Genomic DNA, 257,832 nt, shown 5'->3' with positions numbered 1-257,832 from the left:
AGCTGTGTTTGGGCATTTCCTGCGGAGTTCCTTCATTTTATTTGTTAAGCCTCTGGGCTTGGAAACGCCTTCGTGCAACATTAGATCAGCATTAGGTAGGGCTGCCGTCGGGTCTGTGCTGACTCGGTCTCCTGGTCGTGTTTGCTGCCCTGTGACAGCTCAAATCCAGTGGGAGTCTGTGGCAGCACCGGCGATGGCTTCATCCGCAAGCCCTGGGCGCAGGTGAGCAGGGAGATATTCTTGCCCCTTTCACTGGCTGGCCAGCAGCCGAATGGCTGCTGGTAGCCTCGAGTATATTTTTATAAGGAGACTGTTTAGTTGGAAGCTGTTATTTCGTACTGTCGGGCTGGGGGAGCAGGTTAATCTCCGTCGCTGTGCCTTTAGGTCTTTTTTTTTTTTTTTTTTTTTTTTACCACGGGGTGAGAAGTGATGAGAACAGAAGAGCAGCCGGGAGGGAGGCAAGGCAGGAGTCCCCAGGACATCACACTGCAAAGGGTTTCTGTTAACTGCTGGGGTCTCCTTTTCAAACCAAAGAGCAGTTCTGTCCAAAGCCTCTTTGGAGTAAAACATGTTTCTACTCTGTGTCTGCGTTGCATTTCAGTTCTGATGTTTATTTCGAGAGACTTTCAGGCTTCTTTGCACCGCCTCTGCTTGGCTTCACGTGGCACTCATCAGCATGCAGTACCTGCCAGAGGCACTGCTCCAGAGCTGGCACTGTCAGCCCCAGGGCTCTGTGCTCGTGTGTGCCTGCAGGACCTGGCTGCCAGACTCCAGGGATGCTGAAGGGCTGGAGTGGCGGATGGTTGCTCCTGAAGGGCATCTTCAAGTGGATGGTCGCCCACTTCTGGTCTCCCCAGGGGGAAGGCAGGTGGCTTGAGCATAGGACACCTTTTGGGAGATGGCAGGGGACTGAGTTAGGTTGGCTAAAGGCTGCATGGATGTTGTCCCAGAGATAAATCCATGCTGTTCCCGTGGCTTCACGGTCCCCAGGAAGAATGCAGTCTGTTACCTATGGTTTTTTTTCTGATCTTCACTTCCCCTTATGCTGCCTACAGGATGCCTTTGTCTGGGTCTCAACATCTTCCCCTCTGCAGCTATTCTGATTATACTTTTGCAAGACCTTCAAGGCTTCCTTGCCTTTTGTTCGGTTCTTTATTTGTAAGCAGTTGTTTTTCATCTGTTTTCCATTCCAATCGCTTGTTTCTGTAAGGTCTCTTCCCGCTCCCCTTCCCCCCAGGTTCCTCCAGCCTGAGGCTGTTCCAGGTGATAACCAAACCATTGATGATGGAGTCGGGCGTTCGGGACCCAAATCTGTCTGGAACCCAGTGGGTGCTTCTGGTCCTTCCCCCCAGTGAGGCCAAGCATCTCGGTCTCACAGGGCATGGCAGTGCGAGCAACGCCCCCACCCAGCAGCCTGGGCTCTGCCGGGCTGGATCTGTGGTTCAGCGGGCTCTGCAGGGTTGCTCTGAGCCGGAGCAGAGCTGCAGGAAACCAGCAGCAGGGAGGGAGCGTTGTGGCCACGGCAGGTCCCTCTGCCCCATCCCTGAGCCCAGAGGCTGAGGCAGCAAAGGTGTGCAGGATGTTCCTGGGGAGAAATCGTGGCGTTGCTGGCATGGGCTGCGACTGCCGCTTCCCCAGAGCCGCTGCGCTGGCTTAAGAAGCCCCCGGGTTGCAGGTATGCCCAACTGGCCCTGTGGGCACTCCGGAGAGCAGATGTGGTCCCTGCAATCTGGGCGGAAAGATGCGCCCTCTGCTCTTGGGGCCCGTGTGCTGGAGTGGGGCTGAGGGGGAGAGCGTCCTCCAGCAGTGATCTGGGGCCTCTCCCGGAGCTCAGGCCTGGCCTTGCACCGCCTGGAGGGAGGCAGACCACTTTCTGCACTTCTCTTGGGTTTTTACAGTCTGAAACCAGAGCCTGGGTATTAACCAACAAAGCAAGAAACGTGTTGGTTGTCATTCTTCAGAGCCTGGCTCTCCCCGCGCTGGGTTCCCCTGCGTGGTTCCTGCACACGCGTGCAGGTGTCGAGGCACAACAAGCCCCCGAGCGCCTCCAGCCACGACGAAACCGCAGCGTGCAGGACAGCAGGGCTGCAGCAGGGAGCTGGCCCCTTGTCTCCCGTTGCTCGGAGCTGTGGAGCCGAGGGATTTTCAGGGCCGGTGCTGTTCCGGGGCTCCTCATAACCCACGGCTGTGCCTCTGGCTGAGTTCCCAGGGCCGTGGGAGGTTGTGACCGAGGACGATGAGGTTTGTGTGGCTTGCAGTGCCTTTAACACTGCTCTCCGTGTGTATCCAGAATGATACTTCGTGTGTGTGTGTATATATATATATATTGTATTAACACCTCCTGCTCTTCTGTGTGAGTGTCAAATGGTTTTGCTTTACTAATAAATTTATAGTTATTTATACTTTCCTGTGGGTGTGTAAGATTTCTGGAGAGGAGGCACTGTGCAAGGCACTGCCTACCTTGGCTTTGTGCTCTGTCTGGCTCTGCTTGATTTTTTGTTCTTTTTTTCTTCCTCTCCCCCCCAACTGTTTCAGAAGCGATGGCTCATCTGTCTGGTAGACAAGAGCTGAGACATGGGCTATAGGCATGCTTCTGGTGGCCAAAAGCAAAAGCAGGAAGAATCTGAGACGTGGTTTGCCTCTGTTAGAGACAGAGCACTCTCTCCCAGGAGGGAAGCTCACTGCCAGGGCTTTGGGGCAGAAGCAGGTAGGATTCTCTGCCAGAGGTGAGGGTTTGGGCAGCAGGAGCCGATGCATGTTGTGCTCCGACTGCTCCAGTCCCGTGCACAATTGTTTCTGCTTTCTGAGACGTTTTTTGCACACACACACCCCCATCGTGTGATAGCAAGAGTAGCCTGGTCACTGCAGGCAAATTGCTCCATCCCCACCTACACCAGGTGGGATGCGTGTTTGTGTCCAGATCACCGAGAAGGCGCTTCCAGTGCAAGGTTTGGGAAGGGACGGGACGCAGAGCAAGAGGCAGAGCTTCCTGCGTGCAGACAGGGAGGTGCTTACGTCTGCAAGGAGCTGGTTCCTCCTCCCAGGCACCCACCGGTGCACCTTTGCAGCTGATCTCCAGCAGAAACCAGCGCGATGTGTCCTTGGAGGTCAGGGCTGCATTAAGCAACCTGATCACGTAGCTCCAATGCCCTCGGTCCTGCCCTGGGCCACCTGGCCACGAGTCCCCTGCCCACAGCAGCATTTGTGTGGTGGAAAACCAGCCACACCTGGCAAAAATGGGAAACCAAGGGAAGAGCACTCGGGATCTTGCAACCGGGAGTGGCTCTGAGAAGTTTCTGCATCACTCCTCCATCTGAGCTCCTCCAGCTGGTGAGTGGTGGGGCTCAGCCACTTGGTCCCGCAGAGCCCCTCGCCAGTAGTGCCTCAACGATGAGCCCACCTGCAAGGCTGGGGCTGTGCTGCAGTGGCCTGGGTGTCACGTTGCCTGTTGGTGGAATGTCCTGCCCATCTGGCTGCTTTTGGGCTAGCAAGCACTGTGCCTCTGGCCATGACAGCCCCTGTATTTGGGATGCTGGCTGAAGCTTCGCACAGGAACTCGGCACTGTACTGAGAGTTTTCTTAAGGTCTGGTTCCTTTTCTTTTTCAAAGACTTCTGCAGGCAGCTCTGTCGCAAAGATGGGGCAACTGCAGAGCGAAGGCACTCAGAGGAGATGCAGGTTCATCAGTAGATGCTGCTTCTCTTGGACCCGTCGGCCTCCAAATGTCACTTCAGAGTGTCTCCATGGACTGGCCCCCATCTTCTGTGTCACCTGGCCTTTCAGGCAGACCTGCATCTTCAGGTGGGGCCTGGGCAGCCTCCTGCAAGGAGGGCCAGGCTGTGCCCCAAAGGGAGCAGGGATTAGACCTGTGTCTCTCCTGCTGACCATATGGTTGCAGGGGCAACAAGCCAATTTAACGTCATGCCAGTTCCAGTCCTCCTTGGGAGCTGGCACATGGGCTGTCAGTTTTCTTCCTTCACAGAGGTTTGCATGTTTGGGGATGCAGCTTACCTTGCTCGCCCTTTTGCAGCAGAGGCGGACCTGTGCTGTGGACCTCTGTGCGACTGGGGCTGGTAGCTCCATGGCACCCAGTTATGCAGACAACGTATTTTGAAAGGAAATTTTCTTTCTGTTGTTGGTGAGGAAGGGCCTTGCATCGCTGCCACCTGGCCCTTGGGTCCTCCCCAGCCCCCAGCACATCCCACAACCCTGCAGCCCAGCACTGGGGCTGGAGGTAGCGCGGGTGGCTGGGAAGGTGAAAGTTCCCATGGGAGCGGCCGAACAACTCAAACTCATGCCGTGGGTGCTGGAAACTCAGGAGCAGGTCCTCTCCTGGCCAGGTGCTGGGGGTCTCAGCTGGCCCCCATGACGGGGAAACTGGGTTGCCTCTCCTGGGATGGCTCAGCATCCCTCCCCAGCAGAAAGCTGTGAGGTCGGGTGCTTCCCCCTCCCGCTGGCTGCCTGGCTCAGGTTCTCACTGCTTGGCGAAGGATGCCATTGTCACCAGCCCCTCCGCCACTCAGATAGGAGGGCACTGGCAGCAGCATGAGCCCAAGCACCTCGTGCTCCCTGTTCTGCACGGGGCCAGTTCCCTGCACTGCACAGGGCCCCACTGCTCACCTGTGTGCCATCCCAAAAGCCCTGCTGCAAGGGAACGGCAGGCGTGGCACAAAAGTGGGACGGGGAAGGGGCTGGTGGGGAAATGCCCTCCCTGGGGCTGCCTGCACGCTGCTGTCTGGGAGAGGTTTCTGGCTGCAGCTCCTTGGGGGCTGCGCTGGACGAGGTGAGGGGCACTGGTGAGATCCAGGCGTTGTGGCCCCAAAAGCCCAGCTCCCCTCTCCCAGAGCCCAGGGTCAGCGCAGGCAGGTCTGTCCTGGCCACGTGTGTCTGCAGCGAAGGCGATGTAATCCCAGCACATATGGGAGAGGGTCCCCAGGCCCCGCCCTGCGAAGCGAGGGCATTCATGTCACTTCCCGAGTCCTCCCAGGCCTGGACAGAGCCTTGCTCTGCTCACCAGGTTACTTAAATAAAAGTGTGGGTATATTAAGCATTACCCCACAAGCTTCTCCCTGCAGACAGGGTCCTCAAGGGCCATGCTGGGGACTGCACTGATGGGGAGTGTGTCCCACCCCGCAGCACCAAGACCAGGCAGGATGGGCACCGAGGGCTAGGGACCCCACGGGGGTTAGGGGGAGGACTCAGTGCTGGGGATACCTGAAGCTGGGGAGAGGACGATTGTTCTTAGCTCTCTTCAGTTCGCAGCAAAGCTGTGCCAGGACTGGGACGCCTGGGTGTGCTGTGCTGGCACCAAGCTAGCCATGGCAGGCAGCGAGCTCCCGAACCCCACGCACACCTCGGGGCTTTGCGTCCCCACGGCTGTGACTGCAGCAGAGATTAGGGGCACTGGGAGACGCTGCTGGTCACGCAGGGCCGGAGGTAAACGGATCAAGCAGCAATTGGCAGGCTCAGCAAGGGGAGGCTTAGCCCAGCCCGGCACAGATTTGCTGCCTTCTGCCCCACATCCTGCAGGTTGGGAACGAGCGGCAGCGCAACAGGCACCTCGCCCCTGGGGACTCCTCTTTGCACCACGCTGAGGGCACCCGCAGCCCCGCTGCCACCCGTGCCAGTCCCTGTACCTGCGAGGACCAGGTACCTGGGTGAGCGGCCAGGACCCTGCAGTGCCGGGGTAGCCCTGGGGGTAAGTGGCTGCAGCAGCACTGGCAGCTCATGGGCTTTCTAGGACACCCTTATCTGCTCCATTTGGGGGTTTTCTCTGCACCGTTCAGCTCCCAAGGTGGGGTCGGGGCTGGGAGCTGAGCTGTGGAGCCGGGCTGTAGGGGACAGCTGGTGCTGGTAATCCCATTTGCAGGTAGCGTGGTGCTAATCCCCGCAGAGCCCTGCGAGGCTGGGGTGGGCTTGGGGGTGGTGGGAGCCTGCACATCTCGGGGGGTTCCTGAGGCGTGGGGTGCCCAGGGGCTTGGCCACAGCAGGCCACAGCTGGCAAGTGACTGGTGCCAGGGACACAGCCGGGGGCTCTGCAGGGCCACCTCTGCATACCGCGAGGGCCCCGATCCTCCAAAGCAGAGCCGGGGGATGAGTGTGGGAGGGGGCACAGCCTCGTGGCAAGGAGCTCTGGAAGGTGTTGGGGTTGGGTGACACGGGGGAATTTGACCTCTGATATCGGAGGGGAGAAAAAGCCCAGAGCACGGCCAGCCAGGGGCACACGGCATTCTGGCACTGGAACCATGTCTGTGATGCGGGGCAACTGCACACAGCAATTGTGCACCAGCTGCCTGGTCTGCCCTCACTTTGCAGGCAAATCCTGGCCACTTGCCTCTATAACTTGCAGCAAGCAGCGTCTGGGGGATGCACAACTGCCCCGCTTTCATTCCAGTGCAAGGACAGGCTTAAGTTCTGGGATTTTACATCAGCGACAGCTTTGTATCTGCAAGGAAGGAGGAGACTTGGCTGGCGTAGGGGGCTTCCCCGAGCCCTGGGAAGCTTTCTCTGGGCTTGTTTGGAATAAGCTGTGTAAATTTTCCCTAGGTTTATTGCAAGAGCTGGAAATGTCCCAGATCATGGCAGAAATGCCCCTGTGCTGCATGGCACTGCCCGGTTTTCCTTGCTGTCCCCTTTGCCCAGCTCTTCCTGGGTAATGCTGCTATTTGCAGCCCTTTAATCCCTTATACCCAGCGGGAGGTGAAAGGCAATTTCTTAATTTGTTCTGGCCATTGGGCGTCCTTGCAGGGGTTTTACAAACGTGCTGTTCCAGGCTGGGGACACAGGGGGCTCTGGGGAGCGGAACCTGCCTGTGATGAGCAGGGTGCTGGAGGCTGTTAGGGCAAGGAGCCAGCGTTGAGCAGCTTCCAGGGAATTCCAGGGAATTTCAGGCAGAGCCTCTTTGGAGAGGCAGCATCAGGAGATGTCCTCGATTTGAGCTGGGCAAGAGCCCACAGACCTTCTCCCCTAGAAAAGCATCATAGCGAAGGTGACTCTGAGCAGCAACGTCACTTGTCGCACACTGGCTTTCTACCTGTGTGCTCAGCCTCTAATTTGGGACAGCAAATGCAGCCTGGTGGTGCACCCAGGCTTGGAGTCACACCAGAAGGAGGTGTGAGAGACCCAAAAAGAGTGAGCAAACAGAGCTTGAGCAGCTGAATAACTGCTCTTCAATGTCTTATTTTTGAACACCCCATCAAGTTGCCAGCAAATGCCAGGCCTGTCCACCCTTGCTGCCTTCCCCAGGACCCAGGTACTGGACATCACTGGAGGCCACCAGGGGCCACCATGCTGCAGCAGACTGGGTGAGAAAGTGCCTTGGGAACTTGTTCAACACATCCCACATGGCTAAAAGATGTTGGAACAAAGCTGTTTCTGAGAGGCAGAATGGGGAGCTATGTGTGTCGGGGCCCGGACTCGCCCATGAGAAAATTCTGCTAAAGCTGCTGTAGTTTCTCCTCGGAGGAAATGAATTTAGTGTTCAGGGGAGCATAGAGGACGCTGAACAAAGCATCACTGTTTCATTGAAGCATCTCCTACAGTTTCATTGTACAGTCCTAGCTGTGGAGGATTGTGCTGCAGGACCAATGTGCAAGCTGAGAAAAACTAAATGCGTGATTACATTTGGGAACAGCAAGTTTTGCTGAGTGTGTGAGCTTAAAATAGAGGGGGTAGCTGGCTTGTGACAACGATGAGGGTCGTGGCATTGAGACGGGTTTGGTCTGGCTGTGCTGCAACGCTGCATTTACCAAGCAGGACGTGGGAGAAGGAAGGAAGACAAGGACCTGCTCGAAAGGTCTCCGGACGGAGCCCTGTCCTCACTGGGCGCAGGGATGTTGGGCTGGATTGAGCGGGTGGTTCCCCAGCCCCCCGCGCCGTGCCTGATGGAGGAGAGCCCCCCGGCCCCGGTCATGGAGCCAGCCAAGGTGAGCAGGGACACAGCTGGGGGAGCGGGGGCAGCGGGGAGGTGCCCCTTACCTCTGCGCCCAGCCCCAGCATCTGGGGACGCTCTGCAGCTGGGAGGGATGGGGGCCAGAGCATGTGCCCCTGGGCTGCTGGGAGGCAGCCGGGGGGATGCTAAGAGCCAGGGCTTGCAGCCTAATTTCGGCTGAGGCGGGGGGAAGCACAGCCAGGGATGCCATCACCTGGCCTTTGTCCTGAAGCCATCCCTCCTGCCCATCACCCCAGGTGCCAGCAGGGAAGGCCAGCAGCCCCAGGGATGCTGCAGACAGCACACGCACGCAGGGTAAGCCCCGCGGCGGGGGACACGCAGGCTCATTTGCCACCCACAACCTCTCCTGCCATGCATGCAGAGTGGTGACAGGAGCCTTCCTCTTTTTCCTGCTGGTGTTGAAGAAACTGAAAAGAAGGTGGAATTTGCAGTGCCTGAGGAGATGGTCCCCGCATCAACATCGGTGTTTGAGAGGTATTGTGCTTGCACCCTCCATGGATTTTAAGTTTCAGCTTGGGGCTGGATGCAGGGAGAAGGGGGAGCCCTCCATTGCTGCCAGCCACCCCTGGCCTGACACGATTCTCCCCTGGCAGCGTGGGGGGCAGTGTGCTCTCCTGGCTCTCCCAGGGGCTGGAGAAGGTGATCCCGCAGCCAGTCCATGCCCCAGGGACGCTGCAGGCACTCGGGAGGAGCTTCGAGACAAGCATTGATGTTCCTGACCAGGTAGGTGACAGACCTGGGAAATGGTCTGGTATATTTCCCTGACATCCCAGCTTCTAGTTTTGTTTTATTTTATTTTATTTTATTTTATTTTATTTTATTTTATTTTATTTTATTTCTTTTTATTTCATTTCATTTCATTTTATTGTTTTATTTCATTATATTATTTCATTTCATTTCATTTCATTTCATTTCATTTTTTTCTTTTTAACATTTTGGTTTTCTTCCCATCACCCTCCCAGTGCTTACGGGGAGCATGGGCCCATCTCCAGGCACTAATCCTGCCCCGCAAGGGTTTCTGCCTTCACCCACCTTCAGGGAAAGGGCAGACATCTTTCCTTGTCCTCTGGGATGAGTCTTGTTTGTCTGGTGGGTTGGTAACAGTTTCTATTTGCCTTTTCAGACGGAGGTCCAGGTCCTCAAGGATGAAGAAGAGGATGTTCTGGGTAAGGGGAGCTGGGCCCTCACAGCTTGTGGCACCCTGGGGGCTTTTCTGGAACTCCCCACCTCCTCTGGCCAGCTGGCGCTGGAGCTGTTGGCCCCTCGGGTGTGTGGAGAGGGGCTGGGGGCCCGCAGCAGTGCCGGCTCCAGCTCCCTTCTGGCAAGGTGAGCACAGATCCTGCTCCCTGCAGCTGCCCTTCCCTGCTCCTTGCAGAGATAACCCCCTTCGACCCGGAGGAGGACGAGCCAGATGGCTGCGAGACGGAGGCCGGTTTGGACACGGGTGCAGAGGACTGGTGGGTTCCGTGCGACATTGCCTCAGTGGGGGAGAGGGGCAGGGGGACGCGGGATGCAGGATGCGGGTTGCGGGATGTGGGATGCAGGATGCAGGTTGCGGGTTGTGGGATGCAGGGTGAGCTCTGACAGTGCTGCACTCTCCCTGCAGGGCAGGAGCACGTGTGCTGAGCTGGCTGGTGCAGGGCTTCGAGAGAATGGTGCCGCAGCCGGAGATGCTGAAAAAGCCTGAGGTGAGCACAGCCCAGCTGGGCACTGTGGGCACTGGTGTGCTGTTGTGGCGCTGCAGCTCCCATCTCCCGAGATGGTGGGGGAGAGCTTCCCCCAGCCCCTCCCTTCCCACTGCAAAGGGAAGCCTGGAGCCAGGGAAACCTCGGAGGCCCCTGCTCCTGTCATGCTTTTGTGATGTTGCCTAAGCATTTTTTTTTCTTGAGATTCCTTAAAGCTTCTCCCTGGAAATCTTGGTTTATCACAGGGGTAGAATACCTCCTTTGATAGAGTGCTCACAAAGTGGTGTATTCAAACCTGGTCTCGAGCGCACGGCACAGGCATGGGGTGTGCCAATGCCCAGTTAACCAGTTCCTGCCAGCCATGGCCCTGCTATGGCCCACCCCCGCCTTTCCCACCACTGGCGTTACATGCACTACCTCATGCTTTGAAGAAAACAGTTTTTCCAGGGGCTCTGCTGGACAAAGGGCCCCTTTCCAAGCTGAAGGGCGTGGGAAGCAAGGCACAAGACTGACTTGTGGCTCAGGAAGGGATGGCAGGGAGACATAAAGAGCCTCTTTTCCTTCTGCAAGCCTTGCTTGGTTCCACCCTGATGTGTTTTCCTGCTGCTTTGGGGGAGAACAGCCCATTCAGGCCAAACATTGTCTTGACAGAAGAAAGGGAGGGAGGGCAAATTCAACATATAAACTGCTTTAGGATTAAAAATAAACAGGTTTCTATTGAAAGGCAGGAGTCATTGGCAGAAACATCTCCATCCCAGCATGCCAGCTTCAAAGCAAGTGAGAAACGCTGCTGTGAAGTGTAGCTGGGCAGAGATCAAAGAGGAGCAGGCTCTGCATCATCCTGTGCTCCTGGGCACAGACCTGGGCAGGGAAAGCCCAGGAGAGCAAAAAAGGCAGCTGGGGTGCTGCTGGGTGCTACCCACACAGGACCTGCGGGGTCCAACCAGTGCCTGCACCTGCAGGAGCAGCCCTGGGGTATGCACTGAATGGTCCTTGCCAGGAAATGGGGCTGCAGCTGAGGGCTGCAGGCGTCATGGTGCCTGCCGGCTGCGTGTCGGGATGTGCAGAGTTGGAGACAGTGGGATCGAGTGCACCCTCAGCAAGTTTGCAGATGAAACCAAGCCGAGTGGTGCAGTTGATACTATAGGAGGAAGGGATGCCATCCAGAGGGACCTGGACAAGCTTGAGAATCGGGCCCATATGAACGTAATGGGGTTCAACAAGGCCAAGAGCAAGGTGCTGCCCCTCAGTCAGGGCAATCCCGGACATGAGGACAGGCTGGGAGAAGAACTCATTGAGAGCAGCCCTGCAGAGAAGGACTTGGGGGTTCTGGTGGATGAAAAGCTTGACACGAGCCAGCTGTGTGTGCTTGCAGCCCAGAAGGCCAACTGCATCCTGGGCTGCATCAAAAGAGGAGTGGGCAGCAGGGGAGGGAGGTGAGTGTCCCCCTCTGCTCTGCCCTTGTGAGGCCCCACCTGGAGTCCTGCGTCCAGGTCTGCAGCCCCCAGCACAAGAAGGATGTGGGGCTGTTAGAGCGGGTGCAGAGGAGGGCCACGAAGATGATCAGGGGGCTGGAGCAGCTCTCCTATGAAGAAAGATCTGGGGCTGTTCAGTCTGAAGAAGAGAAGGCTCTGGGGTGACCTTTTTACAGATTTTCATTACTTAGGGGGCTTATAAAAAGACGGAGAGCAACTTTTTGCTCAGGCAGACTAATGGCAGGACAAGGGGGAATGATTTATACTGAAAGAGGGGAGATTTAAAGATGAGGAGGAAATTCTTCACTCAGAGGGTGGTGAGGCACAGGCACAGGCTGTCCAGAGAAGCTGTGGATGCCCCATCCCTGGGGATGTTCAAGGCCAGGTTGGACAAGGTCCTGGGCAACCTGATCTAGTGGGTGGCATCCCATCCCATGGCAGGGGGTTGGAATTGGATGATCTTTGAGGTCCCTTCCAACCCCAAACCTTCTATGATTCTATAATTCTATGAGTTGCTTTGGTGAGAGGGGAACGTCAGCGAGGGGCTGTTGGCCAACTGCATCCCCACATGCCACTGCCTTCCCCTGTGTGTCAGGGCCATGCATGGGGAGTCTCCTTGGGACCCGGGGGGGGGGGCATGGGACAGCACACAGCACCTTGCCACATCCATCTGTCTCTCTGTCCCTCTGCAGCCAGAGCCGAAGGAGGAGAGGCACAAAGCTGCGGCAGGAGGTGAGCCCTTTTCAGGGGACCCTTGTCCCATCCTGCTGCGATGCTTGGTCTTTGGGACCCCCTGTTGGGCTGCCAAGAGCACCGTGGTACTTCAGCCCCACGTGTGCCCCCCAGCAGCCCATGTCCTCATCCCAGGTTGGGCCCCCAGGGAAGATGCTTCCAGGGAGGTCCCCAGAGCCCATTCTGCTGTGGGAGGTGACCCTTCTTTGCTTGGTCCTCTGCCCCAGCAGGCTATAAGATGATCGCTGCATTGCCTATCCCCCTTCTCTTTGTGAATAAACCTGAGCAGGCACAAAAGGGACTAAAACCCAGACGAAGTTGAAAGAAAGTGTTTCAGCTGCCCCGAGCATCCCGGGAACAGTGGAGCCAGCAGCTGCTGACGGGCAGTCAGAGCCTGTGACCACCATCCTCCCTCGTTCCCTGGTTGGGGACAGCAGCAGGTAAATGCAGTGGCACCTACTGCGTGGTGCAGGCACTCCTCGAGGCTCATGTCCTCTGGCAGGGCTGTGGTGGGAACAAAGAGCCTCCACAAACAGGCTCTGACAAGGGTTTTTGCTCGGCAGCATGTTTGGATGGTTTGTCCAGGGGCTGGAGAAGGTGATGCCACAGCCTGTGACCAGGGAGAAGCAGGACACACAGGTATGCAGTCTGCATAGAGATGATGGGGACATGAAGGCGATGTGCAAGGCAGGGGGTCCCATGTGGTGCAGGGGCTGCTGGGACAGGCAAATGTGCAAAGGCCTGCTGGCTGTGCCCACGCTGCAGTTTGGGGTGGGTTCATGAGCGTGTTGTGCTGCACCGGGCTTGTGCCCTGCCACACAGCTCCGTGGACAAGAGAAACCCCCACAACCTGTTCAGCTGATGAAAAACAGGCTTTGCCCTCTGAGAAGCCAGAAAGCTCCTGGGGTGGGTTTTCTTTGTCCTTTCCTTTACTCTCTGCGCACCACCCAGCCCAACCTCCCCGCTGCCACGGGGTGCCAGCCTCCCCAGCTTGCTGGAGCTGGAGGCTGAGCCTCAGAGCCACGGTGAGGAACAACAGCACCTGTGCCACTGCCCTCTCTATCTCTGGCACCAAAGTGACCTCCAAGGCCTTGCCCTTCCCTCCACCGCTGTGCGGGCAGCCTGGTGCCCCGGTCCAGCCCTGTGGCATAGCACTACTGTGCCTGAAGCCCGCAGAACCCGTCTGTCCCACAGAAACTGCATGGGGCATTGAAGGTAAAAGGGCCACAGTGACCCAGTGCCAGGAACAATTCTGCTCTCACACCAAAAGCACCATGAAGCTTCATGCAGGGTCAAATAACTGGACCGATGGGCTGAGGCCAACTGTATGAAGTTCAACAAGGCCAAGTGCCGGGTCCTGCACCTGGGGCGCAACAACCCCGAGCAGCGCTACAGGCTGGGAGATGAGTGGTTGGAAAGCTGCCTGGCCGAGAAGGACCTGGGAGTACTGGTTGATAGTCGGCTGAATATGAGCCAGCAGTGTGCTCAGGTGGCCAAGAAGGCCAACAGCATCCTGGCTTGTATAAGAAGCAGTGTGGCCAGCAGGTCTAGGGAGGTGATTGTCACCCTGTACTCGGCTCTGGTGAGGCCGCACCTCGAGTACTGTGTTCAGTTTTGGGCCCCTCGCTACAAGAAGGACATGGAGGTGCTCGAGAGAGTCCAGAGAAGGGCGACGAGGCTGGTGTGGGGTCTGGAGAACAAGTCTTACGAGGAGCGGCTGAGGGAGCTGGGCTTGTTCAGCCTGGAGAAGAGGAGGCTCAGGGGAGACCTCATCGCTCTCTATAGGTACCTTAAAGGAGGCTGTAGCAAGGTGGGGATTGGTCTATTCTCCCACGTGCCTGGTGACAGGACGAGGGGGAATGGGCTCAAGTTGCACCAGGGGAGGTTTAGGTTGGATATTAGGAAGAACTTCTTTACTGAAAGGGTTGTTAGGCATTGGAATGGGCTGCCCAGGGAAGTGGTTGAGTCGCCATCCCTGGAGGTCTTTAAAAGACGTTTAGATGTAGTCCTTAGTGATATGGTTTAGTGGAGGTTTTGTTAGTGTTAGGACAGAGGTTGGACTAGATGATCTTGGAGGTCTCTTCCAACCTAGACGATTCTGTGATTCTGTGAAATAACCAGAACGGGGATGCCTGTTTCATCCAAAATGCTCCTGCTGAGCATGGTGCTGGGGATCCAGTGTTGCTGTGGCTTGGAGGCAAGAGCAGGGTCTGCGGCCAGCGGGAGTCCAGGGAAAGGGGCAGAAGCACTGCCAACCATGCCTCATGTTTCACTTTTCTTCTTGGCAGGGAGCAGCAGCGGCAGCCTTCAGCCCCGTGGAAGAAAGTAAGTGCTTGCTCTTCCCACCGTGCTGTTCAGCTTGCAGAGGACAGTGGCTGTTTGTCAGGCAGTTCAGGAAGAGGGACTGCTGGCAGCTTTTATGCCCCAGTCTGTTGTGGGTGTCAGCTTGGGGGCGTCTGAAAATCCCCTGAGAAGCCAGGAGAGGCCACTGTGGTGCGAGAGCAGGGAGCAGATCCGAGTCCGTAGATTTGCTGAAGCCCACTGCTGTGTGGGGGGCCTGGGGCGGCAACTTGGGGAGCTTTTCGGAGCCCCGCTGCAGAGCTGTGCTGCTGAGCCTGAGCTCCTGCTTTGGGAATGCTGCCCCCGGGTGCTGCACCCAGAGCCCGGGGCTCCCACATCCTGGGACCCCACTTTGTGAGATCAGTGCTGCAACCAAGGTCTGTGCTCGAGTCGTGCCAGAGGATGTTTTCTGAGCTGCTGGGATTTGCCCAAAGTACATAGCACAAGTGAATTCAAATCTGGCCCTTCATTAACCCATGGTACACATTTGCTGCTGAACTCAAGGGTGTTTCCAAAGCCTAGTGGGATATGGCTAGAGTGGTACCTGAGAAAAACCAACTCCTCTTGCCAGGGGGTTTAGATATGTTAGACATGAGTATGCACTGCTGGGAAACACTGCAGGCTTTGCACTGCTGCTTGCCTGCCCGTGGACAGGAGACGTGCCCGGGGTGAGCAGCCCACGTGGGAATTGCCCCCGGGGTGCCTTGTGCGCCGTGCCAGCTGCTTTGCAGGATGAAGAGCATCTGGGAAGCTGCCATGGCCTCGGCAGATGGGCCACGCATGGCTGCTGCCCAACTACTGGTCCTGGAGGGGATGTTGGGTGGGCAGTGGGAGCTGCCAGGGGAAGGCGGCCGTGCTGCGGGCAGCAGTACGTTGTAGGCAGAGGCCACGTGTCCCTGCGGGAGCGCGCTGCAGCACTGCTCCTGCCTGCAGTGTCTGCCTCGGAGGGTTGCGGTGCATGAAGTCCCATGGGATGGCATTTCTCTGCCAGTGGAGCAGGACGAGGGGAGCCAGAAGGACACACAGCTTGAGCAGGGCAGTCACTTCCCTCGTGTACAGCCTGCTCTAATGCCTGGTCTGGGTGTGGTGGCAGCTCCAATCACTTAATGTGGCAAACAGAGGGAGCGAGAGATCTGCTCTGGCACCAAACCACCAACAGACTCATTAATGTTTTCCTTCTCCTTTTGTTTCAGGGGGCAAAGGGGCTTAGCGCCTCTGAAACAAACGGAAAACGAAGTCTGTGGAGGGCCAGCCTTTCCCCACCAAATGAGACCAACTCGCAGAGAAAGCACAGCGGGGGAGAAAAAGCAAAAAGCAATCTGCAAAAGGTCCCTAGACCCTTGCCAGCCAGGCCGCGGGGCGCGGGGACCCGAGGCTGTGTGTCCCCACTCCCTGCACCTGACAGCAGCAGCAGGACCCGGCCCTGGCCAGCCCTGACCACTGGGGGAAGGTCAGCATAGCCACTGCCCCTGCTGCCAGGAAGGTCCTGCCCTTGCTCTCTCTTGGCCTTGCTGGCTCCATCAACCAAAGCTGTTGATTGTGCAGTACAGGGCTGGGACTGACGTCTGTCGGATGGGTGCAATAATTTATGTGAGGACAGACAAACGTCACTCAGGGCACCTCTGAGGCAGAAAACCTCTCGCTGCAGCCTCCCACAGCACACCCAGCTCTCTCAACTTCCACTCTCCCCCCCCCAGCACGCCAATATTTACCACCGAGATCTCTGGCCGAAGCCTACAGACTTCTTTAAATCTATTTCTGTCTCAGTGGCATCACATTATAAAGATCTTTAAACTCACAACGGCTTCATATTGCTTTTCTCCCGTTAACTGAGTGTTTTCTCCCAGAGGGTGGAAAGGGTTCTGTTTTGCAGCAGCAGATGCAGGAGAATAACCTCTAGGCAAACAGGCAGGAGTCAAAGGCCTCCTCATGCGGAGGAGTGTGTCAGTTCACCACGAGCGGCCACTGCTTGGCCCCAGAGCCCTTCCAGTGCAGCACCAAGCACGGCAGCAGGAGTGTCCCGGCAGGGAACAGTGCCCAAGGGCTGCCTCCAGCTCTGGGCTGTGGGCTTGGGGAGTGTGGGCACGCCAGGCTGGAGGGGGCCGGAGCCTCTAAATGCCAGGTGTTTGGTACAGACCTTCCCATTGCATCTCTTTAGTACTCCATAGGTAGCCTTAATGATGAGTGATGAGCCAAGCAGCCCTACTGAGCCCCAGCCCGTGTTTATAACGAGCCCAGCTGGTATCAGGATACCATCTTAGTATTTGCCCTGTTTTCATAGCATGTATTAAAAAGTTGCAGCATGTTTCAAAAGCTGTATTCGTGGTTCCTTTCCTTTGTTACAATAACTGTAGTTGTAGGGAGAGCGGGCTAAAGGCAGACGAACACTCCTGGGTGAAGAGCTGGTTTGGTAAATATGGTACAGAGCAGACAATGCCACGAGTGGGCTTCCTGCCTTTCTGTATTTAAATTTGTACGTTTCCTATTAGCTTCACTGGGGACGTGTAAGCTCCCCCGAGTTTTGCTGTCAGTCAGACCCCACAATAAACTGGTTTTGAACTATGTGGATGCACTTCCTCCTCCTGTTTCTATAGGACTGGGTAGGGATGGCGAGGCCTGGGAGGCAGGAAAGCACCAGTTGCAGCGGATGTCTGTGCAGATCTGAGCTGGGCCCTCTGCTCTCAGCTGCTCTGGCAGCCGCACACCAGCCACATGCTCCCCCAGTGATGCTGTGGAATAGTGGGGTACACAGAGAGCTGCCTGTGCAGGGCCAGATCCTCACACTTGTTGCCTCAGAACAGCCTTCAGAGCTTGAGCAGCACCTGTAGCACCGTTGACCAGGGCCATTTCCTGGGGCTGCCCCACACGCAGGGACCAGGGTCAGCTCTGGAGGCGTGGGGCATCACAGAGGGAGTCAGTGTGGGCTGAGGGCTGTGCATCACGTTGCCGTACCAGGGCCCATGGGCTGTTCACTGCAGGCTTAGAGGGGGCACCTGCCTTGGCCCCCAGTATTGACCCGAGGAGAGGGGCTTGAGGCTCTTCCCACAGCTGCTTATACTGATATGCAAGAAGAATCAAAGTGTGGCCTACTGACAAGCGCTGGCAGAGGTTGCTACACGCTTAGGGAAGTCCAGAGGCATCTCTATACAAGTATATGTACAGTTTTCATGGGACTTTGGACATGCTTGGTACAAAATGTCAAATTTTCTTCTTCCTTCTGGCAAAAGTGCCCAAGGCATCCGTCTGGCACCACTTGAAAGGACCAGTACTGCATGGATCTGTGCAGGCTGAGCAGCACTTGAATCCTGCCATATGGCAGCACCTCTGCAACGCAGAGCAGCAGCTGCAACACAGCCAGAATGTTTTGGCATGGCCAGACCTCTCAAAAACAGGCTCTTTTCACTTCACTGCTTCTTTCCCCAATCCCATTTCAGTTCATATCGTCCCTGTGGAGCTTGTGGAGACAGACCTAGTTGTGGAAGACATCAATGACGACTGGAGCGATGAAGTAGCTCACGAGCCAACGGCCTGGGTTGGCATGGCTGAACTGGTGGCACAGGGTCGTCCTCTTCCCCCCATAGAGGAGGAACTTCAGGAAGAAGAGACCAGGTAGGAAAAGGGAGAAGCAGGTGCTTGAGCAAGCTGCTTTTCCTTGCGATTGCCCTTGAGATTTGGGCTGGGGGCTCAGGACAGACACACCAGCTGCTGCACACTGCGGCTGCAGCAAGCCCTTAGGGGACAGCTAAAGTATGGCTCTTCCCTGGCTTCCAGTAAGCAGATTTTGGCCTAAGGCAAGAGGGTTTATACCTCATTGCCATCAACAATGCATCCACTTGTCATGGGATTTGGAGATTGTATTCTTCTCTGTATAGTTCATTCTACTGCCCAAAGAAACTCTTGCTGAGCTCCTTCCTAGACCATGCAGTGCGTTCAGTGCTGGGGGCAGGCTGTATTTCAGCAGAGAGGTGAGAGGTTTCCATGCACACTCCCAAATGGCTTGGGATTCTTCTTGACAAAGGTTGTTACAGCAGACTGGTAGCAGAGACATAACAGTGCAAGATCTTCCACACAAGTCGTGTTCCATCTGAAACAGGTGCCATGCACACCTGTATGCTGTACCGAAGCTGAAACATACTGGATTGCTCTGTAGTTTTAATGTTCCTCTTTCACTCCATGGGGAAGTTCTCCAGAACCAGTGCTTCATGAAAAGAGCCTTTTACCTCTGAGGATGCATTTGTGTACCATGGCGGTCAATGGGCATTTTGTCACTGCTTTGGGCTCAGCAGACTCGGAGCAAGCAACCTGAGGCCCCGAGAAACCCTGACCCCAGCCCCACAAAGCCTCCTCTGCTGCCAGCACCCTTCTCTCACTGGGTGTGGTGGGCAGCTGAGCTCTCCCAGCTGCTGTTAGGCAACAGTTTTCTTCCCTTTCTTAAATCTGCTCTCACAGAGGTGCTGCCAACATCCCTTATTGGCCCCGCTCTGGCCAGCAGCGGGTCCCTTTGGAGCCAGCTGAAACTTGTCCTTATCTGACAAGGGGCAGCTTCTGAACTCTACTCACAGAGGCCACCCCTGCAGCCCCCTGCTACCAAAACCTTGCCACGTAAAGCCACTACACTGGGAGAGGCTGCCCAGAGGAGCTGTGGATGCCCCACCATGGAAGTGCTCAAGGTCAGGCTGGGTGGGGCTTTGGGCAACCTGGTCTGGTGTCCCTGCCCATGGCAGGGGATTGGAACTCGGTGGGCTTTAAGGTCCTTCTCAACCCCAACCATTCTATGGTTCTGTGATTCTAAATGACTGCACCAAGAGAAAACTGTTCCCAGAGTCATGTTTGTTGACTCGCTGTTTGGCGGAGCTCCCTTCCACTCTGCTAAAAACAAATGGGCACGTTATAAAATTATCTTTGAGATTTTTTTTCCCATTAGTATGTCAGCCTGAGAAACTGGCAGCTTGTGCAACACTGGACAGTGCATCTCACTAGCAAGGAGATTTTGCTCAAAATCAGCAGCCAGTCATCCCTAAGCAAGTCCTGTGCTGCAAGGAGAATATTACTAGGACTCTGGTTTTGTGCTTCCAGACTTTTTTCCCTTCATTGCTCTACTGAAGTCACACAGTGCCTCACAAGAGTGTGTGCCTGGCGTGCCCCTCTGCATCCTCCAGATGTTGGCATGGGGGTGGTGGGAGAGCACCCCTGGCCCAAAGGGCGTGGGGACTGGTGATGCTGTCTGAGCCATTTGTTCCCATGCCTCTGGTAAGGCTCAGACCTGCTTTATGCATCTCACCTGATGAGCTTCTCCCTCCCAGGCTGTGCTCCTGCTCCCTGAGTGCTGCTGAGGAGGAGCAGGAGGAGGAGGGTGAAGAGGAGGAGGAGGAAGTGGAGGAGAAGAAGGAAGAGGAGGAGGAGGTGGAGGAGAGCGTGGGGTGAGTTTGTGCAGGGTCTGTGAGTGCCTTCAGCTTTTCTCCTGTTTACAGTTTGTCTGGAAACGGGCACGCTAGCCATGGTTGTTTCAGATGTGTTTACAAGCCGTGGAGATTGAGACACCTGTGGAAGAGCAAACTCCTCTCTGCAGAGCTGGCCCCAGGACTGGCTTGGGGCCACGGTGGGGGAGCCCAGCGGGCTGTCAGCTCTGCTCACCTGTGTCCCTGCTGGGCCAGGAAACTGCTTTCTTTCCAGAGGATGCTTTTGGGAGGATGCTTCGGGGGGAGGGGAGGAGCGGGCAGAAGGGGAGCGGGGACGTGCTTTGGGGAGGATGCTTTCGGGGGGGTGGAGGGTGATGCTTTCGAGAGGATGTTTTTGAGAGGATGCTTTCGAGAGGGCGCTTTCATGAGGATGCTTTTGCAACCCGTCTCACCCCCGAGATCGCTGGTGACATCGTGTCTCCTGGCGACACGGGCTCCATCCCTGCAGCCGCCTGCAGCGGCCGCCGCCCCCTCTGCCCAGACCCGGCGGGGGTGTGCAGGGCCCCGGGGTGCCGGGCACTCCTCCTAGGCTGCAGTCTGGTCTGCTAATTCCGTGCTCTCGGGATTACCAGAAGTAGTACGGAGCTGAACCTAAGGACAGCCTTGTGTCGCAGCTGCAAATACTCCCAGGGACGAGTAGGTGCGTTTTTGCCTCTTCTCCTGTTGCGGAAAATAGCCGAGCTATTGTCAGCTTTTGTAGGCAGTAACTTTGGACCAGGCAGTATTTAGAAATATGTTTCTGATCAGTTTAGTGGTTTGCTCTGATTTCACGTGATGTAAACATTTAGGGATTTCTAACCCAGTAGCGTAATACTATTCTCTGCCTTTTGCTGATTCCTCTAAAGGAGCTAGATTTTCAGGAAGAGGCTGAAAATACATAATTATTCAGTGTTAAAAACTTAGCTAATTATTTACTCAAAATCTGTTTTTCAACAGGTTTCAAAACACCATTTTGCATGCTCCTGTAGGTCTACAGCAGAAACGAGTTTCAGTTGTTGAGTGAATGAGATGCTGCTCAATCTTTGTGTTTGTCTTTTTGGGAAAACAGAGATGTCGATGGGTTTTCTAGATTAGGATGAAAAGACTTGGGACTGTATTTGAAGGGAACCTAGGACACAGAATTAAGAAAGAGAGAAAGAAAGAGAGAAAAAGAAAGAAAGGGGGGAAAAAAAAGACCTCATAAAGCAACAGCTTTCAAGAAAGGGAGATAAAGTGAAAAATCAGGCGCTATTTGTTACATGCATCTTCTAGCTTAGGACTTGTGGAGAATGCAGAAAGATGGTTTTTTTTTCAGTATTAGTGCATTTAGCTATCTGATTTTATTTTATTTTATTTTACTTATTTATTTATTTTTCACTATTCCCAGTCTCTGCTTTGCTTCTCTCTCCAGAAAAAAACAAATCAGGAGATAACTGCACAGAACAATGTGATCAGGCCTTTTTTCAGTTATAAAGTTATTTCAAAACAATAAATTCAATCCTTTGAGCCCCATTGGCCAGAGTGGTGGAAGTGGGGTCTGTGCTCAGTGCTGAAACTGCATCTGGAAAAGGAAAATTCAAAGAATCACAGGATGTTAGGGATTGGAAGGGACCTGGAAAGATCGTCTAGTCCAATCCCCCTGCTGGAGCAAGAGCACCTAGATCAGGTCACACAGGAACGTGTCCAGGCAGGCTTTGAAAGTCTCCAGAGGAGACTCCACAACCCCTCTGGGCAGCCTGCTCCAGTGCTGTCACCTTCACTGTAAAAAAGTTTTGTCTCATATTTAAGCAGAACCTCCTGCGTTCCAGCTTTCACCCCTTGTCTTATCATTGGATGTCATTGAGAAGAGCCTGGCTCCATCCTTCTGACGCTCGCCCTTTACGTATTTATAAACGTTAATAAGGTCACCCCTCAGTCTCCTCTTCTCCAATTAAAGAGACCCAGCTCCCTCAGCCTTTCCTCGTAAGGGAGATGCTCCACTCCCTTAATCATCCTCATGGCTCTGTGCTGGACTCTCTCAAGCAGTTCCCTGTCCTTGAACTGAGGGGACCAGAACTGGACGCAATATTCCAGATGCGGTCTCACCAGGGCAGAGTAGAGGGGGAGGAGAACCTCTCTTGACCTGCTAACCACACCCCTTAATTATGTGTAATTACGTTAATTAAAATTATGTGTCCTGGTGGTGCTTTGTATGAATGAACTTGGGATTCCAATGGTGTTTGTAGGCACCCCTGCTTGGAAATTAGGCTCTTGGATTTTTATTTGGCAAATCTTAATTATGTGATAAATTATTATGCACAGCAATATAAACTTTTTTTTTTTTTTCTGAAAATGTTCTCTCAGTCTCCCATGTAGTACCCTTTTGAAAAATATGATAAAGCCCCCTCTAATCTAGTGGCTTTTTTCTTTTTGGTGCCACCACTGAATTAAACTAAGATCGGTGTGTTATTATCCCCATCTGCAGTGGGGCTTACCAAGCAGCTAGAGGCGCAGTGCCCTGTAGCCAGAGAGACCCATGTGCCATCTCCATTGACATGCCATCTCCAGCCTGACCATGCACAGCTTCAGAAAGGTCCAAAAGTGGACTCAGTCTCGTGTCTCTTCTTGATCTGTCCCCTCCAGAGCCCCGCTCCAGTCTCCTTGCCTCCCCACCGATGAGGGGCTGGAGGACGCCTTCTTTGCAGAAGAGGCCCTCAGTTTTGCGCAGCTAGAAGAAGCTGAGATAAGTGATCTAGAAGGTGCTTTTGTACAGGTATGGAGCTCTGTGCTTGCAGTGAGTGCTTGCTGCCACGTGCACACCAGGCACCCGGGGAGCAGGGCTGGCTGTGGGGGAACACAGCGCACCCAGTCAAACCGCTGCTTTTTTACTGATGGAAAGGTATTTTTTCTCCTTAAAATGGCTTCTTTGTTGTTGTTGTTTTGAAGGTGGAAGAGAAGACGGCTGAAGTTACTGAAACTGATGCTGAAGGTATCTGAATATATAGAAGTGCAATGTCGTATTAGGATGAGCTGAAGCAGGCAATGTGTTGCCCGGTGAGGGATGAAGCAGCTTTTGCCCTCTGAGCGCTTGTTGCCTGGGAGTGAATGACTGGCACAGGCTGGCTGGGCCTGCCTGGGCTTCTCGCTAGCTTGAAACAGCCATGGGAGCAGTCTGCTGGCAGCAGAGTCTCCTGCTGGAGACAGATAGGAAGGGCTGGTACTTCATGCAGCACTCAGGCATGTTGATTAAATAACCTCTGATATGAAATGAGTTTTTCCTCCAGCCAAAGAAGAACACAGGGGGGAGAAAAAAAAAAAAAAAGGATTTTCTTTACTGCTTTGTTCAACTTATCAATCAGTGACACAATGTGCACTTTAAATAACCTTTTAGAAGGTAATGGGTTGTTAATGAAGCTTGGCTTTGGAGCTCCCATCTCATCCTGAGTAAGTGAAGCCAGGTCCTGGCACAGCTGCACCAAGGTTGTGGGAGCTGCTGCAGGAACAGCGTGACATGGGTCCTGTTATGGGCAGGTTTCTTTTCTTGTCCAAACGCTCATGCAGCCCTGGCAGAGTACTGCAGTCCACCAACAGTGCTGCGCCCACAGATGCATGTGGCAGGATGCTCACTGCCGTTGCTCCACGCTACCAGCATCCCCATGAGGCTGGCAGCAACTAAAAACAACGTCAGCCCTGCATTTCTCTGCACTGAAATAACTGTCCTGTCTCAAACAATTCTTTGTTTTATTGCAGCTTCAGATGCCTTGTCCTTTGCTTGAAGCACCTAGACGCCTAGCAGCATGTCCAAGCACGCCCGAGACCTTGAGCTAGACCGGCTGGTGCATGACAAGCTGCTCGACTGTGGGGACACCTCCCCTCCTGTGCTAGAGCAGCTCCCCAATGTCCCCAGCTACCGAGCTGCTGCTGCTGCCTCCCACATCCCCGTCCTCGCTGCCAGCAAGCGAAAGGCTGGAGTTGTCAACCCCGTTTTTTGCAATGAGGAGCAATCCCCTGTTCACCCCCTAGGTATTAGAGGATCAGCTTTGACAACGGGATTGTGTAGCTAGGGAGTGGGTGCTATTCCTGGCATAGTTGCTTTTTGTTGCTTTTTGAAAAACAAAATCAAAACAACAATACATAAAAACACGCTTCATGTTGCACCACAGAGACTAGGGAACAAAAATCATGTTTTTCTGCTTCTGCCTCGTCATGACATGCCTTTTTAGTTCAGGTCCTAGAGTGTAATTGCAAATAACCGTAAGTGATCACTCCAACTTGGTTGAAACTCCATGAAAGGTCCTGCAGGCTGAGGGTTAAATATCCGCTGCACATGCATTTTCTAGTTAGCATTCATGCAACCCACTCATACTAAGATTACAGTAAGACGGAGGTTTACTGTTTGCAGCTTTCTGTGTTTTAGCCCAGAAATACAAACTGTGTTTCTGTAGCTTTGCTTTGCTTTGTTTTTAGCCAGCAAGCCAAATTCTGCTGCTTTTCCTTACATGTGACAGAATGTTAACCTTGCAATCCAAATGGGCCTTTCCTTGGTGATCCAGTTGAGCCATGCTCTGATCCACTGGTCCTGTGGCAGCGTGGGACTGGAAGGCTTGCACAAGGTCCTTCAGTTGGGTGAAATCCCCTGGGAAGATCACCTGCGGGGACACACGGCATCTCCTTACGTAGCTTAGAAAGTGAGGACTGGTCCTAGCCTGTCCAGCTGCAGGACCCAACCAAGCTGCTCCCAGCAGATGCTTCTCTCGTGGGCAAGTGGCATCACTGCCCATGCCCTACAGACATCTGCCCAATGCTTGCAGTGAGCAGTCTGAATCCCTGCAAGCTGTGAATGCAGACAGGAAGCAAACAGCACTTCTGACCGCATTAAAAACTGAGCAAAAAGAAAAGGAAACACTCCAATGCTTTGGGGGGAAATTGCAAAATAAATAAAGGGAGAAGGAGCGCTCTTCCAGCACGTGGCTTAGGGGCCATCAGGAATGAAGGCAGCTGGTGGGAGCGGCTGCTGGCTGCCCCCAATTCACTCTGCCTTTCTCCTCTTCTCCAAGGGCTGAGTCACTGCCTCACTGTGGGTGTCGAGGACGTGGACGGCGGAGGTGATGCTGCAGAGGATGATGGCACCTGCTTGCCGCTGCCCACCCCTGGTGACCCCCACATGCTGGTGGTGCCTGGTGCTGCACCAGCGTCCCCCAGGTAGGGCTCTGCCAGGGCAGCCCCTAGCACCCCAAGCCGTGCGGTCGGTACAGCCTCTGCGAGAGCAGGGGGTGGGAGTCCAAAGGCTTGCCTCGTGTTTATAATTGTTAATGACATGTTCAAATCCCATTGAAAGCTTTTCTGGGGGGGTGGGGAGGCAGTTTGGTCTGTGCTGCCTCCAGCGGAGGCTCCAGAGGTGGATCTGCTCAAGCTGACCATGGCCAGGCACCATTTGTCTGTTGTTCTACACCTCCGTGCTCCTGAACTGGGAGTGTGGGGGTCCATGTGCTGGGTACAGGCCTTCAGTCTGAAAAAACAATGCTCCTTCTGCTTGATTCAGTGCTGGAAGGGTCGTGTGTCTCTTCCCTGGGAGCAAGGATGCTCAGAGAGGGGAATGTTTAAGGCTGTGCTTTAAAATTGAAGCTGGATGGAGCCACTGGTTTTGTTGGTGGTGGCTTTTTGGAGGCTCATTCTTGCAGAGTAAAAAAAATAAATAAAAAGCAAGGCAACCATGCTGAAAAACAGGAGTTACATTTATCCTTACTGAGTATTTTGGGTCTTTGAGTAAACAAGCTCCTAGAGGAATTGAAAATGAAATAGCAAAAAAGTCCATGATCCAGTCTGTTGAATGGCTTTTAAATTGGGAATCCAGATCCCAAGCAGTCATATGAAATACTTGCAATGCAAATAGTGGCAGTATTAAGAGGCCAGTTATTTAAAGCTTGCTGAATCTCACCTCCTCTTTTTCTATTGGCCCAGGGACAAAATTTTCCTTTGGCAACAAGCTCATGGCCAGGGAGCTGGTGAGACAAACTCCTTTGGCACAGCACTGGGGAGTGCCTGGCATGGTGGCTGGATGGGGCCTTTCTGGAGCCGCCAGCAGAAGCTTGGAGCTCACAGGCTGCCTGGGAGGCAGGGGCGTAGGCGCTGCTCAGTCATGTCAAAGACGGAGGGTCCGTGATGCTGTGAACCACGGTGCTTCATCAGGCGGTGGTAGCAGTGGGGACATGTGCCCTTTGCAGTTACTGGTCAGGATGCAGTTTTTTGCTGATGCATTAATTAAAACTCCGTGTTTTCCACACCCACTAGCATGTGTGCCAGCTCTCACTTTGTCCCCATACCAAGCACAGTGTGTCCATCCCGTCTCTCCTGGCATTGTGAGGTGCCAGCCCCAGGGAAAGCTTTCTGCACCTCTGTCTCCAGCAGCACCCATGATTTGTCCAGGGGGAGGCCCCAAGAGGCGTGGGGTGCCTGTGTGTGGTACCTGATTCAAGCTCTCTCTATTCTTGTAAGGCAGGGGCACAGCTATGTCCCAAAATAGTCCCTGGCCTTATTTCTTGAGTTTATTTTCCAGCATGAGAACACTCAAAGCTTGGGTTTGTCCTTTTCTCCTTGCACGCCAGATGAGGCTGTGTATCTCCCCTCTGCTGGGACAGAGACCAGGCACGTCACTTTTCTCAATGCCTGCTGTTGCCATCAAAGAGTTGATATGTGCCACTTTTCTGCGGGTGTTCAATTGCCTTTGAATCGGGGTCAAGGTGCTGGGCTTTCTTTTATGCCAACAGCACAAGTAGAAAATGGACAAAACTCAGACTGGTGCCCTTGTCATACATGTCAGCACATCTCAGGCACTTTCAGAGCCAGGGACACAGCAAACCACAGCCATGGCCTCAGTTTATTCAGGTACACGTATCTGTGTCACCCACAGGCAGTTTTTACAACATGCAAGCACTAGTAGTTCCCTCTTTTAAAAGTTTATTTCTTTACTGCCCTTTTGACACCAGTGAACAATCTCATTTTGAGAAGATGACAGCAGACAGAGGAAGTGTGAGGTCAGCATGGAGCACCCACCCGCAGAACTGCATTTATTGGAAAAACAGCTCAGTATTCCCCAGTACAGCTGTTTTGGAGCACCTCGGTTTTCTCATGTTGTTTTCTAGTAATTTATGAAACAGCAGGTTGTATGGTTGGCGTTATACATATGAGCAATGAATCTTTCTGCCACCTTTCCATTTTGTCTCTTTTAAGGTGGCACTGGAGGTCCCTAGACAGAGCTGGAGGTTTCTAAAAGCAAGTTGTGTTTCACTCTGTACAGAACTACAGTTTCACCACGCCAAAGCAGGAGAGCCACTGGGCAGAGCTTGGTGCAGGCTGGTGCTCTCAGAGGAAGAGGATATTTGCTGGCCACAGTTTGAGCTTTTGGCCATGCAGTGGCTCAGAAGGACCTGGGTTCTCCTTGTTTAGACCCAGTCACAGAAGAGCCACCGCAAACAAGCCACAAGTTGTTGCCTAGTCAGTGTCTGGAAGCAGATTGTGTGTGAAATCGCACCAGCTTCTTTTCTCCATCCGTGGCCAGTTATACCTTGGTATGAAAAGCTAATTCCCACAACCAGAGCCAAGCAAGAACCAGCTCTAAGATAAGCTCCTGTTGAGATGATTGATAAGATAACTGTTTGCCTTTTTTTTGTGCGTGTGTGCATGTGTGTGTGTTTGTTTTGTTTTATTTTTCAGTTGCCAAAGTCTGTGGAGATACTTCCCTACTTAAGTGACATAGGTGGTAAATGTCTGAGTTCACTGAGTGATGCCACATGGGCAGGACCATGTGAAGGACCCTGCGCGTTCCACATGGGCCCAGCCAGGCACAGGACAGGTTTACATCTGTGGCTTGCCCTATGCCCCATGTCCCACGCCCCATGACAGGTCTCAACCACACGTTTCCACTGGTAAAGAATCAGGGGATCCTGATTCTCAGGGCAGCGCTGAGATTCTGGTGCACAGCTTTTGCCTTGCAGCCGGGCTGTCACGGCAGCTGGCAGGCCTCAGGGCTGTCCCCATCACCCCCGCAGCACTCTTCCAACACAGTGAAGTGCTCACCCTCGTGCACACTTCTCTCATGCCACTCATGCTGTCTGTATTCAGGCAATTGCACTCCCTGCCCCACCTGTTGAGGGGGAATTTACATTTTTATTACTTGTATTCAAATTCTTTCATACTTTGCTTCCTGCATATTTATGTAACTTGGTCTGTGCAGGTCTCTGCACCCCATGCCTCACACTTCCACTTCTTGAATGCTCTTCTTGCCTTGCTACTCTTAGGCTCACGGCTGCGTGCTCTGCTGGTTTTGGTTTGCACCTTGCACCCTTCTGCAAAGGCATGCCTGTCAGCCTGCTGCTGTGTGCAGCATCTCAGTCACTTCAGGGGACATTAATAAGCACATCTACTGTGAAAGCTGAAATCCAGAGTATCTCCCAGAAACCCATCTGTACTCTGGGGAGCCACCAGCTGCAGTAGGACACATCTTTCTAGGAGGACATCAGCTGTCACTGACTCAGTACTGCCAAGATAGCATTTATAGGGCTCTTCTTGAACCTGGCATAGCCCTGATGTGCTTTTCACTTGGGTCCACAGCATGGAGCCACTGCTCTGTGGATCACTCTTTATCTCGGGAATTTAGGTGCTGTGAAGCCAGCTCAGAGCCAAGATATCTTCCTTTTCTTCCTGATTTCACCTTCTTGTTCTGCCTTACCTTCCTCGACTGTCTTTAGAAACATGGGCCACGGGAACCTCGCAAACCTCTTGACAGGTGGCCCAAGGAGGGCTGGAGACAACAGCAGGCAGCTGTATGCCCATGCAGCCATGGGCTTGGTGGCACAAAGGAGGGACCAGATCTTTAGCAGCAAAAGGAGCAAGGTGTTTTTCACACAGTGATATCAGGTGATGCCAGAAATTAAGGGGGAAAGAGACCTGGGTGGGAGAAGGGAAAGTGGCAATAGATGAGACCTGGGAGGAGGAAGAGCTGGCTGAGGAAGGGGACACTCAGCTCGCTGCTCCCCCCAGCATGGCCTCTGCGCTTGTGTCTGCAGGAAGAAGCTGCCAGCCCCCGCAGACAACTTGGATGAGGCACCGGCGAGCTGGGATGAGTTGCAGAGGGACAGGTGCGTGCTGGTACCCTGGGCCCTGGCCCATCCGGATCCTGCATCCCAGACCCTGCCATTTCGGGCAGAAATGGTGCAGATGTTGGAAATGCTGGGATACCAGAGGGAGAGGGAGCAGTGCCTGCACCAGTCTAGAACCATGTAGCAGGTGAAGCCCTCCTGCTGCCCCTCTCCAAAACCAGTTAGCACAATTTTCCCTGGAACAGAAAATGCTCTCTTGCTTTTCCTCTAATCAGACAGAAATATTCTCTTTAGGCCTAACTGGAGCACGTTTAGTCTACACACGGTATAACGGGGACACCCTGCTTTTATCAACTGTTGAGAAATAACCTTTTTCTTCCATGTTGAAGGAGACAAACTGTGCATCTTGCACACCAGGCCCTTGCTTCCTGCAGCCCCATGGGACAGTTTTGGGGTGAGCTGCCCTCACTGGCAGGAGATTACATGGTTTATGGGTTCAGGGGCTTGCTGCTCATTTCCGCCCTGCAGTTCTTCCAATTGTCCTTCTCCCAAGAACAGGAAAGCCAACCTGGGGTCTTGGTGCTTTCCAAGTCCCTCTGAGGGCAGCTTACATCCAAGGGCAAAGATGAGGTTCAGGCTGGTGCTCCTGACAGCATTTTACTGAAACCCCCTTAGCATGTGTTCTTCTGATAATGCTAGCCAGATAAATATGGACAAATCCTAATTAAGGATCCTATGGGTTAAATAATATGTGTTGAACCTGCTCTCAGGTTTTTCTATACAAGTGAAGAGCCTGACAGTCTCCCCACAGCTTGCCCGAGCGCATCGGTTCAGCCACCAGCCAGAGCAGTACCATCATCAATGACCGGCTCCAGGAGCTTGTGAAGCTCTTCAAAGAGCGGACAGAGAAGGTGAAAGAGAAGCTGACCGACCCTGATGTCACCTCCGATGATGAGAGCCCTTCAGCATGTGAGTTCAGGTTGGGCTGGGAGTCTGAAAGAGGTAAAGGCAAATGCTGGGGGAGGAAATCTGGAGGTTTTTGATGGGGAGAAGAGGGAGGTTTGCAGATGGTGTTGGTGGCCTTGAGAAGATCGAGCAGTAAGAATTATAATTTGGTTTAATGACCTGGAAACTGTTTCCCTCTGGGTAGCTCTGGGAGACATGTTCTGTAAAGGCATTGCCTTAAACCAAATTGCCCTAAGAAGATTTTCTGCTGTTTAAAATAATTGTGTGGCCTCTCCCAGCCCCCTCCAAGCCAGTGCCCACAGCACCACCGCCGCCCCCACCGGGAGAAGTGCCACCAGGGGACAAGGCAGCAGGCGATGAACACTACTGTGAGATGCTGTGCTGTGCCTTCAAGTGCCGGCCCTGGCTGGACCGCCTGAAGAGCTACCAGTTCCCCAGCAGCATCGACCCGCTCACCAGTGAGAGATGGAGCACGGCAGGGCTGGGAGAACCCTGGGCGGGATGGGGAGGGGATGGAGGGGAGCAGCACCAGCCATGGGATGCTGTGGAGAAGGGAGGACAACTGAGCAAGGAGTGACTTACAACATGGAGCTGTTAGGGCAAGGTCAGAGGAGGCCACGAGGATGATCAGAGGGCTGGAGCACCCCTCCTCTGAAGACAGGCTGAGGGAGTTGAGGCCGTTTGGCCTAGAGAAGAGAGGGCTCCGGGAAGGCCTTACAGCAACCTTCCAGTGCCTAAAGGGGGCTATGGGAAAGCTGGGGAGGGACTCTTTGTCAGGGAGTGTGGTGATAGGATAAGGAGTAATGGCCTTAAACTAAAAGAGGGCAGGTTTAGATTAGATATAAGGAAGAAATTCTTTACTCAGAGGGTGGTGAGGCACTGGAACAGGTTGCCCAGAGAAGCTGTGGATGCCCCATCCCTGGAAATGTTCAAGGCCAGGTTGGATGGGGCTTTGGGCAAGCTGGTCTGGCGCGAGGTGTCCCTGCCCATGGCAGGGGGTTGGACCAAGATGCTCTTTAAGGTCCCTCCCAACCCAACCCATTCAATGATTCTACGACTCAGTTTACATGTAAGCTAGCTGTAAACTCCTGTGTGAAATCCACAGGCTTTCCTAAATGCTCCCTGATGGCTGCGAGTGCCAGCAGCACCACCAGGTGGAGAAGGAACAGCGTTTTTCTGCTGTTCAGTCTTCGTAGTGGGCAAATGCTGAACACGGCAGGGGAACCCAGCTTCTTTCTTAACCTTTCCTCATTCACAATGGGAGCCACCGGCACCAGGCAGGCAGAGTTAGCTCAGCGTAGCCTCGAGGGGAAAAAAATAAAAATATAAAAAAAAATAATAAAAAATAAAGAATAAAAAAGTTAGTATTGTGGGAGCAAAGCAAAACCAACTGTGACTGAATCAGCAAAGTTAGAAGAGGCTTTCTGATAAAAAGCAATGTACCCTGCAGCAGATAGTGTTAACTTTGCATCTAGAGCCCAGCTCATCCATCCTTCTGCTGGCTCCTGCTTGGCACTTGCCAGCAGATGCTATCAGCAGGAGAACCTGCAGTCTCCTGCAGGTTTCACCCTTGTGCTGGGGGCAGGCAAGGGATGAAATCCCCTCGTATAATAGGTTTGCATAACCGGGAGATGTGTGGCCAGCTTTTCAGGGTGTGTTTCCCTGTGCACAGACCTGATGTATGTGCTGTGGCTGTTCTTCGTTGTTCTGGCCTGGAACTGGAACTGCTGGCTGATCCCCGTCCGCTGGGCCTTCCCTTACCAGACGCCATCCAACATCCACTTCTGGCTGCTCGTGGACTACGTCTGTGACCTCATCTACCTGCTGGACGTCATTGTTTTTCAGACCCGCCTGCAGTTTGTTCGGGGGGGAGACATAATAGTGAGTGGCAGCATGCGTTGCATCCCACTGAGTTGGCATGGCTGGGGGGATGTCCCAGCCCCAGCCCCCCCGGTGGCTGTTGGTGTCTGGATCAGGCTCCAGGCAATCCAGCAACTCTACCACCACAGCTAGGATTTGCTCTTCATCTTCCCACTAGGGCTGGGTGCACTCTGGGAGGAGTGCAGACATCTTTCCTGCCATGTAAAGGATAAGGTGGCAGTCTTTTTGTCTCCCAGACACATGTATTTTTCCCACAAAATCAGTATCAGGCCATCTAGAAAGTACATGGTCCATGGTGCCCTGGTTCCCAGGCCAGGATGTGAGCAGTGACGGTGCTGCTCCATGGGGCAGTCCTGCCAGCAGGGCAGTGAGGCATGCCATCCAGCCCTGGCACAGCTGGCAGCCTGTACCCGCTGACAGCAGACAGCAGAACAAACTCTGGGTTTATTTCCTGGAGCACAGCTAGGCAGAATTCATTAGCAATATGACAGGAGTGATTGCCATCTGAATGCATAGCTCATGCATCTGAGATAAGTGAAAACCCTTGGTTTCATTTCCATAGCCAATTAAATAATCAGTGAAAAATAAAACCTTGGGGATACAGCCTTCCCACTGCTCACGCTCAGACAGGGAGGTTTCTCCTGTGAACTCTGACTTTCGTGGTGCTGCCGCTGCGGTGTGCTGCCTCCAGGGCGCAAAATGAGCAAGGGATATCCTGAGAAAGGATGGGAAGCTGGCCTACAACCAGGTCTTCTGCTCCTCTTGCTCTGCTCCCCTTCCATGCACAATGGGAGCAGGTTCCCAGTTGTGGCACAGAAGGGGAAAGCCATGCATGACTGCGTTGGTGGTGACTTTGCTCTCTGCAAGCAATAATCAACCTCTCTCTTTCTCTCTCTCTCTTTTTCTATTCCCCTGCAATTCCTAACCAGAGTGATAAAAAGGCCATGAAAGAGAACTACCTGCATTCACAGCGCTTTAAGGTTTGGCATAATTTTGTTTATTACTTTGTGTCTTTGATCTGCGGTATGGCTTGCAGTTCCACCCCACTGGGCCTGCAGGTTCTGCAGAGGTTTCTCTCTTTGTGCGGGTTTCAGATGGATGTGGTATGCCTCCTTCCCCTGGATTTCTTCTACTTCAAAGTCGGTGTCAACCCACTGCTGCGTTTTCCCCGCTGCCTGAAGGTGAGTAGAAGTGGGCAGAACCACGCAGACCACCATGCCAAGCAGACACAGAAGAGTCCCTCGTTGGTTTGTGTGGCTGTGGCTTGCCAGAATAATCAATGACAGGACGATTGTAAAGTCCTGGGAAGTCCTGTCCTGAAGGCCGTAGGGGCTGTCAGTCAATATTTCAACCTTATTATTCTTACATTTTATTAGAAGGGCATGTGCAGATGGGGCCGTGTCTGCCTGTGGCCGTTCACGCTGCAGGAATGAGGCGGGAGGGCAGCCGGGGGGCTTGGCCATGAGGGGGCTTGGAGCAGGGACATGCCCTGGTTGGTGGCTTCTTGGGAAGCTGCGGCACACTGGAGCACACTGCTTTCCTTCTCCTCCCAGTACATGGCCTTCTTCGAGTTCAACAACCGCCTCGAGGCCATCCTGAGCAAGGCATACATCTACAGGTGAGGGGAGCAGCTGAGGAATCATTTATGGGGCGGAGAGATATTCATCACTATTTATTACCGAGGAAAGAGGTTCACTTTGGTGCACACCAGTTCTGGCTTTCCAGCTTACTTCCCCGTGTCGCTGTACTTGCTGACACAGGTAGTGGTGATGCTTCTGGCTCGCCTTTTCCTCATCCGGGCAGACACAGAGGGGGTGCATGGCTCCCAGAACCCACGGCTGCAATTGCCATCCCAGCGTGGGCAGGGGTACTGGCAGCAGAGAGGAGTAACTGGCAGGCACAGCACTTTTTTCTTCCATTTCCTGAGCTGCAGGAGGGACCAGCAGGAACCTAAGGACATGCTGTGGGCCTAGCATAAGCAGGACCTGTGCTGTCTGCACACAGCTCATTGCCTTGAAGCTCATATTTGCTGTCACTTGTGATGCCAGGGCAGATCTCATGTGTTTGTCCCAGCAGATGCCATATCCTCATAGCCTCTCCCCTCCTGTTCCCTCCTTTTTTTTTTTCCTTCTTTTTTTTTTTTTTCTTTGCAGAGTGATTCGGACTACTGCCTATTTACTGTACAGCTTGCATGTGAACTCCTGCCTCTATTACTGGGCATCAGCCTACGAAGGACTGGGCTCTACCACCTGGGTCTATGATGGGGAAGGAAACAGGTACAAGCCAAAGCTCAGGTCCCCATGTAGTACGGCACACTGTGATGAATGGGAGCAAGAAAGGAGATGGTTGGATGTTGCTGGGTTCATAAAAATCTCTGAGGAAAGGACTGGGGAGTCCCAGGAGAAGATGTGGAGCCAGCAAGAATGACAGGGACAAGAGGGATGGGATGTGCAGTATTACAATGTGCTCAAGATGAAGAGGCTGTGGCTGGGCTGAGGCTGAAGGATATGGTGTGCTGAAGAGGCTGAAAAATTGTGAGCCTAGTGCTAGGGAACAAGGATGCCATGGGGAGAAGAGAGCACTGCGTATGTTCCCATATGAGTACTTGGCTCATATTTGCTGCCAAAGATTGCTGCCTAGTGATTAACGCCCACAGCTGTGTGTTCCACAACACAGGCAAAATAAAATACCAAATAACATTTAATTAATTTAGCACCATTCTCCTATGCAGTAAATAAGAGGTAGCTGAAAAAAAAGGATTGTGCAAGTGCATTAAAGGCTTAGCGTGAGGTGTACGTGGGGACAAGTGACTGTCAGCCTTCCAGCCCTAGTGCTGGTGTTTCCTACCTTTGCAGCACTCAGCTTACCATGGCAATTTTGCAGCTATATAGTTATTTTGTGTGATACACATATGTGTACCTACCTCTAGGTATAACATCCAAAGGAGTGCACAAGACCAATGAATCAAGAATTCACTTGACATCTCCAGAGTCCTATGCCAACAAATTGCTCACAAACAATTTTTTCCCCTGTTTCTAAAAGTGTAAATGTTGCTGAAAATATGTTGTTGGTTTGTGGCAGTGAAGCTGAAAGAGGCAGAAAACATGCGTAGCCAGAGCAGCTGAGCCTCCTATGGAGAGGTTTCTGGTCTTTCCATCCCCCTGCTCCAGAAGCACCTGGGAGGGAATCTGCAAGCCCCTTCATTTTCTCTCCATCACCCACAATTACTTTCAGCAACGGCTCTGGCTTGCTGTGGCCAGAGATGTGAGCTCGGTCCTGAAGGTTGAAACAGGTCTTAATGCCAGAAACATGATCAAGCTGCCTCCTCTGCTCCTCCCAGCTACATCCGCTGCTACTACTGGGCAGTCAAAACCCTCATCACCATTGGGGGCCTGCCAGACCCCAAGACGCTCTTCGAGATTGTCTTCCAGCTGCTGAACTACTTCACGGGTGTCTTTGCTTTCTCCGTCATGATCGGGCAGGTGAGTGGGAGCCACTGTCCCAGGATGCACACAGGGTCTCCCCACCTTGGGTGGGGACAATTTCAGTGGGGTTGGTCCACTGAGTTATTTCCAGGTTTGTTTTCCCTATGCAAGGGCTCTTTACCTGCTCAGCATCAGCAGAAGACAAAAAGAATTTGGCAGATGCTGAAAACCCCTTGTCAGGACACAGCATATGACCGTTCCTGTGTTCTCTAGAGTGCTTAACCTGTGTGGTGAATAGATGATGGCAAATAAATTCTCTTTTCCCACTCTTTCTTCCATTCAGATGAGAGATGTGGTTGGTGCTGCTACTGCTGGGCAAACTTACTATCGGAGCTGCATGGACAGTACTATTAAATACATGAACTTCTACAAAATCCCCAAAACTGTGCAGAACCGTGTCAAAACGTGGTACGAGTACACGTGGCATTCACAAGGCATGCTAGGTAAGAGCCTGCTTCAAGGGTCAACACCTTCATCACCCTCATGCTCCACAGGTTTCACTACGGTTGTTTGTCTGAAATGTTTTTGCCAAACAGCAGCCCAGCAAATAGCACTACGGGTTTGCGGCGGGGTTATTTATCTCTTTTCTGGGCACATGGGCTGCCAGTGGGACATGGAGCCATGGTGACCTGGTGTCCCCTGCAGCACAGTGTCCCCACCGTGCTGTCCCTCCTGCCACTCACCCCGTCCCCGCTGCCAGGGAGCTCTGGGCACCGAGCCATGAATGGGGAGAGCAGGAGCTGGCTCCTGCCACCGGCCACTGGGCACCAAGGGTGTGCTCCTGGAGAAAGCGCTGAAAACAGCTGGTTTTCTGCTCTTCATCTCCCAGATGAGTCTGAGCTGCTGGTGCAGCTGCCGGACAAGATGCGGCTGGACATCGCCATTGATGTGAACTACAACATCGTCAGCAAAGTGGCCCTCTTCCAGGTACCTTGGCAGCGCATGTCCTGTCCTGCAGTGTGCCTCCCCACTGGCACGGGCTGACCGCTGTTGGCTGTGTTTTGGCTCAGGGCTGTGACAGGCAGATGATCTTCGATATGCTGAAGCGGCTCAGGTCGGTTGTCTACCTGCCAAATGACTACGTCTGTAAGAAGGTACCGAGCCATCCAGATGCCTCCCTCCCCTCCTGGTGGCGCGGCCGGGCTGCGCAGTGCAGCACAGGGCAGGAGCTCCATGGCGCAGCAGGGCTGGGCCCAACCTGCATCAGGCACAGGGGTGCTCTGGGCAGGGCAACTGGAGCAAAAATGTCCTTGGCTGCAGCTCACCTCGTGCAAAGCCTGACCCCTTCTACTGCAGCCATGAATGGCAGGAGAGCTGGGTGTGGAGCTGGAGGAGGCTTTGGGGTCAGGTGTGGGTGCTCAGCAGCGAGCACCATCTGGATAAAGCAGTTGGAGAGCTTGCAGAAGGGTGAAAGGTCACAGGGGTTTTAGCATGGTGCGGGGCAGGGCATCCATAATAAGGCCTTTGTTTCAGGGCAACTTGCGTAGCACCTGTCTCTGTTGCAGGGAGAGATCGGCCGCGAGATGTATATTATCCAGGCTGGACAAGTGCAGGTGCTGGGGGGACCCGATGGCAAAACCGTGCTGGTGACACTGAAAGCTGGATCTGTGTTCGGAGAAATAAGGTCAGCGAAGCACTGCCAGGGAACCAGGGAGATTTGGCCCAAGCCCATGGACTTACAATGGTACACCAGCCATTGATATGTCATGGGCACTTCCCATCCTGTACCAATCGGTAACACAGTGATAACATTTGCCTCCCTACAGCCCACCATAAGTGGGACTGGTTTAAACTGCAATGTGAAAACTTCTGTTTGAAGTGACCTGTTTGGCAGGTCATTTTTTATGCAGTATTTCATGCCAATGTTGCACAGCATTCTTTAGAAATTAGGCTTGGAAAATTTCATCATGGGTAAAAATTAAACTCTGAGTCCTCTGAAAGAGAGAGGTGGAGGCACTCAACGGGAACAGGGAGGTTTTAGGTTATGAACAGTATGCTGAGCTTGTTATTAGCAGCATTCACATCTCTCCGTGTTTCATTCAGCTTGCTGGCAGCAGGAGGAGGAAATCGGCGAACAGCAAACGTTGTCGCTCATGGATTTGCTAATCTTTTCATTTTGGATAAGAAGGACTTGAATGAGATTTTGGTGCACTACCCAGAGTCTCAGAAGTTGCTGCGTAAGAAGGCCAAGTGAGTGTGAGCTGCTTGCCAGCCCCTGTGTCCTAAAATGACAGAGCACGGGTTTGAAAGTCATGGGGAAGATTTCTCTGCCCTCAGCCGCAGCCAAGCATGGGTGACCACTCAGCACTTGCCCTGCCAAGAAAAACATGGCTGGTGCAGAGCTGCTGAAATGCAGCAGGGCCCCCGTGCTGCTCCTGCCATGTAGCGTGTGTGGAGAGCAAGGGACGTGCTGGGACCCATGCTGCACGTCTAATGGTGATGTTTTGATCTATAAAACCTCATCACTGAAAGGCGGTGCAACTCAGGAACAAATAAGGCCAGAGCATATTCATTTGGAAATCTGTTAACGTATTCCCTCTAGTTTTTAGCATTACTCAAATTTGTTATTCTGTTCTTTCTAAGGTGTAAAAAGCCCCCATTCTTTAAAAGTCTGACGTTTCCTGATTATAAAATCCAGCTAATATAATATATTCCTGGAATGAAATAATCTCTTGTTCTCCTCACTGTAGGAAAATGCTGAAAAACAACAATAAACCCAAAGATGTGAAAGGACAGCCTGGATCTCCGCTGATCATTCCCCCAAAGGCTGACACGCCAAAGCTCTTCCAGGCGGCCCTGGCTGCCATGGGGAAGGCGGGAGGCAAAGGGCGTCTTGCGCACCTCCGGTGGAAGCTCCAGGAGCTGAAGGCAATGCAGACAGCACAGGTCAGTGTGGGAAGGTCAGGAATTCAGCTCTGCTTTGTCGGGTGATGAGTGGCTGCATTACCACTGGCTCCAGAGCCTGAGCTCATGTCTAACCTGGGCGATAGGAAAACCAGCCTCTCCGTCCTTCCTTTTGCTTTTCTCCAAGGGTGACAGCAGAAGAGCCACTGAAGGCACCTTAAAGAAATTAACTCCGGTCATCAGAGTTTGGAGTACTGTAGACAAATGGATGGGGGTATCCAGCAAATCACGCACAGCCTCCATTTTCCCGCTGTCTGGTCTGGAGGTTTGCTTTGCAACAGAAAGGGGAAAGCGCATTGACTTTTTGCTGAACTATTTGACAGCACTAAGCCTAACTCTAGCTTGCTGCTGAGATATAACCACAGACTAGCATTTCTTCCTTGCCATGGCTATACAGCCACTCACAATTAATAGATATGCCGGCGGGACAGGGGGTGATGCTGGCACCCAGCACCCACGGGGCAGTTCCTGCCTGAAAAGCTTTGGCAGCAGGATTTGGGCAGTCACACAGCAGCAGGCATGCTGTCCTTCCCACTCTGCACAGGCTACAGGGAAACTGCCTTCGCCTTTCAATCATCAAGTGAAAACACTGGTAAAAACTGCTTACTGGACTGGTAAAAACAGATTTTATGTCCATGCAGTCGCTGTTGTTCCTCTTCCCAGCATGGAGCTATGCAGGCTAACACATCTGAACATGTAAAGCCAGGGGGGTGAAACAGCAACTGATAGGGAGTGCCCTGTGGCCTTGAGGCTGGTAAATATCTAGGGAGACACCAAACACTACTGCATTTCTGCAGTCCTTCACAGAAGCATGATGAAGTTTCTGGCTACTCAGTGCTTGCCAGTAACTGATAGTGAGTTATCAGTAGCTCTGAGCAGGGATGCTGCGGGCTTCATACAGTCACGGCAGCAAGACCTGCTGTTGGGGGGGGCACGCACATCAGAGCTGGTAGGGTGGGGGAACCCCTAGAGCAGGATGTCCCTCCTCAGGGCACATCCCTACACCAACTCTCTGAGGCCACAGCAGCTTTGCTCTGACGGAGCCAGGGCTTGAGGAGGAGGCAGGTCTTGAGCTGCCCTTGCATGACAACACCTCTGCAAAACCTTTACCAAGACAAAATCTTTCAGGAGCAAAAGGTGCTGGCATGCAAGAAAGTTTCATTGCACTCATCCTGTCTTACCTCACTTCAAGGTCTGAAGACTGTAATACAGCCACCTTTCTCACAGGGATCATCTTGGGTAGCAAGGTGAAAACCCCCATGGTGAGCTCAGTGCAGTGAAACTCTCCCAAACACCTTTGCACAGCACAGATGACAGGGTTTGGGGTGGTGGCTGAGGACCTGCCATGGACAAAAGTTTCCTGATGATGATTTTGCCTTTTTTTGGATATTGCAGGATCCCAGTTTCAGTCCAATCCCACCGAAGTCACCAGTGCACCGCAGATCTCCTACTGCTTCCCCCAAAGCAAGCACCCCTCCGGGAGAAGAAATATTCTCAAAATCTTCTGATAATTTAGTCGCTATCCGTGTGATTTCAGCAGCGCAGGAGGATGAAGAAATACTTGCTGCTGAGATATCGCAGAAAGAAGAAGAGGAAGAAGGGAAATGAAAAATAAGCAGATCTGGGGGCTGGTGGCACAAGTAGGAATTGGGCAAATGCCTCAGGTAGAAGCTTTTAGTTGTTAAAGATTCCTGCACAGCGGTTGTAGGCTTTGCTAGCTAAGTGCTGCAGATGGGCTCTGCCTTTCTTCTCTGCTTAGTCCTTCATCCACTGTTGTCAAAACCCTTTGACAAATGACCCAGAACTATACAAGATTCCTGTGCTCATTCTTACTGAGCATCTGTATGAACAGTCCCTATATATATCAGGCCAGCCCTCTAGCCTTGAGATCTAACAGTGAGGGAGTGCAGAAGAAAAATCGCTCTTTACAGCTCTGAATGGTTAATGAGTGTCTGTTCAGATAAAGCATGAGGTTGTTCACCTCCAAAAACTGAGTCACTGCATGGCCAGAAACAAACACCAGAGGGGAAAAAAAAAAAAAAAGGAAAAAAAAAAAAGATGCCTTTGTTGGACTTCAGGCAGCGGGAGGGTGACTCATCTGGAAAGGATCTGGACTCTGCTCATAAGCCAAGCACAGACCAAGTTGTGCAGGCCCACAGGCTGCCGCAGCTCCATCAGCCCTGGGTGCCCTGGCACACTGTGCCTGCTGCCGCCGGCAAGCGGTGCTCGGGGGGCAAATCCTGGCTGCTTCCAGCTGCCCTCCAGCTGGGACAGGGCAGAGGAGCGACACAAAGGCTTCCCCAAGCCAGTACTTCAGGGTCAGGCCAGAGTCCGTGGCATACAGAGCAGCGTGTGCATCCTGGGCGCTGCAGCGACCTGCTCCAGCTCCAGCAGTGTCTCCAGGCCCACGGTCATGCTGCTGTCGCCAGGTCATGCTGCTGGCTCTCAGCCCCTTTGCCCATGGGGAAGCCGCTCTGGCCCCATTCCCGCAGCAGCTTGCAGCGACCCTTTCATTCCTGTGGAGGAAGAGATGTGGCTGAGGAAGCTTCAGCTGCTCAGTGAATACCAACAAGTGCTGCAAGTTTCACGTGTCTACCTGTGACACATCCCTGGCATAAAGGTGGCACACCCACGTGGGTCCCTGGGAAAACCCCAGCTCCTATCCGAATTCTGCTGGCTCATCCTCATGTCATGAGGGGTTTTCCTACCTTTCCTACTCAGCTTTTTTTTTTCCTCTCTTGGAAAATAAATGGGTTTCTGTGGTGGAAAGAGACAGAATATATTCGTGTTAATTGGTGATGGCTTGCTCTCTTTTAAAGAAAACTTCAAGGAATTCCAACGTGCCACTTGGGCATCTGAACCCGCCACTGCCCTTAGCGTTGCAGAGGAAAATCTGACCTCATCCCCACCTCCCTTAATCTTTAGTGATTTGCAAGTGCTTTTCAGTATATAAATATTTAAATAAGCAAACCAGGAAATGTGGCAAAGTCAAACCAGGGTTCTGATTTGCTGCTACAATTTGATATAGCTTAGAAAGAACAGTTTACATCAAAAGCGTGCATAACGGCTTTCATAATCCACTGTATCTACAATAAACACCCCCTAGATTACCACCATTTTCTGTGGATTTATTTCAAAATTCCGATTTTCCTTCTCCTGCCTAAAGCAGAGTAGCTGTGCGTATGGGAGGTGTGCTTTGACACTTAAAGCTAAAGGACAGGAGATTTTCCCTGTGCCTGCCCCACTGTGCAGATCTCTACCAGCAGCTTCCAGTCTGAGGGTGCCAGCAGTGCCTTGGCAGCTCCGGTATTCCAGCTGCACTTGGCACCCTCATCCCTTCCACAGGCCCTCCCTCGGTTTGGCTGGAGCAACCTGTGCCCCCTGCTCCCAGCCCTTTTGACCTGTCCTGGCCCCAGAGCCATGTCTTGGCACCAGCCAGCTTACACTGATGCGTCCACAGCAAAAGGGAAGTTCACTTAAAGAAAAACTCTGCCTGAGTGGTTTTGGGGATCGCGACACAAATATTTTCTTTAAAATCAGAGTTGTGTCCTAGGAAGTTAATGCAGTGCTCAGACTAGGTTTAAAAACAAGGAAACAAACTAAAACAAAAACCTCTCTGGGGAATGCCCCATTTGAATGAGAAAATACCCTCCTGGGATCTTCATGGACTCGGATGGGGAGAAAGGAAAAAAGACAACCCATTTTGGTTCACAGATTTTCCAGTAAGTTTTCCAAGACATAAAGCTCACAAAATACTAGTAGTAGAATTTATATACTTTTTTTTTTTTTTAAGTCACCAGTAAGAGAAAAAATTTCTTAAGTGATAAACACTTGCATGATTATCTTAGGTATCAAAATGCAGCATTAGACAATAATGGAAACATAACTGGCAATTCTGGAAACACGTGAAGATTTAAAGCTAGCCTCCCGTGGATCCGTTTATGGCTTTAGTTCTTCAGAGATTATTCCCCAGGTGATAATTAAGGTCAAGGTGGGGCTGGACTTACAGCCCAGCTCTATTCGCTGGGCAGAACTGTTTTGAAATGGCAGGTGGCCATGTGAGCTCAGGAGCTGGGCAGCTGCAGGCTCATTTAGTGCCTCTGCTGTCTGGGGGGCTTGTCATAAATCATCTTTCTGCTGCGTTTTATAATTCCATTCATTTACCACATGGTGCTACCTTCCAGTTTTGCTACATTTGCAATGGGCTTCCTTTGCATTGGTTCCTATTAAATATCTTAGAGCACACATTTACGCCAAGTCTGTTGTTTCCACCACCCTTGTAATGTTCCTGATTGATTTTGCAACACTCTGTATATCTTTACTGCATTTCTTATTAGCTTTTGCTCATTCAGTGGTGATGTGACTCAACTGCTGTATTGATTTGATATGACATACATCCTCTAATAATATTAATGCAGAATTTGGGGATCTGTCTGTGCAGTTGCTCGTTGCCAGCCCAGTGCCAATAGTTGCCTTGGAAATTCTGCATTGCAGTCTTCTTCCTGACCTGTGTTTCTGTCATTTAACAACTGACTTCTCAGAGGCCCATGGGCATAGAAACTAGCTATTCTTGCAACAGGATTTCAGCTGTTGCTGCTTTTAAGAGAAGTCATTGGCACAGATAAGTGTTAAAGGAAAAGTAGAGCTTGCTGTTGTTGGCTCTGTATTAATGAGTTAGTTTTTGCCTCAATATCACAAGTAGTATCTTTGTTGGAGGCTTTGTATACTCATTTTCTTTGTGGCCTATGCCGTTATATCTTTTGGAAATGTGGCACTGATTTGATGTTCTGTATAAAGTCTAAGAAGACAAACGTCTCAGATAGAAAGATCAAATTGCAAAACGAATAATATAAACCAATACAGATACCTTACTGTTTTTGTTTTCCTATGGATAGAAACAGGGTGGGTATCTTCTCTATTTATAGTTAAAGCAATCTTTTAAAAAGATTAAGTGCAATAGCAGGCTAATCACTGATAAGGTTATAACAAAAATAAAAACAAATAAGCAGGTCTAGCTATTAGACTTCGATCTAGAAAGAAATTGCAGGACAAATGGAAAGCCCAGTTAAATGGCATTTAATTATAAAGCTTGAAATAAAATTAAGATCTCCATGTTTCAAGATTAAAGTGCTTAATGAGGAGAACGTACTCTTAACGCTGTGAACCACTTTTTCTACATATATTTTTTTTCCATTGCACAGATCTACTTTGATTCTTGCTTGCAATTAAATCCCCCTGACTCCATCTTACCTTGGTTTAAACGGAGCTGAGATCCATCTGATTTTTTCTGCCTGGATGTGGTACTGTGCTGAAGCACAGATCTCATTTTAAGTGCAGCAATAGTTATACTGGAATTAACACCCAGAAAAAAAAAAAAAAAAGCCAGGCCACTGCTTGGGGGGGGGGGAAACAGGGTGATGCATTCATTGGCAGCAGCTGCTTTAGCTCGGGCAGGATGACCTTCTTCTTTTTCATCCCTTCCTCATTTACTCGTTCTCATTTGGGGATGAAACTTTCTAAGTCTGGTTCATGCCCAAGGGTCAATGTTTTAGGAAGATCTGAGCTATATCCAGTAAGTTGGTTTTGAGTCATCTGAAGTCAAGCTGAGATATGTAAGTTACTTCACACATTTTTTCCCCTTTTACAGGTCACTTGATACACATGAAGAGCTGGAAAAGCTGAAAAAGTCAAACACCTAAGCTCTACAAACTTTCCTTGGTTAAATTAGAAGTATTAGGCTAAGGGGTGGGATGTAAGCAACCAAAAAAGCGTGATAGATCAGATAGAGAGGCTGCTGCAGAGGGATATCCCGCCAGCCCCAGGCTGCAATCTGCCAGCATGGCACGGCACAGCAGGGTGCCTTCCACTGCGTGCAGCCGCAGTTCTTCTGCATCCTTCTACACCCCAGCACCCCCCACATCCCAGCCCATGGCTCTTCCAAGGTAGAGTCTAGAGCTCCAAATTTGCAAGCATCAGGTGGAACATGCCACTGTGTCCTAGCAATAACTAGAGGGGTGAGGACCAGCCAGACTAGTTGCTCAGCCCAGATAAGAGGCTCTTTCATACTGCAAAAATACCAATACCACATGCAAATCTCTCAGCTGCCATGGTAACTGGCTGGTGCAGCATGCGTGCAAGCACGGGGGCCAGCGTGGCTGCCTCTAGAGCCAGCCGCACGACCACCACTGAGACAGGACGTGCGGCACCGGTGGGGCTCCTGGTGTCCCACAACAAGGAGCACAGCAGCACAGGACAGCTCCAGCAGCAAAACCCAGGCAGCCCCAGGCAGCAGGGAGAGCACAGGGGAAGGCGCGCAGCCCTGTCTGAGCAGCACCCTGCCGCACACCAGGACAAGGCCCTGCATCAGGCATCGGCTCCGGGTTTTGTGAGTTCCTCACTGGCAGCCTGGAATCTTATTATGAAAGTGATAAATGTGTGCTTTAATATGTGTAGCATGCTTCAATCTGTGCAGCATGTGTATGCGACATGAAGGATTCAGCTTGCTTGGCAGACGGACCCATTTCCTGTTTTTCTGGCATTTAGAACTGCCTTGACCTCCCAGTCCCATCACTTTTAACACTAACGCACTTTTCATTAAGGTGTTTTCCTGCACACTAATTATGTTGGTTTTCCTTTTGTAAATTAGACTGATACGATCTGTGTGTCTTGGCAAGCAGCCTCCAGAACAGTAACCAAAGTCTTTTTGTTTGATCATTGTTTACTTTGCAAATCTCCCTGGTTTTACTTTTCTGACTGCCTTCTAGAAAGCGTCTCCCAGCCTGTGTGTTCAGATAGATTGGAGGGAAATGGGGCTTTGCAGCCTTCCTTCCTCCAGGAATGGGAGAGGTTTCAGTATTTCTGAGGCCCTCGGGCTACACCACGGGCATTTCTCCTACTGCTGTCCCCCAGTCCCCTCCCTTGTCCTATCATCATGTGCCCAAGCCCAGCTGCACAGGCGAGGCGCAGGTCTGCACCGAGCTTGTAGTGGGTAGTCGAAAAACCCAACTGATGCCCTCATTCCTGGTCAAGAGACATCTTTTGACTACAGCCAGTACTCAAAGCAGCAGACCTGATCCCATCTAAATCTGGTTATCTGCAGAGAGAGTCCACCTGTCTGCAGAAGCTAAGATATAAGTTGTATCAGCAATTTGCCTGGGACTAACAGTGCCTGGGGAGGGGACAGGCTTTAATCTACTCTTGCTTACTTAATGCACTGGCAGATAGGAGTGGAGGGGAATTGCTCTCTCCGTTTCTGTTGTGGATTTGGCAAAACCAGAAGAGAAATTCACCTGCAAAGTGACGCAGGCAGCATGGCATGGGTAGTGTCCTCTGCCCTTGCTTGCTGAGGGTACAGGGGGCCAGTGAAGCAGCCCCCAGGCTGCACATCAGCCCTGGGGACCCTTTTGGGGCCAGGAACCCTCAAGGAACACCACCCAAGCAAAAGCATTTTCTGCTCTCCCTCAGCGGAAGAGGGGAACCAGCACCATGCATGCGCTGAGCATCCTGGCAGCGCTGTCAGTGCTCGGCTGGAGCAAGGGGAGCAAGCGAAGGAGATGGGCCTGGGAAGATTCGCAGGCTCCAGGGAGCGTCCCTGCCTGTCGTCCTGAGGGGTGCCGCTGCCCACCTGCTGGCAACACACCGAGCCTGGCTGGCACCAGGGGATGCTTCGGAGCGACGTGGCCGGGAGAAGGGCTGGGCCTCCAGGTGAGAGGCGGCGGCGGGGTGGGAGTGATGCCGGTGGGTGGCTGGGCTGGGGCTGTGCAGCCTCTGCTCAGACAGCACCTGCCTGTGATGAAAACCTGAAACCCTCCTCTAGAGCTGAGCAGTTGTCATGAAATATGCATGGATGCTTGTACATGGGCTCCACACGTATTCTGCGGCTCTGCTTCCCAAGGGGATAATTAAGTGTCGCTCTTCATCTGGTGATCACTTCAAGATCAAGGCAGTGGATACCCAAATAGAGAAGCATCCGCTGCAGAGAGCCCTGGGCCCATCTTGTGGTCCTGAGCGTGGTGCTCAGCACCCTGCCAGCGCTTCGGCCCTCCCCCTCCTCTAGGAGTTCTTCCTTCATCTCACCCTTCTTATTTTCTCACCCATCACCTCTGTAGGACCCCAGAATAGACCTGAAAGCCCAGAAGGGTTTGTATGAAAAAGGCAGCAATTTGGCAGTTGGCTTGGCTTGCAGCTTGCTGTACCAAGGAGGTTACACAGGAGGCAACCCCTGCGGTGGTGGCATGGCAGCCAAACAGGGAGGGATTTCCTCTGGTTCCTCCTGCCAGTTCCAAGCAATTCCTGCAGCACTGCTGGGCACAGAGGACTTGCATTCGCCTTTCCTGCCTGCCTCCCCTCCCACCGATCTCTAAGGCGTGTACAAAGAAATGTGGGTGCAGGTCCACTGCTGAGCGTAAGGACAAATTAAACCTTCTCACACAGCACTAAGTGAAGCGCCCCTGGCAGGCGGCAGAGCCAGGAGGCATCAGGCTGGTTGGTATTCATTGAGCATGTACCATGGAAGTTTTCTGTTGTAAATCATCACTGTGTGTCTCCATGCTGCTCAGCTTTCTTCAAACATTAGCATGGAGGCCAAAACAGGGAATTTAAGTCTTTCTTATTTGTCTCATGAACTTCCACTAGTGTTGCCAAAAAGCAGAAGGTCTTCTTTGGGTGTAAAATGTCTTGGAAGGAAGAGCTTTATTTACTGCAGTTTATTTGCAGTTTGAAGATCCTGTACCCTTCTGCGACAGAAAGACATCTCTGAAAGCACCAGTGCAGGAGCAAGAAATTATGCTTTCATTTTTAAACAGCATGAGTTTCTGTGGCAGTTGCATATCAATTTGTGTGTTATTTTCCCACGGTTGGAAGAGGAAAAAGTAAATATCCCTGTACATTTCTGGCATGCAGATTCATGGATCTCTTTGGCAACCCTTCCTATTAATTTTGTGCAGCTTTCTGCACCATTTCAATTATGCCCTAGAGCTGCCCAGTGCAGGTGGGTGCCCAGGAGGCCCCCGGGCTGGGGGAGGCTGCAGTCAGCCCTGCCTGGCTCACTGCAGCTAGGTGGTAACAGATCATGCTAGGACTGTGCAAACTTGGCTGGGTATCCCTGAAATCTCTGCAAACACATGTTAAAACCCACCTGAGTGGTGCCAGCATCAGGCCACCGCTGTGGGGCTCTGAGCCATCCTGCAGTCGCAGGCGAGGTGCGGATGTAGGGACATGCATTATATATAGCAGGCATGAATAACACATGGCCAGGTAAGGTTTCTGTCCTGACCCCCCAAGGCATATTGTGTCCCTGGGTGAGGGAGCACCGAGGGCCTGGTGGTTGTGGGCACCCGCATGGGGTGAACATGCAATGGGACTTTGCAGGCAGGTCAACATCTAGCAGCCAAAGCTGGTCAGCAGGAAGGTGTTTAACTCTGCCTAGGAATATCCTGCCTCGCTTACATCTCTTTGTTGCGTGCAGCTTTCACTTTGCAGTCAGAGAGCAGCTGAGCCATCTCGTGGCTTTTCCTCTGCTGCAGTATTTCCCTCTACCTGTCCGCACTGACTGTGACCATCAAAGCATGTCCCTCTTCCCTGCTGAGGCCCTCACCGATTTACCTCGGTGCATTTTGGCCACATGTCCCTGCACAAATCTGTGACGGCTAAACATCCAGCCCATGTATTTAATGAGCTGTGCCTATGCCCAAACCAGCTGCCTGTTACTCGTGCAGGCTGTGCATCCCTCCAGCCCTGGCACAGCGCTGCTGCTGACGTCAGCTTCAAAACTCTATGTTGTAAATTATTCAGATCTACTAGTTTAGCTTCACGTCTTCTCCAAAATCAAGCACATTTCTGAGGGCACTGAAAATAAATGGTTTTTCTGAGGACAGAATGTATTTTTAAAGGAGATCACTGCTATCACTTTTGCCTCTGCAGAAAGAACCCTTAAGCAGCTTTTACATGGCCTGGCACTTGTGTCTTGTGTCTCCTCACCAGCCAGGGTTAGGTGCTCGGCAGCACAGTGGGGTCTTGCCTTCACAGAGAAAATAATGGCAGAAGTAATAAAACTCTGAAAAATTCCCAATCACCCAACTGCAGCTTCTATCCTTACACAATGTTTTTATTAATGAGAACTGTAAGTAGCACGGGGGCCCTGAGCAGGGGGCCCAAGGAAGAGGCAGGTGGCCCAGCACCCCCTGCTCAAGGCATGGAATCCTTACAGCGCAGTGTTAACATTTATTTGCTGGGTAAAGCATCCCGGCCTGAATTCGCTGGGTGCCCAGCCATATGCAGCATGTGTGCACAATAGCTAGTATGGCATCACGGGCTGCCTCAGTCTCGTCTGAGCTGTTTTGTGCTCCTCAGTCTCACTTCTAAGAGGTGCTTTGCACGCGGGAGCCCTGACTGCCCAACACCATGAAACATGACTGAGCTGGTGAGCTGCTGTGCACGGTGGCCCCAGCAGGGCTTTGCTCAGTGGAGGCTCAAGCCTGCAGCAGTGAAGCCCAGCCCATGCCTTACCTGGAGCTTTCCAAGAAATGTAACAGGCTGAAAAGGCTGGTGAGCGGGAGGCGAGAAGGCTGGGGCTTCGTCCACAACCTGTGCAAGGCAGGTTGTGGATCTTTTTTCTACCTGAATATGGAAGGTCGAAAAAGATGTCGCTGTTGTCATTTGCCTGGATAAATATTCAGTTTCTGGGAGTTTTGCATAGGGGCCTGTGGCCATTGAGCATGAGGGCAGCCCGGAGGCTGTGTGGGTGTTGCTGGTTGGCCCTGGCTGCGTGCTTGCGACGGCGGCTTGATGCCACCTTTGCAACGCCCCTCACCAGCCAATGTGCTGCGCAGGGCTCAGACCTGCCCTATCTCAGCATCAGAGCCTCTGGGTTGAATTAATTCAGTCTGTGAACTCTAAAATGAGTACAAATTTCTCAGGAGCATGCTAAGACTTAATTAAAACTTGCTAAAGAGCTTGGATATCTTTGTGTGAAATACAGATGGAGGAATGCAGGGTTTTGTTATTGCTTTGTTAATCGTTTCATGTAGGCTTGGCTGTGCTGCAGCAATGCAGAGAAATCCCCTTGTTCGGGGCTCTCAAGGAGGAGCAAAATTATAATAATGAGCTGGGTTATAATTAATTGTTCTCTGAGGACACATTTTCATTACATCTGATGCTTCTGGTGGGAATTTTCTACAGGGAGCATCTGAGTACACAGGCAGCTTCAGGTATGCTCCTGCCTGCATTTCTGGGCTGATAGTGGCTGCTATCAGGTTGCTTGAAGGGAGGGGAGGGGGGAGTTAAACTTTTTCTAGAATTTTTTAGCTGTCTCCCTGAAGGTCTTACATATGTAGGTTAAATATTTGCTTGGGGCAGAACAAATGACTAATGCAAAAGGCACCAGTCAGTGATGAGTTTTGATCGCTGGAGCTTCCCTTAATCCATCGCACTCTGTTGGGTAAGTAAAATGCGAATTAACCTGCCTGGCTTAACAGCCACCTTGTTTCTCTGTATCTGAGGGGGCTCTGAGCACACACACTGGATGAAAATGGGTCTAATAGCTCTGGGCAGGCTTCCCTCCTGCTGTTCTCCCAATGCAAATCGATCCATCTGCTGGTCCAACTGATGCGTTTGTGCATTTTTTTTCTTGAGCTGGCAGCTGAAACAGGGATGTTTTCAGATATGGAAAAGCCCACTCTAAAAGCAAGAGCTGAGCCTGCCGGCCTTGCTGGCTGCACATGAGCTGCCGTGCTTGAACATGAAGAGAAAGCAAAGGCAGCACTCACCTGTGTGCTGCTCACAGAGCTGTGGCCACGCTGTGACTAGCTGCACAAGTGAGCAAGCCAGAGCTTCCCGACACACCACAGCGCATCCTCGAGCTGCTCATGTTGCACAACCCAAACGCAGCACACCTGAACAACGTCTGCCCATCCCTGTGGCACCCTTGGCAAGCTCCCATGGCTGGGAGTGCTTAGGTCGCCCTCCCACCACGGCGTGCCCCACAGTGAGCTGCTGGGCACTGATTTAGGGCTGACGGCTATCGATAAATCGAGCCTCCCTGCTACCTGCCGGGCATGCAGGAGGGCTCACTGCCAGTCCTGCCATTTGCCATGGTTCCACTGCCTGCCTGCAAAGCGGTGTTTCTAAAAATACCTTCAGTGATGTTGTCAGCAGGGGCTTGCTCAGGTGCTGGCTGGGAAACCGAAGGCGTGAGAGCTGACAAGAGGTCAGAGTCTCGCTGGGCAACCCAGGCCAGCGCAGCTGCACCCCCCAGAGGGGCACAGGGGCTGGCTGCACGGCTGCCTCTGCCCACAGGGCTCCCCACAATTTGCAGTCCCCTGAACCAGGTAGCCTCGCAGCTGGCGGAAGCAGAGCTGTTACTGTGCTGCCAGTGTCTGACCTGCCCCGAATGTCCACATTTCTTGATCCCACACAGATGTAGCTGACTCTGGGGCCACCCTGGTTTTATGGACACATCTGAATTTACAGTAAAAATTCCTGTGAGCACAAAGCCTGGCAGGCGTGAGCAGGTTAGTAGTGTTGGTCTCACTCCTCAGCCCCACGGGAGCAGAGAGAGCCGTGCAGCCACAGCTCTGGGAAGGACATCGCCTTGGAGGTGTCCTTGGAGTACACAGAAACGTACACGGCCTTATCATTTGTTGGTGGTGGCATGTGACGAGCAGCCCTGCGCAGGAGTCCCCTGCTATCAGAAAACATGATGCCACATGGCATCCTCCACCATGCTCACGACACCCCAGCTGCAGGGTGGTAAATGTGCCTGTACCGTGATGGTGGGATCACAAAGGGAAGAGCCCTAGAAAGGCTGCTGAATGTAGGCTGGCTTTTTAAGAGTTCAGCCCCAAATAACATTCCCCTTCAGGCTAAGCTGTATCTGACTGGCATATACACCAGGACGTGTCACTGGTGCACGGGGCCTCTGGGCCTCACCTTCCCCTCTTAAAACTGGCCCCAGGATGGTGGGGGCAGCTTTTTAGTGCCAGCAGCTGACATTTTGAATATTGCTGCTGGTACAAAACACCATTTCAGATTTTGCTACATGCTTATTCACTGAGTTATTTTTCTGAACTGGGGAAATTCACAGATATGCCTTGTTAATTTAGACTTATTTAATGTAATTGATACAACTTATGTGCATTGCATAATTGCAATACCATTAAAAACCTGATGCATTCAAAAGGCAGGAAATTACTTACTGGTTAAAGAGATTTACATAAACATTATTTTACCCTTCCAGCTCATAAATTAAGTCAATGACAAGATGGAATTACAGTTGCTATTGGAATGTATAAAGAAACTTTTCGTCTGTCAATATTATCGCCAAACCAGACGAAGGAACTGCACAGATAACAGTATATTTATGCAAATCATCACAACTAATTGTTCCTCGTCTCTTCAGATTTAGTATTCATGACAAGGCTGTGCATGCTGCATAAGATTTACATGAGTTACTTTCACTCTGCTGGCAACAGACTTGCTGTGCCTTAGCCTAGTCTGCATGTTTCTTTCGCAATTAGCAACCAGAGGGTGCTGAGCAGTCCCAAGTCCAGCCCATCGCCCATCCCAGCTCAATCTGAAGGAAATGCAGGTGAGGCAGCACTGGGGGAATGTACCCAGCGTTGCCTGAGCACTGCCCCCCCTTCAGCCTTCCCCAGAGCCTCTTGAGCAAGCGTATCCTGTTTAGCTCAGCAACCCCTTTAATTACCTGCACTGCTTTGCAAATCGCTTCCAAAGAAATCAGTGATATGTGCTCCTAATTAATATTCTCTTGTCCCTGGGCTTGCAGCACAGCAGCACAGAGCAATGCGTGACAGCCCTCCACGGGGCTTGGGGTGGTGGCCACATGCCCCCCAGCTCGGTGGAGACAGACAGACAGAGCAGGGGATGCTCGGCTCTGCTGCAGCTGGCAGCGAGGGAGGGTGTGGGGGAGTGCAGTGCCTTTCTTCAGCGCTGCGTTGCACCTCACCCACTGCGCTGCTGGGGGCTTTTATGTGCGCATCTGTACGTGCGTGTGCACACGTGTGTGAGCACATGTGCACACATCTGGACACATACATGTGTCCACCCCAAGGGCACTGCGCTGGAAACACGAATAAAGCTCAGCTGAAGAAAATGGGAGGCACCGCTTTGCAGCGGCTGGGAGGTTTTCCCTGTTTTTTTTTTCCTTCTGCACGCCCTGCTCTGCGCAGGCATCTGCAGCGCAGAGGTGGAGGCAGCGCCAGGATCGGCGGTGGCAGCGCTGAGCCAAGATGTCTCTCACAGTGCGGTCTGGCCCCACCAGCGGTCCCGCTCTTCCCATCCCCGGGCTGGGGCAGCCTGCCTCGGGGTGCTGCCAGGGGCGGAAGCCCAAGAGGGTGGTGCCGGGATGGAGCCATGAAGGGATGAGGCCAAACCCTGCTCCAAAAGTGCCCAGACATGTGAAATACTACAATTTAGCACAGCAGCATGGGAGGTGGAGGATGTCTGCTCGATCTCCTGGCACAACAAGAGCTCACCCCTTGCTTCCCAGTGCCAGGCGGAGCAGCGTTCCCCTCTCTGGCAGTGTAGGGCTGTGACAAAACACACCTCCCTGCTCGCCATCCCCCTGGGCTCCGTGGGCACTTTGCCTGCACAGACCTGCGAGGGACACTGCCACCACAGCACCCCTGTGCCCCTGCTCCTGCTCAGCACCCAGCCCGGGCCAGCACCCCACCTCAGCAGGGTCCCAGGCACCGGGCGCGGGGAGAGGCCAGCGCAGGGCCCACAGATTTTGGGGCGCAATGGTGACCTGGTGTGCCGCGGTGCGCTGGGGAGGCAGACTGTGGCGTGGGGCAGCACGGGGCTGCTGCTGGCAGAGGCTATCGGCATGAAGTGACCATGGCTGCATCCTGCTGCGGGGAATATCTGGTATTGCCAGTTAATTACCATTAATGAGTCACGAGTAACACGCATCTCCCACATCAGGCATTAACATGATAATCCTATGCGCTATACAGACAGGTAGATACAAATCTCACACTAGAAATGTGTTTAAAGATGGCTAAAGCAGAACTTTTTATTCACTTGCTGACAGCTGGGCCTGCCGAGGGGTCTCGGGGCACTTCACGCCTCTTTCCTTACACCCACGGGTTAGAAGCTGGATTTTTTCCCCTTGAAATCCAAGTCCTCGGGGCACCGCTGGGGGCTGGCAGCGGGGGGCAGCACCGGCACCGGGCACCTCCCGGGGACCTCGGGCCTGCGAGGCCGGCGGGGGAGACGCATTTATTTTCCGCTCACACCCCGGCTGCTCCTTCCGAGCCCGTTCCACCGCAGCCTGGGGCCGCGCCCTTCGCGGCCGGGGCGGCCCCGGGGCGCCGGGGACAGGCCGAGGGCTCGGGGCCGGGGCTGCCGGTGCGCCCCGGGGTGGGGGGGAAGGCCTCGTCCCCGCCGCCCGTCGCGGGGAGGGGGGGGGGGGGGGCCTTCAGGGGTTGCCGCGGCAACGAGCACCGGGGCGGAGCTCGCCGCTTCCGTCGCCCGAGTGCCCGGGAGGGCGGGGACGGGGCTGGGAGCGGGAGCGGGAGCGGGAGGGGGCGTCCCGCCGGCACCCCGCGCCCGGTGAGCGGCCCCGCGGGGCGGCACCGGCAGCGACACCGGTAGCGGCGGGGGGCCGGGCCGAGCCGAGCCGGGCCGGGCCGGGCCGAGCCGCGCATTCCTTTGTCTGCGGGGCTGAGGAGCGCCCAGCTCGGTTCCCCGTTAGCCAGCGGTGGGCGGCGCCGCCGGCACCGGGTTTGGGGGCCTCCTGCGGCCCGGTGCTCCCGGTGCTCCCGGCGCGGCTCCGCAGGGGCTGGGGCTGGGCGGCGGCTGGGGCGGCGGGAGGGCTGCCGGGGCTGCCCGTAGTCCCGGAGTTTAAAACAAAGCAAAGCCCGGGCGGCCTGGAAGGGGTGCGGAGAGGAGCACGTTAATTACAGGCACGGTTTATGTAACATCCGCTGGGTGCGCTCGGCGAGCCCGGGGCTTTCTGTGCAGCGTCCCCAGGAGTAAAATCCGCACCGAGGCAACTTGGCACGGGGCTGGGAAGCGGCGGGGACGTTACCGCTTCCAGGGCTCGCTCCGGCGCTGTCCCCTGGGCTTTGGAGTACCTGCGGCCGGAGCCACGGGCAGCCTGAGCTGGATTTCCTCGCGCTTCCCCGCAGGCGCCGCGGTGTCGCAGTGCCCGGGACCCCCGTGCCATGCTCACAGCCCGCAGGAGCTGGGCTCCGGGACCCGCCGCCTCTGCGGGAGCTGCGTGGAAACGGGACCCTCGGCCAGACGGTGAGTGCCGCGCCGCCGCTCGTCCTGCCCGTCGGGCTCAGCCCGCCCGCGCTCACGCCCTTTCTCACACTTGGGCAAGGAGAGGCCGGGAACCAGCAAGCCTGCATTTTTCACATTGCTTTCTAGCTCGGGCCGGGGGGTTGAGAAACGGACTCGGAAGCGGGCGCGAGCTTTCGGCAAGGCAGAGGGTGAGCGGAGGGGTGCCTCGGTTCCCTCCCGGCCCACGAGTAGGAAGCCTGGGCAGAAAGGTTAATGTTTAAAATGTAAGAAAGAGACAGGGGCAAAACACGGCAGGAAACGTGCAGGGCCCCAGCTCAGCCTTCGGCTCGCCTCCTTGGAAGGGCTCGCCGTGCCCCCGCGGCGAGCAGACCACATAGGTGAGTTCGGCCCGACGCTCTCTCCCCAAAAAGCTGAGCCACCGTGCAGGCGGGCGGCTGCGTGCTGGGGCCTGCAGCCACCGTCAGGGACAGCTCTTCCCATGCCGTGGTCCTGGCTTTCCACAAAGGGGCTGAAACGCCCGCGTCCTCAGGGCTTTGTGCTGCTGAGTGCTGGCGGTGGTTTAGCCGGGCACCGCTTGCTCGAAGGCGCAGGGATGCTGCTGGGACGGCCGCGGCTGTGCCCGTCGGGGCATCGAGGTGCTGGACATGGGGCTTCTCGTCCTTCCCGTGAGCGCTGGCTGCGGCTGCCTCTTCCCGTGCCTGGCCGAAGGCAGGGACGTGAGCTCAGTGCGTGCCTTCGCCTTTTGTCTGGGCGTCTGCAAGCACTTTTGAAATGCTCAGTTTTCACAGCATGGATGAAATGTTATGGCTAATTAGAGACAAAGATGAAGTGCAGACTGATGAACTGAAAGGCCAAGCACTTCTCCATCCAGACACTGCTTCCAACTGTGGCCCAAGTGCCTCCTGATGATTTTAGGGGAGAAACTGCATTAGTGGGGTTTTACCTGATTTTTTCCTGCCAGCCGGAGAAGCTGTTTGGCTGCCTGCAGCAGGGGTGCTTGAGGCTGGTGGGTGGGAGGATGCTGGCAGGTGGTTTTGGCTCGGGGCCCTCTTCACTCCTGGGAGTACCCTGCTGTGGGTGTGCAGGGTCCCCAAGGTATTTGAAGAGATTCCCTTCCCCTGGCCTCAGCACCATGGCCTTGCCATGGCTTAGTCCTTGCCAGTCACTTTTCCTGTAGCAGATGAGCACATGGACAGCAAAAAAAAAACTCCTTGAGATCTTGTTTTCCTTCTGATTGACTCAAACACTGCCACCGTGCCTCCTCTTGGGCTTGGTTGCATGACAAATAAAAAAACATTGGGGGCAGTGGAGTGAGCTCACCCTGGCAGGGTCCGTCTGTCCGGTTTTGGTGATGCAAACTGGGTTTGGCAGCTTTTCAGAGATAGCGTCACAGGAAGCCAAGTGACTGGACAAGGGGCAGAGGTGGGAAGGGGATGCCGGTGTCCCTGGTGTCCTGGGGGGGCTGCTGGCAGAGGACAGGTCAGGCATCTGGGGCACTGCAAGGTGGAGCTTGCCTGGGTCTGTCTTCCCTGCAGAGCTCTGTAAGGATGCAGGAGGACACAGCCTGAATCTCCATTACTGCTGTACAAGTTGTTGGCAACCAGTCTTACCCTGAAGGGCTCATTTCTCTATTTAACACTGCCAACATTTTTAGTATCACTGAGGGCTTTTATGGCACTTGTTTTCTCGAAGAGGCACATGCAGCAAGGAGCCAGCGAGGAGCCTGGCTGCTCGGCGCTGCCCAGCTCCTGCCACCCAGCACCCACAGTGGGGGCTGCCAAGCCTGGTGGGGCTCTCAGCCGCTGTCCCCCACAGGTGGCTGCGGGGAGCACCCGTGCAGGTCTCCCCTTTCCAGTACAGTGCGGGCTGGCAGAGCACAGCTGGGGCAGACAGACCGTGTCTGTCCCTGTGGGATGTCCACCCTTGGGTAACTTTTTGCCCTGTCTCAGGACGCGGGCAGGACGTGCTCGTCGCTGGGAGCGAAGAGGAGTTCTCTGCCCAGGTCCCTCTGTTGCCTGTGCTGGTCCAGCATAAATTCTTTGGTGTGAGCTGGCCAGACTCTGCAAGCCCACGTGGTGTCTGCCTGGCCCTCCAGGTAAGAAGTGCTTGATTCAGTGCAGGGGTGGGCAAACACATCTCAAAAATGTGCAGCTTTCCCCACTAGCGTGAGTTCCCCAGCAGGGATGGACACCCAGACATCTCAACAGCCTGCACCTGGCTGGGCCTGGCAAACGAGCATGCATCCCGCATCCTGCCTGGCTCCACAGGGAGCGTGGATGTATGTGGCAGCTCTGCCTTTTGGGGCGGTGTGAAGGCTCCCCCCTCTCAGCCCTTTTCAGAACAATTCCTTGTGGCCCTTTGCTTTAGTCCTCACGTGTTGCGCTGGTGAGGGATGTGGTGTGGAAACAGTGTCCCAGCTCTCTGGAAAGTCTGAAGGCATTGAAAATGCTGGGGAAAATCCCAGAGTAACATCATCTGTGCTGTTCCTGGGCTAGGTAGCTGAAAGAACTCCAGGCAGGAGGGAGATCTCTGCCTGCCCCGTGCCAGTGTTTGCCGGGAGGAGGAGGAAGAGGAGAGCAGATGGAGGGCAGGCAGTGGCAGAGGACGGTGTCCTGACACCAGGACCCTGTTTATGTTGCTGTCACCAGTTCATTTTGGACTTCAGGCAACTCGTTTAAATTCTCCTCCTTTGAAAAGAAGGAAAAACACCTTGTTATCTCACACCGGCCTTGAATGAGACTTGAATTCCCTCCAGCAGAAGCCTTCTGGAGCTTCAACTGAAAGACACCTCAGAAATGCAGCTGCTCCAGTCTTGGCTCCTGCCTGGGTGCTGCTGCTGCCTCCTAAATCATTTCAGAAGCATGTTGTGTGTAATGAGTATTCACCGCGGTGCATTTGCCAGGGCGAGACGTGTTTCTTTGATGTTGCTCACTGGCAGGTGATGCCACGTGCTCCTAGATAAGATATAAGTAAGAAAAGGAACTTTTGACCGGGACAGGGGAACAATAATGCAAGCTCAGCTGATCAGCGGCATACCTTTGCAGAAGCATCCATTCCACTAAAGCTTTTTTTAATGATGGCATTAAAATTTTTTTTTCCTGCAATCCAGATTTTTTTTCCTGCAATCCAATGAATGCAGATTCGTACAATAGACCCAGATTATTTTTTTTTTTTTTACCTTCCCTGTATTCTTTTTCCCTATCCCCCTCCAGATTTCTTCTTCAGTTTTATCAGAGCTGGAAGCCATGCTCCATCTCATGGGTTGCCTCTCACTGGCACTTCGTGGCAAATGAGCAAGGGCTTGCGAGTGAGAAACGAACATGTAGTGTGACCTGCTGGTGCAGAGCCCAGGGGTGCTTGTGCTTCACGTGGGCTGGCACAATGTTCCATAAAGGCCCCAGAACTTCATGTTCAATGCTGTGTGCAAGCCACAGCCTTTTTCTAAGGCCATGTAGAATATAGACAACAACTGAATGATCAAGCTGATGGAAACAGTTGTTTATGGGCAGATCTGCAGGCAACTTGATAAGTTCATCTTGACAAAAATAGTCGGGAGAGTGGAGATGTGGAACAATCTAATGATGCTTTGCAGTGCCCAAGCAATGGGGAGAGGACCTGTGAGCGGTTTGGAAGGCCAGGCATCACTGCAGCCACCTGACACTGACATCCCCTTGAGGGGATGGTGTCCTGGGATGTCCCACACACCCACAGCAGGTCACTGGAGCTGACTGGGACAAAGCAGCAGGAGAGGGATGGAGGAGCCAGCCTGCATCGAGCCCTGTCAGGCCAGAGGGGTTGGAGGAATCGGAGCTCTGCTCCTGGCACTCACTTGCTGTGCTGATCTAATTCCGGCTTACATTTGGTTTTTGTCCCCCTCTTTCTTATCAGCTTGACTCTCCTAGCTGCAGTCACAGGTACTCCCAGCCTGCAGCTGTAGGTCAACACTACCTGCTGCAGTCAAGAGCTTTGGCTTTTCCCTGGCATGACCAGTCCTACTTTTCTGTCCTCTGCCACCCGGTCTGTGCTCATGCCTCCCAAAAAACTCAGTGAAACATTGGTTGCCAGTGGGTGCCTCAGCAGGGCCCCCACCACACACCTGGGGAGCGTACCAGATTTTAGGGTCAGGGCGATGGGGCAGCCCTGGTGGGATGGCATGGAGAGGTCAGCATGGGGTGGGCAGGAGTCACAGGAGCCTGTTTCTTCTCATGGATGCAGGTCTTGCCGGAGAAGGGCTGGAGCCCATCCCTGACGGAGGCTACGGAGGAGCCACCAGCATCCCCCCACGAGCTGGCCACCACCGTGCCAGGGCAAGCAGCCTGCACCATGAACCTGGAGAAAGCCGGTGAGGGGACACATGGGATGTGGCCAGGGCAGAGGGCCGTGTGCCTGCTGGGGGGGGACACACGTTGGGCGGCTCTCCCCATCCCGTGTGCAAACAGGAGCGCAGCAGTGCTCCCCAGGTGAGGGGGCTGTCTCTCGATGACGATCCAACACCAGCCAGCACCTTGCGTGCTGGATGCCACCAGGTGCCCGATGGATTATTTAGTCAGGTCAACGGAGCAAAAATAGTGCTATTTCCTCTCTTCTAAGGAAAATTTGGGGTCAGAAAGTAACGTGGGGTGTTCCCCATCCCATTCTCTCCTTTCCATGTGGTCATTTGTTCCCATGCGCACCCCTGGGGCTCTCAGGCTTCCCTGCCCATCACCAGCCTCGAGGTAAAGGCCGCTCCTGCTTTGCAGGGCACTGTGGTGACGATGGCTGGGGAGAAACGGCTGTGGAAATGCATGCAGCAGGCGTGGCTGCGCCAGGATGGGTTAATCCCCGTGGTTTCCCATCTCGCTCCATCAGGACTGAATTGCCCGGGCTTGTTGGGGCGCATCCTGGGAGCTGCTCCTGTGCGTGGCCCCGGTGTGGCCGGGTTCCCTCTGTGGGCAGACGGCTGGTGGGAAGGGAAAGGGATGCAGGAAGAAGGGAGCCTGCATGGAAGTGGTGTTGGGCAGAGGCCTGGAGACGTCTTTCTTTCCAAGTGCACTTCGAAGTGTGTTGGAAAACAAGAGGGAGCTGGCCATGGCCCTGTAGCTGCTGGCTCCAAGCTCGGACCCATCCATCTGCTGGTGGCAGAGGTAATGTGGTCCTGGCCGCTGTCTCTGCTCCCACAGATGCTTTTGCAGCAGCAGCGTGTTGGAGTCAACATTCAAGGTGCCCGTATAATTTTAATTTGGCTTCCATTATATTTGTGTATAATGATGCAGTCTTTAATAACACGATCACATACTGTTTTTCCACCAGCACCTGCTCATTCAGGAAAAAGAAAAAAAAGGATGTGGTGCTGCAGGATGATTCAGAGCGCGGTAGTAAAAGCAGTCGTTAACCGTGTGAGGCAGCAGTGTGTCATCACGCAGCAGGGCTGGGTCACGGCACGTCCACGCGCGGCAGCCTCAGGGGCGGCACAGACCGATGCTCTGTGCTGTGGCACAGGATGCTCTGAGGGCATCAGTGGAGCTGCTGCTGGACATGCCAAGCGTGGTTCACCTGGGATTTCCAGGCAGGGTTCATCCCTGCCTGCCTTCTCTGCAGGAAGTCCTTGAGCCTCGGCCGTGTTTCAGGGTCCTTGTGGCAGGGCACGCTGTTTGCCCAGCCAGCTGGGGTTGGTGCTGTGCATTCTGTGACCATGTCTAAGCTGTGCGCTGAGCACATCTCAGCGTGATGTCGCTCATCTCAGCGTAACATCACATCCCTCTGTCTGAAGTGCCAGCGTGCTGGCGTTTGCTTCCCTACCCCCAGGACCCCTCAGCTCTGGCTCCCAGTGTGCCGTCACACTCGTGTAGCTTTGCCGGCACGGTGGCAGGCAGACCCTGGACATGCGGTGCTCCTGTGAGTCCCCATCCTCACCACAACCCACGGCGGTCTCTCCCCGTAGGCAGTCCCTGGCTGGCTGCTCCCAACCCACCTGTGCTTGCTCCCACTGCAGGGGGCAGGTTTTGCAGTGGGAAGCGCGCCAGCCTGCCGGCCCCACATCCCTTCCCTGTGATCCAGAAGGTGGTGGCATCCATGGCGCACCTGCAGGAGGAGAAGCTGCGGCTGCAGGAGGAGCTGCTGGCTCTGCAGGAGAAACTGGCTGCCCGGAAGAGCGAGGAGCTCGCCGTCTCTGTCCAGCTGCAAGGGCAGGTATGGCATGGCTGGGGGTGTGGAGGGCACAATCTGGGTTTCCAGCTGCAGGTTGCGACTCGGTGGAGTGCAGGATTTTTGGTGCTCTTGCGTGCACCAGCCGAGGCAGCACCTTTGGCAAGAGATGCACCTGGGGCCTGGGTGAGCAGCAGGGCCCTGCTGTGGTCAGCTCACATGGTTGGCAATGATCCGGGCGTCAGGAGCTTCTGAGCAGCTTCTGTGGCTGCCCAGCACTTGGCCAAGCAGCACCGTGCCTTCCTTGCAGTGCTTGCACTGTGCTTTCCTTGCAATGCTTGCAGCCCCTAACTGGTATTACTGCGGCACTGCGGTGGTGCCAGCAAGTGCCTACAGCTCCTTCGGGGTGCCTCATCCTGGCAGGAAGGGGCTGTGCCAGCCTGGGGAGCTCTGACTCCCCACTGCAAGAAATCCGCATCAGGACAAGCTTGTAAAACCAACCCAGCAGATTACTTTTAGTGACTTTCAAAAGTCAGGAAGTGAGAAGTGACCGTGAAGGCAGAGTCGAATGCTTCAGATGAGGAAAGTGGTGAAGGGATCAGATTGTATCAAGCAGAGAGTAAAAAATATTTGAGTCAGTGCAAAATCCTCGCCATGCCTCTGTGGGCAGAAACCCTGTCTCAGCGGCGGTGAGCTGACCCCTAAATATTTCCTGCGCCAGTTCAGACGCAGCTCTTGGTGCAAGGACCTTGCTCATTACAGGGAGATTGAAATCCAGGGCTGCTAATAAAGGGATTTGCATGTGGATGTTGTGGAAGCTATTATAGTCAGGTTTTGCTTGTTCCACTGGTGTCAAAAAGGTGGATGTAATTGTCCTGGATCTGGTTGGCATAGTCTGCATGACACAAGCGTGAGCACCGTCAGGATCCGGCCCTCCATCAGCTAGCTCACTGGCGCAGGAGAGGCAGCTGGTGGGGCCGGGGACACACGGTGCAGGGCAAACGCCAGCCAAAGCACAGCACGAAACTGGATTACAAAGGCTCGGGGATGGCCGGGCCATGCCTCTGGCCGGATCTGACAGCCAAGGAGTCCTTGTTGCCTCCGGAGAGCAGGATGCGTCCAGAGATGTCCGAGGAGGTAGGGGACGGAGTGTCTTGGGGTGCTGCTCGTGCTGGGAGCAGCTCCTCACCTGCATTAGCTTTCTGCTGGGCAGCCCATGGCTGGGTGCACTGCTGGCCAGTACCTTCCCAGCTCTGTGGCTTGGGTTTTTTTGCTGTTAAAGATGTTTTTGTCCGCGAGTCTTTGGAAGGGTGGCTCTGTGTGTGTGCCTGGCGCAGTGCTGGGGCTGGGAGCACGCATGGAGAGTGGCCCTGGGGTGGCGGGCAGGCTGCTCACTGCGCCTGTCCTTGTGATGCACCCAAGCTGGAAGGGTGGTGTCCTCGTCCCTCCCCTCCCAAACACAGTTAAACTTCAGTGGGAAAGGGATGTGAGACGCTGGAGTGAGGGCTGAGATGAGGACATTAATACTTTTAAAATATCTTAATAATGTAGCTTACTGAATATGGGAATCAGGTTTTCCCACTCAATCCGTGAGGATGGGCGAGATGGTGCCGCTGTGCTTGGTGCTTGATCTGCTTCCCCTGGTGTGGAGCAGCCACCCTGCGGGGGTCCCAGGTCCCTGTGGGGGTCCCAGCTCCAGCAGGGAGCAGCCCGGTGCCGAGCTGAGCTGGCAGCACCTTTGTGGGCACACGGGGCTGCGTGGGGGGTGCTCTTCAGCAGCTGGCTGTGTTGCCGTCTCCGCAAGGGAGTGGCTTAATAACTTATCATAATTAATTACAGCACAATGTGAGCACATTTGCATTTGTTATAAATCAGCAGTTTCTAAATTATGGTCCGTGGAGGCCTGGTTGTTTAGAGAAGGCTGGTTACTCAGATGAGGCAATAACCTCCTGCTCTCTGGGCGGGGGATTTGGCAGCGTGGTGGCTCCTTGCTGCCTCTTCCAGGCTCAGGGAGACTGACTGGAAGTCTGGGGGGCAACAGCAGCGAAGTGTGCAGCCAGGTCTGGCATCCCCAGGGCAAGTTTTGGGGAGGTGGCGATGCTCCACTGTTGGTGCAGCCGCCAGCTTCGGGTACCGGGATGAGGATGGGTCCTTGGTGTGAGGCACAGAGCACACAGCAAACCCCTTGAAACAAAGTCTGCAGCTTCCTGCAAGGCCACTGGCTTTGCAAAGCGCTCACTGCAGCAGTTAATGAGTAACTGCAGTGATATTTTTTCAGGAGCCTCTCTGCCTTGTGCAGCAGGGAGGAAAGAGCTGGGAGAGATGGAAACCTCCGCTTCCCTGCACAAAAAAATAAGGATTTTCTGAAATTTGCCTGTTTTTTTGGGGGAGGGCAGGATGGTCCCCACATGACAGGCAGATCAAGTGACGACGTGGTGGGGAGCATCCTCCCACTGGACTGAGATACACAGACTTCTGGTGGAGCTCCTGCTCCCTCTTGCTCTCAAGATAACTTTCCTAGAAAGAAAAAACAGTAATAAAAGAGAAGGCAAAGTAAAACTATATTGCAAGGGCAGGACAAGGTACTTCTGGTTCTTTAAACACAGTTGTGAATAGGTCTTTATTTTTTCTCTCGAAAGATGTTGCTATTTTTTTAATAATCGTTTCTGCTAATACTCGATGTGGACAAATTATACCTGTGGTATAACTGAGAAGCAAGCCTTTCATTAACGTTTGTTTTAATCAGCTCATGTGAATCAGGCACTCAGAGCAAGGCAGAAAATTAGGGTGCACATAAGGTGCGATGCAGGATATTTGGAGGAGAAACCCTTCCCAGGGAAGCAGAGCGGGACAGCTGCGCGTTTTGGCACCCGGCAGTGGGGGCGGTGTGCCCAGGGCACAGCTCTGCCCCGTGCTGCACCCTGGGAGGCAAAACGCTCCCGAGAGAGCAGAGTGGGAGAGGGCTGGGGGCTGGCAGCGTGGGGGCTGCTCTGAAAGCAGCCAAGAAACAGCAAAAGTCCCCTCCTGGCTGACCTGGCCTGTGTTGGCAGGTTGAAAACTTGAAGGCGAATCTCCTGGACCAAGCCCAGGAAATCAGCAGGCTGCGCTCAGAGCTGGTGAGCTCGCCGATGTTGGGGTTGGTTGCGTTCCCCTTGTCCCCAGGGGTTGGGGCGGTAGGTCTTTGGAATTAGGTGCCAGCTGAGGAAGGGGTCTCGGCACCTGGGGTCGGATCAGCAGCACGACTGTATGGCCCGAACCCCTCCATGAACTGCAGTGTGGGTCCTGCTGCCATTTACACATGCGAAAGAAAGAAAGAGATTGAGGGCTGTTTGTTTCTATGGGACTTCTTTCCCGATGCAACGCCACAACTGGCAGCGCCGGGGCACTTTTGGCAAATGCTCCCTGCCACCACCCCATGGCATGCAGCGAAATCCCCCTGGTCACGGGGGGCTCCAGCCATGGGGGCTCCCTGTCATAGGCTCAACCTCTCCCCCCAGCAGGGCGGCACGGACCTAGAGAAGCACCGGGACCTGCTGGCAGCCGAGAACGAGCGCCTGCGGCAGGAGATGAAGGCACGTGAGGGGGAGCTGCGGGAGCTGCGGCGGCAGCAGGCACAGTGCAGGGGCTGCACCCACCTCCAAGTGAGTCCCTGGTGGTGGCGATGCTGGTGGGACGGCGGGCACCGGTGGGCACCTCGGCCTCAGCTGAGCTGTCTTGGGACTAGGAGAACGCCGGGCTGCAGGAGCGGCTGTCCCAGCTGCAGCGGGAGGCAGAGGAGGCACGGGCCAAGCTGGCAGAGCTGGACGTGGAGGTGCAGCAGAAGACGAACCGCCTGGCTGAGGTGGAGCTGCGGCTCAAGGACTCGCTGGCCGAGAGAGCCGAGGAGGAGGAGCGGCTCAGCCGGCGGCTGCGGGACAGCCAGGAGACTATTGCCAGCCTCAAGTCCCAGCCCCAGCAGATAAAGGTGAGCACTGTGGGGCTCTGCACCAGCTCCCCAAGCTGGCCGGGACTGTCTCCTGCCTGGGAAAGGGGAGACAGGCTGGGTGTGTAATTGTGTCTGGTGGGTGCTGCCAATCCCACCTGGCCTGAGCACGTTGGTGGTGCTGTGCTGCTCTGAAGTGCAGCCCTCTTTATAAATTAGCCCTACGGGGGCAATGCCGGCTCTGTCCCGGCCCTCAGGCGCTGCTGGACGGGCAGCCCTGGCCCTTGGCACAGCGTCTCCGGGTGGTTTCCCTCAGTACATCATCAAGACAGTGGAGGTGGAGTCAACCAAGGCGAAGCAGGCCTTGTCAGAGAGCCAGTCCCGAAACCAGTACCTGCAGGAGCAGGTGGGGATGCAGAGGCAGGTGCTGAAGGAGATGGAGCAGCAGCTGCAGAACTCCCAGAAGACAGCAGCTCAGCTCCGGGCCCAGGTATGGGTAGCCAACCGTAGCAGTGCAATGGTTGTAAACCAGATGTGAAGCCACTGCAACACCTGCCTGCATCATGCTTCACCTTGGCTGGGTGCCTGAGCATGCCATGCTGTGGTGGGGTGTGTGGTGCAGCAGTGGGTACATCACTGGCATCACCCTACCAACCCCCCTCCCAGATTGCAATGTATGAGTCTGAGCTGGAGCGGGCCCACGGGCAGATGCTGGAGGAGATGCAGGCAATGGAGGATGAGAAAAACCGTGCCATTGAAGAGGCGTTTTCCCGCGCCCAAGTGGAGATGAAGGCGGTGCACGAAAACCTGGCAGGTGAGGAGGGCATTGGGCTTGTGGGGTTTGTGGGGCTGGGGCCACCCGTCATCACCCGCGCTCGGGTTGTGCCCACAGGTGTCCGGACCAACCTGCTGACGCTGCAGCCAGCGCTGCGTACCCTCACCCATGACTACAACAGCCTGAAGAGGCAGGTCCGGGACTTCCCCCTGCTCCTCCAGGAGACCCTGCGGAGCGCCAGGGCTGAGGTGAGCTCAAGGTTGGCCCTGCTGCCCCCCTCCACACCCTCTCTCTGCTCTCCACATCGAGCAGTGGGAGTGCAAGGGGGTTGCTGAGCCACCGCCCTCGCACCCAGATCGGCCAGGCCATCGAGGAGGTGAACAACACCAACCGGGAGCTGCTGCGGAAGTACCGTCGAGAGCTGCAGCTCCGCAAGAAGTGCCACAATGAGCTGGTGCGGCTGAAAGGTGCATGGGGAGGTGGCTGATCCTGGCAGGGGGCCTGCACCCCACCCCGGTGGCCTTGGGAAGATGCTGGGTCAGGTGGTGCTCATCCCACCCAGCGTTCGGTGGCATCTCTGGGTGTTGCGGGGCAATGAGGTGCACCGGGGCCAACGCTGTCTCTGCTCCCCGCCAAGGAAACATCCGTGTCTTCGGTCGGGTCCGTCCCATCACTAAGGAGGACGGTGAGGGTCCGGAGGCAGCCAATGCGGTGACGTTCGATGCCAACGATGATGCCGTCCTTCACCTCCTGCACAAGGGGAAGCAGGTGTCCTTTGAGCTGGACAAGGTCTTTCCACCGCAGGCATCCCAGGAGGAGGTGGGTGCTGTCACCTCTGCGCCCACGTGCTGCTGTCAGTGGCAGCTCTGACATCTCGGAGGGATGTGGACACCTTCTCCTTAATGCTCCCTGGTCCACCACAGGTGTTTCAAGAGGTTCAGGCCCTGGTTACTTCCTGCATTGATGGCTACAATGTCTGCATATTTGCCTATGGACAGACAGGGGCAGGAAAAACGTACACAATGGAGGTGACTTTGCCTGGCTTTGTCTTCCTTTTCTTCCTCGGTTTCCTGTCCCACATTGCCCTCTGTGCCCTGCGTCTCGGTGCCGTCGCTTACCCAGGCTGGGCATTAGATCAGTCCTGGGGTGAATCGGGGACGTGACCATACAGAGGCTCCCCACCTTGCCCCAGCTCTGCCCGTGCCCTGCATGGTCTCTGCAGCCCCAGCTCAGAGTGGCTGTTGCTGCAGCTTCTGGGCTTTACTTCTGCTTTGCTGCATCTTAAAAAACAAACAAACAAACAAACAAACAAACAAAAAAAAATAACACACAATGGGTTGTTTCTTCCCCCCCTTTCTTGCCCAATTTATCAGGGAACCTCTGCAAACCCGGGGATCAACCAGCGGGCCCTGCAGCTGCTCTTCTCTGAGGTGCGGAGCAAGGCATCTGACTGGGACTACGCCATCACTGTCAGCGTGGCTGAGATTTACAACGAGGCACTCAGGTACGCCGGGAGCTGGTGGGCCGGGGGCTCAGGCAGCTGAAAGTTTTCTGCTGGGGGGTGCCGTGCTGCTCAGTTCTTTACCTCCACGGGGCACGGGCACGGCACTTGGGAGCCAGCTCTGCCTTGGCTGCTCATCTTAGTCTCAGGGCCTTAGGCCCTGGATTTGGCCATGTAAGGATTTTTATTTATTTATTTATTTTTCCACAGTGCATGCCACTCGTTCAAAGAGCTTGTCTGGGACCACTCCCAGCTCCCTCTCCCTTGAGCTCCTTCTGCTTATATGGGCTCCCTCTGGCTCTGACTCCTGCCTTGTCTTCCTCTGGCGGGTTTGAAACACCTCCCCCGTGCCCCTGGCTCCCCAGCCTCTGGCTGTTATATTTAGAAACTGCACACTGGGAGCTGAGAGAATGAGAAACATTTTCCTTCCCTGCCCGCGGCCCTGCCTGGATGCTGACAGTGGGAGGAAGCTGGGAGCTGCGGGGGGTGATGGCAGCAGCCGCTGGTGCTCGCTAGCGTCTCGGGGACCAGCAACGGCCCTAGCAAAGATGCCCCAAGCGTGCATCTGCTCCATGCCACATACCTAGTGGGCACACAGGAAAGCAGTGGGGACAGGGAGAGATGAGGTCTATAAATTGGTTGTGAAATATGCCAGGAGGAAGTGGCTCTGTCAGAGCTGGAAGTGGCTCCCACATAGCTGGAACAGGGTACTGGGGGCACTGGCAATGCGGGTGCACGTGCAGAGTGGCACACAGCCTGGGGGGGGGGGGCGGGACATGCCTGCGGGGCAGTAATGGGTGCTCCCTTCCCAGGGACCTGCTGGGGAAGGAGCCCCAGGAGAAGCTGGAGATCAAGCTGTGCCCTGATGGCAGTGGGCAGCTCTATGTGCCCGGGCTGACCGAGTTCAGGGTGCAGAGCGTGGAGGACATCAACAAGGTGAGGGGAGCAGGGGGGTGGCACCAAGTTACTGTGCAGCCCCCCTTAGGATGGCTTCAGGGCATGCTAGCATTTGCCTCTGGGTTCACAGCAACACCAGGAGGGAGCTGGAAGCTCTGCCGGGGTCTGTATGATGTTACCCCAGGTTCAGAAGCATTTCCAAAGTGCTGGGGAGTGAAAGATCCTAGAATAGACCCCTGGGTGGGATACAGCCAACACCCTGCCATGAGACGAGCAGCAGCGCTTTGCATGAGTTGAAGGGGTGTTAAAAATAAATATGTGGGGCCTGGGTGGCTGGGGGGGGATTAGCGGGATACCAACCACCACTGGTTCGCCCTGGCTGCCATTCACCACCTGCCTCCAATGCATCACTGGGGTTGAGGCCGGAGGAGCACTCATCGCCCTGGTGGACTTAGGCACCTTTCAGAGCTCTCTGGAGGCAGTGGCAGGTGCAGGGGCTGTGAGGGGCTTGAGGCAGGCCTGGCCTGACTGCCTCTCTCCCCCAAGGTCTTTGAGTTTGGCCATGTCAAGCGGGTGACAGAGTGCACCAACCTGAACGAGCACAGCTCCCGCTCTCATGCTCTCCTCATCGTCACTGTCCACGGCCTCGACCGCAGCACGGGACTGCGCACCACAGGTGGGTACTGGACCCGTCACCAGGGCGTCTGGGCAGGGGCTGGCAGCACCGTCAAAAGCTGTGGTGTGGCTCTGTGCTCCCAGGGAAGCTGAACCTGGTGGACCTAGCCGGCTCGGAGCGCGTCGGGCGGTCAGGCGCAGAGGGCAGCCGGCTCCGCGAGGCGCAGTACATCAACAAGTCGCTATCAGCGCTGGGGGACGTGATCTATGCCCTGCGCTCCAGGCAGGGCCACGTGCCCTTCCGCAACTCCAAGCTGACCTACCTGCTGCAGGACTCGCTCAGCGGGGACAGCAAGACCCTCATGATGGTGCAGGTAGGGGCTGGGGACCAGGGCACGCGTGGCATGGAAATCAGCTGATTGGAGCAGTTTCACCCTGCTGGGGACGGGGCTCACCTTTTCCTGCTGCTGGGCCTGATCCCTCCCTCCCTGTGGGAATGCACATGCCATCCTATCAGCATGGCCTGCCATGTAGGAGTTTCCCTGTCCCCTCTTGTCAGGAGGGCTCTGGGCTCTGGTAGCTCCATCCTTGCCCTCTGCCCCCAGCCCCTATGAATGCCTGCAGCCGCACCAAGCACTGTTGGGGGATGCATGAACTGCTGCCACCTGCTGTAGTTTTCTTGGCTATCCCTAAAGCAGGGGCAGTTGGTGACAGGGATATATGTCTGGCTGAGATGATAGCTCGGGTGCAGATGCACAGGGCTGTCTCAGGAGCGGCAGGTTAATGATAGCACGACCCCACCGTTTGTGGCATTTGCCATGCTCGAGAGCTGGGGCAGGAGAGCCTGGGAGGAGTGTGGGTGGCTAGTGGGGTGACATGCTGCTGCTCCTGCTGGCTGCAGGTCTCCCCCGCCGAGAAGAACACCAGCGAGACACTGTGTTCCCTGAAGTTCGCAGAGAGGGTTCGCTCTGTGGAGCTCGGCCCCATCTCACGCAAGGCTGAGCTGGCGTCCTGGCCCAGCCAGGAGCAGCTGGAGGTAACCAAGGTGCTGCTGGCGCCCTTCCTCTCTGGCTGTCCCTGAAGCGCGAGCTGACTGACGGCCATGTCTCATCTTTTCCCCAGGGGGACGTGCCAGGGACTGCAATATCCTCCAGCCGGGGCCATGCATCGCCCAGCCCAGGGCCACCCAGTGGCCGTGCTACCTCCATCCGCAGGAAGCTCCAGACCTCAGGTGGGTGGTGGGGCATCACGGCCCCAGCTCCACATCCCTGCTGCTCCTGACCAGCATCCCTCTGGCAGAGGAGGTTCCCCGCCACCAGCCTTGTCCCAGCCAGCTGCTGGCAGTCAAAGCCTGTGTAGTAGAGCTAGCTGATCTGTAATCAGCTCATTAACTGATGGCTAATTAGCTGTCAGGAGCCTGGTTTGGACTTCCCCAAGAGCACCCTGTCACAGCACAGGGCAGTGCAGGGTTGCAAAGCCTCTGCGGGCAGCTCTGGCTGCATGTGGGACATCCGGGGCAGTGATGTTGTGGGGCAGCAGCAGTGCCCCCAGCTAAACCTCTCTTCCCTTCAATTTCAGCCTGAATTAGGGGCAGCTGTGGCTGCCAGGTGAGTGTATGTGCCTGGGAGCCGGTGGAGGGCTCTGCTTCGGCCTTGCTTACCAGCAAGGGCAGGTGTGCTGGGCTGCACCACTTGCAGGGATGCTCGCGGGACCAGCTTACGTGGGGCCTGCTGAAACACCGCTGGCGAGGGCTTGGGCTTGGGCTGTGATGGCCATGCCCTTGGCCTGGCATGACCCTCGCGTGTCTATCTCCCCCCAGGGAAGCTGAGGCCAGTCCCTGTGTGACAGGTGCTGACTTCTAGCACCAGGCCCGCTACAAGACTGGGCTGCTTGCTGGAGAGCTGTCTGCTGGCTGGAGAGGGTGAAGGCTTTGGTGCGCTCCCCTTGCCCACCTCAGTGCCCCAGACCCACCAGGATCCGTGACCGGGGGTAGTGGCATCCCTTCCTGCCATGGCACCGCTTCCCATGAGACATACAGCTCTGTGACTTCTTTCTTGGTGGACGGATGCTTTTAGCCAGGAGCAGGAGTGGGAAGCTGCTGGGTGCTCCCTCCACCTTTCCAGCTTTTTTAGGACAGTTGTGCTATCTGGCTGGAGGGATCAGAACTGCACACAAGCTGGAGCTGGGTGGTCCCTACCTCACCAAGCTGGGATGCTGCTGCTATAGGAGCCTGGCACAGTCCCGAGGTACAGAATGAGGCATGGGGTGCGCTTGGCTGTGCTTGGCCTCCCAGAAACAAGGTTCTACCCTGCTTCATGTTATGGCCAGGCACCCACCCAGCATCTTCTGGAGCAGCACTTCCCATATTTGAAGCTAGAAAAAGCCCAGCAACTCCTTTCCCCATAGGTTTCAAGCCCTGTTGCACAAAGGTCCGTGCGTGCGCTGAACTGCTGGGGTCCCATGCTGGCCCACCCTGGGAAGCTCCAGACGGAGGGAAGAGCAGGCACGGGTCTGCCCGTGTTTTGTGGCAGCTGTGTGGTCTTAGCAGTCTTGAAGGAAGCTATTGTAAAGTTATTTAACAGTTGTCTTCTCAACAGCGATCGCAGTGTGGTCAAGGTGAAAGCGTTTGAAATATTTATATCCCGTTTACATGGTCGTGGAATGAAAAACAAGTGCGAAACAAACCTCCAGCCCAGACTTATTAGCTTACGTGTTGTGACAGCAGCTGGTGGGGTCAGGGGGGAGGCAGCACAAGAGCCTGCACCCCTCCTGGGACAGCCAGCCCTAGGTCACTTTCTTCTCCAGCAAACACCTGACTGGATCCTTCCTGCCATGGCCATCTCCTGTCACACTTCCACACTGTATTCTTTAAAAAAAAAAGGGGGGGGGGATAAATCTAGTCTTTTGTAAGAGTAGATTTTTCTATGTATTTTAATTTAAAAAACAAAACAAAACGTTTTATAACAAAACTTATATTAAACTGTTAAAGCCAGTCCTCTTGTGCTGCTGTTATTTCCCTTGAGGGTGTTTGAGCCTTGTTCTGTGAGGGCACTTGCTCCCTCCCTACTCCTGCAGCATCTCCTTTGGTGCTCTGCTGGAAAAACCCCTTAACTCCCTCCTCTTCCACCTGTTTTAGGGCAGACAGGAACTACTCAAGCCTGGCAGCAAGGCCAAAAAAAAAAAATTGCTGCTATCAGCCTCCTTTAGTTAGTGAGAGGTTTAGTATTTAACTGCTGGTCAGGCCCTTCAGTCTTCTTAAAACTTGACCATGGTTGGATGGATGAACTATCAGCTTTACTGCTGGCTCCCATATAGACACGTGGAAGCGGGTCTCCTCCCTCCTCAAACACTAGCACCTGGCTTAATAGCTTCACAGAAAAAGCACAAAGTGCCATACAAGCTTGGAGGCAGCACCTAACCTGTGCACTACTACCCTGCAACCTGCTGGAAAGCAGGTGGGGAGGAGATCTTCATCAGGCCCAGGAGAAGGACAATCCACAAATGCTGATGTTGCTCTTAGGGCTGGGACCTACCCAGCAGAGCAAAACCTCCCACAGCATTTCAGCTAGACACCTGGTGAGCGTGAACACTTACTCACAGCATCCACTTACTCAACACAGCCTCCCAACAGGAAGGGTGAGAAAACTCACCCTTCTAGGTGAGTTCTGGAGCCCTGCTAGGCACACAGAACACAGAGCCCCGCTTTCCCTATACGCTCCCAGCCAGAAGCCATGCCAAAGTGAACAGCACTTAAAGAGATTGAGACATTTGACACAACTTAAGAAAAGTTACAAATCTTTTATTATTAAAATTCATTATAAGTTACAGTTTCCTAGACAACAGGCTCCAGTGTATAAAACAGGAGACAGACTGGGAGGAGCAGGGGTGGCACCAACAGGAGCCTCTTTCCCCAAAGGAAAGAAGAAAGAGGGACAGAAGGGTTCTGACAGCCATTTATTGGGGTGGGGGAGGAGGGGAAAACAGGGACAGACAGGATGACAAAACAGAACAATAAAACCACAATCCTAAAAGTGGTCCAGTGGATGTAGAAAGACATTAGTCCATGTCCCTCCATTCTTCCACCCTTACCCCCAAAGGCAAACATGTATGGCAAGTCCTATTGAAGTCATATAGGTCAACAGATCCAGGTAGACCTCATTTCCCAGCAACAGTCTGAAGATACTAATCTTCTGTGGGGTAGGGTTACCAGCAGGGATTGTCAAGTTATGAGACAACTTCCTCTCAATACAGGCCCTCGAGACTATACCAGGTGTGGTGGCACAGTGTCCTGGCTCACATTTTTCTGAAGCAAGCCAACAAGGCTGGTCCTATGTGCCAGCAGAAGAGGTCAAGTCCTTTCTGTAGGGAAAGGGTGCTCCACACCACAGCAGGCTTTTGGGGGGCAAAAGCTGCAGTCCTCAGCATGCTGCAGAGAGCAGGCCTAGGCCATCAGAGCCGAGTGTCAAGAACCAACAGCACACATGCGTGAAGGAAAGGTGACAAGCAGGTTTGGAGCCCTCCAGCCAGAGTAAGGCCAGCACACAGAGACAGAGCAACTCAGAGCTTGATGCTGAGGTAAAAAGCTGAAATGAAGCTGCTTCCCTACAGGGATTTTTTGCAGAACCCTCAGCCAGCCTGGTCCCCTTGCACCGCACAGGCACCTCTCCACTCAGGTCTTATACCTAGCCCATTAGGTACTGGTGCTGGACAGGTGGCCAGCCAGCAAGATTCCTGTTCCCTACTGTGCTGTGGTGGAAGGATGAACACACAGAGAGGTGAAATCCAGTCAGACCAAGAGCAGAGGGGATTTCGGCCACATGTCTGCAGATGAGGAGGTGGCAGCTGTCACTCCAGGACAGCCATGAGGAGATGCAGTTCCCGGAAGGCACTACCATGGCGGCCGCTGAGCCCAGACTTGTTCTTGACGATGTTGCTGATGTTCTTCAGCTGCTTGTAGCACAGCTTGCATTTATGGAGCCTGTGAAAACAACAGACACAGCATGAATGCTCAGCTACATAGGAGATGTGCTTGCTCCTGAAGTGCCTAAGATTCAGCTCAAGCAGGAGAGAAAATGCAAGCCCTGCAAGTGGCCTGATTGAAACAGGAGCATGACTCTGCAGAAGCAGCTTGTCTTCAGCCCACATCCTGATGATGCAGGAGAATGGCATTCACACAAGGGCTCTTTCACTCCTGTTTTCCCCTTTGGCAGTAAAGACTGGGGAGGAAGGAGGTGCTGTTTCTGGAGAGCCAGTTCTCAGAGCAGAGCTATCCTGTGAATGAACTGGAAATCCAAGGCCTGGCTGACAGCTCATGTGCCTTGTGAGGTGAAGGGTGCAGCCACCAGCTGGCTTTACTTCTGACATATTTGCACTTTGGTTAGGTATGACTCAATACACAGAGACAGAGGGGGAAAAAAAAAAAAAAAACAGTCCTTGGCCCTTTCCTCAGAGCAGGAGGGTTTGGTATTTGCAGACAAAAGGGAAGGCATGCCCAGTCTAGTATCAAAACCTTGATGGAAAGGAGCAAGACTCACCAAGAGAAAGGCTGGTTTGAAAGGAAGCAAGTAGAGGTGGGTAAGTGCCTCACCTTTCCTCTCTGGTGATGTCTACGCCGACCGAAGGTGGTGCAGCAAGCATGTCTGTGATCAATGGCAGGAATCTCTGGAGAATGAGTTTCAAGGAGGTGCAGCCAGTCTGCACGTAACTGGAAAGCAAACAGAGAATCAAGTCCCACTTGAATTTCATTCCTTTCCTCCCAGCAGCCAGCCCTCACACACATCCAGTCACTGGGGATAATGTACTCAAACAACTCCCCTTCACCACCTGTAACCAGGCAAGGAGACAAGTACCAAACGAGTGCCAACACAGTCTTGGTTCGAGCTGAGACTGACAAAGTGAGCCCTTTTAAAGTGTCCTGGCATATACACTGCTAAGTGAGACTTTTCTGCTCAAGAGCAGAGGTGTCCTGCTGAGGGCACCTGGAAGGATCCTCTCCCCTAGGAGGAAAGAAGGACAGAAAACCCCATCTTAAGCGAGATGCTGCACTCAAAGCAGTCTTCTAAGCGACCCCAGGACTGTTGCTAGACTTCATCCCTTTTGTCCCAAGTCAACAGTTTAATTCTCGTCAATGCACAGAGCACACTTGGTCTACATCTGTTTGACCCCTCCTGGCTGTCATACCTGCCTTCAGACCAACACACCTACAGCAAATCTCAACATCCTTTTCTTAATGAGGACTTCCTGCCTCCATATACTTTCCCACTATACTACATATCTTTTCCCACACTCACTTGGCAACTCCACTGCTCTTTTCCAGGTGTGGTATCAGCATAATACTGTGTCTGCTATGACTTTCCAGGATTTTCTTTCAGCTACAAAATGCTTAGCAGAGCTCTCTTATGAACATCCACACCTTCCCCAACAAGCACATCGTGTTCTCATGGCCTCACCTTTCATATTTACTTTGGAGTAGTTTTTCTATCTGAGGCAGGACTACAGTGCACAAATCTAACTTCCAGAGAGACCTTAAAAGAAAAGAAAAGGACATGTTCTGAGACTGAAGATTTCCAAAGTTGAGCTGACACAAATAGAGCTTTCTGGCAAAAATGTCCAAGTAGCTGCACCCAAGTTTACTGAGCAAGTTCATTGACTCCCCCTTGTGATAGAAGGTGGCTAGTTCCGACACATTTACTCCCAGCAGAATCACTTTATGAAGTCCTAAGACTGATTTTCTTTGTGAGACATCAATGCACACAGAAAAGGCCCTGTACAACTCCAGCAGTTACTGGCACTGCAGACTTGGAGATCTGACTACAAGCATATGCATTTCACGCTGCCATGGCCAGCTGGACATGAGGCAGGTACAATGCAGTGCTCCTGACACCCAGCCAGATAGCTCTCAGGTATCCCAGTGACCCAAGACTCACGCTTTTTGGTTGACAATGTTCAAGAGGTCCACAACAACAGACAGATCATTGATTGCTACAGCAGAGTCCACAGAGTTCTGAGAGAGAAGGGGAAGAAGAAGTCTATTGCAAGGCTTAAACTGGATAGGCTAATGCAATAAATACCAAGTACTACTTTTCAAACACAAGGTATAGGGAACATGGATTTAGCCAGGTAAGAGAAGATAACTCTCTAATGAGAAAGTTCTCTCCACGTTTGTGACCTTTCAACCCCAGCTGGAACACAGCAGCACTCTGTGGTGCGCCCCGGCAACAAACGCTGAGATCCCAAGTTTTGTATGAGGCAGAACTGGTTCCACACCAGACAATAAAACTGCTCAGCCGTTCCCCTCATGAACCTCAGGCATCTCCACATCCTTGCCTTGATGTCACCGGTGCTCCATACAGCCCGCACAGTGTCCAGATTCTTGTGGCGGCTGGTGAGCACCACACACATGGTCTCATGGCCTTTTCTGATTTGGGACATGGCTTCCTCATCCACAAGCTCAGTCTGGCTTTGGTTTTTCACAGCCTGAAAAGTAGACAACAGTGGAGGAGCGATAACAGAGCAGAATGGTACAGAAAGGATAGGAGCTTTCTCTGACCTAGGTGAGAGCTAACTTTGGAGTACAGAGAGTAATGAAATACAGACTTCCTTGCAGATTGTTTTAAAATCTTTTTGAAATGGAAATGCTCAATTTGTTCCAATTTCAGCTACTTTATTTTTTTTTCTACTAGGTCAATCACAAACATGTTTAAAACTTTGGAAAAAAAAATCTCTAAATAAAAGAGTGAAGAAAAAGTAAGTTTTCAAACCCTGTATGTTTGGATGAAGAAATATTTTCATGCAAACCCTATTTTTGATATGAAATGCTAATCTGAAACCAGCAACTTCATTAAAAAAACATAAATCTTGCACCATTTGTTAGACTCGCAATTGATTTCTGCCCAAGTCACACTGGAACCTCCACTTCCCCTGCTCACATTTAAAGTCTGTCATAATGAGGATGCTCTGGTCCTTCTCCCTTTCTGGGTTAGGGAATACCCTCTTGAGGAGCGGCCAGGAAGCCTCCAAGATGCAAGAGGCAAAGATTACCATGAAATAATTATGTGCATGTAATGGCAGACAACAATTTTCTAAATGAATCACTGTCTAGAATGTGGAATCATTCAGTGTCTTTGCCTCATCCCTTGTTCCCTGGTTTAACAACACATTCTTCATGAGCATGAACCAACCAGGCTGTGTTTGCATCAGCCTGCTGTCAGTCTCAATGGGGGCCCAGTCCAGAAGCCCTGAGGTGCTAATCCCACAAGAACTGCAAGTCAAAGCAGTTTGGAGGCAGGAGAGCAAACTGGCAGGGGAAGAGCAGGAAAGGAATGCGTTCTTTGGCTGCTGCATTCAGTACCAATGACTGCAGGCTGCAGAAAGCACCTAAGACACTTTTGCACCTCCAAGAACACCCTTTTTCTGATGCCATCCAGCACTGACACCAGCCAAAAACATCTGTTCAGAGACACTTACTGGTAGAAAGTCAGTTGCTTTCAGGCCAATGGGCTCATTCCTGGCTGCAGGAATCACTGACAGCTCTGCTCTGGTCACAGGAGTTGAGGAGGCAATTGGTGGCCTCTGAATTTGGTCAGGCTGCAGGAGAAATTCGGATAAAAGTTCTAGTAGCAATAACATGGACTTGGTCTCATATCCTCTTTCCTGACCCACTTTCCTCTCAAGGCAGTCTCCAATTTGCTAGCATGGCTTCGAAGGCAATGAAGTGTCCCTCAGGTAACCATCAAGATTTAATTAAGGTTTGTGAAGTACACGTAAGATGCCCCAGCAAGAACACTGAATGCTGTCAATAATATTAACATCTAAAATTATGGCAATAGGCCATGGCCAGCCCAAAGACAGAAAGAATTCTAAAGAAGCCTGAATAACACATCCTGTCCTGATAACTGCTTCAGATTTTGACTCTAAAATAGTCTCAGTTCAAGCACCTGCGGAAATGTAGTACCTAAATTCTCTTCAGAGAATTGCACATATTTTGATATTAAAGGAGAAATACCACTGTAAGTGTGAGAAGCAAAAAACCGCAATATAGCCAATGTCTGCTGGAGGCCTGGCCTTCAATTCTGCTACTCAGATGAGACACATGGACTGACAGAGGCTGAAGCTGCACTCTTATTGCTCTTCAGTAAAGGAATCAGCTTGATTTAAAACAGTAACGTCTCTAAAACTCACAAACCTTTCACAGTGGGGATGTGAACAGCTATTAACAGATTACACTGTACGTACAAGTTCCTGCTTCGGCAACGGGGTCTGGACTTCCACAGCTTGGTTAGGCTTCACTGCTTCCTTTGCAGTTACAGGTTCTATCAAGATGGAAAGAAGCAGGAAAGTAGAAACTGATTGTTCCTCTCAAGAGAAGCTTAGAGCAAAGGTACCATAAACAAAGACTACAAGTAGTCATTTCTGCAGACGTGCAACTCTCCCTGTTTTAAGGGCTATTAATCCCATTCCCACCAAGAGGTCATTTTCATACTCACCATCTTCAGGGGGGGCTGGAAAAGGCTCATTGTTTCGTGGAGGAGTTCGAGCTACAGAAAAAGAGGGAAAAGACGACAAACCATGCAAGGCTACAGATTAGTAACAGGTCAGCCTTGGAGCTGAGAGACCTCCAGCAACTCCAGAGATTAGGGCAATCAGCGACACAGCAAGCAGTTATCTCCTCCAGACCTTCCTTGACATTACTGTTGAGTTTAAACAAAGGCTTTTTGCCTTCACAGACGGGACAAAACTGACCCATGTAGCTCACTGCTGAAGAGGTGTCAAGCACAAGACAGTGCACTGTCAAAGCAAGTTACACTAAAAAAAAAACCAACAAATTAACCTCCAACTAAACTGATTCACATACTTAAGTCATTATTTTGACTATTACTTCCTTAGAAAGAGTATCTTATTTTTCTCACTTACACTTACAGTAAAGTGAGTTACATGCATTGCACTGTGCTTCCTAAACAACAGTCACTGCTTTAACAAACCATTTAACCTTTCCTTCTTTAATGGAGGCTGCTGAGTTTACATATACCAGAATTCTAAGCAAATGAAGATTCTGTAACACAGCAATCCTTCCTAATCAGGACAGGAAGGCTCCATACTCATAATGGAGCTCTGGATTCTGGGCCAGACCTCAATCAGACATCACTGCACCCTAGCAAAGGTGCAACCTTCCAGCAGTTCACTAATACGACTTATTAAGCAGGGAATATTCAAGTCTTCTAAACTCTCTCAGTCACAGGTGAAGCCTCTATTACAATACGCCAGAATTCACTTCCACTGAAACAGTTCAGTGTCTACAGCTCTGAACTAGCCGCCACTCAAAAGCGCAATAACCCCTGGTACTGACAGATGGCATTCTTGGGCTGGAAGATCTCTTTGTAATCCTCTGGGTTCTGGATCTCAGCCTTTGATTCCTTCTCATCCCGGTCATCTTCACTGCTGGGACTGCGCCTCTCACTCTCTGAGTTGTGCTTCACTCTGCCAAAAAGAAGAAGAAAAAAAGGATGCTGTTAGGGCAAGTCACACAGACCCTGTTAGACAGAAAAAGGGCACTAATTTCCGTGTGCATTTCCTTATAAATCTTGCGATTACAACAAACCAGCAGTTTCCCTTACCTTTGTGGCTTGCTGCAGCTAGTTGAGGGCCTGTCATAGATACGTCGAAGGGAGGACCCTGTGGGGGTGGGCTGAATGAGAGGCTTGTCATCCCTGATCAGCCCATGAGGAACCGAACCTGACTTTGTGACTCTGCTGAGATCCACAACGAAGGAAGAAACTGTGCTTTGCGCAAAGGAAACTCCTATCTGCAGAGGCAAAAGATCAAGGTAATTCGCTGAACAGCAGGGTACATGCTAGCCTTTCTGTGATCAGGGAGGATGGAATGACCCTGAGTGACAGTGCTTGAGAATTTGTCAATCCAGTGCTTTGGCTTTTTCAATTTGAAACTACCAATGCTACATGAAAGCCTATGACAAAACTTTTGCCAAGCATAGTTTTGAAATACTGGTCAAACTAAGCCCCAGTTCTTTCCTCCAGAAGCCAAAGAGATGAAATGTAAAACAAGGCTCTTGAAAGAAAAAACACACAAGCTCTAGGTGCTGGACACACTGCATGCCCTGGCCACTTGCAGTCTGACATAAGCTTAGAGGTCAGAAGGCCTGCAAGCAAGACAGAAGGATTTTATCTCATGTTTCACAGTCACCTCCCCAACTCCTCATGAACAATGACTTACCAGCTGGTTGTTGCAGATAGATAAGTCAGCTACTTTTCCCCAGTTCAGCAAGACCACATCAAAACAGCGCTCAGGCTCCCAGCCATACACACGCAGTGAATCCTGGAAACCACTATACAAACAACAGCCATCTGGGTTGAAAAGAACACACCTAGGAAAAGGCAGATAGAGAGTTTAGAAACTTCCAACTTCCACAAAGATCCCAGGGCTGTATCTGTGACTTCACTGAATACCTGCAGGAGTTTTCAGCAATGAACGTACTGATCTGGTGAACCTGTGCAACTTTCTCTCCAGTATTCTCCCTTTCATGAAATTCTCCCTTTGCCCCCAGCTTTGGTCTCTACCTAGTACACTGCAGTAGGAATTTAATATACCTGACGGGAGTAGCCTCTTCTTCAATGCAGCTCACAACTTGAAACTTCTCCAGGTCCCAGAATCGAACAGTCCTGTGCACAAAACAGAATAAAAATCGTTGCTCATCCCTCTGGAAATCTGCTGTAGGATTCAACATTAAAAATAATATACTAATAACTAGAATGACTTCCACTGCTGTGCATATATGATGAACCTACACAGAGGACTGGTCTAGCTAAGATCCATGAATCCAAACCAAGACACTGAGAGGCTCTAAAGATGTACAGTTATTTAGAGCAGACCCAGAGCTAAAGACGCTCTGCTGGCACAGCAGGAGTGCTTGCTGTTCAGATAGGATGTCAGTTCGATTAGCGAGCCACTCAAGCCTACTGCACTGTTTTCTAGCATGGCAGAGAGCATCATCAGTTTTGTACGAGAAGGTAAGATCTCCATATTCTGCACATCGCAGATGTGACATGCTGTTGTCTAGCTGGTAGGCTCTTGCAATGGCAGTTCTGAGTTGTGTGACATTCCTGTTTGCCATGTTCTTAAAAGGAAGGGCATTGAAAGTGGAACTGACATAAACAATTCCCTTCTTTCTCTTTCCCCTCATATACCTGTCAGAGCTGCCAGAAGCCAAAAGGTATTCATTTGGATGGAATTCTACAACGTTCACTGGGCCAGCATGTCCTGTAAACTCAAACATCATCTTCCCAGCAGCCAGATCCCACAGCTGGAAGAAGGAAAGAACAAAAGACTCTTAGAAAAATTCATGTTCAAGAATTTCAATACACTTTGAATTTCCCTTTACCAGTGATCTTCTAACACTTTTTCCCCCCTCCCAGAACAGACTTGAGTTTGTCAAGGAAAGCAATGATCTGGAAAAGGAACACTGTCTCAGTCACTTAAGGCTGACAAAAAAAATATAAATAATAATTAAAAAAAAGAAAAAAACCACTCTCTTTTAAATTTCCTATTTAGTTTTAAGTAGTAATTTGTCCCCTAGAAGTCTGCTTTATATTTAAAGACTAGGATAAGATATGGCATTTCCACTTGTTCCAGAAGATAAAAATCTCAAATGTAAAGAAACAAGAACCCTAAGCTCTGAATTGTTTAGTAATTCATTCTTCCTGGGCTCCAGTCTCCATTGAAAAATCCAGAGTGAAACAACAACTGACCAGCTTATTTCATCTGAAGTTGGAAACAAGAAAATCAGTCCTTTGCCAAAATTCTGCCATACCACATAAGGAACAACTGAAGAAGCTGCCTCAGTCGATACTTTCCTGTATTCCTTCTCCTGCTTTGTTCAGTCCAGACTGCAATTTTCAGACTGATCACGATATGCAATGTGTATGGTAACACAACTCTAACGAATTAGCTGAGTAGAGCCAGAAAACGGTATAGCGAAGCAATGTGCTGTGGACAATTCATTCTGTAACATTTACTAAGAGAACCATCACTACTGTTTAGATATCGCAATTCTACCATCATCAAAACTTGGACTTTTACATGCATAGTGTCAACATGTACGTGATGAAGTGCACTTGTCCAACACACAATTCATTTCTAGATGCTCTGGGCCACTGGACACAATTCCCATAAACAGTCTTGTCCCGCAAAGCCACAGGGCCCAGCCAGATGCCTAACAAACAAAAGGGGGCTAAGAGAGAGTGTTGGTAATGACTGGTAAAAAGACGATCACAGTATTCCCATGTGCCACAAGCACATAAAGGAGATGTCATAATAAATTACCTTTACAGTATGATCATCAGCAGCAGAGGCTAACCATTTGCCATCAGGACTAAATCGGAGACATCTAACTGCTTGAGTGTGACCCTGCAACAAGAAAGACAAGAAATATTTTCCTTTGCTTTTCTCTTCCTTTAGAGGAAACTGTCTTTCAACTTGATATGGTATAATAAAATAAAATCAAATAACAGCTTCATGTAGTCCACAACTCACAGAACACTACATTCTACACTCAAAAGCTATACCTATTCACACTAAATGGGCATAATGTCTCTCATCTAGCCATTTCTGGCATCAGTTTAAGAGTGGTAAATACAGATCTGGCTCACCTGATAAGTACCAAATTTAAGCTGAACAGATTTCTTTGTTAAGACAGAAGTGCCATTAAGTTGGCTACAAAATTAAATTAACATACAGCAAGCTCTTTGGTTATAGAAAGGCCCCATGAATAGAACCATCTCAGTGCAGTGGGGACTTCACATTAATACCAGCCACGGTATAAAGAAACACTTACTGTTGGGTGCTTTCCATCTCCCACTGAAGCCAATCAGACTACAGTACATTAACTCCTATGATATCCATTTAATGCTTCCATACAATTCACTGAAGCCTACAGAGGTTTATCAGGCCATTTGGAAAAAAAAAAACAAAAAAAACCCACAGATCTCACCAGCAAAACTAAATAGTTACTTGTACATAATCACTTTAAAGTTTGCCTAGAAGTCTTAGACAGAAATCCTTCTCCCCTCTTCTGAAAACTAATGAAGCATTTTACCTTATACCTGAAGACACAGCCTTTTCTTCTTACATCCCAGAGCTACAGGTGAAGAAAAGCAAACAAAAGATATGCTTAGAAAGGTACATAGGGGGCCCAAGAGTTCTGTCAAAACAAGAGCTCTTGCAGCCATCAGGCTGGTAACACTGCAGAATGAAATCACTGAAGTGGCTGCTAACCCCCCTGTTTGCTTCAGGTACATTTCCTAATCTCACTTCCCAAATGAGAATCACTTCTGTAAGTTATTTCTTACTACAGAAGCTCTGTTCCTGCAGTCAGATACCAGTCTGATGAAGCAGGTACAATCCATAGCAATCAGGACATCTGTGCTTACTGACACCAGGTCTCAGCTGGCACCTAACTCGAGCCCTGTGGAATGAGCCACATTCCACAACTGAGGAGTCACATTCATGAGTTACCACTGTGGGAACACATGCATGAATTTCACAAGCACTCACAAATACACCTGCCCACACACATGCAAATGTGGATGTACAACATCTACCAACAGCTTGGCAGAAAACACATTCTGTCACTCTTCATAACAAAGATACCGCAAGCAAAGAGGGTAATCTCTAGAGGAAGGTAGGCTTTACCTTAATGTTTGTGTCCAAAGAGCCAGATGCCACAAAACTTCCAAAAGGATGGAAATCAAGGCTGCAGATGTTCGCTTTGTGACCAAATAATGTACGAAGAACTGGGAAATCGGGAAGTGGAGCAGGGAGAAAGAATAAGGAGCAAATATTTAGTAGTTTGTATCACCCCAACAGGATGCAGAAGTTTTGCTATACTATCCTCACCATTAAAAACATGCTAATACAATGTACATTAGACATGCTACATACGCTTTATTCATCTGTATACATTATTCTACGTAAGTGTTTCCAACTTTACCTCCACAATGCAAAGAAACAGCAATAGAGGGCACCATTTTCAATGATCCTTATCAAATTCTTGTCCTTAGGTATGGGAAGCATGAATAAAACTCAGAGATGTCCAACCTTAAAATAAAACTAAAAAGGTACTCTTAGAGGCAGCTGTTAGGCAGTGTTATCTTTCTACTTGTTGCAAACAGCAAAACTGGTGTGCAGGGGAGTATAGTGTCATACAGGAAGTGAAAAGGACATCATTCACCTTGTAGCTGTTAGACAAGCACTTTCTGAGGACTCTGCACCCTAGTCCAGACACAAGCCCAACTTCCACCTCTGATTTTCCAGTACCTGCAGTGGCCTCCTTCAACTCTCCCTTGCAAGAAACATCCCAAAGACTGGGAATGGACATTCAGGAAGCATGAGGCAAAGAAAATGATCACAGTGTTTGAGCACGTCATCAACAAAGTAACACCTCCTGTAATTCTGGAAACCAGAAAGGACCAGTTGAACAGGTACACTGCATCTCTGAGAGTAGAGATGAATGCAGAACTCAACTTTGAGGAAGAAAAAATGCTTATATAATGACAGAGGCAATCTCTCTCCACCATCAGTCATCTGGGACAGTATCATGGTTCCCCTGGTAGGAATTAGCTCTTGAGCCAGACCTGGAATGGTCATTTGCACAGATGCTGGCTCATAGACCTGCTAATAAATTCAGCCAGATCTGTTAATTTCTGCTGGTAAAACCAAACTATTTTATAACTGAACTGATTCTAATTGCCTGAATGACAGAAGTGATCTTTAATATCTATGGCACCTGCTGCTTGCCTTCTTGGACAAAGTCAGTCTGTTTTCATTACATGTTCTTACTATGAGCAAGTAGCAAACTACAAGAAATATAAATTCCTTCTACAGTATTTATGCAGGAAAGCCTACAAGTGATTCATGATACCTTTTCAAATTTGTTCTAGGATTTGAGGAAAAATGCAATAAGTATAACTCAACAGTTGTCCTTCAAAGGATCAGAGCTTAATGAGTTCATAGCTTTTAACATTTACTAAAAATCAGGTCCTTGTCTATTTATACAGTCATGCGAGAGTATAACAGGAGAAAAATCACTTGAGGAAAAAATGAAAGTTAGAAGAAGAGGTCAGCAAGCAGGAGATTCTTGGACTTGTGCAGAACCTAATATAGTTAAAGCTCTTAATCTGGTTTTAGAGCTGAGCATCCATTTATTAAGGCTGATAATTTTAAGCTGAGGCTATGAATATATTTTTTATATACGTCTAATTACTCTCTATGTGCAGAAAAAAATATCTGGAATACAGACTTCAACACACTGAGGTCAAAACCCTGGCAACTAGTTCCTCAGCTCAACCTCCACAATATGTGCACAAATTTCTGCTTCAGTGTGCACACACAGCTCTATAGTCCCAGTAGGAATTGCACAGAAGCCCTCTAACAGTACTGGAAACTAAGAAGAAAGCAATGCTGGGCTTTTCTTCATAAGTTAGGAACCTTCCAGGTCAGCATGGACAAGCATAAGGATATAGCAAAACTGCGTTTCATAAAGAAAGAAAGAAAGAAAACAAGACAAAGTTAGTATTTTCATTTGGTCTGGAGATTGCACAGTAATACAGCTTTCCCATGATACCCCAAAAGCTTGTGTCCCGCTCATTTTGGTGACTGTGGAGAGAAATAATGCATATTTTCTTGTTTTTACCACTGCCTTTTTGAAGAGAATCCTTGGTATCTTTGGGGAGATTTACCACAAAGCATCATCCTCAAAGAATACCCTGAACAAGCAGGAACTCTTTCAGCAGTTCCCCCATCTCCTCACATGATAGCTGCAGTCTTATTCAAATGGGAAAGACTGAACTATCTTGCCATCTTCAAGTTCATCCCACTTTGAGGATAGACCATGGGAATCAAATTCAACAGTAAAAGAGAAGGCAACATTGTTATCATTGCTGGCACGGAGATTTCCTTTTGGACAAAACTAGTTGTCTTCTCTTTCTTCCCTTTCCAAGAGCTGGTGTTATTACAGCAGTGGATGAGGGAACTGGGGTTGTTTAGTCTGGAGAAGAGAAGGCTCTGGAGAGACCTTATTGCTCTCTGCAACTACCTGAAAGGAAGTTGTGGGGAGCTGGGGGTTGGCCTCTTCTCGCAGATCACTAACAATAAGAAAAGAGGGAATGGCCTCAAGTTGCTCCAGGTTGGAAATTTCTTCTCAGAAAGAGTGGACAGACATTGGAACGGGTTGCCCAGGGAGGTGGTGGAGTCACCGTCCCTGGGGGTGTTCAAGGAAAGGCTGGACGTGGTGCTTAGAGAGACGGTTTAGTGGATGACATTGGTGGCATGGGGATGGTTGGACCAGATGATCTCGGAGGGCTTTTCCAACCTTAATGATTCTATATATTAACAGAAGAGAAAATTCATGGAAACATACTTTTGGCAGCTTCCAGGTCCCAAACGCGAATGGACCCTGACTGGGACCCTGCAACAATGAGTTCCTCGTTTATATTGATCTGTAGACTCTCAATGGGTGATGTGTGCCCTGTCAAGCTCTGCAAAGAAAACCACGAGTCACAATCAATGGCTACTGACACAGTCAGCTTAAGTCCACAATCATACAGTTCATACTCAATTGGTAACTGAAGTATTTAGCTGTAAGTTAGGACCACTTGGCTGTGCCACTGACCCTCTTCCCTTATCACCAACTAGCATGCTAGAGCATCCTAAAGATCATTACTGCACAGAGCACTGTGCACGTATCTCCCACATTATTCCACCTTCTGGGACGCTGACTAATTTTTAAAGGTTGAATCAATAGAAAGGTGTAGCCAAACATTACCTGCAGAAGCCCAGATGAGGCTGGCACATGCTTACCTTATACAACTTATGCTACGCAAGCACATTCTCACTACGCTTGCTCTAAATGGGTCATGCAAGTCTCACGAACTGGTTACAAAATCAAAGCAAGTGTGAAAGCAGGGCCACTTCAAAACCTTCACAAAAGCAAGGAGTCATACGTTGCTGCCACAATGCATGGGTGTCACAGTGATACCACAGTGCTATTACTGAACTATCAACTCGAGACAAGAGGCCATACTTCACATGTACGCAGCTTCTTTCATCCTTGAGCATCTAAAAGCTTACAATTATATAAGAATTTTGAGAAGGCTAGTATTTAATTAAAATGCAAAAATATTTAAAAACTACTTCTAGAAAACTAATCAACACACATACCACAATTATAGACCTTCTGCTTGTCAATTAAGCAATATTATTATCCTAGACTTTACTCCATCCTCAAACAGGTCTTTTTAAACAGTTAAGCTAGCTCTGTGCCCCTGCACACACACAGAAGCTGAGAATGCCAGCTGACAGCAGCCTACTCTGATAGGGCTTTCTCTGAATTTCAAGCAGGCCTGCAGTGCTCTCCAGCTGCAACTGCAACTGCTCAGTGTGAAACAGAACTCAAACGTGAAATAAGATGCTATGCTACTCTAGAAGTTCCTTTTCTCCCTCCTTCCCAAAATGCAACCATCTTGAACCGTAACATTAAAATACTAAAGGTGAATTTCAGACAGCAAAATGCAAAGCACGACCACAAACTCAAGATTATTTTTTTTTTAATCTTTAACAATGGCACATGACCAGTTCCAGTCAACATTGCCTCTCAAACACCAGCTTCCAACGTCTGCGTATCCCAGGAAGCACAGGACAGCTACAGCTCTCTGCTCCCACAGATGGCATAGGGAGATATTTAGTCCTCCAGCCCTTCACATGGAAAGCAATACTCTGGTTTCAAACTACTGTCATGCTACCACAAAGGGCCCAGAAAGACACAGCTTAACTATGCTATGACAGAAGCACAGCGCTGCTAAAGGCGAGCAACTACTTTTGCATCCATTTCAACCTCTTTCTACTTGACCTCAATAAATAAATGGGAAAATAAAATAGAAACATTCTCCTTTCAGCCTTTTTGATCCTACTTTCTCAATTTTCTCCTCACATGGTTCACTCTGTTTAGAGAAACACCTTTCGCAATGCAACATTATTGTGTTGTTAATTAAACAAGTGACAAGGGACACTTGCTAAAGATACTTTTCCACAACATCCACTGGAAGGCAAAGCAATACAGGACAAGACAGCTGTTAAATGTATTTATGGTGTGCTTTGGTTGTGGTGCAACCACTATTGTAACTCTACTCTTTCTAAGCAGTAATGAGAGTAATGCTGCACACAGCATTACTCTTCCCCAGCCTACTGTTAAGTCAGCGAAGCATTCTGACAAACTTCGTGCTGACAATAAATGACTGTGAGACATGCAACCCACTTGGGATGTTTCCTGCTTTGAGGACAAACTCCAGGGTATAAAACTGGCCCCTGTAGCTTGCACTATAAAACTAGCTGTCCTTGACAAAACTGCACTTCATTATCTGCAGCACAGTAATGGAAGGCTCAGTATTCATTATCTGAGCACATACTGGCCCCAGTGAAGCAGACAGCCACCCTGGAGTCTCTCTGGAGCAGCGGCCTCACCAATTACTGAATTCTGTCCCTAACTTTTGCTAGCATCTGGCCACTTGGCTTGGTCCCGACAGAAGTCCCACAGGCCCAGTAATCTTTTCCCTCATTCCCACCCTCTACATCTCAGAATTAATTCTCCCATCCCCCAGAAAGTTAAAACCAGGCCCATTCTTACCATGATACAGTTGGGCTTGTTAACTGACCATATGTTGACTCGACAGTCATCTCCTCCAGTTGCCAGAAGCCGGCCTGAACTCTTCCCCAGGACTAGCGAGGACACATTGCTGCTGTGAGCCGTGATCTCTTCTGCATAAAATGAAGCAAACAGTTATGGCAGACTTACATAAAGATTTTCCACCCCATCTCTCCCAAAGGGCTGAAAAATGTTCTTTCTCCAGAAAACCTTTCCCGTTGTCACTGGACAAGCTGCAGCAACACACAGTTCAGATAACAAGTCACGCTATTATCTGGCTCGAAACAGTCCTTCTTGGCTCTGTCTGCTGCACTTAACACATTTGCTGGCCAAGCTTCACAACTCCACTACTCACAGGGCTTACTACTTCTCTCACTAGCAGCAACTGGGTAGCTTTTAAAGACTGGCTAGACTGTAGCAGCCTGCTCACAGAAGCTGCTTTACCTTCTGTACCTAGGTGGGTCTCAGTAAGCAGAGCTGTTTCAGAAGTAGAAGAATGATGTGTGTCTGACACGCAGCAGACACAGACATCTAGAGAAAAGCCCTTTAGTCCCGTACTGAAGAGCAGCAGCAGTGTCCAAACTGAGAGGAAACGGCAGATTAGCAGCAGTACAGTTTGTTACTTTACAGAGAAAAAGTCAGACTCAGCACTGGGCAGAGGTGGAACTGCCTTCTCTCAGCTTTAGAAGAGGCTTTGCTACATTCCCACTACGGAACACGGGCAAAATTTAGCAATGCAGACGGTGTGAAACTGTGACAAAGGAAGGATGAATATTTATGTGAAAGGGCACAAAAGAGTAAATGTGACCGATACTAAAAGACTATTAAAAAACTGAGGGGCCAATAGGAAAGTATGATACCGTGAGGGCTTCACAATGACAGAACTCTAGGAAAACCTTTTCATATGGAAACAAGTCTGGGGACAAAAGAGAAGCCAAAAGAGCATTTTTGCATAGATATCTATTTTTATAATGGACTTTAAAATCCATCAAAGTTTTTGGCAGGAGCTTCTGGCAGATGCATTTACTATTTTTTCCTCTTACTGTTCTCTTCTTTGAAAGTTCACTGGATTTGCATGCCTAATAGTTATGAAACTTATTTGTAAAAGGGTTAGGTTGTAATCAATTCTACTTTTGTTCAGGTTGTTTTGGTGGGAGGGGCAACTTGAAAATTTAAAATGCAACCCTAACCCGAAAGGACATTAGACAGCTGCAACAATAATTACAGGTACTTTGATCTCAGTCTCTCAGAGCATTTTTTTGAAAGCAAAACTGTGCAACTTTCACTTTAGCTGGAGGAATACCTTTCCAATTACAAAGGTAAGTGGACTGTAAATTAAACGAGAACAAATCTGAAAATATGCATGTGCTGTGTTGAAAGACCAATCTTCCCTGTGACAGTGCTAAAGTAAAGTATGTATGTACACACAGAACTGATGACAACAAATAATACAACTGGTATTAACAGCCCAACTCACTAGTTAAAATTGAAAGTATATATGCTAAACATTGCCGCTAATACGAGTACATCAGCAACTCCATTCCCCCCCCCCCTCTTAATTTTGTTCATAATAATATAGTGGTAGTTTAAATGTCATTGCTGAAGCACAGAACTCTACTCATCAAAGCCAGGTTAGAGGCTCGCTGCAGCCTTGGCCAGACAGCAACACCCTTGCCCCCAGTGAAGCGCCAGCTCCCGAAACCCACAGCGTGTTTTCACAGAGTGCTCACCCCCGGCTGATGTCACCCACCAGCTCAACGACGCCGAGCTCCTAACTAGCATCACCGAAACAATTCTAACGCCCAGAACCCTCCTCTCTAAGGACAATGCTAAGACAGGGCAGAGCCGAGCAAAACCAAGTATCAAGAACTTCTGCCCGCTTAAAGACGATGGAGATTTGAGACCAACCGACCTCTAGCTTTTCCTACAACTCTAGAGCCTCAGGAAGAGGAAGGTAACACAGAAAACACATGCAATTGCTAAGTTAATTATCTCAGCTCCATCAGCGCGTTGCCAGCTGACAACACCACTCCCTGCTAGCCGAATCCTAGGCCCCAAACCCCCGGCCTGGAGCGAAGGTGTCTGCACAACCGCCCGCTCCCACAGCTTCTGGCCAGCCCCTGGCAGCCCCCGTGAAACCACCGAGCACCGGGGCGGCGAGGCGCTGAGCGTCACCGCCCCTCCTGAGGGAAGGCACCGGGCGAAGAGCGGCGGGCGCTTGCTGCCCCTCACTGACAGCGCAGCCTCGGGGGACGGAGCCGCACAGCGCCCGCGGCTGTGGCCCGGGCTCCGGGGGCGGCCGCTGTGCCCTCAGCGGGGGAGCCCGGGGCCGCCGCGACCGCGGCAGGGCGCGGGTGCGGGTGGGAGCGGCGGGCACTCACGCAGCTTCCAGGCCGCCTTCGTGGTGATGGGCGCCGCCATCTCCCGCCGCTGCCGGGCTCCGCGCCCGGGCCCGGCACCCGCGGCGCCCCCCTCCCCACCCCCCCTCCCGGCCCCGCCGCGCCGCCGAGACGTGCGGTTGCCCGGGCTCCGTGCGCCTCCCGGCCAATGGGAGCCGCGGGAGGGGCGGTTGCCCCAGCGACCGCGGGGCGGCTGGGCCACTCGCAGCGCGGCTTCTTGGAGCCTTTGCGAGCGCGGCCAATGAGGAGGGTGGCGCGCGGGGGCTGAGGCCGGCGTTTCATGGCGGGGGAGGCGGGGCTGGGCCCTGTCAGAGCCCTGCTTCCTTCCCTCCCTCCCTCCGTCCGTCCCTCCCTCCGTCCCGGCCGCTGCCCTCAGCTACTCGGTCAAAAGAGAAGGCAGAGCTATAGTTTCGCGCTAGCACTCGACAAAATGTGTTAGCTGATCCTTAAGGGGCAGCTGCTGTGTCCCTGGTGCTTGTAAATTTTTTTTAAATAAATATATTCCGGTGGCTCTTCTGGTATGGAATTAATATGGATCAATAAATAATCCTAGGCTTGCTTGCTTCTTCTTTGTTTATATACTTTTTAAATTCCTGTCTAGAAACCTTAGGGTTTTCCTTCCCCTCAGTTCCCTGGGGCCCTACCCTTCAGGAGTTCAGTCCTAGTGATTTGGAAATTGGGCTAGATCCTTGAATTCCTTCAGTTCTTTTTCAGCAGTGTGCTCTTACCTGAACGCCTCTCATTTAAGTACCTCAGAAGAGTGAGCTATTTTAAAAGCTTTCTCCTTTCCTGGCCTGTTTCTACGCTGAGTAGAGGGGAATAATCATGGAATTGTAGAATATCCTGAGTTGGAAGGGACCCACAAGGATCACAGAGTCCAAATCCTGGCTCCGCACAGGGCAATCTAAGAATTAAACCATGTATCTAAGAGCATTCTGTGATTCTGTGAAATCTTAGGTCACCATGTCAGCAGAACATTGCACAGAGCTGTGAGGAGCAGCATGTTGGTGGCTGCTGCAATGGTCAGACCCTTGGGGAACGTGATGCGCTGTCATTAAAGACCTTGGAGCTCCAAAACCCAGGAGCTCCCTAGGGGCTGGGAGGCCCTGTCACACCCTGGGATTTACCCCGGCTAGTGTCAGACACTGCAACTGCCACCCACAGGAGGCACAAATGCTCAGTTTTCGATAGGTGCACACAAAAGGGAGTGAATCATCCCCTCAGTCAACACATAATCCGCTTAAAGTATCTATCACACTTAAAATGGGCAGCTACCATAAAACAATGAGTCTAATCTGCTCTCGGTCATGCTGTATTTCAGCTGTAACGATCATTATTCTGCTATACCCCAGGAAAATATGTTTATACCACAGGAAAATATGTTTTTGCCTTTCCCCCAGCTTTAATCTGTGTAGCCTTTGCTGAAAGTGATCATTACAGGTGGTTTCTTGAAGAAAGTAGTTGTCAGGAGCTGTAGGCAGCACCACGATATGTGTCTACTATGCCTAATCTACTATAGAGGAAATCAGAAATTGTTTCCTAGCAGGTTCAGGGACTTCAGTAAATACTAATGTGTGTCATGTACATGCTGTCTTCTATTTATAGCTATCAGGGGATGATGATTAACCGAAATGCTTGATTACCTAAAATACCTTGGATTTGGAATGCTTGTTTAATTGCTCTTGACATCTTTTACCCTGTCTGCCAATATTTATGATCAGTGATTGGAGACATTTCAAAGAGGAAAAATAAAAATACTAAAGTCCAAAGTTGGTCAATTTAAGTATTAGTCTGCTGTTTTTTTGTAGCTAATAGCTCTAAGTGAGGTCAAATAATTTTTGTTTGTTGTGAACTGACAAGTTCAAAATCTTTACTAGTTCTACATATAAAACAGTATTTTAAGTTTGTTGAAATATTATTATATTGGAATATATATTCTCAAATAATGCTGCTTCTGGTGTCAGTAGCTAGTGAGCAACTTCCCAGAAGAAGCTATGCAATGCAGCATACGTAATTTGTAGCAACTTCTGAAGCAGAACTTAAAGCTAAAGTCTCATTCAGACCTCAGTGTCAACCATGGTGTAATCGCTTGACACTCTTGATATAGGTTGGCCTTAGAACAAAAGAGTGAGAAGAAAAAGACAGTGGAATAGTGTAAGTTCATTAAAATGGAATTCTGGAAAAAGGTGTGTAAAGGCTATTAGCATAATCTGATGATAATGCAATATTTACTACAAGCAAGTAGGAAAGACCTGATTTTTTTTCAGGCAGCTTGTAACAGGCTTCAGCACTGATTCAGTGTCTGATGTGAAGGAATAAAGAAGAAATCAAGTATAACTGAGGTGCACAGCTAGGCGAGGGTCCTTGCGCAGTTTCTCTTCAAGAGCAAGGTATTTCTGTGGTGCTGTCTGCTTTTCCCTAGAACAAGAAGGTAACAAACATCAGAGTAAAGCTGCAGCAGGGCATACAGTAGAATATTTTACAGAATAGCTTCACTGCTGAGTAACTAGGAATGCTGACTGGTAGACCCCCCCATTCTACTAGACACTGTTCAAGCAGTCATTTCCAATACCTGTTGAGCCTTAACGCTACAATGTGGATACGGAACATGGTTTCAGAGTAATCAGCAAGGAAGGCAGCCTCCTCCTCCCTGCTGAGCTGACTCTGATTTTCCTGAAACTGCTGGTTCTTCTTCTTCAGCTCTTCTACCTCCTGTTGAGGGAATGAGTCACAAGAAGTCAGGGTGATGGAGAGCGAGGAGCACAAAAGTGCAACTCAAAGTTCAGGGAGCCAAGATGAAGGAAACCACAAATAACAGCCGTTCTATTTTCATGGCAGGCAATAAGTCTGAGATGAGGTCTCACAGAATATGAAAACAAGGAAATCAAAACACGTGGACCAGTGAGAAGCTGCAAGACCAGAATGTGTTGCCTCACTGTAGTCAAGAAACACTGGAGAACCAAAGCAGCCCTGCTTGAAACAAGGACTAAATTTGACCCTGGAGCTATTCTGTTCTTTGATCTCACATGTTAATGACAAAAAATACACAGGCTTGTTTATGACTCTCTTAAAGGTAAAGGGGTTCTGTTTCCTGCCTGCTGTCACAATGAGATGTGTTACCCTCCTGACAGTGCAGAAGAGACTCCAGTGACATGTTCGTCCTGGAGTAAGGCTGGGAATACCTTTTCAAAGCGAGCTTGGATGATGTTGGCCTTAGCAATGAGACGATTCTTAAAATCAGTCAGGCAGTCATCTCTGAGGCGCAGAACCTGCCCCTTGGTCATTTTCTCAGGATGGCCAATTTGAATAAGAAAAGGTGCCAGGTAATCCAGATCCTGTTCCTCATGTACTGGGAATTCATCCTCCATTGCATTCTTCTGGAGGAGAAAGGACAGAAAGAGTCATGATCCCATTGACTTGTTTCCCAAACACCCTTTGATAAGGCAAAGTAAAAGCAAAGGCCAAAACTCATTCCACCCTATGGAGGAAATAATTCTTCTTTTTTCTGTAGGCTGATCAATACTCTTGCATTTCCCAAGGTGTTTTTTATTCCGTAATTTATTTTCTATCATCCTTTTTAGCATCTCTACTAATTTCTTTGATTGTAGAGATGTATCTTACACAGAACGTGCTATCTACTGAGGTACAAGCAGGCCAAAATGCATTTGTATTTGGACAGGGTATTTTGCGTGATACTAGCTTGTAGACTGGCAAACAACTGGTTCTTGGATCTTTACCTCTGTGTTTCATGCTAAATGTTTGGTATGTAAAACCTAGTATCACCTCTTATAACTTTTATCTGTTCAGGAAAGCTCAGCCTAAAAATCATTCACAAGAAACATCTTGGAGATCTTGAAATGTTGCAAGTAATTATTCTTGAATCTTTCTGTGTTTGTCCACAACATTCCTAAGGTAATAATTTCTGAGAGAGATCCAGGAACAAAATAGGGTTTGCAACTAATACTGAAAACAACAACAACAAAAAAACCCAACTGATTCATAGCTGAATAAAACCCCCACACAAAAAAAGTGCACATATTCCTAACATAAATACAGAGCCCTAGATATAAAGATGCAGCTTGGATTCCACTATCATACTCCCCTGACAATCACATTGTCAACTAATACTTGTTAATTATTTTATTAACTAAATAAAATAAAACAATAATCCTTCTCTGATGGGGAGGGGGGGCTAGTCCAGAGAGTCAGAAGATCATACCATGACCATGTTATATTTTCACAGGAAAGCTAAATCTGTGCTGACTTGTAACTGCTAGGGATTTGGCTCAGTATGTTCTAATAATACTAAATGCTCATTAGAGATAATGTCAGACAGAAGAAGCTTACTCTGGATTTCTTTGTGTGCATGTAATAAACACCGGGATTAATAAAGAATGCCTACCGTGGCTTCATATTGTTGTTTCCTCTTTTCATTCCTCTCTGTATTATAAATTGAAACTGTCAATTTAATGTCTGCTTCTTCATTCTCACGGATTTTCAGAATATTTAGCACCTTCCAAAAAATCAGAAGACACATTAGCTTTCTCACAAAGTGATCGTACTTTGAAATGCTTCACCTGCTAACAGAGCATATGCTGCATACAAGAACTGTAGCATAAGATTAAATACATTTTAGATCTATATGAATATGCTCATATTCTGCTGATAGGTCAATCTGATAATGGCCTTACTTTTAGAGTGATGTAATTTGGAGTCCAATAATTAACATTACCCAGTAATAAAGCCGTTCTGGAGTCATAGTCTTGCCAATAGTTTTGAAATGACACTGATAGCTTTAGCTTTTCTCTTTGTCTTAGGAAGATATAGAGCACAAGCAACAGGGATATTTTGACCATTAATAAATCAAGACTGCAAACTTTGGTGAGGTAGTTCATGTGGTCAGGGCTTATACTCTTCAAATTTCTGAAAAATGGGCTTTTGCAATCTTGTTCTTTATTATTATTCTGTGCTAATATTGTTGCACATTCATCTCAGCTCTTTCCTGGTTTTCTCTTCCACACAAAAGCAATATAAAAAAAAATCAAATCCAAGAGCTTTGCCTCCACCTGCTAGAATGGCTGTATTTATCTTGAAGTAGCTACAAAGACTTGTAAGAACACTTGTTACACTGGTCTCAATGTGATTAGCAGTACAAGTGGTGTATTTTATGAAATATTTTCCTGCAGTTTTTCCTACAAAAAATCACTTCAGTATTACGGTTATGGCTTCCTGGAAATGCCTAGCAACTAGATTTACATTACACAAAATATCCTTTCTTTTTTGATCTCATTCCCAGACAAAAAGCAGATATTTCTAGATGCCCCAATTCATACACTGTTGTTTGCTCTCTGAAACTATCTCCCTCCCTGAGAACAAAGAGTACACCTGACCAACTCTGACAATACCATGGAGACGTCCCTGTTACCTCTGCTTCAGATTGCCGAACTTGTTGCTTCAGCTGCTTCTCTTCCTCTGTTAGTTCTTGCAACAATTTGTACAGGTGTAGCAACTTCTTGTCTTTCACAGAGGACCCTGCCTGGAAGCAGATAAGCTAGTGAAAGACAGTAGTGTTCTCTGACTGTGAGTCATAAAACACAAATTGGCACAATTCTGCTACAGTCAATATAGAGACACTGATTTACACTATTGAAACATCTAGCCTACGGTCAATAGTTGATTAGACTTCATCTAGATTTTGAGTCTATCAGTAATGTCAGCTAGACTATATCTTGCATTTCTTTGCTGATGCTCCTGTTGGCTGGGACCAGTTTTACAGGGTTGGAGATGAAAGGACAGCACTCCAGCAATTGCATTCTGTGTATTCTCCCCATTAGAAATACAAACTTTAACAAAACCTTTCATGACATAAAAAAAAATAAAATCTGTATTTGTATCTCTCTGATTTTCCTAAGCATAATTGTGCAGCATCAGTACAGAATTTACAGGCAGACTTCTGCTCCTGATTACAGACTCACATCAGTGATGTTAGTTGAGTAACCCACTCATGAATGAGAGAATTTGGCTTAATGACAGTACTCCCCTTTTTCTTTTATTTATGGCTATCTACCTTTTTTATCTCTCTCTCTTTTTTTTTTAATCTATCTTTTTATATTTATAGCTATCTATCTATCAGCAATGCATTAATAAAGCCTTACCATCTTGTCTACATCTGCAGGGTAAACTGGGGGAGATTTAAACAATGTGACCGAAGAAGTCCATGGCAGAATTTGAGTTAAAATCTGCTTCAGCTTCTCTGCTGTCATCTCTTCTTCAAGAGAGGACAGCAGAGGAAATTTCAGCTTTCCTGTTATGAATATGCAGGACTGAGCCCACCCAGCATCTTGCAAGATCTCAGTGGCTGTGTCTACACTGCCTGATGAGCTAATCTGAGAAGATGACCTCAGGTATGGCTGGAGACAGCCTTTCATGCTACACCAAATCTTGTGGGCCCAATCAGCATGGTAGTGCATCTCCCTGGGTGTTTGTGTTGTCATTCTGGAGGCTGTCTGTGGGGGAGGCATGCAGATGGAGGAAAGGCGGAGCATGGAATATGCCATGGACATTTCACCTACCTTTTGTGTCCCAGTGATCAAGGAAAACTCAAAGATATAAATGGGTTTTCTCCATACCTGGTACGTGATGCACATTTCTGGGGTCATGATTTCACTTTGCTTCCTATAATTCTCTGTCGGTTTGAAGAAATCCTTCTTTGAGGCAGTAATGTATTTATCCTTGAGGTGGTATGTCAGATGGATCATCTCCTCTGTGATCAGAAAGACACGTTCTGCTACATCTTCATCAGCAGGCTTTTCTAGGTTTCTGTGGAAACATTCCTTCATTTGCTGATGAGAATTGAAAAGAAATAGATGGAAGCAGGTTAGACAACACAGAAAAATGGCAAAATTTGTGGAGAGTTGGGTAAAAGCCAAAAGAAAAATTGGGCGTTTCTGCCTGGACTGTGACAGCAACTCCTAAGACCTTGGCCCATATTCATGGCCCACTGTTCTTTCACGTGCCTGAGAAAAAAAGCACAAAGCTGCTTAAAGCAATAGAAAGTCTCCTATTTGTGGAGCTGACTATGCTCTTCAAGCTCAAAGTTAGCTTGAGATGCATCCCTGTCTGATGGAACTACAAGAAGCAAGGTATTTTGGAGCACAACAAAGTTTCCCAGATTCCCCAACAAAAGGAAGAAGAAGAAAAAAAAAAAAAAAAAAAAAAAAAGGGCGATTTGGTTGTTGGCCGAAAGGCAGACTATTGCACGGCTCTATCTTGAAAGGTGACGTGTCTGAGCCATACCACCAGGTGTCAGATTTCCTCCCATTTCTCCAAATCAGACCTGATAAGAAAAAGAGGTAGACTACTGCTTGTAACAAATCAGCATAATGGGACACTGTCAGGAACCCAAAATATTATTAGTTTGGGGCCAGAACATGAAATCATTTGACTATCCAAGTCCTGTGAAAATTTCATTCCAAAATCATAGTTAGGCTTTTTTTTCTTCCTCTGACACACATTTTCCAAGTCATAGTTTCCTAGCTTCATTCTAGCTGCTCAATATGTTTGGTGACGAATGGTCACACTGTGGCTGTCAGTGTCAGGCAAGCAACTGCAAGACACAGCAGCTTAACAAAGCTAGGTTTCTTCTGGAGTTTTGCCTTGGCTATGCCAACTGAAAATGAACCTACAGCCTTAAGCAGAATGTTTTGCATAGTATAAATATCACAGTGACAGATATTTTTCTGTTCCTGCCTTGGCCGTACCACTATAGGCCGGGAGTTAATATCAGTTCTGGTACCAGCCACACTTATTTTCTTTCCTCTTTTGCCAAACTCTGTGTGCTGGAAGTATTTGAAGTCATCCCGTCCCACGAAGTACTCTTTTATCTCACTGGCATTTTCAGCACGTTTCTGGAGGCCATCAACTCGTGCCTCATTGTAAAACTCCATCACACGTTCAGTCTCTGGCTCCATTGACTTATAGATGTGGACTATGGACACAAAAGAGATTACATACATTTTCAGAATTAGTGACTGTAATAGTAGTGAACATAGGTACATCCAGGGGAAGTTTCATTTTCTCAATCAGCCAAGAAATCAAATGCACTTAAGAGTGTTGGAAGGGAATGTTCTCTCTTCACTGCTGTGCACCAATATGCCATGGCCTGAAGATGGCAGGAAAGCTTTGCATGGTCACTTTCCTCCTTACACAGCAAGGTAGTAGTGAGTGGAGCCTGGACTCTGCTCTTCCCATACAAGGGACTGGTGCAACCTCTTCAGGAGAAATACTGCTTCAGCAACAGATCTGATGCAGGACTTTCTCTCCTACAGCTGCAAAACACTGAGAGATTGAACATAATCCCAAGGAGAAAGTTTCTACTTCTACCACTCTACTGGTAGAAGTACATAATATCACTCTATATCTGTGATATAGATGTCATCTTCTGTTATGCTAGGGGGGAAGCACTGCCCAAAACTAGAAGCACAACCAACCCAATTCTCTAATCTCAACTGGAGATCATATTACTAATCTACGCAATTCATCCCAGAAGTATGCAGTCCCCCCTGCTTTGGGCTTTTGCTTTTGCTAGGAGGGATTCACACGATGTCCTATCAGCTGCAGTCGCCTTGGTTGCCCAGATGAACTAGAATACCTTTAAGACCGAGGAGGTGTCCTGGGCTGAAGTACTCTGTGGTCAGCTGTGTTTGTTTATTCAATTCTCTCATATCCAACATGTCTTCTCGGTTTTTGAACCACTCCCTCACCTCCACTACTTCAGTACCTGGTGGGAGACATGCCATTTCACAGCCTTACACTGGAGATGGTACAATTCTTATGATGAGCTATCAGTGTCTGTGCATACCCTATGCTTCTGATATAGCCACAGGAGACAGAGTCAGTGTACTCAATAGAACTGGTCCTGTGCACTAGGGCATTTCATAGATAAATCCTAATAGATGAATCCTAATCTACTTTAAAGTAGATGAATTATAACATAAAAGAGCTTATTCTTCTCTGTCACCAGGAACTAAAGTCATCAGCTCAGGGGGAGAAGATGTCACAGTGGATAGATGTATTTGGTGAGATAAATTCCATCCCAAATATTTCATAATAGTGTCAAGACTGAAGGGAAATGAGACTGCACCATCCAAGATGGCTGGGGACAGGAGTTTGTAAGTCCAGTCAGGAATTTTTATGGTTTTGTGGACCAGCCATTGAAGGATAATGCTTTGAAGTACAGAAATGTTCACACTATCTAGCTGCCTCTTTCTATGGCTCCTAGAAACACCAATGGGAAAAGTGATGCAACTGGACAGTTTAAACCAACCTTCCATTTCTCTGATGACTGCAAATCCAAGCAGCTGACCTGTGGCACTAACCAGCATCACTGTTAGGATGTTAAACTGATTCAAATTCTTGCAGAACCCCATAGCAATGATGCAAAGCTCCGGGGCTTGACAGACAGCGAGTGTGACGAAGTGTTTGATGAAGTAATAGATAAGTATCCCAAAAACGTGAAAGGAGGAGGAGAAAGCACAAGAGAAACCCTGGCAGAAAAAGTACTCCACCCCCCCACCCGTCAGCGCACCCCCGACTGTGTTTGCTCAGTGTATCAAGAGTGTTCACTCATCCTCCTTACAGCGTAAGTCTGCATAGACAGTGAGGCGTTTCACCAGCCCATTTCTGTTGAGGTATGGTGCCCATTTCTCCAGTTTTGCTTTCTTGTACAGAATCACCTTCTTCCCCTGGGAACAACGGGTCTCAAACTCTGCAGTAGGCAAGGGAGGGGTCAGAAAGATTGATTCCCATCAGCGGCAGTCTCATATGCACAGCAGTAACAGAAAGTCCATCCCAGACAAAATAATTCAGCTAGCAGGAAAACACAGTGTGCGTGTGTCTGCGGGGATTTCCCGCTCAGGATGAGACAGTGCACAGAGGCAGGCATTCAAAACAATAGCTAATGTATGCCTTGATCTGCATCTCTTCACTACTGTACCTTGAACATCCTGAAGGGGAAGCTCTTGCGTGAGATAAACAAACCTCCCAGATCCTCTGAAAGGTTAGCTGACAGGCAAGCAAAAGGCAAAGAATAGGTACCTCTGGGAGAAATCTGAATAGGGGCTACCCATGACGGCGGCATGGCAAAACTCGTGTCTTCCTCCTCCTCCTCCTGTTGAAACAGAAGCAGAGATTTACATTTTTGGCAGCTTCTCTGTGCTAGGAGGCATTTTGGTTCTAGAGAATGCATTGCAGCAACCAGAGAGCAACTTGTGCGAGGCCACATTGGTCCTGAGCAGCACAGTAACAGAGTTATGAGGGCTGTAGCAACCACACACAGCCTGAGGACAGAGACAAGCAGCACACTGCAGTTTACATAGAAAGAGAACTTTACTGAATCCCCACACTCTTGCTAGCACATCTCTATCCAAGCCTAATGAACTGTGGCTAGCACCTGCTGGATAGGGTATGCATGTGACAGTTGCCATTCAAACTAATGACCAGCTTATTCTACATAGACCGCGGAAGGCGCTTTGCTCCCTGGTGACGGACACAAGCTGAGAAGACCAGATAACAGAAGGCAATGTGCTGTTACCGGTGTTTCTCTGTTGTGCTGTGCTAGTGTAATACCTGATTTTATCATACCGTGTTCTCCCATCAAGACAACATAGCATTTTTGGCTTACAGCATGCAGCCTTTTTTTGGTATATCAAAATACATGCATTATTTCTACATTTGGTTGACAACTCATAAGATCAGGGTGCTGACCAACAGAGAAAGAATGTCCAGAAAGTGTTTTATTTGGATTTTGTTATTTGAAATTATGTTGTCCCAAATATCAACGCACTACAGGCTGGGTGCTAACCCCTCAGAGACTCATAGCCACTTAGGACTCCAGAAGTACCAGTGTGCTGCATCCTGTGTCTTTGTGGAAGAGTGAAAATAGCACTTGGAAGACCTACTCCAAAAAGCATCAAACTATTCAAGATTGAGAAGGAATCTAGAGTGCCAACCAAAGTATAGCTAGAACAATAGTGATCTGACCTGGAGAGGGCAACAGGCAGGCAGACATATATATAGGCCATGAACACACACCAGTTCACTACAGCATCACCACTGCAAGAAAGCCATTGTGTGGGTCACTTACTATGTCATCCATGTTCCTGTCAAATAGCTCATTTTCCTCCTCAGCATCCAGGAGCACCTGAAGAGGCTTGTCAGTCTCTGAAAGCATAATTTCCCAGCGGACAGTGTCACCCAAGTCAAAGATGAGATCCTAGGCCATATAGAAGAAACCCACATAAATACAGAGCCATCTCACAAGCCTGACACTAAACTGCATGCTGCTTCTGCACATCTGCAGTGCTCTGGACCTGGCTGGGTGTCAGAGTTTGAGGACTCTGGGCAGACCCTGGATCTCAGTGAGGTGAGCTCATCAAACCCCTCGCTCGCTGGTGGAGCCCCAAAGACTGACCCTGTGCCTGGAAGGCTGCAGCTCCCTTTCCCTGCCACAATTGAGGGGAAGCTGCTGGAAATGCTTCTGCCTCCTTCCTTGGGGCATGCATGGCCCCAGGGTCATTCATATGGGCCTAAAGTGACTGTGACTCAGCCCCTCACCTCCCAGGCTTTATATCATCTGGGGAGTAACTGAAGTGTGGGAAGAGCCAAATCAAGATCTTTCATGCCCTGAGCTACGTTTGACAGATTCTGCTCTGAAAGCTGTTGTTGAGAGAATGGTCATCCAGCCAACCTTAAAAGCTGATATTGTAGCATTGTAGGGGATTAATAGGTATGATCTGCATTTGCTAGCTCAGGGTCTGGGATGCCATGGACTGGCTCCAGATACCAGACCTGGAGTCTATGTAATCAGAACAGGCACACGGATGTGTAAGAGCTCATTACCTTGCAGCCGTTCCGGCAGTCCTGCATGTTCACCCAGTAATTTTTGTGGTTCCAGACACTCTCAATTCCAAGGAAGTGCTCATCCATGGTGCTGTGGCTGTTCCCCGTGAAGGGGTTGATGAAGAAGGGCTCAGGAACCTCCCTCTTCCCAGACAGAACCAAAACCCATGCATGCACCCGTAAGCCATACAAAGGGTCATGCGTGGACTTTTCCACTTCCTGTAGCCCAGAAGACAGAGCAATAATTATTGCCATTTTATTGCCACTTTAGTCCAACCCACCAGCAGCCTTATTCTCTCCCCTGCCCACTTCTAAAGATCTCCAAGCCCTTAATACTCTTCAGAACAGCGATGCAGTACATACCCAGCATATATTTCTATGTCAGCACAACACTGTGTTCTCAGAGGCTACATGTTCATGGCCCAAATCAGAGTTGTATTGTTCTTTATGGAGGGTGGCGAGCTCCAGTTTTTGGTCAGCTATTATCCATGTCTCAATTTTTGATATTGCAGTTTAAGAGTAGGGTGGACCTTGTAACTCACCATGACCTTCTCTTCTCCTCTTTCCTCGTTCTTATGGGTGGCTTCAGTTTCTGCTTTCTTCTTGGCCTCCTGCTGAAGCTCAAATTTGCTCTGCATGTCTGGGGCGGACTTAACTCTATACTTGTTGGACTTCTTCATTATTTCCTTTGGGACCTGTCTCCGCAAAAGCAAGGAATTGCTGTGAAACCCAGTAGGAATCAAGAGAAAATTGAGAGCATCACAGAACCATAGAATCATTAAGGATGGAAAAGACTTCCAAGATCATCTGATCTAACCATCCCTCCCCCCCCCACAACATTACCCACTAAACCACATCCCTTAGTACCACGTCCAACCTTTCCGTAAAGACCCCCAGGGACAGTGTCTCCACCACCTCCCTGGGCAAACTGTTCCAATGCCTAACCACTCTTTCTGAGAAGAAATTTCTCCTACTTTCCAACCTAAACCTCCCCTGGCACAACCTGAGGCCATTCCCTTTAGTCCTATTGCTAGTTATCTGCGAGAAGAGGCTGACCCCCAGCTCCCCACAGCTTCCTTTCAGGTAGTTGTAGAGAGAAATAAGGTCGCCCTGGAGCCTCCTCTTCTCCAGATTAAACAACCACAATTCCCTCAGCTGCTCCTCATAAGATTTGTGTTGAAGACCCTTCACCAGCTTCGTAGCCCTTCTCTGGACACACTCCAGGCCCTCAATGTCCTTCATGTAGTGAGGGGCCCAAAACTGAACACAGTACTCGAGGTGCGGCCTCACCAGAGCAGCGTACAGGGGGATGATCACCTCCTTGGTCCTGCAGGCTACACTATTCCTGATACAAGCCAGGATGCCATTGGCCTTCTTGGCCACACCTGGGCACACTGCTGGCTCATGTTGAGGAAAGCATCGACCAACACCCCCAGATCCTTTTCCTCTGCACAACTTTCCAGCCACTCTGCCCCAAGCGTGTAGCGCTGCATGGGGGTTTTGTGGTCAAAGTTGCAGGACCCGGCATTTAGCTATGTTGAACCTCATCCCATTCTCCTCTGCCCATTGACCCATCCTGTCCAGGTCCCTCTGCAGGGCCTTCCTACCCTCTGGCAGACTGACATTTCCTCCCAACTTGGTGTCATCTGCAAACTTACTGAGGGTGCACTCAATAAGGGTGCAAGAAGGTAAAAAAACATGTAGCTTAAAGGTACTTTGCACTTCCCCACCTCTGACAGTCTGTGGTATTGGCCCTGGTGAGCCAAGAGTTCAATGAAGCCAAAGAGGCCACATAAAGAAATGTGGAAAATCACCCAAAAGACCCCCTTGGCGAGGTCCCTGGTTCATACAGGCTGAAACGTAGTGTGGACCAGAAGCTGTTCCGGCTAGCCCAACTCTGGAGCTCACCGGGAATGAACAGGCTGAGCATGCGTGCTGCCTCCTGTATACCCCAGGATCACTCAGGTGAGCAGTCTGGGTGGATCAAGTATGGATGTGGATGGTCCTGCCAAACTAGCAGATATCCCTGAAGGGCCAATAAGCACTCACAGAAGGTCTTCACTCCCACTTACAGCAAGAGAGCGTGGGGTACAGTATAGTCCCAAGATCTTTTCGTCCTAAGCACAGTGTGAATGCTACGTGGTCAGAACACAGGCAAGCTGTGGCCCTCTTAAAGTGAGCAGTATGGTTGGAAAACAAACAGGTGATGGGACTTGGGAGCCTTGCAGCTTGCCATTAGACTCATTCTTATTGCACTGTGGACATACCAGAGATACCAGCTTCACTGGCCTTCCAAGTGCTTCGTCCTTCCTACCAGTGTCATGGTCTTCTTACCAGAACCAGACAACCAGGATCCTATCTGCCTGCTTGCTGCAGATCTCCTTACCTCCTGTGGCTTCCTGAGCAGTGGGCACACCTTGAGAGTCTCGTCCAGGCTGCATATGTCGTGAGTGGCATACCCGTTCACACAGTAGGCATCGTACCCAGCCCCAATCAGCATGGAGCACAGCAGCACACTGAAGTCAAAGCAGTTTCCTCGCTGGTACTTCAGGATGGTGGTTGGCGAATAGAGCAAACTGGGCTTGAAAGAGAGGGATACATGTTCTCACATGGGATGACTGAGAGCAGGGTCAGGCCCAGTCTGGTAGAAATGGTGCTTAACTGCTTGACAACACTGTACGTGTACTGGGAATACAGGCTCAAACAAAGAGCACAGCGCCTGTGGGAACTGTGGGGTTGCCTAAGTAATTATGGGGAGCTGGAGGACCCAAAGGCCTTTGTAAACCCAGCCCCTGGGGTTTCCATGTTGTGTCCTGTTGAGAGGCCCTTCTCTCATCTCCATCATGGGCCTGTTTCTGATGGGACTGTTGCCTCTTTCTTACCGGTATGAGAGGGGACTTGAGGGGTTCCATGGTGAGATAATCACAGACAAAGCTGGCACAGCCATCCCAGTGGTACAGCTCTGTGTAAGGCAGCAGGGTTGGCCTCACTGTTGTGCTCACAAACTTCTGTAAGGCAGTAAGAGGTCTTTGGTCAGCCAGCAGATTCCTGGTGGAGTGTCCCATTCATGGCCATTCTCAGACCACCCCTGGATGTTGTAGCTTACATTCAGGACTTCCCTGGAGCATGTCAACAGTGTTGGTAACCTTCCTCACCCATTCGGAGATGAAAATGCATGGAGTTAAGAGGCCCTCTGCCAATAGACACTTCTGTTTGCCTGTGGCTAAAAGCTCAAACCCATCTCAGACACATTACAGATTCAAGCCTTCTCTTAGTTTTCAAGCAAGACAAATAGCTACCACGCCTTCCAGCTTCTACATGCTCTGGCTCTTTTTTTGCCTTGCATGTAGTTTATATAATAAATTCTAGGGGAAGCTGATCCAAAGAATTAATTCCACGTACTCAGGGGAGCATCAGGTCCAGAACTAGACAACAGCTGTGCAGCTTGGGCCCAGCCCCACACCATCCCATACCTTGATGCCACACTCATTGACCGGGTACAGAAAGAGTGGCTTGCGGTCAGGGCAGAGGTGAGTGTACTGCTGGAGGTAATGGTGAGCAATGCGCAGCAGCTTCTTTTCCCTTGGGGAGTTTGTCTTGTACGAGGGTGGTAACCGGGATATGTCGATGGAGCTCCAGTCAAAGTCACTTCCAAGGCAGAAAGAGGCAGAGAGACACAGGTAATAAGCTAGGAGCAATTAGAGCAGGATGACCTGCTATCAAAACACAGCAGGGGTTCCCTGTTTCACATAGAAAATATGGGTATCGTAGCCAAGAAGAGATAGTTTTAAGTGGGCACGAGTTTAACATAGCCAAGCTTCTCTGGAGTGATGGCAAGCTGACACAGACCCAGAGGATCAGGGGATCTTTATATAGTACAGAAGCAAATGGATGGAAAATGAAGTGAGTTACCTTGTCTTAATCACACAGGTGCCCACTCATGGACACATACACCCAGCACACAAAACTCGCTCCCCCCTTACCCATACAAGCGGACCACACGTGCCAGCCACATGTGTGCAGCCTCCCCATGGACCCTAGAGGGACCATCTCTGCTAATCCCAGTGACTGACAGACAGGTGTGACTTACGAGACATCACTTGGGACAAAGACTTGGTCCACAGACAGCTTTGTCTCTATGTTGTGAAGTTCATCACTGATCTCTAAAGCCTTCATCAGCTCTTCTTCCCTTCGCTCCTCTTCGTCATTCTCCTCTAGGACCTCCATTCTGCCTCCTCCTAGCCACTACGGAAACACACACACTAGGGTAAATTCAGGGGTGGGAGCAGAAACTTGCACTCTGGGCGCGTTGATTTATTCTGTGAGCCACCAGCAGCGTCATTCCCATTTCTGCAGAAGTCAGGTGTAAGTACTGAACTTGAGTTTGGGCTGGGCAGGTTGAATATATGGCTGCATGCTCCTGGGCTACCCATGTATGGTGGAGCTGGCAGGACAGGGGCCTTGCTCAGTGGGTGCTACACAACAGTCCCAAACCATGCTGTGTCCCCCGCTTTCTGCACCCCTGCAGATGCCGTGCACCCCACGCCACCTGGGCGGTGCTGCATGGAAGGGGGCACCCAGCCCACGCCAGGGCTGCACTGAGCCCTGTGGCTGCTCCCCAAGGCCTGGGGAGGGGGACGTTTTGCAGCTGCATCAGCAGCAGAGCAGCCTCCAAGGCCAGAGTGCAGATTGTATCGCTTATTTACATTTCAGGGATGTTGGGGGCTGTTTATTTCCCCTCCCTGCGGTCAGGCTGACCTGCTGGGCAGCAGGCAGCACGATGGAGGCACAGACCTTGCAACGGGTGCGAGGGGGGGGTGAAGGGGTATCCCGGGGCCCAGCGTTGCTCCCCAGCCACCCACCGCCCAGGGGGTCCCGTCCCCACAGCCCCTTCAGCCCCACGTCCCTGCCCTCCGCCGCCTCACCGCCGCCGCCGCCGGGCTGCGAGCGCTCCATGGCAACGCTTACGCACCCAGGCAGCTTCGGCGGGGCCTGCGGCCTCCTCTGGGGCCTAGCCCAGAGCCTACCCACCCCGCGCAGGCCAGACCCCGGGCTGCCCACCTGGGCTTTGCAGCTCCCTCAGCTGCTCCAGGCTTCCCAGCCGCTCACCTGCGCAGCTCCCCACACAGCCCGGCTGCAGCAGGTATCAAGGCAGCTCCCCCTCCTCCCCAGGAAGCAGCCTGGGAGCTGTGGAACTCTGGACTGTAAGGGCTGCCCTTACACTCACAGGTGCAGCTGTTTTAAAACACAACAAACATTCCTCACCCATGCTTTTGTTGCTCTTGAAGCCTGAGGGCTGTGCTGACTTTGCTTCTCCTTGCAAACATCAGTCCTGCTTTGTTGCTTTGTAAAATACCTGATGCAAAGCAGATGAGATTCACACCCAAAAGCAGCAGAGCGTGGTAGGACCAAGTCCCTGTCCTCATGTCTATCATAGTATCAACAGATCTGAGATTTCAGAAGTCATTAAAAATCAGCTAAAGCAAATGTACATGTGAGTGTGAAACCACGTGTATTCAGTACACACAGTTACTTGGCCTTTGCGTGTACCACTATGGTATCTGTTGTTACTGCTGAGTCAAAAGCAGGTACTACAAAAGCACTTGGATGCATAAAACCCCAGACTGCTGGGGATGTTACTGATGCAGGGTTGTTGCAGACACTGTTCCTGCTTGGGATCCCATCAAGGCTGTGAATTGGGTCATCATCATTCACCAGCCCTGAGCTAATCGGAAGGGCCATGCTGGAGGACGCACTTTTGGAGAGCCCTTTCTTCCCGGTCTGCTGCTGACCGGTGGTAATCTGGCTCTTGTGCAATCACAGAGGCAGCATGTTTGTGTGGGGGAGAGGATGAGCTGCTAGGAGGTGATATAAAGCTGGCAGCAGGAAGTGCAAGAAGGACCCAGCCTGCTGTGTGTAGATGAGCTTGGAGTGGTCTGACAATGGTGAGTGGGATGAGAACAGGTGAGAGCTTTGTGTTGAGGCTGCTGCAGCCATGGGTGGCTCTTTCAGGAGGGGGCTTTGCAAGCAGAGGCACCTCCTGTTTCACAGAAGCAGAGGGCAGAGCTTCCCAGGTTTGCCAGGGTTGTCATGCTGAGCTGGGAACAAGCCAGTATCTGCCAGCAGTATGGCCCTGGCAGCAGCAGGAACCAGTTTTCCACTGAAGCTCGGGGATTGTGCCATGAGAGCCATGCCCCCACAGCAGATGGGGCTCTGCATGCCCCGGGTTTTGTAGAATTGGTGCTTTGCGAACCATCCCTGCTCTGCTGCAGTGAGTGAGGAGCATGACTGGGAATAAACCTTCCTTGCACAGATTTCTGGTGGTCACAGCTGCTCAGCATAAGGCTGAGGGAATATATGATTTGCCGCCAGACCACAGTAGAGCTTTTGGCCTTACTTTGCCCTGCACTGAGGGCATGTGCAGTGAGCAGGGCAGCAGCATGTCAGAGCCACTAGCCCCAAGTGACCCATATCCATGGCTCTGATGAGACTCCAATGTCTGGGACTCATCCAGCACCATGCCATTAATTTCTCTAAAGAAACATGTTATCTGACCTAGTGGGGGAGACTGACTTTATCTGTGGCTTCATGACATAAATTTTAGTTGTGTTCAAGATTGTGTTTGTTTTTGTTTTTTAATCCCATTGTCTCTGTTGTTGTGGATATAGGTTACTGGAAAGGCAAAGATGCTTTTGCAAATCCTAACTGTTCAAATGAAAAGCTATGGCTGGAATGGGAAGAGAGAAATTCCTTTTCTCTGTTGGGAGCTTGGATTGATGCCTCAGCTGTGCGGTTTTACTCAGAGTGCCTGTTCATGCTGAAATATGGCTTCATCATTGCCAGCACATCCCTGCTGTCTGAGATCTGGTTACTCCCACCCCTTCTTTCTTGACTATCTCTTTTGGGTTCAGCTATATGCTACCTAAATTCAGGACAGTAGTTGGCCATTGCATTATCCTGGGTTGGGATGGGATTGCTGATTTTGCCCCTTGGGATAGGAAATTACTTCATACCATCGAACCTGTAGTTTTTAGAGAAAATACAGTGCAGAAATTATCATACCCATGCTTGAGGGTTGGCTCTTTCTGAATGATTGCAAACATCGCCAGTGAGCATGCTGAAAACCTTAGTTACCCAGAGCCTGCTTGTTTTTACAGGAAGGGACTGTGACATATTTGCTGCTGGTCTCTGCCCTATGCCTGGCTGGCTGTGAAGGCAACAAGAGTGAGTCTCATTGTGTACTGTTCCTGCTGGGTCACAGACAGGTAGTATGGAAAGGAGAGGTGGAAGCCTCACCTGATCTGTGTTCAGGTTCCTCATACAGGGCACTGCTGAAAGCTGCTAAAGGAGAATGAGGGAGCAATGCTCAGGAGGGCACAAACTGGCATATAAGAGCTATCAAAACAGACAGAAACTTCGGACTCTCCATCCCAGCCACATATGGTGTATAACCTATGGAGATAGGCACAGACACTGTGATGTGCCACCACTCTCCATGCTAGCTGATGCTACCTTCTGAGCTCCAGTCCAGATTATGGCCATTCTGGGGAGGTCTTCCATGCTCTTGATCACATCCTCACAGGCGAGCCAAGGCAGCAGCTTTTTCCTGAGATTTGGTGGCATGGTGGCAGTGTGCCTGCTTTTGCTCTGAGTGAGGATCTCAGCCCTCGTGAGCAGTGGGGCGAATTCGCTTTTGTGTCTCTCATAGGGCAAATGTTACAGCATTTCAGCTTGCTTGCATTGCCTTCACTGCAGGTGAGCTGGTGAGCCCTCACAGCTTGAGGGAAGGTTTTGCACTGCGTCCCAAGAGGAATTCAGACACCTGCCTGCTGAACCCATGCCAACACCAGGGGGACTGCCAGATGGTGGAGGACAGACCCATTTGCAGCTGCAAACCTGGCTTCACAGGGGCGTTGTGCCAAGGTAGGGTTGGGGGTGCTGGTGAGCTCAGTCTGCCCACAGGCAGCAAAGAGAAGCGTGCACTGGTGTTACCACTGTGGGCCCCAGGAGTACCTCCCAGCTCTTGATTTGGGTGCATCCCCCCAACTCTGCCACCATGTCCTGACTACAGTTTGATACAAGAGCCAGTCACAGGCCATTTCCTTCCTCCCCAACAGTCTTAATCCCTGTAGGAAGGAAACCTTTGCTGTCAAGAAGACGTGCTGTGGTGTAGCCCTATCAGGTCAGCAAGACATACTGAAGAGCACAGCTGCCTTGCAGCTACACGGGCTCCAGCACAGCTACAGTGCAGGCTCCTTCCAGACACTGGTCAAAATTGTGTCTTGTTCATCTGAAATAGAGGATCGCTGTTGCTGCCTGGTTACCTTGGCAGACTGCAGCAATTCTGTAGATGACTCATCTGAAGGGACCAGACCCATGACATCTGCCTGTGGTGTCTTGAGTTTGAGGACTGTGCCCATTCAGAGTATCAGCAGCTGTGGACTTGTGCAGGTGTCAGGCAACTATCAGAAAACTAGTCGTTAGCTTTTGTGCATTTCCAAAGGTTTGTCTTTTGCTTTTGCCCAGTGTTTCTGAAGACCCCTACCAGCAGCCTTCCACAAAGCTGGGGTGAGGGTTTGCTGAGCTCAGTGGGACTGTGCCATTCCATAGCTGACTTAGGGCTCCTTCAGGCCTCTTATTGCTATTGCAGATGGCTTTTTCCCCCAGATGTTGTACTAAAATTGGCCTGCGAGGAAGAGCACATGAAGATGATGGTGAGGAAGGAGGTGTTTGAACTCTTGAAAATCCCCCGGGAACTTGTGCACTTGAAGAACCAGGCATGCAAGGTTTCAGAAAGGGAAGAAGAGGGCGAGCGATTTTTTGCAGCCACTCTCACAGGTGAAAATCACACTGCCTGTGGATCAATAATTCAGGTGAGGATCCATCACAGATTCTCTGCATAGTTCTGAAGCCATGAAAGGAACAGACGTGCTGAGTGGGGACAGCAGGGGAAAGCCATGGAGACTTTTCCTTTTGTATCTGGCACTGTGAAGTTCTCTTTCCCCTTGAAAGGCTTATCTGGGGGGCTATCAGAAAGCTTTTCTACCTCCACCAAACCACTGCTGGCAGCACATCTTGTCATGTTCAGCAGAGCATGGAAGTCTCAGTGTATTCTTTAGGAGCTGATAACAGCCCTCAGCTTTCTGGCACAAACTTCTGAGCTCTGCAGTCCTGGCTGTAACTCCTTGCTACATCACTTAATTCTTTAGAAATGTACGGTACTGGTGGAATCTGTCACTAGCCAGGAGATGGGTTTGACACAGCTACTGTCCCCAGAGGCCATGGGCTGCTTTGTGCCTGGGCAGGGGCCCCACTGCACAGGGTTCCGCAGACTCCCCTGGAGAACCTGACAGGTTCTCATGGACCAGGGAGGATGCTGAAGAACCGGTGATCCATCTCTGTCTTGCACAGGAGCGCTATCACCTCTGGTCTGTGTGCTGGCTCCTGCCTCCTCTGGTGGTGGCTGCCAGTAGCCCCTGGACATGGGATTTGAAGCCTGATGGCCTTGAGCAGCTACAGCTGAGTTGCTGAGCTCTGTGTATGGACTGAGGCATGGTCTGGACACCTTGTTTCTGTGTCATTCCAGCAAAACAGCTCCCATGTGTCATACTCAAACGTCATTGAGTCAGAGCGGGAAGTACGCGGGAGTGTGATCTCCCGGAGTTTTCAACTGGAGGTGCATTTCTCCTGCGTCTATGCCTATGAGCAGGTGGTGAAGGTGCCCTTTGCTCTCACCGCTGTCAACAAGTGAGTGGTTCCTTCTCACCTTGCTGCTGACATAGTATATTCGAGCTTGTGGGAAAATAGATGCCTTTAATGAGATGATCTGCAAGAGCCCTACGGAGCCACCAGAGAGCTCTGAGAACAATATCACATCAGGGTGCCTCTCTTTCTCTGCCCAGAGAGGGCCCAAACATAGCTTTTCAAGATAATGTTTGGGCTTGGGACAGGGGCATGTAGAATCTACCTTTCTGCTATTCTCCAAAAAATAAAGTGGGCACTGGAACATGCTCACTGTGGAGGTGCAGGTTAGGAACCTCTGATAGCCTTTCTTCTAGCCCTCACTAGCCAGCATGTCTGTGGGAACCCCCTGAGCTCTGCACACACTGTGGAGCTGTCCTTGCCCCTGTCTGCACGTGGTGCAGATGGACAAGCCCAACTCTCAGCAAGGCTGTACTTGAGAGTGGGAAAATGTCCAGGGTCAGCAACCTGGAGGAACCTGTGCCAGCACTGCGGGCTTGACTTAGCTCCTGCCTTCTTGCTGTGCTCATGAGCTTTCCTCTCTTCTCAGGCTGGTGCAGTTTGTGGTCAAAGAAGGGCACTTCAATGTCAGCATGAGGCTGTACAAGACTCCCTCCTACCTCCAGCCCTATAGCCTGCCGACCACAGCTGTCCCCATCACAGACACACTCTATGCCATGCTGAAGATAGAAGGACAGCATCAGCTCCGATACTTCCTCCTGAGTGTTGAGGACTGCTGGGCCACGCCAAGCTCAGATCCCTACCAGGATGTGCGGCATGAGCTCATTGAGCAGGGGTGAGCAGTGTATCCCCTAGCACTCCCAGTCTCTGTGCCACAGGCACCATGAGCACAGTTGCCTGTCTTTGTGAGCTGCTGAGGACAGGTTGTTTGTGAGGGAGCTGTGAGCAGTGACACCATTAAGCGCTGCCCAGGCTTGATGAGCTCTCAGACTGCTCTGAATTTAGCCCCCCCCCCAACACACACACTTCTAACCCTCATCTAACTTCCTCTGCAAGATGTCCAGCATCACTCTTGGCTGGCTGGGGAGGCAAAGGGCAAGGAGGGATGCAGGCAGCCTTTGATATGCAGAAAGGTGGCTGTGGCCAAGCTAAAGTTGGTAACATGGATATCTGGGATGTAGGCCACAACCAGGCGCACTCCCACTTTGCCCAGTGGTGATGGCCCCACAGAGCCAGGTATGAAACAGCTCCTTCACTGGTGGGAGCTCCAGCCTGGGCTGGGCATGATACACAGTGCTAAGGGAACACATTCTCACAGGTACCCAGACACAAATGATGCTGTCCAGTTCTGCCTGGGGGCTGCGCCTGGTCCCTGTGTGCTCTGGTGCAAACCAGAGCTGCTGGTGTCCCAGGCCAGGATGTACTCCCTTCTTTTCTGCCTGCTGACTCATCCATCATGTCCCAGGTGTCCCCACGACGAGACTGTGACATACCTGAATGCCATAGGAGAGAGCACTACAGCCAAGTTCAGCTTCCAGATGTTTCAGTTTGTGGGGTACTCCGAGGTGTTCCTGCACTGCCGTGTCCGGCTGTGTCTCCCTGACAGTCCTGAGCCCTGTGCCAAGGTGAGCTTTCAGGGAGGGCCCTTCCCTGGGCTCACTGTTTGTGGAAAGGTTTCTGCTCTGGTTTCAGGTACCTCAGCACGATAAACGATGTCCAGTGGCAGGGTCTCACCTCAGGGCCCTGAACTGGAGTTAGAGGAGTTTGAACCCACCAAAGAGCTCCTTTCTGTCTTCTCTTCCACCTGCTGGGTATCTGCAGAAGGAGACTTTTACACTAGGACTTGGGGAGAAACAGGCTAAGGTTCTTTCAGAACCATCTCCTTTCCCATGCTCTAGGGGCTTGACGGGGCAGAGTATCAGGACAGCTCTTCCTCTTTGCCCTGTGGGTTGGACTGCTCCCCTGCCCTCTGGTCCCACCTCCCTTCTCTTGGCTTTGTTGGCAGCAATGCCCCAGACACTGGAGGAGCAAGCGGGCGCTGGCGGATGACTACAATAAGATTGTCTCCTATGGGCCCATCCACCTGCTGGCTGCTCCTTCCTTGGAAGCAGAGAGCCATCGTTCCAGGGCTGACCAACAGGACATGCAGGGTACGTATGCCACTCCTGGGAGGACAGCAGTTCAGACCCTTGCCACTGTCTAGGTAATGTCACATTATTACAAAGGGCTACTAAAATCACTGCCCTGCATAGTACTGTGGAGTTTTTCAAGTATCACATCCACACGTGGCGTGCTCCAGAAGTCATGCCAGCACAGGGGTTAGCTCTGTGTAAGTGGTTCCCATAGAATGCACAGGTCAAGCTGAGCAGAGAAGTGGGGCTGGAAGGATCTAAGAGACAGCAGGGTGTAGGTATAGCACCCCAGGTGAGGAAGGCTGGGTTTTCACAGTGGTGGACTCTGAATCAACCCAGCAAGTCAGGATCTTTCCGAGCACCAGGGTCAATCTAGGAGATCTAAGCAGCAGTCCAGGAACAGGGCTGGGGACAAACCTGCTGACAGTATGGCTTGGAGCAAGCATGAAGTCCAGGCATGATTTTAAATGGAGACCCTGGGCAGCAGGTGGGTGGAGGCCCCAGGTGAGGCTGGTGGGGGTGACCAAGTCCTGTTAGTGCCCTCAGGGATCCACAGTATCCCAGCTCTGCTGGTTCTTGCCCTTCACAGTCAATAGCCCCCTCTTCTGCTTGCCTCCTGCCCCCAAACATCCCACTGGCCTGCAGGAACCATGCCAGGAGCCATGGCCAGCTCAGGAGACCCAGACCTGTAACCAACCTTTCCTCTCTTTGGCAGAACCCAGCCTGTGGCTCCCTGGGGGCCTCATCCTGCTGTGTGCGCTTGGTGTGTTCGCTGTGGCTGCCGCAGCTGTCAGCATGAGGAGGCAGACGCTGTAGAAAATGGCTGTTTCCAAATAAACATAGCAGCAGCAGAGACTCTTGCCTGCATCTTTACAGGGGTTCTGGTGAAGGAGATTCAAATGGTGCTCAAAGGATGAGTCACATCAGAACATTTCTATTCCCTGTCATATCCCTTGGACCTTCTCACCCCCTCCTGGCCCACAGTGAAACAAGTACCCAGGAAAGCTGAGATGCAGGGGCTGCTCCAGGGTGATGAGATGAGGTGCCTCATGGGGTCTGGCTCCTGGGCGGTAGGGCATGCTGTTGGGCTCTTCAGAATCCAGCAACCCAGCTGTAGCAAGCCCTGCCTGCAGTCTTGGCCTAGAGAGCAAATAGAGCCACAAGATTTTTTTCACAGACTCTTTCTTACTCTGGGCAGATGGTTGGCTTTGGAAGGGGCAGGCACCACTGCACAGAGCAGGGGAACGTGGTGTTTCTAAAATGGTCCCGTCTATAGAGAACAAATTTCCAGAAACCTTCAGTGGAGAGGAAAAAGGTTTCTACTTTTCTCCTCCCCAGAATGAGTCACCCAGGCATGTAGGGAGATGGAGCTCTTTTCCCACCAGAACTGCACCTTGTGTAGTTCTTAGTGTCACAGATGATGTACCGTTAGCAGAGAAAGGGCTGCTCTGTGCATGCATGCATGTGTATGTGCATATACAGATCTCTCTTCCTCCTGAATGGCTGCAAATTGCTAGAAAGATTTTAGGTCACTTATACATCCCTAAAATGAAGACAATAATAAATATTGTTGACTTGTAAACATCAATGACTAAATCCATAGTGCTTAGACAGCTAGCAAAGTTTTAATGCTAAAACAGACGTGGATTGGACAAGATAACTGTTTTCTCTGAGATGATAGGTGTTTACTTGCACACAGAGATGTAATACAACATGGAGGGGACAGTGTAGCTTGGGAGCAGCCACAGCTGGCTGAGGGTATGGGGAATGCAGCACCCTAGTGCCCAATGGGCTGAAGTGTGGTGTCCTCATGGAAGTCGCTACTAGCTGCAGTGTTCTGCAGGAGACAAGCGCAGCAGATCCACTGCCTGAAGAATTCTCCCAGGTTCATTTGGAGAGGCCGTATTGTAAAGATGCCTGGTGGATAAACCTCTTTTGCTAATTCCCAGACCTGACCCTCATGGGGTCTGCAGAGTCTGGGTACAGCGGGAAAACCCACCCCTGGTCTGGTCCAGTGCCCAAGTCCATCTTCTGCTGGGAATTATGGGCAAAGATCAGCATGGCCCCATCCAGGATGAAGGTAGCCAGCTCATGGGCCACAGCAAGAGTCCCTGGGGAACATCAGAGCACTTCTGAGGCCATGAAGCCTGCAGGGACTTTGACAGAAGGGTAGTGTCGGGATTCCTTGCACCAAGGTGCTGTGTGCTGCCCAAGGCAGGCCCCTAGGAGCAAAAGGACAGCCAAAGCAAAAAGTCCTGCTAGGGTGGATCAAACCCAACGAAGGATAAACTGAGGTATGGGTGAGGGCCAGGACCACACTGGTCAGCTGGGGTGCTTGTCCTCCACAGAAAGCTGTGTCCTTCAGGCTGAAAGCTCGCGGGCAGCAAGTGTGCTCACTGGCAGGAAGTCCAGCCAGCAGCTATCCCTGTGACCCAGCCACGGTTCTGTCATTCCTCATGATGTGGGAGAGGGAGTTGGTGGTCTCCTCCATCTTTGGGTAGTAGAGGACAACCAGCCAAATGAAGATGAAGAGGCCTGCGGGGAGAGGAAGGACACTCAGCAGTGGCAGCGAGAGGGGCTCCTCTGGGTGCTTCTCCAACCTCTGCATGGCACAGCATTGGTGGTTGGGACCCGTTGTTTGGTGGGGTCACTTTGCTCCCTGCTAAAGGAAAGGGCACAATGGTGCCAGACAGTGTCGGTGCCTTGGGACCCCTGGTCAACTACTGCCAAGCTTCCTCTTGCCTCCCATGTCTTCCCAGCCCAGCCCTGGGAGCCAGCACGCTCAAGCTTCAAGCTGTCTCTGACCTTGAAGGGAGTTCAGGATGGCAGAGAGGTAGAGCATAGGTACTGAGGAGCTGCCATAGCTGAGGAATGCCAGCGCCCAGGTGGCTCCCAGCAGGCAGAAAAGCCCCACAGCCGACAGGGCCACTCTCCAGGCTTTGCAGTGCCCCTGCACCATTCCAGTGCTCCACAGGTGGCAGTTCTTCCAGGCCACCACCCCAAAGATGGCTGTGTTGAAGAGGAAGACAAGGCTGAAATAGCCACAGTTCGTGATGTAGTGGACAAGGAGGTGTTCAGAATTGATCCAGCACCTGAAATGAGACAACTGCAATGTCTCCAGCAGACCTGCTACCCCCACCTCCATGGCAGCACCCCCAAGAGCCCCCCCATGGTCTCCTCTGGAGGATGTGTTTGGAGATACCCTCATGCTAGTGTGATTCTTTCCAAGGCCAGGATGAAGCATGGGGGACAGCAGGGCAGAGGGAGAGGAAGCCCAGGGAAACTCCAGGTGGACCCAGGACATCCTTCATGTCATGGAGGCCTGTGGGCATGACTAAGGAGGCTTGGTGAGGCTGCCCAGCTGCTCCTGCCCACCCTAAGGTTCCATCTGTGGCTGTGCATTCCCAGTACTGGGTGCCTGTGGCCAGAGTGCCGTTGCACGATGGTTACCACGGCTCAGTTTTAATCAAGATTAGGAAAGAGGAAGCATTGTGCAAAGCTGAACAGGATGGACACAAAAACCACACAGCTGCACTCCCAGCAGGACAAGGTCACTGTTTCCTGTGCCAAAGGACCACCCAACCCCTGTGGGCGGTGGTGTGAGACCATGCCACGCACAGGTGGACTACAGTCTGCTGGTCCGTCGTCCGAATGCTGTATTCTCCATAGCTGCCCATGGCTCCTGCCACAACCACCACCAGAGCAGGGAAGCCTGAAGAACAAAGGAGACCATTGTGGGGTAGGCCAGGGAGGCAAGGGGGAGGTGAGGCAGCCAGCTCAGGGTCTCTACCTGTCCATCCTATCCACACATGTGCTGGCCTCCAGGAATGTAGGGAAAGGCTGAGCTCACCCAAGTGCTGTAGGCACAAGGGATGCTGCTGGGACATGATAGGGTGAGGAGCGACATCAGGGAGTGGTAGGGCTTGAGGTGTTCCCTAAACTCTCCATGGGGTCACCCACTTTGGTGCCACTCGCAGTGCCTGAGCTGGGAAGAGCAGGTTTCCAACAGGGGTGGGAAAGAAGACCCCCAGAATATCATGGGGTCATCAGGAGATGGTGCCTGTAGGAGCTGCCCTGAATCCCTTGGGCAACACCACTCACTATGCTGAGCCTGGATGGGGGCTTATTCTCTCTGTCAGTGCAAAGCCCTGTCCCCTCTGGCTGTAACCCACTGACCCCCTTGCCCTCTGGGGTGGCCCAGCAACCAGTGCTCACCCCATCCGACGAGGCACAGCTTTGCCAGGTAGTGGTGTATGTAGGTGCCAAGGACCTTGATGAAGAGAAGGTAGAGATGAGAGCCTTCCAGTGCAGTCCAGGTGAAGCAGCAGAGAAGGCAGTAGTGAGTGAGCCCCCCCAGGGCACTGCACAGCCCCGGCATGGCCCTGCTGGAGACCCCACTGTTGAGCAGGAAAGCCAGGTTGAGCAGGAGCAGGCTGCTGACCAGGTTCATGTGAAGCCCCAGGTTGGTGCGGAGGGTCTCCTCAGACCTGAATTGCTGGTAGCTGCACCTGGCAGGGAGCAGAAAAGGCCAGGGGCACAGCTGAGTGGGGCAGAGGGGGCCCACACACAATGGGGAGGGTCACAGCAGGCACTGCCAGTGTCAGGGGAGAGGAGCATCCCCTGGCCCTGGCCCCCCACCTGGGGGTCACCCCTTACCCCAGAGGGTTCATGGAGATACACCAGGCCTGGGACTGCCCATGTCCCTCCCACCCCCAAACCCAGCCGGGGTACATGGAGCCACTGGCACACCCTACCTTAAGAAAATATAGAAGGCAATGGTGAAGATGGAGAAAGCCACAGCTACCCCACAGCCAGTATTGGCCACAGCCACCAACGTCTGTGCCATGGACGTGTTCAGAGCCGGGTTCTGCCAAACACGTGCACCCTGGGTCAGATGGGTCCAAACCAGCCTAGAAAACCTAGCTACAGCTGCAAGAACCACAGGGCTGAGTGGGGTCCTGCAGCACAGGAGGAGAACTCCTGGTGAGGTGCTGCAGGACCTCACAAGCCCAGAACCCTCAGGTCTTTCCCTCAGATCTCCAGGGAGAGTGGAGGTGGGGGTAGATCTGAGGAGATGCAACCTCTCTCGAGGGATCTCAAGATGAGGGAAGGGACCCTGAGTCTCAGTGCTTCCAGAGTCAGTCCGCTTCCACCCTTTACATCCCCTACTGATATGCTCCTGCCGGAAGGGGAAGGGCATGAAGCTGGGGCCGAAGGTTGTTTTTAAGAAAGGCCTGGGCTTGCCTGGGAGCAGAAACGACTGTCTCTGCGCAGCTAGTGGTGACACTTGAGGGACCAAGTAGCTGAGGGATGGGCTGGCAGCATAGCCAGGGTAAAAGCAGGAGCTCTAGGGAATGGGGTTGTCACCAGGAGGAGGGTGAAGAAGGTGAGATGGTTGCAGGAACAGACTGTCTCCTTGTCCCCAGGCAGTGTGACACATCCTCTGGTGCTCCAGCCACCTGCCTGCCCTGCAACCAGCACAGGGCAACAGCAGTGAGCACCAGGCAAAGCATCCTCCAGCCAAGCCCTCCATCCCACCTCACAGAGACCCTCAAGCACAGGTGGGGGAGCTGCAATGCTTCTTGGTGGGAAGGAGGTAGCAGGACAGAGGCTAGGAGTGTGGCACACAGCGTGCCCATGGATTGGCTGCGATAGCGCTGTGGCACCCCTGCCCAGCAGGAAGCAGAGTACTAGGGCCATGTCCCAGCGTCAGAGCATTCCCAGCATGGACAAAGCCCTCAGCATCCCCAGCTGACTCTACATGGCAGTGGGGACCATAGCACAGTAGTGGACCCTTCACCCCCTGGCCAGAGGCTTTTGGCAGCTCTGCAGGGGTACCCAGTGCCACCTCCCGCCAACTTTCTTCCACCCCACTGCACCAGAGCCCCACTCCTGTCCCCACCAAGGCCAATACCTTTGTTGGGCTCCCAGAAGACACACAGTGGGGTGACATTCTGCAAAGAGGAGAGTGGTGTGAGCCTGTGCCTCAGTGGACAGACAGGGAGAGGGAGGGCACATCCAGCTTACAGGGGGCAGCTGCCGGTGGGCAAAGGTGAGATGCACAGGGTCCTGCAGCCCAGAGATGTCCAAATCCTCCACCATGATGCCCACCACAGTGTCATCCAAGACCTGCCCCATCTGGTTGTCCTCCTGTTTGGGGCAGCACTGGCTGAGCTGAGCTGGCAGCACGGTTCCTCACAGCCTCACGGTGCTGCCAGCAGCACATGCTGGTGGCTGGCATGGGCTGGGAATGATTGATAGCTCATACCTCAAACATGCCGAGTTGCTTGATGTTGAGGACTGTCACCACCACATGTGCTGCCTGGCTGCTCAGGGACTGGAATACCTCCCGAGGGAGACGGATTTTGCCTGCTTTTCCCTCCTCCATAGAGCTGATTGTCATGGGGCCCTGCAGCAAGGAACAGTGGTATGGGGGTCTCTTGCAGGCAGCGTCCCACCTGGCCACATCGCCTCTCTCAGGGCCCACCAGCCTTGCTCCAGGCACAAACTCAGCCCTGCTCAGGTGGGTTTTACTGAGCAAAATTGTCAGGAGCCCGAGGGCAGAGCCTTCTTACCAGTGCCCAACAGCCAAGGGGCAGACCTGAGGACAGACCCCAGGGGGAGTCCCAGCCTGCCGTCACCCTGTGGGACGTGGTCACCTGGCATGTCTAGGCCATGCGAGTGCCTTGGGACAGGCAGGAGGCATGCGATCTGACATTTTCCTCTGGACCACTTGCCCGCTACTGCGCCAGCTCCCTGGGGAGTGACGGCCAAAGAGGCAGGGCTCTTCCACAGTGCACCCAGCTAGCCCAGCTCGGCACGGGATGCTGGAGCTGCTGCAGGTCCAGGAAGCAACTGCAAGTGTGGGGTGAAAGAAATGCGCCAAGGCCCAGCTGTCAGTGTGGGACCCCAGATGGCAGCGGTCACTGCTCACCTGAGCTGGGGAGAAGGAGAGGAGGAGGTCGTGGGCCAGGCCTCTGCTGACGTTCAGGTGCAGTGCCTGCAGCCTGTCTGTGCCGCTCAGTGCCGGCCCTGCCATCTGCACCAACCTGAGGGGCAGGCAGTGCTGTGAGGCACCAGGGCACAGTGGGGCACTGCCCCGAGCAGCTCCGGGGCCCTGCAGTGCCCCGCCACTACCTGAGCCAGCGTGCCTGCAGGCAGCGGCAGGCAGGGCCGGTGGAGCGGCGCAGCTCTGCGCAGTGACGGGGCAGGTCCAGGGGCAGGCCGGGGGCCTCGTTCCTCTCCTCTGGCTCCACCGTGATGTTGCAGCATTCTTCGATCCTGTCCCCCCGCTGCAGTGCTGCAGGAGGGGGTGGTGAGGCCCCAGCAGCAGCAGCATGGGGGCGGTCGGGGCCAGGTGGGCTGGGGTCTCACCGTCACAGCTGTCCTGGCCTCCCGCGGCGTCTGGGGAGCAAAACCCAGCGTCAGCCCCCCACCCCACACTTGGCCCGCGGGGGAGATGGGTGCCAGTCTGAAATGAGCACACTCAGAGTCTCCCTGGCTGCCCTCTCTTGTGCTACTAAAGGCATGCCAGGCTTCAAAATGTGACAACAAATGTGGGAGCTGGTAACTGCAAAGGCAACGCATCTGCCTTGATGTGCCAGTACAGCCACCCGCCCCGGGAGCCTCACAGGAGAGATCCCAGGCGGCGGGCACTATTCTAGAAGCCAGGACCCATCCAGATCAGCACAACACCCCACCCAGAAGCCCTGTCTGTGGCACAGGGCTCAGCCCTGTTGCTATAAGGCAGAGAGGAGGCTGTAGGGGAAAACCCCTCACCCTCCACTTTCCTTTCCCAGCTCTTCACATTCCAGGACTAACTCTATCTTGGACTGTCCACACTTCATTCATTGCGTCTGGGGTGAAACACCACCGTGGTCTCTGGGCCACAGCTTTCCCACAGGTGGACCCTGTCCACCCCTCCCCCCTGCCCACTACTCACCAGAAAGCAGCAGGAACAGTAGGACTGTGTCCAGGAGCATGTGCTTCATGCTGCTTTGCAGGTATCCCAGCCACCCCAGGGCTGCTCTGCTCCTGTCCCAAGGCACTGCTCTTCCACAGGCTCCCCCAGGGCTTACAGCTTCTCCTGAGGCAACAGCCACGTACTCATTTCCTTTCTGCAATCCCCTTGCTTCTTTCTGTGGGTTGGCCAGTAACCTCCCACGTCAAGCTCACTGAAATAGTGCTAACGGTTAGAGCTGTTTCGCCTCCCCAGTGGACTCCAGGCTCTATTTTTCTTTCCCTTCTCACCCTATCCTGCCCAACCCCATTGTGCTGATGACCCCTCAGCCCAGAATGGTGAGTGATGTGTTGGGGCATCCCCGCTGCCAGCCAAGCCCAGGGCTCCTGTGCCACCCATGGGCACGATGCTCACATGCCTAAGCCCAGGTGCACCCGAGCTTGCAGGTAGGAACAAGAGTGACACAGGGGACATAAGCAAAAGTCCAGGTCCACATCCATGTGGCCCTCCTACTGCTTAGCCGATGGTCACCGCAGTGCCTTGATACCGTTGCTCAGCTGGCCATGGTGGTTCCTCTCCCCAGCACTGCTCTATGCAAAGAAGAGCTTGGGCACAACACTGAGCATTGACCTGAGCTGCCAGGGCTGCACAGCAAAGGGAAACCTGCCCACAACCCAGCAGAGAAACACCTTCCTTTTTGCTGCATGGTGACAGCCACCAGAGAGTGCAAACACTTCCCAAGCCCTGAGACCTGCTGCTGTCACCCTAAAGCCAACAGCACCAGGCTCCTGGTGCTCTGCTGGTTAACACTGTTATTGGTCTCTGCTCAGCAGGATGGTGTGGGCTGTGCTGGTGTGCGGGGCCTTGTTGAGCTGCAGAAATTCAGCACAGAGAAAAACTGAGTCCTTCCCTGGGGGTGGGACAGCCCTGTTTGCCAGGGCACACTGGAGGGATGAAGGGCAGTGGCAGAACCCCAAGGGACAGCTCACCAACAGCAGAGACCCAGGGGCACCACGCTCAGAGCAGGAACAACTTTAATGGGCACAAGTCTCATGTGTGAGCACAAATATTAAATTTTTACACCATACAAAAATAGAGAAACATTCAACAAAATAACAAAAATAGATTACTTCAGCTGCTAGAGGGTGTTGCAGTGGTGGTTATTCTGTCTTACCAGGGAAGGGCCCTCTTGGCGGCCACCAGCAAGGCCTGAAAACGGGGCCTTTCCCACCTGCTGTCCCTCCTTGGGGAGAGGACAGGCCTTGGGGCACTGCAGGGGACATCTGGAAGCGCTGGGGGGCCTGTTCTTGCTCCTGCTTCTGTCCCTTGCCACAGCCCTGCGCATCTCTCTGTCATGCCCCTGGAGCCAGCCCTGTCCCTGTGGGAGCAGGTAGGGGATACCCAGTCAGGGATGGGGACACCCAGATACTTCAGGGGACATGGTGATGGGGAATGCAGAGCTGGTGGAGGCGAGGGGCTGGGGGTCTCTACTGCAGATCCCTGTGCTCCCAGCAGCCCCATGGGGCAGGTGAGTAGCAAAGCGGCCGGCGCTGGTGCTTGCTATGGCTGCCCTCCATGCGGGGAGCCCCGGCCAGGCAGCCCCATGGCATGGCCAGCACGAGGCTCAGCCAGGGTGGCTCTGGCTGCTGTTAGGCTGCAGTTTCATGCTGTCAGAGCTGCTCTGGGAGTTGGAGGACTTTTTTGCCTGCAGCACCATGGTCCAGTACCAGAGAAAGATGAGAAAACCTGGGTGAGAAGGGAGAAAGAGTGGGTCAATCCCCTCAAAGGACCACCAGTAGCTGAGAGTGAGCTAGCCAGTCTCCCAGGGCTGTATCTTCTCATACCCCTTCATCACCACACCCACAAAGTCCCAGGGCAGTTCATGCCCTTTGAAGGAGCACAGTGCCCCAGGATCACCTTGGAGTGAGTTGATGATGGTGAAGATGTAGAGGGAGACAAGGCGGAAGTTGCCGGAGGTGAAGGAGAAGAACACCAGTGCCCAGGGAATGCCCAGCAGGATGCTTAGACCAAAGAGGGCTAGGACATGCTTGAGCTTGTGGCCTTTCTTGTTCTGCTGGAGGATCTCCCGGACCATGGCCCCCAGCATGACGGAGTTGAAGAGGAATACCAGGCTGAAGAAACCCAGGTTTACCACGTTATGGATCAGGGGGCTCGTGATCCAGCATCTAGAGGGAGGAGAAAAAGCAAAGGGTTACGCTGTGTCATCCCACAGGGGGATGAGACAAAGGGTTTGAGGGTGGAGAGGGGAGCATGAAGGTTCTGGGCTAACTCAGCACCCATCGTAGTTAAACCCAGAGGGGGGATCCCCTGCCCCACCTTATGCAAAGCCCCAGGAAAGCCACAGCCTTGTGGGCTAAGGAGGTGGAGGTTGAACCAGATAACTTTAAGACCAGGGACCAAGCAATCAATTTCCCGTGACTTACATGGTTGCATTGGTGGACTTTCCACCAATGGATTCATACATGGGAATGGAGAATGGGCCGTAGTTCGTCCAATTAGTCAGGAAGATCAGCATCACGCAACAGAAGGGGAGTCCTGGGTGTTAAGAACAGAGTAAAGTGGCCATCCTCATCCCTGACCCACAGACCTTCTAGAAGGACTTGTTGCCTCTTTTTCCTCATAAGGTGTACAATGTCCTCTCTCCTTGGGGTGAACCAAGGAAAGAGGATACAACAAGGGTTCCTGGTGTAAGCCCTGGCCAAGGAACGGGCTTGTGCTGCACAGACCCCAGCTGCGGGTCTCACAGGGTGATGGAATTTTAGGCCACAACTGATCATGAGATCTTCTTACCACAACCTCCTATCCAAAGGAGGACAGAGATGTATGGGTGTCTCCTGCATCAAGCCCATCTTTATGGGCTGCCCTGGTGTACTGGGTCTGGCTGGGATGTTAACTTTCCCTGCAGCAGCCCATGCAGTGCTGTGCTCTGCACTTGTAGCTAGAACAGCAGTGGTATCACACCAGTGTTGTGTCTGCTGCTGAGCAGTGCTGGCACAGCATCAGGACTCTCTCTAACTCTTCTAGGGGGTGGACAAAAAAGTGAGAAAGGAACATCACCAGGGCAGCTGACCTAAGCCAACCAAAGGGATATTCCACACCATATGGTGTCACACTCAGCAATAAACGGTGAAAAAAGGAGGGGGGGGGGGCTCTCGTTGCAAAAACGTCTGTCCTCCCGAACACTGGCTACGTGCGTTGAGGCCCTGCTTCAAGGACGTGGTCAAGCATCGCTCATTTGTGGGAAGCAGAGAGTAATTTCTTTCCTCTGCACTTCCACACAGCCTTTACTTGTCTTTTTTTTTTCCTTTTTTCTTTTCCCCTCCCTTTTCCCCTTTCCCTTTTTCCCTTTAGTCAAATTGTTTAATTAATAATAATCTTTCCTTAATAATTATTTTTTCCTTTTAATTAAATTATCCTTATCTCAACCCGTGAGTTGTTCTTTCCTTTACTTCTTCCCCTCCTCTTCTAAGAAGGGGGAGTGAGAGCAGTTGTGGTGGAGTATTCAGCTGCCTAGCACGGTGAAACCACCACACCGGGGTGTCTCTTTTAGAAAGAACATCCCATCGCTATTTAAAGACCCCAAGCAGTGGCTGTCACTTGCCTCCCTTGCTGGGTGACCTGCCTTTACTTTAGCCCCTGTTTCTGCTCTCAGTCACTGAGTCTCCTTCCTCAATGAAGAGACAGATCCCTCCGCTCTCAGACACCACAGCTATGCCTCCAACCCCATCCAGGCATCATATATGCTGGGAAAGACTTCCAGGGGCAGAAACCGACCCTACCATGTGCCAGTCTGCCCCACTGTCCTGCCCCTGGGGAGTCTCTGCCTCCCCCATGCTCACCCCAGCCCACCAGGCAGAGCTTGAGGAGGAAGTGGTCATGGTAGGCATTGAAGACTTCGATCACAAGCCGGTAGAGGTTGTAGCCCTCGATGCCCATCCAGGTGAGGCAGCTCAGGAGGGAGAAGTGCAGGAACAGCCCCCCAGCTCTGCAGGCTGCCTCGCTGCTGCTGGCAGCCAAGTGCTCTGAGATGAGGAAGGTGAAGTCCAGGAGGAAGATGGCACCCAGCAAGTTCATGTGGATGTGCATGCTCGTGATCTGGTCTCGCTGCTTGCTTCTGGAGAAGTCAGGGGAAGAGCTGTCAACACTGTGCCTGGCCAGTATCACTGGTGCCCCACAACACCTCACAGTGTCACTGGGGCAACACACCACACCCGAAGAGTTAGGAGAACCCTTGTTAGTGTAAGGGGCTGACATACTGACCCCACACATGGGACTGCCACAAGCAGATTCAGGTCTCTGCAGCTGGCCCTGCACTTCAGATTTAGTCTATGGAGGGTTGGGAGTGACATATTTTCAGCTCCCAATCATCCACAGAGGGTCAGTGATATTACTCAAGAAAAGCAACTCTTGTTCTCCCTGACAAGATCTTTGTTGGTTTCTGCTTGCCAGCTCCATGACAACAACCAAACTGATTTTCCAAAATCAGCAGGTGTTTGAGAGTGCCCTTCATGAGACCTGGCAAAGAAGATAGTTTCTGGAGGGGTACATTCTACTTTCTTCCAGCCTGGTTCCTTCATCATGCTTCCAGCTGGACCACCAACTGCCTTTGGAGAGCTTGGGCCCTCCCCAGTGTAATGACAACAGGAAAGATGCAGAGAGGGAGCATGGGGATGTCCTGTCAGCCCACTGGCTCACCTGGGCACCCAGACTATACCTGAAGTAGAGGAAGAAGATGGTGCAAATGGATGCCAAAGCTGAGATAAGGCAGCCAATGTACGTGATGATGCTCAGATAGTCTCTGTGTATGTAGGTAATCTCTGGAGAGGATACCTGGGGAGAAGAAGGAATGAGACAGTGAAGGAGCAGTGCCAGGGGGAATAATGTACAGAGCTGCGGGAAGGCACTACCCACCATTAGCACAGCAAAGTAGGTGAGGTGGTTGCATCTGCAGTACGTCTGTCTATCCCCCTCCACTGTTGTGCAGCCATAGCTATCCCAGTTTCCAGAGCTGGCTGCTAAAGAAAGGGAAAGCATCTGGTGACCAGCAGAAACAGCTGCTTTGGAGCTCAGAGCTTCAGGTTAGGGTGTCCACAGCAGGGGGAAGGACAAATGTGGGGGATCCCAGATCACCCTATGCATAGCACACACTGGCAGGAATACATACACAGGATTGCTAGCTTCAGGGGCAACAGTACCCTCCCTGGGAAGGGAGAAAGCTCCTAGGTTAGATATGGAGGAAAAAGCCTGAAATTGACCCCATGGGAAACGTTTACGGAGCTGCAGAACAACTTTTACCACCAACAGCCAGCAGGTCTTTAGTACTCAGCCAAGGGAACAGAAACAGCATCTATGCTTCACACACAAATGCAGAAGCTCCTGCGCCCATACACTCACCGGTGCTGTCCTCCTGCCAGAAGACGCACAGCAGGGTCACATTCCTCTGAAATGACAAAACAACAGGTCCTGATCAGGATGAATTCCAAGTTTGGTAGGGGCAACATTGGACAGGAGGTGAGATGGTCTCAGGGGATGAACTGGCCCATATCATGAGCAGAGGCTCAAGGTAGACTTCTCTTGGCAGTTTGCAGAACAGATACCTCCTCCCAGGCCCCAGTTTTAAATAAGGAGTTCATCTTTGAACAGTGGCTATGAATGAGCCAAGAAATATTAACTCAAAGTGTCCCCAGCCCTGGAGATTGTGCTGGAGTTGACACATCTGCAAATTATCATCCACTGCACAGAAGTAGGCAGAGCCACCACTAGTGCACATGGTGAAGCCATGAAGCCAGAGATGCAGTAGGTTGCAGCAGGCCTAGGACATGGGCCTGCTGGATCGTGACCACTCTTAAAGCTGGTAGGGCCTGAGCCATCCTTGCCCCTCTGTTCCTGGAGAGGTTGGGTGTGATGAGGCTGTTCCCCCACTTACCAGCAGTTGGTTGTGGAAGAAAGTGAGGACCACCGGGTCAGAGAGATTGGCCACCACCATGTCCACCAGGGAGATGCCAACCACCTTGTCACCCAGGATGTGGCTGCTGTTTTCATCCTGTGGGAGAAGGAGAGGAGGTGGTGGCACTGCAGGAAGGGAGAGCTGCCAGGTGTGAAGCTGGTGAGAGTCCACAGCAAAGAGGACCTGTGCTGCTTCCCTGTCAAGACTCTAGCTCATTTTTGAAGCATCTAACATCTCCAGAGCACCTTCTACAAGTGAATGCCTTCAGCCTGGTTTGGGCAGCAGGGACTGGAGCTGGCTGAGAAGGGCAAGGGCTGTAGGAGGGGCAGAGGAGAAGGCAAAGCCTAGATGAGCGGCAGGTGATGCTGCAGGGTGCAACATGGACATGAATGGGCAGGTAAGGCCAGCCCAGGGAACAATGCCTTGTGCTGATTTGTACCAGCACTCCTTGCTGCAGCTGGCTCTCTGCTGCCCTGTGCCACCAGACAGTGGCACCCCACCGTGCTGCATGGCGCAAGCGTTACCTGGAACATGGCCTGGCTGTTGATGTCCACCAGGAGCACCCTGTGCTCCACCACCTCCTTCTTTGCTGTCACGAACAAGCTGCTTGGCAGATCCACGGCGAACCCCTGGACCTCTCTGCTCTCCTGCAAGGACAGACCCATTGGGACAGAGCTTAGGAAGATGCTGGTGGGCTGCTACTCTGAGCTCCATTGGGTGTGGTGGGGATGACAGGGGTGACAACATCTGCCCAGCCCTGGGGTTGCACTTCCGTCCCCACCAGCACCCCACAGACCCACCTCTCTTGGGGAAGCAAAGGCCAGGTGCCGAGGAGCCTGCGCAGTGCTGACTCTCAGGACGGTGGCACGCAGAGCGGCCTTCCCGAAGGTCTGGTTCTGCCCTTTGAGCTCCACCTGCGCCAGCATCCTCTCCAAGGCCCCAAGTTTGCTGTGGGGAACAGGATGCAGTGAGCAGGGCAGCAGGTGCCACGCCGGGGACCAGGAAAAAGGCACCAGCGTGGAACAGGTTCAGCCAACACTCTGCCCACCACCACAACCACCCGGCCTGCAGCCCAGCCCCGCACTCACTGCCGAAGTGATCGCTGTGCCGTGGCACCCGAGGCCGGCGCCTGTGCAAGGAGTCTGTCCAGGGCAGCGAGCTGGCCCTCTACGTCTTGCTCCCAGACGGGCATGATCTCCAGAGAGGCTGGTGGCACATGACAGGAGATACTGTCAGGGGCAGAGGCAGAGACAGCTTTCCCCTGTCCCCAGCTGCTGGCCAGGGCTGGCTCCATGGCACAGCCCTTGCAGGAACCCAAAGCAAAGGGCTTCATTGTGGGCCCACACTTGGGAAGCCACTAGAGACCCTGACCCAGACGGTTTCTCTGGCCGCCTGGAGCTCAGCATTCCTCTGCAAAACACATGGCTTCCTGGGATTTTAGTGGGCTGTAGCACTTCGGAAAATCTCTGCCTTCATGTTTTGGTAGCTGCTCGCCCAGGGACACCTGTGTGCCAGGGGCTGCCACTGGGCTGCTTAAGCAAAACCACTTGTCCTTCCCATCACCCTTTAGCTGTGTCTTGACATTGTCATACTATAGCACAGCACTGGGACAACCCCAGTGCTCTGCTGATGGCTAGCACAGGCTGGGAGTGGAATTGACCCTTATCTCATTAAAATAACACCGAACTGCCTTTACCAGGGAAAAAGTATTCAGATGCACTCTCAAGGGAGGTGTTCTTCTGGCCCTTGAAGACATAAGACACATTGAAGATAGCGGTCTTGGTCCTTTCAGTCTTCTGTGTGTCCCTCTCCTGGGTGATGCTGCTGGGTGGGTCCTGGCCCAGGAGGAAGCTCTGCTTCCCGTATGCAAGCCAGAGGGTCCTGTTGGGCTTGAACCAGTAGATGCAGAAGCGGTACCTGCCCAAAGTGGGCGGCAAGCTGGACTGGTAGTAAAAGTTTCTCCTGCTTGGCAAAAATGGACTTTTTATTATTAGTGCCTGGGCCGTGTTCTCAATGGAGATGTTGGCAGGACTGTGCTTGTAGATGACGGAGCTGCTCTCAGTCTGGTTCCTCTCTCCGCAGAAACGGAAATCCTCCTCGTGGACACTTGCACCCACCCCTGCATTGCACAAGTGCAGAGAGATGCTGGCTTAGCCAGAGGGGCAGCCACCCGCACGCCAGCACGTAGCATGCCAGGCGCTGCCCCAAGTGTGCCAAACCCATCCTGGCCAGGCTGTGTGACATCAGCCACCTCCGACTTGCCCATGGTCACGCTGGGAGGTTTGCCAGGAGCCAGCATGCCCGGGGCTACCATAGCTCCTCTCTCCTGGGGCTGGCTTCTCCCCACTGCCACCCCCCCCGGCCCCGCAGCAGGCTGACAAGGACAAAGGAGCACTATAGATGGACGGAGACCTGCTCCTTTCTCTGGAAAGGACCCCTCCATCTCCAGGTCCTCATGCCAGAGACCCTAGTGGAGGCACATCAGCCCACAAGATGTTTCACCTCTGTGGAAGCCATGGCAGCAAACACCCCTCAGGGCCTTCAGCCTTTGCATTTTGGGGTTGCCAATTACTTCCAGCAGCCTAGACATGCTAGCCCAGGGCAGGATGTGGCTGGGACCAGCCTACCTTGGAGGGGGGAGAGAAGGAGCAGGAGCAGGACTTTCATCACAGGTGGCTCTTGACTTTGGCTTTGCCTCCCAGGAGAAAGCAGAGCCTGGAAGGTCACAAAGAAAAGAGGCCATGTAAATATTTGGGGTGACAAGAGCATTGCCCACAGCCAGCATGGCATCAGGGGATGGAGAGCTGAGGCTGTGCAGGTGGGACAGCGGCTGGTGCAACTGCCAGCTCCTGAGTGCCTCTGCCATCCGCGAGGAGGAGCTCCAGGTGCCAGACTCCCCACATGGACACGTGAGGCTGGAAGGACAGGACGGAGGCAGGGGGAGGCAGACAAATCTCTGGACTCTCGGCCCCAGCACAAGCGCCAACCTCTACAGCTCGCTGCTTCACATCTTGGTTCCTGTCTTGGCTTCTTATCGCAGGCAATAAAGAACAGAAGGAAATAGTGGTTTCCTAATCTACCAGGCCTAGAATTGTATCTGGTGATTTCAGCTCCTGTATTTTCAGCTGCGGAGCTGGTCATGTTGCAACCCACAGGCAGTGGTGGTGGGGATGGAGCACGGTGCAGGATATGAGCATGCTCTGTCCCCCTACAGCTGCCACCCATCGCCTGCATCTGCTGGCATCTGCTTGTGCATTGGCTGCAACACAACCCCACCTCCTGGCAGCAGTCTCACAGTTGCTGTGCAGCTCCTTCCCACGCTCAACTTGGCACCCTGGGCTCCCACCTTTTTAAGAGGCACCCGCTGTGGCTGCAGCTGTGGTATTTGCACCCAACAGCAGCAGCTGGGGCAGGCGCTGCCTGCATTATGGTGACACCAGCCCCACCCAGGGGCCTGGGGTGAGAGTGGCAGGAGGTGTCAGGGAACGCCCACAGTCACCAGCACCCATGGGCAGCAGGACCATAAAGAGGCTGAAAATGGCCCATGCCTAGCAAGCTGATGAGGTAATGCAAATGTGCACCACCCAGGGCATCACACTGACCCCCTGGGACAGGACACCGTCAGCAAGGGCTGCATGGGGCGGCTGCCAGAACCAAGCACTTGCTGATGCCCAAAGCCAAGCCAGCACCCAGGTTGCTGCCACTGCCAGGGCTGTGTCTGGCTCCCACGTTGCTTCCAACCATCCCGCTCAAAACCCCCAGCACCGTTTCAGGGTGTCCTGTTCATGTGGACATAAACCTGGCCAGATGTGCAGACGTCTGTTGCCTGTCTCACAGCATGCGAGCACCAGGGGACCACCCGCCAAAGTGGCTGCAGGGCTCCTGCAAGCATTGCTGTCAAAGGCTCCCTTTGCTGCACAGTTGAGGCTTTTCTGTCTGACCAATGTGTGATGTAAGAGATGAAAGGAATGACAGATACCATCTTGCTCTCACAAGAAAGATAAAAATAAAGCCTCTTCTGTGTCTCACAAGCTCTCAGAGGCATCCAAGGGTTGTCAGTAGTGAAGACCAGGGAAAATTGCTGGCTTGAAAACTCAGTGTCCTTGTCACCGGGTCTCCTGGTAGCAAGGGGAAGGTCCCACCTCATTTCTCGCCAAGGCTGGAAGTGGGGCTGCCGACCAGTGCTGGCCAGCCTCTTACCCGCTGCCGGTGCCGCTTGCCCAGGACTGGGTTCTGGGTTGGCCTGGGTGTCAGCAGGAGATGGCTTGTGACTGTGCTGAGACATGTTTCCCCACACAGGTTTGCTAATGTGACACCACAGCCACTTGCTGCTTTCCTGAGCAGCGCAGGAAGTCTCTCCAGCCAGCACGGATCCAGCGCACATCCTGCACTGGTGTGTCACCACCAACAGGCAGAGCGCGTTAGCCTTCCCGCAGCAATTTGTCACCCCTGGATGACAGGGGCTTTGGGCTGTAAATCAACCAACTACCATGGGCATAACGGTCTTGCACAAGCACTGTGCTGCTGAGGTCCCCAGCATGGGCTGGGGGCGTACAGCATGGGCATGACTTGCCAGCAGTAACTGGATGTGAATGAGGCCAGCGTCCCCATTCCTTGCTGCATGCCTGGGAATCACACACATGCAGCCACGGAGTGAGAGCTTGTATTGAAAAAGCACAGCCATGTGATGGCAAAATGCAGGTGGCAACAGCAAAACACGCTGTGTGCTTAAAGGCAACGTGAAGCACCGGTGCTTGAGGCTGGGAGTAACAAAGATGTGAATGCAAACCATGGTGCCATGGCACCAAGCCAGTGCATGGGGGACACAAAGCTGCAAGGCTTCAGCCAGGGGAAGGCTGGCAGAGGGACAAGCTCTGACCCATTCTGCTGTGCTGGCACAGTTTGGATTTTGCCAAAGAAAGGGATCATCCCCTTTCAGCCATTACTGAGAGCACAGATGAGACAAGAAATCCCCATGGAAGGAGGGTGGCTGGTATTTCCCCTCTGAGCTCTGCTTGCCCCAACTCGGTTGATTGCCTCTTCCTGAGCTAAACAATGCCAAGAGAAAATCCCCTGAAACTGTTTTCTCAGCAGAAAAACTCGGTTCCCACCCATACCCACAACAGGCAATGCTGGTCCCCAAGTGCATCCTGGAGGCAGTGGGGAACAGCGCAGGTGATGGCACAGCATCACTGCACCCAGGTACCACACGGCTCCCTGCTGCCCTGCTCTCCCAGGAACCCTTCTGAGAAAGCCACTGCGGGGACCTATTGCAGCAGCCCCTTCCACACCAGCCCAGCCTCCCTCCTTCCTCCCTGGAGCAGGAAGGCTTTTCCAGCCACCCTGCCCCAGCCCCCCCAGCCGGGTAGCTCAGCTCCAAGGCTGCTCTGAGAACAATAGCACATAGAAAAGCTGCTGCTTTGTCAGAGATGAGATAAGCAGAGGTGGGGGAGATTGGGGTCCGGAGCAGGCTCCTTACTGGCACAGGGCAGGATGTGTTTTCTCAGGAGCTCAGCACAAAGTATCAGGGCATTACATTGTGTTCTCTCATCACCACTAAATTAATGCGCTGGCCTTGCAAAGGGAAGCCTGGGAATAATACTGTGTCTAAACCTGGAGGCAAGTAGAAAAAATAAAAAGCCCAGTGTTTATTACCACTGAGAAACCTTATTGATCTCTGGGTGACCTGGCACCAGGTATTTGATTACTTGGAGATGGCAAGGGCATGCGGGTTTTGCACATGACATTTTTCCCAAGAAGGGAAGATGCTCTCATGTCTCACACAAACACCGGAAACGCGTAGATGCAGGGGCTTTCATCTATTTTGCTTCCAGGCTTGCTAGTAAAATACACCACTGGTCTGTGCCTCGAGCCTCCGAGATGCTAGTAAGGACACAGCTCTTCACCCATAGCCTGTTATTCAGGGGAGAGAAGGCAAAGTTTTGGGAAATAGATGGGGGAACTGAGGCACAGAGAGAGGCATGTGAGTGGCCCCAGGCACCCAAGACAGATTCCCCCAGACAGGATACAGAACGATCCCATGCAGGGGACAGTGGCCATCATTGGAGGGGGTGCTCAGGATGGCCCCAGCCTCGGTCACTCAGGTGACCAGGTTCATCTTCACAATGTGTCCTTGTTCTTGGCCAGCATCCCGTGGGCACAGGGGCCAGCCCACACATTAGTCACAGCATCAGCATGCAAGCCCTGCCAATCACTGGTGGGCATCAGGAAGGCGCCCTTGGCTGCCTGGACCCAACAGGCACATTTGCTAATCCCACTGGGGTGAGCCATGCCATGCCCTGCGCCGGCTGTGGGCTGGGGCTCAGCGGTTCAGCTCGCAGCAGCGCGCAGGCACGTTCCCCTGCAACAGCGGCATCCGCAGGCACGGGGCAGTTTTGCAGATGGGACAAGACCTGATAAAGATTGCCAGGGGCCCAGCAGAGCTCCCTGACAGACCTGATGTCCTTCATGGGCCGATTGCCACCTCCCCTCCTGAGGAAGCGGTGGGAGAGTTGGTGGGAGGAAGAGACAGCCCCGACCTCCAATGCTCAAAACCATCAAATTACCATTTCCTAAAAAACACTGCAACCAGAAATACCTCAGCTAACAAACCCAACACTTCCTCTGCAGTGGTGGGAAACACACAGCATCTTGTTTGGTATCATGCAAAGCCTGTGGCTTCAGCAAGGGCTATACGTAGCCTCCAAAGGAACAGGTATGGCTGCAGCAACGTTGAGGTTGCCACAGCCTTGGAGGAGCAGCCTGCATCCTCAAAGCACATTGCGACCGATGCAGGAGGGGCAGCATGCTGCAACTGATGTGAAGTCTGGGGATTTCAGTTTCCCACCTGTAAGGAGTGGGGCTGGCCTTGGTGTGCCCACTCACGCATCCTCACAGTGCACTCAGCCTCAGGCATGGGTTGCAGCTGGTAACACCGAGCTGATGGGCAACAAGGGCTTCCCCTCACCCTGGGCTGAGCGGGTCTGATCGTCCCCAGCATGGTGCTTTGCGTGGCAGCCACCAACTTAGGTAGAAAATACTGAGAAAAAAGCACTGTCCCAGGGATGCAGATACCCAGCGCTGAGCTGGCAGCCGCTGCTTCCCACGATGCACAGAGCCCAGGAGCCTGGAAGGCCACCACATTCCCCCAGCCCTGGGGCTGCAGCCCTTGAAGCCCACCCTGGGCTGGAGCTGCTGCAGGAGCAGCCTGGCCTCCCTTCCTCAACAGAACCCCTGGGCCTCCTGCAGATGGGCTCACACCCTTCTTCCACCCAAACTACCCTCAGATTGTAACACCTTCCAAAATGCTCTATCCTGGATGGTTGCTGATAAACATCCCTTCCTGGGTCTCATTGTCATCCACATGAAAATGTTTCCCATCACATGGGAGTACAGAGCAGCCCAGGATTGTGCTCCAAGCCATTTCATGTTTGGCTCGGGATACTTTGAGGATGGCAGCAATTCCAGTGCCTGGCAAGGGTGAACTGTGGGACTTTCACCGAGGGGAGGCTGTAGCATCAGAGGAGCTAGGTACAAGGGCCTGGGTCACAGATTTCCTGGTCCCTGCCATAGCCCAGCTGTTGGTGAGCTGATGGGAAAGAAGTTTACGGCTCAGTGCCCTTCTGAAAAACAAGTGCCGGCAGGCTGTTGCCCAGCTGGTGCCACGCGGGGGCTGGCACTCACATACCTCCCCCAGCTGCAGCCAGAGCCCCCAGCATGTGGGAGCTGCTGTCTGCAGCGCCACGTCCCTCTGACACCCATGGGTGCCACCAAAATATGCAGGAAGGCCAGCCCCAGTGTGCCCCATCCCGGCAGCACGCAGTTGTTTGCAAACCTGTTGCTCTCCGAATAGCAGCCCCCGGGCTGCAGGATTAAGAGCTGGATTGGAACCAACTATGCAGCATTTTTAGGCCTTGGCTCAATTCACGTGGGAGCGGCAAACCTTGCAGGGGCAGAGCAAAACCCACTGTGGCTGTGGTACTGAGGAGGACTGCACTTACAGCATTGCCCAAAGCCTGTTTTCTCTCCTGCCGTCCAGGTCTCTGAAACCTCTCCTGGCTCCCTGCTGGCAGCAGAGCTTGTAAGTGGGTACCGCAGCTCTCAGGCCATGAAATGAGCTTTGGCTGGATCCCCCACTCACAGCGGTCCGGATTTGCTGCTAGGAGGCTATTCCAGGAGACCTGATTTCAATTCTCCAGCTGGTCTTGCTGGGTCTTGCTGGTCTCTTTGCCCCTTTCCTCAGGGACCACTCAGGCAGCTCACGGGCGGGGAACACCCAGGGCAGCCCCCAGCAGTTTGCCAGGACAGGCAGCAGCAAGCCGCAGTGCTGCAGCGGGAATCCCCCGGCAGGCACTGGAAGGAGAGCTCCCTGTCGAGACAAGCCAACCGTCCCACAGGATGCTGTGCTCTCCGCCAGGAAGGAGAAGCGGGGTGTGCCGGTGGTTCCCTGGGTTGGGAAGCGGTGGCCGCACACACAGCACGGCGCAGCAGAGTGGCGGGGGCTTCGCAGAGCTCAGCTGTGCTGAGGGCAGCAGCCGAGAACAGCTGCCCCGCAAAGTGCACGGGGATCTGCGGCTCTGTGGCTGAATTCCATTCAGCCTGGCTGTTGGGCAGAGGCAGGGCGAAGCCAGATTTAGCAGGGAAGGGAAGCGCTTGTAGGGATGGAGGCTTCAAGACAGGTCGTGCCTTGGTTGCGAATTGCGGGGGGGCCCTAGGGGAGACCCGTCTCTGCGGGGACAGAGGTGTCGCAGCCTCTGCAGGGACACACAGCACACGTCGCAGCCCTGCGCCCCGGCTCGTCCCACAGCTCACCGAGCACCCCGGGCCCCAGGAGGCCCCCACGGGAGTTGGGGGGCTGATGCCCGGGGCCAGAGCCCGCAGCACCGCCCGGCACCCCAGACGCGGTCCAACCCCGAGCAGCCGCAGGCAGCCCGCGAGCAGCCCGGCCCCGCCGCTCCTGCCCCCGGCCCCGCACGCACCCCACGCCGCTCCGGGACCCCGCCCGGCTTAACCGACCCCGGTACCTGGGCCTGGCCCGGGCTGGGCACGCTGTCACGGCGCGGCTCGGCTCGGCTCGGCTCGGAACGGCACGGCTCCTATCGGAACAGCACGGCGCGGCTCGGCTCGGCACGGCACGGCACGGCTCAGCCCACCCCCGCCCCCCCGGGCCGCCGGTGACTCAGCGGGCGGGACCGGGAGGAGCCGAGCCGCACCGGGTGCCGCCGAGACCCTCTGGGACCCCCGGGGGGTCGCGGTGCCGCCGGCCTCCGGGAGCGGCACCTGGTCGGTGGAGCCGGGCCGGGTGCGCCGGGCCGGGGGGTCCGGGTGGCCTCGCTCCTGGGGGACCTCGGCAGGGGCGGCCGGGAGCCGGGCCGCCTCCTTCCCAGCACCTTTCGGCTCCAGGCACGGCGCAGGGGCTGGCGGGTGTCCAGAGGAGGAAAGGAGTTGTTTGGCTGGCAGGCTGCACGCTTGGCTGCAAAAGGGATTAAAAAATAATAGTTTATGTGAGAGCAGCCAGGACAGAGTGTCCCCGCGAACTCTGCCCCGCTCCGCGCGGGAAATGAGGGAGACAAGGAGCAGGACAAGCAGCAGAACGAGAGTGGCCCTTGCCCCGTGCCCAAATCAAGGGTCCTGAGCACGGGGCTTGGTCCCCGCAGCTCCGCACATGCACCTGGCTCCACACAGACCCCGGCATCTGAAGGAGGTGGGCTGGGATGTGGGGTCAGGGGGCCTCCCTGCCTTGAGCCCAGAGGTGGGGACCCTGCCTCTCACCCTGCAGCCAGCGCCCTCACCCTGGGGCAGCTGCAGGATTCGAGGCTGGGGGCATCACGGCCGTGAGGTGTGACAGCAGTGCTGATCACTGCAGAGCCCACAAAGCTGCTGCAGAGAGGGGCACAGCTCGGCCAGGTTCCAGCCAAAGCCGCCTTTTGTGTGTGCTGAAAAGCAGTCGTGCGGGAGAAAGTCGGGCTCCAAGGAGATGGAGGGGAGGAGAGTGCGCTGGGAGGTGGCCAGGAAGTGCCTTGGGTAAATACTGGCTCTCACAGATATTTCCAGTTGTTTGAATGGAACTTTTCTTTTTGCTGGGGGAAGGGTAGACACACTGGCAGCAAAGGTGCTGGGTGGCATAGAAGCAAAAGTCGGCCTCTGCCAAAGGTGCCACACGGCTGTGCTGGGGGACAGGGATGGTGCCTCAACCCCCTCTCCTGCCCTGCATTGGAGGAGTCCAGCACGGTGACTTGCACCTCCCTTTGCATCACCCACAAGCTGCTTCTGACTTTGTTCCAATTCCAGCTCCCACAGGAAGCCAGGCTGCCTGCCGGGGCCGTTCACATGGCCTCACGTGGCCACACCATGGCTAACATGTCTCCCTTTGAAGGGCAGCAGTCCCACGCTACGGAGACTGGGGCTGAGCCCAATTTCAGATCGAGCATCGGCATGTAGTCAGTAGCAGCCAGAGCTGTGGGAGCATCACCACGAGCTGAGCCTGCTCTCGCAGGTCACCCTGACCATTTCGCCTGACTCCATCAGGGACCGCCATAAATCTGCCTCCTGGGAGAAATGACACAAAAATGATCAGCAAGCAGAGTATGGCTGCCTCCTTCCCCTCATGCCTGTTGGTGCTTGCACCTTCCTGGCCCTTGCTGGAGTTGCTCTTCACACCTTCCTCCAGCTAGTTGGCAATGTGGCTCTCCTATGGGTCAGGTGCTGACCCCCTGTCCTATGGTCATGGCTCTGGTGTGGCTCTGATGAGGAAAGGACATTTTAGGCCATTTTCTTGCAACTGTTTATGTAACAAAGAGACTTTTGTCTGCTCTTGACGTTATCAGGAGGTTAACAGTTATTTTTAGGTTGATGTCTGCACTTGTTGATGTTATCGGATTAAGTCAGCAGGCCTTGCTGCTGTTTCAAAGACCCTTGCAGAGCAAGGGGGGAGGAAATCCTTGTGTTGTCCCTTGCAAGGGAAATTTGCCCTTGGGCTCAGGCCAGCAGCAGTCACTTGGCCTGATAAGGATTTATTGCTCAAGCTGGGAAGTTCCTAAAAGCCCTAAAAGTTCCTAAAAGCTGTGCGAGCACCCACCCCAGAGCCTGTCCATGTGAGTGTGAATTTGGTAGTAACCTAGGTGGTTATCTAGTGTTGTTACAGTGCCTCGGAGGGTATCCCTGTGTCTCATCCAGGCTGGGCTTCAGGCAGCCCTTGCCTCGGCCTGAAGCCTTGCAGGGAGGAAGACCTGCCCCCACATGGTGTGAACACTTTGGGTGGGTGAAGTGCCTGGTGAGGAGCAGGGCGGAGGTGCAGCTGTGGGAACCGGGGTTCAGCCGGGCAAGGACGTGTCCTGATGAGCTCGCCACCAGGCTGCTGCTGGCTATGAGCCAGCGCAGGCAAGGGTGCCTTGGTGCCGTCTGAAGCCTGAGGCATGGGCAACAGAGGCAGGAGACCTGTTGGGCTGTGCCAGTCCTGCTGGAAAGCAGCCACGGCCCCAGCCCAGAGTGCAGAACACCTCCCCCGGCCCCGCTCTGAGACCCTTTTGCCCTGCATTATTGGCAGGGTGCAGCACCTGGGATGGAAGCTTGGGAGCCACCTCACTTATCCAGAGCCAGTGCCAGGGTGGTGCAAGGGTGGTGCGTTCCCCTCAGATGGCATAGGGACAGGAGCTGCTGCTGTGGTTGCACTGGCTGGCTCAGCTCGGGCTGGCATTGCTGCTCCCATGGTGTCCCCAATGGCTGGGGTCTGTGGTTAGGGGAGGGCAGGGCACAGCTGCTCGCTGATAGCTGTGACGTCCCTGGGCGCAGTGATCCACTGACGCTGGTTCTCCAGGGCTTGGGGCTGGCTCCTGCCTGTTGCAGGCAGGGGTGCTTGTCCCTGGAGAGGTGCTGCTGGGGTGTGAACCATGAGCTTGGCTCAGCTCAGCTCCAGTCGGTGCAGGCGGAGGGTGAGGATGATGCAGCCACAACACAGAGCAGTGCTGGTAGGAGGGGACGTCTGGAGGTCCCTGATCCTGCTGAGCAAGACAGTGAGCAATGCCAGGGCAGGGCAGCAGTGCCTGTGTTGGGCTGAGTCTGGGAAACCTCCAAGGACAGAAACCCCAGTGAACCATCCCAGGGCTGCACAACATTCTTAGCAAAGACTTTCCTCTTGTGCCCGATCTGAGCCTCCCCAGTCAAAACTATGGCGATGCCCCTCTTTACAGCACCTAGCACAGTCCAGAATAGCTGGATGCCAGCACCTCGGCCTCCACAGTTACACAGCTGTGGGCTGCTCTCGCTCTGCCCTGCCTCCCGTCTGCTCGCCTCACCTGGCCCCGCTCCCAGAGCCCCACTCCCCCAGCCAGTCTCACGAAAACATGTGCTGCCCTGAGGGCTGCATGCTGCCTGGGCTTGAGCTGCAGCAGGGAGAGCTCATTTGCATGGGAAAGCAGGAGGCAGAGGTGGAGAGGGAGCTGGCAGTTCCTCTGGAAAGAGATGAGGTTTGCCTTGAGGAGCCTCGGTCCCCAGCTCCTGCTGGCTTGTCCCCCTTGCATCCAGATCCAAAACTGCCCTGCCAGTAGGTGCGGATGAATACCCATTGCAAGCCCAATGAGGGGCCACTTACGGCTCTGACCCTGCATCTTTCAGCCTTGATCATAAAGTCAGCCTTTTACAGCCTCTTGGGATCCCAAAGGTCTCCAAATCAGGAGGCCAGACCTCCCCTCATTAGGGTTTCTCCATCTGGCAGCAATGACAACAGCAACCTGCTGGCCACCAGGACTGTAAAACCCAACTGTAGAGAGCAATAAAACCATCTTGTTTGTTTGGGCTTGGCACTACAAACAAGCCGGCAATGATGTCTGTGAAGTCAGAGTGAAAACTGGTCCTGGGGATAGTACAAGGATTAAGATGCTCCCATAGGACGTGGGAAACTGGCATTGGTCGGCTCTCCAGCAGGCACCAGCAGTGAAGTCCCAAATCTAGATCCCAAAAGGGTCTTCCTTGGCTGGTTGTTCCCCCCAGGCTTTGAGGATTTTCACTCCTTCCAGAGCTTTGTCCATTGGGCTGGCACCTCAGCCTGAGGCTGGTGGTGAGGCGTGGCAGTGGCAGGCACAGGGGAGATACCAGCTGCCATTGCTGAGGCAGGAATATCAGCCCTGACAGCCTGGCACGGGTCTTTGGCTGCCCCTCTGCAGAGCTCAAGTGTGGGTCTGAGCCTCCTGCCCTGCAGAAGCCCTGGCTACACCCTGGGCTGCAATCCCATGCAGTCCCAGGCTCCATCCTTATCCCAGCTGCTGCCCAGGTCAGAAATCCCATCCCACTCAAGGCACCAAATGCTGAGAAAATACACAGAATCTTGCCTGATAAGACTAAAGGAAAGGTAAATAGGATCAGTTCTCCTTGAGGAGGTGAGACAGGCTGCTCCCCCTCCTGCCCATGTTTCTGGGGCATCAGAGAGGCCACATCAGCTGTGCACTCGGTGCAGGGAGCCCCCTGGGGGCTCAGCCCTCCCCATGCCTCCAGCAAAAGCCCTGTGCCTTCAGTCCTAAAATTCATGTTATTTCAGTCCCCATCGCCATGCAGGCACAACCTGTGTGGGGGCCTTGGGGTGCCCTTCATCCCTGCTCCTGGCCTGTCAGTGTGGGAAAACACCTTCACGTTCTGCCTGGCTCCCTCGGGAGTGCCGTGCCCTGCTGGGACCCCGCTGCCCTGGTGCTCCTGGGGTAGTCTGCACAGGGAGGCAGTGACAAGGTGATTGTTTTCCAAGAGCAACCGGATACAGGAACAAGGCGTATGAAAGCACCAGTGTCAGTGCACACAGTCACCAGCAAACTGCATGACTCATGCCACAAAACTCTTCCCTACGGCTTGGAGCTGGAGCTGCTTGAACTGGGAAGTGACTCCCCAGCAGGAGGTGCTCACAGTGGGGCTCATTTGCTGCCAGCCAGGCACTTGGTGCCTCGCCAAAGTCCAGGCTGCTTTTAATAGCCAAAGTCAGATGCTGAAGTGCTGAACCATGCACAGCTCATAGCCACGAGGTGCAAGAGAGCCCGCAGGACAGGAGCATGGAGCCGGCTGTGGCTGTGCCTAGCGCACTCCAACACTGCGCTCAAAGACCCAGACGGAAGGGCTTTTGTCTTTGCTGTGAGTGGGATGGATGGAAATTCAGAGGCACTTTCTTTCCTTTGTGAACAGAACAAAGAACAAGAGCAAGTGGCTTCCTTGGGTTCCCAGAAATAGGCCCCATGAAGCAGCCAGAAAGGGAAAAACACTCAATGGAGTGGCACGGGAAGAAAGAGATGTGCAGTGAGCTGACTCGTGATGCCTGTTTTCCTGCCACCAGAGCAGAAACTGGCAGCAGCAGTAAATGGCCTTGTTGTCCTGCTGCTGTCCATGCCCACCCTTGAGCTGCAAACGTGGGGACAGAGGTACAGAGATTCATGTCCATGCCAACATCTCCACGGTGTGACACCTGTGATGTCCCTGAAGCCCAGCAGAGAGAGAAGAATGCCTAGCTCCAAAATCTTGGGCTAGGAAGGGCAAAACTTCAGCTGGCTTGTGTAGTTGCAGGCTAACAGAGCCCTGTGCACTGGGAAGCACGTGGGGTCAGGGCTTAATCACCATCTCCAACCCACATTTCCAGTCCCCACAGTTTGTCCTTTCTATTTATTTCCTGCAGGCTGGGCTGTTTAAACCCTGATAAAGAGTTTATTTGCATTGAAGAGCTCTGCTCTGAGTCCAGTTTCATAAGAGAGAGGGAGGAAAGCCAATTTATCTTTGCTGTCAGCTCATTTATTCATTTACCACCCTCCTCTCTACTCCTGAATCGCTAAGCCAAAGCCCTTGTGTGCATGATTGCTGGCGACTGGGGCTGCGGGCAACCGCTGTCCCTGACCTCGCTCTTGGATGAGCAGGAAGGCTGCTTCCCCCATGTCACAGGTGAGGAGATGCTGGGGAGAATGATCGCCATGCACCGCAGTGCCTGCTGCTTTGCTTTGAGATAGAGGGTGCCAATGGCTGGCTGTCCCATGTCCCGCTCTGCTCCAGCCCATTTGCACCCTGTGGGAGAAGTCGATTCCAGTAAAAATGAGGGGGGGCAGCAGGGCCCCCCTGAGCCAAGTGTCCGGGATGGTGCAGGGCAGCTGGGCACGACAGTGGTGCTGTGGGTTGGTGCAGGCCCCTGGCTCTGGGCAGCTCCTTTGCAGCTCAAATACTTCCTCTGCAGCTCCTGGATCCCCACAGCCCCTCAGCAGGACGTGTTATCTGGAGGTGCTGCTGTCAGAGCTGGACTTGCTGCGGCGGTATGTGGTGAGGTACCACAGGCAGATGAAGAGACCTGCAGGGGGGCGGTGGCACGGTCACAGCTGCAGGCTTCCCCATTGCCATAGTGGAAGGATGAAGAGTGGGAAGCTTGCAAGCCCCCAACAGTTTCCCTCCCCCCAACCTCCTTCCCTGCCCAGGTGCTCCCAACTGACCTTGCAGGGAGTTGAGGATAGTGAAGAGGTAGAGCTGGGGGATGAGAAAGACGCCAAAGCTGAAGAAGGCCAGCCCCCAGGTGGTTCCCAGCAGGCAGGTGAGCCCCAGCACCGTTGCCCAGTCCCTTCTCGCCTGCCCCTTCTGGCGCTGGATCCTCCTCAGCATTGCTACCACGGCCACCAGCATCAGCATGTTGAAGAGCAGGATGAGGCCAGCATAGCAGAGGGTGACCTTGTGGGCCAGCTGGCTGGTGAGCCAGCACCTGACAGAGAGACACTCATGTGGAGACGTGGGCCAGTGCCCCTAACCCCAGGGCTGGGTGTGTGGCAGGGCTTGGTGGTGGAGGGAGGAAGGGAGGGATGCAGCCATCCCCGATCACCCCATGGTGCTGGCAGATGGGGCATCTAGGAGGGAGAAGTGCCCCTGAAGCTGCCTGAGGCCCACAGCAACCAGCTGTGAGGGGGCATGGCAAGAAGGTGCCCCCATCTGTAGTGAGGTGGGGGCCTGCAGGGTTCCAGAGAAATGTCCAAGCTGATAAAAAAGTGTCACCTGCAGAGCTATCACCAGCTTGTGCTGGTCCTGGACCCAAGTCAGCCTTGGGTCCTTGGGGTGCATGGGGAACCCGAGGTGCATGGGGAGCTTGGGGTACATGGGGTACCTGGGATGCATGGTGAGCCAGCAGCCCCCACACTCACATGTTCATATTCTTGTAGCCGTCAGTGGTGCTGATGACATGGTACCCATAGGTTTCTCCACTGAAGATCAGAACAGCCATCACAACCAGCGTGGGCAGACCTGGGGGCCAAGCAGAGGCTGTGTGGGGCTCGGCTGGGGCAGCGGTGCCAGTGGAAGCCCATGGGAGCCACTCACCCCAAGCAAAGAGGCAGAGCTTGAGGAGGTATTGCTGAATGTAGATGTTGTAGACCTTGACGAGGAGGAGGTAGAGGTGGAAGGCCTCAGCACCCATCCATGCCAGGGAGCAGAGGAGGCTTCCATGGAGCAGGGCAGCAGCAGCTCGGCAGGGCCCCTTGGTGCTGGTGGCCAGCGGCTTGCTCAGCAGGAAGCTGCCATTGAGCAGGAACAGCGCAGCCAGGAGATTCATGTGGATCCTGGTCGTGTTGTCCTGTGGCCAGCGCCTGCAAGAGCAGAGAGGGCAAGGGGGTGCCAGTGAGTGCCTACCAGCCAGCAGGGTATGGCACGGCACGGCACATGGCCTGGAGCGGCATGCTGTGGCATTGGCATGTCTCTACCTGAAGAAGCAGCAGAGCAGGAGGGTGCAGAAGGTGGCAGTGGCTGAGATGGAGCAGCCCACAGTGCTGATGTAGGTGAGAGACTCCAGTTCACGCTGGCTCAGGTTTTGTGCCTGGATCTGCCCAAGAAAGGTAAGGATGGGGTGAGCCACAGGAAGGTCCCACACAGCACCCACCAGCTGGGAAAATGGGGGGGGGGGGGGAATCTTCTTGAAAAAACCACCCCTCATAGCACCCTCTACACCCCCGCGCACACCCACGCACACCCACATCCCCACTGAGCTGCCTGGAGAGCTAAGCAGGGGGAAGACGGGAAGGGAAGAAGGGTTGTGGACCATCAAGACGGCAAAGTAGGTGAGGTGGTTGCAGAGGCAGACAACGGTGCCCTCTTTGTGCTGGGTCTCGCAGCCCTCACTACTCCAGCTGCCTGCACTGCCAGCGTCTGTGGAAGAGATGCTGTCAGAGGGTGCCCCAGCTCCCCACATGCCACACAGCGGATGGGAGACAGGCAGGGGCAGGCTTGCTGGCTCCTTGCTGGCCCTGCTCCATCTTCTCCCTTTTTCCCATGGCGAGAGCTGCCTGGGGGCTGGCAGACGATGCCTTCAGGTTGGCACCAAGCTGACTGTCCCCCCATCCTGGCTATGGACACACTTACCAGCTCCAGGCACCCAGAAGACACAGGTTGCATTGGAGGCATCCTGGTGGGAAGGGGATGGAGGAGGTGAGAGATGGGAACAGTCTCTGCTCCCTGGGGAAGAACCCCCCCCCTCCCCCGGATGCAAAGAAACATCCTGATCCTGATGCAAGGAGGGATAAATCTTATCTTTCCCAACTCAGGAGGAAACACAATGTTGGGGATCCCCCACATCTCCAGAGCTTGGCTGTGGCCAGCATCGCTGGTGCCCACAGTGGAGCTCTGCTCACCAGCACCATGTTGTGCCAGAACTGGATCTCCACAGGTCTCCTGAGCCCAGTCACGGTCCTGTTCTGCAGGAAGGCTCCCAGGATGTGGTTGTTCAGTACAGAGCTGTTCTGCTTATCCTACAAGAGCCAGGGTTCCTGTGGGGAGTGCCTGAAGACCCCAGGCCCCCGTCGCAGCCCCACAGGACATCCCACCCACCCCAGGCACCCTGCATGGTGCAGGCAATGCATGGCATTTGGGCCAATGTGCTGCTGGAAAGTGCTGCTCAGGGTGGCTGGAGAGGTCTCCCCAGGCACCCTCACCCCACCAGCACATGCCTTGGCTCACCAGGAAGATGTAAGAACTGTGGATGTAAATGCAGACGAGCGTCTGCTCCTCCTGTGCCCGGATGCCCCGCATGAGCTCCTCTGGGAATCTTATGGCGTGCTTGAACCGCGGCATGCTTCGCCCCTCTTTCTGTGCCTGCTGGGAGGGCAGAGAAGGGTTTTGCCATCCAACGCCCAGCCAGCTCAGCAGTACTCTGCCCCACACTGCCCACAAGAGCCACAGGCCTGGGAATCAGGGTGGTGCCCTAGCTGCCCCCCGGCACAGCCACCCCGGTTCGGCATCGCTCCACAGCATTCCCCAGCTCTGGTGGTAGCTCCAGCCCAGTGCGCCACATCCCCAGCTCCACTGTGGTGTCAGAGCTGCTTGTGGACATGCAGGCATTGCAGCTGCTCCAAGTCCTGATGCTGAAGACCCCCCAGCCTGCAACACAAGCACAGGCTGGGGCTGCAGGTGGAAGGACACGTAGATGTTCACCCCATCTGGTGTGTGGGGGGGGCAAGCAGAGAGCAGAGGGCATTGCACCAGGATGCTTTCCCAGTGGGGTGTCGTGCTTTGGGAGGTGCCCCCAGAGTGTCTCTGCTCCCCCTGGTCCCAAGCAGGGGTCCCAGCTAACACATGGGCACCCGCACTAGAGCTCCTGTGAAAGCTGCTTTGTTCTGCAGCAGCTACGCTTTACAAGGAAGGGAACTTGGCTGGAGCGATCCGACCACAAAGCCGAGGAAGTCTCGTCGTCTCTGGTACAGGAAGTGCTGCGGAGCAGCCTCTGCTCTGTTCTGCAGAAGTGGCCCCAGTGCTGTCTGCCGTCCTTTGCATCTCCCTCTTTGTTGAGCAAAGCCACGGCTCGGGGCTTCTTGTTTTGTAAAATCAGATCTTCAGGCCCAAACGGCACAGGGGGCTGGGTGAAAACCCCGGCTTTCTGCAAGTGCACAGCAGAAGCCCCCCAGTGTCGGTGCTGGGGATCTGCAGCCTGTTTGCCTGGGGCAGCCCCGACAGAGCCACGTCTCCCGGGGCTTGGCTTGTGTAAAGCATACTCAGAAGGTGCCAAAAACCAACCTGCTCCATGTCAACCCTGGCATAGGTGAACGAGAGCCACCCCAGCATCCCCCTAGAACCTCCCGTGCAGGGAGGAGGGATGGAGGGGCCAATGCTGTGTGCATGCTGCAGGAAGAGCCCAGCAACACAGGGGTACTGACCGTACTGCTGGTGAGATTTAAACCTTTGAAGCTGTTTGCCGTGATACTAAACACATGGGTCTCGACCAGTTTGGCCTTGAAGTGCCATCCCTCCTTGCCAGGTTTTCTGCAGGCTAGCACCTGCTCAAGCTGATTTAACCTGCAAGGGGAAAAGGAGGGCTTGTGGGACAGGGTGCGGTGCAAAGTGGCCCCTGAGGCTGCGGGGGATGTGGAGGGCCTGGGGACAGCAGGGATGAAGCTGCCACTCACCTGTTCCGGTTGTACTGGGGGCTGTGCTGCTCCAGCCCCTCAGCCAGGTGGAGCGTGAAGTTCTGTATATCCTCTATGTCTGTGAGAAGTGTTTTGGGAGCTGAGCCTCAATGCACAGCACCCTTCCCCACTCTCCATCCCCCTCTCACCCCAGTCTTCTCCCATCCTCCCCTTCCCCCCCAAGCTGGGAAGTCCCAAATGGTCCCCAAACCACCCAGCTAACACCAGCAGGCATCATCTCCAGACTCTGCTGCTGGCAGCAGGGTGGCACGGGGAAGATCTACAGGAGATGCCCCTACCTTGGCATGGCAAGACAGACTCAACAAAGCAGAGGACAAGGGTGGTCAGCAGCAGGGTGGTCATCTCCACACTTTTCTCTGCTCCTGTGAAAGGTACCCAGGAGCCCTTGGCCACCACTCAGTCGCAGGGTGGGCCCTTTCCCACATGCCGAGGGCACGTGGAGCTCCATGGCTGGGGGCAGAATGAGGACAGGGTCCAGGTGGCGTTGCTTGGAGCCCCAAGGGGGATGTTGCGGAGACAAAGTCCCAGCCTTGGGATCACACTTGGGAAGTGCCCAGCCACTGTCTGGCCAGCCTGGGCTGGGACAGGCTGCCATGCAAACCCCTGTGGTGCTGCCACCTGCCATGCAAATCCCGGTGGTGCTGCCACCCACTCTGCCACAGCACCAGGGCTCACTGGGACTGTCCTGATCCTGAGCTCCCCAGGAGGAAGCGTCCCCAGCACAAGGGTGGAAGGCACCGAGTAAGATTTGCATCTGTTGCAACAACGCCCTCATATCTGCTCTCGGCTCCTCCATCTGCAGTGCCAACACGAACCCCAAGAGCAGCAGCTCTTGTGAAGGAGAGAGGCTGCAGATCTCAATGTGGTGTACTCCCCATGCACAAATACATGCAGAAATGTTTGTACTGCCATCGCGGCATAGCAGGAGAGACCCTTTTGCATTGCCAAGGCCAGTAGTGACCAGTGCAGCTGGACTTCCCAGAGGTGTCGTGGGCTGGTGATGCACTGTTGTGCTGACACCCCCCGAGCACCAAGCCATGACTGCCACAAGCCTCTGCCTGCACATGGCAGCAGCAGCAATGGCCTGGTCAGCAGGTGGCTGCTCCCCAGGCTGTCCATAGTCCGCAGTGCTACAGCAGTGTTTGGCAGCCCACGGCTGGCACTTTGCTGCTATGTCTGTCCCACTGCACAGCCTGCACTCCAGCCTCACCACACCACAGGTGTGTCGCCACACCACCCGTGGAGGGCCAGCACCCATGAGGGCTCCACGGGCGATCATTCCCCCAAGACAGAACCAGGAGAGGAAAATGCTGATGCTGAAGGAAAGGGAGCTGGGAGATGTCGCCTGCGGACACCATGGTGAGCAGCAGCTCCTTCCTGTGCTGTGTGCTCAGCCCTGGCCCCAGGAAGCCCCCATGCTGCGCAGGAACCCCTCCTGCCCTCCAACCCCAGGAAGTCCCTAGCTCCTGCAGGGAAGCCCCTACCTGCTGGAGCAGGGCTGGTGGAGCTGCAGCGGTGTTCAGGTGTCTCTGGAGCTGCTGTGCCACAAGCTTGGCGCAGGCACCACAGCTAAGCTGGCGAGCCGCTGGTTATCGCTCTGCATTAAGGATCTGTGCAGCAAAAAAGGAAGTGCTCATATGCAGATGAGAAGATTAAATCAACAGCATTTTCATATTTCCTGTTGCTTATTCTTTCCAGACGCTCTGCTGGGGTCCAGGGTCGCAGCTGGGACACCAAGGGCAGTGTCCCTGGTATGGCCAAACTGCAGCTTTGAGGCCGAAGGCTGTGAGGGCACAGGTCTGCCATTTGGTGTGGCCTGAGGACAATTGCCTCCCAGGTCACATTTGATATAATTGAGTTTCTGCATCAAATCAGCTTCTCACTGCCTCATTAGTAACCCTGGCTCTCCTGCCCTGAACTGTTCTGCGGAGCCTGGCCCCCTCCAGCCCCCTCTGCCAGCACCGCAGCTGTGCCAGTGCCAGTTTGCAGCCAGAACCAGGGAATGGGGAAAGACCTCTGAGGCCAAAGGCAGGTGATGGAGAGGAGCTCCATATGGAGAGGCCGGATGGCACAGTCTGATGCCACAGCTACTGCTGGCCAGACCCACCCACATGCTGTCCTTTGTACAGCACCTTGCCATGACAGAGCAATGCCCAAATGGTGCCAGCTGGCCCAGCCAAAGGAGAACACATCTTTCTTTTTATCAGAAAGATCTGTTTGCCCCCAGAAAGCTTCACCCTGAAGCCCAGAGGCAGCTACCTTCAGCCTGAAGTCACCCAGCACCACTGGCACTGCAGGTCATGTCAGGGACTGGCATGTGGACTATCCCCAGCCAGCGGCGGCAGGGAATGCAGTCACAGATGTGTAACCAGATTTCTTTCTCACAGCTCCTGTTGAGGGCAGCTTTGATGGAGGTGAGCAGCCAGAAGAGAAGCCCAGCCCAAATTCACGGGCCCTCTGTGAGATGAATTTGCCTGGACTCAGCCGTGCCAGTACCCGTCACTGGGCAGCGATGCTGGCTGACCCACACAGGGTCCCTGGCACCTGCAGCCACCTATGCAATGAGTCTCCAGGTCTCAGCCCATGGAGTGGCACAACCACTGGCCTCCATCCTGAAGACGGGAGCCCTTTGGGGTGGATTTAGTGGAGGACTGCTGGGCACGATCAGGCACTTGCTGCTTTTGGGACAAGCTGTGAATACCACAAAAGGACTTAATGCTGCAGAAGGTCCTTGAGCCTTCTGGTGTCACCATGATGACACTTTCAAAGCAAGCAGTTAAGAAACAGAGTATTTCATCTGGGCATTTTCTGAAGAAAATTCAAGAAAGTTCTTGGTACAACTGGCTGTTTCCTAAAACAGGACTTTCAGCTTTATTTTCTTCAAATAACTTCTGCTCCCAGCTAAAAGCAAGAAGTTCACTTCCAACCTCAATGTCTTCTGAACCTGGCATCAGCTCTTCCTCCCCTCTGCACTGCTCAGTTTGCCAACAAAAAGCTCTGACAGGTTTCCAAGCCTGTTTCAGTGCCAGAAGGGCCAGCAGCTCCGGAAGCAGGTAAAAGTACAGCCTGCCGGCCAGCACAGCAGCGTGGGCCAGCCCCTCCTCAAACTGCCTGCAAAATCATTTTTCTCCAAGGCAAATTGCAGTGAAGGAGCGTGGGAGAGCAAACCCTCTTCCCTGGTGTTTTGAGGCAGCTTCCAGTGGAAAAATACTAGGCTTTGAGGGAAGGGGTAAAAACACACACAGGCAACTTCAGCTTCGTTTTAACTTGATTTTCCCCGCTCGCCTGACCTGGGGGAGTGTTGGGCATCAGCACTGCATCCCTTCCCATGGGAAACAAGTGCTCAGGGCCACGTACATTTCAGAACTGTTGGCTGGAAAACCTCCAGTGAAAGGAAAAATATCCAGGGAAAATGGTGTTGCGGAGGTAAGACGATCCAGGAGGGGAATACCGTGATGTGAAATGCTTCTGGATGGAGAGGACCTGAACATCTTTGGGTGCATCACAACCACCCAGAGACTTTGCTGTCTGGTGAAAAGCTGGGCTGGCACTTGTGCCCTCCCTGGGGAGGAAATCAGCTCCAGCAAAGCATGCTTCCTCCTTCCAGTGGCCAGCCTCCATATCTAATGGCAATCCTAAGCTTTCCCACTATCCTGTTTTGGAACAAAACCTTTTGGTTAGGGTTGTTGTTGCTTGGTTGGAGCAGGGCAGAGCCACCGCTAGGACACACAGCACTGTGTGGCCGTCCTGGACCTGCTCACCTGCAGGGACCCATGGCGGGCCATCCCATCACTACGAGGACCCTGAAACACAGCACTATGTCCCATGGAGCAGGGAGGAATCCTGTGAAAACCTCTGCAGTTGAGGGTGGGGCAAGTGATCTTCAGCCAGAGCCCCTAAATGGCAGATCTGGAGCGGCGTGACGCCCCCAAGAGCACACAGAGCCAGGATGAAGGTGGGTAGGAGCTGCTCCTGCAGCCAGCCTCCAGTGCTGCAGCTCCAACAGCTCTGTAAGTGCTCAATCCCTCAGACGAAGCCTGGCAGCTGCAGCCCCACATGCGTAGCCTCGAGTTTGCATGTGAACGTGCCCACACGTGAGCACACGCCCGTGCAGTCCCTCTATGGAGCACGCTCACGAGCAGACTCCCCAAGAGCGAGCGCACTCCTGGGCACGCCTGCGAGTACCCACAGGCAACCACAACCGCACGCGCAGCTGTGCAGATGCGTGCAACACACCCGCATGCCCGTGCCCTCACGCACATCCTTGTGCCAACGCTCACAGCACGCTCGTGTGCGGGTGTCGCTGTGCGCGCCCAGACGCCTGCCACGCGGCCGCGCGCAGGGGCTGCCCGCAGGGCACCCACGCGCGACGCAGCGGCGCCGCCTTCCTCCCAGCCCCGCCGCGGGCGGGCCCCACGGGCCGAGCACGGAGCCGGGCCGAGCACGGAGCCGAGTCGCCCCGCCACCGGCCCCAGCGCAGCGCCGCGAGCGTGGCGTGGCCTGGCCCGGCCCGGGGCGGGGGGCGGGGAGCGGCGGGAGGAGGAGGAGGAGGAGGAGGAGGAGCGGACTCCGCCAGCAGCGCCCCGGCCCGCGCGGGCTGCCCGCACCTCGCCGGCACCCGGTGAGCGGCCGGCACCGGGCGGGGGCGCGGCGCGGCACCGGGCGGGGCGGCGCGGGCAACTTGCAAGAAAGTTTGGTGGGGCAGGGCGGGGGGGGTGTGGGGCGGCCGGGGCGGGCCGGGACGGGCCGAGTCGGGCCGAGCCGGGCCGAGCCGGGCCGAGCCGGGCGGCGCTGAACCGAACCGGGCCGGGGCGGGCCGGGCCGGGCCGGGCGGGGCGGGGGGCACGAAGGAATGCGGCGGCTCCCGCGGGCCGGGCGCGTCACCAGCGGGCGGCTGAGTGGCAGCGCCCTCGGCCAATGGGGCGTCGCGGCGGACGGGCGGCTCCGCCCCCGCGGGGAGCCCGGGGCTGCCGGCGGGGGGCGCGCGGTGGCACCGGGGGGGGGGGGGGGGGGGGGGAGGCCGCGGCGGGTCCGGTGCTGCCGGGGCCTCGGTGCGCTGAGCTCGTCCCCGCAGCTCCCCGGTGCCGCGGGACCCAGAGTGCGGTACCCTTCTGCTGTCAAGCCTCTGGCTGCACCTCCCGTAGAGCTCTTCCAAAAGCCAAGTGCTTCAGTGAGCGGCGTCGGAGCACGGCATCGCTGCCTGGCGTGGGCACCCTCCTGGTGCTCGCACTGCAGAGCCTGGCTGCAGGTCCGGGACCCTGCCTGAGCACACCCGAGCTGGTGCTTCTGGGACGTGGCAGCCGGCACAGGTGCGTGGCCGGAGCAGGGCAGCCTCAGGTTTGCCCCCTCCATGGTGGCCGCACCACGTGGAGCACACGGTGCAGGGCACGTGCTAAGTTTTCACCCACGTCGTTCCCACTGGGAGCTCCTGGATCCACGCGAGGGCTCTGGCAGTACCCCAGCCCTGGCAGCAGCGGGGTTTGCCTAGAGGTGACCCCCGAAGCAGGATGCTGAGACCGGCATTGGCTCTGGCTCCACACTGATGGACTGGCAGGCTGCGGGCTGGCTAGCTCTGGCCTCTGTACTTATCCCATTAGGAGGTGTAGCAACCTCCCATTGAGGTTTCCTGGGTTGGTTTCCCTTTTTGGCAGAGCCCAGGGCTTCCCTGCTGCACCGAGGTCATTTCACAGCTGCAGGCAGCTGGCTTGAGCTTGTTGTTCCCATATTACTGTAGAGTGCATCCTGCCACCTCCGCACTCATCCTCCTGCCTTCAGTGCTGAGGTGAGCTGGCAGAGCCCAGCCTGGCCCTTTGGTGGTGGAGAGAATGCGTGCTCTGCAGTGCCAGCACTCCAGAGGCTCTCTGGTTTCAAGCTGGAGTGCACTTCCAACAGCTGCTCCTGCCATCCTCCATCCTGTTCGCACCTTTACCCTGTGCAGGAGCTGTTGGGGCTGCAGCTGGGTCCTGTGATATGGCCAGCCCTGCTCCCCCAGTAACTCTGAGGGGGCTTGAACACTGGTGTTTTGCAGGAATGGGTCCTGCAGCTGCCCAGGATGGGCAGGACAAGCGCTGGGGTGGGTGCCATGTGGGGCAGGAGGGCAGCTGTCCTTGCCTCCATGCCCCTGCAGTGAAATGGCTGACCCCATCCTGCCCCGACCTTTGCTGTTGGCACCTGCAGGGGGTGATGGCATGGGTGTCCCATCTGCCCTCCCTCCCCCTCAGAAGAGACTCAGGGTGGCAGAACCACCTCCTGCCCCATGTGCATCCCTGTCATGCACTGGGCACTCTGCAAGTGTGACCTGTGGAGCCAAGACAGGATAAGTTGCCAATGGCTGGGTGGTGAGCTGGCGTCCATGCTGGGGACACCACTCACTGGGGACCCTGCCGGGGTCATTACTTGGGTCCTTGCTGAGGTCATCACCAGGAATTTCTCTGAGGATGCCATTGGGGTCCTCAATGGGGACTCGTCCGGTCACATCCCTTGGGTCCTTGCTGGATGCCTTCTTGGGGACCTCACTGGGGAATGTCACCAGGGTCCTTGCTTGGGTCATTGCTAGGGACCTCACTAGAGATCTCAAGGCTTAGTGTGCTGCCTCCCAAAATGAGCCATATGCCAGTATCTGGTGCCAGGGGATGCTTCTCAGGATGATCCCAGGAGGTAGGTGGTGGCTGTCCCTATGTCCCCACATAGGCCATGCCACCCCCTTCCATCTGAGCATTTCAGCTCCTCCCTCTCCCTCTCCAGCCGCTGCATGGGCTCTCCTGACACCTCCTCTTTCCCACAGGCCCCCACGTCAGAGGGGACACCCCGACAGTGACGGCAAAGGTGATGCAACGGCCCTAGGGCCCACACCAGGGAGGTCTGCCATGAGCCAGAGCGGGGCCTCACGCCTGGCCGGCTCACCCCAGCTCCACGGGGGCTCACTGCTGGCCCTGCTGGGCCCCGAGCGGGGCAGCGGGGGCGAGCTGGCCCCTGCTTCATCCCCTCCCTCGCCACCCAGCGGGACACCCTCACCCGGGCCCCCGCCAGCCCTGCTGGAGGGGGACTGGGAGGGCCGGGAAGAGCTGCGGCTGCGGGAGCTGGAGGAGGCACGGGCACGGGCGGCCCAGATGGAGAAGACGATGCGGTGGTGGTCAGACTGCACAGCCAACTGGCGGGAGAAGTGGAGCAAGGTGCGGGCCGAGCGCAACCGCGCGCGTGAGGAGGTGCGGCAGCTGCGGCACCGCCTGGAGGCCCTCACCAAGGAGCTGGCTGGCTTGCGCCGCGAGCGCCAAGAAGGGCTGCAGGAGCGCCAGCAGCTGGGCCGGCAGCTGGCACGCCTCCGTGGCCAGGACCACAGCCCTGACACCGACACCAATGGAGATGGTGAGGCTGACACTGAACGGGAGCCCGTGCGCGACGTGGGGGCCGAGGCGCCTCACAAAGCCAAGGTGAAGCTGCAGGCGCTGCCCCTGCTGGGGCCAGGGGGGAGGCAAGGGGGGGGGAAATCCTGAGAATTGGGAAAAGGTAGGCATTGCAGGAGTTGGGAATGGGATGGGGGTCCTGCAGCCAGTGGGGCCAGATGGCATAGCGCCACGCAGCAGAGTTCTCCCAGGTGGGGTGGTGCTGCTGAGAGCACGGCAGGTTGGGGCCTGAGCCCCTGGGAGTGGTGGGGTGGGGGAGTGTCACCAGATGGACAGGGTCGTGAGTAATGGGCATAGGGTGATGTGATAGGGAGGGATCACAAAATTGACAAAATGGGGCTTCAGCAGGGGCACCCGCAGCACCTGCATGTAAGAAAAGAAGAGCCTACTAGGCACCATTGTAGAAAAATCCCCTAATCCCTTTCTAGGAACTCAACATGCCAGGGCACCTTTCTTAGGTGCCTGTATACTAATGCATGCAGGATGAGGAATAAAGATGTGTTGGGGATGTATGTGCAAATGTAGGGTTATTGTCTTGTTGGGATCATGGAGACGTGGTGGGATTATTCCCATAACGAGTGTTGCAGTGGAGGGATGCAGGCTGTTTAGGAAGGACTGGCTGGGAAGATGAGGAGGGGATGAAAGCCTCTGTGTGGGAGAGCAGCTGGAGCGCATGAAGCTCTGCTTGGGAATTTCTGGACTTCTGGTTTAAGATTAAAGAGATGAGAGGTAAAGGAGGTATAGGTGACCTTATAGCGGGTGTCTGCTGCACGCCACCTCACCAGGTAGAATGAGCAGATGAGGCCCTCTACAGACAGACAGAAGCAGCATTACATTCGCAGGCCCTGGACCTCATGGGAGACTTTAACCACCCTGACATCTGTTGGAGGGACAAGACACCAGGACATAAGCAATCGAGGAAGTTCCTGGAATGCATTGATGAGAGCTTCCTTCTCCAAGTGATAGAAGAGCCAGTGAGGAGAGGTAGTCTGCTGGACTTCATGCTCACCAGGTTGTTGGGGACATAAAGGTAAAAGGCAGCCTTGGCTGCAGCGACTATGAGATGGCGGAGTTTAGGCTCCTTAGGGCAGTGAGGAAGATGCACAGCAAGCTCACTACCCTGGACTTGAGGAAAGCAGACTATGGCCTCTTTAGGGATCTCCTTGGTGGAGTACTGTGGAATAAAACCCTGGAGGGAAGAGGAGTCCAAGGAAGCTAGTTAATATTCAAAGACCACCTCCTCCAAGCTCAGAGGCAATGCATCTCAACAAAGAGGAAGTCAGACAAAAATGCCAGGAGGCCTGCATGGATGAAAAAGAAGCTCCTGGTCAAACTCAAACACAAAAAAAGGAGACATAGAGAGGATGAAAGCAAGGGTGGGTAGCCTTGTAGGAATACAGAGACATTGTCTGAGCCTCCAGGGATGAAATTAGGAAAGCTAAAGCCTAAATAGAATTGAATCTGGCTGCTGGGACAAGAGTGGTGGAATAGCTAGTCCTGGAAACCATTTCTAAGTACATGGAGGACAAGAAAACCTCCAGGAGCAGTCAGCGTGGCTTCACCAAGGGAAAGTCATGCATTATCAACCTGATAAACTTCTGTGATTAAACGGCTGCCCTGACAGATGGTGGGAGAGGAGTGGATGTTGTCTGCCTGTGTTTCCAGAAGGCCTTTAACGCTGTCCCCTGTCAGGTCCTCACAGAGAAGCTGTTGACGCAGGGTCTGGATGGGCAGACTGAGGTGGGTTGAAAACTGGCTGAATGCCTGGGCCCGGGAGGTGGTGATCAACGGTGCCAAGAACGGTTGGAGGCCAGTGATGAGCGGTGTACCCCAGGGATTGACACTGGGTCCAGTCCTGCTTAAGATCTGCATTAATGAAGATCTGATAGGGCAGAGCACACCCTCAGCGGGTGTGCAGATGACACAAAGGCGGGAGGAGTGGCTGATGCACCTGAGGGTCATGGTGCCATCCAGAGGGTCCTGGGCAGGCTGGAGATATGGTCTGCCTCCTGCAATTCAACAAGGGCAAGAACCAGGTGGTGGCCCTGGGGAGGGAGAAGCCCAGGCCCTAGGACATGTTGGGGGCCACCCAGCTGGGAAGCAGCCTGACAGAAAAGGACCTGGAGGTCCTGGTGGACACCAGGGTGAGCATGAGCCTGCAATGTGCCCTGATGGCAAAGGTGGCCTGCAGTGTCCTGGGCTGCATTAGGAGTGTTGCCAGCAGGTCAAGGTGATCCTGCCCCTGTTCTGTTCAGCAGTGGTGAGGTTACACCTGGAGTGCTGGGTACAGTTCTGGGCTCCCCAGTGCAAGAGAGCCATGGACAGACTGGAGAGAGTCAAAGGAGGGGCAAGAAGATGATGAAGGCACTAGAGCAACACTCCTGTGAGGAAAGGCTGAGAGAATTGGGACTGTTCAGCCTGGAGAAGAGTAGGCTCAGGGGGATCTCATCAATGTCTATAAATACCTGAAGGGAGGCTGCAATAAGGATGGAGTTAGGCTCTTTTCTTTCAGACACATTTTTTTTTTCAGATCCCTCTCAGAGCAGAGCAGCTGGCCCAGGACTCCCAAAACCCCGTGCAGTGAGATGACCTCAGAACTGCACCAGGTCCCTTTCCTGGGGAAGCATTTCCTTTCCTTTGGAGGCATTGAGCAAAATTCAGTGCCCAGATACAGGGGACCATGCCATCGGGAATGCTGCTGGCATTTCCAAGGGTCAGCTCAAGCACCAGTGTGTCCATGTGGGTTTTAGGCAGAGGTCTGTGCTGGAAGAGGGGGACCTGGGAGGAGGAACCAGAGCTACCCCAGGGATGAGCCCAGGTCCTCGGGCTGTGGCTCTGCTGCCATCTGCTCAGTCAAGGTGAAACACTGCACAGGAGTGCAGTGGCATCTTGGGAAACTGTATCATGATGGTTCAGTACATCTGACTGCATGGCTGCCGAGGGTGAAATCTGGGAACAAACTAACAAATAGGCATGGATAATTGTGCTGTGGTAGCTGGTGTATGTGTGTAGCAGGCACAGGCTGTCCAGAGGACTGCCCCATGTTCTGCAGTGGACTGAGGTTACAGTTAATGGCTGTAAGCCGTATTCTGCGCTGAAACCAGGAAATTTCTGGTGTAAGAACTCAAAGGAATCAGTTTGCACATTTTTAAGCAGGAAAAGTAAACATCATCGTGCTGCACTGCTGGAGGCCACAGCATCTGTAGCAGGGGTGTGTTGTTGAGTTTGGTACAGCTTTGCCAGAAAACCTTGTTCTCTGCTTGCGGCTCAGCAGCCTCCCCTGGCTTCCTGTGCAACCACCATAGAGCCTCACCAGGGGTCTCAGCACACAGCCCCTGCATCCCAAACACCCCATGGTAAGCAGAAACACCCAGCACGGGCTCTCTACTTGGCTCCTGAGGACGTCATGTTGCTGGAAAACAGATTGCTGGGAAGAAAAATCATGTGATTTGAGGAGGGAGAGGACGATGGGGGGGACCCATCCCTTGTGGGCACGTCCCTGCAGCTCCCCTGACAGGAGCCCCGCAGTGATGGGGACAAACCCGTAGCCTCTTGCAGCCAGGAGCATCCCTGCAGCAGCTCCCAGCTGTGATTTCGTCCACGGGTATTTCCTGAGACCAGGAGCAGCTCTCCTCTCTGGGAGGTCTTGCTGTCAACAGTGTTGGCTCCCTCTTCACCAGCCAGCTGTGCCGACATCCCCAGGAGCAAGCAGGTCTTTGATAGTGACCAGGCTGCAGTGCTGTACACACCCACCCATGGATTTTGTGGATGTACGAAAAGCACAAGCAAGCAAACATTGAGGGGGGTTTCTGCAGCAAGCTGACTTGCCGTGCGCTCCTGGAGCCTGGTTAAAGGTCTCAGTGGCATGGTGGTCACAGTCAGATTGGTGTAATAAGTCAGTACTACCCCTCCCTAATATAGCACAGTACATGGAGCAAGGTGCAGAGGTTGGAGGCAGAAAGTGTGGTGGGTGTGAAAGTGCGAAGATGCACAGGGGCATCCTCATCAGCCTTGATGGGGCTGGGCTGTCAAGAAAGGGGGCCCAGGAGGGAAGGATATGGAGCAGGAGCTGGGGATGCTGATGACTATCACACACTGTAGAGCAGTGGCTGGCTTCCATGGTGCATGGGGAGCCAGGGCTGTACTCTCGTTGGGAAAGGCCTTGGCTTCCTGCTCATGACTCCTTCCTCCCTGTGCTGGGCTGGCTGTGGCACTACAGGAGCTGGAGCTGATGGAGAACATCCTGAAGAGCAAGCAGGAGGGTGCCGAGAGCTGGGAGCAACGGGGTGCCCCAGGCACCCGGGCCTCCTTCTCCCGCCAGGAGCGGAGCCGTCTGCTCTGGGAGGACGTCAGCGTCATTGAGGAGGATGCCACCAAAATCACTGCCCTGAAGCTGAGGCTGGACGAGTCCCAGAAAGTGCTGCTCAAGGAGCGGGAGTGAGTGCTTGGGGCTTCAGGCTTGTGAGGTGCCATCCAAAACTGGCTGGCAGCTCTCTCCACTGAGAGGGGATGGACCTCAAGGTCCTGCCAGCCCTTACTGGGGCTGCCTCTCCGCAGGGACAAGCTGGCGCTCAGCAAGAGCATCGAGAAGCTGGAGGGCGAGCTCAGCCAGTGGAAGATCAAGTATGAGGAGCTCAACAAGAACAAGCAGGAGGTGATGAAGCAGGTGAGTGAGGTATCCAGAGGCTGGGGGGGGGCATGTCCCTGTGGTAGTGCCATTGATCCAGCTACTCTGGTCCTTCCCCAGAGGTTTGAGACTCCAGGCCTTGCTAGAGGTGGCAGTTGTGGAGTGGCCAAGGGGGACACATCCCCCCAGCCTAGAGGGGACTGTGGAGACAGGACAGGGCAGTGGGAGCTCAACTGGTGCCGGGTGGGTGGTCACTGTGTGACTCGGGTGCTGTATCCCCCTTGCAGCTGAACATCCTCAAGGAGATCCACCAGGATGAGTTGGGACGCATCTCGGAGGACCTGGAGGACGAACTGGGTGCTCGCTCCAGCATGGACAAGAAGCTGGCGGAGCTGCGCATGGAGGTGAGGCTGGATGGTGGGGGGCAGCTGGGGCACTCCAGTAAGAGAGGAGAGGATTTGGAGGAGCAGGGGAACCTCTGCTACCCCTGGGCTACCCTGCGTCCCCTGCCCAGATGGAGCGGCTGCAGGCAGAGAACGCAGCTGAGTGGGGCCGGCGGGAGCGGCTGGAGACTGAGAAGCTCAACCTGGAGCGGGAGAACAAGAAGCTGCGGGCACAGATCGAGGACCTAGAGGAGGTACTGGCTCGCAAGCGGCGCCAGACGGCCAGTGCCCTGGACACCGACCTCAAAACCATCCAGGCCGAGCTCTTCGAAAAGAACAAGGTGTGATGGGCAATCCCACCCTGGGCCTCCCCAGCCCTGTGCCGCTCCCTCCGAGGGAGCCCTGGGTCCCTGCGTGCCCCTGTCACTTCAGAGGTGGCTCAGCATCCTTCAGGACCTCCTCCCAAACTCTGCCTTCACCCTTGGTTTAGGGGGCAGCAGTGACCCCATCTCTGTTCTGTTACTGCTCTTCCATCATGGCGGATGGTGGGAGAGGTCCCTGGGGAGGAAGAGGGGCTGCTGGGGGAGTACCCGCAGAGCAGCCATGCTCAGCCCCCCTTCCTGCTGCAGGAGCTGGCCGATCTGAAACACATCCACACCAAGCTGAAGAAGCAGTACCAGGAGAAGATGGCTGAACTGGCCCATGCCAACCGCCGTGTGGAACAACATGAGGGCGAGGTGAAGAAGCTGCGCCTGAGGGTGGAGGAGCTGAAGAAGGAGCTGGCCCAAGCTGAGGACGAGGTGAGCCCCTGTGGGCGGCACACCCTGGGGAGGGGGTGGCTCTGCTTGTTCCATGGCTGCAGACAGCCCCATCCCTGTCCTTGTCCCCTCCCGCAGCTGGATGAGGCCCACAACCAGGCACGGAAGCTGCAGAGATCGCTGGACGAACAGACGGAGCAGAGCGAGAGCTTCCAGGTGCAACTGGAGCACCTGCAGTCCCGGTGAGCAGGGTCAGAGGGCGTGACGGGCTGAGGAGGACACAAGGGCGGGCTGGTGTGCTCCCTGCAGCTGTCCCTCCACCAGCACCTCCAAGCGTTGTCTGACCTGTGGCTGCAGGGGCCAAGTGCTCCCAGCACATCCTTGGAGCAGCGTTTGTGCCAGTGGAAACTGTCTGACCTTCCCCTCCCACTTAAACCGGCATGAGGCTCCTGCAGACCAGTACAGCCTGGCTTCATTGGGATTTCACCTAATGATGCCCAGGGTCAGGGCAGCACAAGCAGGGCTGGGGAAGCGGGAACTGAGCCTAGGCTGCATTCTCTGTCCTGGGCTCCTTGGCTGGAGGTGAGGGGAAGGGCTGTGCTGGGACCAGCCAGCAGCGATGTCCCCAGAGCTGGGGAGGTGTCCTGCCCCGAGCAGTCAGGGTGCTCAGGCCTTTTGTCCTAATGGAGAGCACCTTTGTCCCCATCTGGGGTTGTCCCACCTGAGACATTCAACAATACAAATCACAGAGCTCAAGACTCTGAAGGTTTTTGCAGGTACAGGTTTTTGCCTGTACTGCATTCTCCTGGCCCCTGCCTGGCTCTGATCCTGAGCAACTGCTGGGGCGCCTCCATCCCTGTCCCTGGGTGGCACAGGCTGCCCTGGGCAGACCTGAGCCTGAGGAGTAGCAGCAATGCAGGCATAGGGAGCCAGCAGCCACTGAAAAGGCCTCAGGTTTTATTGCTCTTAAAACCTTTTCACTGGCCTCACTTTGCTTCTCTAGCAATAAAGAGATGAAATGGCCGTGAGAGAGATCAATTCTGCTCCAAAACTTCTCCAGGAGGTACTTGGGGAGTTTGTTTTTATAATCCTCCTTTATTTTATTGGGACATCTTCATTAAATCATAGAGGAATAATGGAGGCTTCATCTTCCCCCCCTCCCTGCCCCTCCAGCACACTCACCCTGAATAATTCATGCTTTCCAGTAAAATGCAGCAAACAACCAGGGAACGATGGGAGAGCTGTGTCTTTGCAGTCCTGGGCCCTTGATTTCAAATCTGCCCCGTAAATCTTCGCTGATGAATTTTAATGCAGGAGTGAGTGAGGAGCTAAAAACACTGAGCTTCCTGTTGACTGGGCCATTATGACACTGAGCCTGTGACTTAGCTCCGCATCAGGACTTTCGGGGTTGCTCCATGGGAGAAGCCCCTAGCTGCTGGGTTTGCAGATGGGGAAACTGAGGCACATCCCCTGGAGATGTGATGGTGCCTCTCTGGTTTGGGTGCAAGTTCCCAGACTTGGTGGGTGCCCCATGAGTTGGGGGGGGGGTGGGATGAGGCAGGGGCTTCACCCTGCTGCCAGCCCTGGCATCTCTCCCTCTGCAGGCTGCGGCGGCAGCAGAGCACACCGCTCTTTGGCAAGATGCGCAGCACCCGCTTCGGCCCCGATGACCCTGGGGATGGCACCAGTGACCCTGACGAAGATGAGGACCTGCAGATACAAGTGCCCTAGTGCCTGGGGCTGGGGCAGCACCCCAGCCATCACTGCCATGGGCATGTCCTGTGGTGGTTCCCTGCCAACAAGTGCCTGTCACCACCAGGCTCATCTCGAACCACATTCCACCCACATCACCTGCGCTATGACCCTAATATGGATGGGGAAACTGAGGAACAGAGCAGCAGGAAGATTCTTGCCTGGGGATGTCCTGAGCCTGCTGCCTCCACTTCTTGGACAGTATCTGATGCCTCTTGGCTGCCAGCTCCCCCTGGAACAGATGTGGGTACAAAACTAAGCATCAACTGAGCAGACCAGGAGGAGGAAGCCCGGGGTGGAGAGGGGCACCGTGCTGAGTGGGGTGAACCAGGGCCCTGCAGCCAGTCAGGCTCTCCTGCCCAATTTTATATATATATATATATAATATGTATGTATGTATTTGTATATGATTTTTTATTATAAATACAGAGCCCAGAGGGGCCCAGGCTCTGTTGGTGTCTTGGGCTGCTGATCTATCCCCACAGCTCCTTGCTGGCAGGCTCAGGGCCCTGCTGCAGGATCAAGAGTGGAGGGACAAAGGTACGCTTGGCCACCACACCGCAGGCAGCACCTGGGGGGATGATGTTTCTCAGCAAGCTGCACGTGGGATGTAGTCTGTGACTGCTCTGGTGGCCCCGGGTGCTTACCCATGGGTGCAGGGGTGCTGGCTGTTGGGTTCTGATCACAGCTCTGCATCCCAGTACCCGCCTGCCAGCCCAGGGAGCCACTAGGGCTTTGGAGGAGCTCAGACAGAATCTCATTAAAAATTAATATTTCAGTGAGCTAGTCCCCTCGCTCTGCTTTTTAATTGATTGGCTAAAAGCATGGCTCTTTTTGGTGCCTTTTTTTTTTTTTAATGGTCTTTATTTGCACTGAGCATTAATTTTTTTATGGGCCAACAGAGCATGTGTGAGGGTGGCGGCACCCGCAGGTGGTTTCAGGGGACCCGCTGGTCACGGGCTCCTGCGAGAGCCCAGAAGCACTTTTTGGGATGCAGAAGGCGGTGCCCCCGGCGTGACACGAGATGGAGAGAGGGGACGCTCTCCGTCCCTTTCCTCCAAGCGGACGTGGCTGAGATGCGGCAGCCCCGGCCGGCCAAAGCCTCATCGAGCCTGGGGACAGCCAGGGTGCCGCCGAGCAGCGATGGCCACGGGGCGTTCACTCTGAAGCCTAACGGTGGGCGGGCGGGCGGGCGGGGCCAGGCGGCGCGGAGGCAGCCGGGGCGGGCCGGGGCCGGGGCCGGGGCCGGGGCGGGGCCCGGGGCGGGGCGGGGGCCGCGCGGATCCCGTCCCCCCGTCTCCCCGTCTCGCCGCGCCGGACGCCGGGGCCGCCCGAGCCTCCGAGTGCAGCGGTGGGGCCGGGTAAGGCCGGGGGTGAGGGCCCGAGAGCGCGGCTGGGGTGGGGTCACCGAGGCCGGGGAGGGGGTTGGCACGGGTGCCGGGGTGACAGCGTGGGGGGTGGCGGAGGTCTGGGGATCGGGGGTGCCCCGGTCTGGGGGTGCCCGGTCAGGGGTGGCGCGGATGCAGGGGCAGGAGGCACAGCCCTGGCTCCGCTGTAATGTGCGTGGGGTGCGGTGTTCCCCGCGGAGGTGAGCGCTGGTCCTGTCCTCCCTGCGTCAGGAGGGTCCCCAGGGTGCTCTCACGGTCCCCACCGCTACAACCACTCAGGGTGGGTCCCGGCCCTATGGGACTCCTCGTGGGCAGCAGGGTAGCTCGGGGGGAGCTATCCTGGGGTCACCCAAGTGGGCCACGAGGGCAGCAGCGGTGGCTGGAGCTGCCTCTCCCAGCTGCACGCGGACCTCCAGGACTGTCCCTGGTGGTGCAGGGCCCTGGGGACCAGGGGAGCTCTGGGTATGGGGTGTCCCTGGCGCAGAGCTTGGCTCCCGAGCATCCCCAGGAATGCCCGTTCCTCCACCAGCAGGCTGTTTCCTAGGTTACTGCCTTCCTTCGGGGATTTTTCTATCTGGGAAAGGGATAATGCAGCTCCACAGAGCTGGTGCCAAGGACCTTCCAGACAGCATGGCCTCCGAGGCCAGCCATGCGTCCAGCGCTCTGAATTTGGCACATGCTGGCTGCCTGACCTGTGGCACCGTGCGGGCATCACTGCAGGCACTGGCAGGAGGCGATGGGCCAGCTGTGTGGCGACATTCTCCTTCAGCCTCCTTCCCTCCTCCCTGGGCAAGCCCAGGGCTTGCAGGGGCATCCAAAGAAAGCAGGAGCAATGGTGGCCTCACAGGACCCCAGCAGTGGCCATTGGTGTGGGGTTGGGGCACTCCCAGCCCCTTCCCAGCAGTGAGGGGACCCACACCTGCCCATCCCTGGTGCTCTGTGCTGGGACAGAGCCGGAGCCAAGGCTGACCCTGTCCTATTCCATCCTGCAGGGTGGTGGCAGTGGTGGCCAAAGCAGCATCAGGGATGTGGATGCTGTCAACCTCTGTCTGGGGCATTGTCCTGCTGGGTGCTGGTGTGGGAGGGCTGTACCAGGATGCTTGGGCAGCATGAGCTGGGTTTGGCTGCCCCAGCTGCATGGCAGAGCCGCTGGGGCTACGTGCCCTGGCAAGCAGCTCAGGCTCAGCTTTCAATGGCCCTCACTTTTGGCCATCGGACCGATGGCCACTGCAGTGAGGTAGAGGAGTCCATGGGGATGCAGCCGGTGTTCTTGCTCTGTTGGTGTGCCTGGACGAGCTGTGATGCTGCAGGCCCTTTCCCGCTGGGGTGGTGGGAAATGGGTGGCAGACGAGCCCCAGCACCTCTTCCGCCTTTACTGGAGCTGGTGCTGTTTGGCTTCTGAGTAATCATGTTGGTTTTTCATCTCGCTTTGAATTGCATTAATTATTTACTGCTGAGGCTCCAGGACTCGTTGCGAGAGGCTCTGGTGGGGCGGGTGCGGAGTGGTGGTGCTAGGGGAGCTTGAGGCACCACAGGGACATGCACACCTCCAGATGGGATGGCCTCAAGAGCCGGCTCAGGGATGGCGTCTCGGGGCTGGAAGCAGGAGCACGCAGCCTCTTTGGCAACCAGCACTATGGCTGAAACATCCCAGGGCAGAGCTGAGCTGCCTGGGGCCTCCTGCAGACTACTCAGGGTTGGAGCGCTGTGTGGGGTCAAAGCCACAGACTTGCAGATGCTGACATTTAAGATAATTGTGTAGGACTCCGGGGATTAAAATAAATAAATAAATAAAATAAATGCAGGGGAAGCATCTTTCCGAAAGGATAAACAACTCTGTGGAGGTGGGTGAGCTGGGGCTCTCCTGGCTGGGCCAGGGCTGGACAGCGGGGCATCAGGGATGCTGTCTGGCTTGGGCAGAGGAGGGAGAAGCAGGGGGAGGAGCAGGGGGGGGTGAAGGGCTGGCACAGCACCACTGCCAAAGGCGGAGCTGGGCCAGCATCACTCAGTGCTCTGGAGCTTGTGAATGAGGCAGTGCAGTGGGTGAATGACTCTGTTCTGGCCCCATGCCCCTCTTTGAGGGTGGGGAGGTGCTGAGAGGGCAGAGGAGCCCACGGGTGAGCAGTAGGCCTTACATGGCCCTGGTTCCTAGCCGTGGTAGGGGCTGGACACCATGGTGTCCCCTGGGACACTACTTCTCGGCCAGGGAGGGGTGGGGTGCAGGACAGGGCTTGGCTCTACTCTTTAAATTTTTCCAGCTCCTGGCAAGAGGTTGTTAACACTGAACCCTACTGATGTCAGCACTGGTAGCCAGGGCCATTTTGCTGCCAGACTGAGCAGCCTGGGAGGAAGGAGATGAAGCGCAGGAGGTAATGGAGACCTGTGGGCGAGGTGTGGCACACGCGTCCAGCAGTGCAGGGGGAGCCCTGTCCTGTGGCCCCTGGCACTGCAGCAAGTGTTGTTTGTGCTGTGGGGGGTGTACAAAGAGCAAAGGAGCTGTGCAGGTGCTGAGCAAGGCGGGGAGGCACGGTCCGAAGTGGGGAACCCCCTCGCCATGTGTGTGCTGGGGTGAGCTGCCTTGGTGCTGCTGTGCTGGCAGGGGTTAATGCCGGACTGTTCCACCGCAATGGTTCAGCCAGTGAAGGGAGGAGGAGGAGGAGAGATAGAGGAAGATGTCACCATCTCCTGTCTATCTGTCATTTTTATTTTCCAGCCGGTGCCAAGATAGGAACCCGCGCCGGGGAGAAGATGGGGGACAACGCTAGGACAAAGCTGGGGTGGAGGAGGCGGTGAAACAGCGGCCGGTGGGGGGGAGTGCAGGTGAACGGAGGAAGAGGAGGTGGTGAGGAGAGGTGGTGAAGGCAGCAGCCTGCCCTCAGCAGGGCCCCCCCCGCCAGGCTTCGCTATGGCTACAAATTTTAATGACATCATCAAGCAAGGCTATGTGAGGATGAAGAGCAGAAAGCTGGGGGTGAGTGGGGCTGGGGGGAGGCCGGGGGGGCACATAGGCGGGTAGGGGGATGCTCGGCGTCCACTGGCTGCCACAAGAGGTGTTGTGGCCAGGGGACACAGCCACATTGCCTTTTGCGGCAGCCCGTGCCCCCAGCCTTTGTGGCCTTTTGGCTGAAAAAGCAGCATGTTGGGGCTGCATGCAGGGCGAGGGGGGCAGGCAGCTTGGGCCACTTGCTACCCGAGTCACCCTGCGGAGTGCCATGCCTCAGTTTCCCTCCGCTCGTTGTCCTGTGGCTGGGCTGTGGGGTCTGGGCAGGGGCGCACCCCAGCTGCAGAGGGGGTGCCCCTGCGGGGTGCAGGCGGGAGGCAGCCCCTGTGGCTGGGTGAATGGGGAGTGGGGCCGGGCCCCCGCCTCCATCACTCGGAACCGAGAGCAGCGAGCATGCTGGGTAATTTCACGCTAATTAGGGAGAACAAAGAAGGAGCGGGTGGGTGGGGGTGGGGGATGGCCCTGCCACACTCACAGGCTGAGACTGGGGGGAGAGGGGAAGGGGAGATGCCAGGATGGGGCCGGGCAGCCTGGCCTTGGGGACCTCTCCCATATTTGCTAATTAAGCTGTAATTACGGCCAGTAGGGTGGGGGCCTCGAGGGGCCCCGAGCAGGGAGGCCCAGGATGCCCAGCCCCCAGTGTCCCCTCCCATCCCCGATGGGACGGGGCGGAAGGGTCCGCGGCCCCTTGGGCTTCCCACCCGTCTGGGACCAGTGAAACCTGGGGATGGGGAAGCTGAGGTTGGCTTGCTGAGGGATGGATAGCCTTGCCTGAACCCTGGGGTTTCTGCTTTCAATTGCTGGGGGGAGGAAAAAAGCAAATTAATACTGGAGAGGGGGATGCACAGAAGCGGCAGTGCTGTGTGGTGCTGAGCCCCTGTCTGGGCACTTTCTGTCCACAGATCTACCGGCGGTGCTGGCTGGTCTTCCGGAAATCCTCCAGCAAAGGGCCCCAGCGCCTGGAGAAGTACCCAGATGAGAAGTCAGCATGTTTGCGTGGGTGCCCCAAGGTGAGGGGCCATGGCCGAGGAGTGCTGGTGCATGGAGGGGACCCGCAGGGGGATGCAGCCAGGCATGGACACAGCCTCCAGTGACGCCCCCTCCCCCTTTCCCCCCCCAGGTCACTGAGATCAGCAATGTCAAGTGCATCACCCGTCTGCCCAAGGAGACCAAGAGGCAGGCGGTGGCCATTGTCTTCACTGATGACTCGGCCCGGACTTTCACCTGTGATTCGGGTATGGGGGCACCCCATGGGCTGGGCTGGGCTGAACTTGTGCTGCCCCTTTTTGCTGGGGCCGGTGAAAGCCCTGAGTTACCACATGCCTTGCAGAACTGGAGGCTGAGGAGTGGTACAAGGTGCTGTCAGTGGAGTGCCTGGGCACCCACCTGAACGACATCAGTCTGGGGGAGCCTGACCTGCTGGCGCCCGGCGTGCAGTGCGAGCAGACGGGTGAGTGCAGGTGGAAGGGCACCTGCTTGGCTCAGCCCCACTATAGCCCTGCTTAGATCTTTTTTTTTTCCTTTTTTTTTTGCCCCCCACTCCCTCTCCCCTCCAGACCGGTTCAACGTGTTCCTCCTCCCCTGCCCCAACCTGGATGTTTATGGCGAATGCAAGCTGCAGATTACCCACGAAAACATCTACCTCTGGGACATGCACAACCCACGGGTGAAGCTGGTGTCCTGGCCCCTCTGCTCCCTGCGCCGCTATGGCCGTGATGCCACACGCTTCACCTTCGAGGCAGGACGGTGAGACACCACCCTCACGGGGACAGGGACTAGCATGGGCACGTCTATTGCCAGGTGCTGTGGCAGCATTGCTCCTGTTGCCCTGAGGTAGTGCAGGCCCCAACACCAGGGTGAGGGCTTCTGCCCCACGGCCCTGGGGCAGTTGCAGGCCCTTCCTGGGGCCACCCACATGCCCAGCCCTCCAGGAGCCGGGCTCCTGCCATGGGGAGGCTTCTTTGGCTCCGTCAGGCCTGGCTATATTAGGAACTTTCCTGCTAATTACTGGCTCTTGAGAAGAAGAAACATGATCTTCCCGTTCATCCCAGCCCTTGGCTTCCGCTGACTCACCAGGCTGGACTCTCCTGGGTCACAAGGGAGGGGGCGGCAGCTGCTTTCCCAAGAAGGGCACCCAGGGGCAGCCATCATCCCCAGTAGGTGCTGGGGGGCTGTGCTCCAGCCCAGCTCCACTGGGGAGGTTTGGGGCTTCACCTAGTCCCAGCTCAGCACGTGGCTGCACCAAGCCAGATGTTCTAGGGGCACAGAGAGGACAGCACTTGAGGCATGGGAAGCTGGACTGTCTGCTGCTGGGGCAGCTTTTTTAATCATCTCTCTGCTTTGGTTGCAGTACGGTTTTGCTCCCTTCAATGGACAGCTGTGGGGTTGTGCAAAACCAGCCCCAGTGGCAGCGGGGGGCTCTGGTCCCGGGGCTCCAGTGAGGCTTCAGCTGGGTGGGTTGGCCCTGGTCGGTGCTGTTGGCCTTCGTGATGACCCATGTTCCATCCCCATAGGATGTGTGATGCAGGCGAGGGCCTCTACACCTTCCAGACGCAAGAGGGCGAGCAGATCTACCAGCGTGTGCACAGCGCCACGTTGGCCATCGCTGAGCAGCACAAGAGGGTCTTGCTGGAGATGGAGAAGAATGTCAGGGTGAGCTGTGGCCCTGAGGCTGCTGTGGGTTGTGCCAGCTGCCCTGAGAGGGCGGCTTTGGGACAGCTTGTGCCCTGCTGGGGTGAGCATGGGGCATTGTTTGCTATGCTCACCCCCCGTCTTGTCCACGGCAGCTGCTGAACAAGGGCAGTGAGCACTTCTCCTACCCCTGCACCCCCACCACCATGCTGCCCCGCAGCGCCTACTGGCACCACATCACTGGCTCACAGAACATGGCTGACTCCTCCAGCTACACTGGTGAGCATCTCCCTGTGCCCTGCTGGGGACCTGCTGGGGACCTGTGGCTCCTCCAGCCCCAGCATGTTCCCTGGGCAAGACCACGCTGTGCTTCGTCCCTAGGGGAGGCGTATGCAGGCGCCCAGACCAGCTCGGACACCAACCTCCTCAACAGGTTCATCTTGCTGAAGCCAAAGCCCTCCAACAGCGACAAGACGGAGAGCAGGGAGTCCAAATCATCCCCGTGACCCAGTGGTGTGGGGACCGTGGCTGCAGCAGGACGTGTGGGGGCTCCACTGGTTCCCATCCCGGTGCCCTGTAACCACTTTTTCTTTCTGGGGGTGTCCAGGACCTGGGAAGCTGCCCGCTACTCAGAGAGGTGCCCAGCCCCTTGGCATGGAGAGACTGAGGCCAGGCATCCTCTGGGCTGAGCCCCTTGGGGTGCTGGCAGCAGGGCCTCTCACCTCAGCCTGAAGTTACAGAAGGTGACAGCTAGCTCCATGTTAAGTGACTTTAAATATGTATTGCATATCTGTATTGTACAGTAAGAGATTTTCCCTTCTCACACAAATGCAAACTTCATACCTGCTGAAGAGACCTCAAGGACAAGCTGAGATTTTTGACTCTCGGGGACACAGCTGAGAGGTGAAAAAGAGGTATGGGGGTGTGTGAAAAAATGCAGCCAATTTTCTGTGGGTTGGAAGGCTGGAGAGTGGCCTGCCATGGGGAAGGAGGCAGCTGCACCAGCCTGATGTGCTCTGGCCGTGCCCTACGGGGCTGCTGCATGAGGCAGCACTGGGCTGATTTTGCACTTCTCAAAGAGATTTGAACACTCTGTAGAATTGAGATGTCTCAGGAGAAACTGATTTTCCTTCCAAACCGAGGCCTCATGCACACAGAGAGGGCAGCGCATGCTGGGACAGGGGCTGCTGGGGTGAGCTGAGCCCTGGCCCCGGGGATCCCCCCTCCCCATGCGTATGTCCCCACCAATGCCTCCATTTACCTGTGCAGAACTGGCAACCTAGGGGCCATTTTTGGACAGTAGCCGCTGTACCTTGAGGGTAAGCTTTGTGGGGAAAAAAAGAAATCCCTGGGCAGAGGAACCGCCTCAGGCCCTTCCAGGGGACACGGGTGGGGAACAGCCGCGTTTCTCAGCTGCACTCCCTTCTCGTTTCATTTGTCCTTGCTCCTTCTATGCTGCTGCTACTAGTGGGCACCAGTGAGAATGGGTCAAAGACCTTGCACACAAGAACTGGGCTTAATGTATTGAACTCAAAAGCAATTGATTTTCTAGTTCTCCTATTTATTGAACTCCTTTAGAAGGGCTATCTTTTTATTGCAGTAGAAACCTTGGTGTTTCCTTCCAGTCTTTTGGTCTGGTTCGGTTGGTTGGTGGTTTTATTTCCTTTCTGAAAGCTCTAGGTCTGTGCTTTGGGGGCAGGGAGCATTGTGATGTGGGAATCTGTGGTCTGTGGCCTGTAAATACGGTGTGTTGGGTCTGTGTAGCTTGTAGATGAGGCTGGGGAGCTGCTGGCACATCCGTGGGCCAGAGCAGGGCTGCTCCCTGTGCTTGGCAGAGTGCCTGGGTACCCCAGCCCAGCAGTGTGTCCTCCATTGGGTGAGAGGTATAACCTGCTGCCTTTTCCTGGCTACAGACCTCATCCAGAAAAGATTTAACATTTATTACCAAAAATGTTTGATTAGTCTTTTTTCTCTTTTTTTTAAGGAATTGCTCAATGAATAAACAACCCTTATCCACCCTTCCTGTTTGTCTGTTCCATCCAAACACGCTCAGGAAGTACAAGTTCAAGTATCGCATGCCAGAGAAAAATGCTGACCAAGGGAGACTTTTCTAATGCTACAGGCAGTGTGTTTGCCTCAAAGCTTTGTTCTGCTGCCAGTGACTGCAAGGACATTTCAAATGAAGGGCTGGGGAGGGGAAATGGGTGTAGCAAGTCGTACCCTCCATCAACTACCCCTGGGCAAAGGAGGACACCAGTATCCCACTTTCAGCTGTCTGGGGCCACACTAGCACAGCACTGGCTCTCTGTATCTGTGGGAGACAGGGTTTCCAGCCACGCCAACTCTGAGTTCTTCCAGTGTTCTGACAGTTTGGTTAGTGCTACCCTGGCTGTCTGGCACAGTGCTGGTCTTGGGGCAAGAAGAGCGGCAGCTGTGCCAGGCAGGGCACCACAGCCCCCCCATGGTTACAACCAAAGCCTGAACCACCTGTCAGGGCCAGGGGGAACTAGATGCTCCTGCTCACTGCCTCTGGGGATGGGGGCAGGTACATCTATGTGGCAGAGCAACAGCACAGAGAAAGGCAGGCCCTGGCCCACAGGACACTGCAAGCAGCCTAACCTCAGCAGCTCTTCCCCGGAGGGAAAAACAGAACTGACTCAGGTTGTGTGCCCTGCTCAGCTGGAGCAGCACATCTTCCTGCACCTGAGCCATCCCCTCACCTAGGCCCCAAGTAAGGGGCCTTCCCCTGCCCTCCAGCCACCAAGGTAAGGAAGAAGCAGCTCCTGCTCTCTCCAGCAGTGTGTCACTGAGAAGCTTGTCCCAGGTCCCCCTGGACAATGAGGAAGGGGAGAAGGGGTGACTGGGCCATCCCTGGAGCCCTTCATCCACTGCCATGGCTCGGCATGTGCACCAAGCTCCAGCCTGGCATGTAAGCCAGCTCATACCTTGCGGGCTGCAGGCATGGTCAAAGCTGCCAGCTGGGGGTTGCTAACCCCAGCTCTTAACATAAAGATTAAATAGCGCATGGGTAGAATCTGCTCCAAATGAGCCTTTAAATAGAGATCAGCCTCCCTGGCCCATCTGCACTCTCCTGCCCCACTGCCTTCTGAAGCATGTCTCTTACCAGGCCAGCCTCAAACATCTGCTTTAAATATAGCGCTGGAACTGTAAACAACAGGGTTACCTGCTGGAGGGCGTTCTGGTCTCCGTAGCAGATAATTGTCAAGAGCAGCAATCAGCAGTAGAGAGCAATGCTCCCTCCAAAGCAGATCTCATTAAGTTATTGTCTATTGGAGGGAACTAAACAATGTGACAACTCTTCCTGCAGCCCCAGAGCAGCTTTCAAGGATGACTGAACCTAGGGGGGGTAAGGCTTTATTCAGCACAGGAAGGAACGGACATGTAAATAAGATAGGGTTGTATAACCAAGGTATGTGCTTCCCGATCCCAACTGTCCTGTGGTTAAAGTCCAAAACTCTGGGCTCACTTAGAGACAAAGCCCACTCCCATCCCAGTCAAGACATTTACAGATTTCTTCTTTTACCTTATGTGTCATGATGGCTTTCTCTGGGAAGGGAGAGCCAGGAAAGAGGTGTCACTGACCAGCAGAACTGGGCCAGGAAAGGCAGAGGGAGATGGGGAGGCAAAAGCCTCAGGCTAGGGTGCTGCCATGCAGAGACAGGAACCTTCTGCATCACTCCTGCCTGGACAATCCTGTGCAAGGGGCCACCTCAGTTTATAGTGAGGACATCACTCTGAATCTCGTGGCTCAGCTGTGTCTGGAGGTCACTCAATTTCTTCTTCAGGCCAGACAGTGCAGAGAGAACGATGGTTTCTGGGCGCAGAGAGCCGCAGGACTCCACATTGTAATAAAACCTGAGATTACAAGTCAGGGGAGAAAAGTTACCACCTGCTCTGGACAGATGTGTAAAACCAGAGAGCACCCACAGAGCAGTTCCAGCCCATTGTGACCCACAATGAGATCTCCATGAGATCTGCTGGGAGTCCCCAGCCGTCAGCAGCACTGACCTTCCAGCTGGGCACCAGCTGGGTGCCTCTACAACAGCAGCCACAGACCCAGAGCTCACTCCAACACTTGTGACCCTCCAGGCTGCAAGAACATTTGTGAGATTTTCCCTGCTCAGCTCTGTGACTTACAAGCTGCACTGGGAAGCTACGACTGGCTGGCTGCAGGTACTCCTACTCCTTCAGTAGGAATCACCTGGAAGAGGGTGTACCACCAGCCATCAAAGCATGAGACTCACATGGGTGAATAAACACTGCACGTGCTGGTGACATCGGTGTCTTCAGCATCCTCCTAAAAGCATCTCCTCGCCAAGCCTCATACTTCACCAAATACCCTAATGCCCTGCTTGACATCACAAACTCAGAGGAGTCATCTAGTATCTCCCTGAGAGGAAAACCTGCCGGGCCTGGACATATCACCAGTTAACTGCAACTCCTACCTTGCTTTTCAAGGAACACCAGCTCCCTGGGCTGGGAAATTTCAGAGCACCGTATCTGACACCAACAACAAACAAAGCAATGCAACCAGCAGGATCCCGCCATCTCCCGGCAGTGGGAGCACATTCAGCTTCCTACCTCTCAGGCTTCCCATTGGGGTCATATGGGGCTTGAGCATCCTCCTCATCGATCTCCGAGTATTCACTCTTAGGCCTGGAATCAAAGAGCAGGGAAGGTCAGCACGGAGCCCAAACTCTAGCGCATTTGGCCCTACAGCACACAAGCACTCAGAGGAACAACAAGCACTGTTTGCACTGTGGCACAAGTTGCACTGCTGCAAGACCGCACTGTATCTTTGACGGATGAAGCAACTCGCCAGCCCCAGCCTGGTGGGACCTGCCAGACTCCTGCCTCTCTGAACTGCACAGGAGAGACAGGATCAGTCCTGCTCTGCCCCAGCCCAGCAAGCCTTGCCTGAGGTACTGTGGCTCCATCCACTGCACTGGCATAGTCTGATAGCTGCTACGAGCAAAGGGATGACAATGCCCGAAGGGACCACATTGTTTCTACTTTTCACTTGGTGAGGAAAACACCAGAGCACACCAGCACTGTCTCTGCTGCACAGCTGAGATGGGATTTTTCCTAGCAGGAATTAATCGGACATCCGTGAGACTCATCCTGATGTCCTGCACCTCCACTCCTCCATATACGTCACTAGCAACATCACCGCAGTACCATGTACATCAGCTGGGCCAACACACCGTATCTTTCTACCTGCTACACTTCATGGCTTCTAGGACACCACACTGGAAAGACTGTTTGGAAACACTTAATCCATGTGAGAAATCTTTTCAAGTCCCTCCAGACAGACTCAGCCTTATCTTATCCCAGATGGCCAACAGAGGTGAAACAGAAATAAAAACACTGAGACACCCCAGCGCCTAGGTTTAGGAGCCCTTAAGTGTCAGGCTTAAGTTCTAGGCTATTATTACAGCTGTTGTACTGGCTACCCTGGGTTGACCCTAAGACTACATATCCCACTCCAGACAGGGCCAGCCAAGCCCTATGTTTTAGTCAACTAGGACATACCACTCCTCTGGCTTGGGATACACTGTGTGCCTCAGTGCATTGTCTGGGTCATACTCGAAGGCTACGCCAGCCGTGGGGTTCCACTTGGCGTGCTCCTTGCCAAAGCCCTTCTTGGCATAGGCTCGCAGCTTGAGCTCCTGGCCCTTCCGCAGCTTCACAATCAGGATGTCTGTGGAAAAGCACATGCCAGTTTGACAGGGATGATGATAAATAATCGAGCAGGAAATTAGTGAAAAGGCAGGAATTATTAGTAATCAGGAATACGTCACCAGAAGCCAGGGCTTGCCTGGATTCTTAGAGGGACTCATTTGTGTCCCCGTAGTAGCTAGAAAACATCAGGCTATGTAAAAAGGAGTTGCACACATGCCCAAAGGCACAGCTCAAGCCCCCAAGCAACAAAAGACTGTAGAGCATTTTGCATCTTTGCTGTCTCTAAGCTCTCACAAGGGCAGACAGAAATGATCTCTGACACAGGACATTAGTTCTGGGGATAACATTTAAGTGGTGTTAACATAAAATGCTAACCCCACTGATGGTGGTGTCTCTCAACTGTCAACTTTAGATGTCGGTTTGTTTTACACCTACTTTAGGGTTACACGACTAGGAAATGAAGGATGTGTTCAAAGAGACTGAAAGGAAAATCCATTTCCTCCCACAGATCTTATTCTCATGGAAACACCACTTACCATCCTGCTCCACATAGTCATTGGGGTCATTATCTCTGCTCCGAGATGTTACCTGCAGAAGGAGAACAAAACCAAGTGAATTAACTGCAACATCACTTTTTCTCCCCACATCAAATGATAATTGCCTACAAAAATGAGAGACTGCAGAAAACCACTTTACAGTGCCTTACAGCAACAAACTCAGCCCACCCTATCTAATGGAAATCAGGACAATTTAGCGAGCTGCAGCTCCATATGTGATATCCCACTCCACGGGCCTGCTCCCTCCCACAGGATAGAGAGGGTTACAGCCTGGGCCCCGCGCAGCTGCTTGGTTCGGGGACACAGTCCAGAGTCACCCACAATACTGCTAGAGGGCAACACACAGAACTCACAGCACCGCAGCTAGGTTGGACTAGATGACCTTAGAGGTCTTTTCCAACCTAAATGTTTCTATGATTCTATGTCTAACACTTTAACCAGGCAGACTCTGGAACCATCTTCGCTGTGCCATCAGAACCAGCCCCCAGGTTACAATGACCTCCAGATGCAGCCTCAGGGACCCTCTGGCCAACACCTTTTTCAAACTTCCTCCATTAAGTCCCTCTGCATCTGTTCTCCTTTGTCTCTGCCAACCCTCCCCAAGGTGACTGGGTAAGAGCTATTTGGCAGCAGTGCTGTGGCCCAGTCTCCTCACACCTTGCCACGCTGCGATCTAAGAATCAGAAAACCTGAAGCCTCTGGGCTGCTGCCAGGCCTTCGAAAGGGCTGACCTTGCCAGAGTCCTGGCAGCAAGCAGGCAGGAGAATGCAACAGCACGACAGTATGACACAAGCACACACACTCTGAGTGTTCAAGGAAAGATAGATGGGCTGCAGCTAAGCTTCCCATGAGGCGAGGATGAGGGATGTAGGATGAGGCTTTAACAAGGCCATACTGTTTTGAGATGTCATCAGACAGCAAGTGAATTCCAACAAGGCAACAAAAAGAAGGGTACTGGCACATGCTGCTGTTTATGCAGATATTCCTGCTTTGTGCTGCCACTGCATTTTAAATAGGACTTTAAGGCAGTGAGAAACATTCTTCAAGGCCTTATTTTATCCATACCCCATATGCTAGCCAACCCAGCCTCAACGGTAAAGTAGAGAGGGGACTCGCTGCAAGCAGAGCGATTACACTGACCGGTATGACACGGGGGTTGTTGGAGATGAGATCACGGGATGTAACGTGACGAGTCTGGTCTTCATTGCACCGGACATCAAGAGTAAACTCCACAGAGCACTCTGGACAGAACTCATCACATGTGCAGTCCTGGGACAGACATGGGTCAAAACATTTATGCCAAACTGCTTGCAGCAAGAATTTGTAGCATTTCCCACTAGTTCAGGCACCTACCACCACCACCAAAATAAGTACCCAAGATGTTTTGTTTTACTCACTCTGGAATATTGCATCTTATCCACAATGTCATCACTGGTGAGTGGGATGAGACCTGTGGAAACAGGGCAATCAGAGACATGTCTGAGCGAGATGATGGGTGCACTGTCCCTCCTGCCAATGCTAGCGGAAAAATAGCAGCCTCATGACAAAGGTGCTTTAGCAGTCTTGAGACAAACTTTGCCCACAACCTCTGCCTTGCTGTTACATTAGCCTTTCATGCCATTTCCACCTCCCTCCTCTAACCTGTCAGGCACTCACCCAGTCTGTGGGCAATAAATTCATCATGAAGGACAGAGGAGTTGGCATCTATCTGGACCCAGTCAATAGCTGCAATGAAGAAAGAAACATGCTGAGACTTATTTTTGTGGGAAAAAGCCAGGCAGTTCACAAAGGCGCAGAAAATTGTAGACTACAGTGAAGCTGAGGTGGCATTAGCCCCATGAGTTACATCCAGCAGTACTAGCTAAGCATCTGGTGCCATCCAAGTGAGTTGAAGACAAGTTGGAGAAAGAGGAGAAAACAGATGGGAACCGATGAGTGGGTGGCAGCGCAAAGAACCATGACCACCACCAGGCAAAACAGTAAGTAAAAGGCAATACCGATAATGGGAACTTCTGCTATGAATACTCTTCGAATGGAGTTTGCCACCCTGCAATAAAAAATGGAGCTTAGACACTGAGAAGCGCAATGCCTTAAGACGCATTTCCCTCCTGTGGAGATGCACACGACAGTGCTGATGGTGGCTACCGTAGCACCACGGTGGGCCCCGTCCCAGCCCGCGGCCCCGGAGCCTACTGAGGCCGCCGGGGCCCGGGAGCTGCCCGCGTCCCGGGCCAAACCAGCTCCGGTTTCACCGGGGCTCGCCCCCAGCCCCTCCCGACGAGCCCCCCGCCAACCCTGCCACCGGCTCGGGCCTCCGCGGCCCGCTCGGGGTTGGGAAAGGCCGCGGGCGGTGCGGGGCCAGGCCCGGTGCAGCCCCCCCCCAGCCGGCTCCGTCCCCGCGGGCGGCGCTCACGCCAGGTCCGTGTTCTCGATGATGAACTTGACGTTCTCGTCCGTCAGCTCGGTGATGCGCACCGTGGGCTGGTTGGCGTACGGCATGGCCGCCCCCCACCGCCGCCGCCGCCGCCGCCGCCGCCGCCGCCGCCCCGCCCCACCGCCGCCCTCCTCGGCCGCCCCCTGGAGGCCGCCGCCGCCGCCACCCGGAAGACCGGGCCCGCCCCCCCACCGCCGGTCGAAGCAGGCGGAGACGCTGCGCGGTGTGGGTGCGCTTGGGCTTTATTGGAGACGGGAGGGAGAAGGAGGCGAAGGCGGCCCCGTCCTCGCTCCGGCGCCGGTCCGCGGGCTCCGGCATGAGGGCTCCGGCATCAGCGGCGCTGGTTCAGCCCCGTCAGGTTGGTGATCTGCGGGACACGGAGACGCGGGCGGCAGGTCAGCACCGGCGGCCCCCCGCAGCCGAAGCCAAGGGGCTCCGGCAGGCGCCTGCTCAGGAGGCAGCGGTGAGAGCCGCAGGTTGGGGTCACAGCAAGTAGGATAATGCAAAAAGCTCGGAGAAACGGTGCCCTGGGTACCCTCGGGAAGAGCCGGCAGATTTCCTGAGAGCTGCAAAAGGCCCTCCTTGCTTGCTAGGTTCGGGAGTTTGAGCTGGGTTTTATTTCTGTGACTGCACAAGCCCGCACAGTGAATGCAAGCCCTCTGCTTTGCACGCAGCTGGAGCGCCCGGCACACCCATGCAGCACCTGCAGCCATGGGCGTGGGAGGCCTGTCCATATTGGTTCTTAAGAGTTAAACACGCTTGGGATGTTTCTGCCCTAAAACCAGCTGGCTGGAACCCACCCCTCTCCAGAGGAACTCACATCTCATTCCTCTTTTTATCTGCACAGGGGAACTATCGGTGGAACACAGGCAGACAAAATATCCGGGAATATAAAATATTCTAGACCTAAGCTGCACAGTTGTCACGTGTAAGAGAGCATCATACTGATGCACAAGGAGCACAAACAGTGCACCCGGACTTCTCTGATGGAGGATCTTACAATGATATTGGCATTTGCGGGACAGCTATGGCTGTGGATGTGGAGCAAGGCTGAGAAATGCTTAAGGAACTATTCCACCATAACTGCAGGTGGAGGGAGGTGAGAGAGATTCTTCAGAATTGCTTCATACAGTGAAAATGATTTCTAATTTATATTCCAGGTGGTTTGGCCTTCTTGTACTGGAAATCACAAAAAAACATGTATTACTGATAACAAGGGAATCACTTTGTTGCTAACATGCAATGGGAGTTGTCCAAAACATCATCACAGTAGGGCAGCGAAGCTCTTAAAAATAGCATGTGGGTACACAAGGGACTGTTTTGTGTCCTACAGGAAGTGCAGCTACCTCATGGACATACAGATGTCTGGGATGAATGAATTCATGAAGGACACTGCAGTCCCCTGAAACCAAAAGCAACTTCCCTGAGCAGGTCATAGTTGTTCAGGTTGCAATATGGGCAGAAACACTGTCAGCCACCCTACAGTGGGCAGTGAGCTCCCCGGGAAGCCAGAGGGAACAGGAGCTTCCATCTTTATTTCCCACACAACCTTATCACAGACTGCAGCTTGAGGAAGTGATCCTGCTGTGTGGCTCAGGGAGAGGTGCCACCTCCTGTGTGTCCATAAATGCACAAACCTCCAGTCAAGATCTCCAGGGAAGGGACTGGAAGAGGTCTAGTGACAAGTGATGGAGAATGGTGACATTCCCTTATTCTGACCACCTGCCTCTCATTCCTAAAACTCATTCTGCAGCTTTGGACTTAATTTTATGCTGTATTACAAGTACCTTCAACACAGAATAGCAAACTAAGCCCAAACTACCCAGAAAATCATTCTTACGTGTAGTTAAGCTATGAAAGACAATTCTCTTTCATGCTATAGCCTAGAATCAGGAGGGAAGACATGCTAGCATTAAGCACAGAACAGAACATAATTCTGCCCTTACAGCCTTGTTGGTTTCAGCATTACTTACAGTAACCGCAGCTCCCATCAGGCCCTGGGCAAGCGCTTCTCCGGTTGACTGTACCTAGGAGATGGGGAGAAGGTAACCTTTAGTTTTCTTCTGCAGTTACACTTGCAGATACCCAAATACAGAGACACAATCGTAACAAATGCGTACTTGCTACAAGAAGGTGCTGATATAAGCCAAGCACTGAAGAAAAATGATAGCCAGAGATAAGATATAAGGAAGGGATTTCCAGGGAATATACAACTCCTAATCATTGGGTCAGTCTGACAAAAGTGTTGTTTTATTAGAACACACAAGTATTTATTGATATGGAGCTGACAGCATTTACGCCATCACCCACCAGTATGCCAGTGGTCTCTCAGCAAGCATGTGGTCTGCGTGACTGAACAGCCAGCTCTGTCTGCACATGTTTTGGTACAAGACGAATGCTGCATGAATACCTTGTCCACAATGTTACCTGCTTAGCTGTATTGCCCATGTTCATGGCATCAGCTATTCGGTTTTCCAGGAAGCGCCAAGTCTCTTCAAAGTCAGGGGATGAATCCTGCATCATCACCAGTTCTGTGGTGTTGTAGATGCCAGTGAGCACAGCCCGACGAGTGTACCAGTTAAACTGCAGGGGCATGGATTGAGAGAGAGAGAAAGAGAGGGAGGTGACCTGAAGTGAGATCACTAAAGCAGGCCTGGAGAACCACAAAGGAAAACAACATACCACCTCCTCATTGTTAGCAACTGGGCAGTCCCTGGTAAACTGCTCAGTGAACAGAGCCCTAGGACTGCATATTCCTTCTTGAATTACACTGTGCAGCTTCGTCTCTGTGATGCACTGAGCCACCAGCCACCACCACCATCTGACAGCACAGCTGATCCCACGGCACCAGACAGAGGTCACAAGCACCATGTATAAAACTGCTCAGCAAAAACACCACCACCACCTGCTTCTGGTTGCAAGCAGGCACCTGCAGCAAATGTACCCAGCTAGTTGGCTGTATTGTGCAAGAGTTTATCTTTGCTTTAAAGACTGCTAGCAGGAAATGCAACACTACAATTCTAGATCTGATTCGATGTGTGTAAACGCAAGGCTGCGTTTACTACTGAACTTCAGCTGTAGTTCGCTCCAAAAACATGTAGAAACAGAACAAACTGATGATGGAACTGTGCACGGCATCACAGAGATACACCTTACCCAAATCCTATAACTGAAATACCAGTATTGCCTGCTGATTCACTAAATACATCAGTACACTGCTGGCAGCAGTCCTGTAGGATATGCTGTAAGGATAGGTTACACAATGCAAAGATTCATAAACTCTTCGGTTTTTCCACTTGCGTTTGAATCACTGGCAGACAATATATACACACTTTTAAAAATGAGTCTTCAACTTCATTTCCTGCTATTATGGTGATTAAACAATTTGGGTACCTAGAAAAAATACTGGTTGTTCCATTCATGATTACAAAGCAACAGGAAAATTAAATCACTGGTCTTAATTTTGAAAACAGTTGGATCAAAAGCTCTGCTGTCTGTACCACAACCTGCAAACTGTGACACGGCAAGTAACGTGAGGGATGTCACCATTTGCAGCTGGCGCTCTCATCTGTCTGAGACCAAACTCCTTGTGCTGATTTTCTTCCTGCTCTGAAAAACACTTGAAAGGGTCTCTGAGGGAACAGCATACCGCACAGCTCCTGGCATTGTGAAGAAGGCTCTATTACAAGCGAGATTAAACTCCTTTACTGGAAAGAGGAAGTGGAATCAGCATTGCAGCATCCCAAGAAAATGCTTATAATCAATCAGAGGGTGCAAAGAAAAGATAACTTCTCCTACTCCCTGCAGCAGTGAGAAAACTTTAGGAACAGCTCAGTGCAGACACTGATTCTGACGTGTGAATTCAACTTTCATAAGGAACTTGTAGCTCCTGATGCAATCACAGTCTTTTTTTTCTAGTTTATTCCTTTTTCTGTCATCTGATTTATTTTTTCACTGCAGTAGCTTCTCTTTCATATTCAGATAAAAGAAGTTTATTAAAGTAGTTTGTTAAAATGATTCATTTAGCTTTTCCCATCTCTCCCTATGTCAATATGAATTAAAATAATTTAATTAAGGTTATAATTTTTCTTTTATTTCCTTCCAGAAGGATGAAAGCTTTAATAACCTATTCGCATTTTTAGGTAGATTCTTTAAAAGGTTTTCAAGTCAAATCTGTAAATGCTACTGTTGGTAGAAGACACAGCTGCTTCAACAGAGACACACTCCTTACTAACTGAATTGGATCAACTTCTTAGTCTCCAAATCTTAACAATTTTGTTAAAAAAATTGCACAAAAAAAAGCACTTATGAATAAGTCTAGGAACAATAAGTCTAGGAACATCAGACCTTTTACTTTGCACTAATCCCATCGGCATTAAATTTGTATTTAGTATAGTATGTATTTAGTACCTTTGGCTCCTAAGTCTCTTTGGAAATTACAGTATGGCTTCTGAAGACCCTTGGGTGCTTCTAAAAGCATCTTCCCTCATTCAAAAAATGGATCATTTCAAGAGAGGCATGGCCTACTTCAACCCATCATTTTCCTAAAGTGCAGATGGGTAGAACCAGCCTGTCTGCAAGGCACAAGGACTTACGTCCGTAGACTGGTCTCCAGCATAGTGCCATATATCATCAATCATGCTGGTGAGGAGGTTGAGGCTGGAAGGGATGTTATGTGGGAGCAACAGGATGCTGACAGCCTGAGAAGAAAATACACAGGGAAATGGAAGAGTCAAACATAGAAGGACATAACATGAAAACAGACCAACGTTTCTCTGCTCTGTTATATTTTTGCTGTTGCTGTTGACTTGACTCCAGCTCCAAGTGACAAGACCAAGTTCTATTCACCTACCACTGGTCTTTCCAAGCAGCAAGATTTGCAGGGAGTGTACAGTGTGGCAGCCAACCTCACAACTTGGCCACCACTGGAGCCCAAGCTCCCTGCTCAGCTCCCTGCTCAGCTTGAATGCCTCTGTGTTGGCTCTCTGAGCTGTTTCTCCAGGCATGGAAACACAGGACAGGCTGAGCTGGCTCACCTGTGTGCTGTGTCCCTGCAGGCAGGGACAGAGTCAAACCTTGCTCTGAATTTGACTTTGAACTCCAATCAGCTACTAAGGGCAGAACAGACAGCTATAATGGCCCTCCTTCAGCCTCTGAAACCAGTAACAACACCAGGAGAGTCACAAACCACCCACATCCTTCACCAGACAATCTATGCTATTTGTAACAAAAGCATGAATCCTATCTTCTTTCTCTGCAAGGAGAGTTGGATTCAGCTGCCCAGAGGCCAGCAATGACTGGACAACTGAGGCTTTGTAGGCCAAGGTTGGGAACTCTTCATTTGTTACTGTAGCTACAATTCCCATCTGACCCTGAGAAGAATGGCTTGAGATTTGCATTTGAATTTTGAAGCATGGAGCCCTCTCAGTTCACCTGAAGAAGACAGCTTCTTCATATTGTCAAGGGTTTGCCATTCGCATACTAGGCAGGCAGTTTCTTGCAACGAAGCAGTAGTTCTGCATTTTCGGGTGTCAAATGATACTAGTGCAGCCAAAACAATACTGCAAGGAGCCTGACACTGCAGTGACACTAAATACAACTGAGCAGAGAAACAGGTTATCCCCCTGTGGATCCCAGATGGGTGGAGTGAACAATGGAGAGGTTTGTGTTTCTGGAAAGGCAAGGAATAGTTGCTAGACACTTTTAACTACCTTCTTCAAGGGTGCTCTCTTTTTGAAGGCTACAAATCATTTGAAACCAGCGAGGGTTTCATTTATAACCTTGAACTATTCTGGTGGATAGACTATGTTGAAAGCCACAGGGTGTTTAAAATACACGCATAAAAAAAAAGACAATCCTTATATGCATTTTATACCTGGGGCCATTTCTCAATATATGGAATCAGCATCCTCAGCCTGGCTTCTACAGCATCTCTCAGGAATTGATCTGTAGGCTTCTTCCTGGGTGAGGAAAAAAATACAAATATGAAGAACATCCAAGTTAAAATCGGTTCTTGAGAATCTCAAGCCTCAGCAACAGCGATGCAAAGTATTGTGTATCCTTGTTGTCTCTAGTCCAATTTTGTATCTGGGAAAGTAGTATTGCTTGAGTAAATTACATTTCTGGATGGCCTCTCTGCATATCGAGTTCCCAGTGCCTGCCAAGGAAGATGCATTTTTATACCCAGTACTCACTCTGTCTCACCCAACTGCACTAGTTTTTGTTCCTGCTCCAACAGGTCAGACAGCTTGGTGTTGCACTGAGATACAAAGTGCAGGATCAGTTCACTGCCATCGCTGTGAAACATCCCTGCTGCAGCAACAGAGAGACCCAGGGTCTGCAGGGAAAAAGGGAGAAGCACAGATCAGGTCATACACTGCTAAGCAGGATCCAACTAGTAAATATGTTGTATTTATTTTATACATGATGTTGGATGAATTTAAATGAAACAATAGTGTATTAAAATGCTCTGATACATATTCGCCTCTCATTAGGATCACTACTCTGCATTGTGCCTCAGTTTAACTCTTAACACCGTTACCCTGTAGCTGGGATTCATTCCTGCCCGGTACCATCTGCTGACTGGGGTACGCTGTCCAAGGTTATGTGGGGGAAGCATGCAGGTCTGTCTTTGAACTTCGGTTCCATCCAGCTTTTGACTGGTTCTTTGCTTCTCTCCCACATACCTTGGCTCCCTCTGCAATGGCTTCTGCCGTCCAGCCATGTTCAGGCACAAACTCCAGCGCTGCTGTGAGGATTCGGTGCTGCAGCTGCTCCTCGCTCTCATAGTCCTCTGACTCCTGGCCGCCCTGGCCAGTGTAACTATGAGAAGGTATTGGTACAGTGAGGGGAACGTCACCATCACCCATCAGCAACATGGACTCTACTGCTCACTCACTGCCACCAGTGTGTGTGAACATGCTTTAAGATCTGCTCACTCAGTATACATCTGATGTCTTCCTGTAAAATCCTTCCCCCTCCATTCTAGAAAAAGGAATTTTTAATGAACCTTTGCTGTTAGAGGAGGAGAGGGAAATAAGGGAAGGCTCGATCCAGTTGGTTACCTGGAGATCAACCAGCCTCAGATATCCCACTCCTTAAAAAAAAAAAAAAAAAAAAAAAACTACGTTTTTCCCTTTTACAGATATAAGCACATGGACACTGCAACTATAGATTTACACAAGAACATAGAAGTGCAGGCCTGTGCTCTGCAGACTAGAAAGGCTTCCTTGTGAAAGCAAGTCCCATCTTGTCTCCATGAAGGACAGTGGAATTTGCACTGTCACAGCTACTGAAGCGCCATTAATTCTGGACTGCACTGTCTCTGAGCAGCAGCAAGTTTCAGCAAAGCAAGTCCTTTAGATCTCACTGCCGGCAGGACAGCTCTAAAGCGAGCTACTGAGTTACCTGGGGCGAGAGCCCTGAGGTTCACGGTCAGGCTGGGGGTCTGTTGGGGGTGAGTCAAACTGCTGCTGAGGGGAAGATGCCAGCGGCTCCTTCTTCTGCTCATCTGAGGCTCTCCTCAGTACAGCTGAGGCATGGAGGGCCCGCTGGGGTGGGTAGAGCTGGCACCTGAGCCCTGAAAGGGAAACAAGGAGTCAGATGTGTCCTTCAGGTACAAGACAGCACAGGGACTCAAGGTGGAGAAGAGCATTGTGGCAAACAAAAGCCAAAAGGCATGGAAACCTGCAGGGAACGATAGTCTTTACTTCTGAGAAACACCCTTGTCATCCTAGACTTACGTTTACTTGATGAAGTGGAAACATCTTCTGAGGAAAGGCATCCTGCACATGCAGCAAACAGAAAGGAGTTTTGCAAGCTTGTGCTGGAAAGCACACACACAAACCTGCACCCACCACAACACGCCTCTGGTCCTTGGCCCATCACAAGGAAAGAACCCAGAACAGGGTCACTGCAGCGCTCAAGTGAGGTAGCAGTTTGAACAGATACCACATTCCAATTGCTGCTTCTGCTCCTCAGGTGACTCAAAGACAGCACACCTGGCAATTAGGGCTACCGTGGGAGAATTTTTAATTTCACTGCAGTGAGGCGTTGTGTTTTTGATGAGCTAGGGCTGCGCGAAGGGATAAACACACACAAGCCCTAACGCTCGGGCTCGCTGACAGCCTGCTCGCTTCAGGGTCCGCACAGCCCTCTCTCAGCCCTGCGCACAGACACACAGCAGCGCGGTGCCGCGGAGCTGCAGCAGCCCACCCTGCCCGCTTCCCCCCGCACCGGCCCCGACGGGCACCGCACGGCCCGGGGCGCCCCGCGGGCCAGGCCTCGCCCCGCTGCGTGGGGCTGGGGGGGCGGGCGGCCCCGCACCGCTGCCCTTCACCTCACCTTCCCCCGGCCCCCCACGCCCCGCCCGCCAAGCGCACGGGCACGGGCACGAGCAGGGGCACGGGCGCGAGCGCGAGCACGAGCGCGAGCACACGCCCCCCGCCCCCTCACCCGCGCGGCCCCGCCACAGCCGCCAGCCCGCCCGCCGCAGGCTGCCTGCCGCCGCCGCCGCCATTTTGGAAGCGGGCAGGGCGCGATGACGCAGCGGGGCAGGGCCGTGACGGTGTCAGAGGGAGCCGAGCCGAGCCCGTGCCGCGCCGTCCGCAGGTAAGGGGAGCGGGGTGCGGGCGTTGTCGGCGGTCCTGGGGCAGCCCCGGCGCTTCCACGGCCTCGCGGGCACGGCCAGGCAGCGCTGCGCCTCCTGCCCTGTCCGCTCGGCTCCTCCCGGGCCTGGCTGGGGGCGCCCCCCGGGCTTGGCGGAGGGGCGATGTCGTTCTGCCTTTCCCAGGACACGCGGGCGTGGCTCCGTGACTGGGTATTTAATCTCCGCTCTCGCTGTGAGGGAACGCGTGCGACGTGTTTGTAGGCCCCGTTTGTCTGTTGCCTGTACCCGTGAGTTGTGCCCCAGGCCAGCAGGACCTGCCTGGCTTCATCCTGAGCTCGCGATTAACTTGAAGCTTTGATGTGCTGGACAAGGTAGCCCAAAAATTTTGTTGTTGTTGTTGTTTAAACATACGGAAGCTGGGAGCCTGCAGTACTGCTTAAAGCCCCTTCCTTCCCCTGTTTGTGGGAGGAACAGTCCTGTTCTTCACGGCCTGCTGGTGACCATGACATGAAAATAAGCCCCACGTCCCGCAGGATGCCTGCACCGCGTCCCCTCCTTGCCCCCCGGTGACAAAGCAGCTCAGCTGTAACTGCAACGATCTCCTCAGCAGCAGCAGAGGAAAGCACTGTTCAGCTAGACCATGGGGTGCCAGGTGCTTCCCTGAGTTAGCAAGCTAGCTTGGCAGGTTCTATAGCCGCAGGCGTGTGGAAGAAGGAAGACGGCTGGGGTGTAACCCCTTCATTCTAAATAAATTCCACTTACTACTGGAAATCTTAGAGGGGGAAAATACACGCTTCCCTGGAACTCACCCAGTCATTGGTTGTCCATGCTTCAACAGCAATTCCAGGTCTTCATGCCCACTGAAGGCAGATTAACGTCATGTACCTGAAGCAGTAGCTTCCTGCTGTCTTTAGATAGGTCTCAGGGCACTGATGCAGGCTGGTGATCTGGTGTTCCTGTTCGAGTGGCTTGGGCTCAGACTGAAATTATTTCCATGATGTTATTTTGGCATCACATTTGGGATCTGCTGTTACACCTTTTTACTTGAACCTCTCGAACAGTCACAGCCTGTTGTTCTGAGAGGAGGGTGTGACTTTGTTTTATTTTTTTTCTACATTAGTCTAACAGGTTATGTATCTTTTGAGGTTTTCAGCCACCTGCCTGGGAAAGATGATGTTTTGTCATGGTTAATACAGGTTTACTAGTGTTAATCTTAGTTGTGGTTGCTTAGCTTGCGTTGCAAGTGCCCTCAAGGCCAAATCTGAGGTCCTGTAACCTGTATCATGTGTCTGGGATCTTTTACTTGTGGCTGGGTTGGCTGTGCAGGCTGGATTACAACCCATTCCTACCAGAGTCGCTTGGACAAGGTTTAGGGTTGTCCCATTCTTCATGTCTGCAGTTTCTAGGAGTCTATGGCATGTTGAGCTTGAGGAACAGGGAGTCAAAATCGACTTGCAGATTGTGGGCAACTCAGTTAACTTTGGTGCAGCACATCCATGAGCTCTTTGATGAAAACATAGCGATGATAAGGTTTTATCCAGGATGCATAATGTTGTAATGATTTTAGACGATGATCTTAAAACAGACTGTTTTGAAGCAAGTGCATGGCTTATATCTGACTGCAGATGAAGTGGGCAACCATTATGCTTATCACTGTTTCTGTCCTCCATGGTTGTGTTAAATTAGAAAGGCTGCATTGGATGAGTAAAGTGAAAGAGGACAGGAAATTATTTTCAGTAGTTGGTGCTGCAATGAGTACAGGTGACAACATGATTGACTCCTGCCATGACACTTTTATGATGCAGATTTTCTTTGGCCTCTCTCAAAAATACAGTATTTTTAAAGTATTATTACAGAGAAAGGTTTCTCAAAACTTGCTAAATACACATTCAGTTCCCCTCTTCCCTGCTGTGTAATTGTTCTCCCAGTGCCTGCAATGGTAAGAGTTGAAAGAACTTCAATCTGGAGTGCTGGGAATGCCAAAAGTTACTTTTTTTTTTTTTTTCTTCACATATAGTGGAGGCCAACTCTACTAGGTCATGTCGTGAGTAGGAGACAGTTCTAACTGTCACAAAGTTGTCACTAGTCTTGTGTTCCAGAAATCCTGTATACATTTATATTCAAATCCAAAGGAAAGCATGTAATTATTTTTATTTTTTTAAGCATGGCTTGCAATCTCCCTGCGAAACAAGCCTCTAAACTGGAGAAAAACCAGAATTATGCCCTTAAATGTAGATACTTCTTAATGTCATATGAATGCTTTATTTGTGGGAGCTACGTGCTGCCTGTCTCCAGAAAAATTCCCATTTATTACAAGAAGTCAGTGCTCAATGACCCAGTCATATTCTGTGAAGGTGTTGGTGCATTTGGCAGTTACCCTTCCTGTCTTCCCCTGCCCTGTACTTCTGTTTGCTGTTGCCAGGCTGTTGCTGCTGCTGCTGCAGAAATGGGGGAGTATGGGGTTGCACCTGGGCAGCGTGTGGCCATCATCTGGGACAGTTCCTCGCCGGCTGCAGCACTGAAGGATTTGGTGGATAAAATTCAGGCACTGGTGGGAGCTGATAATCGTGTCTCTGTGGAAAACATTAACCAACTGTCTCAATGTAAGAATGATCCCAATTTTTCACTGCTTCTTTTAAAGGGAGAGGGTGCTTTATCTTACGAGCTCACGTGTTCCCTGAGTCAGCATTCAGAACAGCAATAGCACCCACTGTTAATGCTCTCCACCGGCAATGCAGCAAAGACAGTGATATACCCTGGTCATGCTTCCTATGACTGGTGTCTTTAACCGGTTATTGCTGTTATACACAGGCATGAGAGTTGAAGAGGAACGTATAATTGATTATTAAGCAAAGATTTGTGCGTGTGTGCATGTAAAATTGTACCATCTTACGTCTTTCTTTGCAGCGGCACACAGGGAGTCCAGTTTTGATGTAATTCTATCTGGCATGGTACCAGGCAGTACTGTGCAGCACACCACAGAGGTGTTGGCAGAAATAGCTCGGATACTTAAGCCTGGGGGACGTGTACTTCTGAAAGAACCGGTGGTTACAGAATCAGGTGAGAGAATCTGCATCAGCCTTGCTTTCGTGGCAACAGAGAAATTCCTGAGAATTACTCTGTAATGAAAGGCATCAGGAACACTGGCTCCCATTTAGAGATTTTCATTCTCCTGACACACTAACCTGAATAGCATTTTTTTTAATCATAGAATCATAGAATATCCCGAGTTGGAAGGGACCCATAAGGATCATCAAGTCCAACTCCTGGCACCGCACAGGTCTGCCCAAAAGTTTAGACCATGTGACTAAGTGCACAGTCCAACCGCTTCTTAAATTCAGACAGGCTTGGTGCAGTGACTACTTCAGTGGGGAGCCTGTTCCAGTGTGCGACCACCTTCTCGGTGAAGAACCTCTTCCTGATGTCCAGCCTAAACTTCCCCTGCCTCAGCTTCACACCGTTCCCACGGGTCCTGTCACTGGTAATAACAGAGAATAGGTCACCTGCCTCTCCACTCCCTCTCGCGAGGAAGATGTAGACTGTGATGAGGTCCCCCCTCAGCCTCCTCTTCTCCAGGCTGAACAGGCCCAGTGACCTCAGCCGCTCCTCATACGTCTTACCCTCTAGGCCCTTCACCATCTTCGTCGCCCTCCTCTGGACACTCTCCAACAGTTTAATGTCCTTTTTGTACTGTGTTGCCCAGAACTGCACACAGTACTCAAGGTGAGGCCACACCAGCGCAGAGTAGAGCGGGACAATCACTTCCCTGGACCGACTAGCAGTCATGTGTTAGTAATCATGTGTTTAAGCTGATAGCCATCAGGGGTTTCTGCAGGCATTCTCCTTCTATCAAAAGTGCAGGACAGGCATGTTCCTGAACTACACTGAAAACCTCGGTGGACTCTGGTTTTCTCCTAGAGGTTGTAGTGTTAATAGATTGTCACAGGTGCCATGTTTCTGAGCCTCCAAATTGATTTTTAAAACAGGTGACAAATGCTGAGAGAGGCTGCCCCAGAAATCAGTTGAGAAGAGGTAGAAGTGTTTGGACTAAGTTCTAAAAGTGAAGCCAGAGCACCCAGCACAGCAGGCTGGTGGAACACAGAAGGAGGTGGACACAAGATTATTCTTTGTCTTAATGCCTGACCTGCATTCAAACCTTGCTGGCATCGAGTTGGTTTAGGAAGAAATGAGGAAATAACATGCCATCTGATAAGAACAGAAGCATGTGTGCTGATGATGTTTCTACTGGCACAATCTGCAGCACTGAAAATAGTGGTATAATTGGCAACAGAAGCTCTTTCAGTTTAGGAAGATTTGCCATTGTTTTGAAGCTGGCAGTGGCGCTGCAGTGCAAGAGGTACAATACCAGGATGGGAGACGTTCCTGGGACAGAATGAAGAATGTGCACAGTCTGGAGTAGATGGGTGTTTTTGGTTTCCAAAGTCACATCTGGCAGGCTGGAACTTGGTGGACTTGGAATAAAGTGCGAGTGAGAGTATGGAGACAAGGTGGCTGAACTCAGCACAATCCTGTGGCCAAGGGAAGAAGCCTGTAATGAGTCTTTGATGAAACAGTGACTGTAGTAACTTATGCCTATTGGAACAAGGCTCTTGAATGTTATGTTTCTGAATTTAATGCTCATTTAGGAATCCATGTTTTGAAAATTCATGAGTTGTTTACTGCAATATATGAAAATGTTTTGGGGGATCTTTTTTTTTTTTTCTTTCATTCCTTTTAAAATTGGTGTTGATTGTGTTGAAGGAGGTTTTGGCATATGTAGAACAAATCTGGAGCTAGAACCAACTTTGTGATCCCAGGCCATTATTCTAATGAACAAGCTGCTCGCTCTTTCTGGTTTGTTCCTGCTGTCACTGGAGAGGGCCCATTTTAAAGCAAAGGTTTGGCTTGAGTACCTCCTTGTAAAGCTGTCTTGCTTTTCCAGGTTTCAAGCACCATATCTGTTTCTTAGTGACCTCTATTCTTGTTCTTCCCTCCTGCTATTTCCTGCTTTTGTGTCTTCCAGGAAACAACAACAGAATCAAGACGACAGCCAAACTCTTTGCAGCTCTGACTCTCTCTGGGATAGTGGAAGTGAAGGAGGTATGTATGTACTTACTCTTCCAGAACTCCCTCATGCTGTTACCTTGAAATATTAGATGAGGACTTGATGGGTAGCAAGATGTTTCGCTACTCTGGTTTACTGTAAATGTGCATGGACATTGCCTGCCCCAAACTTTTGTTACTGCAAAGGTAGTGTTATTCTTTAGGGTTGAAAATAGAAGAGAAACTGTCTTTTGTCATGACTGATTGCTTGTGTCATACTGATCAACTCTTTCTGCTGCGCTGCAACTAGGACTGACTCACCCTCTGCTCTGAAGGATAAGCAGCTGGAGCCAGACACGACTGATTATCTGTGTTCACAGGGATAATGTACAGGGCACTGAAATAAGGTGGCTCTGTGTGAAGTTAACCTAAGATCTTGCATTGCAGCTGCAAAAGGAACCTTTGACCCCAGAGGAGGCCCAGTCAGTCCAAGGACATTTGGATTACCAAGGCAATGACCTTCTCATTGTTCGGATAGAAGGCAGGAAACCCAACTTCGAAGTGGGATCCTCAAGTCAGCTCAAACTATCCTTTGCCAAGAAACCTGGTCCTTCAGGTAATGTGTGGTGCTTGCTGAATGTGTGGATCACCTGCCTCTCAGGTGACCAATATCCCTTGGAGCAGGGAGACTGCTCTGTGGTAGGGAGTGTTACATAAAAATCTGCAGAGTGGGGGCTTTCCAAAGTTTTTGAATTCTCTATTTGTTGGAAATATGGGGCAAAATATTGCCCAAAATTTGTTGGGCAATGGCTGGATTAGCTACTATTTCTTACTTGTTTTGGCTCCAGGAAAACCCTCTGTGGATCCAGCCACTGCTAAGCTGTGGACACTCTCTGCCAATGATATGAATGATGAAGAGATGGTATCCATTTTTATTTGTGAGACTTCGCTGTCATTCCTTCTCTCTTCTATTCTTTCCTACTGTAACTAGTTTCAGTCATGTCTCATGGGAAGCTTTACAACGTAAGAGGTAGAAAAGAATCTCTAGGGTAAAATTTCTCAGCTGCTGTATGAGGTGTTGGGTGCCCAGAGGTATGGTGAGGGTGGAGAGGAGACAAGGTTAAGAGGGAATGGCTGCAGCACTTTATTGCTATTGCTACAAACAGTGGCATTTCTGTGAACACAGCACAGCAATGTCATTCCCTACTAACATGTCCATTTGCTGTGTGTTATCTTCCATGGTATACTCCAGGATCTTCTGGACTCTGATGAACTGCTAGATTCAGAGGATTTGAAAAAGCCAGATCCAGCTTCCCTCAGAGCTCCATCCTGCAAAGAAATGGGCAAAAAGAAAGCCTGCAAGAACTGGTCAGTGCTGGGATTAGCATATCAGTGAACCTCTTAACTGTAATATTGAAACTTTAATGTTGCATGTTTTTAAAAAGATTGTGGGGACTTCAAAGCATAATTCAGTTGGTTCATGTCCTTTCTTATCTTAGCTATTTGAGTGTGAATCCAAACAGAGTGAGAATTGGTTAGCTACACCAAAACTGCTACAAACTACCACACTGATACGATCAACACTCTTCTTGGAGGTAGCTGCACAGTTTGCACAGCCTTCACTAAAATCCTGGTTCCTCAGATTCCAAGGAAAAATAGTTCATGTAGCAAATGTTTTACTCATTTCCCACTCAGTTCAACTGGACAAGTGTGCTTCAACTCTTGTTTTGCAAACTGTTGTATTGGAGAACAAGGTATGTGAGAGTCCCAGAGCCATCTGTGTCATGTGACAAAGTGAGGGCTGTTGTGTGTGAACAGGTCTGGAACAAGTATTGGTGACTCACAACCTGTAAGCAGAAAGATGCAAGTGATTTCTTTATTTTCTGCAGCACATGTGGCCTGGCTGAAGAGCTAGAACAGGAGAAGAAGAGCTCACAGCCCAAATCTGCCTGTGGAAATGTAAATAGTCATTTTTGTTTCTATGTTGTGGTTTGCAAGATGCAGTATGTGTCTAAGAACAGTTTTCTCTGGTGGCTGCTCCCTAAGCTCGCTTACTGCTTTCAAATACTGCCTGTGTGGGTGCTGCAGAGCATCTGGTTTTACTCATCTTGATTCTTAAAACAGCCTGCTCTCTTGTGCCTGCATGCTATATAGCAATGCATGCTGTCTGCTACAGTGCAAGTGCCACTCTTGTAGGTGTCAGAATGAACAGTGAACCTTTACTGCACTTGCTAACCAGTGATCTCCTCAGGGAAGATCACCTTATGGGAGTATAGGGGAACCTTGTGGTGGTTAGGGAGCTGCCCAAGCCCAGCATGCAGCAGTGGCTGGGCAGTGCAGTCCTCCTGTGGGGCTGGGGTGGAAGCTTGCTTCTTCCATGTGAGTGCCCTGCACCAGCTCCGCTAACTGTGCTAAACAGGCATGTGTCCAGAGGAGGTGGAAGGGAAGTGGTTTCTGTGCTGGCGTATGCTGCGGAGCAGGTCATTTCTCTAGATGGGTAAACCGTATCACAGGAAGAGGTAACTGAAAGTAGCCATGATTACAGAAAGTGTTTTTCGGTCTCTTGGCAGTGCTACCTGGGGGATGCATTCCGCTGTGCCAGCTGCCCTTACCTGGGCATGCCTGCGTTCAAGCCTGGAGAGAAGATTCTGCTGAAAGAGAACCACCTGCATGATGCCTAACACAGACATCTCTGGATGTCCTGAAAAGGACTCCTCTGCTTTTCCGTCTGTCTGAGATGCAGTCTGAGGCTTCTTGCAGTCCTCATCCTCTCAAATTCATGCTCTCCAGCTGATACTCCTTGTGGGAAGGGACACTGTGGGCACTGACATTGCTGTGAGCTCATCACATGCAATCAACCTTGGGCTGTGTGATAATCTTTGGTAGCGAGTGGTCTTATATGTGTTAGACTTGTTAATGGTACACCTTGTTTTAGCTGCCTTGACTCGATACTGAGACGCTGGCCGTCATAGCATGTCCCACCAGCAGAGGGAACTGGAATCAAGTGTCAGGTTGACCTTGTGTGCAGTGGCAGGAGCCTCACCAGTACTTCCCCTAGGCCACATTGTACTCCTTCTTGGCCTTATTTTACCTAGTGAATCAGCAGCTCTTGCTCAGCTCTCAGGGTGACACTTGGGCTCCTGACTTGAAATTTGAACCTGTGGTTCTTTACCAGGTGAAGGTGACTCAGCAGCTGCCGTTGCAAGTCAGGAGCAGTGAATACACTTTGCAGTGTACTGTTCCTTGGTAAAGTCTGGCAGGCATGATGAATTTTCAAGTCTTTTGGGATGATATCCCCCTCCATTATGTTTTCATCAAAATGACAAAGACATTCCCATTGAGAAAACTCTTGCTCTTAAGGCAAGGAGCAAATTAAATGAGATCCGTCTTGTCCTCACACACCTTTGACCAACATGAACACAAGGGCAATCTGACCAAGACTGTCACTCTCTTGGTGGTTATCTAGTGACTCACCTGCAGTGTCCAATAAATAAGAACATAGCAATAACTTAATTTCTGGATGATATTGACTATTCTTTATTTATTTGCATAATTACTGCTAGCGAAGCATCCACACAGGTGTGGGATGAGGGAGCTCTTGGTGTTTTGTGCCAGGCTTGCTTCTCACCCAGGGAAGGAGAGGAGGAAAACCCAAGATGCTCTACAGGATGTGACTTCTTGTCATTGTGCTTCCTGAGTTAAACAATAAAGTCATGTAAGGAGCTAGGATGAAAGGCTGTTCTGTTCTTAAAAAAAATGTGACCAATAGTAAAACACTTGTTTTAAAATGGGTATTATTGGTGTTTTAAACATATCTTTCCTTTTACTTGGTCTCTGCTCACTCGTCTGTGCTTGGGGCTGTTTGTGATTTCCAGAAATGTTTAAATGTTGGCTTGCAGAGTACATTTTGGAGTTCTACAAAGATTGTTCTACTGAAAGCATGACTCAATGGCATGGTAACCATTAGGAAGAACAGAATCAAGACGTCTAGATTCACTTTTTTATTCAAAGTAGATTTCAGAAAGAGCCTTTCTCCTGGTTCAGTAAGGAGAAGGCTTGCAGGGAGAGAAATGAGTGAGTCCTTGAGGTGTGCAAAGTCTGTGTGGATCAAGGGGCAGGAACTGCTGTGTTATCTGTGTCACACTCTCTACCTGGGAGCCAGCAGAGACTTGAGGGATTGGTGGGGTGACCTCCAAGAGCTTGTAATAGAGGGTTGGTGGTATCAGCTGCCCTCTGGTGAGAGCATGGCTTTCCCAGATCCTTTCCTCACCCTCCTGAGTCCCTGGCTCAGTCTACAGCAAGAACAACTCTCAAGGAGACATGTCCAGCAAACCTGTTAGTGCTCCAGTCTTGTAATTTAAAGAAATACGTAAAAGCCTCTACACACCTCTGACCTTTAGGTTTTTTTATTGCCTTTTTTTTCAGCCTCACTGGCAGTAGATCAGATATTGTGGTCAAGAGAAATACAACTGTACCTGGCAAAGCAGGTGTCACCTTTTCACAGGAAAAATTGTTGTAAGAAAGGAGGTGTTTATCTTTTATTTTTTATCTTTTTTTTAATATATATATTTTTTTCAATGCTACATCTCTTGGAGCAGCTGGAGTAGAGCACACCTTCCAGAGACTGAAGAGCTGGTCACTGGGGTAAATGAGCTGGATGTTTCAATACAAAAGGTCCCAGATAAAGGCAGACCTTATACTTAGTTCTGCTTTCCAAGGGAGGAGGTGGCAGTGCCTTTTGTTTTACAATGATTCACTCGACTGGAATTTAAACAAGCTGGAAACACTTTCAGATACTGCTGTGTTCAGTTAATGATGTTTAAGGCTGTATAATCTTGTTCTCCACTTCAAAGTGTTGCTTGCCCTGGGGATGGACTTTAGCAGTGGGACTGGGTGGGAAGATGCTGCCATCAAGCTGGTTTTGAGGATTATTTATCCTTTTAGGCCCTGTCCCATGTCTGTTGCAGGCTCCAGCCACTGTCTGCCTTTGCATCCCAGCCCTTGTGTGTGGTGACTCGCCATGTCTGGGAGGGTGACACTTGTCCCTGGGGGTGAGCAAGCTGAGGCTGTGCTCCACTTCCCTTGCAGCTGGGGTGGTTGTGGGAGCTCAGAAGCAGAAAGCGAGGGGGAACAGTGCCATCCCCAGGACCTGGACACCTGCCCCTAGCTGCTTGATGTCCTCTTAGTGTTGTCTGATAAAACATTCAGATTCATCACCTGGTATGCAATAAATCAAATAAACAGACTAAGTTGAGATATTGTTTATTTCAGAATTGCACAAGTCTGGATACCAGGTGGTTTTCCACAATGCTGGCACACCTCACGACTTTCCTTGTTGATTTTTATACAACGCTACAGTCATTATCATGTTAGTACATCCCACTAAATTCTAAATGACAATACTAAACTGGGAGGAGCTGTTGACTCTGTTGGGGGTGGAAAGGCCTTGCAGAGAGATCTGGACAAATTGCAGAGCTGGACAATCACCAGCCCTATGCAGTTTAACAAGAGCAAGTGCCAGGTCCTGTACCTGGGACGGGGCAACCCTGGCTATACGTACAGACTGGGCGACGAGACACTGGAGAGCAGCCCCACAGAGAGGGATCTGGGGGTTGTGGTTGACAGCAAGCTGAACATGAGCCAGCAGTGTGCCCTGGCAGCCAGGAGGGCCAACCGTACCCTGGGGTGCATCAAGCACAGCATCGCTAGTCAGTCGAGGGAAGGGATTGTCCCTCTGGTGCGGCCTCACCTCGAGCACTGCGTGCAGTTCTGGGCACCACACTACAAAACAAATGTGAAACTATTGGCGGGTGTCCGGAGAAGGGTTACAAAGATGGCCTTTTCAGTCCGTATGAGCTAATGTATGGATGACCGTACCAAACGCCAGGATAAACATCAGTGCAAGGGGAAAATGATGCAAGAAATCACCTGATTGCTCTTGGGAGAGCCTTGCAGGGATTGAATAAATACGTAGTTTTGAATAAATCTTTAGGTCTTGAATCCCCAGTGCACCCATTCCATGCTGGAGATTGAGTATGCATCAAATCCTGGACTTCTGAACCGCTACAAGAAAAGTGGAAGGGACCATTTCAAGTTTTACTAACTGCGCACACAGCAGTAAGTGATGGCAACATGTTAGATGGAACCATGGTCTCTGCTTTGACTGGTAGTTAAGAGAATAACTTGAAGTTAAAACAAACTATTTAACCAAACAACTATTGGTACTGATTTATGTTATTAGGATTATTGAGGCAAGAACAATATGATATTACAATTATTTGGGTCTTTTGGGGAGTGAGTATAATGGGTAAATCGATTGAATCAGCAAACCTGTGGGATCAAAATACACATTTTGAACTAATAGAGGGAATCATGAGAATAGCTAACCAAGCCGATTGGTGGGTTTGTGCACATTTCCCTGAGCATGCCCAAAAGGAAATACCTTTGATTGGTGTCCTGATTCCCACAAGTGTGAGTTTAGGAAATTTGTGCGGGGGAGACCCCCTTTAACGTATCTATTGAAGTAGACACTCAAGAATGGAAAATAGTGAATTTAGACTCTCAGAAATGTTATTGGACATGTTTTCAAAGATGTAACGCTCTTAAAGGAACTGATAAGTTAGACTGCAAATGGGAAAATATTTGTGATATTCTGGCCATATTCTCCCCGCAGCGCCCTGGTCAGCTCCTTCGACAGGCTGAGTGCTGAGCCTGGCAGGCGTCAGAGGCCCTGCCCCGGTGCACAGCCCCTGGGCCACAGCAGGGACCCTGCTCTGCACTACAGCCCTGGCCACCCCTGCCTGCACCCCAGCTTCACAGTCTGCAGCCCACCCAGAGCGAAGGAACCACTGTGCCCTCTCCCCCTGGATATGGGGCAGGGGAGCCCTGCTCTGCAGCACCTTCTCCTCCATGCTGCACAAGCCATGAGACATCCTGGCAGGTCCTGTCCATTCAGAGGTGTACCAGCTGAAGGACACCCTTCTAGGAACCTCACCTGCATCGTCTTGCAGCAAGAAACTTACTATGCCAAGAGCTGTGAAGATTTGTTCTGCACTGAGCTCTCCTCTGCCCTCACACTCATTCTGCTGCCATTAATTCCTTTCTGTTTTAGTGACTGCAGTCAGAGCCCACAGTCCTGTTGTGCTGTGCAGAGGGGTTGCTCCTGGGCAGAGCTGTCTGTCTGCGGCACTTTCCCGCTTGTCAGGAGCTCCCTCCAGCCCAGGAGCCTGACCCAGCTCAGCAGCAGAGGCCCAACCCAAGGTATTCCTTGGTTTGTCCCATTGGGCTCCATGAAGATGTCCTTGGGGCTACGGCTCACAGCTCCTGAGAGATCTGTCCTCTTCTGCAGAGGTAATGTGGATTTAAGGTATAGCTGAAGAATGGCTTTTACTTTTTATTGAACTGCATGTTCCTTTGTTTTGGTCTGTTGGCAGTTAAGAAGCATCCTTCTCTGTCTGCAGGCTGGTCCTTCTCCAATAAAATCAGGCTAATATGCTAACAGTCTTAAAGAAGTAGTTATATAATTTAGTGGAGAAAGCCCAGATTTTAGCAAAGCTGATCAAGTCCTGGGTGACTGGTGAGAGACATGGTGGGCTTGGTGGGTAGGGACGAAGACCACCCATACAGTGTCTGACAGAAAGGGTTCTGATTTCCCTGCATATTCAGACTCTACTGGGAGACACTCAGGATCATTATCAGTTGCTGATACCACTTCATCTCTAAACAGAAAAATAAAGGAGTGTGGGAAGAAAAAAAATCCTTTCTTATTGGTATTTAGTATTGAAATCTTCTGCCTTACACTACAGCCCTGAAATCCTCTCATTAGTTGCATAGGTATTAAATACTTGAGGATATTAGGCACAGTCTTGGCTTCTTAGAGAGTTTTTGCGCGATAAGGAGCCCTCTGGTGCCCAGTTGTTGAAATGCAGGTGCTGGAAGATGGAACAAGGCTCGAAAGAAGGAAGTCAGACGCAGACCTCCCACGTTCTGCAAACCTTTCTACTTTCCTTTCAGAAAGCGTTAGTGGGCCCCGTGAGGGCCGTCATTGAAGAGACCGTGGAGGGAACGATCGGACAAGGCGCCCATCCCTGGGGAATGGTGAGGTAGGAGGCCAGAGGCATTGGTTACAGGCAGAAAACCAAATGTGGAAGTGGCTCTGATGGCAAGTAAAAGCCCTTTATGTTGTTCACCAAGCAGAACAGCCAAGCCCTGGCCCTCATCCCCTGGCAAGGGGGATCCTTTCCTTCAAGGGATACTCAAGGTCTGCTGCTGGGGGCAGTGGGATATGGTGTGCAATTCTGAGTGGAGGAGAGCAGCAGGCTACTTCCAGGGCTCTTTGTGGGGAGAGAAGGCAATAGTCCTCTAGGCTGTAAGAAGCCAGTGCTCCTCTCATGGGCCTCAGTGGAAGGAGACAACAGTCACAGAAGAGAGTACGAGGACCACAGCTCTGTTGGGGGCTGGCCAGGCACCAGGAGGGCCCCTGGCTGTTTCCAGCACTGGCTGTTCAACACTCTCCTATGCCTGTGCCTGCTTCTCTGAAGACTTTAACCACCCTCTGCTTCCAACCTCACTCTGACCCTGGGATCTCCCAAGCTGCCAGATTGCTGGCTCCTGTGTAGGCTCCTCTCCACAGGCTGCAGCTCCAGCCTGGAGCCTGCTCCTGCAGGGACTCTTCATAGGCCACAGCCTCCTTCAGGCCAGATCCGCCTGCTCCACTGCAGGCACCTCCACAGGCTGCAGCGTGGAGATCTGCTCCACTGTGGTACACCATGGGCTGTGGGAGGACAACCTGCTCCACCACAGGCCTCTCCACAGGCTCTGCAGGCTTTCCTATGCTGTCCCACACGTCTGAAGCCTGTAGACACCCACCTCTCCTCCCCAAATTGCTCTCAACCTAGTTTTGCCATAATATTTCTGAAGTTATGTCATCAATAAAGAAGTAGCAGTTACTGATCCTAAAAGAACGCTGGTGTCCGTGTGGTCATTACGCCACATTTCTCCACTCTCACCCACCAGTTCCAAGAAACACAAAGCCATGGGCTGATCACAGACACCCTTTAGGTAACCTCTGTCATCACAGCACTATTCTTTGAGTGACATTTCCTCCTCAAGCCCAGTCCCCACCTTCCAAGCTGCATGTTGTGGCAGTCTTTCCCTTCATGCTGTTTCCCATTAGCAAGGAAAGCTCCATCATCTTGAAAACCACCCTTCCAGTAGGCATCCTGTCCCATCAGCCCTCCTGTGGCCTTTCAGCAGACCAGTCCGAAGTAAGCTCCCCATGGTCTTCCACGATATGTGCTTCTTGCTGGCTTTTCAGCTTCTTGTGTAAGCCATGTGCCTCCTGCTGTGCAGCTATGTACTCAGGTGGAAGGGACATGATGACCCATATCCAGGCCCTCTTCCTGTATGGGGCCTACCAGGTACGTAGGGGATCTCACAGTCAGTGTGCCAGGCAGGTGACATCTGCTGCCTATCAAGGATACTGATAGATCTGAGCATGAACACAGAGATCCTCACCATGAGTCAAAGACTGACCGACCTGCTTCTCCATAAAAAGTGACCTCATAGTCCCTTTCCATACCACGTTCCTGCTGCTGGCCTATCAAGGCCAGAGACAGAAATGGCCTCATGGTTACCTTTACAGCCATGTGCCTCCTGCTGGTCCGTGACCCTGAGGCACAGCTGACCTCATCATGGCATTCCCTGCCATCTCCTCCTTGTGGCCTATGAATTGATCAGGTGCATGTCACCTCACCTTCCTCCTCCAAAGCCATGCAACTACTCCATGCCCCAAAGGGCCAAACAGCTTCAGTTAGGGTAGGAGTGGGGTTGAAGGTGAGGGGGGCTGTGTGTGGTTTGAAGGGCTTCAGGGATTAGGTGTTCAGGTTAGGAATTGGGGATTAGAGGTTGCCTTCCCGGGTTAAGGGTTTGGCAAGGGCTTAGAGGAAGTGTTTGGTGTTTGGCTCAAGGGACATGGTCAAGATTTGGGATAAGGGTAAGTTTTGTGGGTCAGAGTTCTGTTTAGGGCTGTGGTGAGGGCTGGGGTTAAGGCTGGAAATTCAATGATTGGGATTAATGCTAACATTTAAGGTGACCTATAGAATAAGCATAATGTGTTAGGGCTCTGTTTTTTTTTTCTTTGAGTTAAGGTTGGAGAAGTTAACAGTAAGGGGAGTGGATTCCGGTCAGAAGAAGGGGTAGCATGTAGGGGATCAGTTAGGCTATTAGTTAGTGGTAAGAAGTAGAATAAGGGCTTAACATGAATGTTTTCACAGTCAGTGTGGCAGCAATACAGGACACTTTTGCACTATTTGGTTTGCGATCATTTGCATTTTTGGTCCAATTGGAAAGTGCTTCAGGCTATCTACCATGGCATCAGCACCAAAGTGTGTTCCTTCACATAAATCTTTCATTAGCTGTTCTGTTATAGTTTCTGTTATTAGTATCCTTGTTTTCTCCAGTTTAAGACTACACTGCTTTGGTCCTCTCAATAATAGAGAGGCTTAAGTGACTACCCTGGAGAGTGTCCAAAACTTTCAGGGTTGACGCTTGCAGGCAGATGACACCACGCTGAGTGGTGCAGTTGACATGACAGGAGGAAGGGATGGTGTCCAGAGGGACCTCAAGAGGCTTGATGGGGCATTAAGCAACCTGATCTAGTGAAAGATGTCCCTGTGCATGGCAGGGGAGTTGGACTAGGCAGTCTTTAGAGGTCTCTTCCAACCCAATCCCTCCTATGATTCCATGATTTTATGCTTCTATGATTCTCTACCTTCACTTTCTCTGCTTTCACCATGCTCGCTCACCAAGACAGAACAGAAATCGGGGCCATGGGGCTCCTCAGCCAGCTCCCACATATCTCAGGTCTACCTGTGCCTACTGTGGGCACAATCTCCCCATTGTGGGGAATTGCAGAGTCCTCATTCCCTGCAGATACCTCAACTTAGCACATTATCTTTGGGTGAGTCCACTCTGGGTGATTTTTCACTTTGCAGGGCTCCAGCCATTGGCCTACCCATGGAAAAACAGTCCCTGGAGATCCCCCAGCCTCTCCAGGCTGCTCCACACTTCACTCCTTAAAGACATCATCTGCATGTCACATATGCCCAGGGAATGAAGCTCAGTGACCATTCACAATCTGCACTATCATGGGACACCTATGGATGACTTCTCAATCCATCCCTGGGTCTCCAGTGGCTACCAACATCAATATGATCTTTTGTCTTCCAAATCCAACTATAAACAAACCTAGGGTGGGTGTTCACCCATTGTGGGTGAAATAGCTTGAGCTTGTTAATACCATCATTGGAAGAAGAGCCCAGACTTCAGGCACTGCACTGGAGAGATCCCATTTAATTACAGACACGATAGGAGAGCAGCCGCTCTGACACAGTATTAGACACACTTTTATAGAGGCTTCAGGTGAGACAGAGAAAGTTGATTCCTCAGGAGAAGTTAGATGAATCCAAACATAAACATAGGAACATAATACCACAGATTACTACAAAATAATATCAACAGCAGTACTGATAATAAAAATCCAAATGAAAGGAAGAAAAAAAGAAAGAAACAAACAAAGAACAAAATGAACACAAAGTACAGTCCAGACATAGGATAACCTGAGAATCATTAGCATAGAGTGATGGGAAATTTATCACAACTGAGAAACATCCATGAAATCACTTTCCGTATAGCATCCTTGAGCTCCTTGTTCCTCATGCTGTAGATGAGGGGGTTCACTGCCGGCAGTAGCACTGAGTACAGAACTGTTGTCACCAGGTCCAGGGATGGGGAAGAGATGGAGGGGGGCTTCAGGTAGGCAAACATGGCAGTGCTGAGACACAGAGAGACCACAGCCAGGTGAGGGAGGCATGTGGAAAAGGCTTTGTGCCTTCCCTGCTCAGAGGGGATCCTCAGCACAGCCCTGAAGATCTGCATGTAGGACAGAAAGATGAAAACGAAACAAACAAAAGCTAAACAGACACTAACCATGAGAAGCACAACTTCCCTCATGTAGAAGTGTGAGCAGGAGAGCTTAAGGATCTGGGGAATTTCACAGAAGAATTGGTCCACAGCATTACCTTTGCAGAGAGGTAGTGAAAATGTATTGGCTGTGTGCAGGACAGCATTGAGAAAGCCACTGCCCCAGGCAGCTGCTGCCATACTGGCACAAGCTCTGTTGCCCAGGAGGGTCCTGTAGTGTAGGGGCTTGCAGATGGCAACGTAGCGGTCATAGGCCATGACAGTGAGAAGACACAATTCTTCTACAATCAAAAAGAGAAAGAGAAAGACCTGGGCAGCACATCCTGCATAGGAGATGGCCCTGGTGTCCCAGAGGGAGTTGGCCATGGATCTGGGCATAGTAACAGAGATGGAGCCCATGTCAAGGAGGCGAGGTTGAGAAGGAAGAAGTACATGGGGGTGTGGAGGCGGTGGTCACAGGCTACAGCTGTGATGACGAGCCCATTGCCAAGGAGAGCAGCCAGGTTGATGCCCAGGAAGAGCCCAAAGTGCAGGAGCTGCAGCTCTCGTGTGTCTGCAAATGCCAGGAGGAGGAACTCAGTGATGGAGCTGCCATTGGACATTTGTTGCCTCTGGATGTGGGGATCTGTCCAGAGAGGAAAAGGCAGTGAGAGGTTAGGAGACTAATCGGTTTCTAAACTAATTCCATTTCTTATCAAAATCCCCCAAACTGCCTTTAACCTTCCAGGAAGAACTTTTTCAGGTGCCTTACATGACCTCTGTTTGATAGTATCTGAGGGTGTTACTGGGAGCAGGACGGTTTAATGGGGACTGTTTAGCAGCAACCGTTAAATAAAAGCAGAGGATGATCTCAGCATAAATCCACTTACCATATCAAAGAGCTTTTCAGCATTGTCACTCCTGATTCAACCAAATTCTGAACAGGGCTCTAGGGATTGTATGTTTTGTTCCTGTGGCTGCACCAAACATTGGGAAGCGTTTTTAAGGCAGAAATCCTGGACATCTCTACTGCACTGCAAATGAAACCACGTAGGTCTTGTGAGGCGCAGGTACTGTTCCTGAGTCCAGAGTGAGGAGAGCTGGTTTATACATCAGTCCTGGCCTCAGCTGCCCACTCCTGGCGCCTCTCTGAGCTGGGCAAAGATCACACTCAGACATTTCACTGCAAAGAACCTGGACACTGCTGAGATCAGAGGAAGCCAGGTTCCAAGTTCAGATCTCCAAATCCCTCACCTGTCTCATCGCACTTGAGGAGGGCTTCGCTCAGATCTTCCTCCCAAGTAGGGCTCATTTCCACCCAAAGAGCTCATTGCAGCTGCCCAGTGTCACTTCCATAGCCTTAGCACCAAGGTGTCTTCTCCATGGATCTCCTGGAGAGCACAGAGATGCTATGGGAGAACTGTGCCTTTGTGGAGGGCAGCCTGCAGCCTAGGAGGACCCCCCAGGGAAAGACTCCAATGTCTTGATGATGGTGTCCTGAACAGCAGCATACACACACAAACACACACACACACGTGCAGTGCCCAGAGCCTTCAGGCTTGATGGGGACAAAGGAGGCAGGGAGAGGAGGGGAAACATAAAGAAATGCTTCTGGTGGCAGCTCTCTCTCACTGCCTGCCCATGTCTCTTCTGCCTGAAGCTGTCCCTGCCAGGAGCTGTTTCTCTGTCCCCACGTCTCCTCCTGTCCTCACAGACGTGTTCACAGATCCCATCCCGCACGCCCTGTGCTCAGCTTTGCCCTGCAGACACCTTCTGAGGACAGGGCACTGTCTATGGGCATCACAGCATTTGCAGATCCTAATGACCGTATGAGGGGACCATAAAGGTGAGCATGCAGTGTGTAGGCTGAGAGGTGTGAGGGGACACTCTGAAGTTCATCACTGACATATTGATCTGCAACTGCAATTCTCTAGGAGTCTCAGTCTCCTGTACAATCCTGACAATCTGTTCTCATGTAACCTGTCTCCCCTCCACAGCAGGAATCTGAAAGCCCAAGCTCCAGGAAGTGTCTGCCCCTTCAGGTAGTCCATGCCTTGCCCTTCCTCTTGAAAATCACAGAATCACAGAATCACAGAACTGTAGGGGTTGGAAGGGACCTCAAGAGATCATCGGGTCCAACCCCCCTGCCAATGCAGGTTCCCTATAGCAGGTTGCCCAGGTAGGCATCCAGACAGGTCTTGAATATCTCCAGAGAAGGAGACTCCACAACAACCCTGGGCAGCCTGTTCCAGTGCTCCATCACCCTCACTGTGAAGAAGTTCTTTCACATGTTGGTGCGAAACTTCCTGTGATCCATTTTTTGGCCATTGCCCTTGTCCTGTCCCCACAAACCACTGAAAAGAGGTTGGCCAAATCTCTCTGTCTCCCACACTTAAGGTATTTGTAAACATTAATAAGATCCCCTGTCAGTCTTCTTTTCTCAAGGCTCAACAGATCCAGGTCTCTCAGCCTTTCCTCATAGGGAAGATGCTCCAGGCCCTGTATGATCTTTGTGGTCCTCTGCTGTACTCTTTCCAGGAGATCCCTGTCTTTTTTGTACCGAAAACCCCCTCAGAAATGCCATTCTCTAGAGCCTCTTCTACTCCACACAGGAGAAAGAGGGACAGTCATCGTTACATAAGCTATCAGCCCTTGGATGCACCAGCTTTAGAAGACCCCTTGTGCAACCCCATCTGCATTGTCCTGCTGCCAGAGACTCACTCACAGTGTAACAATCCTGCAGCTTTGTCCTGCCACACGCTGTCCTCTGTTGTTGCACTCTTCACAGACTTTAACCTCTCTCCTATACTCTCCCCTTGTAACCAGCAGCAGTGCCCCTAGCCCTGCTGTGCTGTGCAGAGGAGCTGCTCCTGGGCAGAGCCGTCTGTCTGCAGTGCTGCCGGTTTGCCAGGAGCTCCCTCCAGCCCAGGAGCCCAGAGCAGCTCAGCAGCAGATGACCTGACCATGGCATCACTTGCTCTGTCCCATGGAGCTCCCCGGAGATGTCTCCAAGGCCTCAGGGCTGACAGCTCCTAAAAGGCAGCAGGATCTCTCCTGGGGTGTGTAGTCTGAAGCAGACTGAAGTAAATCCTGACCTTTCCTCTCTGAACATGGGAGAGACTGCCATTAGGAGTGTGCTTTGTTCTCAGAGTGTGGCTGTCTAACAGGAGGTACAAGTAGTTCCCTCCCTTAACCCCTGTTCCATACCCATTGACTGGCAGAACACCTTGGCCATTATAGTCAGGGATCATTTCACCTCTCTGAACTTCCTTCACAATTTCTTTAAGCAACTAAGAAAGAAGTGCCTAGCTCACTGGTGTCCTACCAGGAGAGAGGGCACCAGAATGCCCTAGAATTTCCCACGGAGAAAGGGGAATTGGACAGTCAGACATCATCGATTGAGTTTTCCATACTGTGAATATGAAACTTCCTCAACCCTGAGACAAACCTCTTCCTCCTCTCCCACATGCCCAGCACAGTGACTGGGATTTGGAAAAACCTCCTCATTGTGTTGGTGGTGGCAAGCCAGCTTCTACAGACACCTGTGGACTTCTTCCTGGGGAATTTTTCATCCTCACAGACCTTGTACAGCTCCACCACCCTGTGCCAGATTCTGGCAGGCTTCCTGACTGGAAACAGCACCCCCTTTGCTCACAGAGGTGGTAATAATTTTAGCTGCACCTTTTGTACATCCTGAGTGCTTCGTGCTGGTGGCCTTGTTCCTATGGTCACCCTACTGTCATGGACCACTTCTAGGATTTTGCCCCATTGCTGGAGCATTCCTGCAGTGACACCAGGACACTCATGCTCTTTGCTTTTATGACCTGCATTCCTTGTCGCTGCCCACCGCGAGCAGGGAGGGGCCAGCAGCATTGTGCACCGGTGTGCAGCTGGCATGGCAGGGCACGGGACTCTGCACCAACTCTTGGCAGTCTGCAAGATCACACACCTACCAGGGTGTCCACTAAGCAGAGAGCTCACTCTAAAAAGACTGTGGCGACCCAGACGGAGGGCCTGCCCAGAGACGTGGCTGTTCAGGCCTCTGGCTGCAGGAAGTGCCTGAGCCTGTCGCTGCTGGGGGAGGGCAGCGGGGAGACCGCCTGTTCTCAGGTGGAAGGTCTGCTCGCCATGGTGGCTGAGCTCAAGGAAGAGGTGGAGAGACTAAGGAGCACCAGGGCATGTGAGCAGGAGATTGCCTGGTGGAGTAACTCCCTGGTGTGGCAGAGAGAAGGGCGCGGGGGGGATGCCCCCCAGAGGGTGGTGGAACCCCTGCCCTGTCGCTGTGGGGCAGAGGGATGACTTGCGGAAATCAGACTCTATAACCTCGGAATAGTTTTAAAGCAGGTATGTTTAGTCGGCACTGTGCACACACACCGGGCGCAAGGGGGATAGCTCCACTCCACTTGTGTGCCAACGGTTACTGGCAGTGTGCTTATATTAGTGGGACAAATACATATTCATTTTGTTTCCTGTAAGTCTCTTGTTTATTCATCAGGTCTCCGAAGAATCATTAACAAAGAATCATTAACGGAGGTTCCGTCTCTGTTTGTATGCGTACTGGAGTCCTTGGGTGGTCGTCCTCTGGCATACTCTGGTGGTTTTTGTTGAAGGCCAGAAGTCTTCCTCGCTGCTTGTCTTCTGGCCTTTCCTGTCTTTGACAGACTTCAGCAGTCAAGCCAGTTCTTGCTGGTTCCATTATCTATGCATACAGTCTTTTATTCCCTTATCTTTGGGTCGTTAACATACAATTGTGCTAGCTAAGACCTAGGAATCACCATCCTTTATCTTGTTCCCTCCCTGTCTCAAGTCCCCCCTTTTCTTTATCCTAAGCAAATTCTTTTGCTTATAACACTCCTTCTTGATTCAAAGTTTTCATAAAATTCTTACCAGTTTCTACTTGGTACTTGTTTCGGTTACACTTACAGGTTTCATAATCATCTAGTCCTTTCATACAGCACCAAAATGCACACTGTACCAATACACAGGTTAAGAATACTAGTAAAAGCAAGATCAATATTCCTATAAACAGTTGCTTAAGCCAAGAAAAGTTGGGTAACCAAGAGGTCAGTTTGTTCCATAATTCTCGAACCAACGAGGTGTCATCTTGAACTACCTTGTGGAAGATCTTGGTCTTTTCCCAAATATTTTTGAGATCAGTCTCAATTCATCCTGCCTCATTTGCATACATACAGCAACAATTTTTCTCATTTCCTTTGTGAGTAAGCCCACACACAAAACAAGAAATCACTCCCCTGTATCTGTAAATATGGGGGTTAAAAAAGGTATTGGGGATAGGTTGTTCCCAATCTAAGGCCACTGTCTGTCTGCCAGGTGTTAAACTCCTCCTAAATAAATTCGCTCTCCCCCTTTCTTACCAAATTCCCAGGGCTCAAGCCCGAACCACCAAAGAAGTGACTCTCTCCATTCTACCACTTCGATAATCAGTCAGCCTCCCCGATACTTGGGAAACTGACCAAACACCACAGTGAATATCCCTCCAGCAGCTGCAAATATTACCCAGATAACCTTGTCACAATTTTGAGAGGCCCGCTTACCCTTCTCCTGCTTCTTATACAGTCATTAGCAGGTCCGTCCTGGCTCCCAAAACTGGGGATGCAGCGGTAACCTCGGATTTGCTCAATCTACTCCCAAGATCACTAGCAGCCGCTCTATCAGTCAGCAAATACCCCTTGACCACTCTATCGGTCACCAAATCTCCCTTGACCGCTCTATCGGTCAGCCTGTAGGGTACCCTCCTCCCGTATGGGGACTATGCTGCACGCCAGATGTCTCTGTGCGATTTACCAGCTGCCCTGGCCATGCGTACGACTTACAGGCCCTTCCTGTACTGTACATGTCCGCAGCTCCAGGAGGTCTTTGTCTGCTCCTGCAGTGAGCGGCTGAGAGTGGAGGCTCCTCCAAGGAAAATACTCGGGATGCACCTAGGGGTGTCTGCTCCACAATCGATCCCGCAGCCGAGCAGAGCGTCTCCTGCCTGGCTCACCAAACTGACTTGAGGAAAACGGACTCCACAATCAGTAAGATTGTAAAGTAGGTATGTTTATTCGGTGCTGGGCAGCACGGGGGGTAGTCCCACGAATGAAAAAAACATTAAGCCTGAATGGAAAAGGGAGCGTAGGAGAGGAATAATAATAATAAAAATGTTGCTATTTTGTCACAGAGCTTGATGTAAGAATGAAGTAACACTTTTGTAAGGGCCTAGATGTCAGGGGACATTTCCAACAGCTGCCTGTGTGGGGATGCATGTATTTTTTATCATAGCAGAACTCCACCAGAGAAGTGCCAGGTGCCATGGCTCCCCAGCTGCCTCCTTTTACAGACCTTTCAGGCACACACTACGCTTCGGATTCGGGGTCTGGGAAAGCCCCCCTGAAGCAGGAGCAGCAGGAAGGCAAAAGCAGGGCTCTCCCTCCTCACACGCACCGCCACCCCGCCGCCCTCAGCGAGCCGAGGCCGGCCCCGCGCCGCCCCCTGCCCGCAGCCTTTCCCCGCCTCTGGCGGCCGAACCTCAGCCAGGCGCCACCGCCTCTCTCGGGGCCACCTGCGGGCGGCGCACGCGCTCTGGGGGCCCGCGGTCGGCTTCTGGAGGCTTCTGAGCGGAGTGGGATGTGCACTGAGGGTCGTGCTCGGGCCTCGTGTATGTCGGGACGGTGGCACTGGCTCTGCTAGCTGAAGGGCACTGCCTTGACTTCTGTCTCCTGAAATATTTCGTTAGCTGCTCACTCATGGTGTGAATTCTTCGAAGCGGTAGGCTAAGTGCTGCTGTGATGAGAGCTGTGGTGATGTGTGAGGCTGTGCTGAAATGGCATGCAAAAGATATGTTCTTTTCCAGTATAAGTGTGCTGTGAAAAATGAGTAAAAATTTCTGTTATACTAAACTTGTTGGCAAAGGTTGGGATTCATGTCTTTGTGGGTTTTTTTTAATGATGTAAGCTTTTGGGGTTTTGCTGACCATTTGGTCAAGTAGCTAGATTGCAGCAGCCCCAGTCTTCAACCAAGATATTTCTGTTGGCCTTTGGATGTAAGGTGATGGGCTGTATGCTGCAAGTAGGTTGAGATAGGAGAACAAGTATGTTGTGGCATGCTGAAGATGGATGTGGTTGTATGTGAATAAATATGGATGGCAGATCTTCATTGGGATTCAACATAGAGCCCCACTAAGAAGGCTGGTTAGAAGTCTTCCGTACGTGTAAATCAGTTGTCTAGACTAATGCTGCTTATACAAGTAGCAAAAATATGTAGGCCTGCTTTAGAAGTACACTTTTTAGATGTGCTTTAGAATAGTTAAACGTCTGTTGCTTTCCTACAGTAGCGTCAAAGAAGACTCAGTAGCTGGGCAATATGGAAGTCATGATACTACAGGTACGCTGATATTTTTAAAAGTTGAGAGGCTTGGTGTTTATTTCAATAAAACTATAGACATCAGATTTACAAATAAGATTATGCCGTCATTTCTGTTCAGCAGTCGTTTCTTAAACATGGTGGGGTCATTGACAAATTATATACATTTTCCCGTGCTTTCCATGTCTTTATCTTGGTTTCGTCTCAAAAGAGGATAGTAGGGATGCAGCTAAAATCTAAAATGGAAGGTATCCTATGTAATCTTAAATTGAGTATAGTAATAGGTTTCTAATTAATGCTGCAAGAGATCATGGATTTTTTTTTTTTCCCAGAGTAGTGAGTACACTTATCAGCTGCAAGACTGGTATATAAATGCTTACAAAGGCTGTGCAGAAAGCTGTGGCCCTATTTTAAAGAAACTGGCTGTCTTATAGACCCTCTGAGACTGAAGAAAAGCCTGTCAGGGGCTTTTTTTTTTTCTTCCATGTTCTGAAAATACTATGGAAGTAAAAAGTTTATCTCTCTGCACTTAACTTGCAATATTTTGTTTAACAAACTTTTTAAATAAAGCTTCTACCTTTCAGAATGCGTATGTCGTTAATTGCAGTGCCAAAGAAACTTACAAGTTTAGAAGTCATTTATTGAACTAATTGTCTGAACATGAAAGATGTATTATGCCTATTAACGTTCTTTATGCTGAGTATCTATTCCTATAATGTAAGAGGCCTTGCTAAAGGTTTTAAGATTCATGTTTACTGCTCAGATGCTCATGCAAATACCCTATCACTTCAGCAGGAGATAATACTACTTGTTTTTTTTTTTTTTATCTACTGTTTGCACCAGATTGAAGATCCAAGTTGCTTTTGGGTTACTATGAAAGGATGTGGGCCTTACATAGTTGATGAAATAGAGTATAAAAACCTGAATGCAGAAATGAATCAGTTCTATGACAAATCTTGTGAAAATGTGGATGAAGTAAAGCCAGTAACATTAGAAAAAGGCCAGGTAAAGACATTGCTATGTTGTGTACAATAAAAGAAATAACTTGGTATTTGGATTGGTTTAGGGGGTGAATTATCGAAGATGTGTGGTGTGTTGTTTTTTTTTTTTTTTTTTTTTGGACTACTGCTTTGTAGTAGAAAAGGACATCTATATCGTTTGTATCATCTTACCTGTAAGCTTTATCGCTAAGGAAGCTGCAATACTTGCAGTTTATAAAGTAAACTGGGGCTGCATTGTAAACACTTTTCTTGCCTCTAAGAAAACTGACAGTGATGTTTGTTCCGTTTCCAAGAACCTGTTGTCTTGTTCTTTCTTTTTCAGATTTGTGTGGTTTTCAGTGAAGAACTGAAATGCTGGTGTAGAGCAGTTATTAAGTCAATCATGTACTGTGCAGGTCATTATCAAACAGAATGCTTTCTTGTGGATTATGCCAAATACACTTTTGTTAAAACAAAGGAGTAAGTGTTTGGGTTTTTTGAGAGTGTCACTGAAATGTATTTTTTTGGCTATCAGTGTTTATTTAGTTAAATAGTCACAAGGCTTTGGTTTAATTGAAGTGTGGGTCCACAATAAACTGCTAGCCATGTGATGGGCCCTTGTCAGTGTGGATGCAAACCAGTCTTTGTTCTGTTCATTTTTTAAAAGATGTTTTCTATTCTATTTTTCTTTTCCTTAAAGACTTGAAACTGGAATAGTGTCAGTTTAATATGATTGAGATTTATGGTTGTCAGTTAACATTACTGAAACATACCTTATTAAGGGATAAATAAATAAAACCACTATGAAACCATGTGTCTCTAAAATCTTAAAATGCCTCTTAAAAAATCTCTTCCAGCTTTCAGCCGTATTTAAGGTTAATTTCTTTAATAAAATATCCAACTTCATGTACAAGAATCTTTACCAAGTGTTTTTGTAGTATTCAATAAAATTAAGAAAGCGAATTTAAAATATTTTAGAATAAATATTTTAAAATCTTAAGTTAAATAACATTTTTAAATTGAATGTGCCTGTATCAGAGAGCAACTTGACAATGCCATGAGTTTAAAATACGTTCTAATAGAATTAAACACATGATATACTGCTTTTTATTTATGAAATAACTTGGAACAAAAATGATAACTATATTGATCTTAAAAGCTTGGCATAGGTGGTGTCTTGCTGGTTACTAAATGTCTCCCATCAAACCATTTATAAGGGGTAATTACGTATAGATCAAGGCTCTAGTGATAGCTATACAAACATTTATTAGTTATTTTAGGGAAATGAGTACAGATGCACGTTAGTATATTTATTAATTTCCTTCTTACTGATTTTAGTCATACCTAGTTTCTCACTCAGAGGTAAGAATTGCCAAATGGCATATGCAGCGCCAGATGGTATATATAATGTATGAGGTCTAAATATCATGAAAAGACTTTAAACTGTACTGCAAACCTTTCTGATGTTTCTCTAAAAAAGTTTCTCTACTTAGTTTCTCTATTTAGTTTTTCTATTAAATGGGAAGTGTGTTCACATTCAGGGCAAATGTGTTTATTAATTGCTCCTTAGACCTGTCTTAGATAAATAAATAAATAAAACAGGGGTTCCAGGGAGTTTCACTGTAGGAGCCAAAATTCTAGAAGAAATGTGTTGTTGCATATAGGATAATGAAAGCATGTGTTTGAAACACCACTGGAGAATAAAGTCTGCTCTGTAAAATGAGATTTTCTGCTTTGTTTTTAAGTGTTCGAGTTGCAGTGAAAGCATTTATGCAAATCCCATATAGAGCAAAAAAATGTAGATTGTATTGCACAAAGCCAGTGACGTTGCGTATCAACTTTCGTGAAGATACAGCAAAAATAGTGTAAGTAGAGTTTAACAATTGTATTGTAGTCATAAATTTCTTAGGTGTGAAATTTCATCACAATATATTTTTTTCTTCAGAGGATACTGTTTCAGTAAGAACATAGGAGATAAGATGTGGAAATCTTTTTTTTTTCTTTTTTACAAGAGCAATTCGTAAACAGAACTTGCCTAATGATTTGGGTTTTATTATTCATCTATTTGAATCTTTTGATGTTTATTTAGAAACTAAGAAATTCAGACAAATTTTTGGCAGTTGTTGCCCTTCATCTACAATCCCAGAACTGTGATTCCAGCACATGAGCTTCTCTACTAATTGATCCATGTGCAGTTTCTTACAAGTGCTCATCTTATTCCTGACAATCTTGTTTGTGGTCATTACACATTCTGCCTGAACTGAAGTTCTGTTAATGTATAAACATTATAGATAGCTTTGGTTTTCCCCATTATATCTGTCTCCTTGAAATACTTAGGATTCCTGTTGTACTTTCCTTATCATATTTATGCCAGTTTTGAAGGAGTGGAATACGGTATTCCCTGGGATCTAGTGGTAAAGAAAAGTGCTTGTGTGTCCTTACTTTGAGTTCTAGGATGTTATTGTCAAAGACCTGCCAGATCATGGGGGAATGTGGCATTATAGCAAGTAACCTATCTTGATTTATGTTATTAAAGAATATTTATAACTAAATGTAGTTAGACATTTAGGTTTGTTTTCTATACTGTCCTTTGAAAGGAGGAATCAGTATTTTACTTAGATACTCTGACAAAACAAATACTAGGTTAGTTAGGATGGGAATAGCATACATCTTGAGTGGGCCACCTTTGTGAATTATCAGAAGATCACTGAAGTTCTCTACATATATCTACTATATTTTGTTTACAATGCTTTATGTTTGATTCCCTTTTTTTTTTTTTTGTATTTGCAATTGCTGAAGATGGTAAAGAACTTAATTTTCTGTTACAGACCCTAAAGTCTTTACAATGTTTGTAAAGTGCTTGTTCAAAACTGCTCAATACGTTTTTAAAGTAATTAATATGTTCTACTCTACAAGTGGATTCTCACTCTTTTTAGTTAATCTATTTTTTTTCCTGATTGCCTTATTTTATGTTGGATATAAGCCATCATACTTTGACAAATCAGTATCTCGTAATTTTCAGGCAGTTCATTTTATGAATGAACTGAAACATCAAAACCGAAGTTACATTCAAAGTAGTAAGACTGTGTTAATGTTTCTGTTAGAGACAGTTTTGAGACTTAGCATGAACTGAGAACATTTTTTTTTGAATGTGCATCACTTTTCAGATTATCGTTTGAAGTTTTGATTATGTGGGATAACTGGTTGTGTTTATTTTCCTAGGCCAGCCCAAAGATGGGATAATGCTGCTACTCAGTATTTTCAAAGCCTTCTGAAAGGTAAATATGCTATCAAAATCATAATTGGCCCTTCTGTTTTAGGAAATAAGTTGTGAGAGAAATGTAGTACTGGAATATATATTTGATCATACTTCCTTTTCAATTTTCACAGTATTCTAAAGAGAAGGGATTTACTCAAATTTTTTGGTGTGATTTGACTTAGCCAACAATGTGTGTAGACTTGCATCTTTACCATGCTGCATAAATTGTTAAAGGTGATTAGGTAGTTGCCAGCTTGGAATAAACTATCTTGGACGAAACTATCTACTGCTCCAAGTAGTTACTTAGCGAAGTAGAAATGCTTGTTTTCCAGCCTGTTGTCCTTTCCCATGTGTGGTGTTTCAGGAGCTCATGCAGTCTTTTCCATATCCATATATTGGTGTGAGAGCGCTTGTTGGCATTGCTAGAAAAGCAGCCCTTTATTGTTCTCGTCTAATCTTGTTTATGTGCCTCTACCTGAAAAACAACCTACCTGCTTATTCGCAAGTACAATACACTACACGCAGATATTTGAGGAGGAGAGGATGAATTTATAAAAACAGTAAAGAGTCTTTAGGCTGTTAATTTCCCATACTAATGGAACACGGCAACTCCATGATTTACAGGTTTTCACACATCCAAGTGTAATGCATTATTATGCAAAGTAAAGGTCAATAGGAAGAAATAATAACATGGAACTTGATTTCACAAATATGCATAAATATATAAATAATTTCACTGTATGAATAAGACTAGTTTCTGTGGACAGGTCGTTAATGCTTTTCAGTTCTCAATCTTCCTTCAAAGACTGAGGACAACTTCATTTTTCGAGCTCTGTTCTTAATGCCTTGTTAGATTCTTGTTTCATTTAAAAGTTACAACATTTGTAGTAGTTTTTCTTCAAACAAATAGGTTGTATTCATTTAATCATTATTTCTGTTTTTGTATAGCTTGAAAAATACTGATAATTCGATACGGGGTTAATATTTCTCCTTCTTATTTACTACTACATTTAGCAACTACGCAAATCAAAGCCAAGTTATGTGCTGTAGAAGATAATACATTTGATGTTATTCTTTATGTGACAATAAAAGATGAAAAGGTAAGAAACTTCTAATATCTACAGACCCATTTGTATGCTTTATTATGTAAATCATAACTCTGTAATCAGCTTAGGACTGAAAAGCGTTATCTGCAAGTGAGTTTTGTCATTTGCCAGATGCAGTAGAAGCTAAATCATTAACTTATTAAAGATATTACTTTATGTTTGTGTTGATGTAACTCTCTGGAGGTGTTCCAGGAGGCAGAAATTCCATTTTCATGCATGTGTACCTTTCTTTTGAAGGTATTGGCAGGCAAATGAAGTACAAGTCTGTAGCATTGCACAAAGGTATCTTGCATAACAAAAAGTACACATTCTCATAAGAACTGCACATTTAGGTTATTTCATGCAAATTTCTTTTTGCTCTTTCAAGTTTTTTTCATTTTTAGGAACTTCTGATGAAGGTAATTTGTTTTATGAATTTATCATTTACAATTTGGCTTGGTTTAGGTCTAATTACAACTGTTAGAATTATAGGACAGGGTACAAGAAAAATCACAAATGAGGCTCACAGAAAATGGATGTTGTGTTCCCAAAGCTCTTTTCCTGCTAACTTGGTCTGGTGAAAGGCTGAGCAGCAGTGGATACCTGACAGAGTCAATTCTACTCACTATAACCTCGTTCATCTTTTTCCTCATTGTCCTAATCACATTTATTTCAGTGACGTGTTAAAATTTGAAGCAATACATTAAGTTCTTCACTGTTTAAAAAAAAATATTTTTTTAAAAGAGCAAATAAAAATTTTAGGACTATCAATATTTTATGGAACTTGAATTCAAAAAAATTGGCCCAAACAATGTATTAAATGCATAAGAAATGTGTGAACACTGATATTAGTGTTAAAACCAGAGCACTTTCATTTTAAGGTGGAATTGTTGGAGATAACTTTAAATGAACTAGAATTATCCTGGGCAAGGTGTTGTTTTTCTGTTGTTTTTGTTTGGTTTGGTTGTTTTTTGCTATTCCATTCGATTACCTGGAGCTGTAATGCACAGCTGTTTTGGAGTTTGTAACACTGAACTGTGCAGTAAAATTGTATGTCTTTCAGAATCTGGTACCTGTTTTCAAGCATTATAGTATTTTCTTTGCTTAAAACAAATATTGTCTTCGAGGTTTTTCAGGAAACATTTGATGTTGTTTAAGCTGAATTACTCTGCATCCTACAATGAGATTGTCCCTTTAAAAATATAAATATACAGGAAGCAATTCAAATGGACAGCTATGTGAATTATTTACTGCATTTTCACACCTTTTGTGTTATATTTAGAATATTTTGCAACTGCTTTATTCAAGTGTCTTTAAATACCCGTTCATACTTGCTTTGGGCTTTGATGGGGCTTTGATCAACCTGATACAGTGGAAGGTGTCCTTGCCCATGGCAGGGGGGTTGGAACTAGATGATCTTTAAGGTATGTTCCAAACCAATGATTCTATAATAAGACTGAGTCCTCAAACCTTCAGGGGGAAAAATAGCTCCACTTGTCAAAATGTTTAACTTCTGCCAATAATCTCTGTAGTTACTGTCAGACTTAAGCAGCTGTACTGTAGTTATAAAATAATTCACTTGCGTCCGCTTGGAGCACTCAGTGTTAAAGGCTGTTAATGCTTTTAATTAATTTTTTTATTTAATTACATTTTATTTATATATTTATATATATTATATATTTATATTTGTTGTATAATATACATATATTATATGTATATATATACATATAATATACATATATAATATACATGTTATATAAATATACATATATTTATATATATAATATAATAATATAATATAAAAATATATAATAAATAAAAAATTAAATTAAAAAATTAATTAATTAATGTAATGTCTTTGCCATAGGCAATAACTTTGAAGGTACATATAAAGTCTAATGCCTTCTATCAGTTCTAGTCTATCAGCTTAGATGTTGCTATAATTTAAAACTTCAGATATACCCTAAATAAGTACGTGATTCTGGTCAATAAGGATTTTTTTTTTTTTTTTAGGTATGCATTAATGATGATCTCGTCTCAAAGAACTTTGCTCGCTTTGTGGAAACTGAAGAGAATACTGGAAGTCCTGCAAAAGATCAAGAGAACCAGACGTTGTTAAATGTTGAGTCTTTTCCAGTAAAAATCATTAATCCTACACTTGCTTTCAGGCCAGTGCTGTTCGAGGAGAAAGTACCAATGAATCTTGAAACAGGTAGGAACCATGTATGTCAGAAACAGTCAAATAGACAATATGCTGTGTGTCTTTAATTGATATATTGAGCATGAACCTACTCTACTGTCTCAGTTTGAATCAACAATTGATCAAATGGTATCCTAACAAAAGATGCTTATGACTTCACAAACAGTTGTCAAATCACCAGACGTAGGCATACTTTAATACCTTTTTTTGTAGTATACAAGATAAAGGAAGGATGAGAGGTGAGTTCCATGGGCATTTGTTGATATGTTTAATAGCATTAGATATTGCTGGAATTACTTGTGTAGTGCATTACTGTTGTTTTTGAGTTTGGAGAGAATTATTTGAACAGAGGTACTTGTACAACTGTAGGGTTTACTGTAAGTTGTCTCATTTATAGTGATTCGAATCCTTGCGATTAGCAACTGATAGAAGAAACTAAACAGCAAATCAGTGGCAACTCACTGTAAATAACATTACTGGCTTTTTATGTGTTCAGATAACTTAAAAATTTCTGATTATCTTAGGTCATAGTGTTTCTAGTTCTTTTCCTGAAAAGACGTACCAAAGGTCAAGCAGGGATCTAAATGAAAGTACTGAATCTGTAAGTATCATATTGTGTAATAAACTGTCAAAGGTGAATTTGATTAAGCATATATGGGACAGATAAGGAATGCTGTAGTCTTCTAGCTGTTTCTTCTATGTAACAGATCTGGGGGACTGTAGTAATTATTGATAGAGTTAAATTGGAGTGGAATGTTGTTTCTTTTCTTTAAATTGCAGAACGTTAAAAAAAAACTAATCCTTGAAAAGGTTGTGCCTCCTTTTTTACTCCTTTGCTGTGGTTTTATGAAGATAATAGCTGTCTACAGTAGGACTTCCAGTTTTCTAAATATAAAAGAAGGCAAACTTTAATGCTGCCCTGAAAACAAAATAGTCCTTATGCTACAGAATGGTTAACGTTTATTGGAGTTCCTTCTTATTCATTGAGTAGTGTAATGCCAAATAACCTTTATCAGCCACCTGAGTGATGCAGATCTTTGACCAAGTCATGCCTGTTGATTGCTTGTGATAAAAGATGATTGTTAGAAAATCCCCAGTTCAGAACTGAGTATCGTTTGGATAAGTCTGGATATAGTGTCTGCTACAGTTATTCCACTGAGGATTTTCACTGTTGTTCAATTTACCTTCATGTGCATTCACGTGTTTTTTCCTCCAGTGTGAGGTGTACAGACTTCTCATTTTTTATTTTTTTTAGAAAGATGTTTAAGAACTAAGCAGTGTGTATTCATAATAATAGTTCAGATCCACGTTAGGGCTATTGCTTGAGATATGACTATGACCCAGTGTTTTTTTTTTTTTGTTTTGTTTTGTGGGCAATGTTCTTGTCATGTGCTTGAAAGAAAATACTGTTCCGTAATAAGTTAGATAATTTTCTGAGCTTTGCTTCATTAAAATTGTTTCCTCAATCAGGCAAACATATAATTCGGTACAAAGAGAAATCCAAAATACTTGGAAAATCCTACAGTTAAGTAAGAAAACTACTTTCACCTCAGTAGATGAAGAAATACTTTCTTGAACAGTATTTTAGTGCAAAGTAAAAAATAGTTTTCATCTTTTCTTGATAGATTGTCAAAGTATTTCCGGGCTTGCCTTGCAAGGAAAAGTCAGCTGTTCACACAGACAGGTATGGTGCGTTGTGATAAATATCTGAAATGGTTTTGTAATCAGAGGTTTAGGTGGTGGTGTATGTTTTGAGTTACTGTTCTTGATCACTTAAGAGAAAAAAATACATATGCACATTTTTGGGCAAGAAGGGAGTTTGAAGCTGTTGATGTTTATTCAGAGTACAATAAAGTAGTTCCTTCTCAACTATGGTTCATCAACAAATATTTGATGGGGAGATATTTTTCTGCACTCTAAACATGTTAAGTTGCTTTATTATATCAATTGTTAGTGTGATTTTATATTTTCAATTCATATTTAATTGAATTTGATTGGTGCTGTGCTTTGATTTACTATGATGCAAATCAGTTGACCCATACTTAATATGCCTGAGTTGTTTGAGTTTTTAAATTCAGTATCTAGCTGATGGAAAGAATCGTTGTTTCATTCCTTGAAACTTTTAAGAAATCTTTCTTTCTACAGTGACGTTTGATTATTTTTTTTTCCTCTAAATTTGAGAAAGCTACTAATTTTCTGTTACAAATCGTTGTTCGGGGTTATATGCAGATACTAAAAAGCAAATACTGACTTCAGTTTTCAAAACTGTTTTCTTTATTTCTGTAGTCATGTTAGAGGATTTTGCTCCTCAGCATAGATAATGCATGAAAAATATTTTGAGAGTGAATTGCTTCTTGAGATTTTAGAGATATTGGTGGTATTTATAAATTGTACTTCGCTTTTGCATTTGTTATACTTATTATTTTCCCTTTTTTCAGGTTCCTGCAGTTCTTAAATTCTGATCCTCTGAAGACTCATAAAATTGAAGATAACCAACAGGTATTTCAGACGTTAACTTCAATTTATCGTGTCCTGTGCAAATGTACTGCATATGTCTGGAAGGTTTTGTTAGTGGAGTGAGGGGCCACAGAGGTGGTCTTTAGAAGGAGGTTAGGGGCTGATGTCTGTTGGCTCCACATCAGGCCCAGTTCAGGCCAAAGCTGAGCCAGTCAGCAAAGTCGTTGGCAACCCTATGAAAACATACGTAAGAAAGGGTAGAAGACACCAGGGGAGGAGGAAGGAATGAAAAAAAGTGAGAAACGGTACAGGGAACACCAATATATGAGCAACAGGAGGTGATCAGTGCTGGAGCAGGTACTCCTGAAGGGTCTGTAACTAGTGGAGGATCCACACTGTAGAGAAGTGAGATGGAAGGAGCAACGAAGACAATCTGCTACGTTCTGACTGCAGTGCCAACTTGTGCTGCTCGCTGCCTCAGTGATGCAGCTGAGTGTAACCTGTGTTCTCTTACAAAGGGAGAGGAGTTTGGAGAGAAGTTGAGACTGGAAATGAAGGAAGAAAGGTGTTTTTCCATCAGTGTGCAAATGTTTTGTTGTTTCTGTTTCCTAATAACCAAGTTGATACTCAAATATTTGTATTACTTGGCAACAAATTAAGTTACCTGAAATTGAGTGTGATTTGCGTGCATCAGTAGTTGGTAACAACCCTGTCTGTATTTTAACATCTCTTGCTCTCCTCCTGCTTCTCCACCAACCCCATGGAAGGGGAGAGTGAGCAAGTGGCTTGTGAGTGCTTGGCTGTGAGACCAAGCCACCACAGTGGATTTTACCAGTAATTTTTTATTAATTGTGTTTTTGTTGTTGTAGTTGAGCACTAACTGTGCATCCAGCATCTAATGCTTTTTTTGAGTACCTTAATTAGAATAGCTCAGTCAGAAGCTCAGGTCATCGAGACCAACTGCCTGACCCCTTCTGGGATAAAAGAAAGTTGGAGTATATTATTGAGGGCATTATTCAAGTGCCTCTCAATCACTGACAGTCGTGGGGTATCAACCATCTTTCTAGGAAGCCTGCTGCAGTGTTTGACCACCCTGATTAGAAAAAAATTTCAAATACCTAGTCTGAACCTCTTCTGGCACAGCTTTGTGCCATTCCTGTGCGTCCTATCATTGGTTACCAGGGAACAGAGATCAGCAGCTCCATCTCCATTTATCCTCAGGAAGTTGTAGAAAGCAGCAAGGTCACCTCTTAGCCTTCTTTTCTCCAGACTAGACAAACCAAGTGTCCTCAGCCTCCCATAGGACATGCCTTCCAGCCCTCTTACCAGCTTTGTTGTTTCTCTTAAGACAGTTGTGTTATGTCTTTATAAAGGAACTTTATAAATCATTCATTAAGAAAGAAATACTGAGCATTTGTCTCATCACTGCTCTGTGTAGCTGATCAGTATGTATGAATCACATTTAAAATGTATTTACAATTTGTTTTTGCTATTTTTTTGTCAAAATCTATTTTTTAAATACAAGAAGTGCTCTTGAGTCATCATAAGTAAACTAAAACCCTTTTATTTTGTGTTGCCTTCAATACTGTCTTCTACTTATGGTTTCAGAGTTCTCACAGTCTTACTGAAGAAGGGAACTTTGTCTTTCTTAGCAACAAGATAGAGCCATCTTCAATTCTGGAAAAAGCACCACTTTATGATGATCTGAAAAAGGTAATACTAATATCTGATTTTACATTGAATTTCTTCTAAGGATTATATGTTTCAGCCTTAAATACTAAATATGTTGTTATAATAATACCTTATTTTGATTGAGGAATGTCTAGCGTGTTTTTAATGTGATCATATAAATGAAGAAACTTTAGAGAGATGCTGACAGACACCTGTAAGAATTTCTTACAGGTTTCTGTAAGGTTTCTACAGGTATATCAGCTGTTGTCATAAGTTGTGTGACTTTAATTTCAATGTCATAATTTAACTCATTGACCCCAAAGAATTTGTTTTCATACTGCATGTTAAGAATATTTATCATGAAGTGGGTCAAAAAGTTCTTAGATCACATAGTGTCTTGTCTTTTTTTTTTTTTTTCAATATGTAAGTACACAGTTTTCACATGGGACTCTTAATATCTCTTTCTTTAGGAACTTACTCGGGAAAAATTCTTAGGCCCTACCTTCACAGAATCTTACTGTTGGCCGCCAGTTGCTCGAGGATGTGATGTAGTTGCCATCTCACATCAAGGAAATGACCCTTTTTTATATATTCCACCAGTTCTTACGTTCTTACAATTGGGAAGCTGCTACAAAGCCTTGCCAAACAGAAATGGAGTATGTATATATTAGAGTAATATCAGGTTTTCTGTTCTAAAGTGCAAATAAGAATAATAATTCAAAAAAATAGTGGGGGTTTAGAATGTATATTTCTAATGTGATCTTAGTATATCTTCATGATGTTTGCCAGTTTATAGGCCCTTCGTGTAAAGGCTTATGGAGATGGACTGCATGAAGTCTAAAATGATGACTGCATTGGAAGTTTAGACTTAGCAAGTTATGTCTAATAAGTGGTTAATGTTATAGCACTTTGATTCTTAGGAAGGTTTGTTTTAAAGGAGTTAGTCTGTTTTGCTAAATTCAAATATGTATTAGCTGTTTGAAATATTGTAACTTGTTTTGTAACTTGTATTAGAGCACAGAACTATAGAATTACTGAGTTTGTAAGGGACTTCTAGCTGAAGACTGTATGTTACTTGGGGTTGTACTAGACTGTGCTGCTGTTTCTGTTAAATTTCTGGACTTTTTACGCTATGTTACTGCATGCATCCTTTTTGTCTTCAGGTAACCTGGCGTATGATTCCTTGGGTCTGTAGCATCTGCATTAATGAGATGATACAATACTAAAAGATTGAGTTTTTAAGCGCATAAAGGCCTGTGTTGCAGACCTTATTTTTTTCCTAACTGTTGAGATGTTCAGAATTGTAAGAACTGTACTTCTTGTCTAATACTATGGTGTAAAATTGTGTATATGTATGTAGCCACTAGCACTTATTTTATGTCCTGGCTGGAAGAAGGCACAACTTGTTTTTGAGTTGCTGAAAACTTACGGCAGATGTTCCAGACAGCTTCATCCAACGTTGATAATACTTGGGCAGAATAAAGAAGAAGCTAAAAGAGTGAAAATTCAAGGATGTAAGAATACTTTCTATTTTCTGAATTATGCTTGAGAACAGTGTTACTGGCGCTTAGTGTTAAGGAACAGAAATAGATATATTTTTGTTCTATTGCTTGAGGTTTGACCTGTGACAGTGGGCATTTTAACTGCCTCTTTACAGACACTTTTCAGTATCTTATTCTGCCTTAATGTATGCAGAATCATACAATTTTGAAGGGGACCTCAAGAGATCATCTAGTGGTCTTTTTAATAAAATTGACCTGCTCTACAGTGTTTTTTTACTTGTATACTTTAAAATCATAAAAGAAAAATGTTAACAGTCTTTTCTTCTGACTTGTAGGTGATGTAATTGTGACTACACCGTACAGCTTCCTGAGACTGTATGAACATAACTGCTTATTGTTTTGTAGACTTTGCCATCTTGTTTTTGATGAGATCGAGGTACTGTTCTCTGAAGCTACTGAACAGGTAAATGGGTTATGCATTCAGCTGGTAAAATGCTGTTCCAGTTGTTGTGCATGTGGCAGTCTTGTAGATAGTGGAAAATGATGCAAATACTAACCTTCTTCAACCTCTGGCTAGAGTATAAGTTGAGAAGGAAACGGAATTAAAAGAAAAATTCTATCTGTATATTTCTGACAGAACAAAACACTGGAGAAGTAGAGCTTTGGTCTATTAATCTAACTTTTTTTTTTCTAACTATGAATACTTGAATATTCATTTTTCTAGTAGATTTTATTGGCAAGGGGTTTACTGAAGCTGCTTCTTCGGGTGTTAGCTGTGATCCTTGATCAATTAATATAGTCAGTTCCAGGGAGGATATTTGTGTGCATGTGTGCACACAGTTCTTTCATGTTCTTCTGGCACTTTCTTCTTGCTTCAGAGGTGTTCAAATAATAGGGCAAAAGTGCACAAACACTTTCTTTTGGGATATAAAACTTGAGTCTTTTGTGTTGTAATGTGAAAAAAAAAAAAACAGTATGCTGGAGCAATATACACTTTTAAACTGCTTTTAAAGACTCCTTGGAATAGGGTAAGAGGATGATAGTTTTTTTTTTTGTTTATAGGTTTTTACCATATTAGATTGCTACAAGCAAACCATTATTACTGAAGAATGGGAATATTTACCGCATCAAATTATTGCTGTTGGAACTCATTGGAATAAACATATAGCACATTTAATAAAGGAGTTCATGAACGATCCTTATGTTGTGATAACAGCTATGGAAGAAGCTTCTATTTATGGAAATGTACATCAGGTAAAAATTTGGGGGTGATGTTGCTATTGGTTTACCAAGGTGTCTTTCTTGTTGTCTGTACTGATCAAGCTCAATGTATGTAACTGTTCTTTGTTGTAACTGGATATTGCAGGAATCATAATTCAGGTTGCTCAGGCGTACTTCCCACGTATGAACTGAGGTGATTCTTAGAAAACCTTACTGAATGAGGTGATGGTCATTTACCTTAGTTTCTAGGACTGGGGTGAAGATACTCCCTCAACTATTTCCATACTCTTGCTTATAAGTCTGGATTTTATGTGAGTGTTCCCAAATAGTATAGTTTGTGACAAAATTGCTAGAAAGTTGTTTCAACTATTGTTTTAATAAACTTGTGTATTAATTAATGGCAAAACTACAGGGTAAGTTCTCCCAACACAGAGCTATTAAAAAACACCTTGTTCTACTGCAGTGCGCCATGCAACAACAAAACTTATTTCTGGAAATCTTAGGTCAAGATATTGAGTGTTTCTAAGTGTATATTTAATTTCTCGTAAATATAGGGTAGCCCTTGAGAATAATACAAAATGTAAGTATGATCTGAATTCTTCTGTCTAAAAATAATTTATAATTTATGCCATAAATTGGGGATTGAGCATGTTGGGATACTTGAAAGACTAGATGTTCTAAGCATCGCCCCAAATTGGAAAACATACCCCTCCTTGTGAGAAATCCAGTTAGAAGTTTGGCAGGACTGATAATGTCAGTGTTTAAATGCTTTAGTGTTTCAGCTGGAGCAGGATGTTTTTTGTAACGTGAAGGTTTTCAGTAGTACTTCAAAATGCCATACATAGATTGAAAGATTGAAAAATCATCTAAAATTAAATGAATGAAAAATCATGTCTGTCGTTTCAATGGAGCATTTCATCAAATGCTTAAACATGGGTGTTTGATTATGTGATGTAAATACATGCTTCTGGAAGGGTATCAAGTGGATGTCCTGTGTGAGAACTGTATATTCTGTAAGCTTAACAGAAGAGCTACCATTTATTCTTTTTTTCCTTGATTCAGGCTGTATTGTGTAACAATGCATAGTGTTCATTAAAATGAAGAATTATGTTATAAAATATGTTTAGATTATATGAATTATCAGTCAGCTATTTTGTGTTGATTTCTAGGTTGTGCAGCATTGCGTGAGCAGTGAGAGAACTGCTATGTTACTCAAAATACTGGATTTTACCCCTAATCATCTTCAGAAGGTGTTGGTTTTCACAGATTCAGCAGATGAAGTAGAAATGGTACATCAGGTAACAAAATAAGTAAACTTAGATAGGCGCATTTTTTTTTGATTGTTAACATATAACAAGCTATGTGTACTCAGCATTTCAGAAAGACAGACAGTTTTCCTGCAGTTGATCTTTTTTCAGGTAACGCAGCAGTAGAGAGCAATGGAAAACAAAAAATATCCTCTGTACATTCATTGTCTCTGCTAGTCCTTGAACAGTATGAAGCAAGAGAGGAAAGCTGTCAGATTTCACTGGGAAGCAAGAGATGTGAAGCAGTACTGTTAAACCTGGACAGCATGGTGGGGATATTTTTTTTTACTAAAGGAGGCAGGCTATGAGGATATTAGAATGAAAACCTTTAGCAGTAGTTTTAAGGGTGGGATAGCAGAAGAATATATGGCTAGACTTTTCGGATCTAATAGGAATAGATATGTCAGTCCTGAAACACAGAAATATATTCTCTCCCAGAAGTTGGAGTAGATCCTGTGTTCTTTGAAAGATTCTTAAAACGTAATTAGTGTATCTGGAATGCTTAGTCCTTGAAGACTGGTAACAGAAACCAATCTGATTTTGTCTTGAGACTTTGTTTTCCTTGAGTGTCCAAGGGTTAAATTTCTTCAGGCATATCAAAAACACCCCCTGCTCAAATACCACCACTTAAAAAAAATAAAAGTTTGTCAATGCTGCAGAAGTACTGAAGGTTTTAGAAGAACTTGTTTGTAGTAATCCTTGTGTACATCAACTTCAAATACCTTGAGTGACATTAAAAAAAAAAAAAAAAAAGCTTTAACTTAGTTCGTTATACATGCTTTCTTTCTAAATAACAAAGGCTTTTGTAGTGATTAATTTGTGAACCTTGAATTGACAAATATATAAAGCCTTATTGAGACTTCTTTATTCATGCAAGTTAAGTGTGGGAGATCAATGAGGGTTTTTTAGCACTCTTTGAGAGTCTGAAATGTGAGCCTGTGTGATACTAGATAATGGAATCCCCTTAGAACAGAGAGGTCATCTTAATGGCGGGAAAAGCTTCAAATCAACCTTGCACCTTCCTAAACAGATGCTTAATGTATTAATCCATAGGAAGCCGGGCTTTATTAGTTACCATTTTATACAGGAAATGAGTAAGCTTAAGTATTTTTCATATAAATAACCTAAGAATTCTACTAATTTTTTTTCCATTTGCCTTTCTATTTACAGTAGCTGTAGGGTATGCCAGATACTACTAAGATACACTGTTAGACTTTCTCAGAGCTGTTACTGTTGTATTGCAAGAATGTGTAACTTTATTTTGTCATCAGGCACTGAAGAGCAACTCAATATTTGCCTTGAAAATACATAAAGAAAAGGAGTTTAACTTCACGTATGTCTTAGAGTACTGGACAAAAAGCTATGCTTCTGGTAATCATGTTGTATTAGGTGAGTATTTTCTTGTTTTCTAGTTGTCTATTTGTGTTTATTTCTTCATGGTGACCTATGTTCTACATTAAATACTTAAACTAGGTTATCTTGTCACTTGGTTACCTTTTTACTTGTTAGTGCTGCATCTAGTCTACTCCCCCCCCCCCCGGGTCTGAGGGTTAAACTGCTGAGAGGGAAATCATCAGGAAGCCTTACTTATTAGATGGAGATTAAAAGAGTTGTTTGATTTATTAGTTACAAGAACCATTAGTACTTTCAGAGAATTTCCATGGTTTCATGATCCTCTGCTAATACAGAGGATATTTTCAGTTTGAAATTCAGAACATCTGAAGCCTTAACATAATTGTTTCCCCCAGTGTTCTGGTAGATTTCTTTTCTTTTTTTTTGAACTCTTTGCAAGAGCAAAGACTTAACGAGTTTTAAACTTAATTTTTCCCTTTTATCTGTCAATAGAAGATTAACTTAATTGTATCTAGAGGTTCAAAGTGTTAGCATTTCTGCGTTACTGGAAGTGTTTTCTATTTTCTGAAGTATTTGGCTGTGGCCTATTCTTTCTTTGATATTGTTATGAGATTCAGATTTACACAGATTAGAAACTAACATGTAATGCTGTCCCCCATATGCTTATGAAATGTGTTGAAGAAACGTAATGCCTTATGTAAGTGTATTGAGAAAAGATTTTCCTCAATTCTTAAGTCAGCGGATGGGGAAGGAAACAGGCATTGCAAATGTGATCTAATACTTCACATGCTTAAAGTTTTTCAGTTCCTTTACATTTGTGTTTAAACCATGTGTTCAGTTTTAACAGATGACTGCATGCAGTTTTTGGGAATTACAGATGCGTCTTGCGTGATACATTTCAGTTTTCCTTCTTCTCCAAGAATCTTTGGTCAACGTCTATACAACATGTCTGACAACTTCCATAATGTGATAGAGGTTTGAATAAATCTTCAACAAATTAATATTAACATTTGATAACTATTTGGTGGATAAATAAAAGCTTAGAAATGCATGCATATGTTTTAGGAATCATCTGTAGATCAGGAACATATAAAGGCAAGGTCAGTCATACTGCTAACAGAAAACAACACATGTCATGCTCTTGGGATCCTGCGCTATTTGAAGCGTGCTGAAGCTGAAATTCCTCTGGAACTGCATGATTTTACAGCCAGGGTGCTAGAAGCTGAAGAAGAAAAGAAGTTTGCAAGGCCACTGTGCCCCTATCTTAAAGCATTTGGAATTTGCAAGTAAGGATATACCACATTTTCCTAACATTCATACTTGTGCAAGAAGGAATTGTGTGCCTTGAATGATGACTGCTTCTACTTACTTAATAAATTTTCCTATTGAGTACTTTCATTCAGATCAGATCTTGCTCATGATTTTTTTTAACTTTTTTTTAATACGCAGGAATAGAACAGTGTGTCCAGACCGTCATCAAATTAATTTACAAATAGACATGCTCCAGAATATGCCAAATAAAATTACACAAACATCTGGACTTGTGACAGTAAGTTATTGTTATTTATCTTGGTTTTGGGTACTAAGAAGGCAGGTCTTAAATAGGTACTTCAGCATATTACATATTTTTAACGTTTACATTAATACTGCTGTAATATGTGTATTGTATCTCAAAAATGTTTGCTGGTGTTTAGCTTTTTTCTTCTCTCCCTTGAAGGGGTTGCAGCATAAATATGAATTGTGCCAGATTTGTCCTTAAATTTGCCCCTTGGATGAACTGCTTCCATAATCTTCCTGTCCTGTCTTTTGCAGAGTTCAGGTGCATTCAGCTCATGCAGTTAATGGGCACTATCAGTACCCAAAGGTCAATGGCTGCAAGAGTAGAAAATAAGGAGAAATGAGTGTATTTTTTATTTATTTTTTGTCACTCCAATTCTGCCTAATATAGAAGTTTTTCTTGGTAGGTATGAGTTCAGACTCTTTGACAAGCTGTATCTAGTTTTTGTAGTGCCTAAGGTCAGGACTGATTTCTTGACATCATCTGCTTGCTTCTGCTGACTGCAGCATTAACAAATCAGCTAGCAAATCAGTTATCACTTTGATAAGTATTCATTTTCCTCTTTGTTAGGAAATATTAGAATGGGTTCCATTCTTTAAGAGCTGAAGTCATGTTGTGCTCTTTTGGGATTTTTATGAAGTGGAAATCAAATGTCTGGTCTTCTTACTATCTGCATTGTATACCTAGCTTTATTTCAGTATTTCTACGTGGTATGACATTTAGACAGTACACCCAGAATTTTATGCATTGGAGTTGATAATAGTATAATCTTTATTTTTATTAATGCAATTCTTAATGCAAAATTTTCAGAGTGATGGCCTAATAAAGAGAACAATAATGCAATGCCATTACATGTTTCCCCAGTCAGCTCTTTTAAAATTCATCTTAAAGTTGGAGAACATTAAGAATTAAGCTAGGATGGTGTGGAATGCCTTAGTAGTTGGTAGCTTCACAGATAATAGTGTAGCTCACTGGTGTTCTTTTAAGTGGAATACCACCAACTGAGGCTTGATGGTTTTTGTGCTATATATTTCCATCGACTGGAATATGGTCAGTTAATACTATTTATTATCTTAAGAATAATATAGTAATAATACATGATCTTCTGAATGTGTGTTTGCAGTAGTCTCTCTGCCTCCTCTGTGGGTTGTGAATAGATGGCTGACCTTGAATATGAAAACTTACACATCTCCACATCTCATTAATTTGAGATATCATCAGTCCTTTTTTTTTTCCTTCCCTAATACCTTTTGTTCTTTCAGATACTGCCTCTCCACATTGTAAATGCAACAGACTACTTTGGTCGTATAGTAGATAAACAACAGGACCAATATACAACTCTTGCTGAAGAAATCAATGAATATTTTAAGGAGACTAGTAATCAAGTTCCCATTAAAAAGGTGGAGAAGCTAGCTCTGTATGGATTATGTGAGGAAACAGTTTTTCACAGGTAAGTGTTGTGTTGTTATTTTTAATTTATTCATGTGCACTTTTATATAAGGAAAAAAATTATCTAAACCTTTCATTGTTTGTTTTTAAAAACGAAAAAAAACCACTTAACATCTACCTCCCCATCCTGCCCTGAAAACAGCAAAAAATCACTGCTGTATTCAGATCAGTCTTCAAAATGCCAAACATATGCTTTTTAAGTTACCAAATGGAAAATAAATGATCACACATGCACATATGCATATGCCCACACAGAATTCAGTATTTTACTGTGAAATTTTTTTTACATGTGTAGATTTAAAAACAAACAAACAAACAAAAAAGCTTCTTACAATTGATTGGATGAATACTCATTCTGTTATGTTCTCCCACTATATGAAGGGTTCAGGTGGTAGAGACTCCTCCAAAAGAAGAAGAAAACTTGTTCTTTAATGTCAAAATCAAATACATAGATGAAGGCAGAACACGTCAAGTTCAGAGCTCTCAGCTTCTTCACTTACCTGCAAGATTTCAGCATCTGCCACCTCAGGCTGTGGAATTTATTGTTTGTAGAGTGAAACCCATTGATAATGAAATTGAATGGAACCCAATGGTAATACTCATCTTTTTTTCATAGTATTTCCCTTAGGTTCTTTTATGTGTTTGTTTTCTACAGGAAAACAATTATGAACTGCAAACTTAGTTATCAAATTTAATTGTTTTTAGTCTTATCAATAAATATCTGTTAGTGGTCCAGATTCTAAGAAGTTGACTTTTAGTTTTTGTTTGCCTGCAAAAAAATAAAGTGAAATCTATGGGATTTTCTCCTATGTGACTTAAATGCTTTCTTCCAGAACAAGTTATTGCTACTTTTAAGTCTGTGGGGAGTAATGGAAGGGCAGCCTCTGTAAATTGACCTGTGCTTGGGTAGTCTTCTATTAATAAGTTCCTTCCTTAAAGACTTAACAGTACTTTAATCCATGGTAAAATTACAGTATTTCATTAGTTTACTCAAACTGTTTTGATATATTAAATACTCTTATTGTTAAGCTCAGATGATGTTTCATTACAATTCAAATAAATGCAAAGTTACATTGGTATACATCTCAAAGGTGGTGTTTTGTTTTTCCTAGGTAACCCATTATATTCATCACAAAATTAAAGGAAAACCACATGAAGCAAGAATAGTACTTACCCTAGGAAATACAGTTTGGATTGACCCAATGGTAGGTATGGTGTTGTTGAGTTAAAAAAGGAGCACAGGCAGAAATATATTCTGATTTTAATCTACGTAGCATTCACGTGTAACTAAGCAGTGGAACAGATTGCTCAGAGAAGTTTTATGCTCTCCATCCTTGGAGATACTTGAAGGCCCATCTGGATGCAGTCCTGGGCTACTGGTTCTGGGTAGCCCTGCTTGAAAAGGGGGGTTGATTTACATGACTCCCTCCTCACAGCTTCAGCTGTTCTGCAATTAATATGAATGTTTGTTTATAGATGGAATATATGTGAGTGATTAAAAATTGAACTGTAAATCTGGAGAGCTGAAAATGTGCCAGTAACAGAGTATCAAATTAATTATGTCATCCAGACTATTTCATGAAGTTAAAAACAAGTGTTTTGTGGAAATACTATTAAGCTTTTTGTAAAATCATTTTTGTAGTTTGCCACACGTACCTCTGAGATAATGATGCTTTGGTCGTCTAACATTGTTTGCTAATCTCTAAGACCTCTTACATTAGGCTTAGTTTATTCTGTTTATATTTGTAAGCCTTTGCTGTCTTTTCTGGTTCTTGCACCAGTGGGAGTGGGACAAAAAGGACATGCCACCTGTTCACACTGAAAATGATGATTATTGTATAACTAGCTGTATTGTGTTGCTGCTGCTGTTTCAGTGATGGCGATGCTGTTGGCTTTTTAGATTTGACAATCTTTTCAAATTACCTTCTTATTCTTTTGCTTTTTTTTCTTGTAACCCTTTTTCCTTAGCCAGTTTTATTCTAAGCTTTTCTGCAAATTTAAAGAATCCTTTAAACTTCTTTCCTTAGTTTTCTTCGTCAGAATAGGAAGAATGAGTGCTCTTAGTTTGTGTGTGGGGTTTTGTTTTTAACACTTTGCTGCCACTAACTAACATCTGGAAGATGTCTTGGTCTTGCGGAGCATTAATGGGTAGTATTGTGAGTTTTTCTTCATCAGCTGCATTTCTTTCTGTTGGCATTCAAAACAAAACTAATAAACATCAATTGGATATAAAGGCCGACTCTCATGTTCAAGATGCTGAAGTTTTTGATTTTGTTACACTGTTTCATTGTAGTAATCTCAGACATGATGAAATCGCTTTAATTATTGTTTCTGTCAAAGCTGACTTGTTAGGTTTTCCTGAAATCAGCCTGTTAAGGTCAGTGCCATCTTTGTATTGTTCTGTCAGTTCCCTGGCCTGTGAAGGTGGCAGAACTGGACTGGGCCAAGTACCCATGTTAGAGGTGCTGACTGGAAGGTGATAGGTAGGGAAAAGTGGGGAGGAGAAGAGTAGGTCATCCATGCAGTGATGTTTCCCCTGAGTATTGGCCTATTCTCCCAAAATCTTGCAGGTAGAAAACTACCTTAAGGCTGTGTTTTAATTGAAAGGGTGTGGGTTGTTTGTTGTTGGGTTGTTATTTTTCTTTTTGTTTTGTTTGGAAAGTCAAGAATCTATTCTGAAAGTAAAGTCAAAGGACAAAGAAAAAATCAAGGTGCATTTTAAGTCTTCATTAATGACCTTAACAAGCTAGTTGTGTTGTTACAATGTCTGTGTCAAAAATAATTTTAAGGGCACGGAGTTCTTTTAAGAATTGCTGTCAGATAGCTCACAAGTTGAGGGATCATTTTTATGGTTGAGACAAGTTGATCAGAAAGGCTTCCCCACATCCCAGGATCATGATGCATTTCTTGTGTCGGCCTGGTCCTGCCCAAGTAAGGTATTCCTGTGCTTTGGAATATATCATGCTTTATTTTCCTGTCTATTCAATCAGACGAAAAATGGAAAGAGAAAATTATCTGAAAGTAATTTTCTTTAATAGCTTAATTTCTGATATGATATCTCAATCTTTTCTCTTTGATTGCTAGCTTTTATTTTTATTCCTCTCAATAAAACTGGGGCCCCACCCAGCAGTTTTATTGTGATTTGGATCTAGAAGTTATTCTAACTGTATGGTGTGTATTTTGGCTGTAATTTTTGTAATCGAGGCTAGGATTTTCTACTTCATTTCCATGTTGGTTCTTTTAGATGGGGCTACCTACTAGTTAATTGAGTTGTTACAACAATGAAAAAGATGGTGATCCTTTGAAAACAATTGAACATGAGTAAGTCATTTCATGTTTAAACATATACTCATTAATTTTCAGATTTTCAAAATTTTATCTAAAGAACAGCTTAGAATTGGAGAGAAACAATTAATGAGCTATGGTTTTCATTTAGCATGTTTTGTAATTCAAGGTCCGGGTTACCAGGCTTTCGGATTTGAAGATGTATGTCAATGAATACAGTGTGCGATCTGAGATTCTGTCTACGGGTCTGGGAACTGACAATCCAGAACACATAATGCAACTCCAGAATTTATGTGTACATGTGAAGGAACTAAATCACATGAACAACTTGGAGCCTTCGTAAGTGTTTCCAATTATTTGGAATATATATTTAAAATATGTATTATTTTCAGCATATATTTTACTAGGAAAAAAGTAACTTTATGAACAGGATATTTATATTATTGGTACTGAGTATGATTTTCATTTAAACAGAGACAGCAGTGTTTGTGACATCTGCTTTCCTCTAACTGTTCTTTAGTCACATGAGCATTATGGAAAGAAAAATAGAAAGTCTTCAAGATGTTAAACTAGCATTTGATGCAGATAGTCAAGTTTGTCATAAAAACGTGTAAATTCAAATTCTGTTGTCTTTATTATGATCAGCAGCTTCTCACATAGCTTGACTCTGTTGCAATGTTTCCTGCATCTTGAGTACAGCTAGTAAAGCTAGTTTGTAGTTAGTAGTTTGTAGTCAGTTTGGGCAACTAACTGAGTTGATGTAATTTACATAGTGTGACGATTAATACTTCACTTTCTTGCAAGCATAGAGTTCTTAAAATTGTTATTGCAGGTATTATTTGTAATCTGTAAAGCCAGAGGTCTCTTACTGTTGTGGTTTAGCCCGGCTGGCAGCCAAACACCACACAGCCGTTCGCTCACCCTCCCCCCTCCCTCTCCAGGATGGGGGAGAGAAACGGGAAAGTGAAGCCTGTGAGTTGAGATAAAGACAGTTTATTAAGACAGGAAAAATAATAACAATAATAATAATAATAATAGTATTAATAGTAATAATGTGTACGAAATAAGTGATGCACAATGCAATTGCTCACCACCCGTTGACCGATGCCCAGCCTATCCCCGAGCAGCCAGCCCCCCACCCCGGCTAGCCACCCCTATATATTGTTCAGCATGACGCCATATGGTATGGAATACCCCTTTGGCCAGTTTGGGTCAGCTGTCCTGGGCCTGTCCCCTCCCAGCTCCTGCTGCATCCCTAGCCTGCTCGCTAGCAGGACAGAGTGAGAAGCTGAAAAGTCCTTGGCTTGGTGTAAGCACTGCTCTACAACAATTAAAACATCAGCATGTTATCAGCGCTCTTCTCATTCTAATCCAAAACATAGCACCCTGCCAGCTACTAGGAGGAAAATTAACTCTGTCCTACCTGAAACCAGGACAGATATTCTAAAACTTTTATTTTTTCTGAGTCAGAATGAAACATGACCAAAAAGCCCCCAGACCAACTGGAATTCTTTTTTGAAAGGTAACCAGTTTCCTATCCAGGTCCATCACACACAAAGACCAACAGATTTTTTGACTCAAAGGAAATACTGCCACCGTCAGAAGTTTAAATGTTCTTCTGACTTGGATTACTGTCTAAAAGCTTCTTACTGTGTTAACAAACTTCAGTAACCCTGTGGGTGAGGCTTCAGGATTGCTAGAAGTGCATTTTAGAAGTGTTTTTTTTTTTTTAATATATGTTAGAATGAGAAACTTAACTCCAATAGGTCTTCCAACTATGATTTGGAATTCTTTGAATATTTAACATTCTTAAACCTTTTATTTTATGAACCTTTTATTTTAAAAACATTTTTTTCTATGTTCAGAAGCATAAAGGAGGACACAGCCCATCCAGAGAATGTGTCTGATCCTCAGAACATGTCCATACAAGAAAATTCTACTGAAAACTGTAAATCTTCTAAAATGGCTATGGGGAATCATCTGTGTGGTAAGTGTTCTCCTTGTTACCAAAAAATTTAAAACTTTCATTCAAGTTAAGCCCTAAAATGTTAACCTGAAAGCCATTTTTTCAATTGCATCCTTTTTTTCTGAATATACAGAGTAGCACCATATAGTTTATGTTAAGTCACAAATACCTCACAGTCAGTAGCCTGAAGCTGCTGTGTGAGTAAGCCACATGAATACATCTGTTTTACTGTATGGGACATACTCTGTCCTTGAAACACTCAGTTGTTTGGCTCTATATGGAATGGTGAGCAGGAAATAACTCCCAAGGAGAGAAAGAGCATTTTGCTTTCAAAAGCTGTAAGGGTGAAGGAAGTTAACCTCTGTTGGAATATCTGAGGTGAAAAACAGCATCGTTCACCGGGAGGTTGATTTCCCCCCCCCACCCCCCACCCCACCCCCCCCCCCAGATTCAGGGTGGTAGAAAACAGCTTTTTTTTTTTTTTTTTTCTTAATCTAATGCTCAAGGTTTTGGTATTCAGTCAGCAGAGAATTTAAAAGCACGTGACTTGATGTCAGCCGTAGAAGAGGACAGAAGATGGTCTAGCTCCAGTTAGCATGTGAATTTGGAGAGATGAGGGCTGAATGATTAAAAAAGTTGCAAGGTCGTGTAATACTTATCATGGAAGACATTTTATTTTTGTTTTTACTTGGTATAGTAGAGTGACTGTAATGCCGTGTTTCAAGCTCTGATGATAATATCAATTTTAGCTGTTTAGTGAACCCCTGAAACATTTACCCAGTTCCTAAAATTACACGTTTCAGGTATCAACTAATGTCTGGAAGACTGAAAAAAAATGCTTTATCTGACCTGGAAAGTGTGATTTTTATTTTTTTAATACCAACTCCAATACTTTTCAGTTGAAATTTCAGTTGAATTACTAGCTTAATAGAATATTTCCAGATAGGAAGTACCTGACATAAGTACCAAATACGTGCTTGCAGTAGTGCTTGCACTAGTAATCTGATTGCTAGTGAATTATCTCTATGGTGGTACTGGGCTATTCTCGAATCTGGTTTGTATAGTATAGATAAGTATAAAATATCTTCCTCGATTTCTTATTTTCAGATGGTATAGCTCAAAATAAGGAAGCAGAAGACTCTACCCTGCATCAGCATAAATGGTACAAAAATTCAGAGTGATTTTGCTACCATGCTTGCTTTTTAATGTGAACTGCCAAACAGGACAATTATTCTTATTGAGATTATCTGTTTTATGTGTAAATAGATACAATACAGGTAGAAGTATCCTTTAATTGTTAAATTGGCATTGAGCTCGAGAGACCAGTGGTGGTGGTGTATGTGTTGCCTCTTGAGCTAATAAATATGCACCTTCAAAGGTTGAGGTCAAATTGCTTTTGTAGCAAGTGAGGCTGACGCTGTTTCCAGACTTAAGGTTTCCTGATATTGCTACTTAGAGTCAAATTATTATGGCTTGGATACACATACAGGTGCTGAAACTCACCCCTTTGTTGGCAACCTAATGGGAGAACTCTAGTTGTATGCAAGACGGTTTATTTTCTGTTTGGGCTAACTCCAATTAATCTTTCTCTATTCTAGCTTTTATCCAGAAATAAAATGGTTTCAAAATGAAGTGACTGTTACAGTGAAGGTAAAAATAGCAGGTATTGCTGACTATAAATGTGACTTTTCTAAAGAAAAGGTAATTTTCAGGTAAGCTTATGAAATTTAAGTTTAATAAACCTGAAATGTGGCTGTTAGTTTGTATTTATTTTTAAAAAACTTTTTCATAATTTAGTGCTTGTTCAGGAGACAAACTTTATTTGGCTGACATGGAGCTACATCAGTACATACTTACAGAAAAGTCATCGTGTGTGATTAAGGATAAAGAGGCTGCTATTATCCTCACAAAAGAGAAAAAAGGAGCATGGTGCAAGTTACTAAAGAACAAGGTGAAGGGAAAATTGATTTGAGAATTACTGAATATTTCAAACATACTAGCTGTGCTTTAGTACAGATATTTCAGACTGTGTTTTTTGTTGACAGAATCCTCATGTGTCTTTTGATTTTGAACACTGGGAAGATTTTGAAGACAAGGGTCCTTTTCCAGTTGGTAAGGATTGAAGTCAATGTTTATCATGTATGAAATGTCTATCATCCTAATTTTTATTGCATAGATTTTATCTGGAATATTCAGTTGTTTTATAAGTATGACACTAAGCTGGCTTGCCCAGCTCCTGTGAAAACAGATGAGAGGACCTCTAACCTCTAGCAAAGCATGGGCAGACAGGTATTTTTCAATCAGAATAGCACAGACAGTTTGGTGCAGAAGTTTAGTGTTTTGGTCTAGTTTGTACCTTAAAGGCTTTTTGTATTTCTACATGTTTGTTTTGAAGCTCTTGTCTTTTCTTGCTTTATAAATTTTATACTTTGTTAATTACTTCTAGGTAGTAAAAAGCTGCATTGCACTTCTGCAGTAACCGAAGATCTGGTTGAGTCTTCAGACGACAGCAGTGTAGAAAGTGATGAGTAATGTGGAGATAGATCTTTATTGTCTGTTAAGGATAACGTTGCAAAACATTGTCTATTGCATGACCATTCCCCCTAAAATCGTTGAAACTGAACGTATAGGTTGCAGAACTGTGTTTAATTTTTGGAAGAAAATAGTAAGTAAAGTCCTTCTTGTGTTCTAAGCATCTGAAAAAAATACTTTCCAGAAGAACTTCATGTATATTGTCTAGTGCTTTTGCTTCAAAATTGTTGGCTTTAATGATGATGTGTACATGTGTACTTTTAAGTAATTAAAGAGCTTTACTTACTTGAGTTTGCTGTGTTAGCAATAGTTAGTAATTTCTGCAATTTCACAAACTCTGATGGTCTGTCAATTATTTCTACATTCCTTCACACGCATACAGAATCAGTTTTGTAGCAATTGCCCGTTTCAGTTCTGCATGAATAAATGATGCCTGAACTCAGATGGCAATCTTTACCTGACTGGAAATACATGGACTTGGCATGAAATACTGTACTGTGCAGCTAACTATTAGCAAACTGCTGCATAGTATTAGCGGAATGAGCATTGTGGTAGAAAATTCAGTGTTTGTTTTCAGTTTGACGTTTTCATGTGTTGTGAATTCTCTTCTTTATTCAATTTCCTCTCACCTAGCTAAAACTCTTACGCTAATAAAGGACAAAATCTTGTCTGCCTAGCTCAAAGGCTTTGAGCTTTCATGTCATCTTTCAGTAAATAATTCTTCACTGTTACATTTGTACACACCAGAACATCTCACAGTGAAATAATAATGTAATAGCTACTCATAATAAATTAAGCTGGTACCAATCTCTTTGCATCTGTAGATCTTTAAAACATGTTAGTCTCTCCAATGGAACTATATGATGACTTAGAATAGAGATTTAGCTTTACAGATTTATTTTAAGAAGCCTAAAATTTTGCTGTATTTTTAACATGAAGAATATACTTACCAGTTGGGAATTACTCTTTCAAGAAACATTAGGATGCCTTTGCTAATCTCTTTGGGGAGAGGAATGTCTTAATATGCTTGCACTAACAGTTACGTTTTTTCTTTTGTTTGCATATAATAAAGATTCTTTCTGAATATTTAAGAATATTTCTGATGCCAGTGGAAAACTGGCATGTGGCAGAATAAATTGTGGTAATTGTTAATGTATGGCTTAAAGAAAAAAAATACTGTTGGGAACCTGAATACAACTGAGCTTAATTTATAACCTTCGCCTGTGTTCAACATAGGTGCTTGCAAAGCTGTAATAATTTTAAATGTACTTAATAAGAATAACTTAATGCAACTGTATTTTTGGTCTTGCTCTGCTTTGTGTTGAAAAGAGGAGACTGTCACATGACCTACATAAAAATACGATGGAGCAGGATTTTTCCTTCTTCACACATTGTGTCTTTCTGACTTGTCTGATATATAAATATAATGTAAAATTATTTTCTACCAGTGGAAAAATCTACAATCTAATAGACAAATTATCTCTAAAGTTTGAAAAGTAAGGCAGCCCTGTATCAGGTAAAAGCAGAAGCTGTCTTTAGCCCTATGTTCTTAGCAGGTGGCGAGAGCAAGTGTTTTAAGAACACTATAAAAAATGTAGCAATAAACTCCAAGAATGTTCTCTTGGCCTCTAGCTATTTTTGACTAGGGTCTTCATGAGGAAGAGGTTCTCTGTGGACTTTTTGCTTTGATTTGTTGCTTTATGAACCTCTGTCAACTTTTAACTCTTGTGCTAAGGAACTCAATGGTATAACATCTTTTGTGAAGAAAGTTTGTTCTGTGTTTTGAAGCTATCCATGCTCTGTCTGCTTGATGTCGTGCACAGAGATGTAGTTTGCTTTTCCCAGTTTATTAACACTTAAGACTCAGTCACCATTTTCATCCCTACCCCCCAATCAGGTATGTTTTTCAACCTTCAAAATAGTAGTAGGTGGAGTCAATCATTGGTACAAAAGTATTTTATTCCTTTGGTCCTTCGCTGAAGTTTTTAAGTAACTTGTTTGAAGTGTTCTTGTAAACTGGGAGAGGGAGGAGTAGCACTAGTATTAGTGTGAGTGGGACAAAACACAGTATTTGCCAAGTAGATACTTCGTATGTAATGAGAATTACAATTTTGTTTTGCTGTCCATTCATTTCCTTTGTCATTCTGAAGTTTTTTGTTTGCCCTGACATGGAGATATATTTTCATGAATCTGACTATCACCAAAAAATCTCATTCAAATGACTCAGAACCCATTGCTTGGGGATTGCTCATCCAATGCAAAGTGAAATATATGGGAACTTAAGTTTTATTAATTTCTTTGTAGCTGCAGTATGGTAGAAAAAGCTTCTTTAGTTGAATTGGCTAGGCTATAGTTAGTATGAACTTGTGTTCTTAAGCCAGTTGTGTAATATTCCTGTTATGTATTTAGAATGGATGTATTAAAAGTTATTGAGAGGACTTGTGCTTTCAGTATTCCAGTCTTTCTCAATTTAATCACTTTAAAATATTGACAAATGACTTGAGAAAATTTTCTTTATCCATTTGCTGTGAGGGAACATAGTAAGTATTGGAAGTTACTCAGAACCAGTTTCTTGGCCAGGGAAATTAAAAGCTGCTTAAATCTGTATGTGAATTTGGGATCTTTTTTTTTTTTTTAATTTTATTTTCATTAGCTACCAAATGGAACATTTCTAGGATGATGTTATTTCTGTAAAGTCACATTCATGCTGAGGATAACTTCTGTTGCATTTGCTTGGTGTTCTGTACCTTGGATGGCAGTGGAGAAAACACATACCTGAGAAATTAAGCCTTAACTGATGAACTTGCTTTAAAAAAAGAATCACTCTTCTCTTCAGGCAGGTGTGCTGTCCATTTTCACTTGATTCCCATTTCCTTAGTCTTCCAGTTCTTTGATAGCTAGTGTTTGGTCTGAGAAACTGACGATTAGAGTTAGTATGTTTTTACGTAATGTGTCTTCTGTTTTGTGTGACTTGTAGGTGATGCTGTAAATGATAGCTATTCTGTTCTTTCAGCACTACAAAAGAGGCATTTCAAACTACAAAAGAGGCATTCTGGCAGTGCTGCAGGTGAGTACCATTTTCATAATTGAAGTGCTCCTCTTGTTTAAGTAACATTAATGAAGAAAATAAGATAACCTTAACGTATTAGCAAGCAATGAAAAAGGCTCTGCTGTACCCTATAATCTGGCTCAGAAATCTTTTATTCTCATATTTAACAAACGTCAATTACTAAGTAGTATTGCAAAAATAACGCATGCCAGCATGAACATAGCAATTCAGAAAGTGTAAATGTGCACCAACTAAATGGAATTTCCTTCAAACGATATAGCAAGTAAAAACACTCTAGTACATATAAAATATTTTATTCAGTAGTTTCCTCTGCTGGAACAACTTCCAAAAGCATCTGAAGGTGCATAGTGATGGGCTCTGAGAAGAAAATACATTGTTAGAACCTTGTTTTGAGAACAGTATTCAGATTAATACTATTTTTCTGAGTTAGAGAAATGTCCTTCTAAGCAGTTGTTTCTTTTCTGTATTTGCATCTCAAAAACAAATATATAAGAGGTGGGAAATAAAAACAATCTTAAGATCCAGGCCAGTATATTTTGAGGTTTCTAATCTTGCTCTTTATAGAGTATACTGCTTCTAATTGCATGGTTAGATTATACATAATAATTTGGGAGGGGGGAAGGCAGACATAATGGATTTTCTTAATGTCTGTAGAACTATTAATTCTGTCCTCTGCAGCTGGTTCTACTTTTCACTTTGGAAATACTTGCATATCAGTTTTTCCTTGAGAGATGAATGAAGAGTTCCTTCTGAGACTATGCAAGACCACTTTATGCACACAGTGAGCTTTGCTAATGTCGTCTGTCTGGAAAACTGCCTCCCCTCCCTGTTTCCCCCAGCATATAATTTAAATTGCAATGGACCATATAATGAGCTTTGTTGGGATAGTTGCTTTAAAGTTTAGTGATGTTCTATTGAATTTGGAAACGGTCTGTAGTATACTTACTTGATATTTTCTGGGGCCAGCTGAATTTAAAATGAACAAAAAGTACATAAAATATGAGTCCACTAAGTATAAATAAAACACAGTACAAATATGCCAGTTCAGGTGCACTGATGATTGGTATCAGTACCAGTAAAATGGAGATTAATGTCACTATGACTGGAATGACAATGGGTATCTGCAAGATAAAGATAAATAAAAAAATAAGTAAAAGCACAATTATTTAGCTAATTGTTTTACTGTTCTTACAGAAGTTGCATATGTGAAATGTAGTTTCATTGTCTTAGGATGTTTTTCCTTTTAAAATTTCTGGAATTAGATGGGACAATTGCGAAAGTAGGAAGAAATAGATGGGAAAAAGTTTTCTGTTGAATTGTTAATAAAGGTCTCTGTCTTTATTGCAAATAGCAATGTAGTAATTCATATACAGTTTAATGAATTTGAGACCTGACTCCAGTACAGTGAAGTTTGGGTCTATCTCCAGGTACTCTTTCAGAGGTAGTCTGCTGACTGTAGTTCCCCATCCCTGAAAATCTGCCACAGTTTCTGCCCATCATCTGTGTGAGTGAAAATAAACATTGCCTGGGCTTTTCCCAGTCTTTGAGCTTTGTCATAGTGCAAAACTTGGAACAAAAAAAAAAACACAAATAAATGGCTAGATTTCAGGTAAGGGGGGTGGTGAGGAACCTCTACCTCAGGATGTTCAAATATTCAGAGTTTCAGGATGAGTTCATGTTTTAGTATTTATGGAAGTGGAGGAAAAGTCACACTGAATGCTGAACTTACCCGAATTGGTCTGTTGACTTCCTTTCTTGTAAACCTCATAACAATGAGTGCAAACACAGTTAAACCATAAAATATCCAGACTGCAAAACTGAAATAGTTTATAAGTGTGTCAATGTCACCAGGGATGATATAAATAATAGCAATGGCACCCTAAAAACGAAAACAAAAATTAGTATCAGTGAAGTTTAACCTTACTTTATAAGCGCTTATGTGTAGGTATGAGTGTATGTTTAGGGTATTCAGAACATAATTTGTGCATGCTTTTGCTTAAACATCTGGGCGCAAGTGAATTGCAGTACATTTAAAGATAGTATCTATAGCCTGTCAATGTGTGTTTGCTTTTCTGTGCAGTACGAATTCTATTTTAAGTTAAAACACTTTATCTTGTATATGTTAATCCATTTTGTTGTTGACTGACTATCTAGAAGGAAGAGATAATATATTTATTTATAATAATATTTATTATTATTAATATATTTAATATATTTAATGTTATTTAATTATAATAATATATTTTAATTTTTTTGGTTGTTGACTCCGAGAGTGGACAGAGCAAGAATTTTGACTCTACCTGGTTTTATGTTGACATAAAAAGGTAAAACACAAAAAAATAAAAATATGGTCTAGTTTTATTTTAAAATATATTTATTAAATGTGTAAATTTTTTTTAAAATGAAAATATGTAAATGCATCCTTACAGGGAGGAAATAGAGTAGGAAATATTTCATAGGCATCTTGTGAAATAAAGGATTTGCCTAACACTAATAATTTATTTTTTTTATTTTTTGGTTTTCATGCTATGGATTCTTAAAATTTTGATTTGAAAATTCAGTTCTGGAATGAAACTCTTCAAATTAAGAAGTTGTTTCCATTGTATAGTCTTTGCTCCTAATACGTGTTCAGGATGTATGTTTATATACAGATAGTAATCTCACAAAGATGCAAAGACATGTCAAAGCTGCTGGTAAGAAATTTTGAAAGCATGTATTAAGATCTTTTTGTAGGTAATTTCTCTGTACTTAGAATGTATACTTACATAAAATATGATAGCAGGTGCTGGTGTTAAACGCTTAACACTAATGTAAGACAGCACCTTTAGCATGTGCCCTTCACGACCTGCTACATAAACAAGTCTGACAAAACAAAAACAAGGCAAACTAGTTAGTGTGGCACCTAAAGTTCAAGTGGTGTTATATTTTAACACCGCCCACCCCCCTCCCCCCCCCAAAAAAAAAAGTTTTCAAATTTGTTTTATTATGTGTCTACATCTGACTAGAGTTTTCTTTAGAGTACACCGCTATTTCCTTTAGTGTACGATGGGATTTAAAGAATATTGCACTAAACTGAAATTGTGGAAATAACCAATGTTAATGCACAGAAATTGAAACTAATTCTGTTCTCAGAATCATTAGTTTGTACATTTAACTAAAATTGTTTTGGAAGAAGATGCTACCTTTTAATTTTAAAAAAATCCTTTTTAATTTTTTCCATGTTAAATAGCTACCTGTACAACCTTCTGTCAAAAAAGTCTGTACAGCCCTATCATATTCAGATAGATCTTTATTTTAATAGTAAATAGAAGTGTTGAACAATTGATAGAAAGGAATGGTTTTTCCTTCCAGTTCTTATCTTGACTGTTAGTGGTGTAGTTATGTTCTCACTCTTATTTTTTTGTTTAATGACGAGCTTTAAAATTGGCCAGCAAAAAAAAAAAAAAAGGAAAAAAAACACTTTCATGCCATATCTACTTTGAAATGAGAATATCTTATTTTCTGGTTTTTCAAACCTGTATAACCTCTGCTTCTTTTTTGCAAAATAAACTATAGCTAGATTTGTAAGTACTTGTTAATTACTTTGTACATTTAGATCATAAGTATGTCGATATCATTGTGTCTAAATACAAAAATATACATACACGTTTTCACCCTTAAAAAATTTAATTTTAAGTTACTTAGAATGAGAGCTTACCTGCCTGCAGTAAAACATGTCCCATTGGCAGATCCAATTGTAGAAAAGGCCACAAAGAGAGGTACTATCCAAGAGGCTGGATAAAGAATTCTGTCTCCAAATGTCTGGGATATGGGATTAAAATGAATGGTTTTTGTCATTTTAACTGCTATTTGGTATATTCGGAAATGTTGGCACCTCTTTAAAAATACAATAAAATACGTATCTAATGTATTTTATCAGTAAAATATTTGTTGTATATTTTGCTATTCAAGGATACTTAGCCAAATGAAGACCTGAATTAATTCATGAAACACACTATAAAGAAGAGTGGAGTATTGTCTTGAATGAAACAAAACCACTTAAATTGCTTAAGACACCTGGTTTGTGGATGTCTGCCAAAGAATAGATATGATTACCACAGAGCATGGTGCATACACAAGGTGATTCCAGTGTAAGTAGAAAGAATAGCAGTAGTAATGAAGACACGGCAACCTAGGCCTTGTCATGGGTGAGCACTTGAGGGACACACTTGCCAAGTTCTTTCACTACACTTTGATTTTTACCTGTGCCGTGGTATGTTAATTGTTACTGCAAGGTGAATTGGAACTAATGTAGGTACGTTGATCTGCTGTAACTGAATTTTAATTAAAATTGACAGGTAGATTTTGGATTTTCAGTTGAGTAAGTCAAGCATATTGAGTTCTACTTTTGCACAAACTTAACATCAGTGTAGTTGCTTTACCTGGTAGCAGCACACTCATCAGCACCAAGCAGGAAAGCTCCTTACAGATGTATAGACCTCTTTATATGGAGCACTCTGCTTATTTTGCTATTTGCTGTGCACCTTTTGTGCTGCCCAGTAGCAGTTGGATTTTCTTTTAATTTAGTCTGATCGCTTTAGAGATAGCTGATGTGTGCTGTTCAGAGATGTTAAGCTTAGTGGTACAACGAAGAGAAGCAGTTCTTTATCAACGTACAACTTGGTATACAATTTTGCACCTCTTGGTGCAAAGAAAGAGGCTGAAATACATCAAAATTCTACATTTTAAAATCTTTTTTATTTTAAGATTAAGTATTTCTACATATAATGTACCTCTTTACTGTGTTACAGTGCATTCATGTATGCATGTGTGCATGTCACATGCTGTTTGTTTTCCCCTAGAACTTTCATAAGGAGAAATTGCTACAAGCTCTCTGAACAATGGTTTGGGAGACAGATGTCCCCTGGAAAATGTACTGAGTGGAACTGAAGGGACAGATGAGTTTATATAAATTTCTCAAATGTTAAGAATAATCTTTAATGATTTTTTTTCCATAATAGTATGTCTTCCAATGAAGTAAAGAGGATAGTTCTCAGTTTAGTTAAGATAAAAGCAAAAATGAGGAGGTGAATTACAGACCACTTGCTGTTATCTCCAGAATGGCAAAACTTGATCTGTTATTTTGCATGTGTTTATTTCTCAGAAATACTGGAATCACTGAAAAGGGCAAAGCAGTGGTCAGATACTATTTTTCCTTCCATTCTTTCAATGCCTATGGAAAACAGTCAACCGCTGAGCTGTGGTGTTTACAAAATGTTACCTGAAGATTGCATTACTTCTGCTTGCTTTTTTTTTCCTTGGGGTCTGATGGAGCAGTTTAAATTAGACACTACTGAAATGAATTTTGGATTCAGAAATGACAGATAATGGGGAAAAATCAAGGTGAGACTGGCAGTTTAAAAATAAATTGTATCTTAAAACTTAGAGTTTTTTTTTTTTTTTTTTTTTTTTTTACTGCTCAGGATGCTTTAATACCCATGGTTTTCTTTAGATGGTTTATTACAAATAAAGTGGCTTACCACAGCAACTGCCTGGGACTGTAGGAGTTCTGTTGAAGTCATTACGGTGAAATATGCAATGTTTATCAGAACGTAACAAATTGTAACCAAGGGGATTCCAATAATTATAGATAGTGGTAGATTTCTAAGGAATGCAAAAGTAAGACTCCATCAGCATTGCTGTATCACTGGCAATATTACCCTAATAAACTGTGGACTCTTACTATCCCCCATATACTCTAGAGGTATATGTATATTTCTTTACTGTAGAGAAACAGAAATCAGGATTTTAAAAAAATAATAATCACAAATTTATGAAACCCAGAATACGTACTAATAGCTCTCTTTCTGTTAGTGCTTAAGCTTTCAGTAAGCATTCCTTTTAAAGATAAGCCAAAATACATGCTTGCTTTTACAATTTCTTTTTTTGTCATTAGTAATACTACTTTTCTATGTAGTTTTACCTGTAAGGATTTTTAAGTTCTTCTGTGATGTAATTGAGTTGATTCCTGGAAGGAAAAGCATTAAAACAATGTTTGTAACAGTCATATGTAATGTGTTATAAGGTTAGGTGTTATTTCTTTTTTCTGTGTGCCTTTGTAGTTTAAAAAAAAAAAAAAAAAAGGTAATACTGCAGAACAGAAAACTGTGAAACTGTGAGCTGCTTCTTCTGAATGTAAGCCTGAAGTAACTAATTTTTCCTCGTTAAAGTTTTGATGCATCTTACATTTTTAGAAGTACCTCTGTGTTTTTTGAATTAAGATTCTTAGCTCTTGGATAAAATATCCCTGAATAAGCAAAAACCTGGTGGACATTTGTTTCAAATTTACAAGATTGCTTTTGAGCTTCGAGCTTTGCAATATCTAATATTTTTCAAATAAAGGCACTAGTTGACTGTATCCATTGCAAGGAGTCAAAAATGTCTGAAACAGCAGATGTTCATGTCTAAGTTGAGAGACTCAAGCTTGGAATAAAACCTGGAAGAATAATCCATTTGTCTTACGCATCGTAATAGGACTTGCTTTGCTGTAAGTAAAGATTTATATTCTTAATTCCTTTAAAAATATGGATCTATTTGCAAAACTTGACAGTATGAACATTTAAGAATAGCATTAATGGATCAGAGCTTGATCTTGGATTTGTCCCAACAGAGACCCAGACCAGTTCACATTCCTGTTAGTTTCAGGAACTGACGTATGTAAAATATTTTCAGGACTGTAGCAGAGACATTGATATTCCTCCAGTAAGTTTATTTTAAGAAAGTAATAGTGGAAAGGAGCCTTCGGAGTACTGAATATAAATGTTGTATGTAGATCATAAAAGTAAACCTCCAACCTTCCATATTTGTGAGTATTTTCAAATGTATTTTCTTTGGTCTAACACAATGGATAAACAGATGAGAAGGTTTACAGTGGGAAGCTTCCCAGGGAGGGAGAATTCAGTGTTCTTTCGTACTAGTCAAACGACACTACGTATTTCACAAAACATGGGCTTTGATGGGGGTAACCTGTGCAGAGTCTAGGAATGATATTTTTTTTTTTTTGCCTAGTGGAATTACTTTTTATATCTTCCTCATTGTCGCAGTATCTAAGCACCTTCAGCAGCCCTTTCAGGATCCACTATAGAATCTTTCCTAATAAACAGTAACCTGAGGTTTTGTTCTTTTACCAAGCTAGTGTTCTTTTTCCAGAATTCATTAAGAGATTCTTTATAACAAGTCAGATGTTAACTTTCTTAGATCACATCTTTGAGTTCTACAGGGAGAGAGTAAACCAGTTAAAGGCTGTTAAACTATAACCGTTAACACTAGGAAAGATACCTTACCATCCATCGTACGCCCAGAGTCCATTATAGAATGCCAGACCAATAGAGCTAACAGAAATTTTACTGTCCTTGAAAGAATCTTTAAAGTTTTCAGTTTTTCCTGCAAATAAAACATAGATTACTGTCAAATGTTGAAATTAATCCCTTTAATTGCCACTAAATGAAGAAATACTCCAATGTCTGTTTAATATTTTGAAACATTCAGCTGTTGAAGATCAGTTTATACCAATTTTTATGAACCGATAAGTAGTGTTGAATTTCCTACCCCCCTTCCTCTAAAATAAGTAGTACCGTAAGGAGTTCCAATGAGATGTGGAACTCAACACTGAATAAAGAGAGCCTTATTGTTGTGCTGTTTTTGTTGGGGAAATTTTTAAATGGTCAACAGAAACTAAAATAATTGCACGTTAATGTATATTTAATTACCTTGCGCAAGGAGAACAATTCCACTTACAATAATGATTGTGACAATGATCATTTTAGCAGCCGTGAGAAGATTCTGGAGATAACTTCCCAGCTTCACGCTCAGTGAATTCACTATTGTAATTACCACTAGAAGAAAGAAATTCATATTTCTCTTGTTAAATTTGTCAGAACTGAAAGAAGAGTTGACTTCTAAAACATTTTTTTCTTATTCACTGAACTGCTTTTTCCTTCCAGGCTGTTCATATATACATAGTTGTTTTTTTTTAACATAGTATGTTTGGATGACTTAAAATTGTGAGGAAAAAGTGTTTCTGAATTAGATGTGTACCATTAACAACAACAAAAAAATAGTAATTGTACAGCATTCTGATGAATACAGAAATATCTCTGAACTTCTTCCTTTTCTGCTGCACATAGGCATTCTGTGCAGCTGTATCCTTCTCTGTAAAGAAAGGAAACCCAGGCTAGGAGCAAACCATCATTCTGTCCTTTTCTGTATGGAGTTAGTTATTGTGGGAAAGACTCACTGTTTCCCAAAGTTCTGTTCCTTTCAGTGTAGGGTTGCTTTCTGATGTCCTCGTAAAGATTAATGTGCTGAAGTCCTACTATGCTATGTGTTCACTGATAGGGCTGAACAGAAATTGCTATGCAGTTATGGAACTTGTCACTTTACAAGAACAAAGAAGTCTTACCAATGGCAGCTGCTGCAAGACACTTGATGACAACTGGGGGTGGATCACAACCTGGATAAAAAGGAGCTGATGCATATTCTGCAAAGCTGAGACAAATGATTGCAAAAGAGCTGGGCTTTGTGACGAGTAAGCTTGTCCAAGAAAACAAAAATGCTGGAATTGGGCCAAATGCTTCCATGAGGTAAGGATATTCTCCTCCTGATTTTGTGATCATTGTACCAAGCTCAGCAAAACAAAGTGCCCCTGAAAACAAGAAATGTGCCTGTTACTGGCTGTTTGGTTTATGCACTTTTCAAACTATGATTAGAACAAAATAGTGCTTTTTTTATAGGTAGCAAAATTACAGAACTGGATATGTAAATATATCATTAATTTTTCCATGTTTGAGTACCGTACATGCTAAATTTTAATTACTTGCAAGTAGTTGTGTAAATGTGGGGAAAAAATATACTGAAATTGTTAAGTTACAATCCAGAATTTACTATTACCTTTGTTTAAGACTTCAGCTGTTGAAGTATGAACGTCCTGATTTCTTAAGAAACCAACACTTCCAGCAAAGGTCCAAATGAGAACTGCGCTGGCTGACCTACCTTTTAGAAACTTAACTTGGAAAAACTAAGCTTGCTGCACAATTTTGAATTAAAATGCCACTGTATTTCAAAGCTGATCTTAGTAGACACTTCTAGTTCTATTGCTGTAGCTGCTCAGAAAATACTTTTTGTATGATTTGTAGCTGACACAATGCACAAAATTCCTTTTTGTGTTTTACTATTTGAAATACTTGGGAGGTGCTTAGTGTTAATTTTTTGGGTGATAAAATCAGATTTGGGGGATTGGACTAGATGATCTTTCAAGGTCCCTTCCAATCCCTAACATTCTGTGATTCTGTGATTTGTGCAGCTGTAGAAAAATGTTAGAAATACCAGCCCTGTGCCAGCAAACTTTCATGTGCTATTTTGCCTGTGATTTAAGTAGAAAAGTACTCTCTTTATTACAGTTAGTTTTAGTTTTGCTTACTTTATCCACTTGCTTTAAAAATGAACTGAAAATGATCATTACAGTTTTAAAAGCTTAGTCTATTGTTTATGAACAGCACATACTTAGTACGCTCATCAGTGTATGACTAGTTTTGGTCTAGGTGTCATTACCTAATTTGTGAAATGAATGGTATGCAGTAAATAAAAATATTTAAACAAAGATCCACACTTTGTTGATTCTTTGTTTACCTAGTGTTGCAAGAACTCCACAGGCTGCCCAGATGATTAAACAAGGACCCACAGCTCCAGCATTGGCAAGTACTGATTTTGGAGAAACAAAGATACCTGAGCCAATAATTGTACCAACAATCATACAGATTCCACTGATCAGGCCCACCTTGAAATAAAAGGAGACATTTTGGTAAAGTAACTTCTAATATCTTAATTTATCACTAATTAGCTTTCAACATAAAGTTTCTACTAACTAATAAATGATGAAATTTTGTTTCTAAAATGCATACAAATACTGCACCATACTCCTGCTGTTTCCAGAAGCCATTACTTGTATTTTGCCTGCTTGCGTATTCGCTTTACTATACTATCCTTTGGACTATCCATTTTCTTTAAGCAGTTGTTTCTCCTTGCTTCAGGTATTTGTCTACAGAAATTAGTTCGATATTGATAAGTGGTTAAAAGATCATGTTCTTCTGACTTTGTAGTGACTTACATGTTACGTGAATCTACTAAAACTTAGGCATCTCCTGCTAAAAACCACCAGCATGGGCTGCTTAAATTTTCCTGTTAAGTCATGGCTAGTCTGATAACATCAGTATTTTGTCAGTCTGTGTTCTTGGCACCAAACTGAAACTACAGACAGTGTCTTTTTCCAGGTTACCTAAACTGAAAGAGAAATTACAATTCTCTCTAAGAGGCTTGTCAGGGACAAAAGAAGTGGCTTGTTGTTGTTGTTGTTTTAAAAACATCTGTAATTTTCTGGAGGAGAAAAATTACCAGTTTTCTTTCTGTACCACTAGCTGTTTTATAGAAATAAATACGTTTTCAGAAGCAGTGAGCTAACAACTCTGTTTAGACTGAGTAGTTTATTTGGAGTTTGTGAAGTTTATGAAGTTATGCTCTCTTGAGCAATTTTGAAATTATCAAACATAAGATTTCAATATTATATGTTCTCACTTCTTAATTGTGTTTGCGTCCCAGCAATTTCCTAGTAATTAGCCATTTCCTAAAATGTAAATCAGCCATACTATGAAGATAAATCAATGCAAATTTGGATACAACTTCAACTTTTTTGTGATGATGCCTCTACACAGATATGTCCCAACTGCCTCCCTCTGACAGCCCGTCATACGTGTATTGGAGGAGGGTGGGTGTTGGTTTTTACCTGCTTTTGTAGGTTCATAGTTTGGGGTTCTTGACTCTGAATGGATTGTCCATCCTCTTTTCTGCTGTCCTGTCCTTTTCTTTTCCTCAAGCTTTCTTCACCCATTTGGCTTATTTTTTGAAATATCTAAAGAAATTATTAAAAAAAAAAAAAATTTACTGATGTGTGCTTGAGTTTTGCTGGTATATATGCTCTAAAATAGCATACTTAAATACTGTCAGAAGATACAAAGTGCGCACATGCAATACACAGGCAAAGGTCTTCCATCTAACTGTCTCCTCAGAGATTAAATGAAAGAGTTGGTAGGTGTACTTTACCTCATCCATCAGAATTCCTGTAGATTTCCTGACTCACCTGGCAGTGGATGTCCTTACACCTTATGCCTCAGGTTACGTTTGAGAGAATCTCATTACTGGAACAAGCTAGGTTTTATAGCTAGTCTCTCCTTTGAATTCCCCAAGGGGTCCAGACAGATTAGATCTTCCACCCAGAAACTAGCCTGTCTTCTTATCTAGGAGACATTCTTTCTGATCTTTGTTAAATTAGGCCTTGTCCCAGTTCCTTGGAGATGCAAGTATGTTAGACTAAGTGTCATCTCCTGTAATTGTCTAATTAGCAGCTCTTTTCCTCAGAAGGGTTGCTGTTCTTCTTGTTGACTCAGGGTGAATGTCTTTTACTGAACGTTATATTCTGTTTAGAATTAGAATGGAAACAGTTTGGATTTAGAAATTCAAATTTATATTTGTGAATTATTTTTTTCTTGAGAATTTTGCTCGTTTGCCACAGTATTTAAATTAAATACAACCTGAGATTGTGATGGAAACAATTTGTAATAGGTTAAGTCCTGATTCTCGAAAGTTTGTTCAGTCTACCTCCTCAGATCTTCCATCTGCAGTTGTTAAAATCTGAATGTTGAAAATTGTTTTGTAGTTATACAAACAGCAATTCAGGAATGCTTCATGTGTAGGCAACTTAGTGTCTAATAATCCTTGGCTTTTTTGTAGTATTTTGAATTAACAGAACATCTATCTTTAGTACTGATGGTCTTAAGAAACATTTCTGCTATAAACAGATCTGTTTTACATTTTGAGTTAAAGATTCAAAAAAAGAAAATCATCGTGAACCCAACTTACGATTCAAGCTACAATAGAAAATTGTCCGTGTAAGGAATGCAGGGCTTGGGTCACTGAATTCTATTACAGCTTTGAGCCCAACTTCTCTCTTTAAAGTCTTTTATCTAGAATATGTTTTAATCACCATCTGAGAGTAATTCATACTTTCACTTACCTTACTTATTTATATTTGTTTAGTGTAATTCAGGCTTCAGGGATCTCTGTATCGCGTGTTTCTTTATTTCTTCCGTTAGATTTACCAGCCAGTTAGAGAGCAAGACATGTCCATGTCTGAAACCAGAATACGCAGAAGCAACAGCAGCTTAAGTACAGAGGTTATAAAAGGTAATCATTAAACCCATTCTCAGCCAAGAAGCTTTGAGATGGGAACCACAGGTAAACCAATAGTCCAATTAGTTTATCTTTAAAAACAAAAAGTCTTTGTTCCATTTGTAAGAAAGTTTGTCCAGTACCTAAGTATTTTATTATGTAGTGAGAGTGAACCATAATTGGAGCATATTTTGATTTTATGTCAACCTATTTCTAATTTAGAAACACTGTGGAAAGATAACCTTGAAATAAGGTGCATTAAAGACATCTGTCCAGATGTTAACTGCATCCTATAAAAGTAGTTGATGTTTTTTATCTTGAGGTAGAGAAGCGTGAGCAGAAATTTTCACTTTGTTTTTCATTAACCTGAAAGCAGTTGAGTGGGCAGCTTGTGTTCCCTTCACATGCAGTTCCAATTATTTTTTCATTTTTGTAGATGTTTAAAAATCTTGCATTACTGGAAAAATGACATTCTTTACTTCTATACAGTTGTATATCCAGGAAAAAGCTGCTGTCATCTTCAGTGTTGAATGCTTTAATTCCTGCTAGCCATCCCTAAAATATTTGCAAAAAAAATCTTAATTATGTTTCACTTCATTATTTTTGGTAATGCAAGCGGTAAGTCTTAATCAACCTGATGAAATCAAGCTTCAGCTGACTTAAAAAAAAAAAAAAAAAAAAAAAGTAAACATCTGCTGTTAAAAACTAAAAAGTGTGCTGGTATTAGTCAGGTTAAGATGCGTTAAGATTTTTATCTTGTTAAGAATGATAGTACGGGATTGGAAATAAGCCCATGTTGTTGAACTTGTGTGTCAACAAAACAGATGTAGACTTGATCTTGTCTATATATTACTCCTTCATTGACATTGTCTATATATTACTCCTTCATTTAACACAGAGACCAATAATAACATATGGAATGCAAAAAGCAAGCTAACAGTCTGTCCTGTTTATATCCTGACATGTTGTGATGTCTTTTTTCTTCTTTCTAATCTTCTGTTTAAGCATGCAGGCTTGATCAGTAGGAACTCCTGTTGATTTCATATGTTAATGTAAATCTGTGACTAAAAATGAACTCTTCAACCAGTGTAAGACTGTTTCACATCTTCTTATTTGCCATATTTTGTTCTGGTTAAGCCAAACTGCTGTATCAGTCTTTCTGCAAGGCTGAGATTGCAAAGTGATGTCAGTACTGAAACTAAAACCAAAGCTGCATTTTTACAGCTCTCAGTGTCTTATTTTTTTCCTCCATTTTTCTTCTTTAATTCTTGCAGAAATTAGGATTAAGCTTCAAGAGAAGCTTGTCCATTTCAACAAAATTGTTCAGAAACTATCATCTGAATGACGGTCAGATAAAAATGTTTTTTTTTTTCCCAACAGAAAAAGATATTATTAAAATAGTCTGAATTCAAGCATATTAAAAGCCAGATAGCAGGAATTTTCACCTTCTCCTGCATCTCTTACAAGGACTTCAAAAGTATTTTTCATGGTAATTGTGGTATAGGACTAAGTAAATTGATGTTTCTATATCTATCGATTGCAGATGCCTAATTTGGTATCAAATATTATGTAATGTAATTCTGTGTTCTCTAGGCTTGATTATTTTGAAATTAAGATACATAATTTTGCCACTCCTGTTTTTCCGGAAGCGTCATGCAGACTATTGAAATAGCTAATGTAAAAAGAAAAAACACTCTTTTGGGGTTGAGGAGCAATATCATATATGTTGCTAATTTTTCCACTCAAAGTGAAGTATATACCTTTCACATTAACTGCAGCCTAGAATTTCCAGACCAGCAAAAAAGGAAATGTACAAATCCTTAGGTAGTTTTGATGGAAAGATAATGGAATATGTCATCTTTAATTCCATGTTAAGCAAGGTTTTACTTAAGATTATTTTTTCTTTTAGAGTTTTTAACTAAGCAGCCAATTCCTTGAGTCAGCCTAGAATTTGTATTTGTAAAGTTTTCATTTGTTGAATGGAGGTCTTAAATTTCTGCCAGTAGCTTGACCTTAATTAGCTTTTGTTTCCTTATAAAAATCAAGATTTTTGTTTGAGGGATTAATTCTGGGATGCTATAGGCTTGTTTAAGGACTTGGAATTTTACCAGCAATCCTTCTTTTCCTGAGCCACTCAAGGGAAAAAAAAAAAACAAACTGACATTGAGTTCAAGGATTCTCCTGGTGTTTTTTTTTTTTTTCTTCATGGACAAGAGAAATTATGTTTTACAGCCATGGGAGAAGATTCCTTCCCTCTCAAATACATATGTAGATGAAGAGATCAAGGAGTTCAAATTCCAAGGGGATGCAGAAGCAAACACTCTGTAGGCTGGTCCTGTCTAAATAGTGTAGTTTGAACCTTTTCAAATAGTGTTTACCAATTATATCATAAAAAGTAATTTTCAACTTTAATTCAGGAAATAACAAGAACATGGTGTATAAATGTAGCTTTTATTATCATCAGTCACTAATAATAAAGGTTAATGTTTGTTAGGGTTGGTATTTATTGCTTGCAGTAATGCACTGATTCTGCTTTGGACTGACAATACTTATGCAAATGGTGACAACTGTTCTGACTTGCAGGTTTTACTTGGAGCTTAGCAGTATCTCAAAATGGATACTTTCCATTCTAACCTTGCTACCTAACAGGTTACTTCATTTTTATCAGAGGAATGGCGTGTTTACTTGCACTTGCTCTTCTTTGAATCCTACCGTTAACAGATGTGCTTTAAGAAGGTATTTCACTCCTGCCATCCTGCAGGCATGCTGCGAGTGGAACGTAAGAAAACAGTCTTTCTGAATAGCTGTGTCAACTGGGTTGTGCTAACATTGGCAAGATCTTTGCATCTTGTGGCAGTCAGCTGCAATGCCTGTCCATAGAGCTCTGTGCTTTGCACTTGCAGCTAGAACACCTCTGATATCACACCCGTGTTCTGGCTGCTGCTGCTGAGCAGCGCTGGCACGGCATCAAGGCTGTCCCTCCAATTCCTGCCTCTGTGAAGGCCATTAGGCTGGGCATGGGCAAGAGATGGGGAGAGGACACAGCCGAGACAGCTGACCTAAGCTGACCAAAGGAATATTCCATAGTGTATGAGGTTCTGCTGAGCAATAAAAGCGGTGGGGGACTGGGGGGTGGGGGGTGAACTCCTGTTAGGTTGTTAGGAAAGCATCTGCCTTCCCAAGAAATTGCTATGTGCATTGAAGCCCTGCTTCCTAAGAAGTAGCTGAACATAGCTTGCTGATGGAACTGGAGAATAATTTTTATTCCTCCTTTTGCTTCTGTGCAGCCTTTGCTTTTTTTCACCCTTTCATTGACCTGTTCCTTATCTCAACCCACGAGCTTTCTTTTTCATCATATTTTGTCCTTCCTTGTTCTGTTGAGGAGGGGGAATGAGAGCAGCGTGGTGGAGCTTAGCTGCCCATTGGTTCTTAAACCCCCACATCAAGGGAAAGATTAGATGAGTACATAGCTCCTAATGTCTACAGTGTATATATATATTTTGAAATACCAGCGTCTTTTTCCCTTTCCCTTTTCCAGTTCTTTTAGCAGTATATTTGGTTTGGCCCCAATGACAAAAAAGTAGAGAAAAAATAAGGCTTGTTGGAAAGGTCTTTAGGTTTGCTAACGATAGATCTGCCTCAACATGTTTTTGATTAATATAAAGCTTTTTTTATTGTGGACATAAGCACAGTAAGTACAAGAGATTCCATAAACTTGTAAATGCTGGGTGTGTCATTCTGTCCAGAAGAACATGAAAAACCAAGGAGTCTTTTTTCAAGGATATTCTAAAGGTGTTTTGACATCCTCTGAAGAAAACTGAGCCTGACAGGATCAAACTAGGTTTTTCAGAGCATTCAAACTTTTA

At 49.4% G+C, this 257,832-nt stretch overlaps 16 protein-coding genes across 51 annotated transcripts; 7 read left to right on the top strand and 9 right to left on the bottom strand.

Moving 5' to 3' along the window:
• Nucleotides 1–7,831: 7,831 nt before the first annotated feature.
• Nucleotides 7,832–40,154, top strand: CNGB1 (cyclic nucleotide gated channel subunit beta 1). Its single transcript, XM_050713184.1, has 32 exons — nt 7,832–7,924; nt 8,187–8,244; nt 8,355–8,424; nt 8,544–8,673; nt 9,074–9,116; nt 9,326–9,407; nt 9,557–9,638; nt 11,803–11,842; nt 12,129–12,282; nt 12,406–12,481; nt 14,131–14,167; nt 17,617–17,791; nt 19,486–19,602; nt 22,243–22,372; nt 22,546–22,588; nt 24,657–24,801; nt 28,665–28,736; nt 29,509–29,666; nt 29,942–30,121; nt 31,336–31,544; nt 32,474–32,524; nt 32,639–32,725; nt 33,098–33,162; nt 33,698–33,820; nt 34,885–35,026; nt 35,313–35,472; nt 35,859–35,956; nt 36,040–36,123; nt 36,535–36,653; nt 37,073–37,219; nt 37,720–37,915; nt 39,329–40,154. The coding sequence occupies exons 1-32, from the start codon at nt 7,832–7,834 to the stop codon at nt 39,539–39,541; spliced, it is 3,579 nt and encodes a 1,192-aa protein (XP_050569141.1). The 3' UTR covers nt 39,542–40,154.
• A 13,295-nt stretch (nt 40,155–53,449) lies between these two features.
• On the top strand, nt 53,450–71,024 carry KIFC3 (kinesin family member C3). Of its 24 annotated transcripts, none has more exons than XM_050713230.1 (21): nt 53,453–53,503; nt 54,082–54,199; nt 56,149–56,294; nt 58,415–58,541; nt 60,171–60,367; nt 63,373–63,438; nt 63,820–63,963; nt 64,047–64,286; nt 64,561–64,734; nt 64,911–65,058; nt 65,137–65,267; nt 65,375–65,486; nt 65,657–65,838; nt 65,943–66,047; nt 66,393–66,523; nt 67,333–67,456; nt 67,964–68,093; nt 68,177–68,406; nt 68,934–69,077; nt 69,155–69,263; nt 70,439–71,024. In XM_050713230.1, exons 2-21 carry the CDS (start codon nt 54,118–54,120, stop codon nt 70,609–70,611), a joined length of 2,895 nt encoding a protein of 964 aa, XP_050569187.1. In that variant the 5' UTR covers nt 53,453–53,503; nt 54,082–54,117; the 3' UTR covers nt 70,612–71,024. The 24 variants fall into 24 exon arrangements, with proteins under 24 accessions (XP_050569190.1, XP_050569187.1, XP_050569189.1 ...); XM_050713231.1 differs by lacking the exon at nt 53,453–53,503 and adding an exon at nt 53,632–53,651; XM_035543560.2 differs by lacking the exon at nt 53,453–53,503 and adding an exon at nt 53,637–53,706.
• A 786-nt stretch (nt 71,025–71,810) lies between these two features.
• Nucleotides 71,811–90,220, bottom strand: KATNB1 (katanin regulatory subunit B1). 2 transcript variants are annotated; one of them, XM_035543649.2, is made up of 19 exons: nt 90,122–90,220; nt 87,723–87,853; nt 85,461–85,578; nt 82,736–82,836; nt 82,140–82,181; nt 81,368–81,451; nt 80,233–80,348; nt 79,636–79,707; nt 79,262–79,412; nt 78,646–78,833; nt 78,378–78,508; nt 77,518–77,568; nt 77,267–77,343; nt 76,499–76,618; nt 75,359–75,508; nt 74,959–75,035; nt 74,482–74,556; nt 73,620–73,736; nt 71,811–73,010 (listed from the first exon to the last, which is right to left on the bottom strand). In XM_035543649.2, the coding sequence occupies exons 1-19, from the start codon at nt 90,159–90,161 to the stop codon at nt 72,878–72,880; spliced, it is 1,974 nt and encodes a 657-aa protein (XP_035399542.1). In that variant the 5' UTR covers nt 90,162–90,220; the 3' UTR covers nt 71,811–72,877. The 2 variants fall into 2 exon arrangements, with proteins under 2 accessions (XP_035399542.1, XP_035399543.1); XM_035543650.2 differs by lacking the exon at nt 90,122–90,220 and having other exon boundaries at nt 87,751–87,825.
• Nucleotides 90,221–92,466: 2,246 nt separating this feature from the next.
• Nucleotides 92,467–106,264, bottom strand: DRC7 (dynein regulatory complex subunit 7). The gene is made up of 17 exons (XM_035543634.1): nt 106,128–106,264; nt 105,511–105,685; nt 104,920–105,045; nt 104,424–104,618; nt 102,580–102,732; nt 102,038–102,256; nt 101,276–101,411; nt 100,235–100,312; nt 99,777–99,905; nt 98,790–98,918; nt 97,900–98,126; nt 96,769–96,981; nt 95,565–95,675; nt 94,542–94,652; nt 93,322–93,516; nt 92,712–92,851; nt 92,467–92,557 (listed from the first exon to the last, which is right to left on the bottom strand). The coding sequence occupies exons 1-17, from the start codon at nt 106,262–106,264 to the stop codon at nt 92,467–92,469; spliced, it is 2,565 nt and encodes an 854-aa protein (XP_035399527.1).
• Nucleotides 106,265–107,873: 1,609 nt separating this feature from the next.
• Nucleotides 107,874–114,726, top strand: LOC118246411 (uromodulin-like). Of its 4 annotated transcripts, none has more exons than XM_035543475.2 (9): nt 107,874–107,982; nt 109,195–109,261; nt 109,793–109,960; nt 110,705–110,910; nt 111,624–111,784; nt 112,329–112,574; nt 113,205–113,364; nt 113,745–113,889; nt 114,587–114,726. In XM_035543475.2, the coding sequence occupies exons 1-9, from the start codon at nt 107,980–107,982 to the stop codon at nt 114,685–114,687; spliced, it is 1,257 nt and encodes a 418-aa protein (XP_035399368.1). In that variant the 5' UTR covers nt 107,874–107,979; the 3' UTR covers nt 114,688–114,726. The 4 variants fall into 4 exon arrangements, with proteins under 4 accessions (XP_035399368.1, XP_035399370.1, XP_050569154.1 ...); XM_035543476.2 differs by having other exon boundaries at nt 107,942–108,001; nt 110,688–110,910; XM_035543477.2 differs by lacking the exon at nt 113,205–113,364.
• Nucleotides 114,727–115,631: 905 nt separating this feature from the next.
• On the bottom strand, nt 115,632–121,981 carry LOC118246499 (adhesion G protein-coupled receptor G3). Its single transcript, XM_035543635.1, is given in 13 exon segments — nt 115,632–116,406; nt 116,677–116,963; nt 117,490–117,583; nt 118,087–118,379; nt 118,626–118,738; nt 119,239–119,339; nt 119,786–119,825; nt 119,899–120,021; nt 120,140–120,280; nt 120,806–120,920; nt 121,009–121,171; nt 121,246–121,275; nt 121,888–121,981. Coding segments are annotated over 13 exon segments (1,710 nt in total). The 3' UTR covers nt 115,632–116,290.
• Nucleotides 121,982–122,847: 866 nt separating this feature from the next.
• On the bottom strand, nt 122,848–136,963 carry ADGRG1 (adhesion G protein-coupled receptor G1). 2 transcript variants are annotated; one of them, XM_035543594.2, is made up of 14 exons: nt 136,823–136,955; nt 130,427–130,514; nt 129,496–129,918; nt 128,888–129,005; nt 128,600–128,747; nt 128,324–128,446; nt 127,779–127,895; nt 127,247–127,292; nt 126,764–126,867; nt 126,567–126,682; nt 125,692–125,966; nt 124,276–124,387; nt 123,749–124,017; nt 122,848–123,577 (listed from the first exon to the last, which is right to left on the bottom strand). In XM_035543594.2, exons 2-14 carry the CDS (start codon nt 130,464–130,466, stop codon nt 123,456–123,458), a joined length of 2,013 nt encoding a protein of 670 aa, XP_035399487.1. In that variant the 5' UTR covers nt 130,467–130,514; nt 136,823–136,955; the 3' UTR covers nt 122,848–123,455. The 2 variants fall into 2 exon arrangements, with proteins under 2 accessions (XP_035399487.1, XP_035399488.1); XM_035543595.1 differs by having other exon boundaries at nt 122,850–123,577; nt 126,764–126,864; nt 136,823–136,963.
• A 6,060-nt stretch (nt 136,964–143,023) lies between these two features.
• On the bottom strand, nt 143,024–147,544 carry LOC118246475 (adhesion G-protein coupled receptor G5). The gene is made up of 12 exons (XM_035543611.1): nt 147,475–147,544; nt 147,182–147,254; nt 146,933–147,071; nt 145,740–145,877; nt 145,415–145,531; nt 145,146–145,188; nt 144,826–144,932; nt 144,491–144,609; nt 144,111–144,376; nt 143,936–144,035; nt 143,240–143,502; nt 143,024–143,100 (listed from the first exon to the last, which is right to left on the bottom strand). Exons 1-12 carry the CDS (start codon nt 147,542–147,544, stop codon nt 143,024–143,026), a joined length of 1,512 nt encoding a protein of 503 aa, XP_035399504.1.
• A 4,168-nt stretch (nt 147,545–151,712) lies between these two features.
• Nucleotides 151,713–162,515, top strand: CCDC102A (coiled-coil domain containing 102A). Of its 2 annotated transcripts, none has more exons than XM_035543612.2 (9): nt 151,713–151,823; nt 153,987–154,632; nt 158,825–159,042; nt 159,163–159,271; nt 159,520–159,636; nt 159,747–159,956; nt 160,245–160,415; nt 160,512–160,615; nt 161,978–162,515. In XM_035543612.2, the coding sequence occupies exons 2-9, from the start codon at nt 154,069–154,071 to the stop codon at nt 162,102–162,104; spliced, it is 1,620 nt and encodes a 539-aa protein (XP_035399505.1). In that variant the 5' UTR covers nt 151,713–151,823; nt 153,987–154,068; the 3' UTR covers nt 162,105–162,515. The 2 variants fall into 2 exon arrangements, with proteins under 2 accessions (XP_035399505.1, XP_035399506.1); XM_035543613.2 differs by lacking the exon at nt 151,713–151,823 and adding an exon at nt 152,384–152,511.
• Nucleotides 162,516–163,380: 865 nt separating this feature from the next.
• On the top strand, nt 163,381–171,161 carry DOK4 (docking protein 4). Of its 3 annotated transcripts, none has more exons than XM_035543719.2 (9): nt 163,381–163,486; nt 166,227–166,484; nt 167,417–167,524; nt 167,635–167,749; nt 167,845–167,964; nt 168,071–168,260; nt 169,028–169,166; nt 169,301–169,424; nt 169,527–171,161. In XM_035543719.2, exons 2-9 carry the CDS (start codon nt 166,419–166,421, stop codon nt 169,649–169,651), a joined length of 987 nt encoding a protein of 328 aa, XP_035399612.1. In that variant the 5' UTR covers nt 163,381–163,486; nt 166,227–166,418; the 3' UTR covers nt 169,652–171,161. The 3 variants fall into 3 exon arrangements, with proteins under 3 accessions (XP_035399612.1, XP_035399613.1, XP_035399614.1); XM_035543720.2 differs by having other exon boundaries at nt 163,382–163,486; nt 169,504–171,161; XM_035543721.2 differs by lacking the exon at nt 163,381–163,486 and having other exon boundaries at nt 166,228–166,484; nt 169,579–171,161.
• A 1,343-nt stretch (nt 171,162–172,504) lies between these two features.
• POLR2C (RNA polymerase II subunit C) lies at nt 172,505–177,961 on the bottom strand. Its single transcript, XM_035543722.1, has 9 exons — nt 177,819–177,961; nt 177,403–177,452; nt 177,062–177,130; nt 176,803–176,855; nt 176,546–176,674; nt 175,385–175,436; nt 174,699–174,867; nt 173,748–173,822; nt 172,505–173,021 (listed from the first exon to the last, which is right to left on the bottom strand). Exons 1-9 carry the CDS (start codon nt 177,902–177,904, stop codon nt 172,877–172,879), a joined length of 828 nt encoding a protein of 275 aa, XP_035399615.1. The 5' UTR covers nt 177,905–177,961; the 3' UTR covers nt 172,505–172,876.
• A 102-nt stretch (nt 177,962–178,063) lies between these two features.
• On the bottom strand, nt 178,064–186,421 carry COQ9 (coenzyme Q9). Of its 4 annotated transcripts, none has more exons than XM_035543727.2 (9): nt 186,294–186,421; nt 185,247–185,418; nt 184,526–184,661; nt 184,034–184,176; nt 183,715–183,799; nt 182,435–182,539; nt 180,267–180,422; nt 179,813–179,866; nt 178,064–178,206 (listed from the first exon to the last, which is right to left on the bottom strand). In XM_035543727.2, exons 1-9 carry the CDS (start codon nt 186,355–186,357, stop codon nt 178,171–178,173), a joined length of 951 nt encoding a protein of 316 aa, XP_035399620.1. In that variant the 5' UTR covers nt 186,358–186,421; the 3' UTR covers nt 178,064–178,170. The 4 variants fall into 4 exon arrangements, with proteins under 4 accessions (XP_035399620.1, XP_035399618.1, XP_035399619.1 ...); XM_035543725.2 differs by lacking the exon at nt 186,294–186,421 and adding an exon at nt 185,582–186,084; XM_035543726.2 differs by having other exon boundaries at nt 178,064–179,866.
• On the top strand, nt 186,317–195,224 carry CIAPIN1 (cytokine induced apoptosis inhibitor 1). 2 transcript variants are annotated; one of them, XM_035543728.2, is made up of 9 exons: nt 186,317–186,449; nt 188,870–189,050; nt 189,355–189,507; nt 191,471–191,547; nt 191,938–192,106; nt 192,339–192,412; nt 192,743–192,858; nt 193,380–193,449; nt 194,061–195,224. In XM_035543728.2, the coding sequence occupies exons 2-9, from the start codon at nt 188,894–188,896 to the stop codon at nt 194,169–194,171; spliced, it is 927 nt and encodes a 308-aa protein (XP_035399621.1). In that variant the 5' UTR covers nt 186,317–186,449; nt 188,870–188,893; the 3' UTR covers nt 194,172–195,224. The 2 variants fall into 2 exon arrangements, with proteins under 2 accessions (XP_035399621.1, XP_035399622.1); XM_035543729.2 differs by having other exon boundaries at nt 186,442–186,818.
• A 7,894-nt stretch (nt 195,225–203,118) lies between these two features.
• LOC118246501 (olfactory receptor 14J1-like) lies at nt 203,119–203,730 on the bottom strand. Its single transcript, XM_035543640.1, has one exon. The coding sequence runs from the start codon at nt 203,728–203,730 to the stop codon at nt 203,119–203,121; it is 612 nt and encodes a 203-aa protein (XP_035399533.1).
• Nucleotides 203,731–210,813: 7,083 nt separating this feature from the next.
• Nucleotides 210,814–239,311, top strand: TDRD12 (tudor domain containing 12). The gene is made up of 28 exons (XM_035543397.2): nt 210,814–210,834; nt 211,657–211,818; nt 212,137–212,273; nt 213,539–213,658; nt 215,016–215,071; nt 216,067–216,152; nt 218,151–218,349; nt 218,862–218,938; nt 222,403–222,507; nt 222,936–223,121; nt 223,826–223,979; nt 224,303–224,430; nt 225,030–225,221; nt 226,358–226,486; nt 227,767–227,884; nt 228,687–228,823; nt 228,914–229,134; nt 229,298–229,397; nt 230,669–230,856; nt 231,237–231,447; nt 231,968–232,060; nt 234,310–234,479; nt 236,006–236,127; nt 237,214–237,268; nt 237,705–237,818; nt 237,904–238,057; nt 238,152–238,218; nt 238,553–239,311. The coding sequence occupies exons 1-28, from the start codon at nt 210,814–210,816 to the stop codon at nt 238,636–238,638; spliced, it is 3,588 nt and encodes a 1,195-aa protein (XP_035399290.1). The 3' UTR covers nt 238,639–239,311.
• A 2,689-nt stretch (nt 239,312–242,000) lies between these two features.
• SLC7A9 (solute carrier family 7 member 9) lies at nt 242,001–252,629 on the bottom strand. Its single transcript, XM_035543509.1, has 12 exons — nt 252,525–252,629; nt 251,375–251,522; nt 250,149–250,391; nt 249,457–249,582; nt 249,031–249,130; nt 247,671–247,715; nt 247,228–247,351; nt 245,406–245,509; nt 244,474–244,570; nt 243,438–243,587; nt 242,655–242,829; nt 242,001–242,065 (listed from the first exon to the last, which is right to left on the bottom strand). The coding sequence occupies exons 1-12, from the start codon at nt 252,627–252,629 to the stop codon at nt 242,001–242,003; spliced, it is 1,482 nt and encodes a 493-aa protein (XP_035399402.1).
• Nucleotides 252,630–257,832: the final 5,203 nt, after the last annotated feature.

This window comes from Cygnus atratus, chromosome 12, assembly GCF_013377495.2.
Source record: "Cygnus atratus isolate AKBS03 ecotype Queensland, Australia chromosome 12, CAtr_DNAZoo_HiC_assembly, whole genome shotgun sequence".
Classification (NCBI taxonomy): domain Eukaryota; kingdom Metazoa; phylum Chordata; class Aves; order Anseriformes; family Anatidae; genus Cygnus; species Cygnus atratus.
This window is presented reverse-complemented; position numbering and strand designations above follow the sequence as displayed.

Bases quoted from the DNA above. Each gene is read 5' to 3' on its own strand.
- CNGB1 (XM_050713184.1), top strand. From the start codon at position 7,832: ATGTTGGGCTGGATTGAGCGGGTGGTTCCCCAGCCCCCCGCGCCGTGC. The intron at 11,843-12,128 runs GTGAGCCCTTTT...AATAAACCTGAG, and splicing joins GCACAAAGCTGCGGCAGGAG to CAGGCACAAAAGGGACTAAA. The intron at 30,122-31,335 runs GTGAGAGATGGA...CCCTGTGCACAG, and splicing joins CAGCATCGACCCGCTCACCA to ACCTGATGTATGTGCTGTGG.
- KIFC3 (XM_050713230.1), top strand. From the start codon at position 54,118: ATGCTCACAGCCCGCAGGAGCTGGGCTCCGGGACCCGCCGCCTCTGCG. The intron at 65,059-65,136 runs GTGAGGAGGGCA...TTGTGCCCACAG, and splicing joins GGTGCACGAAAACCTGGCAG to GTGTCCGGACCAACCTGCTG. The intron at 67,457-67,963 runs GTGAGGGGAGCA...CTCTCCCCCAAG, and splicing joins GCGTGGAGGACATCAACAAG to GTCTTTGAGTTTGGCCATGT.
- KATNB1 (XM_035543649.2), bottom strand. From the start codon at position 90,161: ATGGCGGCGCCCATCACCACGAAGGCGGCCTGGAAGCTGC. The intron at 82,182-82,735 runs GTAAAGCCTACC...CTTCACCTGTAG, and splicing joins CTTTGGACACAAACATTAAG to CTCTGGGATGTAAGAAGAAA. The intron at 77,344-77,517 runs GTGAGTATGAAA...CCATCTTGATAG, and splicing joins TCCAGCCCCCCCTGAAGATG to AACCTGTAACTGCAAAGGAA.
- DRC7 (XM_035543634.1), bottom strand. From the start codon at position 106,264: ATGGAGGTCCTAGAGGAGAATGACGAAGAGGAGCGAAGGGAAGAAGAG. The intron at 105,686-106,127 runs GTAAGTCACACC...CTGCCTTGGAAG, and splicing joins TTTGTCCCAAGTGATGTCTC to TGACTTTGACTGGAGCTCCA. The intron at 98,127-98,789 runs GTATTCTAGTTC...TTGTGTCCATAG, and splicing joins ACACCTCCTCGGTCTTAAAG to TCCACATCTATAAGTCAATG.
- LOC118246411 (XM_035543475.2), top strand. The intron at 110,911-111,623 runs GTGAGGATCCAT...GTGTCATTCCAG, and splicing joins CCTGTGGATCAATAATTCAG to CAAAACAGCTCCCATGTGTC. The intron at 112,575-113,204 runs GTGAGCAGTGTA...ATCATGTCCCAG, and splicing joins CATGAGCTCATTGAGCAGGG to GTGTCCCCACGACGAGACTG.
- ADGRG1 (XM_035543594.2), bottom strand. From the start codon at position 130,466: ATGAAAGTCCTGCTCCTGCTCCTTCTCTCCCCCCTCCAAG. The intron at 129,919-130,426 runs GTAGGCTGGTCC...TGTGCAATGCAG, and splicing joins CCTTCTCTCCCCCCTCCAAG to GGGTGGGTGCAAGTGTCCAC. The intron at 123,578-123,748 runs GTGATCCTGGGG...CTTCTCACCCAG, and splicing joins CATCATCAACTCACTCCAAG to GTTTTCTCATCTTTCTCTGG.
- LOC118246475 (XM_035543611.1), bottom strand. From the start codon at position 147,544: ATGACCACCCTGCTGCTGACCACCCTTGTCCTCTGCTTTGTTGAGTCT. The intron at 145,189-145,414 runs GTGAGCAGAGCT...CCTTCCCACCAG, and splicing joins TCTGGCACAACATGGTGCTG to GATGCCTCCAATGCAACCTG. The intron at 144,610-144,825 runs GTCCACAACCCT...TTTCTTGGGCAG, and splicing joins CCTACTTTGCCGTCTTGATG to ATCCAGGCACAAAACCTGAG.
- CCDC102A (XM_035543612.2), top strand. From the start codon at position 154,069: ATGAGCCAGAGCGGGGCCTCACGCCTGGCCGGCTCACCCCAGCTCCAC. The intron at 154,633-158,824 runs GTGAAGCTGCAG...GTGGCACTACAG, and splicing joins AGGCGCCTCACAAAGCCAAG to GAGCTGGAGCTGATGGAGAA. The intron at 160,416-160,511 runs GTGAGCCCCTGT...CCCCTCCCGCAG, and splicing joins TGGCCCAAGCTGAGGACGAG to CTGGATGAGGCCCACAACCA.
- DOK4 (XM_035543719.2), top strand. From the start codon at position 166,419: ATGGCTACAAATTTTAATGACATCATCAAGCAAGGCTATGTGAGGATG. The intron at 166,485-167,416 runs GTGAGTGGGGCT...TTCTGTCCACAG, and splicing joins TGAAGAGCAGAAAGCTGGGG to ATCTACCGGCGGTGCTGGCT. The intron at 167,965-168,070 runs GTGAGTGCAGGT...TCTCCCCTCCAG, and splicing joins CGTGCAGTGCGAGCAGACGG to ACCGGTTCAACGTGTTCCTC.
- POLR2C (XM_035543722.1), bottom strand. From the start codon at position 177,904: ATGCCGTACGCCAACCAGCCCACGGTGCGCATCACCGAGCTGACGGAC. The intron at 173,823-174,698 runs GTATGTCCTAGT...CTTTGATTCCAG, and splicing joins TATCCCAAGCCAGAGGAGTG to GCCTAAGAGTGAATACTCGG. The intron at 173,022-173,747 runs GTAGGAAGCTGA...TTGTAATCTCAG, and splicing joins CCCAATGGGAAGCCTGAGAG to GTTTTATTACAATGTGGAGT.
- COQ9 (XM_035543723.2), bottom strand. From the start codon at position 185,723: ATGGGCCAAGGACCAGAGGCGTGTTGTGGTGGGTGCAGGTTTGTGTGT. The intron at 180,423-182,434 runs GTAAGTCCTTGT...ATGCCCCTGCAG, and splicing joins CTGGAGACCAGTCTACGGAC to TTTAACTGGTACACTCGTCG. The intron at 179,867-180,266 runs GTAACATTGTGG...CCCATCTCCTAG, and splicing joins TGGGCAATACAGCTAAGCAG to GTACAGTCAACCGGAGAAGC.
- CIAPIN1 (XM_035543728.2), top strand. From the start codon at position 188,894: ATGGGGGAGTATGGGGTTGCACCTGGGCAGCGTGTGGCCATCATCTGG. The intron at 189,508-191,470 runs GTGAGAGAATCT...TGTGTCTTCCAG, and splicing joins ACCGGTGGTTACAGAATCAG to GAAACAACAACAGAATCAAG. The intron at 192,107-192,338 runs GTAATGTGTGGT...TTTTGGCTCCAG, and splicing joins CAAGAAACCTGGTCCTTCAG to GAAAACCCTCTGTGGATCCA.
- LOC118246501 (XM_035543640.1), bottom strand. From the start codon at position 203,730: ATGGCCTATGACCGCTACGTTGCCATCTGCAAGCCCCTACACTACAGG.
- TDRD12 (XM_035543397.2), top strand. From the start codon at position 210,814: ATGGAAGTCATGATACTACAG. The intron at 232,061-234,309 runs GTAGGTATGGTG...TTGTAATTCAAG, and splicing joins CAGTTTGGATTGACCCAATG to GTCCGGGTTACCAGGCTTTC. The intron at 237,269-237,704 runs GTACAAAAATTC...TCTCTATTCTAG, and splicing joins ACCCTGCATCAGCATAAATG to CTTTTATCCAGAAATAAAAT.
- SLC7A9 (XM_035543509.1), bottom strand. From the start codon at position 252,629: ATGGGTGAAGAAAGCTTGAGGAAAAGAAAAGGACAGGACAGCAGAAAA. The intron at 251,523-252,524 runs GTAAAAACCAAC...TTTTATTTCAAG, and splicing joins CTATGAACCTACAAAAGCAG to GTGGGCCTGATCAGTGGAAT. The intron at 249,131-249,456 runs GTAATTAAATAT...TTTTATTTGCAG, and splicing joins AATTGTTCTCCTTGCGCAAG to GAAAAACTGAAAACTTTAAA.